General features: G+C 45.0%; 4 protein-coding genes and 2 long non-coding RNA genes across 15 annotated transcripts; 3 read left to right on the top strand and 3 right to left on the bottom strand.

Moving 5' to 3' along the window:
* Window positions 1–4313: 4313 nt before the first annotated feature.
* Window positions 4314–34618, bottom strand: HEPH (hephaestin). Its single transcript, XM_024109496.3, has 21 exons — window positions 34486–34618; window positions 31945–32159; window positions 29140–29384; window positions 28105–28317; window positions 27393–27572; window positions 26701–26955; window positions 25873–26041; window positions 24491–24630; window positions 23223–23354; window positions 22334–22545; window positions 20404–20554; window positions 19697–19909; window positions 18552–18765; window positions 17763–17902; window positions 16833–16964; window positions 14894–15000; window positions 13487–13712; window positions 11962–12101; window positions 11375–11537; window positions 9742–9774; window positions 4314–5450 (listed from the first exon to the last, which is right to left on the bottom strand). Exons 2-21 carry the CDS (start codon window positions 32118–32120, stop codon window positions 5251–5253), a joined length of 3441 nt encoding a protein of 1146 aa, XP_023965264.3. The 5' UTR covers window positions 32121–32159; window positions 34486–34618; the 3' UTR covers window positions 4314–5250.
* A 3363-nt stretch (window positions 34619–37981) lies between these two features.
* LOC101946340 (heat shock factor protein 3-like) lies at window positions 37982–64507 on the top strand. 2 transcript variants are annotated; one of them, XM_042853278.2, is made up of 14 exons: window positions 37991–38181; window positions 40102–40176; window positions 40262–40370; window positions 43247–43374; window positions 45354–45478; window positions 46370–46445; window positions 47699–47760; window positions 48577–48658; window positions 48935–49062; window positions 54566–54814; window positions 57874–57979; window positions 59064–59129; window positions 60531–60594; window positions 61794–64507. In XM_042853278.2, exons 3-14 carry the CDS (start codon window positions 40367–40369, stop codon window positions 62123–62125), a joined length of 1422 nt encoding a protein of 473 aa, XP_042709212.2. In that variant the 5' UTR covers window positions 37991–38181; window positions 40102–40176; window positions 40262–40366; the 3' UTR covers window positions 62126–64507. The 2 variants fall into 2 exon arrangements, with proteins under 2 accessions (XP_008171072.2, XP_042709212.2); XM_008172850.4 differs by lacking the exon at window positions 40102–40176 and having other exon boundaries at window positions 37982–38181.
* An 8114-nt stretch (window positions 64508–72621) lies between these two features.
* On the top strand, window positions 72622–86434 carry LOC101945867 (V-set and immunoglobulin domain-containing protein 4-like). 3 transcript variants are annotated; one of them, XM_042853276.2, is made up of 7 exons: window positions 72622–72795; window positions 77552–77908; window positions 78681–78962; window positions 79406–79474; window positions 79952–80065; window positions 83196–83217; window positions 85677–86434. In XM_042853276.2, exons 1-7 carry the CDS (start codon window positions 72744–72746, stop codon window positions 85885–85887), a joined length of 1107 nt encoding a protein of 368 aa, XP_042709210.2. In that variant the 5' UTR covers window positions 72622–72743; the 3' UTR covers window positions 85888–86434. The 3 variants fall into 3 exon arrangements, with proteins under 3 accessions (XP_042709210.2, XP_042709208.2, XP_042709211.2); XM_042853274.2 differs by lacking the exon at window positions 72622–72795 and adding an exon at window positions 74974–75165; XM_042853277.2 differs by lacking the exons at window positions 72622–72795; window positions 79406–79474 and adding an exon at window positions 74974–75165.
* Window positions 86435–86483: 49 nt separating this feature from the next.
* Window positions 86484–89341, bottom strand: LOC135973437 (uncharacterized). Its single transcript, XR_010590267.1, has 2 exons — window positions 89235–89341; window positions 86484–86655 (listed from the first exon to the last, which is right to left on the bottom strand). It is a non-coding gene; the product is annotated as an uncharacterized LOC135973437 (long non-coding RNA).
* Window positions 89342–93629: 4288 nt separating this feature from the next.
* LOC101945590 (V-set and immunoglobulin domain-containing protein 4-like) lies at window positions 93630–133342 on the top strand. 7 transcript variants are annotated; one of them, XM_024109495.3, is made up of 9 exons: window positions 93630–93837; window positions 113143–113354; window positions 117659–118015; window positions 122056–122337; window positions 122671–122748; window positions 124362–124430; window positions 129010–129123; window positions 130623–130644; window positions 131918–133342. In XM_024109495.3, exons 2-9 carry the CDS (start codon window positions 113300–113302, stop codon window positions 132129–132131), a joined length of 1191 nt encoding a protein of 396 aa, XP_023965263.2. In that variant the 5' UTR covers window positions 93630–93837; window positions 113143–113299; the 3' UTR covers window positions 132132–133342. The 7 variants fall into 7 exon arrangements, 6 of the variants coding, with proteins under 6 accessions (XP_023965263.2, XP_008171071.2, XP_065412647.1 ...); XR_006175159.2 differs by having other exon boundaries at window positions 93656–93837; window positions 130623–130768; XM_008172849.4 differs by having other exon boundaries at window positions 93658–93837; window positions 113146–113354.
* Window positions 133343–139827: 6485 nt separating this feature from the next.
* On the bottom strand, window positions 139828–173518 carry LOC135973438 (uncharacterized). The gene is made up of 2 exons (XR_010590268.1): window positions 173227–173518; window positions 139828–148883 (listed from the first exon to the last, which is right to left on the bottom strand). It is a non-coding gene; the product is annotated as an uncharacterized LOC135973438 (long non-coding RNA).
* Between the last annotated feature and the right edge of the window lie 66586 nt (window positions 173519–240104).

The raw sequence follows: 240104 nt of genomic DNA on the forward strand, positions 1-240104 counted from the left end.
CATGTTCTCAAGACCTTTAATCATTCTTGTAGCTCTTCTCTGGACCCTCTCCAATTTCTCCACATCTTTCTTGAAATGCGGTGCCCAGAACTGGACACAATACTTCAGTTGAGGCCTAACCAGCGCAGAGTTGAGTGGAAGAATGACTTCTCGTGTCTTGCTCACAACACACCTGTTAATACATCCCAGAATCATGTTTGCTTTTTTTACAACAGCATCACACAGTTGACCACAAGCTAAATATGAGTCAACAATAACCCCTAGATCCCTTTCTGCCGTACTCCTTCCTAGACAGTCTCTTCCCATTCTGTATGTGTGAAACTGATTGTTCCTTCCTAAGTGGAGCACTTTGCATTTGTCTTTGTTAAACTTCATCCTGTTTACCTCAGACCATTTCTCCAATTTGTCCAGATCATTTTGAATTATGACCCTGTCCTCCAAAGCAGTTGCAATCCCTCCCAGTTTGGTATCATCCGCAAACTTAATAAGCGTACTTTCTATGCCAATATCTAAGTTGTTAATGAAGATATTGAACAGAGCCAGTCCCAAAACAGACCCCTGCTGAACCCCACTCATTATGCCTTTCCAGCAAGATTGGGAACCATTAATAACCACTCTCTGAGTACGGTTATCCAGCCAGTTATGCACCCACCTTATAGTAGCCCCATCTAAATTGTATTTGCCTAGTTTATCAATAAGAATATCATGTGAGACCGTATCAAATGCCTTACTAAAGTCTAGGTATACCACATCCACAGCTTCTCCCTTATCCACAAGGCTCATTATCCTATCAAAGAAAGCTATCAGATTGGTTTGACATGATTTGTTCTTTACAAATCCATGCTGGCTATTCCCCATCACCTTACCACCTTCCAAGTGTTTGCAGATGATTTCCTTAATTACTTGCTCCATTATCTTCCCTGGCACAGAAGTTAAACTAACTGGTCTGTAGTTTCCTGGGTTGTTTTTATTTCCCTTTTTATATATGGGCACTATATTTGTCCTTTTCCAGTCTTCTGGAATCTCTCCCGTCTCCCATGATTTTCCAAAGATAATAGCTAGAGGCTCAGATACCTCCTCTATTAGCTCCTTGAGTATTCTAGGATGCATTTCATCAGGCCCTGGTGACTTGCAGGCATCTAACTTTTCTAAGTGATTTTTAACTTGTTCTTTTTTTATCTGCTAAACCTACCCCCTTCCCATTAGCATTCACTATGTTAGGCGTTCCTTCAGACTTCTCGGTGAAGACCGAAACAAAGAAGTCATTAAGCATCTCTGCCATTTCCAAGTTTCCTGTTACTGTTTCTCCCTCTTCACTGAGCAATGGGCCTACCCTGTGTAAAAACAAACAAAAAAAAAACTAACAAAAAAGAACTGCAATGCATAACAGTTCGTTAGCAAAAGTCAAGCTAACTGTAACCCTAATAACGCAAAATTTGTAAAAGCAAAAATTATGTAAAACAAGTACAAAAGAACTGTGTAAAAAGTTGTTGCGACCTTGTATAAATAAAGTGTAAAAAATATTGTATATAAACTAAAATAGTAAAAAAGTAAAAAAAATAAAATATCAAAATAGCCTATGTATAAACAAAATGCAGCTGTTGCTTGTTATTGTCTATAATAAAAAGTATAAAAGTTTGCTGTAATTGTTTACCTGTAAAAAAACCTGCTTAGCTCTCTCCTTCTGCGCAATTGTAAAAGTTAATAAAGCATCTGACTTGCTGTACCTAAACAAAAAGTGAGAACTCTGTTTTTCTCCGACAATTTGGGGGCTCGTCCGGGATGGCAACGCCCACAAAAGCACCGGCAGCTGCTACAGATCGTTCCCCTTCGAACCCCATGGTGCCACAATAGAGGTAAGAGACCTTTCGAAATCTCTATTAAGGTGTCTGAGAAGGACTGTCCGTGGGGCCGTCTGTCCCTGTTGGGCTCACGCCATCCGAACTTATTGACTGTGCAGCAAAGTCAGATGCTGAGCGGTGTAAAAAAATTGTTTGCCGCCTCCTGAATGCATATGCAAGGTGCATAGGTATGCACTAGTGTTGAAAGGTTGTTACCACCTCAGGAGGGGTTGTTACCACCTCAAGTAATGCATCAAAGTGCTTAAAAATAGTACCTAAAATAAGACGTGTATGTGTGTGTACACACCAGTGTGAATTAAGTGTTACCAAAAGACGCCCAGAGTACTCTGCGAAGTCTTTTGACTCGTGACCAGAAGTACTCTAACGCAAGCCCGGTAACTAGAGGATCTTTTAAGAGATCCGACCCATGGTGGGCTAACTCGGCCTGGCATCGTCCGGGGAGGAGGCTACCTGAGTCTAAAAGTGTGTGAACCCATCTTCCCTCCCCTTTTCCCTCTCCGTGTGAGCCACTGACAGTCTGATCATCTCACTAAATGCAACAGAGTAAGCGGCGCCGTCTCTCTGAGACTAGCCGATGCTCTTTGCTGAAAGAAAGTGTAAGAGGTCGTGGCCATCCTCGTTAGTCTCTCCTGTAAAAAAAAAGATCCTTAGTTTATAAGCCGCTAGCGCAGACAGGGCATCCTCCTCCCTGTGTGTGTGATTAAAAAATGAGTGAGGGACAGTCTAAGCATTCCCTTTCACCCCCTAAAAGTACCCCAGCATATTTCATGTACGTACATTATAGTCCGACAACCTGCAAGTATTTAGATAGTTAAAATCTTTACACGCGTGCAAATCCATCTAAACAATGCTCACTAAAAAGTACCTTTGATTTAAATAAACTTACATATCTCAGAGAAACCCTGGCTTCGCCAAAAGCCTCTAATACGCAGTAAAAGCAATTTGTCTGTTAGTAAAAAAAAAAAAAAGCAACAAAGAGACTCCACGAGTCTCGAGTGCAGAGTCTAAGGGACTCCCCAAAAAAATTAAAAGCCCAAGTACACCACTTACAACTTAAATGTAAGGCATCCAGCTGTCTTCCTGCTCAAGCAATCCCTTCTGCTCCTCTTTATCCCCAATTAGTTAGGGCTAAAAGTAAAAAAAAAAAAAAAAAAAAAACTGCTAAAAACATTGTAAATTTTTTCAGTAACATTCAGCAGCAGCAGCCCGTGCCGCCTCCTCCCCCTCCGCTGCCTGAGTCTGCTAACGAACCTCACCCGGCAGTGCCAGTTCACCACCGCATGTATCAGCTGCACAAATTGTTCTTTCTTCTCCTATAAAAAAACCCTCCTCTTCACCACAAAGAGATGATTCTGATCTTCCCAGTAGCTCTCCCGACTCTAGTCCATCTAAGAAGGGTACCAGTTATTTTACTAAAAGCGTAACACAGACACTCCAGGCTCCTTTAAGAGAACTGCCTAAAACTGCAAGACAGTTAATTACAGTGCATGCCCCTTAGTCACCAAAAACTCTAAAAAACTTAGTAAAAAAATTTCCTAATGTTAAAAAAAAAGCCAAAAAAATTTAAAGACGAGCTCCGAACAGTAGTTCAGTGTTATAATCCATTTTAGGCAGACATTAATCAACTCTTACAAATAATTATGCCAGCCAAAGTTCGACAACGGCTTACCAGACAGGCAGCTTAGCCAGGGGCCGACCCTAAAATTAACCGTGATTTAAGAGAGGCTAGGGACCGTCTCTTAAATTCTATTACAAAAGTCTGCCCTAAAAAGACAAATTAAACAAAAATTACCTACTGTAAACAGAATAAAGAAAAGTCCCCATGCTAATTATCTAAATAAACTAACTAAAGTTTTTGAGGTCTTGAAGCTCCCCTGCTTCAACCTAGTACCTTATTACCCATCCCTCAACCCACAGAAACCACTGAGTTGTGATAACAGCAGAATGTCCAGTACAGGATAAGTCTCCATGTGCATGGGAAGGGATTCACTGACCTAGAGAGCCCTTTCCATCTCTAATACCTTTGACTCCGTGTAGTTTGAGTGAGATGTACAGGAGGTAAGGTAAACCCAGCCCACTTTACTTGCAATTGCCACTTTCTTTGCTTCAGGAGTTCCCTTAATCTCAAGGCTCAGGCAGTCTCATTAACCGTAGGGAGCAGGAAGGATAAACTTGCATTGATGTTCTCAACAAACTCTGCTACTGGCACTTTAGCATGTGAAAACCTGTTTCTTCCTTCATGGTGTTTAGGCTTCACTTGTGCTTCAAAACAACTTCAGGGCACAGGATGAGATCCCTGATCCGTGTCTTTGTTTGACAACCCCAATTGAGCTAAAACGTAAACCCCACTTCAAGCATGCTCCTGCAGCTTCTCCTCAGAGCTGGGAGCATATTAGCCTTTCCCACGCCTGGCTCACAGCGATAACTCTGAAACAGTCAAAAATGCTAGGGTAGCTTAAATAAAACAATGTGTATTTTGATATGAAGAGTGGAAAGAGAGAGCATCAATGGACACGAAAATAAATCACAAAGCTTCGTAGCATATCCGCTCCCCACTCTACTAGGAACTGTACAAACACTTAAATATTGCACCTTAATTTACACTTACAGATTAACAGAGTTTTAATGTAGGGAACTGTCAAGGCATTTTGCAGCACGTATAAAAGCTCCACCCCCAACCATTTATAGCAAACCCTTAAAAGCCTGATACTCAAATGTGTTCACAGTGCATATGCATGCTACAGCGATGTGTCAGCACGGCCAAAGGCTGAAGCACAGCTACTGTTACGTTCTTGATGGATCTCCTTAGACACTGGGACACAGTGCATTGTATGTGTTCTTCCAGCGTCTCATAAAAAGCAGAGAAATCAGATATAAATATCTGTGCTTTCTCCTGTGTATTCTCATCTTTCTTTATTCACAAACACCAACGATTATCTTTTTCCTCAGATTACTTGGGTTCAGTGTAAGATCATGGTTCATGGTCATTTGGGGAGACAATGTCCAGCCCAACTCTGGCAGCTGGGCAAAGATGGAACTCAGCATGAGAGCTCTTGTCTCCTCATTCTCTCCTTCATTAGAAAGAGAAGACCTGACCAAGTGAGGCTGCTTCAGTGGAGAGAGAATTTGCTGTGAGAAAACAGTCTCCATAATTGCTTCTCTCCCTTTGGGAAAAGGAAGGCACTTGGAGATCCTTTTCACTCCCACAGCTTCTCTTCAGCTAGCTGAAAGGACCCTGAGGAACGCTCGTGGGAGGAATTTTTGTTGACAAAGTGCTGAGGGCTCCTTGCTTGGCTTTATGAAGTGGCTTGTGCTTTGTGCTTGTGGGTAAAAGGCCTTACACAGCTCCTAAATTACTTGATTGTTTTTAGACATGAGTTTGAATCCGTCATCCAGTATGGACCTCCTGTTGCGTCTTAACCCTCCTTTGCCTCTCGAGGTGGATGATCATACCCAGCAGGAAGCTGGCAACGAGGAACAGCACAATCCCTACAACAGCCAGAACGATGACTGTGACCTCCACTTGCTCCTGAGACATCTTGGCTCCAAACATAACGACCTTATGGGACTCATCCTCAGGAGAGGGCTCTGAGAGCAAATGAAAGGAGAAGGTGACCGTTGGGGGGTGGGAATGAGATGATTTAAGGCATCTGAGAAACATGGAGACGGGAGTAGAGGGGAAGGAGAGATTCAATATATGTGAGGGGCCTATCAATTGTTGCTCAATCCCACAGGTCCCTCATCCTTCAGGCTGTGAAGGAATTTGCGAGTGAGCAACCATTTCCCCTTCTGTAAACCCTTCCATCCAAGGATCTCAATGTATTTCACAAACATTCACGCATTAAAACTCACACATCCCTATTAGCAAGTATCATTATCCCCCTTTTTACAAATAAGGAAACTGAGGCACTGAGGCAAAGTGATTTGCCCAAGGTGTTACAGCAAGTCAGTAGCAGAGATGGGAATAAAACCCAGGTGTTCTGTCCCTTGGTCACTATGCAGTAAGCATTAGAAAGCACTTCACAGCTATTGCTGCTGCCAGCGTGCTAATCCCACCTCTAGTGCTGATATCATTGGGGTACACAAGATTCATCCTGCATCATTTTTGCTGCTGTTCCAAGGCATTGGCCCTGGCAGCTAAATGACCATGGTGAGCCATTAAATATCTTACGCTTTCCAATATTTTTTTGGGGGGTGGGGGGGGTCAGTAACCAACTCGGAGTGGGGTTCCAGCTCCTCTAGCTGCACTAGGGGATCCGGGATATAACAGCATGGGGGGTGCAGTGAAACAGGGGCAAACTCAAACGGGGAGGGGCACAAGCGCATGGGAGGGGGCATGGGTGCACAACGGGAAGGGCTTATCAGAGTGAGCGGGGGCTGCAGGGGGAGGGGAACAACAAGGTTGGGAGTGGGGCAGAGGAACCAAGGGCTAGCTTCAGGGCTAGGGCGGGACAAACAAAGCTGCAGAGGGAAATGGGCGGGGCAGACAAACAAGCCAAAGCTAGCGAGGGGGCTGGGGCAAAGGGGAGGGGCAAAAGGCTGCAAGGGGCAAAGCTGGGGGCTTGCTGCAGGGGAGAGGGGGGCCAAAGGATATGAAAAGCTTTTGAGAAGCAAGACTTGCTTGGCTAATTGCATGAAGAACTGTACACCAGGGCGTTTGATTAACATGTAGCTGCTTGAGACTGATATAAAATTAACTGCTTACTCCTATAACTCCTGACAGGTTTTCTATTTCTCCTCCTCTTAGTACTCAGTTTGAGCAAGGAAAATATTCTTTGTAAATTGATAGCTCTGAAATGATGGTGGGGACAGGAGGGAGAAATTGGAAATATAGGGCCAGATCCGCAGCTGGTCTAAATTGCCTCTGAAGACAATGGAGCTCCTCTGTCCATTCATTCCAGCTACAGATCTGGCCCATATATTTTGGGTGTAGTAATTCTGATGCAGTATGAAAAGGGACGAGGGAGAGCAGCCCAGAGTCAATTTTCAATGAACTCCCTGTGGCAGGCAATTTTAAAAGACGCTCATACATGAGATGATTCTGAACCTTTAAATACTTCTTTCTGCTATTAGTTCTATTAAATCACTTCAGAAAACATTGGTTCAAGCAATTAATTTCCCTGAGATAATGTTAGAAATTGTGATGGTGGATGTTTAGGCTCCTTTTTGGAAGAAAGGAAAATACATACTGTACATTTAACGGGGAAATAAAGCTAATGTTTGACACTGACAGCGTCCCTCAGTTAGAGGGCTCTTGTGGTCATTTATAAGAGTGAGACTTTTACAAACAAAAGCTGTTGGGTTTGGTTGGCGGAGCAAGGGAAGTGCTGCTCACCCCAACTTCCTATGTTTACTCTATACTAGTTCGAAGCTTGAAATCCCTGTGCAGATGAATAAGTACATGATAAATGCAATATAGTGGGAGATCCTTCTGTTCCCCTTTCAGTGGGTTAGCCTCAGAGGCAAATTTATCTGAGGTGCAACCTCATTGAAGACAGCCCTATGCTAGGCATGAATTTGACCTTTGTTTAGCCTAACCAAAGGAAGGTTGAGGGAAGATGATTGTTCTCCATAAAAACATCAAAGGAATAAACACCAGAAAGGGAGAGGAGTTATTTAAGTTAAGCACCAGTGTGGATCCAAGAATAAATGGATATAAACTGGCCATCAACAAGTTTAGGCTTGAAATTAGATGACAATTTCTAACTATCAGAAGAGTGAATTCTGGAACAGCCTTCCAAGGGGAGCAGTGGGGGTAAAAAACCTACCTGGCTTCAAGACTGAGCTTGATAAGTTTATGGAGGGGATGGTATGATGGGACTGCCTAGAATGGTGTGTAAACCGATTTGCAACTGCTAGCAGCAAATATCCCCCAAGACTGGTGATGGGACACTAGATGGGGCGGGATCTGAGTTACTACAGATAATTCTTTCCCGGGTGTCTTGCTAGTGGGTCTTGCCCACATGTTCAGGTCTAACTGATCACCACATTTGGGGTTGGGAAGGAATTTTCCCCCAAGTCAGATTGGGAGAGACCCTGGGAGTTTTTCACCTTCTTCTGCAGCATGGGGCACAGGTCAATTGCAGGATGTAAACCGTGTAAACGGTGGATTCTCTGTAACTTGAAGTCTTCCATAACTCAGCCACAGGTTATCGGTCTATTACATGAGTGGGTGGGCAAGATTTTGTGATCTGTGATGTGCAGGAAATCAGACAAGATGATCATGATGGTCCCTTCTGGCCTTAAAGTATATGAGACCTGAGGGCTTGAAATGCCCTTTCCAACTCTGTGATTGATCTGTGATTCTGTAAAGCAAGCGGGTTCATTGGTGGGGGAGGAGCACACACGGTGAGATTCTGAAAAAGCCACTTTTACTAGTCCTGATGTACAGAAAATGCAGAGCAAAAATGAAAACAGGTGCTAAAGCACCTCTGATATCTTTTAAATCATCTCACTCTGCTCCTTTGTCGTTTCAAGCACTGGGCAGCACAGCCAAGATAATTCACGCCTTCCTAGTGCAAGAGCATCTTACACAATGCGAGAACTGCAAAACAGTAACTTCCAGCTGGAAGTTATTATATGCCTGTGGTGCAGAGGCCTGTGAAACCACAGGAAAGAGTACGCAAGAAGAGGAGCTGACCCTTTCTGAAGTGAAAGGCAATTCACTCTAATAACTGCATAGAGCAGATATATTTGGAGCTATTATAAACCAATACCTCCCCAAACACAAGCGAGAAACTCAGACACTCCAGCAAGATGATTCAGGTGAGTCAAAAATTTCCATTTAGAATATACTCGAAACACCTCATAATCAAAGGTGGCCTGCGGAGCATTGGGCTTCTGCCCTCCTTGTTTCTTTATGATAGTAAAGACTACCTGAAGGGATGTTGAAGTGTTTTTCTGTTTGGGGTTTACTTGTGAAATATCGAGTCTCTTATCCCCTGGGTTGTTGGAAAAGCGGGTTTAGGAGCATGTGTGTTGTGAGTTTTCACACCTTGACTGAGGGTGCTGAATTTTCAACACGGGCTATTTTTCTCTAAGCTGTTCATTTGTCATTTGAGTTAATTAGGTGTTACTGAAAACAAACAAAAGAAACCCAAGGAGGTTTAGACAATCGGACTGAACTCTTCTTCCCCCTTGTTACTCGGTCTCTTCGCTCTTGTGAGTGTATAATTTCACTAGCTCTCAAGTTGCTACACAGTCTACCAGGTAGATAAAGTAAGAAGTTCTAACGTATAACAGAACAGGAAAAACACCCTTTTAAAAAACAAAGAAATCTTTCAAGCCTTCTTTTTAAGTGGTCATAAAGAAGCAAAAAGGGTACAAGTCCTTTTTTTTTTTTTTTTTTTGCAGGTCACTTTTACCTGCTGGATTGTCTTAACTAAGCACAGACATGCTGAGGATAGAGAGGTTATGGAGGAGGGGCAATTCTACTGATGAAACACACAAGCAGGCAGAGCCCACCCACCACCATTCACGTTGCTTATAGTCATACCCCACACTAGGGTGACTAGATGTCCCGATTTTATAGGGACAGTCCCAATTTTTGTGTCTTTTTCTTATATAGGCTCCTATTACCCCTCACCCCGTCCCGATTTTTCACACTTGCTGTCTGGTCACCCTACCTCACACTAACACAACTCCCCCCATATTTATACTTGGGGAACACAGAGACTGGGATGTGGATACACCCCAGCCCAGAGGCACATGGAAACGGGATGAGATATGGTTTCTTGTGCCTCCCCCCACCCCACCCTGCCCCACACACAGATCCAACCACAACCTGATCCAAATCTTCTGTCTGTAGGGTAAGTTCAACCAGCACCATCCCCTACACACAATGCAAGAGGCTTTTTCAGCAGTGTAATGCAAATCATACCTCCTTTTGTCTTTAAGATCATGGGCACTGTTTCTGAAAGAGAATGACAAAGTAATGATAAATTGTTATGCTGCATAGGAAAAAAGCAATCAGTGTAGACTTTATGGGAAGGCTATTGTTATCTATTCTGGGTACAATTTTCAAAAGCACCTAGTGACTAAGTCTCAATGATTTTCAATGACAGTTTCCGAAGTCAATTAGGTGCTTTTGAAGAAGTTAGCCTCTCTATATACTCGTTGCAAATGCCTGTAGAAGGCCATGCACGCTAATAGGTGATGCCATTTCCAACCCCTACAGCACAAGGCTAGTAGAAGGGAGTGGAAACCAGCTTCAGCACCAGTTGGACAGTTAGAGCAAGAACCTAGATAGCAAGAACAAATATTAATTATAAGAACATAAGAATGGCCATACTGAGTCAGACCAATGGTCCATCTAGCCCAGTATCCCTGTCTTCCAACAGTGGTCAATGCCAGATGCTTCAGAATGAATAAACAGAACAGGGCAACTATCGAGTGATCCATCCCCTGTTGTCCAGTCCCAACATCTGGCAGTCAGAGACTTAGGATCACTCAAAGCAAGGGCTTATATCCCTGGCCATCTTGCCTAAGAGCATTGATGGATCTATTCTTCATAAACTTATCTACTTCTTTTCTGAACCCAGTTATACTTTGGGCCTTCACAACATCCCCTAGCAACGAGTTCCACGGGCTGACTGTGCGGTGTGTGAAGAAATACTTCCTTTTGTTTGTTTTAAACCTGCTGTCTGTTACCTTCATTGGGTGACCTCTGATTCTTGTCTTATGTGAAGGGATTATTATAACACTTAACAATGGCTTCCATTTTTACAGATGTAATTGTATGTCCACAGTTCAGGGCGGGCATAAAATTGTTCCTCCAAAAGAAAAGAGGCCAAGCAGAATGTCCTTGCAAAATCTGCCTCTAAAGATCTGTTTCCTAATCCTTTTTTGTATTATGTCTCTGTGGTGAATGTCACGTACTATGTCAGACTGTTTCCTGGGTTCCAGCTCAGACACTGACTTTATTAAAACATGTATTTTTCAGCACTTGCTAGATTTTCTTTCTTTCTTTTTCTTCTTCTGACTTTCCTTCCATTCAGGAGAGCACCTTTGCACTCCCAAGTCTGTTAATTTCAGGCACCAGGCTAGCCAACTAGGGCTCCTGAGACGCCAATGAGGTACACGATCCTTCGATAACTTGTGGAAGGGAAGGGCATGACAAGATGCCCTTAAACTGTTCATCACAAAATAGCTTCTAATGTTTTGTGATTAGATCAGAACACTTTCAGTGCGCATCTGTAATGTAGCTAGCACTTTTACTAATAACAATAGCTGGAGGATCACTGGACAGTGCTTCCAGAGTAGACAACAACATAAACCTAATAATAATATCTAGGGCTATGTAAACTCCGGGTCTGAAGTGTTTATTAGCCCCAAATACCGTTTATATGGTGTTAACAAGAGCAGCTTAAGTTAATAACACTTTAGTTAGTGAATTACTGTGTGTGTAGAGCACTTTGACGCACTATAAGTACTAAGTATTATCATTAGCTGGAAGTACACTTAAGTTAATTAGGCAGATGACTGCATAGAGATGGCTGCTGCTCTCTCCATACCTTGTCTGGGTAAGACTCTGTAGAGTGCCTCCATGCCACCATGAATATGATCTGACACATGGCAATGAAGCAACCACGTCCCAGGGTTCCCAACCACCATCTCCACCATTTCAAAGGTCCCAGGGAACAGATCCACAACATCTGCCCTGTAGCTCTTGCCGTTCTGTCAAAAGGGGAAGGGGGATGTTAGCATGCAATGGTTCATGTATCTTTAGAGAACTCTGGTCTAGAGTAACAAGGATCTGGGGGGCAGGATCCTTCGGCCTGGAAACCTTGTTGATGCTACAGTAGTTCATAAGAGTTGTAACAAAAAGTTACTAAAAGCAACTCCAGGGTCCTAAGTGGAAAAGGAGTGTAACCTGCTAAAGCCTAAGCTTGAGATTGTTTAGTTAGAGAGATCAACGCAATACTGGGATCCCCTGAGTCTGCTTTGGGCATGTAAAATCATCTCCTCTTGCTGGTTACATGACAATGCCGCAAACACATCCAACTACCTGAAGTTAGTTAAGGGGTCAAATGAATGTAATGGTATCCCAGCCCCAATCTTCCCTTGCTGCTGGGCTCCGCAATCAGCAGGAGATTCTCACCCTGTATATGAAGGTCTCGGCATGAAAATGGACTGTATGCACATCGAGCTCCTGGCCCATTCCCAGCAGGTACCAGTTCACCCAGTCTCCTTGGTGCATGGTCAGTCCAGGCAAGTTTGCGTAGAGCTTCCCATTGATGGCTGTGGGGTAGACAACACATCGAGAAAGCAGCATGATGTGGATTATAAGGACCTCACATCATGTCAGTGCAAAAACAGTTTCCCTCAAGGCAGGTTAAACCTTTCAAAGCTCAACTAGGGTCAAGTAAATTAGACATTTGTCTCTTCTGTTGTGAGATTCCCACACAGCATGATTTCCTGATGTTTTGTCAGTCACCTCCCAACTCAGCTACTGCACCTGCTTTTCAGCTGGGTTGACTGAGTCATAAAAAGGTCAAGTGACTTGCCCCAAGCGGACACTATGTCAGTGACGTAGCTTAGCTAAATCTCAGAACTCTCCTCCTTCCTGCTCTTTTGTGTTTACTACTGAAGAACATTCCATCTCCAAGAGCTGAAGGCAGCAGGAGCAGCTGGGTGCTTTTGAAGATCAGGACATGTAAATATGCTCTTCGTAGCCTAACTGCAGTTACACATGTTTAAAGTCCACTGCCCATGCACTTATGTAGCAGTGGAAACATTACAGGTCCCCGTCAACAGGCAAATTCCAGCATACTACACCTCTACCCTGATATAATGCGACCCGATATAACACAAATTCGGATATAACGCGGTAAAGCAGTGCCCCGGGGGGTGGGGCTGCGCACTCCGGCGGATCAAAGCAAGTTCAATATAACGCGGTTTCACCTATAACACGGTAAGATGTTTTGGCTCCCGAGGACAGCGTTATATCAGGGTAGAGGTGTATATGTCGTCGTACATTACTCTGAGGTGCTGGTCATTTGTAAATTGCTGTTCGGTAGGATTTCATTTCACAATTAGCACAGCAACAATGACAGCTGCACCTTGTCTGCAAATGAAATAAGGATCGAAAACAATGAAAGAGCAGCATAATAAAGCAAGGCGGCACATAGGGAAATCTCCACTGAGGGCAATGGGAGAGGGTATGTGCTGGAGAGACATGTTGTGAGGCCAGGAACTTCTGGCACCTGTACTTTTCTGTTCCATCGCTGTTGCTTGGATAATAGTAATGACTAGTTGTCACCTACATACATCTGTGATTGGGGCCTTATAAATGCCACAGTAATAACAGCACCACAGGCCCTGATTCTGTGTGGTGCTGAGCACTACTAAAGCCAAAGGAAGCACTCAGCAGGAATCAGGCCCTTGTGTATTAGACATCTGTCAGCCAATGCACAATGTACCTTACACAATTAGCAATCTAAATAACACCTACAAATCCAAAAGGAGATGGCTCCTGGGTGGATTTCTAATTCTGGGGCCAGAAGGAGATGCAGGTCGAGAACTGACTTTCCCTATCTCTGCACCTTTGTCGATTAGGCCCATGCAAATGGCACAGGCAGCTCTGAATGGGGCCCAGTAAAAGAAGTGAAGTGAAGGCCACGCACCATGCATTTTGTTGCTTTCCACAAATTCTTCATCCTGCAGGTTGATTTTGCTCTGATTCCCATGTGCATATGTTTTCACATTTTCCTCCAGGTACCATGACAGATTTTCATCAAAAACCAGAAAGAGGAGTGCAAACTCCCTGTTGATGCCCTTCCTCTTCCCATCAGAGCCCAGCGCCCCTTTACGGCAGACCTTTAGGGGGCCTATCAGGCCACTGTACATATCCTAATAGGAAAGAGAAGAAAGTCTGAGGTGTTCAGAGATGGGGATTTTCCTCCCATCCCTCCTGCACACAGCTCCGCTACCATTCAGCACCCTGGCTTGCTGCTCCCTGCAGTACTCTCCATAAAATACATTGCAAACCACTGAATAATCAATCGTGTGTGTGAAATACGGTCTATTGGAAATAGTTAACAGAAACTACAAGTGCAGGGCCAGATGTTAGCAGTTAATTACTGCTGTGCATTGGGTGCAACATGGAGCTGTGACTCTCCTACTGACGGTACATGGGGACATTAAGCCACCCCATAAAAGGTACATGCATCTGCTCCATAGCTGGCCAGCTCTATATGGCAGTGAAGAATGGCCTTACCTCCTCCCTGCCCTGTTATTTGTCCTGGGGAGGGAAAATAGCAAAATGTGAAACTGCAGCTGATCCCTGTGCAGATGATGCCAGGTATTGGGGGAGGGCTTCTTGAACTCCCAAACAGAGCCAAGGATAGGTGCTTTAAGGTATGCAAATCAATAGACATAATATTAATAAATAAATATTAAAATATTTTCCATTTAATGCACTGACTGCACAAATACCTGGGTTTGGGGATAAAACACAAATGGTCTCTGTGGCTAAATGAGATACTCTACAGGCAGGATTCTCAGTTAATTAAAGTATTTTGAAGTTTAGGGGGGCTTTGTTTTTTCTTGGTTAAATAAATCCATATACTGTAAAATGCTATAAATGTTCAAAGCTCCCTGAATTATCTAGGTTGACTAATTCTGGATGATTTCTGCCTTTCCAAATTTAGCTCTGAGCTGTCTAGCTAGGCAAAGCCATAACTAAGCGGGGGGGTGGGGGAGGGGGCAGATGTGATAACACCGTATAAATATTTGAAAGGTGTTAACGCCAAGGAGCAGGAGGAATTATTTTATGAGGGACTATATTAAGAAAGGGAGAATTTAGGCTTAATGTCAAGATCAACAATGAGATCTATTCACCTGTCAAATTGTCTCCCTAAGGGAAATGGTGAAAGCTCCATCACATGGGACACTGCATTCTAAACTGGACCAAACTAAAATATATCCTACAGGGAACAACCCCAGATTGTTTCCTAGGAGACTGTCTAGATGATCGCTAAGGCTTTTCCATCTCTAACTTGTTTTATTCTAAGATTCCAACCCCATTTTACCTTTACAGGATCCACCATAGAGTAGTAAACCCAAGAAACACAGACAGAATCATTTGGTCCTGGACCGGATCTTTCAGGAACATCCCAGCGGTAAGTTACAATGTCACCTGAGAGACAAAAAGGAGTGACAGTAGTAGTAGTTGCTATTTGTACTACAGCAGCAACTAGCAGCCCCAGCCCAGCCCAGGGCCAGGATCCCTATATGCTATACAGACACAGAACAAAAACATGGTGCCTGCCCCAAAGAGCAACATTATGGCAGTCTTGTGGATATTACAGATTCTTTCCCTGGTTGTGAACAATAGACTAGAGACTCTTTCCTCCCCTTACAAACAAAGGAGGTGGCATGATGGAGATGGGGAGTGGAAAAGGATCTGAACCTCAACTTATGGAAAATCACCTCAACCTTTACCTGAATCACCCAGGACTAGTGCTCTCCAGGGAAATTCTGGCTCACTTCCTGAGAGACTTGCGGTGTCCTTTGGAAGCTTTGAAGTATATTCACAGAGGTGCCTGCCACTCTCATTCAGATTCAACTTTTTGTTACTTATTATACAGTTTTAAAAATAGAAGCTGATTGAGAGTCTGGATGGCTTGGAGGGGCTGCGTAGTCCAGATACAGAGCCTATGAGATGCCAGCTCCAGTCAAGCCATTGGTGGCAGTGACCAAAAGTTGTTCCCTGGAGTGAGGGCTGTAAGGGAAGTGAGTTGGTCTCAGCAGTTCATCGCAGACCGTTGTCCATATCATAAAAGAACACTATCGGAGCCCAATGTCACTCGTTGGTCCCTTCATTGGCACTCTCATGGCCAAGCACTAACTAGGCTCTGGACACTACACATCCCTGTGACAGAGTGCTGAGGGATGGAGAGCCAGCACTCCAGTCACTATTAGCACCAATTAGGTTCCCGGCAAAGGCCTGATTAGTCAGGGGTGTGCCTGATTATTAGGCCGCACTGAGGTTAGGAAGCTAATGAGCTAACTAGCCCATTAATAGACAAGTGATTTAAAAAGAGTTTAGGAAGGCAGAAAGAGAGGAAGAGAAAAAGAAGGCAAGGTAAGACTGACAAAGGGCATTTGCAGAGCAGAGTTGCCTTACTTTCCCTCTCCCCACCGCTCCTATTTTGGAGAAGGGATTAGAAGGTTGGATACAGTTCAAAAGAGTGGGGATATGCTATGTACTGGTGGTGGGATTAAAACACTGTAAAATACCTGGTGGTGTTTACAAGCAAGAGGGTCTCAGAGCGGTCTGTGTTTGTGGACAAGGAGGGAATGTAGCATGCTGCCCAGTTACAACTGGGGACTTGTCTGGGATTTGCCTGCATCCATTTCGAATGGATGGTGTAGGGATTTGGCAGTCTGGGTAATGGAGGGAACCCTGCAATGGCAAAGAGAGCTCCTGAAGACCTTCCAGTGATTTCCCCGTCCCCCTGCCCTTGCTTGCCTATTGATGGGCTAATTAGCTCATTAGCTTTCTAGTCCTAGTGGGACCTAATAATCAGGCACACCCCAGATCACTCAGGTCTTCTCCAGAGGATCCTAACTGATGCTAATAGTGGCCAGATTGCTGGCTCAAGCTCCATCTCTCAGCACTCTGTCACAATCCCTCTCATTTCTAGAGATGAACCCTCCAGGGTAGGGGTGCACTGGTGTTGAGTAACCTGGGGGAGGGAATTTGCACTGCCTCTACCCAGGTTGTGTGCCTTCTGTGACTAAAGAGAGGATGTTACTGTACAGGGCTGCCAAGCCAGCACATTAGATGAACAATAAAAATACATTGCACATGAAAGGCTGGTTTCTATTCAGCTCCAATTATTTATCACATTAAAACAAACACACCAGAATAACTTCTATCCTCCTAGCTGGGTCTTTTTAATGGGTTGAGTCGTCATTGCCGTATAAACAGAAGTTAGCCCAACTAATAGCTGACTACTGACTCACCAGGCTTTGCAGCTTCCACCTGTCCATCATTCCTTTCCAATACCCCATGCGCATGAATGGAGTAGGCTTGTGTAGCATTGTTCTTAAACACAATGTTGAGGACATCTCCAACTTCTGCCCAGATAAAAGGACCTTGAGACAGGAAGATCAAACTGTGAGTGCGGCTCCCATCAATGGCCAAAAGAGAGTATTTCTCTCTATCATTTATTGAAATCACTTTAACGTAGGGGTGGGAGGTGAATTCTTCATCACTGTATCCCTCCCCCCTTCCCCAAAGTAAAGTATCATAGTTAAACCCACATTCAAGATGATCCTGAAAACTCTGATTGTGAACTCTTCAGGGCAGGGAACGTGTCTCGTTATGAGCACAGCACCCAGCACAGTGGGACCCAGTTCTGATCTCTGAGTGCCACCATAATGCAAATGATTCATCATCATCATCCCACTACAGTCCCCAACGGTCTGATTTAACCAGACCTGACAGTGTAAAATGGCCTGAAACTGTGACGGCTCATAGCCATAGCCTGTTCTTTTAGATTGGATATGCTGCCTCACGTTGCTTGTGCTGTACTGAAATATCCTGGAGTGAGGCAGTGGAGCTGTTGCCTCCTTAGACTCTCATAAGAATCCACAGCATGCTCCTCTGCTTCACAGTGCCTGGTTCTTTCTTTAATGATGCCACACAGAAGGGTTTCTTTCACACTTGGAGATTTCCATCCATAGCTCTCAAAGTGCTTTACGAAGGTAGGGTTTATCCCTATTGTACAGATGAGGGGGAACAGATGTGAGAACTGACTTGGCCACAGTCACACAGCCAGGCAGAGGCAGAGGCAAACCCAGCTCTCCCAAGTCCCAGTTCCTTGGCTCATTCTTCAGGACTAAGTCTCAGCCCTGTTGAGTAAAAGCTGCACCACTCAAATAATTGCTTACCCAATATCCCTAAATGCTCCTCATCGATGGTCCTGTTCTTGGGTATTCTGAATGTCCCATCAGTGTATTCCCTGTAAATTGCCTTCTTGTACTTGGAGCCCAGGAGTCCGTTCTCATTGCTCAGAAATTGGTTGCCATAGCTGAGAAATGCAGAGTGCTGTGTTACGTTAACACTGCTCTGTTTGCATTAAAGAAACAGCACTTCTCTGTGGGCAGAGAGTTCATTCACTGAACCAGTTTCCTCCCCGAAGAGTCCCCAGTTTCATATGATATCAGCTGAGGGAGCTGAATGGCTCTGGGAGTTGGTAAGAGGATACAGAGCCAGTGAGCCACACACTTCCAAGCCACCTATTGGAATCTGTCTAGGGATGATAGTAATCAAAGTTACCGCACTTCCATATGAGGGGTAGCTGCTCACTGGCTTACGTGAACAGTGTTAGGGGAAGATCAGTCTATTTAGCGGTGGACAGATGTCTGCATCAAAAAACCACCACCTCAGCTGGCACCAGTGAGCGGACACAGAGACGGAATTTCCCTCTCACATACAGATATGCAAGGAGCTGCAGAATACAGGGAGGAAAAACACTGCCAACATTTGGATTAAAGGGGATAATTGGCCCCCGACCCCCTGATGAGGGCTGTCTGCAGTAACATGGCATGGTCAGCCAGTATCCATCCAATCAGCAGAGGTTTGACTCTCTCCAGTAAAAAGCCACTTCCTCTGTTTTAATGGGTTTTACAAAGTTTTGCCTGATGGTGCCACAGGTTTCCCCAAGATGCCCTCTTTACCTTTCCTGCCCAGAGATGTTGTGGTGTTCCAGCTCCCAGCTGCGATCTGGTGAGTAGTCCCACTCCACCTCTTGTGCCATGATGTAGTGTGTCCGCACCTCCTCATATTGGGGATCAGGAGCAGGTGTCCCTTTGCCACACTTTGAAACAGAGTAACGCGCCTTCATCCCAGACTGGTAATGGTTGCTAGTCTGACAGTAGATCTCAAAAGTGCCTAGGGGCAGCACAAACAAAAAGATCATCTCTAAAGATCTAAGCAAGTCCTTTCCTTACCACATGAGATGAACCGGGAAATAGCTGTATTATTTCGTATGAATATGGTGCATACGTCTGTGTGTCTGTTTATGATGTGTCTCTTGCTCTGGGGTGAGATCAAGAGTTGTTGTTAGAGGAGCCAAGCAGGAAGGCAAAACAATGGCCTAGGTAAGGAACATCCCAGCAAGCACACACACAGCAGCCAAGTTATTGGCTGTAAAGAAGCTACCTGCTTGGTGCCAACAAAGTTACACAGCTGTTTTGCCAAGCGTGAAAAGAGAGAGAGCAAAAGACACCGGCCAGTTAAAGGATTCATCCTGCAGAAAGGGAGGAGAAGGAAGGATTGACACAGTGAGAGGGTCTGCAGGGATGAAAACAAACCCTCAGATTCAGAAAGGGGGTCTAGGATAAACTGGACCAACCTGAGCTATAGCTGGAGATGCTAAGCTTAGGTATGATAAGATGCATATGTGACCTTTTGTTTTTAAGTCATTTTCCTACATGCAGTGTTCCCTTTGGCAAATCAGTACTTTGTTTTGAAGAAGTTCTTTCTGTGTCACTGCAAATTTATCCTGTCACAGGCTGCTGGAGTGAGACGACCGACCGGTGTCAAAACCAGTTGGGCCTGTCAGGTTAAGACAGTTGGGAAATGAGTGCTACAGCCCAAAGATCTAGTTTATGAATGGTATGGCTGGGTGGTTCCACCCGGAGTGAGGGGCAGAAAGCCAGTGCTGTCCCTGCAGGGGTGCACCCAAGAGGAAGTGAATGGAGTCTAAAGTGCAGCTCGCCCTGTAACTCTGACACTGCTTGTAGACAAATCAGCACGAGAGAACAAATATTAACATTTGAGAAAGCTGATTGGGCATCAGAGAAGTTGTGCAGGCATCTACCTTCATGATCAGGCTGCATGAGGGCGGTAGCAAACGTGTGAGGGAACAGATTGGTTGCATATCTCCTCATCCCATTCATCTGAATAGTGTTTCCCTGGAATGCAGCTCCATGCACATCTGTGTCAGTGCCCAGACCCAGAAAGTGCCAAGACACAGTGTCCCCTTTACACACTTCCAGCTTGGGCAAGTTATAGAACATAAATCCATTAATTGCTGCAACAGAAAAGAATTAAAACCACATAGTTACACACTAGCTAGGAGGTGACCTCTGTACACACATACCTACAATGTAGAGCAACCTATGGGAATTGCATATTGCTGTGTATTCCTCAGTACAGTTCACCAGCAATTCACCCCTGGTATTTGCTTGAGTCATGCTTTTGGGCACAGCAGGACCTCATGTCCCATGACCCATTCTCCAAGACATTGTTATGTAGAGAATTGTCAAAAGAGGTGCCTTTGATGCAAATCAGAAATTTAATTCCCAAGTCCACCTGATCTCTCTCTCTCTCCCTCTCTTCCCCCCCCCCCCAACCCCCAGGGCATGTCCAAGGTACCTGTATTGGGATCCTTAGGTGCCATGGCAGTAGTTAGCTATTCCAGAGTTTTTAGGACCAGTTAAAGATGGACCCACGCCTCATAGTTCTGGACCCAAACCTCATAATTCTGTCCTCACTGCCTACGTAAGAGAGAGCACAGGGCCATACCGTGCATCCTGTTGGACTCCTTGAAGCTTTCATCCTTTGTCACAAAAGCCTCTTCCTTTCTCAAATAGTATTTTATATTTGCAGGCAAATACCAGCTGAGGTTCTCATCAAATACACTGAACAGGAGGTAAAATTCCTTGTCGATCCCTTTCTAAAATAATAATCACAATAATGGTCATTCATTTTAAAAACACAGAGATCACCCACACCTGTTAACTGTTAAAGTACACGCTGCTTTGCATGATGGCAATTTCTAATTTTTTGTTTCTTAAGTTGTCCACTTCCACCTCTTAGGGGGCCAAATGCTGATCTCTTTACTCATGCTGAGTAGCACTTACTTTACAAGTGGTCCTAGAGCAGCACTGGGACCAAATGTGCAGAAAGGTGCTCCTCAGCATGAGTAAAGGGATCAGAATTTTGCCCAGACTGAAAAGTCATTCTCTCCTTCCCCCACAATCCATAGGTTCAGGTGCTGGACACTCCCCACGAATTTCCAATAGGGTCAAATTCAGAACACTCCCCACTATGCAGGGTCTGGAGCTGGGCCCACCTCACTCCTCCCTAATACAAGATCAGAATCCAGATTTGTTTCCTACCATCAAGCCCTGAAAACTTTGTCGAGTCCAGCTTGAACCGACAGAAGCAATGAGACTTCCTCAACTTCTATTGAGGAACCTATTCCACACACTAATATGTTTCCCTGTTAGGAGATCTTTGCTGATATTTAGCCAAAATTTCCATTTGCTCAGTTTCCTCCCCTTATTCTTAGTAATACCCCCTTGGACCACTCATAATTATTTGACACTAGGATTTATTTACACCTTCAATACCTGTAAATCGTTTATCATTATAACCTCCCCTCCACCTGCCAAGTTATACATAGTTTAATCTTTCCTCAAAATCAAACTCTCCTGCCTCTGAACCAGGTTTATTGCTCTCTTCTGAACTCTATCTAGTTTAGCCACATCATTCTGATCCAGAAAGCAAGATCTTCAAGGGAGGCTTTTAAAGCAGCTGCTTTGCAGAGTCACCAGCAACTCCTCAATCCACATTATAATGTATTCACAATCATGCAGCTGGTTTTGTCTTCTGCTGCCCCCTGTTTGTCACACGTGGGTCTGTTACTTCAATGTTTCCTGTTCCCTTGTGTACTCATTGTGCTACCTTGGCAACACCTGTGCAAAAGTGATGAACATTTCTTCATTAAATTTCAAGGGAAAGTGTTAATCAGTCCTAGGATTTCACTTATCTCCACATCACAAAAGCCTGCAGAACACCATCCATTGTATGTGCTTTTGTTGTAAAATCACCCTTTCATTTGAGTTCTTCTCAAAATGGGCTGAGTTTAGAGTAGAACTTAGCGCCATTTGAAACTCAAAATGTTCCATCTTTCAAACAAAACTTGCACAAACCTTTAGCAAAAATGGGACTTTCAACTTAGTATGAAAATGATTTTCAATATTTTCAATTTTGTGGTGAATTTTTCACACACCTCTCATTAATAATAGGAAGAAGAGGAAGAAAAAGAATAGGGCATTCTGCCCTACATATATTAGGACAAATGTATTCCTGTGTAATCCCATAACTGTCAGTATAGGGTCAGACCAAGGATTTTGACAAAATCCACCTAAATGCAAAAGGTTTCCCTTTCTCTTAAATTAAACCCCAAGATTAGATTAGTCAAATACCTCAGGAATCCAATGTGTTAGGCTTCTCTCAGAAGACACTTTGATGCATGAAGTTGGCATGGTTGAGGCAGCGCACGTATTCTGCCTAGATGCATTTATTCTAATCTGTGGGCCTCCCCCCCGGCCATGTATTTTTAATTATATTTCAGTTACCAAGGTTTTATTGGGGTCTCCTTTCTCCAGTTATTTCTTCACCACAGGACGAAGAGCCTGAATCATTGCAGTGGGAGAGCTGACTGTACCTGCTTGTTGCTGGTGTTGAGAGTCCCAGGTCTGCAGATCACCAGAGGGCCCACTAAGCCGGAACTGGTATCTCGGATGGGATTTATCGCAGAGGAGTACATCCAGGTCAGGCAAGGAGGGTCACTGGCAGTGGGTCCAACGTGCTGTGGTACAGTCCAGTGGTATGTGAAGTTATGGAGAGGTTCAACTGAAGCCCCATTCCACGACAGACCTTTAAAACACAAGATGCTGATATGTATTCATGTATACAGCCCCTTTGGCAAGCTCTGCAGCACTTCAGTGTCATCTGCTACTGTGATTCATTTCACTCACCACCAAAGGACAGCCACCTCCAGGGTAGAATGGGGCAGCCATTATATATCTCAGAAATATAGTAGGGTCATATTTACATATTACTGGACACACATGTGTGGGCAAATTTATTGTAGGTGTCATGACAGAGGTGGGCCTGATGCCATGAAATAAAGAAATATATCCAATTAAATCCTCAGGAGAATTTTGGTAGGTGGAAAATAGCTACCCAAATTACAGTGTGACCAGGGATATATACCTCTGCTCTTGAAAGAAGTGTCACAGGATCTTTAGGGGCCAGAAATGGTCAGCACCATGATTTCATCTCTCCTCCAAGAGATAGTATCTCCAGCACCACCTCCTCTCGGGTGCCACGCTGGGCAGTGATTCAGTGATAGGTCAAAGGGAAGAACATCCCCTACTGCATCACCAACCCCACTTCTCATGGTACACTAGCTGAGCAGGCCTCACTTTGCTCAGCTAGTGAGGTCGGAGAGGACCACCACCCAATGGGGTGTGGCTGCAGACTGTGGAACCACACCACAGGGGTTGTCACTACCTCAGTTTAGAAAGAGGGGGTGGGATGAAGTAACAAACCATCATGGTACAACGTTCCTTCCCACTTCTTTCCATAAAGCACACCATGGGGCTGGATACTGAAGGGCCAAGAGGCTTTGTTAGCAAATGTCACCAAAACGGTGTCTCCCACTTCAGCTTTTATCACTGGACCTGCGCACAGAGAGAGAGAGCGAGAGAGAGAGGATAATGGAGTGATTTCCAAGATAACTGGACAAAGCAGGCTATCAATTACGATTTTCTACCCAGAGTTCACAGCCACAGATGACTAACAACAATGGGCATAGCAGAAGTGCCAGCTGTCTGGTTTTGGCCATGCTAAGTAGGACTGCTGGCCCTTCAGGCAGACTGGCATTTGGGGCAGGGAGGGGGGAACTATTTAAAGGTAAAATAGCTTGAAGTTTGAGAGAATTCAGTGAAGCGGTTACACCAGGCCCAAAAGACTGGGATTAAATGGGAGGGAGAGCTACCCCCTACTCCTTAGCTGGTGCAGTGAGAATTCCCGCTCCTGATTTTTGTCCTGTTCCTACTCACAACTCCCTGATCCTACTTTAAATCAGTGACCAAAGCTCCACTGACTTCAGTGGGACCGGATCAGGCCTTTCGTCTCCCTAATGGCCTCTGTGAGAACTAACCCAACCAGCCAGACAAATCAATCTATTAATACGGGCTAATCTAATCTACTCTACTCTGATCTATCACATTCCTGTTGTGTCTCACATTAGAATATTATCTAGGCATCAAATGCTCAAATTATAGATCGTACTAAAATTTATTCAAAGGAATTAATGCTGTGCCCCTCCATGCATGATTCATTCGCTCTCCAAGTCCCACTCCTTTTGTCTCGGCATTATCTGATCACAAAGAGCACTGCCAGCTTCTCCCGGGAAGAAGTTTCTAAGCAGAAAGTGGGGTTTGCATTGTGTCCTGAAGACACAGTCAGAAACACATAATCAGAAGGTCAGCCAGACCAGCTCTTTGCTATGATTTGTTTAGTTAGAGATAGGGGTATAATATATTCCTTGCTCCTTCCTGGTAGCTTCCAAAGGTTGCTGTGGCAGAACAATACTGGGTCCCCCCCCCAATCACAAGACCACCCTACCGCCCCCCAGTATAGGTTTTCCTTGCTCTAAAGAGCTGCAGTGTAATGTCATGCAGGAAACACGTCCACCACAGAAGTTATTACTCCTAGGAATTATGAGACAGTGCCAGCCAATCAGCATTTTTGGTGCTGATAGATCATTCTAGAAGGTGCTGTAAGAGGGTTTATGTTGCCAGACAATCCCTACCAAGTATCCCAAGATGCATCTCTTCTTCTGACCGTTGTTTTTCTACCCGGAACGTTGAATCAGTATATTCCACATACTTGGCCTTCCAGTAGGTTCCCCCAATCTGCCTGGCGCTATGCTTGAAGAACTGCTCAGAAGAGCTAAACACAGAGAACAAATTTCATGTCCTTTTACAAAAAGGCAAACTCCCCTGCCCCCATCAGAGCAGTGACAGCAGCAGCTCTCAGCTCTGCAGCCCTTCAAATTGAGTCAAAACCTCTGATTTTGAAAACCCAGCAGTGCCAAGTATAATAATGCTGTTTGGTAGCACTTTTCATCCGGGAGTGTGACAAAGCCCTTTACAAATTGATAGACAGACTTCATGTAGGGATCAGCTCACTCTTCCCAGGAACACGGCCAACTCTCTGGTGGAACATGGCCGCTGTTTAATAATTACACAGCAATTCTGTACAACAGTTTGGGGTCAGGATGTACAGAATAGTATATCCAAATGAAACTGCAGTACTGACTCAGAGGAAATGATGCCCTCTATTGAATCAACACCACTTCAACAACACTTTCCATGGAGGTCTTAGGAAAGCACTATGAGAATTAGGATGTTTTGGGTAGTGTCAATCCTAACTCTAAAAGAAACACACATGAAATGAAAAGAAAATGAAATGAAATGGAAAATTCCAAAATGTGCCCTCCAGGAGAAGCCACAGAGTCTAGTGGAGAAAGCACAGAGCCTGGGACTCTTGAGGTCCAACCATGGCTCTGCTACTGGTTCACTGTGTGGTGTGTTAGGCAAGTCACTTAACCACTGTGCATTTCAAGTTTTCCCATGTGTAAAAAATGGGCATGACATTTACCACCTCCCAGGGATGGGTGTGAGAATTCATTAGTTTCTATTTGCAACATGTTCTGAAAATATTAAACACCCTTATATATGCTAAATATTATTTCAGCTGTTCGGAATGAAAGGATGTAAAACTCTCAAGAGAGCTATTCATTTCAATCGCTCTGCATTTGCTGCTAGATTTCACACAGAAGGCTAGATGGAAGCTGAATGTAAATCTGTAGTCCACCTATGCCATCCTGTGTCTGCCACTGGACTTGCTTTTTTAATCGTACCTACATTCTTTTATCAAACTTGCAGGCTTCTTGCTAAATCAAGTACAGTGAGTGAAGATGGAACTTGGAGGCAACTGTGATGTGTCCCTCAACCATACAGCATGCTGGGACACCTGGAAGCTTTGTGAATGTATTTACGTGACTTGCATGTTAAACCATTCCGTTGAAAAAGGCGTTCCAAATTTCCTTGAGAGTGTTTCTGTCAAGCTCATATTCCAGACAATGGCTACAGATTTAGTACAGTGCCTTGCATGCAAAAACCCTCTTACCTGCCTGGCTCCTGCAGACTTTTCCCTGTGCCCTGGTCAAGCCCCGAGGGTCCATAATTCCACTGTACTTCCTTTGCAGCTATATAGTATTTCCGAACTGTCCCGTTCATGGAGGACTCCGGAGTTTTCTGAGAACACTGTCTGACTTCATAGACTGCTTCCATTCCAGCTGCACATGGGAGAAGCAAATGCACACTTAACTCCTGTCTGCCACTCTGAATGGAAGGTGGACAGGGGTCCTATTTCTACAGTGCACCACCCATTCCCTTTGCCCAAGTCACTGAGCCCAGTTGTCCCAAATTGTGCATGGCTGAGAGTGAGTGTTTAGGCAATTGCTTCACAGGGGAGAGTTTTCTTTTCCAGCAGGCATGGGTTCCTACCATAAATACAGGGCATTGCATTAGGGTGGTCGGTGGACAAAAATAGTTCTCAGCCACCCCCATGTGTACCATATAGGTACAGCCTGGAGAGACTACAGGTCCCAGCATGCAGTGCTCCACTTTGATGTAAAGCACCTTCTGCAGCACCACCAGCTGCTCCAGTCCTGTGATATTCAGTGCTGAACAAGAGATGTCACATCTGGCATCTGTAATCCCTGTAGGCTACACCTGCACATTAAAGACCAAGGTGGCTATATGGTGGCACAAGTTCTATGCAATATAGGGGGAGCCATCAGATCAAACCATTGATTACCCAGCAGGGTAAGTCCTTTTACCATGGGACATTGCCCACAAGAGTGTTCTGCTTCATCCCGTAGTGTCAAGGGGCCACAGTGGGGAAGTGAATGGGGGCCACAGAGTGCAGGACAGATTCCAGACTGTGCCTTACCTTGCAGGTGATTGTTGACCTGACAGCTCAGAAGCCATCTCCCAGTGCTACTGGGGATCATGTCAGCTGTAACAAAAGTGGCTGGAAAGAGGCTGGCCACGTCGGACCTGTGGCCTCTGATGGTGAGTGTCTGTCCATGGAAGAAGGCTGTGTGAACGTCAGTCTCACTCCCCATCCCAAAGAGGTGCCATGCCACGTGATCCCCAGCACACATTGTCATCTCAGGCAGGTTCCCATACACATAACCATTAATAGCTGTAAAACCAAGTGAATCAGAAGCAGAGATCAGGAAGGGGGTGGAGGTAGGGTTCACAGCTCCATCCTGCAGGTCCCATTACAGAAACACGGGACATTCAGAAAAAAGGTCTCAACAGAACACCTTTCCCTTCTCCTGCCCAATCCCGGTGAGCCTGCTTCCATAAATCTTTTTCTAACATGGATCTTATTCTGGACATCAGATTAATGGACACACGTTCACTGAAGGTAAAAGCCAAAACCCTGACAAAATTATGATTGTTTTGATGGTGCTGATATGGCTGTCCCTATGATGGGGCATCTTTCAGCACAAGGTCTCACTGGCTTCTCAAACCATCCCTGCACACATCAGATGAGACTGCACTTCACGATATCAGGGAAGGAGCTCCTCAGGCATAGATTGACTGGGCAAAGCCAGTGTGAAAGGTGGCACCCACCATGCATTCTGTTGCTCACTTGGAACTCCTCATCTTCCTTATCAACAGATTCTGGGTCGGTGCAGAATAATGCAATATTCTCATCCAGATGCCAGCTAAGATTCTCATCAATCACGCTGAACATGAGAAAGAAATCAAGGTCCACATCATGCCGTCTTTGAGATGTGCCAGTCAGAGCTCCTAGGGCAAGAGAGAGGATGAGTGATTTTCCAGCTCAGACTATCACTGAGGTCTGCCAATGCACCTCACCCTAGACCTGCAGTACTCCCTGCTATTCCATTCCTAAATTCCAATGTGTCTCACTTCTGATTTACAGCACCTCCTGCGCTCCCAGATCTTTCAATAGTGTTGTCACTCTTGCTGAAATCCTGTAGGGTTTGGAGGAGGTTTGGGAGCTTTGTCTTTCTTTCTTTCTTTTTTAATATGTACAAATGGAGTCTTGAATAAGATCCCTGCACTAATTTCCACTTGTGCATTTGAACTGATCCACAGAACTGAGAAGTTAATGTACTAACTCTCTAAGCAACAAAGAAATAACAATCAGAATCAATCTAGAAATTGAGAACTATCTCAGATTACATATAAGTTCCACGTGAACTAGAGAGCTGTCTAACAAAGCATCACTGCTTGCCTTATCATAACTGAGATCATTGCAAAGTCTTCAGTATGTGTGAAGCTGTAACTCTGAGCTGTCTTTCCCCTGAGGTTTTACCTTCTTTGCATGTCAGTAATGGCCCAATCAACCCAGAAGCAATGTCCTTCGGTGCATCAGTGTGAGAGTGGTAGACCCAGGTCAAGCAGGTTGGGTCATCAGCCACCGGGCTGTGATCTTCAGGGACAGTCCAAGTATATGTGTGATTCCCTCCTGGTGGAACAGCATCATCCTTCTTATGATCCTGTGAGGACATATCGGGGTACAGGGACCCTGGAATAATTGAGCAATCACAGCATCCATTCAAGTTTGGCAGAGAGTATATAACATATAAACATGTACTGCATTTCTCACACTAGATACAGCACAGATAGCTGCAAGTTACTTTTACCATTTCTGTAGCACCTTTCAAATTAAGATTCACACCACATAAGTAATGTAATCATCATTTTTCCAATGGGTAAATTGAGGCACAGAGAAGTTATTAAGTGACTTTGCCCAGTATGCTGGTGGCTGAGCCAGAAAGATGACTTGTGGTCCCATGTTCTAAAAATTGCTTCTTTATATTCTCATTGGAAAACAGAGAACTGTGCTGAGTTTTCAGTTCAAATCTGCAGTACCCCAGAAATAGTTCCTTTCTAAATTCTCTGGGGCTATTTCAAACAGTGACTCTGTTCTGATATTCTATCTTTCCTGTGGCACCTACAAGATTCATCACATTAAAGACATCTAAATATGCGTAGCACCATAATATAAACATTTATTAGCTACTAGCTTGCTGTTCCTCAGCTCCTGTATTCAGGCAATGAGACTGTTACTAAGATTGTGTTCTTTAGGAAGGAATTTGGACATTCTGTTAAGGAGTTCATGTTTGGAAAAAGTGCGTCCATCTCAGATGGTACCATACTGCTTAGGAACCCGATAATCCTGCATCCGGTGGCATTGCTTAAAGCCTACCTAACTATACCAGTTTTCCAGGAGATGTTGCTTTGAGCCAACCCAAACAAGACCCCTTCTCAGCTGGCTTTGCTTTCCTGTATACTCCTAAATTCACAGTGGGGAAACTGAATCTGAACTCAGCAGGGGCTCATTTACCTTCTGAGTCCTTCTTGTAGAAGACGCCATGAGGATGGACTGTGTGTGGCCGGTTGGCAAAGTTTTTTAGGTGTACGGTAATGGTGTCGCCCACTTCTGCTCGTATGATGGGCCCAAGAAATCCCAGCCAGGCAGGTTTGGGGATCTCTCTTGTATACGTGGAGTCTGAGTATTGCTTATACACAGATTTTTTGTAAGTGCTTCCCACCCTGTCCTTGCCAGACTGGAGGAATGTAGAGGCTTCTCTGTTAAATTCAAAACAAGATAACAGATCGTGAATAATATGCCATCCACTTCAGCTGCATAACATGGGGAGTAGTGATAACAGGGACATCTATTGTAGCTCTCTCAGCTGACTCCTAGAGTCTCTGCCATGCCAGCGCTTTATCCCTACTCCTAGTCCAGCATCGTGCTTCCTCTTCCAGGACCCTATGGCAGCGCTGGGAATGCAATCCGACTGGACAATAACACTGGCCTCGCTCCTCTTGTCTGGTTTTTGAGTGTTGTAAAATATGAGAGGAACTGACACAATGTAATAGATCAGCACATCAGACCATCTAGTTTGAGACTCGGTCTCTGGCTACGGCCAGTGCTGAATGCTTCAGGGGAAGACCTGACACAGTCCCCCTAAATGTATTTAACTGTGGATGCTATACAATGGTGGGAAATTTTTCTTATCTTGTGATCATTTTATGCACTAAAGAATGAAAGTTGAGAGCCCTAGTGATTGCCATCCTACCTATTGTTCTAATCCTTTAAATCTATTTCAGTGCTTAATTCTAGTGCAGACTGGAGCTATGCTCCGTGAGTTGCAAGGGAGAAAAAAATCTCCTGAGCTGTCTCACAAAGACTGACACAAGAAAAGAGGGTGAGTTTCTAGTCAAAAGCTGATGTGAAATATTAGTGGAAAGAGTAGTCAGCTCAGGCTGATGTGTCCCCGCACATATCTAACCTTCAGAGTTTAAACCTCTTACAAGTGTCCAACGGTCAATACACCGGTGGATTGCTTTTTTTTTATCATTTCCTACTAGATGATAGGTGAATCTTGGCTCAAGTATTAGTGTGTCAGGTCAAGGACGGTGAAGATATTTTTTCCTAGGAGTCATCATTGCTGCAGCAATAAAAATAGTCCTGGCACATGGGCAAATAGACAAACTGTTCTGCATGGGCTCAGTGCTGTACCTCTGAAGTCAACCCCGAGCTTTGTCATTCACTTAATAGAGCAGGGTGGAGCTGTAGGTATGCAGCTCAGAGCTGCACCACATCCACAGAGTCACTCCTGCAGCCAGCTCTTCTATGTAGCAGGGCCAGAGCAGATGTTTTAAAAAGGGATAAGAGTGACTTAAATTTTATGCAATCTTATAAAAATTATACAATGTAGTGTAATAAATGGTAGCTCTTATTTAGCACTTTTCATCTCAAAGTGCTTTGTGAAGGAGATCAGTATCATTATCCCTGGTTTAGAGGCCCAGGGAGGGAAAGGGACATGCCCAAGGTCACCCGGCAACACACACACACACTCTCTGTCTCTCTTTCTCTCTCTCAAAAGGTTGAAGCTGTTTCCATTTCAAAAGGAAAAGCCCTGATGCTCTTTCAATAGTTTTTGTGATTTATTCTACCCCACCCCTCAAAATTCAAAATGTGTCTGAAAAATACTGACATTTTGCCAGCCTGATGCACGTGTGATCTAAATAGTTATAGAAAAAAATCTGTTTACTGCAAATCTAGTTTCATTTTCAAACTTAGGCCATATTTTCAACTAAAAACTTTTCCTTCTAAAATTTTTAACTAGTTTTATTATTTATTTCCCTGTGGAAATGAGTTCCACAGACTAATTCTATGTTTAATCTCAGTGACTGTCTCTTTGTTCTTGTATTATTATGAGAGAAGGTGAATAGAAACAAGATTTACCCTCTCTAAAATATTCATTATTTTATATATTTTTTCTATTATGTCCCCACTTATTCGTCTTCTTTATAAACTAAATAGTCCCAACCTATTAAATATCTCCATATATGAAAATCTTTCCAGGCCTCTGATCATTTTTGTTGCCTTTCTCTGAACCATTTCTATTTCTGCTATATGCTTTTTGAAATAAGGGATCCAATTGTACAAAAAATTCATGGTGACAGTGTAGCACTGAGAAAGCTTGGTCAGGAAATGGATTTTATTTACCATGAAAAATTTCAACAGGAAATGCACAATTTTCATTTTCAGAGAATTTTTTTTCAGAATTTTTCTTAAGTTGTGATTTAAAAGACTTGGTTTAGTTTTATTTTTTTGTTTTTGAAAACCAGAAACCAAATATGGTTTTTTTTATTATTACTGAAAGCCAATTTTTTTTCAGTTTTCAGACTTTTGGGTTTTCAACAAAACACTGCACATTTTTGATGAAAACGTAAGCTTTCTTGCAAAAATGTCCACTTAGTCAAAAAGGTATTTTTTTGTCAAAATACATTTTTGACGAGCTTTAACCGCCTGTGTACATAAGGGCATAAAATTCTCAGGCTTCAAGGCACATAAACAGATCACCAGCTAGGGTGAGGAAGAAATAAACCCTATGATACAGCATCGTGCAATGGGGTGCATTCTAAAGGAATTGGTCAATGTATATTGGACTAGATTGACGATTGGCCTATCCCAATGTGATAATTTCTATGTTCCTATGATAAAACAGGTTAACCATTAAGCCAATAAAGATCAGATATGTGACAACGTCAACTGCCTGCTAAATAAAACTTCTTGCATAAACCTCCAGAGCCATTTGCTTTTTTAGACTCAAATACTTATAGTTGTTAAACATACGGGTCATCTTTAATGCTTCGGCCTGTGATTATGTTCTTCCCTGTTGGAGCATAATTCCATTCCACCTCACAGATACCCAGGTAATAGACTCTGGTGGCACCTTCAGCAAAGATGGGCAACAGCAGCAAATGAAGGAAAAACAGAGACTGAGGCAGCAGTTGCCAACAAGATTCCATCCCAGCTCGAGGTGAAGGCTCTTCAGGAGCAGGCAACTGCTTTTTTGGAAAAGAAACAAACAAAAAAAAGAGTCTGGAGTAATGGGACAACAATCAGGCTTTGACTCTCATAACTTAGTCCTAGGCAGTGTGGTTTGAAGGTACAGGATGTTCTGAGAACATGGGGAGGAATCAACATGTAAAAAGTTCTGGGGTCACCATTTAATTATACCAGAATGAATGGAGAAATTACAAGGATTCTCAGCTCCCATGCTTCAAGCATAAGGTAGTCACCGGCTCCAGGATGAGAAAAAAAATCCTCCAGCCCCCTCCCCCCCACACACACACCCTGGTCTATTAACATACAGCAAAGTGTACTGAAGGAGTTATACCTTCTTCAATAGTATCTGACACTGGCCACTGAAGGAGACAGGGCAATGGACTACGGACAATTGGCTTGGCCTACTGGGGTAATTCCTATAAGGTGGAGAGAGGCTTGGCATGCCTAAAAAACCCTATCTCTCATGCTGACCTAGCCAACTTTCTCGAGTGTTTCATTGGATTGTATTCTTCTAAACTGCTTGTTCTGTAGTTTTGGGTCATGTTGCTGTACACTGTAAAACAACTACTGTGTTCTGCTGTGGGTGTTTGAACTGCTATGGTGGGTTAAGTGGTCCTTGTAAATCTGTTTCTAATATGCTTTGGGGTCCTTCTGAATAAAAAGCACTATAGGTTATCATTGCCTTTGCTAGCCCTCCAACTATCTCTTGTGCTAACATCGAGAGCTAATGGATAGAATCCTGAACCAATTCATCTGTCCCCAGAAATTAATGGTAACTGGCAGAAGTGATTGTTAATCAATCCCAGATAGTCATTCAATTTACAAGACTGAGCTTTTCACTGCTGGAAAACCCCTCTTTGTGGTATACCCAAATGTGTGACCTGTTCCCACACATTCCTCTGCTCCAACTGAGAGCAGTCTCTGAACTCGTGAGAAATTTCTACTCTACAATCCAATAATATGTAAGTCTTATAGTGTTTTTCATCAGTAGCTTTCAAAGCGCTTTGCAAAGGAGATAAGTATCATACCCATTTTATAGATGGGGAAACAAAGGCAAAGAGAAGTGAAATATCTTGCCCAAGGCCTCCCAGCATGCTACTAGCAGAGCTAAGACTAGAACAAAGGTCTCATGCTACTGCTCCATCCACTAAGCCACATGTAAGGTAATTATTAGCTACTTGGAAATGAAAGGACTGTGTTTACATACACTCATGTTGTTCTTTAAAATAGATTTCAAACCAATTTGTTAACTAAACTGTACATGTGCTATTCAACACACACACAAATGTCATGTTGAATAGAGAGAGGCAGCGGTGACCAGCCAAGAGGAGGAATAGATGGTGTAAGAAGCTGGATTAGCCTGAAACCTCTTACCCTATTAACATTGATCACGGAGAAAGGGTAATCTGTTGACTCATCTAAGAAGTGGCTCATTAGCCACCTGGATATAAATGAGGTGGCAGTGGCTATCTAGGGGAGAGGATTTCTGGGATGTGATTCAGCAGCCCTAAAGGGATACCTGAGAGAAGGTTTGGGCTAATCTTTATATTTTGTTCACACAACCAGATTTCAGGAAGAGGGTGAGTTTGGACTTTATATCCAGTATGGATAGTGGTTTTAAAGCAGATTGGAAAAGGAGCCTCTTATAGGTGGGGTCACTTGTTCTAGAAACCCAATATGACAGCATTAGTTGGTTTACTGAATACATTTTACTTGCATGGATGTCCACTTAAAACTAAACTTCCAGTGAATTGTCCAGCCCTAATGCAAAAACCTGAAATGGAATCTTTGAGATTGCCTCTCTTTTTGGGATCTTTCTTTCAAAGACCAGGTCAGGAGCAAAGGAGGGGTTTGATTTAGGATACTACACGTTCCTGTGCTCCATTTCTATGAAATGGTGAAACAGCTTATCTCAAAGCAGAATCAGGCCCTATGAATCTGAGATCACTCAAACCTATTTTACCATGGTGCAACCCCCATTGGCTTCTAAGGAGTTATTCCTGATTTTACACTCGTGTTTCAAAAAAAAAAAAAAATCAGAATTGGGTCCATGAACTAAAGGAGAGAAAACAGATGTTTCAACTCCCTTATTCTAATCACCTCTGAAATAGATAAATCTGTTTAGACACTAAAACATACATTAAACATCTTAAAGCCAAACATAGTTCTCTGATACGATAAGAAAACTACTATTCTTTACTTCTCTCCTTGTGGCATGCGAAACTCCATATTATCAAGTTAAACCTGTCGCTGTCTTGACTGTCACACTTCCACCACTAAGAAACCTCTACCCAAGAAAAAGAAGATATCTGCTGTTTTACTTACTCGGTTGAGCTGGGTTAGAAACAGGCAATGTTGAACGGGTTAGTCATTCCTGAGACTCTCTTCTTTAAATGCCTAGAGCACTGTAGAAATAATGAACCTGGAAATATCCATATATGCAGAGGGGGCAAAGTCCAGGTTATAAAGAAGGGAGATGCCTAGCCGTTAATTGATAGGTCTGGGCTGTGGGTTGTCTCAGGAATGTACTAGACACTGAATAGTCATGATGTGAGCAACCTGACAGGCTATATTCAGGTCACAAATACTATAGAAATGCCCCACGTAGGCATCACCCATAATTAGGGCCCTCCCAAATTTGCAGTTCACTTTAGTAAATTTCATGGTCATAGGATTTTAAAAATTTGAAATTTCATGGTGGTGTAACCGTGGGGATCCTGATCCAAAAGGCGGCATGGGGGTCCCAAGGCTATTGTAAGGGGGCTGTGGTATTGCCACTCTTATTTCTGCACCGCTGTTGTCGGCAGCACTGCCATCAGAGCTGGGTGGTCAGAGAGCGGTGGCTGCTGGCTGAGCACCCAGCTCAGCAGCAGCAAGGAAGTGAGGGTGGCATGGTATGGTACTGCCACCCTTACTTCTGTGCTGCTGCTGGAGCTAGGTCTGACCTGGTCCTGGGAGCGGCTCATGCAGGACTTCCTCTTCCCTTGCCCCTCTGCAGCCCAGCTGGGACTAGCAGCTGGAGCCTGGTGCATGGTAGGAGCCCCTGGGGTGCTCCCCCCTGAGTTCGGTGAGGGTGTGGGGGGGTGTTAAAGAGGCCTTGAACTGCCTGTATGTATGGGGTGGGGATGGTGTGACCACTAGGTGGTTGCCTACACTGCCCACCCATAAGGCTGGCTCTGCCTTCCCACCCCCCAAATGATGCCTTCAGAGCTGGGTTCCAGGACAGTAGCCACCACTCTCTGGCTGCCCAGCTATGAAGGGAGCTCAGAAGTAAGGGTGGCAATACTACAACCCACTTACAATATCCAGATTTCACAGGGGAGACCATATATCACGGTCTGTGACACTTTTTTCATGGCTGGGAATTTGGTAGGGCCCTACCCATCATTTAAAAATAATATCTGCACATCCATGTTTGTTTTGCTTTCAGCTTTTAAAAGCTACCGCAACCTCTCCATATAGCACCATATCTGAGGATTAATTATGAAACAGGAAACCAGGTATGTATTTTTTTTTATGGCAGGGAGGAAACAAATTGTATTAATATAGTTAATTACATGATAGGAGAAAGGCAGTGCAGATAACAGATACCACACAGTAGACACTCCCTGTTCTTTCTTTCTCTTTCTCATGCTTTCATTCAGACGCCAACTGGATACTGGGGCCTCTTCCACTTTGCCCCTTGTTCATCTTTCCTGCTTCGCCGTACTTGTTAAAATGCCTCAGTGGATCCCAGTGTGCTAAATTAATTTGCTGCAAGCAACAGAAACAATTATTTTATTAATGCACATAAGCCTGGGCAGCTGGGGTTATGTAACCTGGTACTTCAGCTGCAAAAACACAGGCTTCTACCACTTGAGCTGTCAGAACGCCTTTACCTAATGCTAGTAATAGGTCTCAGCGCCTTGTTTTTAAATTAATTCCCTAGCACAACCTTGGCTGCAGAACATGAGGAAAACCGTATAACTTAACAGAGAAACTACAGATGTAGAGAATTCAAATGCTGATAAGGCTGGAAGTTTTTATAACACTTGTCTACCATTGCAACTGCAGATTAGCTGACTCCTGTCCTAATTATGTCTATAAAAACAGACCAATTAGAAAAGAGCTGGTAGGGTTGTTTCATTGGTGAAGCTCAACAAGTTCTCTTGCTTCATCTCTGCATTGCAGCTAGACTCAGCCCACAAAGAACGAACCCGTGAGATGTGCAGTATTGCTAACTGTAAGTGCTGAAAAGTCATGTCAGTCCTGAAAAAATAATGGAGAATTAAAAAAAAAAAAAAAAAGAAAAATTCTGTGCCTTGTGGGTACACTCTGGTTCTCCACAGTGAGGACTAGAAACTTTGGCCTTGATCCACAAAAATATAAAGGTGCCTAAATCCCACCATGGCAACCCCCAAAACTCCTGCTGAACCCTGTAAGGCATCGAGTGAGTTTAGGCATTAAGTTTTCAAAGTTCCCTAGGCAGCTATGTTTCTGTGTCTGGGCATGCACACTGCTGCCTCACTCAAGCCAACAAGCAAGTCACGAACCAGGGAAGATAGGCATTTGGCTACCTAAGCTGCAGGTGGGGCATGATGTGGTAGCCATGCTCAGAGGTAGAGTTGCCAACCCTCCAAGATTGACCTGGAGTCTCCAGGAATTAGAGATTAATTCATGTGATGAAATCTCCAAGAATACATCCAACCAAAATTGGCAACCATAGAGGCTATCTAGTAGATCGAGTCCCATTCAAAATCTAGCTGGAGGAAAAAGTTGTGCCCACCTTATAACGTTTAGTCCACTGGTTAGAGTACTTACCTGGGAAGTGGGAGACCCAGGATCATACCCCTCACAGCAACAGGCAGGGGGGATTTGATCAGGGGTCTGTCTCCCACCTCTCAGGGGAGGTCCTCTAACCCTAGGCTAAAGCCTATAAGGAGCGCAGCACCACTGCCACTACCTCCTCCCGCTGTTTTGCATGGAGTGAGGCAGCTGCCCCTGAAAAAGTACCTAATGCACCTAAGCTGCCTGACTCCAGGTGCTGGGTTCTTCTGTGTGAAAGGCTAAGCGGAGATAGGCTTAGCACACACCCCGCTCCTTGGCATTGCCCTTTGACGAGGTTAGGCGGCTTGCCAGGTAGTTAAGATATGCTGGCTTTGTGGATCACATTCCTAGGGGCCTGTCTCTCCCCCCTCGATGTAAAGGGAGCCTGGGCGCCTAACTAGGGTGACCAGACAGCAAGTGTGAAAAATTGGGACGGGGGGGGGGGGTAATAAGCTTCTATATCAGAAAAAGCCTCAAATATCAGGACTGTCCCTATAAAATCTGGACATCTGGTCACCCTACACCTCACTCAGGCTTTGTGTGTCGCTGTGAAGCTTCCAGAAAAAAACATCCAGTAAAAGCCTCACCCTTGGCAATACTGCACCAGTCCCCTCCCCCATGCTGGGTCATGTGCCGTTACAGATGTGCACGAGGGGGGCTGGTACCCGAAGCGTGTGTCAGCAGCGGGTGGCTCAGGAGCTGAGCGCCCCCCTCCCCCCCTTGTCAGTGTCGCCGCCTAAACCTGCCCCTCCCCCCACGCTCTCCTCACGAGCGGCCCCTCCCTGTCCCGGGGCCAGGTTTAAACACTGGCTGCGAGGCCATTTGCAAACCAAACTGCGCAACGCAGCGTCTTATGTCGTTTGGCCCTTTACGGGCATTCCATTGACGTCATGGAGGACCTGAAGGCCCCGCCCTGCCCCAACAACCGCCACGCTCGCGGTGGGGGCGCCCAGAAGGGGGCGTGGCCAGACCCGGCATGGCCCAGCCAATGAAGAGGCTCGCGAAGGGAGGTCCCGCCTCTCACGTAGCGTCGTGGGCTTCGGTGCTGCCCTTTGCGTGTGGCTGTCCGTTGCGTGTTGCGTCGTCTCCGATCTGTGCGCGAGGATGAAGGAAGCGGCCGGCGGTCCCGGCGCCGCCCCCGTGCCTGGCTTCCTGGCCAAGCTCTGGGCCCTGGTGGAGGACCCGGGCACCGATGATGTGATCGCCTGGGGCCGGGTAAGGTTTCTCCCCCCCCATAGGGGCAAGGCGCATGCGCGGCAGCACTGCTAGTTTAAGTATCCTGGGGCGTGGCGAGAGCTCCTGGGCTGGGCTGGGCATGCCGGGGCGGTGCGGGGGCACAGGAGGAGATTATACCCGGGTATGTACTACATCGTGCATTAGTAGTGTAGCAGCACATAGGGGCAGCGTTTGCAGGGGTTAGAGCTAGTGCACGTGTAGCCCTTGTGTATGCACATGTACTGTACAGGTTATGCTCACTCATTGAGAAGGGGGGTGTGTGTGTGTGTAAAGCAGGGTGGTCAGTAAGTGGACTGTGGGCCAAATCTGGGCCACCAGACGTTTTTCACTGGATCCTGAAATTTTATTCTTTACTCTAGAGGCTGTACATTGACAAAAATAATTAACTATCCCTGGTATAAAGAGTGTCTGGGTATATGTTGCAGGCACACATAGTTGTCGATAGATATGCCAGGAACACAGCTGAATTTGTGTTGATTTTCTGCAGCTATTTTCCCACCTCTTCTTTAACTAGATACATCATATACCAGTGGTTCTCAAGCTGGGGTACACAGAGGTCTTCCAGGGAGTACATCAACTCATCTCGATCAGTGTTTCTCAACTTGGGGGTTGTGAACACCAGGGGGGTCACAGGACAGATTTAGGTGGGTTGCAAGTGCAGGACCAGTGTTAGGGGTGCCAAGCAGGGGAATTGCTTGGGACACCACGCCACAAAGGAGCCCGCAAAGCTAAGTTACGTGCTTCAGCCTCGGGTGGTGTGGCTTGGGTTTCAGACCCCTGAAAGGGATACAGTAGCCTGGAAAGGTTGAGAGCCACTGTCATATACTGTGTGACTGCCTTTGTATTGCTAGTATTAGCACAGTGTGCCTAAATGTGTTGATCAGTCAGATGCAGAATTACAAACAATTTAATGAAAAGCAACTCTCACCTTGTAATTAGTGCCTTAGAACATCAAAATCGAAAGGATCTAATTTAACTTTCTCACTATTTACTTCTGGCACCTAATCTTGAACAGCGAATGTGCACTAATGGGTTTCACTTACTTGCATGCAACAGTATGATGCTGCAATGTGTGAGCTCCAGACACAGCAGGAAAATTTTTGAAAGCTAAACGCTTTTAAAAAACTATGCGAAAACTTAATTAGTTTTGGATTTGTACAACTTTTTTTAAGTGAAATGTAATATTGTGCCTCATGGGTAGATGATAGTAGGGAGGTAGGACTGGCTTATGATTCTGTCAGGCTCTGGATATTGTATACAAATGTAGACTCATGAAACTGAGGTTAACACAAATGGTACTTATTTAAAAATAACATGGGATTAAAGTCCCTGCTGTGCTAGCACTTTGTTGTGTTTGGCCCTTGGGAGGATAAGAAGCATTGGTGAGGAGGAGCTGTATCATTCTATAAACACAAACCGCAAGAGAATGGTGAAAGACCAGATCAGCTCTAGCAAGTCTAAACTTGGAAATAGAATGAACCTAAAACTAGTTCAGCTACCATAAAATGGCTGTTTTTATTGCTGGGTTACACACTCTGTACTTTCAGTATCTCTTTGAGATTATATATGTATTTATATGTGATGACAGTTGTGAGCAAAGCAATGGCATGCGGAGGAACCTCCTCTGAAGAAGGAAGTCAGAAGGCTTGGCTTTGGGGCAGGTGGGAGAGCCCTCTAGTGGCTGAATTTTAACACGCACAAGCAATGTTTATATTTTGTGGGAGGACCTGAGACTTGCTTTTAGAAAGACTGTGCCATACTTATCACAGCTTATTCAGGAGGCATGCTTTCAAATGGTTTAGGCTCAACATTTAATTGAAAAGGGTTTATAACACCCCATTGTCGATAGAAATGCTGCTGCAGATATCTTTTGACTATAACTTTTCCCTGTATTACTAGGAACTCAAGGGGATCCTATCAACTTAAAAATCTATCTGAATTTATTTTACTCATTCCTTAAAGAAGCCATTTCAGGTAGTTACCAGCCTAGAAGGCATTTGCATGTAAGCAGTTTGGAAATGTATTTGTTCTTTAATGTGTACCCTTCCTTTGCTTCTAGGGTGGCCAGAGTTTTTGCATTCTGAATGAGCAGAGGTTTGCTAAAGAACTACTTCCCAAATACTTCAAACACAACAATATTTGCAGCTTCATACGTCAGCTCAATATGTGTAAGTAATGGCTGTTCTCGTGTGTCAATGCTGCTAAGTTTGCTACCCCGCAATATGGAATTTCTTTAAACAAAGGAATGGAGTGAGCTGGGGATTGAGTGCTCTGACCTTTTTACCCCTGAAGACTTGGGGTCTAATCTAGAACCCCGTGCGGGACTAGTGTAGAGGCCTGCAGGAGGGCCAGGATCCCGTGGGTTTCGCAAGACCGACTGCCATAATAGTGGGAGTGGGATTAAAAATAGTCCCATAGAAGGCTCTAGTCTAGTCTTGAGCTTGGCTCACAACAGAAGAGGTGTATGGTGGTGGAGTTCATCCCAGTCTTGGCTTGTATGCCCCACAAAACTGCTGCTCACTTGGGTGCTATAGTTGGTCTAAGCTCAAGAGGTTCCAGAGCTAAAATAGCAGAGAATGTTGTTTGGGATTATGTGTATTGGCAGAGTTGTGCCTGGGATGCTTGCATTCTATATTTGGCTCCAGCTAGTGCTATTAATACCTCATTTTCTTATTTACTACATTTATAAATGTTTAAAAGGAAGCAAGGCCATATGTACACACGTGCATTCATCTTTTGGAGGACAAAATGTTCTAGTCTGTGCTGCATGGTTATGTTGAAACAGGATTAGTCACGTTGATCAGCTGGATTAAGTTCCTCATTCATAAAAAAACTTTTTTTTAACGTCCTCCTTGAAAATATGGTGCATTGTTATTTTTAGAACACCATAAATGTATGCCCTATACAGTTTGTCAGCCAAGGCTGAATGAGATTCTACTCCAAAGACACAATACAATGCTATGCTGCAGAACAAACTGGTTGTTGTCTGCAGGGCTTTGGAGCGGAATCCGGAGCTGGAGCGTGGACCAGTAGGTTTTTGCCCAGAGCTGCAGCGGAGCAATTAAAAAATTTGATTGCTCCAAATCCCTGGTTGTCTGGTAGTTGGAATACTTCATGGGACAGCTGGAGATGGAAACTATATAGAAAAACTACCCTTAGTGAAACTTCCGATGTTTATCTAAAATTTTCGATCAGAATATGTTGTGTATGTGTGACCCCAGGGAAAAAAGAGTAGGGTACCATGGGGAAGTTCCAGACTTATCAGAAGAGCTGAATGAAATTGTTTTTGACAACAAATGAAAGTTTGGGTCAACAGAAACCACGAGTTCATGTGAATTCACTATTCTGTTTTGATTGGAAAGAACAAAATCCAAAAATCAGAATGTTTTGTTTCAGTGCTTTCAGAATATTTTGATTTCTCTCAATCCGAAACAACTTTTTCATTTAGAATTTTGCTTCAATTTCATTAAATGTTTACCCCCCGAGCCCTCCCCAAAAAACTATTTTTGTTGTTTGCTTGTGTTCTCTTCTCCTCCCTTCCCCTCCCCCCCGGGTCCAGTTCAGCCAATGAGCCAAAAAATCAGTTACTCACGTAGCTCTGCTTACCTGTGACCCTTCCCTGGGGTATAATTCTTTAGGAACTATGTCCATGAACTGGAGGAGTCAGTTCCTGAATGTTCCTGATCACTGCAAACAAAAGCACTCCTTCATTTTGGAGATCCTCCCTTGTCACTAACCAGAGGAAGCTATCTCATTATTTCAGATCCCTTTTTGAAAGGGAAGGAGGATTAAAAAGTAGGTTCCACATATAGACTTGCAGAAGAAACAGATTTGCAGTGGCTTGACAGAGTGATACTGGGAATTAGTCATTTCACAACATTCCCTTGTGGTTATGTTGTGAGGTGACTAAGGAACTCTGTCCTTGGCTTAGTAGATTTGTACAGACTTGTCCACATCTCTGATTGTTAGAGTCTGTATTGGATGTAGGAGATGAGGGGATCTGTTAATCTCTTGGAATTTAGGGTGAAGTGGATGACCTCTGAGCATCAAAGGATTAAATGAACAGTTACTAGTTATCTTGTGGCAAGACTGGACTTAAACATGTAAAACTCCCCTGTCCCACAAAGAAACGCAGATGTATGGGGCTTGATATTCCTGCTGGGCCCAGCCAGGCTTTGAGTGCAGTTTTCAGACTTGTTGCACAGAGAGCTGCATCCTGGTAACCAGACATTATTTACATTGAAAACTTTGGTTGGGAGTAGTAAGAACCCATATTACCCCTCAAGAGTGTGCTCTGCATCCTCTTCATAGTATTTATGGCACTAATAGAAATAGAACACAATGTCACCATGCTGTTTTTAGAGCAGACATGCTATTTAATGCTGCTTTCATGCTGAGTGATGTGGGGAGAGCAGCACTTGTGTTAGTGGATACATAAACTGAACCGTAGTCTCCCCTCCCGCTCTGTGGCCTTCTCTCCTCTCTCTTCCCTACATTATTTTATTAATTGAAGGTAGTACATGGAGATGCAGTTTCTGATGCATTCAGTTGCCGTGTGAGGGTAAGAGCGAGAGATGAACAATGGGTAAAATCATGGCTCCATTGAAGTCATATGGGAGTTTTACCATTACTTCAGTTGGGCCAGGTATTCACCCAGATATCCTAACAGGGCATGTCTCTCTTTAACTTCCATGATTCCTTGGAAATCACTGTTCAACTCTTTCCTCCCAGTCCTGTACCATGCCTGCTTTCCAAACAACATCCCCTTTCTTTCCCTGGGAATGGAATCTGTTAGTCCATGTCAGTTACATTCGGTAGTACTGCAGGTGCATTCTCTGGCTGTGAAGTTCAGCATTGGTCAAGTGGCTGAGGGCTGGGGAAAGGTTATTTGATCTCACTTTCAGGTCCTTATTTCGTTCACTTTATTCTTATGTGCTACAGATATTATCATCTTACTTGGATTTGGTTTTCATTGTTTAACTGCATGTTTTGAACTTCCTTTTGGCTGCTGGGACAAATGAGTACTCTAATCTTTCCTCAACAGATGGGTTCAGGAAAGTGATTGCCTTGGAAAATGGTATGATTACAGCAGAGAAGAGTGCAGCCATTGAATTCCAGCACCCTTTCTTTAAACAAGGGAAAGCAAACCTACTGGAAAACATCAAACGAAAGGTATAGTGCACTGAGCGTATTCATTCTTTTATCAAAGGCAGTTTATGTGGAATAAGTTGTTGGGTCTTAGTCCACTTCCTAGTTGACAAATTCTACATGACCGAAAAAGCACTATCTCAACTGTGCAGAGATTGTTTTTTCTGCTGCCCTGTTCAATACAGAAGCTGAGGACTGGGTGTTGTCATATAGACTGAATTCCACATGCAGTCATCCTGGTGTAATGTAGAGGATGCATGTCCCATTTATATAAAACCTCTCCTGAGGAAAAACAGATGACCTCCGTCTCCAGGGCCATCAATCTAGTGCACCTTTCCACATAGTAAACTCACACACTGAGTCTGTCTTGTAACAGCCGCTTTGTAAAAACAGTATTTGATCATTAGATGCCAAAACCTCCTTCCCAACAGTACGCACCAGAACGTTATTGTGCTGAGTGTAGTGTGGACATTTGGCAGTGTGCAAACATGCATTGAGCTCTGTGGAAGATCCTTTTGGCTGTTGTGTTGCCTGAGTTGTTAAAGACCAGAATGTAGATGTGGGGGCTAGTTAGGAAACTACAATTTTATTTTGCTCGATGCCCTATTTTGTGATTTTGAGTTCATGCAGCTCAAGTGGACCAAATTTATCTGCTGTTCTGATTCTGCCATCTCCTCCCTTTCTCCGCACACATGCCCGCATGCCTGCCCTCCCTATTTCCTACAATTGTTAGCTTGGTTTGGCTCAAAACCTATTTTCTGGTTCTACCAAGCGAGTATGTTGGAATAGCTGGTTCATGTTGTTTCCTAAGACCATTACGTTAGGTGGAGTCAACCTGGAGACAAAAGATTTTAATTAATGCCAAGAAAACTCCGATTGAGCCATGGAATAGGCTGGCAAGCAAGTCTTCATTGTGCTGCAAATATGACTGGTTCTTACAGCAGATAAAATGGCCGCCAGCCTTTCCTGTTGTTTTATGAACTGGAAGAGAGTCGTAATTGCAATGTTTGCTCTAAACTCTGTTTCAGGCTTCCAGCGGCAAAGCAGGCTGGAGTGAAGAATATCTCCTAGCCGAGGCTTTTGAGGGGTCTTTGCACCCTCTCCTATAGGGTGTCTGTGGTCAGTCTTATGGCCCTGCCACTTAAATACAGACTAAAGGGGGTAAATCCCATTTCATCCAGATGGATGCCTAACAGTTTTTAGTGACAGACTGACTGGTAGTTGAATTTACCTTCTAGCTGTCTGTGCTCTCTGGGAACTGGTGCTGTGCTGATAATGAAGCAGGCAGCAATGCATTTTGATCAGGATACCAAGTAGGCATCAATCTCTAGTGTATTATTGATTATTAACATCTGCAGCCACAGTAGCATAGAATCCGAGGGATGGAAAAGAATTAAGTCTCTAGTCCACACCTGGTAATTCTGGATTATCTAGTTGCTACTCTAAATACAACTATCTAGATCCCAGTAAACTTCTACCTTGCTTCCTTGTTGTTTTGATATGGGCTGGTTTCAGAGTCTGTAATGTCACTGTTGTGCAATAAGCAGGGCTTTTTCTAGCTTTCTGGTTACAGTAGGTTTGTACTCTTAGCAGTATTGGCATATCTTCATGTCAGTAATACAGAGAGTCCTTGAGGGGAGAAGATTGAATGTGCTAAACTTTCAGCATGATGCATGGTGTTAAATACCCACCCTACCATGATAGCCACACTCCTTTTGGCTTCCTGTTTTTGTACACATTTCAGGCTAAAAAGGATCTAACGATTGTGGAACGTTTTCTTTAGGGAACAAGCATGAATGATCAGTAGTAAATTGTATCTGCATGAGAGGTCACATCACTGCATCAAAGTATGAGTTTATTTTTTCAATCTTATCTAATCTATTGAGGCAATCCAGACACTGTTCTTCTGCAGAATCCATAATCAAATTGTGCTGTTCCTTATAAAAATGAAATGCACGAAGTATAGACCTTAATAAAGCACCTGCAACCCAATTCCATTTTAGGTGTCCGCAGTGAGAGCGGAGGATCTCAGAGTCTGTTCGGAAGATTTACACAAAGTGCTTTCTGAAGTCCAGGAAATGAGGGAGCAACAGAACAACATGGATGTCAGACTGGCTAGTATGAGGAGGTAGATGGTGTCTATATTTCAAATTAATTTATATTTTGGACATTGATTGTATCTAATTAATGGAATCAAACTTTAGTTTCATATTAATCAAAAGCATATAGCTTCATTATTGTCCCTTACTTTCCTTTGAATAATCCATTTTCCAGTCTCCGGGTTTCGTTTACCTACATGGCTCAGCAACTCCAGTATGCAGAGCCTGGGTAATACTCATGCGATTTCAGTTTGATTACCAGCATCAGAATCCATGCCAGTATTTGTGGTGTTGTCAATGAGTGCAGCAGGAAGTGACTTAGCCTTCCTAAATACAAAACAGGGTCAGTTGTGATTAGGTGAGAGAAGGTCAGCTGTAAATTGAATTTGCATGTCCTAGTCTCTCTGTTCCTGCAGATCCATTCCTATGGACACTGGGTTATCCCGTTCTGACCTCTGACAAGCAAGCAGCACCAACCAAAGCTCAGTAAGTATTTTCATCCCCTGCTAGACATTCTTTTGTATTTCTTTGAAATAGCTATTCAGGTTGTTCTGAGATGGTCCTTGGTACACTGAGCCTCTCTTTCTCTGAGCATCACATGATGATGACCAGTTAAAAGAAAACTATGGGATTAGGTACCTCAGGAGGCTTTGAATGGACATCTCAGACCAAAATGAGTGGCTGAGCAGCAGAGGATGTGAAAATCCCCAGTACCAATTGGTTGGTCCAGCCTGATGGAGGATGGAGCGAGTTTAACCCAGAGTCTGGATTGGTGGGTCCGAATCACTGATTCCCAGTTACCCAGGGAAGGAATGTTGTCTTCAGTCCCTCAGGCTAGTATAAATGTTTGAAAACTGAACTAGAGCATAGGAAGTAAACTCTCTGTTCATCCCTACTTCCTGATTTATTCTGTGTTGCAGGGAAAATAAAGCCCTGTGGAAAGAAGTGGCTGTTCTAAGGCAGAAGCACAGCCAACAACAGAAGCTACTGTCTAAGGTACCATTGCAGCCTCTTCAGTGCTACTATCCTTATTTCTTCCTGTCAGTGACATTCCATGGCATTCTTTCATTATGTAGAATGACAAATGATGCTGTTTTATGTGCAGTGTTGTTGTAGTAGCTGTGTTGGTCCCAGGATATTCGAGAAACAAGGTGGGTGAGGTAATATCTTTTATTGGACCACCTTCTGTTGATGAGAGAGACAAGCTTTTGAGTGTACACAGAGCTCTTCTTCAGACCTGTATATGCTTGAAAGCTTGTTTCTCTCACCAACAGAAGGTGGTCCAACAAAGATATTAACTCACCCCACCCCCAGTATCTCTCTGCAAGAGAGAAAGCAGTCACAGTTACTATACGTCCAGCAGGAAGTGGGGCAGAGAATTTCAAGAGGAGTGTTAAGGGCAGGTTTCAGGGGAAATGATTGAGCATGTGGGAAAATTAGGAAGCTGAATGAAGGTGGATTGTTTAGGTCATAAACCAGGGATTTGAAGTGTATGTGGTGCATAAAGGTGTACTGGGCCTGTTCCATACAGGGCCTGGGAGAAGATCTTGCTGTTCACAGAAGAAAGGGGAAGAACAGAGGCTTTTTCTATACCAGAAAGGGTTTGCTGGTGTAGTTCTACCAGCGCACCCTCGGCTTATGCCAGCAGAAGGACAGCATCTACCTTAAGGCTTTTGCTGGCATAGCTATGTTGATTGGTGATGTGTGTGGTTTTGTTTTTGTTCTTTCCCACACTCCTAACTGGCATAGCTATGCCAGCAAAGCTTTTAAATGTAGATCAGGCCAGAGTGTGGGATTTGGGAACTGCAGGGACCTCGGTGGAGAATAGAAAATCATGAAATTGTGAACGAGTAGAGTTAAATCTATGGGGGATCTTGACGACAAGGGGAGAGAGACTGCTGAATTCTGACAGTGAAGATTTTTGAAACTGAAAATGTAGGAATTGTCCTGCTGGAGGAACTTCCAGGTCTATCTGGTCTGTATCCTGTCTGTGATGATGATTAATGCTGCATGTGTCAAAGAAAGATTTTTTTTAACTGTTCATAATTCACCTACTTGGGATGATCTAATTTGGGCGGCCCTCTTATTTTTTTTTTTTTTTTTTTCTTAATCTAAAGACAGTCGTGCCAGTTGGTGGTATTTATATGTAACACATCTACTCTCACTCTGCTGATGATTTTGTAGCAAAACCTATACATTGATGCTGAGTTATTTCTTCCATTTGATCACATTTTTTTTTGTTTCCTCAGATCCTTCAATTTATACTAAGTTTGATGAGCGGAAACTATATTGTGGGAGTCAAGAGAAAAAGGTAACTAATTTGACTATTTGGTGGCCAAAGAGCTCTTGTTAAGGTCCATAAAACACTTCCTTTTATTATTTTTCCCTCCTTTCCTAGCTCATTCTTTTTTTAACCAAGTCATCAAACTTCCTAAATGGAGACTTTTGAAATATTTTAATTTTTTGGACCATAACACCACTGCTCTCTCACAGAAAGACATGTGGTGCATGTCTGTCTATATGCATATGAGAAAAAAACAGAGATGGGACTTGTGGCTTCCTAACTATGCAGGCTTCTTCTGAATTTTGTATGTGCCTTTTTTGGTTACTGTTAAAACTGTAGCTCTGCTAATTGAAATGTGGCTTTGTGATTCTGTAGTTTTTATGGTGTGGGGCTACTAAGAACTTGTCCTAAAAGTTGCTGTCCAAGTTTTGCTGTCCAGACTTTTTTCAAAGCAAATATGAGCAAATGTCCTTCTCGTTATTTATTTATTTTTTATCATTTGTATTGCATTAATGCCCAGTTGACCCAACCAGTGTCATAGCCCTGTTTGTGCTGGGCAAAGCATGTGAAAAAAGTATCCCTGCCCCCAAGACTCTTCCCTCTTATTCAATAAAGTGTGTGTGTGACAAAAATAGGTGGGATGAGGATAACCGTAATGAAAGCATGCATTTTACACCAACTGTTTGACGGCTTTGAATCACTTAAATAGTAGTCCCTTCCTAGGTGCCCTTAGCAACTGCTGCTGTTATTCTACATAAGCAAGTGTGTGAAATCGAGCATTACTATGACTTGTACTCCTACTTTTAACTCTGCATTACAGCTGTATTTTTTTTTTTTCCTCAGATCTCTACCAGATGCCTCAGGTGCCTCACCTTCCAAATTCAGCCGGCAGTATATTCACCTACCTGTGGAGCATGGCAATGTGGTAAATTTTGAGGGGCCATTTAGAATAATGGATGTGTTTGTCATTGTGTGGTCTGAGCAATCTTACAACCATAACGTCCTCAACTTTGGGTGAAACATTTCTGATTCTGATATAGAAAATGTTAAACTACTGCTGTGTCCCCAAAACAATGGAAATACACCGAGCTTGATGTAAAACAAGTCTAAATGTGGAACACCAATTGCAACAAGAATTAGAGACTGTGACCTTAATATGCCAGATGATTGATTTCTTTATATTGTTTCCTGTGGCACGCAGGTGGCTATTTCTGAACATGATCCAAACAGTGAAAATGATACAGGCATCATTATTCAAGATATCACCAACACTGTGGATGATGCCACTGATGGGCTGCTCGCTCTAGTGAATACAAGCGGAAGTGATGGGTATGAATGAGATGTGAAAGTATTTGTACTTTAGACATATTTAATACTTGTCATGATAACCTAAGTGGCACTACTTGTATCTAAAAATTTAACAGCCTATACGAATCTTTAAATATATTCAATGCATTACAGATGGTTGGGGTTTTTTGTTTTTGTTTTGTTTTTTGTTTTTTTAAAGCTGTTAGAAAATATGCAGGTCATTTGGGCACTAAGTCAGCACAGCACTTAAGTGGGTTCTTCCCTTGAAACATGTAAATGATCCAATTTGAATCAAAGTAAACACCTTGAATTGAATTCTGTGGGACTGTTTACCTGCTTAAAATTGAGCATGTGCTTAATTTTAAGCAGGTAAAGTCCTTACATGCTGAGGCCCTGGTGCCAGGCAAGTTTTGCAATAATATTCAAAGCAAGCCTTAGAGTTGTTATCCAAGTCTGGGCAGTTATCTTGATTCTATTCTACTGAACATAACAGTTAAATAAGTGGGGTGGGGGAAAACCTCCAGCCTGCAACCTCAGACTCTTGTAGAATGTCTGGGAGGAACAATATAAAACAGCCTAAACGGGGCCAAGATGATCTGAAGATGGGACTCAGTTACTGTATTGGCTGAAGACTCCAATGTAGTCGCCTAACAAATGTTTGTAAATTTGGCAAATCTCAGTCTTTAGAAATGATGCCAAAAGTAAAAAGATCAGTGTTTTTTGTCTGTTTCAGTTAGCCCAGGGAAAAGAGATCTTTGTTCCCAAAGAAAATCACCTGTCCCTGCATACTGAATGAGGAATACTGTAAAGCATGGAGTCTTTGAAACAGATGGTTTCTCTTTCTCTCAATCTGCATGTCTTACAAAGTCCTAAGTCACGCCGTTGTCAGCAACCAATCCCAAATGCAGCCTCACTTCAAAGTGCTGTAGTTCAAGTCTAGCATGATCTCCCATTTTTAGGGAGGAGGATTTTTTCAGCTCTCGTGTTTCAGACACTACTCCAGTTCTTCAGAATAGAATGTTCTATTATAGTGCATTATCTAAGCTATAATAAGTGATTCTCCATCTCTCCTTTTTATAAAGGTATTTTCACTAATTTTACAAGGGACTGGAATGATGAATTGAGCACTCAAAGGATTTAATCTGTCAGACTTTAAAAGGCATTGAGAACTGAGATGTTAAAGCTTGTAATGGGAAATCTGACAGCCTCTGTGCTGTTGAGAAGGGTGAAAATCTCAGGGAAGGAGGCCATCAAGCTGGAGTGGAGGGAAATGATCCCATAGTTAGAACCCTTCTTCCAGGTGATGTCATGGTATCCTTTCACACTGTGGATACCCCCCGTGCAAGGGAACCCCAGTTATTAGGAAGAGACAGGTAATGGTAGTGGGTGATTTGATTAGTAGAAATATTGGTAATTGGGAAAGGTAGGGGAGAGGTCCTGGAGGCCAGATTTAGGCTGCTAGGTAAGAGATTGAAGTCCAGGACCTCCATGGTAACATTCTCTGAAATGCTTCAAGTTCTTCATGCAGGGCCAGTTAAACACACAGAACTGCAGGATCTCAATGTGTGGATGAGATGATGGTGTTGGGAGAGGGATTTAGGTTTATTAGGAATGGGGGAAATTTTCAGGGAATGTCGGAGCCTATACAGGATGGATGGGTTCCTTCTAAACCAAAACAAAACCAGGTTGCTGGCATGTAAAATTAAAAAGGTGGTAGAGAAGTTTTCAAAACAAAAGGCTGGGGAAAGTCAACATGTGCAGAGGAGCACATGGTTCAGACAGAGACTTCCGTTAGGGGAGGATTTATTTAAGGAGATACTTTCCTAGTAAAGAGGAGAGGAAAGTAGTTGATAACGTACAGGTAGGAACTGAAGAGAAGAAACAGTCAAATGGCAGAGTCCCATTCTATTACGTTACATCGGGGTGGGCAAACTTTTTGGGTGGAGGGCTACATCTGGGTGGGGAAATTGTATGCAAGGCAGGGGGGTTGGTTGCGGGAGGGAGTGCGGTGTGCAGGAAGGGGCTCAGCCCAAGGGATTGGGGCAGAGGAGGTGTGGGTGTATGAGGGGGCTTAGGGAAGGAGGTTGGGGTGCAAGGTGCAGGCAGGGGGCTTAGGGCAGAGAGTTGGGGGGGCAGGAGGGGTTCAGGCTCCGGCGTGGCTGCCTGTCTGCCCCGCGCTGCTCCAGGAAGCGCTGTGGCCCCTAGGGGAGGGGGGGTGGAGGGCTTCACGTGTGCTGCCCTTGCCGCGCCTCCAGGTACCTCCTCCAAAGCTCCCATTGGCCACGGTTCCCCATTCCAGGGCAATGGGAGCTGCGGGGAGCGGTGCCTGGAGGCAAGGGCAATGCACGGAGACCTCTGCCCCCTTCCCTCCTACCCCCCCGGATGTGGTGCTGGCCGCTTCTGAGAGCGGCGCGGGGCCCATGGCGCCACCGGGGGCAATCCTGCAGGCCGGATCCAAAGCCCTGAGGGATCGGATCCGGCCTGCGGGCCATAGTTTGCCTACCGCTGCGTTACGTGAAGCGGACCACTTAATATTGACAAATGTTATAAATGCTTGTATACAAATGCTAGAAATCTAAATACTATGATGGATGATCTAGAGTGCCTGGTATTAAATGAAAATATTGACGTAATAGGCATCACAGAAACCTGATGGAATGATGATGATCAATGGGACATGATAATAGCAGTATAAAACATATAGGAATGACAGAGTAGGTCATGCTGGTGAGGGAGTTGCAATATATGTGAAAGAAAGCATAGAGTCAAATATAGTAAAATCACGAATGACTTAGTGTACCATAATAACAAGAGTGTAGTAGTAGGCATATACTACTAGCCACCTGACCAGGGAGCATAACTGTGATTGTGAAATGCTCAGGGAGATTAGCGAGGCTGCAAAGTCAGAAAACACAATAATGGGGATTTTGACGGGCCCCATATTGACTGGGTACATGTTACTTCCAGATGGGATGCAGAGAGAAAATTTCAAGACACCATTAATGACTGCTGCTTGGAGCAGCTAGTCCTAGAACCAGCAGGGGGAGAAGCAATTCTTGATTTAGTCCTAAGTGGAGAACAGGATTTGGTCTAACAGGTAAACCACTGTTAGACTCTAATAGCTGAACCACTGAGTAATGATGACCAGGATGCAATTAAATTTTAAAGGGTGGAAAATATGAAAGAAACCCACCACAGTAGTATTTCACTTCAAAAGCGAAACTATACAAAAATGACGAGGTTGGTTAAATGTAAATTAAAGGGAACGGTCATAAGAGTGAAATCCCTGCTAGCTGCATAGAAACATTTAAAAAAACCTTATGATAGAGGCTCAAACTAAATGCAAATTTAAGAATTCCCCCCCTCCCACGCCCCCCACCACCAGTAATAGGACTAAGAAATGCAACCCTGGCTAAATAACAGAGTAAAAAAAAAAAAATCCTTTTTAAAATTAGAAGTCAAATTCTACTGAGGAAAATAGAATGGGGCATAAACTCTGGCAAGTCAAGTGTAAAAGTATAATTAGGCAGGCCAAACAAGAATTTGAAAAGCAACTTACAAAAGATACAAACTAACAGCACATTAAAAAAAAATTTGTTAGAAGCAGGAAGCCTGCTGAACAATCAGTGAGCCACTGGACAATTGAGGTGCTAAAGGAGCACTCAAGGAAGACAACCCATTTATGGAAAAGCTAAATGAATTCTTTGTATTAGTCTTCACTGCAGAGGATGTGAGGGAGATTCCCACATCTGAGCCATTCTTTTTAGATGACAAATCTGAGGAACTGTCCCAGATTGAGATGTCAGTAGAGGAGGTTTCAGAAAAAATTGATTTAATGTAACAGTAGTAAGTCAAAAGGACCAGATGGTATTCACCAAGAGTTCTGAAGGAACTCAGATATGAAATTGCAGAACTACTGATTGTGGTATGTAACCTCTTGCCTAAATCAGCCACTGTGCCAGATGGAAAGGTAGCAAATGTAACACTAACTTTTAAAAAAGCGATCACTGTAATTACAGGCCTGTAAGCCTAACTTCAATATCAGACAAATTTATTGAAACAATAGTAAAGAACAGAATTATCATATCATGAACATGATACGTTGAAGAGTCAAAATGGCTTTTGTAAAGCAAAAGCATGCCTCACCAATCCATTAGAATTCTTTGAGGATGTCAAGAAGCACGTGGACAAGGGTGATCTAGTGGATATAGTGTACTTGGACTTTCAGAAAGCCTTTGACAAGGTCCCACACCAAAGACTCTTAAGGAAACTAAGCAGTCATAGGATAAGAGGGAAGGTCCTTTTGTGGATCAGTAACTGGTTAAAAGTTAGGAGAAAAATGATAGGAATAAATGGTCGGTGTTCAGAGTGGAGACAGGTAATGGCAGCTCCCTCCCAACAATGTGTACCGGGACCAGTACGATTCAACATGTTCATTAATGATCTGGAAAAAGGAGTAGACAGTAAGGTGGTAAAGTTTGCAGACAATACAAAATTACTGAAGATGGTTAAATTCAAAGCAGACTATGAAGAGTTCCAGAGGGATCTGCCAAAACTGGGTATCTGGGCAAGAAAATAGCAGATGACATTGAATGTCGATAAATGCAAAGTAATGCAAATTGGAAAACAATCCTAACTATACATATAAAATGATAGGGTCTAAATTACCTGTTACCACTCAAGAAAGCGATCTTGGACTCATTGTGGGTAGTTTCTACATCTGCTCATTGTGCAGTGGCAGCCTAAAATGTTAAGTGTTAGAAACCATTAGAAATGGGATGGGCAATAAGACAGAAAATATCATAATGCCACTATATAAATCCATGGCACACCCACATCTTGAATACTGGGTGCAGTTCTGGTCGCCCCATCTCAAGAGGTTTATTAGAACTGGAAAAAGTACAGAGAAGGGCAACAAAAAGGATTAGGAATATGGAACAATTTCCATACAAGGAGAGCTTGAAAAGACTGGGACTGTTTAGCTTAGGAAAGAGACATATAAGAGGGAATATGATAGAGGTCTATAAAATATTGAATGGTGTGGAGGAAGTGAATAAGGAAGTGTTATTTACCCCATCACATAATACAGGAACCGGGGACATCTAATGAAATGAATACACAGCAGGTTCAAAACAAACAAAAGGAAGTACTTTGTCTCACAACACACAGTCAACCTGTGGAACTTGTTGCCAGGGGATGCTGTGAAGGCCAGCAGTATAACTGGGTTCAAAAAAGAATTAGATACGTTTATGGAGGATAAGTCCATCAGTGGCTGTTAGCCAAGATGGTGAGGGATACATCCCCTTGCTCCAGGTGTCCCTCAACCTCTGATTGCCATAAACTGAGACTGGACAACAAGGGATCAGTCATTCATTAATTGCCCTGTTCTTTTCATTCTGAAGGCAGGATACTAGGCTAGATAGACCATTGATCTGACCCATTATGGCTGTTCTTATGTTTTTATGAAGTATTGTAGTAGCTGAGCTCTCCTGAGACTTTTCATTACGTGTCTTGTATTTCTTAGAGAGCCCCAGACCGGTCAAGAACAGGATCTGCCTGTATGCGAAGCATCACAGTCCATTGAATTAAGTCATACAGAACCAGACTGTCCAGCCCAAGTTGCTGACAATCCCCTCGAGTCCAGTGCAGTAGGAAATGATGCTGTAGAGCTGCATTCTGCACAAATTAATGCTCCCGAAGATCCTGCATCAGTGATTGATTCCATCTTGAATGAGAGCAACTCCACTACTCAAAGCGATGCTTTTCTGGAGAGGTACAGAGTATCTTTATACTAATATAATTCTGGTGACTAGTGTATATACTAGTATTCTTGTGACATTACATTGTGCTAATTTTATAAAATGCTTCTAATTACAGACGTGTGTACATATTGGAACACAGCAAATACTTTTGAAAAACATAGACCTCCCTCTCTTCCCTCCATTAATCATAATTCCCCACTCCTCATTCAGAAGCTTTGGAAAAGAGATGGGTCTTGTACCATGTGTTGTAGGTCAGCACAATCTGTACTAGGTCAGGGGGAGTGAATTCCAGAGCTGTGGGTCATTCACGAAGAATGCATGCCCTGCAGGTACTAAAAAAAAATCTCAGGATTGTCCCCTCAAATGGCCCAGCTGTCATCAACTACCATGGCAGTTTGTGGAGAGAGAGAGGCAGACTTTCTGCTAGTCAGGAGTCATGCTGTATATGGTAGGACTTTAAAAATCAGAGTCAGCAACTTGAAATGCACCAAGAAGAAATCAGGAAGCCAGTGGAGTTGTTGAAGTTTTTGTATAATAGTTCCATGCAGCTGGTGCTAAGGGACATTGTAAGGTGGCTCCCTGTGGAGCATTTGCAGTTACCCAGTCTATAAGTCACAACGGTATGCACAGCATTAGTGAAGTCCAGATCAAAGACATGGTCCTGAATACTTGAAAGTGAAAGCAGGTGTTGTCATCTATCACTGCTACCAATAGTAATTGGGGGTATGAAAGTACTCTCCAACTGCAAACCCCTTGAGCAAAGTAGTTGTGATAGCAACCATACAGTTCTGTTCTCTGCCTGCAACTCCCTATCATATGCTGCATCTTGTCCAGAGTGAGTTTTTTAGCCAATTTGTTCCCCTCCAATTGCCATTCTCAGTCAAGCACTAGGAAAGCAAAAAACGCCAAACCCTCTGGATCTGATGGAAATATTAGACACAGATCTGTGTCTCTCTTGTATCATGATGGCATCCCAGCCCAAATCAATCTCGCTATCTCTTCCGCTTGCTCCTCATACACACTGAACAGGACTGAATGGAATCCTGCATGAAAGAGCCCTCTGGGAGAAGGAGTACTGTCCAAAACATTCTGAGACAACAGCCTAGGCAAAAAAAAGCATGTGACAGCTCTGAGGAGAATGCTGCAGTAGGCTGTGTTCAGTAAACCCTGCAAGACAGGATAGCAGTATTGAGTCTCTTGATAAATTAAAAGAAACAAAAAACACTTTTCCTCAACACAATAGTTTGTAACCTACTCACTCCAATTTTTCTGTCTTCAAATTGAGAAGTGATTTGGGTTATTGTTTCACAAACTATTCAAGGTTTCATAGGAAAAAATAAGCAGATCCTCTTAAATTTTTGTTCTGCTGTTCATACAGAAAGCTGTTGGGCATGTGTGGCTAATTGAAAGCAGGTATCATCTGTTCTCCATCTGTACCAGCATTCTCAAAATAAGCCCTAGATGAGGGTGATGCTTAATACTACTTGGCATTCCTGCGGGAATAGGTCTCATTTCCTGAAATTGAGCATTGTATATTCTGGGTAGAAATCTCTACCTTAATTGGATCTGTCAATATAATAACATGGCAAATACCTATTCTAAAAGTGAATGTTAGCATAGATGAGGGGAGCAATAAACATGTAGATGGACTTCTCCCAGCCACCGCAAAAAATCCTTTGCCTCTGGCAGGGGTTTGAGGCTGTCAGCAGTGAATTTATATGCTGCTGGGAAAGGAGGTTAGGCTGACCAGCCCCACAAACTGAAGTTCTTTCTTTTCCTACAAAACTGGTATCTCAGTGACAATGACCATGAAGGTTTACACATCCAAGTTCTCGAGCAGATGGGGAATTAATTCTCAATGGTCCATTCAACCTTTAGCTGGGATTGCTAATAAGGGGACTGAATAGTGCCATTTTTGTGGGTTCTATTGGATGGGCGTGCACGTTAGATAAAAAGAGAAGCTGGACTGAGACAAACTCCACATAAGCCACATGGAAAACCATTAGTGAGTGTTAGTCACTACCGAAGCAGGCTAGGTTTGGATCAGTGACTTAGAGGTGATAGTCTCTCTGCCATCCAGTCCTCTAGCAGCACATTCTCTTATAATTAACTCGTGCTTTAGGTTGAATGCTCCTTTATTCTGTTACATGAGAACAGACAGCCATATTGACAAGATTGGTTACTGAAAAAATGACACCTAATAACTCTTTTTCATAGTGACCCTGGTGCTATCCTTCAGGGATGAATAGCTGCAATAATTCACAGTTGTTGGAGAGGTGGGTGCAAATCCCCAATATCCAGTGGTAAATCCTCACTGAGAAATCAATACCTGGAGTATTGCATTGCAGTTGTACAGTTTTGTTTAGCTGTATATCTTTCCACTGTAGAAAGTAGTTCAACATACAGTGAGGGGTTGCAGTCTCTCTCCTTCCTGGCTCGTGTGCCAGTCGGCATTCTTTTCACATTTCCTTTCCATTTGAGGCCAGGCCCTTTGTGTTCTGCCAGCCACCATAGGAAGCAGGTACAGCTTGGCAAGAATCTGGCTGCTCGTGTTACAACATAAGCAGTGTCCGTACAGACCGGCTTTCCTGAAAACAGGTTCTTCCCGTGCTGCATTCAGTGCTGCTGTCTATAAGGCAAGACCTGTTCATCCTGAACCTGAGCTAAAATAGAGAAACTTCTTGTATTTCAGACCACAGCAGGATCCTGAGTGTTTGGAAGAAATTTAAAATGAGAGGGAAATATATGCAGAAAGGCGAGAATCCAAGATGGTTTTCCTGCTTCTTTTTGATACAATAGGTTTTGGTATATTGGTAGGAGAAGGAAGACTATCTGACAAGTAAACAGTGCTGTATGTGTCAACACTGCAGTGTAATAGTGTCTGTGGCATAGGACTGAGACATACCTTGTACTTGCAGTGGCCCACTATGAGTCCTGACCATGTCATGTTGTTCTCCTGCTATCACTCTGCCACTAGATTATCCCCGGGGCTGTTCGCAGCCTGCAGTACAGTCCACATGTCTGGTTTTCTGATGCATCTTGCTTTACATCGTCATTTTATTTCTTTTAGGGAAGAGATTCAGGATTTTCTGAATTGTATTGATGCCAGTCTTGAGGAGCTCCAGGCAATGCTGTCTGGGAAGAAATTTAACTTTGGCTCTGAATCCTTTAGTGATGTGAGTGTCTCCTTATTTGCACACTTTGATTTCTCAGATGTAATAATTGATGCATTTACATTATTTCTCCTCATGTTGGCTTTTATTCCATAGGAGTGTGTAGAGAAGAAGATCCTCATAAATGCAGATGTCAGTGAATGAAATAGTACAAAGTTATAAATAGTCACTGTAGGGACTCCTGTCAGACTATCTTATGGCTTGTTACCCTTATGTACGCTTTCCTGTGTTACATGGAACAAGAAATATAACCTGCTCTGCAGTCAGCATCACAGATTGATAATCAAGCACGTTCTCCCTTCGTGCCATGCCTTAGTTGCCTGTGTATCCACTAGATATTTGTGTTTGCTGCCTAACTCTTGAGGAATTCAGGATGATGCAGCATTAAATTTTTTTTTGGTTGGTGTTCACAGCCTTTAGAGTCGTCATATGAAGGGTTTATAAGGTTAGATGTATAATGTTAAACTGTGATGGGGCTTTCCATTGCATCATTATGATCTGTTTCTTGTATCTATTGACTCGAAAGTCCTGAGGGACTACAGTGAACATAAGATGCAAGAAACTATAACAGCCTGATTTTTAGTACATTGTAATCAGTGAGAACTATGGATGCTCAGCTCCTCTGGGGAAAAAAAAAACCACAAGTATTTTGGGCCTTGTTGCTCTTAATCTCAGCCAAATCAGTTTACAAGGTGTGTCTTATCTAGCAACAGTGCAGTTCTGAGGCATAGGAGATGAGAATTCTTTTCAGTTCTTACTGTCATACTCTGTGATACTGGACAAGACGCTTTACCTATGTGCCTCCGTTTCTGTTCCTGTAAAATATGGAGAATATTAATCTACCTCATCTTCTGAAGCTTGTGAAGTGCTCTTCGATTCTCAAATGGAAGGCCCTACATATTGTTGAATGTAAAACATCCTCTATTAAAGGTGGTGTCCTTCCATTGCAGAGGGGAGGAATGGACTCCACAATCTGCCTGGCCTCCTTTTCCCTCCTTCCTTTGTGAACCTGCATATACTATGTGTGTCACTGTGATTTTTCCATAAAATATATATTACATAATATGTTCTTTCCCTCTACCTTTAGACTTTCAATCCTGAGCTCCCAGCCCTGGACACAAACTTGACAGATGCTTCATCCAATATGGAAAATGTAAGTGTTGGGGAATTTTTCTGATGGAAAGGATTGACAAGGTATTGAAGGAGCTGAATTTTGTTTGAGCCTAGTCAACAAGTTGTATATGTGACAAGTGAAATTGATTGGAGATACAACATGAAAACTGCCATTCTAGTTTGTTTCACTGTCCAAAGTGAGTGAAGAGCAGAAATGGGGAAAAGCTTGAACTTTAGATTTGTTTGAATTATCTCAGGTGTTACTATGTGCAGCAAGTAAGAGAAAGTTGTCTTGAGTGTCCCCTTAAAGTTTGTAATATTCCTATCTTTTTTGGAAAATGTTTATTTCACCAATTCTCATTTTGCCTTTGGTATCGTATTCTTTGATTTGTCAATAGAGGTGGGGAATAATGGGGAGGGAGAAACCTAGTCAGAAATACTTTGTTTATATATTCATGAATTATTCACTCAACTCTGTAAACGGGGCATTGATGAATACACCTCTACCCTGATATAACGCGACCCGATATAACACGAATTCAGATATATCGCGGAAAAACAGCTCCCCCCCCCGGAGCACTATGCACTCCGGCGGATCAAAGCAAGTTTGATATAATGCGGTTTCACCTATAACGCGGTAAGATTTTTTGGCTCCCGAGGGCAGCGTTATATCGGGGTAGAGGTGTATTTGTCATCTTTAAGAATTGACACCAGTTCTTCATCTTGACGTAAAAACTTGAATAAAATACTTATCCCAAACATACCTCCATAGCAGCTTCCTACAGGGAGACATGAGACCTCAGAATTCATAGCTGTTGTTTAATCCAGTTAGTAAATTCCTCTCTTGAAACAGAAAACTTGTGCAAATATGGCGTCTGATTTTACAAATCTTGAAACAATGTATCTTAATTAAATAAGCTTCTCTGTCAGCCTGCTTTGGATCACGTTAATCGGAATAAAATGCTGGCAGCTTTCATCAGGTGTGATTTTAATTTGTAAGCATTACTTGAAACAGCTTTTCATGCTGTGCCCTGCTGGAATAAAAGAGCTAGTAGAGCTTTTGGTTTTAGGGTGAGATCAATATTTACTGGGAAACATCTGCCAAAAACCAACTGCAGCAAACCTGTACAGGAAATGTTAGTTACCTGAATTACAAGAACCATATCTGAAAGCTCCTATTTGTTGCACTGCCAGCTTTCACCCTGATGAGCAGCAACAGTCCTTAAGATCAGGGCTGTGCAGATTAATAATAGAAATAGGGGAGGGTGAGTGCGCATGCATGCCATTTTGGCCTTTTTTGGTGGAGGTTTTGGTTAATGACTACCCCCACCCTCAGTCTCTGTTACTTAACAGAAAGCTGGAAGTCCTAGTAATATTTCTGATTCTAAAAATTCTCTATTGCTAAATGTGCTGCCTTTATTTGTGTTCACTTTCCCTCCAGATTGAGGACTTGACGGACAGCGTTGAAGAGCTAGGAACAAGTGAACGGGAAACAGGAAACAAAGGTGGGCAGCAGGGAAAACTGGGAATTGTGACCACCCTAAAAATACATCCCTGGGGTTTGAGTGTAGCTTTCCCAGCCTGTGTTGGTATGACCTCACTTCCATAGTTGAGAGCCCAGTCCAATTCCTGTTTAAGACCCTGACTTTCATTGGCTTTAACGGGAGCTGAGTCAAGCCCTTAAGGATTTAATATAGCACCATCAGCATAGCTGCTGGATTTAATATTTCATGTGTTAATGTCACCAAGGAGACTTCGCATTTTTTAATAATTCTATTTGGGGTGGTGGGAGCAAGTGCAATTCAGAGAGCTTCAAAGTGGGGTCCACAGCTGCACCCCCTTTACTGAACGTAATGCTCTGTCTGCTTTGTTTATGGAGCGTGGTAAGTATACATACAGCTTCATGTGATGTATGAGGCCCCAGCTCCAATGAGTTTGCATTCTACTTCTGACGTGAATATGAAATGCAAGGGAGCCTCAAACACAAGATGGTTGAGGCGACAGCAAGGGAAGGCTTCATGAAAGGAGGCATATTGAGAAGTGAGAGGTTGCTCCAAACAGACGATGCAGCATGGCAAAAGCTGCAAGCTGGGGAGTGGCCGATGGGTGAGATTGGAGCAGTTGTAAAGACAAGGCAGCGTGTATGGCTCTAGAAGCAGAGTAGGAGGAAGTACAGGAAAGATTCAGTAATGCCTTCAGGGCACTATGTGATAAGGAAAGGCTGAACCTTAAATCCGAAGTGTAAAGACAGGAAGCCACTGAAGGGATTTGAGGGAGAGGGAATGATGTTTGGAGTGACAAGAGGGGAACTTTTAGCAGCAGCAGAGTGAGGAGAGGGAAGTTGTTGAGAGGCTGGTGCATGCCATTTGTATAGCATTACAGGGGTCAGGGCAGGCCATTTTGGAAGAAGTTAATTGCATGCATTTGTGATGTGATTTGTAGCATCCACAAATTGTCTCTCCAGCCTAAAGATGAAAGCAACCAAGTCTGCTCCATTTCACACAAGCTTTAAGTGCAGTCCTCCAGATCCTCTTGTTTCTGGCCCACAGCTGGCCAAAGGTGGTTTGCCCCTGTGATATCTGAAGTGAAGGAATTTTTGAAGCGATTTCCCCCCCCCCCCCCCGCCCCATTTCCCTTTTTGAATAAGACCTCCTTGCTCTTGCACCTGTCATGAATCTGAGTTTAAATGTTTGTTTCCTTACAGACATGCAGCTGATACAATACAGGGGCAACCCTCTGCTTTCGTTATTCGAAGAACTGCCTTCTGTTGAAGGTGCAGGGAAGATGGAGGATCCCAAAGATCTTCTCCTGTCCTCACTGGAGGAGAAACCCGCTATCTCTCTTCCCTCAAGTAGCGAAGCAGCTTCACCACTGGCAGCTCCAGCAAACCAGGCTGAATCCCTCGATACCTTGGAACTGTATGATCAGCCTCTGCTTTCAGAAGACGGAAATGGAGAGTATAAATTATTTCCCCTCCTGCTTCTCAGTCCTGTTGCTAACTTTATAGACGAGGCCTCTGAGATAGAAACTGCTTGAGAACTTGCACAAAATCTTTGTACTGTCAGCTTCCTGGTGTAAAATATAGAGATGGTACAAGGGTCAGTGAGAAGAAGCTTCTCTTCCCTTCCCCTCACCTCCCTCCGAGCCTAATATGCAAAGATAATGGAAGGTCTCTTAAAAATGCAAAAGCAGTTCATGCGAGAAGCTGAAAGCAATGTCAAAACAAGAACTGCACAGCACTGAAGGCATTTGGAAGAGGAGCAAATGTCACCAATATATTGCACTGTAATATGTAAAAAATTTTATATTGTTGCAAAAGGAAATCTGTATCCTATTGTAAAGTTGGGCTGTATTTTTTTATTTTAAGCTGTCCTGTCACATCCTATTGACTATTGCAACATGGGACTTACCTGTTCTGAGTCTCTTTCATTAGGTGGCTTGTCTCTTGTTAGAACTAGATTTTTTAACATTTTGAAAAGATGGAATATATTTTATTTGTCTGCTGTTAAGATTGTTTGCATCTGCCTATGTCACTTTTTTCTAATCTTAGATTTGCCCCTAGGTATTAATATAGGCAAAATTATTTTCTATGGAAAACGGTGTTTTTAACATGGAGTATTACTTTTTAATAAGCTAACAACCATCCCTTGACCAGAGTTCTTAAGTGTTCTGTTAGTTGACTGATTTCGTGTGCACAATGAATGGCAGCTCCTCTGGTGTAACTTGGACATGGCATACACATGGATCACTTGTCCTCAGTAGTTGGGGATCTGAGAAGTCCAGAAGGTAACAGAAGTCCAGAAACTGACCTTGCCTGAGCAAAGAGCACAGTTTGACATTTTCCTGCACCTGTTGTTATAAAACTTGAGCTCTGCCTTGGCTCACTTGGGGCAAAACGGAAAGAGCCACATGGTGATTTTTCATTAATTTAAAACAATTCCTGTACACTGCTCTCTTCCACCCATGACATCTCCCTATTCGTGCAGCTGCACTCATACACTGGACCTGATTCTGCCCTCACCTATATCTGAGGCTTGGTGTACTGGGAAATCTGCACATCTTTGGCAGAATTTTGTCCTTTATTCCCAAATCACTTCCTAAGGGTGCTAATTACAAGACTATATTTTTCTCCTGTAAAAATAACGTGTCCAGCACCTTTAAACCCGTTCCCATGTTGGATATTAAAAAAACAAGGGTGGTATCAAAAATATTTTTCTCCTGAGCACTGAAACAACCCTCCTGTACTCTCCTGCTGGCCACTGCCTGTGATCAGCTGTGATGTAGAGAGCCACATTTAGCCGCTGGTATAACCAATGCTTCTCCATTGATATCCAACTTCTAACCTGCTTGTGCTCAGGCTGGATGTGGCTCATAGTCTTTAAATGGACAATATCCTGAACCGGCAAAACAGCTGGGAGCTAGCTGGAGACAACTAATTCGATAATATGATGTAATTCCATTGAAAAGAATGGCAATTACTGTGAAATAACTTTATTTTGTGTTAAGTTTGTAATTAACTTGCATTCCCAACACTCTAAAATATTCTAAATCATAAAAGTGCCTGCTTAAGAACCCGAGCTGTTTGAATGATAGGCCTAAACACAACTGTTCCACATTTATTTGGACAGTGACTAATGACGCCAGATACATTATTTTCAGATAGTTAATTTGCAGCTCCAGCCTGTCGGAACCTGGTTTGTAGCTCCTTCTGTTCTCAGAGTCTTGAGTTAAATGAGGAAGCGGCTGTTTCTAAAGTTGTGTAACTTACAAAGGACTGGCCTAAACCAACATTTTGAACTGTCCTCTACCTAGGTGATGTTTCATGTTCGTATCTCTTTAACTGCTGGTTGTTAAGTGTGCAGGATCCCAAGCTCTTGTTAGAAAGAGCTGAATGGGCCAAAAGCTTGCTTGGTTGGTTTTTGTTCTGTTTTCACAGATTTTTGCAATCCTTACCTTTGGCCAAAAATAGCAAAATAGTACAGACCAGACCGTTCTAGTGCAATTTCAAACCCCACAGTTCAGGAAATGTGGATGTTCTTGTATCATTTTTTATTTGAACATCTGTACTTCCTGCTACTGATCTCTCTTGAGATCACCCATCGTGAATGTTGCATTAGCAGCGCCAAGCATTTATTCATTCTGAGGGTTTAGATCAAGTTCATTTCTTGTTTATTTTTTTTCCTCCACATTTTTTTTCTTTAAGACTGTGCTTAGAAAGCTTGAGCCAAAAAACCTAGGTTTAAAAATGGAAACAGAAAACATGGACAGCTGCTTTTTTTGTTGGTGATGAGGTCTTGGAAATGTGTGAACTTGTGCAAGCTTCCTGGCACCAGCATATGCCGGATGTGAGAAGGGTGGGTAGCAAGGGAGGACTATGAGTTGAAGTAATTAAATTCTGGGATTGTAAATCAGTACAAAGTTTGTCATGCCTTTTGTTACTCTGCATGTAAAAGTGTGTTCTTGGGGGGTGGGGGGAGAAGAACTGCAATAGAGTTGGTCTGGTGTGGGAGCAGATTGGGAGTAGAGCTTGTGTGTTGAGATGTTTTGCACGTGATAAGGGAAAATGGATCTTATTATGAAAACTACAGAAATGAAGCAAGTCCTATCAACTTCCAGCAGATGCAGGACATTAGCTTTCTGATTTTAAGTAATGAGGGTTAATGTTGAATATTTGTTTCTGTACGTGGTGGTGTAAGGGACAAAATAGCACATTGTAATGATATTGCAAAGCAACTATACTGGAGGGTTGTCCAGAGGGCAGTCTGAGCAATGCATTGTCAAGTGATAATTCTGAAGTGTTGAAAGCTTGCAGGGGGCTGTTGCATCCTGTATTTGCAGTTCCACTCAAGGTCTCCGTTTCTGGAGTCCCTTTGGGGTAAGATCCTGATCTTTTATTTAACCCACTTCCCTTCTCCTATCCCCCCTCCCTCCCCAAAAAAGAGTATGTTAAGAAGGAAGCCTGTCCATTTGACCTCTGAAAGAGCTCCATCACAGAAAGATCAATGGCCTCCACTACAGGAATGCGAAGGGGCCACAAAGACATGGAGATGAAATATGTGGGACAAATGAAGATGGGAAGTGAGCTCAATGGTACAATGAAAGAGAAGGAGAGGAGGACAGTGAGCAGATGATTGCACACCTTTTTAGAGCACTTGTGTGGGAAGGAGCTAGCCTGTTTAAGGACTGTTTAAGTGGAGCAAAGGATCAGGTCCAAGAGGTTCTTATAGCTGGACTGTTTGGTAAGAGGGACTTATAATTGAACTTAACATCCCTGTGGTGGGGAAAACTCCACAGCGGCTCAACACTAGCATTTAATTTCAGAAAGGGGAACTCTTTAAAGACACCATAATAGAGGCTCAACTTATATGTATACTCCAAATTAAAAAAACAGAACTGAAAAAGAGCCACTGTGGCTAAACAACAAAGTAAAAAAAGCAGCGGGACACAAAATGACATCCTTTAAAAAGTGGAAGTTAAATCCTAGTGAAGAGAATGGAAACGAGCATAAACTCTGGCAAATGAAGTGTAAAAATATAATTAGGAGAGCCAAAAAAGAATTTGCAGAACTGCTAGCTCAAGTCAAAAAGGAATAGCAAATTCCTTTTTATTTAAAGGCGCACTCAAGGATGATAAGGCCATTGCGGAGAAACTAAATGAATTTGTTGCATTGCTCTTCGTGGTTGAGGATGTGAGGGAGATTCCCAAACCCGAGCCATTCTTTTTAGGTGACAAATCTGAGGAACTATCCCAGATTGAGGTATCATTAGAGGAGGTTTTGGAACAAATTGATAAACTAAACAGTAATAAGTCTCCAGGACCTGATGGTATTAACCAAAGAGTTCTGAAGGAACTCAAATGTAAAATTGCAGAACTACTAACTGTAGTCTGCAAAAACAATGAGTCCTTGTGGCACCTTAGAGACTAACAAATTTATTTGGACATAAGCTTTCATGGGCTATAACCCACTTCATCAGATGCATGGAGTGGAAAATACAGTAGCAGGTATATTTATGCATAGTACATGAAAAGATGGGAGGTGCCTTACCAGGTGGGGGAGGGGCAGGCTAACGAGACAATTCAATTAACAGTAGAATACCAAGGGAGGAAAAATCACTTTTGTAGTGGTAATGAGGGTGGCCCATTTCAAACAGTTGACAAGAAGGTGTGAGTAACAGTAGAGGGAACTAAGTATGGTAAAATTAGGTTTTGTAATGACTCATCCACTCCCAGTCTTTATTCAGGCCTACTTTGATTGTGTCCAATTTGCAAATTAATTCCAGTTCTGCAGTTTCACGTTGGAGTCTGTTTTTGAAGTTTTTTTGTTGAAGAATTGCCACCTAAGTCTGTTGTTGAATGTCCAGTGGGGTTGAAGTATTCTTCTGGGTTTTGAATGTTGTAATTCCTGATGTCAGATTTGTGTCCATTAATTCTTTTGCGTAGAGACTATCCAGTTTGGCCAATGTACATGGCAGAGCGGCATTGCTGGCAAATGATGTAGTCTGTAACCTATCATTTAAATCAGCTTCTGTACCAAATGACTGGACAATAGCTAATGTGACACCAATTTTTTAAAAGGGCTCCAGAGGTGATCCCGGCAATTACAGGCCAGTAAGTTTGACTTCAGTACCAGGCAAACTGGTTGAAACTATAGTAAAGAATGAACGTGTCAGACGCATAGTTGAACATAACTTATTGGGGAAGAGTTAACATGGTTTTTGTAAAGGGAATTCATGCCTCACCAATCTACTAGAATTCTTTGAGGGGGTCAACAAGCATGTAGACAAGGGGATCCAGTGGATATAGTGTACTTAGATGTTCAGAAAGCCTTTGACAAGGTCCCTCACCAAAGGCTCTTAAGCATAGTAAGCTGTCAAGGGATAAGAGGGAAGGTCCTCTCATGGGTTGGTAACTGGGTAAAAGATAGGAAATACAGGGTAGGAAAACATAATCCCAACTATACATATAAAATGATGGGGTCTAAATTAGCTTTTAGCACTCAGAGATTTTGGAGTCATTCTCTGAAAACATCCATTCAATGTGCAGCAGCAGTCAAAAAAGCAAACAGAATGTTGGGGAATAATTAAGAAAGGGACCGATAAGACAGAAAATGTCATCTTGCCTCTTTTAAAATCAATTGTATACCCACATCTGGAATACTGTGTGCAGATGTGGTTGCTCCATCTCAAAAAAGATATATTGGAAAAGATTCAGAAAGGGGCAACAAAAATTATTAGGAGTATGGAATGGCTTCTGTATGAGGAGAGATTAATAAGACTGGGACTTTTCAGCTTGGAAAAGAGATGACGAAGGGGATATGAGAGAGGTCTATAAAATCATAACTGGCGTGGAGAAAGTATATAAGGAAGTGTTATTTACATCTCATAACACAAGAACTAGGGATCACCAAATGAAATTAATAGGCAGCAGGTTTAAAACAAACAAAAGGAAGTATTTCTTCACGCAACGCACAGTCAACCTGTGGAACTCCTTGCCAGAGGACCCCAACCCCAGTTTCTTAACTCATGACATATTGTTTGTACTTTGCTTGTGGTTTAATGAAATAAAAACCCGCCTGCGAGCGGCCCTCGGGGTGTCAGTTTTCAGACTGCACCCCAGTGCACTGGTATGTATGTCAATAAACTGGCCTCAGGCTTGAGTCTTTGAACTAAAATCATTGCGTGGGTGTCTTTGACCACAACATTAGCTAACTTCCAGTCATTGGGTACAGAAGCCGATTTAAAGGACAGGTTACAAACCTTAGTTAATAGTTCCGCAACTTCACATTTGAGTTCTTTTGGAACTCTTGGGTGAATGCCATCTTGTCCCGGTGACTTGTTAATGTTAAGTTTATCAATTAATTCCAAAACCACCTCTAGTGACACCTCAATCTGTGACAGTTCCTCAGCTTTGTCACCTACAAAAGCCAGCCAGGTTTGGGAATCTCCCTAACATCCTCAGCCGTGAAGAATGAAGCAAAGAATCCATTTAGTTTCTCCGTAATGACTTTATCGTCTTTAAGCGCTCCTTTTGTATCTCAATAATCAAGGGGCCCCACTGGTTGTTTAGCAGGCTTCCTGCTTCTGATGTACTTAAAAAACATTTTGTTATTACCTTTGGAGTTTCTGGCTAGCCGTTCTTCAAACTCCTTTTTGGCTTTTTTTATTACATTCTTGCACTTAATTTGGCAGTGTTTATGCTCCTTTCTATTTGCCTCACTAGGATTTGACTTCCATTTTTTAAAGGAAGTCTTTTTATCTCTCTCTGCTTCTTTTACATGGTTGTTAAGCCATGGTGGCTCTCTTTTAGGACTGGGATTGGTGGGCAGAGAGCATCGGAACAGAAGGCCCTCCTGTGCAAGGGACGGTGGGACCTAGTGTGGCAGCCCTGGAGAATAGGCAGAAGTGAAGCCATACAGTTAGTGGTACAGCAAGCTTCCCCAGATTTCAGTTCCCATTTTTCCTGGAATGACTGCGACCCAAAGGTAAAAGACTCCATCTGGTAGCTTATGAGAGACTGTTGCCTTACCCCCTCCTTTAAGCAGCACTCTCCTAGTTTACAGTTTCCTTAACCATCCAGGTCCCATCCCTTCTTTTTCTTTGGCTTTTCTTAAAAGTCAAGATCTCTGTACTAAATTGAGGGACACTGCAGGAGAAAGGAGAAATGAAATGCTGGCACAGCTAGTTACATGGGTGTTTCCTTCTATTTCAACACCTATCTTATTAATGTGGTTTATTTCCTAGTAACCAGGAGTGACAACATTGTACCAAAGTGTGTCAATGTGATGACAGACTAAACAACTGCCATCTTGTTAATGTAACTGCCCCTCCACCCAGCACAGATGGTATTAGAGCTGTTGGGTAACTGGCATTTCTGTTCAATTAAAAATGTTCAGATTTGAAAGTTTTATTTTTGTTCTAAATCTGAATGGGGGGGACTGAAATTGTCTGAAGTGGAATTTTGGGTTGATCAGAACATTCTGTTGAGAGAAAATCAAAACATCTTTATTAAAAAAATAAAATTTCAAAATGAAAAGTTGTTTTGAAAAGATCAATAGAAATGTTCTGTTCCAATAATAGACTTTTCATTCGGAAGCTCTAGCAAGGTGTTCCTTTTCAATTTGGGTGTATCTTCCCCTCCCCCCTCCCGTCCCCATTAGTGATTGTAATCTTGATGAGAGAGCTTCTGTGGGAGACATGCCCCAACCCCTTTTTCACTGTCATCACATTATGTGGATTCCTCTTTGTTCACATCACAGCATGCCAGGATGGGAGAGTTGAGCACCAGTTCTTTGTGTGTGATGACTGCATCATTTTAAGGCAACCAGGTCCATATTGAATCTTTGTCCAATACTTACCTCTGTCATTTCAGCTCTTGGGTGGTCAGTCAGTGTCCCCTGTATCATCCTGCAGTCAATCACAATTACAACTTGTTTTTAATTCACTTTCAGATTTACTTCCTTGGCTCTTTCTAGCAGAGAGATGAGGTTGAGGTCCTTATCGGCCATAGTTTCTGCAATGCTGTGTCTGCATCCACGTGCTAGAATGTCATCAGCTGTGAGTGACACTTATCCCTGCAAGCCCTGTTAATATGGCTTGCTGGCAGCATTGATAGTCTTTCACTACAGGTTTGATCCCAAACAGCATTCTCAGCCCTCTGTATCTACCCACTGATGTCCAAAATGTGGTGAGGTAGCTGCTTTCCTTACCTAGTAACACTTGCCAATATCAGTCTTTGGCAAATACTGAGGTTATTTTGAGCTTTACAATGTCAAGTAGCACTTCTTCTGTTGTAAGCATTTAGTACAGAGCTGCTTTTAGTCCTTTGTTTAAACTATTTGAATCTGTTTATCCAACTTGGGGGCTTTATGACTTTAACAGTGTTGCCTGCCTTTTAAGTTTTGTTTTATTGCTCCTATTCTTTTTTCTTTTTATGTTAATCTGTACTCCGGGAGGCAGATAGTGGCTGAATTGTTTTATTTGTTTCTGGGTCTGACGTGCCTTGATGACATCCCAGACCCAGTCCTTCAAAACCAGCTTGATAATCTTTTGGCAGCTTTGCTGCAGGGTTGCCGTGGTTCACTGTCTGCTCTGGGTATGTTTTTTGCCTGTGTCTGTTGTATGAATCTTTTGTCCCAGGTTTCAGCCTTCAATTGTTTTCGCTCAAAGCAGTAGTTTCTGTGTTTGTGCTACCAGAAATTTCTGCCTGATAGGGTGACCAGACATCAAGTGTGAAAAATTGGGACGGGGGTGGGCGGTAATAGGTGTTGATATAAAACAAATCCCAGAATATCAGGTTGGAAGGGACCTAAGGAGATCATCTAGTCCAACACCCTGCTCAAAGCAGGACCAATCCCCAGATCCCTAAATGGCCCCCTTAAGGATTGACCTCACAACCCTGGGTTTAGCAGGCCAATACTCAAACCACTGAGCTATCCCTCCCCCCCAAATATTGGGACTGTCCCTATAAAATCGGGATGTCTGGTCACTCTACTGCCTAGGGTTACCATATTTCAACACTGAAAAAAGAGGACACTCCTTGGGGGTCCCGGCCCTGCCCCAACTCCGCCCCTTCCCCGTCCCCATTCCAAGCCCTTCCCAAAAGTCCCTGCCCCAACTCTGGCCCCTCCTCTGAGCACCCTGCTTTCCCCCTCCTCCCTCCCGCGCTGATCTTGGTTGGGGGTTGCTAAGTGCTTCCCTGCTCTCCACTTGCTCTGCAGCCCCTTCACCCCCCCCACCCCTGCAGCCTCTGTGACCCCTGCTCCCCACTCGCCCTGCACCTCCCCCCGCCCCTGCAGCCTCTGTGATCCCTGCTCCCCACTCGCCAAACTGTTGCCGGCCCAGATGGGCCCCGAGGGGGCAACAGGGTTCGTTGTCCGGTGTGCGCCGCACCAATAGACGCACCGGGGTGGAGAAGCAAACAAAGTTTATTTGAGATCTCAAAGTGGTGCAGGGAGACAGGCACGTCTCAAATCAAGCACAGCACATACAAGCAAGTGTTCCCTTTTATATTCCAAGCTATTTGTGTGTAAGCTTTGTTCTGTTTTCTCCCTCAGACCCCTCCCTACCCAATAGCAGTTAAAGCAGGTACACATTGTGCATGTTAGAAACTTTCCGGTTCACATGCTTATCTTTGACCTTGCAAGCTCTACACACTAGGCCTTTCCCTCCCCCTTTTCCCCCGCATTATCACTACCGTTTCTGTTAGTGCGAGCAAAACTGCAGCTGTCTGCTAGAAAAGCTGACCATTACATATTCTGCTTCAGCATAGGCTGTTAGCATGGAAGTAGGTGAAAGTTCACAAGATGGAGTTCTGTGGTTCACTTAGACCCAGAGCAGGGAGGTTTCATCGGCACTTATGGCCTTCCACCCCCCCTCTCCCCCTGAGTTACCTGGTAGCTATGCCTAGTGACACCAACACCCCCACCGCCCCTGCAGCCTCTGTGTCCCCGCCTGCCCAGCCCCTGCACCCCCGCTCACCCGGCAGTCTCTGCCTGGCGGGGGCTTCGGAGGCTCAGCGGCGACCGGGGCGGCGTGGGTCCCTGCAGCCCTGGCACACGCCGCACTCCCCGCCGCCTCGCACGTTCCCCAGCCTGTCCCCGCTGGAACAGCTCCCGTGGCGCCGGGACCGCAGGAAGGGTCCCCCAGTGGCCGGGGGGTTCCCCCCCCGCGAGGGAAGCCTCAGCCGCTGGCTGGGCCTGGCCTCCCCGTGGTCCTGTGGGCTCGGCTGGGGTGGGTGGTCCGCCCGGCCTGCGAGGGCAGCAGTGGCCCCTCTGCCGCTTTGTGCGGCTGCGCGCCCCCCCCCCCCGCCCGAGCTCGCTACAATGTAGCCAGGGCGACTGGGCTGCGTTGCGGACCCGGCGGATCGTGCTGGGGCCGGGCGGACCCTGGCTTATGTCTCCCTATTTCCCCGGACATGTCCGGCTTTTTGAAAATTCCCCCCGGACGGGGATTTGAGCACCAAAAAGCCGGACATGTTCGGGGAAATCCGGACGTATGGTAACCCTACTACTGCCTGATCACTTTTCCTGGGTATTCTGCTAGTAATGTACACTGTCCTAGTGTGTTATGATCCCGCCTTGCCTAATTTTAATTTGGCTTCACTTGGTTGCAATTTCACTTTCTTTTCTTACATAATACCACTCTTTTTAGCCTAGCACATTCATCGATGCCTCCCCATCTATTTGGCATTCAGTTTCCTGCATGTGTGCCGCTGCCTTGTCTTTGCATCTGCTGCTAGTCTGAGCTTCACAAACCATTTAATTTTGCTGTTTTGCACTGCATTACTGTCATGTGCAGAATCTCCTCCTCTGAGTCGCTGCTTGCTTCCTTGACATAGTACCTTCTTTTTGTTTTTTTTCTGCAAGCCTTTTTTTTTTCCATCTGCTCCACTTTATGCTCTGCATTTGGAAATGAGCTTTAACACTACCTTTGCACGTGTCCCTCGCTCTTGATAGAGTTAGTGTGGGCTCTCTGAGAATTCTTTTTCAAGCTCCTTTTGTCCCATTACTAATCTATTAGTTATGTATGAGTCAGTCATTTTCACAACTTGGTAATATATTGATCTGTTTTTTTAGATTCTTGATTACACTTGTTGAAGAGAGATCTTTCATATCGTTTGGAACGCTTCTAGTATTTTACATGGGTCTGCTGCTGACATGTCCAGAAGCATTTGGAGCATGTGGTGGCCTTTGCCTCCCACCGTTAATAGTGAGGCTGCTCTTATTTTGTTTTCCTTTTTATCCAGTTTGTTGCAATTTTGTAGTTTTCCCTTGTGATCTAAAGAATGTCCAATTGCAAAACACATTGTCTGTCTTCTCTATCTGCTCCGAGACAGGAATCTGGTTTGCTGCCATGATTATCCTTATCTCTTTGAGTTGTTCTTTCTGATATACTTAGTTTCTGAATGCATTAACCTGGAGGGCCAATTCTCTTCTGACACCATGTTCAGTGTTCATATGTAAAAAGAGAGCAAGCCAAGACAGTGCAACATTCAGGCTATGTTCCTTCCTCCACATGTACAGTCTTCTCTCATTAAGACTCCTTAAAGTAGTTCTATAGGTTCCCAGACATTGCCATATAGATAAGCTTAGCTATCTTACTAGGTGGCTTCCCAACAGGGCCGGCTCCAGGCACCAGCTTAACAAGCAGGTGCTTGGGGTGGCCAAGGGAGAGGGGCAGCACGTGCGGCAATTTGGGGGCGGCAGGTCCCTCACTTCCTCTAGGAGCGAAGGACCTGCCGCCGAACTGCCGCCGCCGATCGTGGCTTTTTTTCCCCCCCCAATTGCCGCCGCCAGTCGCAATTGCGATCACAGCTTTTTTTTTTTTTTTTTTTTTTGCTTGGGGCGGCAGAAATGCTGGAGCCTGCCCTGCTTCCCAATAGGGAGCGATCTCTCATAACAGGCTACTATGAGATAAAATAATTAAGGGGAGATGATTTCTCTTCACCTTTTCTTCCTTCCTTTTGAACATTTCATGCTAGTGTCCCTTCTGCCCAGCTCTAGAAGCTGTTCAGATTGAAAGTAGAGATGCCAGAACACTTGTCAAAATGTCAGAGATGCCCAGACATGGGAAACCATTCCCTATCAGAATCACTGCTTCTCAGGATCTAGCCCTCCATCCCATAAGCCTGGCCACCATCTTTGTTCCTAGATGTATGCATTTAGGTTTAGTCACATTAAAACCTGTATTGTTTGCTTGCTTGCCCCCAGTTTACTAAACAATCCTGATGGCTGTGCATTAGTGACCTGTCTTCTTACTTATTTACCTCTCCCCCAATTTTTCTATCATCTGCAAATTTTATCAGTGATTTTGTTTCCTGACAGGTCATGGATTAAAAAGTAAATAGCACAGAGCCAAGAACCGATCTCTGGAAAACCACTTGGGAAGCCAACCTGATTGATTGAGTCCCTGTTTACAGTTACATTTTGAGACCTATCTGTTAGCCAGTTTTTAACCCATTTAATGTGTGCCGTGTTAACTTTATATTGTTCTAGGTTTTGTTTAACAAAATGCCATGTGGTACCAAGTCAAATGCCTTGAAGATGTCTAATATATTAAGCCAACATTATTACATTTAAGAACCAAACTTGTAATCTCATTAAAAAAAGCTATCAAGTTAGTTTGGCAGAACCTATTTCCCATAAACCCATGTTGATTTGCATTAATTTGCATTAATTAACAGAGTCCCATATCAGTTGCTCCATTATCTTGGCCGAGAGGCCTATGATTACCCAGGTTTACCCTTTATAAAAATTGGCACAACACTTGCTTTCTCCTGGTCTTCTGGAACTTCCCCAGTGCCCCAAAACTTATTGAAAATCAATATTAACAATCCATCAAGCTCCTCAACCAGCCAAAGTCCACACACTGAACAATGAGGAGAAAACAAAATCAAACAGCTGTTCATTCACCAGCCATTTTGTGCACTGAATGAGTCAGGGGTCCTGTGGAAAAAATGTGATCATATAATTCAATACTGTACCTTAATGCATATACACAAGGGCCCTGAATGGATTTGGCACAGTCTATCTTAATTCTGGCACTTCCTAACTATTGAGTGCTTCTCTTTTCAACCATAATGTGCTTTTAACAGAACTCGCGTGTGTGGTAGAGAATATAAATATATGGCCTTTGAGAGAAGAATGGAAAACCTGACGAGAAGGCAAAAATGTCCAATTAAAAAGATAATCAAAGGAAGCAATTACTTGGACAATCAAATGAATGGCAAGCAAGGCAGACTCAAAGTAAGGGCAATATATAATGGTAAAAGAGAAGAAAAAACTGAGTCCTTTTTCTTAACTCCATCCTTCATTAGGATCTGTCCTATCTGTACAACCGTCACTCAGCCACCAGTAAGACATACTTGTGGGTTTTGTGAAAAAAGGAAGGAAAAGAGCAGCAGCAACAACTCTGTGTGCTAGCCGAGTGAGTGAGTGAGTGCTGAAAGGAAGTATGGCTGCCTTGGCATCTGCTGATAAGAGAGGAGGTCCAGGGCAAGAGAAGTAGCTGCGGTTCTGTGAAGAATGGAAAAGTTAGAGTGGTTAGTGGCGTTCGTGAATTCCTTCACCTTCTGCAATGGTGAGTAAATGAAGACGTTTTCCATATTCAGAGACGGTTAATCTAAGTTCACATAGGTATGGACTTGATAAAAGATTTAAAACGTTAAAAGGCTGTGAAAACCAGTATCTCTTCTGTTCTACCAGCTTGGTTTTCAGTCACTTCAAATTCAAACCATGTAGAAAGTAGCAGCATATTATCCCTGGAGTGAAAATGCAGCTTGTATATTTCCAGTTCAGTCATTTTGCAACACATACAACAAGGAGAATGTAAGAAACAGCCCAGTATTGAGCAATTTGTCAGATTTAATGTACTCAGAGTAAGAATAAAATAAGACTGTCCAGGGTACTGGGAGAGTTTATTCTCTGGCATTTTAGCATCTTCAAAATTCATGTTGTGGTTGGAATAAGTTCATTCTTTTTGAACTTAGCTTTTCAGAATTGTACTAGTGTAGGGGTGGGCAAACTTTTTGGCCCGAGGGCCACATCAGGGAATAGAAATTGTATGGCGGGCCATGAATGCTCATAAAATTGGTGTTGGGGTGTGGGTATGGGCTCTGGGGTGAAGCTGGGGATGAGGAGTTTGGGATTGGGACCGAGGGGTTTGGAGGACAGGACGGGGATCGGGGATCCAGGAAGGGGTGCGGGTTCTGGCTGGGAGTGTGGGCTATGGGGTGGGCTGGGGATGAGAGGTTTGGAGTGCAGGAGGGTGCTCCGGGCTGGGATCGAGGGGTTTGGAGAGTGGGAGGGGGATCAGGGTTGGGGCGCAGGGAGAGGCTCAGGGGTGCAGGCTCCTAGCAGCACTTACCTCAAGCGTGGTGCGGCCCCCGACCCAGTGCTCCAGCCGGAGTGGGGTTGAGTCACGTGGCGCAGCCCCAACCTAGCACCCCAGCTGGAGCGACGGAGCCGGGCTGAGCCCCGTGGTCTGGCCCCCAACTCAGGGCCCTGTCCAGAGTGGGGCTGAGCCACGTGGGTACAGCCCCAGCCGTAGCACCGGAGCAGGGCCGAGCCACGTGGTGCGGCTCACGGGTCAGCTTAAAACGGCTCGTGGGCCAGATCCGGCACACAGGCCGTAATTTGCCCATCCCTCTACTAGTGGGTGTCATTGTAATTACAGTGCTAGCTATGGCTCTACATACAACTCTCCTCCAGACAGACTCTGATCTCCATAACTGTAAGATATTCTAGTCACACTGGTGTAATTGAGATCAGAATCTGAGCTGTCATTTTACATCGTGCTGCAGTTTCAAATGAAATGCACTTGCACTTCATCAGTAAATCTGCACTGAATGACAACGAACTTGGAAAACAGGATAAGGGGGAAATGTTGATACTGATTTGAAAGGTGTGTGTGTGTGTGTGTGTGTGTAAGCCCTGAGTTACTCCCATGTTTTAGGAAAGGATGTGGGGGAAGGCACCAGTCCTGGTTAGTGATGCAAAAGTAGAAGTTTAGATGTATGTGAACTCCTATTTCAGTTCCTTACTTGGAGTTCTGTTTTAAACTGAGTTAAGAGTAACAGGAGGTTTTCAGAAAAGGGGATCGGGGGCTGGTCTTTGAGGAAAATTCTGAAGTCACTTGCTAATGAGATGCAGCCGTTCTCAGACTATTTATGAGGCTGAAATTTGGACGGGCATCTGATAAACTGGAAGAGTGAGCCTAGATTCACAGAACTTGGAGATGAGATAAGAATTGTGGCTCCAAATGCAAACCTGCCCATAGTTCTGATCCAGTGTTCTGGTTGGGATTCGTCTTATAAAGATGGCCATGAACCAAGAAGACCAGATGCAGATCTGGACCTCCCCAAAGTTCAAGGAACTTCAGATCCATTGTTCCAGTTCACAGACCAAAGGCTAGTGACATTGCAAGAGAACTCATGACTTGTGTTCGAACTAATTAGGACAACATGCCTTGTGTGCATCAGCCTCTGAACATCTCTTTCTGCTCTATGGGGCACTTGAAGGAAGAGGGGGGAAAACTTTCTAACCAGCCGCATTAAGTTATGACAGGATCTGAGAGGCAATAACCATAATTCCTTTTCATGAGTAGAGCTCAAAGCACTTCACAATCTTTTCGTGTATGTATCCTCACCACAGTGAGACAGTGGTGTTATCTGCATCTTACAGAGAGGGAACTGAGTCAGAGAAATAGTAAGTGGCTTGCCCAAGGTCACACATGAATTCCACGGTAGAGCAGGGAACTGAAGCCAGGTCTCCCACATCCTAAGCCAGTGCCCTATCCACTAGGTGTGACTAGGGAAACCAAGCAGTAATGTTTGTCAAGAATAACTGTCTGTGCTTGCAGCTTAGTGGACTCCACCTGGATGTGCCTCTAGCACTGTTTGGTCTTACTGACATTCTCTCCTCTGTTCTTTTATTTCTACCCCTCATCTCCTGCTCTCCCTCTACAGCCATCCTGGAACTGACTGGCACCCACAACATTGAAGGGATATGGAAGAGTTCCGTCACCTTGCCATGTGTCTACAGGCCTTCCCAGGACTTTGTGCAGCAAACAGTCATTTGGACCTTGGACCGAGATCAAAGCCCTGTTACCGTCTTTCGAAGGGATAGCTCTGGCAATCACATCCTGTTGTCACAATACAGAGGTAGGGTCAGCATGCCAAATAGCACGCCAGGGGATGTCTCTCTTGAAATTGAGAAGCTTGAAGTCACAGACCGTGGACACTACACTTGCAAAGTCACATGGAGAACCCAGAACAAGAGCCTGCTAACAAGGGAGAGAACCACTACAGTTAATGTTGTTAAAGGTAAATCCAATAATAAAATTTGCATTTACTTGGCATTTCTCACTCATAAAGCGCTTGACTGAGCTGGCTTTAGATCTGGTGGGGATGGGGTTATGCAGAGGGACTTCCACTCCACACTGACTCCCCACATCTGCAGGGTTGGGGCTAGTATTTCCCATGGATTCTCGAGCGCCATGCGTCGTCTTCACTGCACTGGCACTAGCCCCACTCTAATGAGGGGGAAATGAGCCAAAGGATGGGATTCATGCCTGCAACATTGATTTGGAGATGTGACTTGTACCTAGTTTGGCCATTAGTGCTAATTAAGATTAGCCTTCCCAACTGCCTTAAGGTGCCTCACTGTTGAACATCTCTATGGGGCTTGCAGCAGTTATAGAAGAGTTGGGGTACAGGATTGCCCCAGCTACACACTCCAGAACATCCCCAACACACCCAGAACTCTCTGTGCATTGGTGTGGAAGGCTTATGGAGGGGCAGAAAGACAGTGTGCGGGTATTCCCACTGCCTTTGACAGTGAAAGACTGAAGTGTGGGGGTATTCCCTGCAGTGGCCACGTTGTGCTAGCATAGCTGGTGCAAAGCAGTCACAAGGAAACCATGAATGGAGCTCAGAACTCTGTATAGAAGGGGGTTATATGAGCAGGTAATGAATTAATCCCTTCTGGAGAAGGGTGAACAGCCATGGAATGCACATTTCTATAATATCCAAAATCCCAGATCAAATACCCTGAAAGGGACCATTCAGACCCAGATCCCTTTCCTTCTTCTTTCAGTTGCAGTGACTAAACCCATCGTCAGACCAGGCCCTCTGGGATTCACTGTACCAAAAGGGGCTAGGACAAGCCTGACCTGCTCTACCAATGGATCCCCACCCATCACCTACCGATGGTTCAAGGGAGAGCCAGGAGGAAACGCAGTGCATGTGAGCAGTCACGCTGTACTCATGTTTGATTCTCTGCGAATGTCTGACATGGGGAAATATTACTGTGAAGCAGAAAACAGAGCACGCTCACAAGTCATACAGCAGAGTGATGCAGTGCAGCTGACTGTGAGAGGTAAGTGCCCCAAACTAGTGCTTGATTGTCTCTGAGACACTGGATGATAATGAGGCAAATGGCTTAGAGGGTTTAAGAAAGGTTTAGACATTTAGACTGAATGCAAACAACGTCTGTAGTGACACTTCCTAGCTCTCACTCTCAGCCTTCATAGTTAGGACACAGCTGATCACTGGCTAGGGTCATAAAAATGTTCTCAATCCTCCAGCTCTGCCACTTGCCAGCTTGCTGATCTTAGGCAAGTCCCCTTCCTGTGCCTCACTTTACCCCGGCAATAACAGACATTTCCTTTGTAATGCCCTTTGAGATCTACGGATGGGAAGTGCTCTAAAAGACTTGGGAGGTTTACAACTTCCCCCCCTGAAGACTTTGCATTTATCCAATTTATAAATTCGCAATTGAAGGGATGGAAGAGTCTGACACATTCGTCACTTCTCTCTTAGCCCTTACAAAACCAGCAACCATGGTACCCTGCTCTGAGACCAAGGCGCACACCATCGTCTCGGAAGGAGGTGAGGCCTGCTCAGTGCTGAATTGGAAGCAATTTGGAGACGGGAAGGGAAGTGGTGTTTTCATTGCGGTTCTGTGTGAATGATGGAGAAGAGTGGGCTGAATGTGACACGTCCACTTGCTGCCATTTTAGAAGTTAGTCCTCAGGTTGATAGAGCTTGCTGGAAATGACCTCTGCTGCCCTATGTGGTTCTAGCTGCTACACCCCTTTCCTCTGCTGTCCAGTGAAGCATGACCTCATGCTGTTGGGCTACTTGGTTACAGGCTCCATGGGATGGCAGCTGTTCTAACACTTGGAAGGACATGCCTAGAGGAGTCATGGATTTCCTTAGCTCCATGTGGTACGGCATGAAGTGCTCAAGAGCAAAATTCCTGCCTCCATAACTCCAGTGGTTTGGGAGGATTCAGTATGTTGGGGAGCCCAGCAGAGCACATTTGCTTCTTTACTTGAAACCTCACCATGTGCTGTTTTGATTTAGGTTACCAGAGGACCAGCCTGCCCCTCTATCTCATCATCCTGATCGTTGTGCTCTGTGTGGCTATGGTGTTTGTTGTCATTGCGGTCGTCTTGTGTAGGAGAAAGACCGAGAAGGGTGAGTGGCGTGTGCTGGGGATGCTCCGGGCGAACAGGCTGACTTTGTTTCTGAAGATTTCTGGAGAGGGGCCAAATAAAAACATTGCTACAGTGCAATGAAAGAAAATGAGTCAATCAAGATCATTTCTTGAAATGGAACACTACGGGGTAGGCATATCGTATCAAGACCAGGAACTGTCAGGGTAATCATAATCCACTGTGCTAGTCTCATTTTCTTTGAGCACTGAACCTGTAGTACTTTATCTATCCATTCCAATAGTGTGAATGCACATCTTGCAGCTGTGTGCCCCAGAGATGTTTGATAGGAAGTCTACATGGTTTCATTCTGTAAAAGTTGCTTCCAATTGACATCTCAACACAGTTCCTATTGACTGTAGGAAGAGTAGATTACTGAAGGGACCACTGTAATCATCTAGCCTTGGCCCTCCTGCAGAACACAGGCCATAGAACTTCCCTGAATTAATTCCTGCTTCAAGTCATCCCCCCGTTCCACATGTGGTTTCCTGGTTTCTGTGCAACCTGCTCTGTACATAATTCCTGGACATTTTCCTCTGCCTCATGCTTCGCTGCTGCTACTGGCCATGCCACCACTGCTTCCAAAGAAGGGTCAGATAACTTCCTTGGTCCATTCTTTCAATAGAAATCTGCCCTCTCCTCCTACCTGGCCTGTGGAAGATGAAGTGTGGTGGGGAGGTGGTTGATGGGAATGGGTAGTTCCCTGCTTGGCAGATTCATCACAACTCCATCCATGAGTGGTGAGCAAATATGAAAGGGCAGAGAGATGGCTCAGCATCTGCCAAAGAAAGCCTTCTGTGCTGGGGTATTCCTGGCAGTCATACTGCACTAGCATAGCTGGTGTAAAGCGGTCACCAGGCAACCAAGAACTGAGCAGGACGTGAGCAGGCAATGAATTATGTCAGTCTGGAGAAAGGCCCAAATCCTGCATCTGAACAGACATGAAATTCAGATCTGGCCCTATATTGTCCCCTAAATGTATAATAAACAAACACCCAGATCAAATACTGCCCCAGTGTTGGGATAATTCAGATCTACATAGTTAAGCAGTCTATAGCATTTGTCACCACAGAACTCTGACCCAGTTTCCATGCCCCTGTTTTGGTTTATGTTCTGCCCCAGTCTCCTGTTGGGATATGTCTGCTTTTGGTGCAGCTGGCCATTTGAATTTTTTTTTTTTCATTGGGAACTTTAGCGCTGTTTGTGTGAGTTTTACATGAACATAGGTATTTTCCGCACTTTTAAAGAAAAATACTTTTATAGGCATTTTTAGATAATTTACAAAATAACGTGGATTATGACAAAGTGATAAAGAAAAAATGTCAGAAAAGAGGGTTTTAAAACTACAAAAAAGATCAGTCCCTTACATATGCTGAGGTCTTTTCAGAGAGAAAATGTTGTATCCCTTTTTTTAAGTAAAAGTATTACATATTAGTTTTTAGAAAATATTGCTTATGCATTTAGGTTACTTTGAAAAAAGTGTGAAAAATAATTGTATGTCTTTTGAAATAAGGAATAGAGCATGTATATTAGAGAAGATAAACAAGACACGAAGTGAGAGAGAACAGCCGAGAAAAGCAAGTCTCTTAGCCTGTTACAGAAAGAGTAAAAATAAAGGAGGAGAGAGAGAAAGTTATAAAGCAGCAAGAAAGCCTGTGTCACTGAGCACATGGCAGAGAGAAGAGAAAACCACCTAACCCCTACAGCTGCTTCTAGTCAAATGCCAACAATTCTGGGGGACAAGCTGGTACATTATCTTTTAATGGATCAACTTCTGTTACTAGACAAGCTTTCGAGCTACACAGATCTGGTCCCTTGAAATGTGTTAACTACTCATGCTACACAATCTGTTCTACCTTGTATTTAACTGTGACACTCTGATGTTGCAACATCTTCAGGTGTGGGAAATTAACTCTGAGTGTCACAACTAAATACAAGGTGGAACAGATTGTTTAGCACAAGTAGTTTATTATTCTATTTAGTTATTATTGGACACTATTCCTTTTTTTCCCTACATTATTATTGACCATACTACCATTTTCATCTAATAATGGACCAATACTATTGTCTGGATTCCTTTTTGTTCCTTTTGTTCTTTGTTTGTAATTAAAAACTCCTTATTGTTCTTAACTCTGCTGGTCATAGATTTTTTGCTTCCTTAATCAATTTTCTACAATTCTTAGCTGTTTGTTTTTATTCATGACTATCTGCTTCCCCCAGTGTTAAATGGTGCAATTGTGACTTAATGGGCATCTTAAATCGTTCCCAATTATCATTCACATTTTTCTGTTTACTTCCACCCAGCTGATTTGGCTTGTGATTGTTTTCAATTTTGTAAGACTGCCTTTTTTTTCTTTTTCTTTTTTTTTTTCAAAGCACCAAGTACCTATATATTACTAGTTTGGATGTCATGTCATGGATATATTTTGTCATTGCAGGATGTTCACAGATAAATGTAATCGAATCACTTTGTAAACTTGACACTAATTTTGCAATTTTAATTTTTAGTTCTGGTCAAATCAACTTTAGTGTCTACTTACTAGCCTGGCAAGCCTAATACATCCAGTCCTAATAGGAAGAGATTTTCAGTGTTCATTGCAGCAAAGGGCACTTCAGTGACAGATGCCTTTTGGAAAGTATCACTGTCATAGGGCTCAAAAAAAAGAATTAGATCACTCGATGATTGCTTCTTCTGTTCATTCCTCTGAAGCACCTGGCATTGGCCATTGTTGGAAGACAGGATGTTGGGCTAGAATGGACCATTGGTCTGACCCTTCATGGCTGTTTTTATGTAGAACCATCATCCAGGGAGGGGCAGCAAGATGTAATGGACTGAACACAAAGCTGTTTCTAGTCCCAGTTTTGTCAAGTCTCTTAACCACTCTATGCCTTGGCTTTACCATGGGTAAAATGGGAATAACAATACTTACCTAACAGGGTCCTGGAATGGATGCACTAATTTATGATTGTACTGTGTTATGAAAACATACTGTGCTATGTAAGTGCCAATTATCATTACATCTTTAAATGATAAGACTTTAAAAATAAAAATCTGATTTCCAGTAGGAAGAATGAAACTACAAAATATTCACATTTCTTTTTCTTTTTTTCAGATAATCCAAATGAAGTAACAGAGTGAGTAAGATTCTTCATCTGTCATGCTGAAAGAACTTCTGGGGTTATAATATTGATTTCTGTGGCAAGAAAGCTATTTGCCAAGTGAAGAATGAATGTCCTCTTTGGTTATACAGGAGGAGGGGTTTGAATAGCTTAATGATATTTGTGATTGACAGCATTAGATATTCACACAGGGGACAGCTATAGAAATGTTGTTTGTGAATATCTTAGAATCACCAAAATTAGAGTTGGAAAAGACCTATTGGATCCTCTGTTCCTTAACCAAAGAGACCAGTGCACAATTGTCTTCTGTAGTGAATTCCCAGTGTTTTGTCCAGAATCTAAAGAACGGGAATTTCTAGCTCTTCTAGGGTGACCAAATGTCCCGATTTTATAGGGACAGTCCCAATATTTGGAGCTTTTTCTTATATAGGCACCTATTACCCCCATCCCCTGTCCTGATTTTTCACACTTGCTATCTGGTCACCCTAACTAAGCTCTTCCCTTGGGATAGTATCCAAGTTGAATGGGTCTCCCAGTTGAGAACCATTTCCTGATGTTCATCCAAAACTGTCCTTTGCTGAACCTCCTTCCATTACTCCCTGGTATTTCTTCCTGGACTATCCTAATCCTAAATTTGCATCCCTGTGTCCTACTCTTCCATTCACTAACACAAGACAAGCTGCCAATTTAAATGTCCGAACAATAAAACAATATGTAATGTAGGAGCTATTTATCCAAATGCCAATGAAAGTGATCATAAGAGTGTGTGTTGTAGTGTGGTATTCTGCCAATGAAATTTGTCCAAGTGAGGTTTGTACAGCAGTATGTTAAAATAAGGTCTAACTCTGATCAATATTGTTAGCTGCATGCTGGGACTTCTCTTCATTGGCTGCACCTGCATTGTAAAAAATGTGGCCAGCCACATGCCACCTTGCAGAACTTTATCAGCGGTACTTGGCCCATAGGTTGCAATTTGTCCACTATTTATTCTGTCCTTTATTTTCCAAGGGCCAAATCCACAGCTGGCATAGCCCCATTGAGGTCAGTGTTATAATGCCGGCAGAGAATTTGGTCCCAAAGTTAGCAGATTGTTTTTCTCTCTCTTTCTCTTATCATTGTTGCCTTCAGGGCTGGTTCTAGGCACCAGCAAAACAAGCTGGTGCTTGGGGCGGCACATTTTTAGGGGCGGCATGGCCGGCGCCAGAATGCCGCCCCTAAAAATGTGCCCTGGCCGCCCTAGCTCACCTCCGCTGCTGCTGTCATGGCGCGTGAAACAGCTGATTCGTGCGCCGCTACTTGCCCTCCCTCCCAGACTCTCAAGCCTGGGAGGGAGGGGCAGCAGCGGCACGTGAATCAGCTGTTTCGCGCACCGCGGCAGCTCGGGGTCTCCCCCTCCCTCCCAGGCTCTCAAACCTGGGAGGGGGGGAGATCCTGAGCGGCCGTTTCGCGCGCCGCTGCTCCCCCTCCCTCCCAGGCTTGGGAGCCTGGGAGGGAGGGGGAGAAGCGGCGCCCGCGCCATGGCCACTTGGAGTCTCCCCCTCCCTCCCAGGCTCTCAAACCTGGGGAAGGGGCGGAGTTGAGGCGGGGCTGGGGGTGGGGTAATTAAAGAACGGGGGGGGGGGAGGCGCGGCCAAAATTGTTTTTGCTTTGGGTGGCAAAAATCCTAGAGCCGGCCCTGGTTGCCTTCCCTTTTAATACAACTTTTTCAGCCTCCCATAATGTCCTTGGGTTAGTATCCAGAGTCTTGTTATTCCATAACTAATATTCCACTGTCATTTAAAAGCAGAGGACCAAAGCCTGATCTCTGCCACCCTGCTGTAAATCCAGTATCACTCCATTGAAGTTAATGGAATGACTCCAGGTTTATGCTGGTGTAATGCAGACTAAAATCTGGCCCAGGATCTAAATTACCTCTAAGGTACGCAGCCGCACAGGAGGCCACCAAGGGCTGTGCACTTAACTCCCCCAGCCCCGGGGCTGCGGCGAGGAGACATGCCTCTCCCTCCCAGCTCTGGGGCTGTAATGGGGAGAGGCGCCTTTCCCCCAGTCCCAGCCTCGCAGCTGCTGTGGCGGGGAGAGACGCTTTACCCCAGCCCAGGTGCTGCTGCAGGGAGAGAGGGCTGGGGGGAGTCCTCATCCCTGGTCCCACCCCAGAGCCTGCACCCCCAGGCCTGAGCCCCCTCTCGCACCCTGAACCCCTCATCCCTGGCCCCACCCCAGAGCCTGCGCTCCCAGCCGGAGCCCTCACCCCCTGAACCCCTATCCTCTGCCCCAGCCCTGAGCCCCCTCCCACACTCCAAAGCCCTCAGCCCCACCCCCACAACACATCACCTCCATATTGGTGCACATAACAAAATTCATTCCGTACATGGATGGGAAAAAATTAGAGGGAACACTACCCAGGATCTTGAAGCTGGGTGATGTTCAGTCTCCCCTGGTTCTTTCCTCCCATTAATATTAGACTTTTGTTTCAGTCATAACTCCATGAACCTCACAAGAGGAGAGACTTGTTCAGGTGTCAATGTCAAGTGCACGTATGAGGAAGCAAAATCTAGAGGTGAAAACAACTATACATCACAGCCTGTGAAAGAGAATGAATATGAGACAATTGGCACAGTGAAAAACGACTATGCGACTCTTGTGAAAGCAACAGCATCTGAATATGAACTGGGGGATGTTCCATAGAAAACCAGCATTTACACACCAGCAGCAGTGCAGAAGATAGGGCTGTAGAGCTTGAATGGTGACCATTCATTAAGGGAAGCCCTTCATCCTTTCCACCCTCTTCTCCAATAACAATATTAAAGCAATGAGCTTAACTGTTGAAGGGCAATTGCATCACCCTCTGGTTCTTCATGGAATCCAGTCTGCCCTATTGATTCTTGAGAACTTGCATGAAACCTTCCTAAGATCAGCTTCTTGGTGTAAACTATCCAGGAATGATACAAGGTGAGAAGTTTCTCTCTCTCTCTCTCTCCTGGATTTAACATTGAGCACAGACAATGGAAGGTCCTTTAATAATGCGAGGAGAGTTCAGGAAAAAAAACTGAAAGCAAGGTAAAAATAAGAACCACACAGCACTGGAGGTACCAGCGGAAAGGAACAAACTCTACATCTGTATCTTGCTCTGTAATAGTTTTTATACCATACCTCTAGTGCGAGAGGAAGTCTGTATGTATTCTGTAGTAAAGTTTGGCTGCTAGTTAGCTAGCCAATCATATGGTATCTCAAATTGCAACTTGGGACCTATTCTTTCAGAGTCCCTTTCTTTTGTCTCCTGCTAGAATTACATTTTTAACATTTTGGAAAAAATGGCAGTCCATGTGTTCCCTCCTTTTGTCACTTCACATCGCGGGATCTGGGCAGGGTTTACAATGGTGACAATTGTGATTAGCAACAATGATTGTTCCATTCCAGGCCACAGAATCCTTGGGTTCCCCTTCGTAGGACCACCTGTAAAATGCATGTAACAATTTATAGTATGTCCTTCTTAACCGCCATTTTGTGCCTTTTTATTTGCACTTGATTTTCTCAGTTTGGGTAGACCGTGCTTCCCAGGCAGGTGTCACCATGCATTGACCTTTGCTGCTATATGTGTTAGCCCTCCTTGTACAATATCCACCAAAATAACGGTAAGAAGACAAACAAAACAAACACACAACACAATCTTTGTCATGACAGTAGACCCACGGTGCTCTGGGTTATTCTTCCGCTGGCACCAGCTTACTTGTAGAGTGTCTGAAAAACAGAAGGAACATTTCCCAGCCCTCTGGGTAGGGACAGATTATTGCCTAAAAATAACCCTTCTAAATCTTGCTGACTGCAGGGAAAACAGAAGCATTACTGCCATTCTTTCCTTGTTTTGTTCTATAAAATTATAAACAAAATAAAAAATTTATGGAGATCTCCCTTCTCCTAGAACTGGAAGGGACCTTGAAAGGTCATTGAGTCCAGCCCCCTGCCTTCACGAGCAGGACCAAGTACTGATTTTGCCCCAGATCCCTAAGTGGCCCCCTCAAGGATTGAACTCACAACCCAGGTTTAGAAGGCCAATGTTCAAACCACTGAGCTATATCCCTCTCCTTCTATAGGCAGGCTAGTGAATTATCCCACTGTTCATTCATGAAATTCATGAGGTGGTGTACCTCAGTTTCCCTTCTTGTACAACAGACCACGTTTGTAATGGTTTTTCTGCTGTGCCTAGCTTTAAGTTTATTCACAGGTAGCAGGTGAGACGCATTATTGCCATATGAACTAACAATAACATTAGCATCAAATCTATTGCCAACAGGTGTTTATAAGTATCTTGTTATACCATGCCTTTTATTTAGACAAATTGTCTTTGAGGCCAGTGTGTTCATTACCCTCTTGAAATCTTTGCATAGGCTTTGGGTTTTGGTGAATTACAAGGTCAGGGTGTTGTGTATGTAAGCAGACTCCTTTTGTATCTGTCTTCAGATTTTGGCACTGTGCAGACACACACACAAAGGAATACTTAGGGTTAACCTGTCCCCTCTTATTTTCAGGCTTGACTTGTTTTCCCAACTCCCTTTCCTGGAGGGTCATTGTCTTCTTGCTTACAAGTAGTTTATTTGCTGACCACGTATATTTATTATTTGCCGCTCCTTTGTGCCGCCATTTATGGGCAGTTCTCTCCTTCCCCTATCAGCTAGGTAATTTGCATCCACACAGAGGCTTTCTGGCTTGCTTTTGGATCCAAAGCTCTTAGCAGCTCAGAGACTCTGTCTTAAAAGGCACACAATTAGCTTCCACCAGAATTCTGATTACTTTTCATTTTAACTCCTGCTTCTAAAACACACAGCCACCTGGAAAAGAAAACACAACCTATTGTGGCTCCTTTTGGAGCCCTAATAGGATTTTAATTAAGTAGCATGTTTTGTTTTGCATTTCTTTAACCGCTTCTACAATATACACTGCACCTGTTCTGGGAAAATGCACACCCCCTCCACAGTTCAACTCTACAACATTATATTAGCCACATCAACTTTCACACGAGATGTAACTGCCTCCCCCATGCCCACAGAGTTCTCATGCACCCCCACCAAAGCGACCATCCGATCACCCAGAGCCACCCCAAGGCTCAGTTTTCCCAACATTGCTCCCCTTTTCCTTCTCTTTTTTCCTGTGCACACATACACAAAAGATCCAGAATGTTTCTCTCATTCCATGGCCCTGGCCGTCTCCCACAACAGCCACAACTTTGGTCTTTATTTAAAAACATATTAAACATTGAGGTACCTTAAAGGCTGAATGCTAAATACCAAAGCCAAACAACACTAGTTACCTGGGTCTGGCAAAAACTGTCAGTTTTGCAACTTTGAATGAAAGATTCAAATGGATTTAGTTCCATTCTTTTTTCTTTATTTAAAAACAAAACAAAACCAATTTATCTTAAACATACAAACAGGATTTTACAAACCATGAGTGTTGTTTAGGTCACATAATTACACAAAAAGATTCACACACAAAAATTCTCTTTTACCCCTTGCACTGCTTTTATTATTTTTACACAAGATTACATTCCCATCTTGTACAATCAGAGACAGTCAAGTTTTAATGGAAATCCCTTACATTCCTTTAGTGATTTTGATTAAATCGTCCAATAGTCCAATAATATAGATCAGAGTATCTGGCTGCCTGCTGCCTGCAGCAGTCCTTTACAGACTATTTCTGTGGGAAAAGGGCCCATTTCCCCACACAATAGCTATAAAGGCTCCTGGGGACAAAAACATATTGGTGGTCAGGGCTGTCCTTAGGATCTTTGGAGCCCCACGCAGTATTATTAAACTGGTGCCCCTATGCCCGACGGCAGCCCGGGCTTGCAGCCTAGGGGGGAGGCACTAAGGATACTGAGCCACCCGGCCCGCCTCACAGCGGTGGAGAGTCACAGTTCCCCGCAGAGAGCCCCAAACCCTCTCCCTCATGCAGAATGCACGGTGACGGCGCATTCGTCTCTGTGAATAAGGACACTGCAGTGCGCATTGGGTGTGCGGGAGCTGAACCGCTTTTACCTGCGGTCATGGGTGGTGAAGCTGCCGCTTGCGGAGGCTAGCTCCCCAGCCCACCTCTTCTGCCTGTGGCCCTGCCCATACTCCACTCCTGCTCCACCCCAAGTCCCACCCCCACTCTGCCCAGACCCCACCCTCTCCCCACTGTCTCCCTCCTCTCTTCCCTCCCCCTCCCTGCTCACCCCCTTCCAGACAAATCCCTGAACCCAAATGAAGCAAATGACATTAAAGAAATTGCAGAAGAGCATGTTTTCCACTGCATGACAGCTGGTGAAGATTGGACATGCAGAAGATACCTAATTAAAAGCACTAAATTTGGGAATAAAGAATGTTAGTCACAGGTTTTTTGATATGCCCTGAAGTTTGTCAGAGATTTATTTGCAAAAACTTTGTGGTAAGGGTGAGTCAGCTGTCTTTCTGAATACAACATTAAATATTATGGAATACATAATGCAGCTCTTCTCTGATTTACATGTTCTTAATCACTATTTCTAAGCTGATTTTATATTTTAAATGTACGCTTAAGCCGTCATAAAGTAATCATTCCAGATAACTACATACTTAACTCACTGAAACAAAGACATTATTTTAAATTAATCCATCACAGAGGTTTAGTGTCTTCATAACAATGTTCATTGCTTTTAGAAAAAGGGAACACTAATTTACATTGTGTGATCTCCATAACAATAGACATTGTGTGATCTCCATAACAATACACATGTTTATGAAATTTCACCAACTTTAAAAAATATGTTTCCAAAGATTTTATGCATAACAAAGTATTTTATTTCTTACTAAGGTACTCTTTTTGCTGGAGGGTTCTCTTAAAACTAGTTCATCAAATAGTCAGAGGTAAAGAAAGGGAAACTCATTTGTTCAGCTATCTGGAAGGAAAGGGGTAATGTCTCTTTAAGGGCTCTCTTCAAGGGGGGGTGGCAGGTGAAGGGGAAAAGGGATGGACAGAAAGGACAGAGAGACTTTGGACGCAAGCTTTTTGTATTATAGTAATTAAAATTAAAATGTGTATTTTAGATAAGGCTGGTCTTTTGAAGGATTTATTTAAAAAACTATATGTCTGAAGATCCAAGCATTTAAGGCTAAAGATGAATATTCAGATTATGCATCTAAAAATCTATGCAAGGATTTTTTAGAGATGTGATTTTATAATCTTCAGCAATCTTCTAATGAAATATTTTTAAAGCAAATTTTAAACTAAGGTCCTGTAGATGAACATGTTCTGAGTAAATATTAGTCATGCACAACTGTTTTTGTCAGTAAATTCAGAAACTGACAGTAGATACCTGGGGGTTGGCAAATGCCCGTTCAATGGCTTCATTACCACTTGAATGGCTCTTTAACAGTTTCAATGTTGTGCTAATAGGCCTGGCAGGCTGGAGACTTTTTCACTTTTAAGTTACTAGATCCCCTCCAGAGGAAGACTCACCAGGCTGCAGTAGCTAGCTGTGGGAGCCTGGAGGAAGGGTCAGAACAGGGATAGGAAGAGGTGGGAGGGTGGACACTAAGACCTAGAGGTGCCCCAAATATTTGGGTGCCCTACGCAGCTGCGTATGGTGTGTACGCCTAGGGACGGCCCTGGTGGTTGTAGTAGCCACTTGACCCCCTTGTATAATTTAACTACCGTGGTTCAACCCAATGTGACGGTACTGAGTTGCACAAATAATTACATTTACATAACTGGGTTTTATCATCAAACCAAAAGCTTCCTTCTTATAACACCACAACTGTTACTCTGTAACATCTTCACAACCATTACCTTTTAACATTTCCACAACTCCCAACCATTTACTTCCCTCTAAGTTCCCCCCACATTCTGTAGTATTAATTTCTGCAAACAACTGCCTTTTTTAACCCTGTGCTGTCTTTACCTCGGGATTGTTCAAAAAGGCAGTACAAAACTTTTATCTCCATGGTCACCCCTGGATCTTTTACTCTAAAAATGTTAGCGGAATCCAGCAGACTTCCAAAAACAAACATTGTCCCAAAACAAACAAACATTTCATATGAATATCTAAAGTACTTTCCATTAAAACTTCGGAAAAACCAGAAGTATGAGAGAGGGGAGTGGGGTGGAAAGCAACCAATTAACCCTGTGAAGTTATTTTAAAGTACAGGCTAACAGCAGCAAATTAAGCAAACAGAGGAGAAGGAGAAGAAAAAGAAGAAGAAAAGGATATAGTTAGCTCTGAGCACAGGGTAGGGCTCCCTAAGTTTAAACAGTTGGGAACCCTTACCCCCAGGTTTTTATCCTGGCTCTGGGAGAAGAGTGTTACCCGCTCCTGCAAACGCTGCTGTTTTTCACTTTGAAACTTTTTTTTCTCCACTCCCCTAGGACCAAGTCCCAGCTCCTGTCTCTTAAGGTGGTCTGTTAACTCCGTTTTTGACTCCAAACCCGGTTGTGCCAAATCATCTTTAACCACCCCTAACGCTAATTTACAGTAGCCTTCACTGGAGTAGCACCAAACTTGAAAGATTACTGGCAGCTTCCCATAATGCTGCCTTAAGTGCCTCCTTTCCCTGGAAGGCATCCTGTCCCCATGGGCACGGACCTCCTTCCACTACCCATTTATCCAGGAGGGTGGGCTCCTCAGCCAGCCCCCATCCCTCTGGGTCCCCTAACACTGCTTCCATTTCCTTCTTAATCTCATCCCAGGTTAACCCCCATGCCTGGAATGGGCCCTGATTCTTCCATATCCACTTATCCAAAAAGACCATTACCCCAGTTTGCAAGGACCCGCAACTACCATTATGAGAGCCTGCCATAACCCCCTCCAAGCAGCTGCGGGGACTGTTGGGGAGGGAGACTTACCTGGCTGCCACTCACCTGTCCGATGTGATGTATCCGAGTCACAGCACCAAGATGTTAGAGCAGAGGTGGGCAAACTTTTTGGCCCAAGGTCCACATCTGGGTATGAAAATTGCATGGCAGGCCATGAAAGCTCACAAAATTGGGGGTTGGGACATGGGCGGGGGGTGAGGGCTCTGGCTGGGGGTGTGGGCTCAGGGGTGAGGCTGGGGATGAGAGGCTGGGGATGCAGGAGGGTGCTCTGGGCTGAGACTGAGGGTAGGAGGGGGATCAGGGTAGGGGCTGGAGGTTGGAGCATGGGAGGGGGTTAGGAGTGCAGGCTCCGGGTGGCAGTTACCTCAAGAAGTTCCCCCTCTAGCTCCTACGTGGAGGCACGGCCAGGCAGCTCAGCGTGCTGCCCCTGCAGCTCCCATTGGCCCAAGTTCCTATCCAATTGGAGCTGCGGGGGTGGGGCTTGAGGTGGGGGCAGCATGTGGAGCCCCCTGGCTGCCCCTACACATAGGAGCTGGAGGGGGAACTTCTTGAGGTAACCGCCACCCAAAGCCTGCACCCCTAACCCCCTCCCATGCTCCAAGCTCCTGCCCCAGCCTGGATCCACCTCCTGCCCTATGGAGGGGGGACATGCTTCTGTTTCTGGGAGCTGTGCAGAGCCACGGCATGTGTGGAGCGGGGCAAGCCCCCGGGCCCTCTCCCCAGCTGGAGCAGGGCAAGACCCAGACCCCGCTCCCCGATGGGAGCTCGACGGCCAGATTAAAACATCTGAAGGGCCGAATGTGGCCCCCGGGCCATAGTTTGCCTACTCCTGTGTTAGAGGGCTTTCCCTCAACCCTCTCACTTCCCTGGTTCTTCTCACGCAGACAGCAAGCAGCAAAAGACCAGAAGTCCACAGTGCAAACAATGCGATGTTTATTGGGGTTAGTTTCCAAGCAAGCATATTCTGAAGCCCTTCACACCAGTCGGGCTTATCGCTATACGCTGATAGAGTCTGTTCCCCAGTGTTCCGTTCCCAGCTCTGATGCCACAGAGCGTTTACCCCGTGTCCCCCTACCCAGCTCTGACGCTGCAGAGCCTTGCCTGTGTCTGTTCCCCATTCCCTATTCCCACCCCACTTAGCAAGCATGATTCCAATTTCCCCTTCCACTTCCTGTTTGACCCCAGTTTATATAGTAATATTCTCAGCTATACCTTATATATATATAGTAACAGCTATACCTTAACCAATCATTTTACTGAAATTTAACTAACCAATCCTAACATATTGTAACATAATTCTCTAACCAATTATATCCCACTACCCTAATTAACTTACACCTAGCAAAATTAATTATACAGCAGACAGAAACAATTAGAGAACCAGACAGATTCACAATAGAAAAGTGGGGGCCATAAAGATAAAACAATACAGAAATGAGGGTTTCACAACCACAACCATTGATAAGGGCATCCTGTCTGGCAAGAAATCAATCTTAAGATCTGTTTCTCTATCTGGTGGTGATGGGCATTATCAGGACAGGATCGTCTTCCTAACAGCCCAATACCACCTTATTTCAATTAATTGGTTTGGAATTTGAGGATGTGACCGCTGCCCCTGCTGCTTAGCCAAAGGCCTTAGCCTAAGGACAAGGCTTCAGACTATCCTAGTGAGAGAAGACCCAGACATAGGTGGACGGTGATTTTGATTCTTTGTTTTATACCTCTATAAGTAGCTAAGTGATAAAAATACACCTACGTTCTTAAAGTATAGGCCTTTACAAGCAGGCCTGAATATCTGCATTCTAACAGGTGAGTACCTACGAAATGCTACTGTAACTGTCCTTTACCTGCGAGATCTTTTACATTTGTATCTCTTGTTGGATATGCAGTGCCCTTGGCTGATTTTTAGGAGTCGCTGAATGGGGCCAATTTCTTGGTTTTGAACAAATGTGGGTTTGTTTGTTTCAGTTTGGTTTGTAATTTTTCACATACCTTTGCTATGTCTGGATTTTGCTGGGAGCAGCAATACAGTGCAGACCCAGCTGTTCTAATACAATTTCAAACCAATCACATATGTCAGGAAATGTGGTTGTTCTTGTATCATTTCCAGTCTGAAGAGGTTTGATTTCAATATCTGCACTTCCAGCTACTGATCTCTTTTGAAGCATGAATGTATCTGGCTGCAGCAGCAGGATTAAGCATTGTTCACCATCATGTTTTAGATCCAGTTCCTTCACTTTTTCCCCCTCCAAGTTTCATTTCTTTTCTTGAGAACGGTTTTAAAAATCTAGAGCTACGAAACCTAAGTTTTAAAATGGAAACAGAAAATGCTGACAGTGTTTTTATTGGTGATGAGGTCTTGGAAATGTGCAGGCTTGCTGGCACCAGTGTGCTCCGGATGTGGGGAGGTTGGGTAGCAAAGGAGGAACATGAGATGAAGTAATTAAATTCTAGGACTGTAAAATCAGCACATTTGTCATGCCTTTCATCATTCTGCGTGTAAGAAGGTGCGTGAGCAAATAGCTCAGCTTGAGGGAATGTACCAAACATCTAAGAGTAAAGAAGGCTAAATTCCCTTGCAGAGTATTATCATGCATGTGCTGGATGTTTAGGTATAACCCAAGTGCTGAGGGTCATCTTTCACACAGGGATATCCTGACACCTGATATTTTGAAAGTGATCAGGCACCACCCAGGGAAAAGGCGATGCTAGATCTGCTCTTCTGCTCTTACTGATGGAACACAGCAGAGCATCAAAAACCTGTTGCAACAGATTTAGCTGGTGTGCTGGGACCAGTGTATGATGGGAGCTAGTGCACTGACAAGACATTTTGCACCTGATAGGAGAGAGGATCGTTTTGTGGAGACTGATAGGACCCACTTCATTTTTGCAACTTCCAGCAGATGCCAAACATTAGCTATCTGATTTTAAAGCAATAAGGAAGGTCAACAATATAAATATATAATTAATACTAGTCAGCATAGTTTCATGCAAGGTAGGTCTTGTCAAACAGGATAGGATTACAGGTCTGGTTGATAAAGGCAACTGTGTGAGATAGTATACTTGGATTTTTCCCAGGCATTTGACATAGTATCACAAGACTTCTTGATTGAAAAACGTACATTACTATACATGGAATTGAGAGGTCACACACTGGATGGATGAAAATCTGAGTCGCTGACAGATCTTAAAGTGTAGTTGTTAATTGGGAGCTATCAATGAGTGGAATGTTACTATCCCCTGGGGATTGGTTCTTGGTCAAATGCTATTTAATATTTGTTTCCATGATTTAGATTATGATGTAAAAATCTTTTCTGGTAACATTTGCAGAGGACACAAAGGTTGGTGAGGTAGTGAATAACAAGGAGGATGGATTCAGAGGGATCTGAATCACCTGATTAACTGATCACAATCCAACAAAATGTGTTTTAATACAGCTACATGCTAGGTAATACAGCTGGGTTCCAAGGATGCAGGTTATACCTACACAATGAGACTATCTTGGGAAAAAGTGACTCAGAAAAGGACTATGTGGTCATTATAGATAATCACCTCACTGTTAACTCTCAGTGCAATGCTGTATCGAAAAGGATAAATATGAGATCCTTGGATATTTAAAAAGGGGAATATCAAGTAGAAGTAGAGATGCGATCTTGCATCTGTAGACAACATTAGTAAGATTGCTACTAAAATACTGTCTCCAGTTCTGGTGTCCACACTTCCGAAAGGCTGAGGAAATACTGGAGAGAGTTCAAAGGAGGACCAAAAAATGATCTCTGGGCTAGAAAAAAAGCCTTTGATATGAGGCTGAAGGAGCTTAATCTCTTCAGGTTGCCGAAGAGAAGGTTGAGAGGTGACTTGAGCGCTGTGTGTAGGCACTTACATGTGGAAGGGACATTTGATTGGGGAGCAGGGATCATGTTTCCAAGGCATAACAAGTTCCAATGTCTGGAAGATGAAGTTAGATAAATTCAGCCTTAAAATAAGACATAATTTCCTAGTTTTGAGGATAATTAAACATTGGAACAGTTTAGTGTAGCTGAGGCATGGCCTGTCATGAATGAGTAACAGATGGGGGGAGCACTTCTTGGAAGATAGAATTAGGGAGGGAAAGAGATCATTAGGCTGAAAACAGAACATTCGTGCAACACAGATAAGTAAATAGGGCAGTAGGCTAAAAGACTGAAAGTCTGAGTCAGCTAAGATAAGAGGAACCATTTACTACAAACAAGATAACAATGGACAAGATAAGTTAGGAATGAGCGTGGACAATGGGTGGACAGCACATACTGCAAAGGGATTGGTTCCTGCAAAGTCACCAATCCAAAAGGTGTGATGCAATGTGTAAACATATACAAAGGGAGAGGGTTTCTGTGTAACTTTGGAGCTGTGATGTACCCTGCATCCACCCTTTGCATTTGAGTCCGACCAACTTAGCATAGTCTTGCTGTATGTCAAATAAAGATACCAGAGTAACAAAGTCTGGAGTTCTTGAGAAGTCCAGTGGAAAAAGGTCTCGGAGGGAATCCCAACACTTACCAGGAGAGGTGGTGGACTTACCTTCTCTCATGTCAAAGACTCCAAGCATTGGTATCTTTTAAAAACATATGCCTTAATCCAGTTTCTGGGAGAAATTCGATGGCCTCTGTGTGGTTGGGAAGGAGGGGGTGGCCTGGCAGACTGGATGGTTGTGGCTGTCCTTTCTGGGCTTGGAACCTGTGAATCTGAATCCTCCTGTTCATCCTCTGCCTTCAGGGGCCAAGTGGAGAATGGGACCACTTGTATTGACCTCAGCATACTCATAACACTTGCAGTTATTCATTAAGATAATGTTTATCATCAAATCTAATGCTTTAGGGCTTCAACCAGTCACTAGTAGGTGTCAGGAAGGAATTTTTTTCCCCAATGCTCAGTTGGCTACATGTCTTGGGATTGGTTCATTTCCACCTTCCTCTGAACTATCAGAGATTGGCCACAGCAGGAGACAGAACACCATATAGGGTGGATTAGAGGAGAAGACCTTGGCTTGTGAGTCTTCCTCACACACTCAGGATCATACTGACCTCCAGATCTGGGGTCAGGGGATTTTTCTCCCAGATCAGATTTGCAGGGACTCTAGGGTTTATTAGTCTTCCTCTGCAGCATGAGGCATGGTTTGCCTGCCGGTGTCATCTGGGAATGTCTCGTCTAATCAATTCCCTGCCATTGCAGTGGCCGTGGGCATTGGTGGCACCTTGGTCTCTCCTGTTCTCAGTCTGTGGCATGCAACTTCATTTTCTGAGGACTGAAATGCAACTAAAGTATTTGGGTGAAAATTAATGTCCTGTGTGTGACAGAATATACCCTTGTGGATTTTGCCACTAGATATCCTGAAGCAATAGCTCTGACTAACACTGAGGCGGAGGGAGAGCCAGTAACTGAATATGTACAAAGGTTCAGAAAAGAAAGAAGAGACAAACTAACCCCAAAGACTGTCAGTCCAAAGAAAATGTGTAGTATGATCAACATATTTGCAAATGCACTTTTGAAATAAGAGACTTGGTAATGCTATTAAGCTCTGTGGAAAAAAATGCAAAATTCTTGGGAAGGACTTCTTGAGGTGATAGAGGTAGATGAAGATACATAACATATCATTAAAAAGTCTCATGTAATGCTGTCCCACACCCAGTACATGTAAACAGACTTAGAGTGTATCACAGGAGGAATGACAGGGTAAACATCTGCTGCGCAGAAAGGGAAATGGAGGCACTCTGCCTCTTTGATCTGATGGCTGAACACCAGACTGACTCAACTCTGGAAAGCATTGATATCTGCAGTGCCTTAACTCCAGTTGAAAAGGCAGAGCTGTTGTCAGTGCTGTAAGAACACAAAGAGGTGTTTTCTAACAAGCCAGGGAAGACACACTTGCTGACTCAAAATCATTACAGAAGAAGCACAGCCACCTGCCAGCAGACCCTATAGGGCCATTGGCAAGGTGCAGGAACAAATTCATATAGAAATATAAAGCATGTTAGAACTGGGAGTAATTTAAAGAGTCTGACAGCTCTTGGGTGTCACCTGTGGTCTTGGTACCTAAGAAAGACAACATGGTAAGGTTTTGTGGTGAGCATAGAAAACTAAATGCTGTCACTGTACCAGATGTGTATCCCATGACTAGAATTAATGATATGCTGGGCATTTTAAGCCAAGCGAAATATCTGAATTCACAATGTTACCATTTGGGTTAATTAATGCAGGAGCTACCTTTCAAAGGCTGGTCCACCAAGTGTTAAATGGTTTGCAGAACTTTCCAAAGGCATATGTCAACAACATCGGAGTATTTAGCAACACTTGGACTGATCACAAAAAATACTTTAAAATTGTGTCATCAAAGCTCAAAGAAGCAGGCCTAACTATAAAAGCCTCCAAATGTAAAACTGGATCAGCCAGAGTTCCTTATTTGGGACACTGGGTACGGGAAGGTCAAATATCCCCTGATCCCTGGTAAGTTGAAGCCATTGTAAATTGGCCTATACCCCAACCAAAACAACAGGTCCAATCTTTCATAGATCTGGTAAATTATTACAGAAGGTTTGTGTGTCAGTTCAGTGACATTGTATCTGCAAGCACAGATCTATGTGTTTAAAAAAAAAGCCATCTGGACAAAGGCATGGCAAGAGGGTTTTGATACGGTAAAAAAAAAATCTTGTCTAAAAAGCCTGTTCTAGCTAGTCCAGATTTTGAAAAGGTGTTTGAACTGTGTACAGAGGCATCAGACACTGTTTTAGGGGCTTTGAGGTGTTTAATATGGAAATTGTGTATATAAAGGAGGAAAAAAAACATGGTGGCAAATGCCCTACCCAGGAAAGAGTGTCCTGACCTGCTGCCTCCAGGTCAGCCAGTGGCTAACCCTTCTGCAGCTTTGTAAAGGGGGAGATGTGACAGAATATGCCCCTGTGTTCATACCTTATACTCTATTATAAAAGGTTTGTACGAGGTATGCCTTGTGAGGTATCATTTAAATACCTCATAATTTGATGATCAGTAATAGCACGACAAAATGCACATAGCAGCATTATCTGTGCAGTTATAAACGAGCTGAGATCGTGACTAAACATATGTTTCCAGATAAACCTGGGGAGTGGTCAAACCAGTTCCTCAGAGACAAAGGGCAAGCTGATGCCTTAGCCAAGTGTAAACAGGGCTGATGGACCATTACCTGCTAAGTGGCCATTCTTTGGCAAGAAAGGGGTCTGGGCAAAAATCTACATTTTAGCAAAGAAACAGCATGGGGTTTCCTTCCACACAGACTGCCTGTTGCCTTGCTCCCAGCTGGAAATACTTCTCAAAGGGCAGACAGGACTCTCTCTCTCTCTCCCTCCCTCCCTCTGCCCATCCTATTCTCTGCACCTGAAAAGACAAAAGAAGCAGCTGATGGACTCTGGGGGAGGGGTCCTGACCGATAATTTGGTCAGTAAGACTGCTGAAAGCATGTGGTGAGAGAACTTCTCTTTGAATCTAGTATAGTTTAAGTTAGGCACGAGAAAGAGTTTTATCTTTATTTTTCTTGTAAGCATTTCTGACTTTTATTACTTGGACTTGCTTAAAATCTATCTCTTTGTAGTTGTTTTATCTAATCCTGTGTGTTTAAATTGAAATATCTGGATAACTATTTTAAAATAATAAGCTGACGTATTATTCCCTTAAAGGAATAACACACTTAATATATTTGTACTGTCCAGGAGAGTACTGGCCAATACAGGACTTACATTTCTGGGGGAAGATCCAGGACTGGGGGGGGTGGGGGGAGTGTTGGGGTCACCCTGCAGCATAACCAAGACTGGTAAGAGCCAAGGTATGGCTGGCTGGCTGCAGCACACACAGACGTAGTTGGGAGTGATTTACATGCTGGAGGCTGTTTGTGAGACGTCCAGGCTAGAGGCTACAGCAGCAGGGCATTGTAAAGAGTACCCCAGGTTACAGGGCAGGGGTGATGCAGCTACTCCTTAGTCTGGATTGTACCCTGGTATGTCACACTATGATATACAGGAGATCAGACTATATTATCCCTTCTGGCCTTAAAAATCTATGAATCTATTTAATGGTGAATTATTTGCATGGTGGTCACGTAAGGGACAAACTAACACATTAGTGATATTGCAAAACACAATCGGACTGCAGGGTTTTCCAGAGGGCAGCTGAAAATCATGACTGGGCAATGTATTGCCATGTGATAATTTCTGAAGTGTTGAAAGCTTACAGGAAGGTGTTGCATGCTCATGTTTTTGCAATTCCAGTCAGTGTCCGGGTTTCTGGAGTCACTTTGGGGCAAGGTGCAGACCGATTATTATTTTTTTAAAAGAGCTTTGTGAAGGAGCTCCATCACAGCAGCAGCAATGGCACCCCCTTCAGGAATGGGGCAGAGCCACAAAGACACAGCGATGAACATGAAAATGGAGAGTGAGAACAAAGGTTCAATAAAAGGGAACCAGGGGGATACTGAGCAGAGAATCCCAGACAACACCCTCTGCTCCAAAAAGGTGTGGAAAAGAGCTAGCCTGTTTGATAATTGGGATCAGTGGGCAGAAATCCTCCAAAGCAACAACAGGCTCACCTCCTCATCTGAGGCCTAGTGCGAATCAAATCCTGTTAAGAGACCGACGCAATCCCACCCAGCGAGTGGCGCAGCAAGCTTCCCCCAGATAACAGCATTTTGGTTCCCATTGAGTTGGAAATAACTGAAATGCAGATGTTGCATGCAATGGTGTCAGTCCCAGCATATTAGAGAGACAAAGTAGGTGAGGTAATATCTTTTATTGAACCAACTTTTGTTGGTGAGCGAGACAAGCTTCTGAGCTTACACAGAACTGTTCTTCGGGTCTAGGAAATTTAGAGTCACAGCTAACTACAAGATGGAACAGATTGTTTAGTATAAGTAGTTAACACGTATTTCAAGGGATCATTCAAGGTGCAGTGGCTTGTTAATACCCCTCCAGTCACAGAGAGGAAAGGGAGGGGGAAGCAGCTGGGAGGGATTGTTAGTGGGCTACAGACTGTTGTAATAAGCCATAAATCCAGTGTCTCTCTTCAGTCTATCATTTTTTTGTGTCTAGCAAAGTTATGACTTTAGGCTCCCAGGCTCATCTTTGATGTCATCCCAGCCAGCCCTTCTGCACTGCCCAGCCTGCACCGGCCGGGGCTCTGGTGACAATTTAAAGGGCTCAGGGCTCCAGCCACTGCTGTGTTAGGGTCTCTACTGGCAGGGCTGCCGACGGGGCTGGGGTGGGTGGTGGCAAAAGGGACAGTGACATTAAAGCGCCGTGGCAGCGCTTTAACCTCAGCTGCATACAGGCTGGTATCGGCAGCCACTTCTTACCAGTATGCTGTTCTGGCCCACTTTCACCTCTGAGTGTGAGAGAATACTGCAGTTCAGCTGTCTATGATATTTTCTGTAGGTACACAGAGGATTTCAGTCTTCAGGACCATCAGTCTGGAACCTCGCACAAGCTCACCTACGCCATACCACGCAATATACAGAGCTCCTCCCTCTGGGTCCCGGTGCATTGAAGGATCAAATTTTAAACTGAACTCCACGTATCATTAAGTTAAACCAAACGCAATGGTCCAAGTGTGGTGCTTCTGAATAAGCACATTCCTCCAGATGATCAAAATGGAAGGAATGGGCCTCAGCTGCTCTCACCAAATGGTTGATTTTCAGAGAAGAAAAATGTCCCATTGGCTCTCACCATCCTGCGCTGAGTTGGACTGATCCATTGTTTGTAGTTCACCATATTTTCAGTGACCAGTCTGAGCTCCGCTTTAGTGAAGACCACTTAATAATGATGCCAGGCAGACAGTTTGTGGCAGGGTCTGAATTATGGCACATTACACTTTGGTTAACCCTCTAACCCCAACTGAAAAGAGCCAACTGTACTCCAGCTTCTGGTTTTGTGTACAGCAGGACATTATCCTGAATTCCCTATAGACCCCAAACACCCCTAATGTAATCAGTGAGAGATTGCCTAAGGAATGCAAGGGTTGGATGATAGATGGCTACTGTTCTCTGCTCTCTTTCCATCCAGGCAAGCCAGGAGGGTGCAGATTATTGAGCCCTCTCCCACTAGACAAGAACTGAGGGTACTGACCTTACCCCTACAATTGTCCCAAGTAGTAGGACAGGATGGTGCTGGTCACACTTTATATTAAGGGTGTGATGGGTTTGGTCACAGAGACCCCCTTGGGACTGTCACCTGATGTGCTGAAATTACCTCTGAGCCCATTTTCCCTGATGGCTTGGGACTCCAGAACCCTGCCTTGTTGAGCCAGACACGCTAGCCTGCTGCAACACAGACCCAGGTCTGAACCATGCCCCCAAAGCTGCAGGCTTTAACTGAAAACCACTCAGCAGGTTACCTATCTCCAGCATCCCGACACCCAGTTCCCAATGGGATCCAAACCCCAAATAAATCCATTTTACTCTGTATAAAGCTTATACAGGGTAAACTCATGAATTGTCCGCCCTCTATAACACTGACAGAGAGATATGCACAGCTGTTTGCTCCTGCAGGTATTAATGACTTACGCTGGGTTAATTAATAAAAGAGAGTGATTTTATTAAGTATAAAAAGTAGGATTTAGTGGTTTCAAGTAATAACAGACAGCACAAAGTCACCAAGCAAAATAAAACAAAACACGCAAATCTAAAGCTAATACGTTAAGAAACTGAATACAGGTAAATCTCACCCTCAGAGATGTTCTAACAAGCTTCTTTCACAGACTAGACTCCTTCTTAGTCTAGGCCCAATCCTTTCCCCTTGTACAGTCCTCGTTAGTTCCAGCTCAGGAAGTAACTAGGGCAGTGGTTCTCAAACTAGGGCCGCCGCTTGTTCAGGGAAAGCTGCTGGCAGGCCGGGCTGGTTTGTTTACCTGCCGCAACCGCAGGTTTGGCCGATAGCGGCTCCCACTGGCCGCGGTTCGCCGCTCCAGGCCAATGGGGGCTGCAGGAAGGGCGGCCAGCACATCCCTTGGCTGTGCCGCTTCCTGCAGCCCCCATTGGTCTGGAGCGGCGAACTGCGGCCAGTGGGAGTCTCGATCGGCCGAACCTGCGGACATGGCAGGTAAACAAACCGGCCCGGCCCGCCAGCAGCTTTCCCTGAACAAGCGACGGCCCTAGTTTGAGAACCACTGAACTAGGGGATTTCTCATGACTGGCAGCCTCCCTTGTTCTGTTCCACCCGCTTTTATAGCTTTAGCACAAGGCGGGAATCTTTTGTCTCTCTGGGTCCCCACCCCTCCTTCTAAATGGAAAGGCAACAGGTTTAAGATGGATTCCAGTACCAGGTGACATGGTTACATGTCCTGTGAGACTCCAAGCCTCCATTCTTCCTGGCCTGACTCACACAAATGCAGAAAGGCTTGCAAGTAAACAGAGCCATTTACAACCAATTGTCCTAGTCAATGGGAGCTATCAAGATTCTAAACCACCAGTAATGGCCCACACTTTGCATAATTACAATAGGACTTCAGAGTAATACTTCATATTTCTAGCTTCAGATACAAGAATGATACATACATACAAATAGGATGAACACACTCAGTAGATTATAAGCTTTGTAATGATACCTTACAAGAGACCTTTTGCATAAAGCATATTTCAGTTACATTATATTCACACTCATAAGCATATTTCCATAAACATATGGAGTGCAACGTCACAAAGGGTATATTTATAAATAGCTTATAAAGGCATAATAAATTATTAAAAGATGTTTTAACAAATGGTTCATCGTTTGTTATAGCACCCAACAGGTCAATAGATTGTCCATAGCTATGATTTCTAACCACCTGCAATGCCTTTTACTGATGTGTTTATAGCCAGCTATGACACATATTATTCCTGTCTATAACATGGTAAGAGCATCTATTAATCATTTATTATCCTATTTATAAGTGTACCCTCACTATTTATAAGTGACCAAAATACCTATTTAATTGAATGGGGAACCTGTCATAAATCTTCCCAAAGAATATATTTGTATATGTTTATACAGCAACTAGCACGATGGAATTACATCTTGAGTGGGACCATCATCATAAAAATATTAATGTTCAAATTCACACAGCATCTCAGATTATCTTGGTACATCAGACACTAATGATTGACTTTGCCTGCAAGTAGGTGTGACCAGACGTCCCGATATTATTGGGACAGTCCCGATTTTAGGGGACTTGTCCCACGTCCCGACCTTACATTGGTCGGGACATCTGGTCACCCTATATGAGGGAGACCGCGGCAAGCAGGCGCCGCCGGCGCCACTCACCTTCCCTCCCTGGGCCCTGGGGCAGCGCGCAGCTGAGCTCCCGGCGCGGCGGAGCCAGCCCACGGGGCCCCCCGCCCGGCTGGCAGGAGCCTGCAGAGCGCAGCCCTGCCCCTGCCCCGGCACACAGAGAGGCAGCGAGGAGGTCTCGCTCTGCTGTGTGCTGCAGCGGGGCGGGGCCTGTAGACTCCGGCAGCGGTCACCGAGCAGAGAGCCCCCCTGTCCCCCTCCCCTCGACCTGACCCTAGGAAAGGGCCAGAGGGACTGGGAGGGACCTGCCTGCTGGCTGCTTCCTGGGAGTCACTCCAGGTAAGCACTGCTGGGCTCACCTGGCCCCCTGGCAGGTCCCTCTGGGGGAGGGCTCCCCTCAGACCCACTGCCCTGAGCCCCCACCCTGACCCTGTTCCCTCTGCCTCCCCCGCAGTGTCCCCTGTGCCCCCCCACCCTCAATCCACTGCCCTCAGTCCCCCTGACCCTGTTCCCTCTGCCTCCCCCGCAGTGTCCCCTGTGCCCCCACCCTCAATCCACTGCCCTCAGTCCCCCTGACCCTGTTCCCTCTGCCTCCCCCGCAGTGTCCCCCTTGTGCCCCCCACCCTCAATCCACTGCCCTCAGTCCCCCTGACCCTGTTCCAACAGCCTCCCCCACAGTCCCTCCCCTCCCCCCATCATCTCACCCTGCATGGATGTGGAAATCTGTCCCGGATTCCAGGCTGTCGTTAGCCCCTGGGGCAAAAGATCAGCAGAGGTTTCCACAGGGAAGTTTGCAGCCTTTGCTCAGACCCAAACATTTTCACTTAAAAAAATAAATAAATACCCAAACCCATCCTGACACCCATCTGCTCTGTCCAGATTTGCTGTTATCCCTGTGGAGGCCAAAGTGGTTTGAAAAATTAAAAATCCTTGACACCATTGTGTTGCTTCCCCCTGTGTTGCTCATTAATCTGATGGACCTGCCGATAATGAATAAAGATGAATGCCCTGGGAGCAATGTGTCAGGCAGACAGTTTGTGAAGTAGGAATGTGAATGCTGAAGCCCTCACAAAATGCAGAGGCTTTTCTTAACCTGAGAACTGAAAAAGAGCCAGATACCCTGCACGGGTTTGAAAGTGACAAGAGCCTAGCGACTGACCAGAGCAGCATCAGGTTTGAAATGACAAGGAGGGTCTGTGTCATGAAGTCTGCCTTTCCACTGAGGATTCTTCCATTGCCAGGGTAGTGCTGGCGCAAGTCTGCTGCCCGGCACAGCAATGCTGAGAGGTGCCAGTGTAGACACAGCCCTCAGCCCCCACCCTGACCCTGTTCCCTCAGCCTTCCCCACAATCCCCCCTGTACCTCCCACCCCAAACCCACTGCCCTCAGTCCCTGCCCCATCCCAAATCTCTTCTTCAGCCTCTCCCGTCATCCCACCCCATCGCTCCCCCTGCTGTCCCACCCCCTCAACTTCCCCCCATTCTAGTCCTGCTTCCCTCTGTCTCATCCCCTCCAGACCCTGTCCCTCTCCCAAATCCCCCAACCCTCCCCAGCCCAGCCCCATTTCCTCCCCCGCCCCACCCCACTCTACACAGCTCTCTACCCTGTCCCATTCATGCTCCCCTCAGCCCCTACCCTGCTCCCCCCATCCCAGTCCTGTCCCATCCCCCTCAGCCCCCCTGATTCCCCCAGTCCCAGTCCTGTCCCCCCTCAGTTCCTCCATCCTGCTTCCCCTGAGCCATCCCCACACACCCATCGACTTCCTTGACCTCCTTCCCGCAAATCCCACTGCCTGGACTCACCCCCATCCCACTCAGGACATGCAGGAAAAAAAAGCAATGGGCTTAAATTGTAGCAAGGGAGATTTAGGTTAGACATTAGGAAAAACTTCCTAACTGTAAAGGTAGTTAAGCACTGGGTAAATTACCTAGAGAGGTTATGGAATAGCAGTCATTGGAGTTTTTTAAGAGGTTAGACAAACACCTGTCAAGGATAGTCTAGTGGTGTTATTACTCACTCCTGCCTCAGTGCAGGAGTTTGACTAGATGACCTGTTGATGTCCCTTCCAGTCCTACATTTCTGTGATTCACACTGAATAGCCTTGTGCCACTGTTTAGTAGTAGTGGCACACAGTTCTCTGACATGCAGGTTTATAAAATTGTAGTTAATATACAGTTTAGAGCATAGCAGTTTTAAAGCTCTGCATGTTCAGACCAACTGAGCTGAAAATTGTGATTTATAGTATTCAAAACTATTAAGATGTGGGCTGAAATAAATAAAATCAGCATGAATTGCTCAACAATATCAATGGAATCAGCATTACGCTGCTATATATTGTAAAACATTACAGTGAAATCTTGCAAGTATTACATAGCACGCTGCCTTGCCCAAGTGGTAACTAAGCATAACATTTTCCTGTTTCAACATTCTTAACTTGTATCCCATAGCTCCTAAAAGTTGTTTTTTTCCCCAAACACTGAATACTGCTGAGTTATGAGTTTTAACAGGTTTTTTTTTCTTTTAAACCACAGCACTGAATGTTATTCTAAAATTGATTTCCAAATATTCTTAAACTCCCAGTTTATCCCCCGCTGATGTTCATTGTGAAAAGTATTGCAGGTCTAATACTAATATTTGGCACTTTTGTAATTCACTATCCAACATGTGTTTGGTGGATTTTTAGAGGATAACTGTATAGCTACCAGCTAAGGGAGTTATATCTTGAACTCAAGTAGTAGAAGCTCATGCTTCTAAGTCTGGATGGCTCGGGTTCAATCTTTGGTGACTAGCTATGATGGAGGTTGCTATACTTATAATTCCTTTAATCAGAGGTTCTGAATATGCTTTGTTGTAGGCAGCACTAGCCTATAGTTAAGCAACCGAAAATTTAGAATGGGAAGTGTTGAAATGTTGGGACGCCTTATAATTTTGCCAGTCTGGAATGAACATCCTATCTGAGGGATGGGGGCGGGGAGAGAGGAGAATGAGACAGGACCAGGAAACTGGGACAAGGCATCCAGAGCAGTAGTGGGGGGCAGTTGAAATCAGATGAGGACGGGTTAGACAGCAATAGGATAGACATAGACTGGAGGGGACGGGGAAGAAGGGTCTTAGACTACTAGAGACCACTCCATTCAGGAGCCTGGAATAGACCCAGGATTCCTGAGTTTCACAGTTCCTCTTCTGTCAGCAGATATCTGTGAAACCCAGTGGCAAAAAAAGTGTCTCATCCCCCTATAGAGCTGATCTATCACATATAGGATGACAACCTACTGCCTCTGCCATCACTTACTCCATTAGCTCAAGTGGCAGAAGTCTGTGCAGTGGATCTAAAGGTTCATCGGCAGGGTTGGAGCCATGCGAGTTTCACGATGATTCCACATGCCAGAATTTCTGGGGCAGTTCAGTTTTGATTTTTACAAAAAAACCTGGGGAAATGCATACAGAAATAGGGTGACCAGATGCCTAAATATCGGAATCTCAAGCAGGAGTAGAGAGGTTATTTTATCTCTGTATTTGGCACTGGTGCAACCACTGCTGGAATACTGTGTCCAGTTCTGGTGTGCACAATTTAAGAAGGATATTGATAAATTGGAGAGTGTTCAGAGAAGAGTCACAAGACTGATTAAAGGATTATAAAACATGCCTTATAGTGATCGACTCAAGGACCTCAATCTATGTAGCTTAACAAAAAAAGGTTAAGAAGTGACCTGGTTATAGACTGTAAGTATCTACATGGGGAACAAATAGTTAATAATGGGCACTTCAGTCTAGCAGAGAAAGGTAGAGCATGAGCCAACGGTTGGAAGTTGCAGCTAGACAAATTCAGACTAGATATAAGGCATATCTTTTCAATGGTAAGAGTAATTAACAATTAACAATATATTAAGGGTTATGGTGTTTTTCTAAAAGCTTTTTCTAAAAGCTATCCTCTAGGAATTATTTTGGGAAAGTTCTATGTCTGTGCTATACAGGCAGTGAGACCAGGTGATCACCGGATCCCTTCTGGCTTTATAATCTCAGAACTAGGTACATCAATTCACATGCAAAATTCTCATTGAATTCAATAGGTGTCCTTGCCCTGTGGCTTGTGGTGCGGGCTGCAGCAGGGGCTGTACAACCCCTCTCGCAGCTTCCTAGGGCCCCCTCTCATGGCTCTGTGCACCTGTGTCTGTCATTGTCGTCCTCTCCCCTCCCCCCGCCCCACTCGCCCAATGTGTCCTGATATTTCACTCTTGCAATCTGGTCACCCTACCTGCAAGTATTAAGGAATCTTGTAATGTTAGGTTCAAATGATTGTGTAGTTACTTTGTAATTTGATTTTAGTAAAAACAAAAAATAACTTTGGATGCTGTAGACATCTTTCCCTCTCTGTTATCTCTGCACATATCTATAACTGTAGTCACAGCAGAGGCATCCGGTTGGGAGGCTGGTGAATTTCAGCTTTCTCTGGGCAATCATTTCTGCTATTTACTAACAATCGAAGGGACAGTTTTCTAAAATTGCCCAGTTCTGTGTGGCGTGGGTCACTAAAACCCACAATTGCCTCACTAAGAGTACAAGTCTCTTTCCTTCCCCAGCAGCAATGATGTGGAGCCAAAAGTCGTCTTCTTCTCTTTTCAGCATAGCCGTGTCACAAGAGAAGAGGAAAGGAAGGGATAGAACTTCCCTCAATCCTAACCCATGATGTACTTACTAAGCAGTGGAGGAACACACCCAAGTATGAGCAAGCCCAGAGCAGAAAGCTAGAAACGCAAATCAAATTTCCTTTTCATCAGCATTTTTCATCCTTTTTTAGAACATGACCCCACATTTCAGTCGTCTGCACCCTAACCACCGCCTCTGCATCCCAGAATGCTTGGTGCCTGTTTAAACAGTGCTCTCCAGAATAGGAGCTAGGCCCTGTGGTGCTTCCAAAGAATCGCTGTGACCCCAGCACCTGATGCAATGGCTGATAGGGCACCTGCTGGAATCTGAAAAGTACCACCTGTTTCCAGGGCAGTGCAGACAAATCCACTTCAACAGGTGACCAGAGACCGGACATGAGGCTGGCTCAAAATGCTCTCCGATAGCTGCCAGCAACTTGCTTTACCCCCTTAGGATGAAATATGCCTCTTCAGCCAGTCCCTAATTAAAAATCTTACTTCCAGCTCTATAAAGCAAGGTTGGTTTGGAAAAGCAGAACTTGTGTGATTAGTTTTCCCATAGAGGAGCAAGGGAAATGAGAGGTTACCCACAACCTTTACCAAGGTGCCTCCCCCACACAAGTATCAACACTTAACCTACCTTATAAAAAGGACCAGAAGAAAACTTATAGCCACCCTAGGCTGTATTCAGATTGTCCTTCCATGACCGAACCCCCCCACACAATGCTTCCTCCTCTTCTGAATTTTCAACATAGATAGTCCCCAGGAGGTGTGTGCCAATGTGACTGTGCCACCCATTATGATAGTGGTGGGATCTCCCATCACCTATCTAGACCAAAGGATGACTTTCCCTTCCTGCTCTGCCAAAGGCTTCCCACAATAAACAGGTTTGCCCAGGTTAATTATAATTTGACCACTTTATTCACCCACTCGCCTGGCCTAAGAACACTGAAATTAACATATGCATCTCCCTCTCATCCTTGACCCCATCCCACATAGTATTCACATTCTAATTAATTCATGCAAAAAAAAACCTCCCTCTACACGGACCACAAATGGCTCCAGGAACATCATACATAAAGGAAGGTACTTCATAGGGGTAAACAGATTAAGACTCAAAGAACCAAAGGCAAACAATAAAACTGGCAAAAAACATAACGTGGTGTTGTAGGCCTGCTATACAGTTTGCATTAGTATATCCTGGGAAAACATGCTCGTGTTTCTTATGCCCATAAATAATATGGCAATCCTCTGTTCTTGGTAAGAAGGGCTCTAATGGCATCCTATTTGATGATCTGTATATAGACCAGAAGTGGCTGGGAAATTCTTTTTTTTTTCCTAAGGAAAATATTCAAATGAATTTTTTTCTTGGAATATATTTGGGTTTTCTGCAACCAAAAACCAATGTGTTTGGTTGCTGAACACAAAAAAATTGGAGGTGGAAATGGATTTTTTTGTGTGTGTGTGAAAATTTCCCTTTAGTAGAAATGCCACTTTCTGTTAAAAAAAAAAAGTTTCAACAGATGTTCAGCCTGAAATACATATTTTACTGCTGTTATTCCAGACTTATTGCTATTTAGAATGACCTATAGCAGGAGTTCTCAACCTGGGGGTTGGGACCCCTCAGGGGATCGTGAGGTTATTACATGGGGGGTTGCAAGCTGTCAGCCTCCATCCCAAAGCCTTCTTTGCCTCCATCATTTATAATGATGGAGGCAAATATATATTAAATATATTAAAAAGTGGTTTTAATTTATATGGGGGGGGGGTTCACACTCAGAGGCTTGCTATGTGAAAGGAGTCACCAATACAAAAGTTTGAGAACCACTGACATATAGTGAGTTACAATGAAAAGAATACACATAACGTATTGTGGCTTCTTTTTTTTTATCAGTTCTGTAACACTGCTTTCTATGAACAGGAAAATGGAATAAGCAGAGGAATGAGGTCAACAATGCAATAAGTGCTTCCTTTATAAACCATTGCACCTGCACTATGGTTCATGTATTATAGGCTAGGCTGGTAGCACCACCAGTTTTTAAGGTACCTCACTTCCCGTTCTAAAACCTGTTTTCAGCTCCTTATACATTTGCTGTTTGGGCTCAAATTTTCTATGCTGAGCATCTGCAGCAGGTGGAATATTTTGGGGAAATTTCAGCCAAAGCAGTTCAGCCATTTCAGAGAACAAGCATAGGGGGAAATGCATTGTTTTGCCCATATTAAAATATTCTGTCAACCTCTTCTTTCAACAGCTTTGTCACAGGGACTTGAAAATTGGCAGGGTGGAGGCCTTTGTGTCAGGAATATGCCCTTTACTGTTGCCAGGGCCGGCTTTAGGACCTGTGGGGCCCGATTCGAATACCCGGTGGCGGTCCGGGTCTTCGGCGGCACTTCGGTGGCGGGGGGTCCTTCACTCAGCTCCAGGTCTTCCGTGGCACTAAAGGAACCCCCGCCGCCGAAATGCTGCCGAAGACCCGGAGCAGACCACCGCCGGGTGAGTAAAAAAATTTTAAAAATTAAAAGGCGCCTAAGGCATGGGGCCCTCTTAGGCACAGGGCCCACTTAGGCGCAGGGCCCAATTCCAGGGAATTGGCCTAAAGCTGGCCCTGACTGTTGCTGTAAAAATCGGATCAAATTTGGCCAATATATAAACTTTAAAACAACTGTAGTTTGCACATGCTCAGTGGAGACTTGTTTTATTTTAGAAGCTAAAATCTCCAAAGATTCAGCCCTCCCTGAGCATGCTTGAGTCTCTCTCAGCTCCCAGGGCTGACCGGACTCGGCATGCTCCATCCCCACACAGCTTCCACCTGTGACCGGACTGTACATGCACCATCCCCACAGAGCAACTGAGCATACTCCAGCCCAGAGCTATGGGGTAAATTACTTTTCCAGTAATCGTAGCTTCCAGGTGGGCTGGGTCAGGATTTGTCCAAGAACTGGAACTGAGAGCAGGGAGCCTGTCTCCCCGTTGGTTTCGATGACCTCCTTGTTGGTGCCAAGGCAGCTTGGAGGAGGAAGCTGTCCGATTTGAATGCAAAGAGAATAAGAACAGCCTATGAGGGGAAGGGAAGGAGTTCGTTGGGACAAGGAGACTGGCACTGGAGGAGGGGAAAGAAACTGTGACTGAGAGTTGGAGGGAGAACTGTGAGATGAGGGGGAAGGTGGTTGACTGGTTGGATGGGGAGACTGGGATAGGGAGACGGGAAGGGGGGAAGAGACAGGACTGGGACAGGGATAGATTGGAGGTGATGGGGCAGAAGACATCAACCTTGAGGGGAATGGACAGGAGAGTCTATGCCCCCTAGACCACACCTTCTTCAGAGCCAATTGTGTGTTCCTCATTTTCTGAGTGCTTGACTTGATAACCTGAGGTCCCATTTGCAGAAGTGCTCAGCACTCACCACTGTAAATGAAGTCAATGGCAGCTGTGCTTTGAACATAGAACATACTATGTAATGCTAAGGACTTTGAAAAATCAAGTCCTAGGTGTCTTAAATTGGGCACCCAAAATTAGTGGATTCTTTTGACCTTAATCTCTCTGTTCCTCATCACAGGCGTATTAATTAAGCACTCCAAAACGATTGTGATAAGGGCCATAGAAAAGCCAGGAGAAAATCAATAATTCTGCCTTCAGAACAGGGTTTGCAAGTGTGCAGTAAATAAGGGATGTGTCCACACATTGAACAGTAAGGATAAAATACAATTTTCAGTGAGCACCATCCATCCTCTGCACTGAATAAGGCAGGGATTCCTACAGAAAAATAGTATGTGCTCATGTAGTTAAAGATTGTATCATAATAAATATGGTCAAGCAGGCCAAATTCAGGTTGCACAACCTTAATTCAGGTACTTCCTAACTTTGGAGTGTTTGACTCTTCAACCTCAAAAATGTTCTTTTAACATCGTTCTTGTGTGTGTGTTATATATATCCTGAGAAAAGAATGGAAAACATGAAAGAGAAGAAGGCAGAAAAAATAGCAAGTTATAAAGAGACTCAAAGGAAGCAGTTACTTGAAAAAAAAAAAACAAGTGAATGGTAAGCAAGGTAGATAGACTCAAGATAAATATGAAATGGAAAAGAAAAGATTATTAGAATCTTCTTATTAATTCCATCCTCCATTAGGATCTCTCCTGTCTGTAGAACAGTCACACAACACCTTCAGCCGCCAGTAAAATGTAACTTGTATTTTTTGTGAAAGAAGGAAGGAAAAGAGAGGAGCAGCAACAGCAGCTCTAGATCCCAGATGATATAAGTGAAGAAAAGGAAGTATTGCTGACTTGGCTTCTGATCCTGGCAGAGCGAGTCTGTCTCACTGAGTTCAGCGTAAGAGAGAAGTAGCTGCAGTCCTGTGAAGAATGGAAAAGTTAATGTGGTTAGTGGCACTTGTGAATTCCTTCATCTTCTGCAATGGTGAGTAAATGCAAATGCTTTTCATATTCAGAGAAAGTTACTCTACAGGTGCAGACATGCCTATGTGTGTTAATTGATTGTTTGTATAGATATGTTGTTGATGGAAGAATAAATATTAAAAATGCTGTGAAAACCAGAACCTTAGTTCTGCAGCTAATACACATTTACAGTCATTTTGCATCACATACAACTGGGAGATGTTATTGAGACTGTAACAAACAGCCCAGTATTAAGCAATTTGTCAGATGTAATGTGCCCAGACGTAGGGTGACCAGACAGCAAGTGTGAAAAATCGGGACGGGGGTGGGGGGTAATAGGAGCCTATACAAGAAAAAGACCCAAAAATCGGGACTGTCCCTATAAAATCGGGACATCTGGTCACTCTAGCCCAGAGTTAGAACAAAATAAGATTGTTCAGAATACTGGGAGAGCGTCTTTTCTGGCATTTTAGTTTCTGAAGAGTTCATTGTATGGTTGGAATACGTTCATTCTTTTGGAACGTAACAACTTTTCAGAATTGTACTGGTGGGTATTGTAACTACAATGCTGGCTATAGCTGCACCCATGGCTTACCTCCAGACAGACTCTGATCTCCGTAACTCTGTTACGCTAGCTACAATCATGTAATTGAGATCAGAATCTGAGCTGTCATTTTATATAGTGCTGCAGTTTCAAATGTGCTCACATTTTACCAGTAAATCTGCACTGCATTAGGAAGAACTTGGAAAACAAGATAAGGGGGAAATAGGGTGACCAGATGTCCCGATTTTATAGGGATAGTCCCGATTTGTGGGTCTTTTTCTTATATAGGCTCCTATTACCCCCCACCCCTTGTCCCGATTTTTCACACTTGCTGTCTGGTCACTCGAGGGGGAAATGTTGATACTGATTTGAAAGGTGAGTGTGGAAGCCCTGAGTTACTCCCATGTTTAAGGAAAGAATGTGGGGGAAGGCACCAGTCCTGGTTTGTGATGCAAAAGTAGAAGTTTAGATGTATGTCCTATTTCAGTTGCTTACTTGGAGTTCTGTTTTAAACTGAGTTAAAAGTAACAGGAGGCTTTCAGAAAAGGGGATCAGGGGGCTGGACTTTGAGGAAAATTCTGAAGTCACTTGCTAATGAGATGCAGCAGTTCTCAGACTATTTATGAGGCTGAAATTTGGACGGGCATCTGATAAACTGGAAGAGTGAGCCTAGATTCACAGAACTTGGAGATGAGATAAGAATTGTGGCTCCAAATGCAAACCTGCCCATAGTTCTGATCCAGTGCTCTGGTTGGGATTCGTCTTATAAAGATGGCCATGAACCAAGAAAACCAGATGCAGATCTGGACCGCCCCAAAGAATTCTTGTCCCAGTTCACTGTATGAGACCAGTGATTCAGGGAGTAATTTTATGCCATTAGGAAGGTGGGGGATCAGGAGAGGAGGAGGGGAGAGGGTCTAAAAGAGATTGTCCCACTCTTATGGAATGGTCCAGAAAATGAAAAGGTTTGAAAATTTGTACTATTCTAGAAGGTTAGTTAGCCCATTCCTTTGACCAAGGGAGGAATGTTCTCCGTGGTTTTGGCCAGTTTAGTTTTAAATCCCTCTAGCAATGCGAACCCCATCATTTCCCTTGGGAAGCTACAACCCAATTAAACAGCTCTCACTCTTAGGAAATATTTCCTGTTCGGAAATGTTTCAGCATCAGTTTTCTTTTGCTCTGTTTATCCCATCACAGCTAGTAGTCTCTCCTTTGGGATATAGTAATCGTATCACTCTGAAAAATGCAGCAAGCTCTGGGCTGAAACACTGCAGCTGTTTAATAGCACAACGCAACAGTGCACACTCTGGAAATATGGTGTAAAGGTTTCTAAGTTTCCAGTTAACTTTACCAGAAAGGGGGTAGGGTTGGGGCAAAGCACATAGGTTCCTTAAAATACAGCTAGGTAGGTAGAACAATGCAAGTTTTTTCCTATAAAACATGTCCCTTTTTACGAAGAGCAAAAGACCAAGTTACTGTTCTGTAAATCCCCAATATAGTCTCTACTTTTCTTGGAGCTCTCCCAAATCTGACCCTGTTCAACTCATACAAGCTGAGGAGATTACACTGCCAGCTACTACTGAGCATACTGCAGGGCTGTTCCATTCAGCACATACGTTATACTTCAGCTCTTCTGTTCCAACATGGTTATTTTCCTTCTGTCTTCCTTAAATCATTTTTTTTTTGCTAGCCGACTCCCCTAAAAGGCCCAGCCCCCTTTGAGCCCAGCTGTGTCATTCTTCATTTCTAAGATAACTTGGACTTTCAAAACATTTGGAATATATTGTATATATTTCACTCTGCTCCAGTATAAATAAAAGAACAGCCCCCAAAGCTGACTCTTAAGTTAAGCTCTTCCCAGCTGGAAAAGTTCCATTTAGAGCTACCGTGCTCACCACTTCCTGTTTTCAAGTTTTCTATTTGTATCCAGATAGCTCCTGTGCTTCGTTTGCTTCTTGTCATTTTTTTGGACAAAGTTTAGAGTATTTTCTTGTTGGTTTTTTGTTGGTGTTGCAATGTGTTCTGTTTAGGAGACTTTTCAGAACATTTCTGAAAATCAGTGTCAGAAATCTGGCCTTTGTGTGACCAAATTTGTATTTCCCCCCCTCTGTTCCAGGTCTCATTATTGCATTATTCTAAGCAAATCTTTTCTGAATCTGAGACCAGGGCTTTCATTATGATTGAAGTAGACATAGTTCCCAAAGAATGCATCCCAGTCTTTGCATCTGCCCGGGCACGTTATCTCTAATGTCGGCATGTCCGAGGTTTGTTATAACTGGTAACGTCCTGCAGCCCAAACTCCGTGAATACTCCCCATCATGTCGGTTGATCTGGGACATCTGTGACTTGTAGGATGAGAGGGGAATCCACTATCTGTGAGTTGTTCAATGTTGGCCTCTCTGGGGAGACTGCCAGCAAGCGGGTAAGAAGTGCTAATTGGCATGGCAATGATGGGGATGTGGTCACCTATGATAAGGAGTTGGCAGAGACCCACCACCAACTTTCACATAATGCAGGCCAAAGAACTGTTTAGTACCCAAGAGCTTGATAATGACTCTCAGCGATATTGCCCTGGTCTAGATTATAACCAAGACTCTCCCTTTTAATCTTGCTTCTGCTAATTGTTCTAGTTTTTCCAATAATTCTCCATAACTGATTCCTAGACATGGGTATTCACAGTCCTCTGCTGCATGTATTAAAATGCCAGATCCTGAGCTGTTGTAATCAGTGTAGTTCCATTGATCTCAGTAGAGTCATTTGTCTCAATAGGGCTACACAGATTTATACCAGCCGAGGAGCTGGAGCACTGTATTTATTTGGTACTTTGTTTGCACAGCACAGATGGCTTCTATGCCTTTAATGCCTTAGACACTGGACATTAGGATTTTAAAAAGCCAAGGCTGAGAGAATTCAAAATACATTCATAGCTGTTGATAATAATTTCACAATATTCAAGGAAAACTACTGCAAGACTCTGGTCAATATTTGAGAAACAAATGGAAATGCTCCAATGGAAACGTTAAGAGTTGGGAAACTTTCCATCTCTGTTTTCCAAGTTCCACATTGAATATTGAGACAAAAGGGCAGGTTCTCATCTCAGGTATACTGGTGTAAATGCAGAGTAAACCTACTACAGTCTGGATTTCCCATAGTGTAACTAAATACAGAATTTGGCCCTAAATACACTAAAGGCATTAGAGTAGTGGGGATGACTTTTTTCCCCTCCTTCCTCCCATATATGATGGACAGGTGTGCGTGAAGGGGTGGGAGGAGCAGTGGCTAGTCATACTGTGAAAGGAACCTGCATGGTAGCGTATTGGGGCACTATGTCCAAGCAGAAAACTAGGGAACTCCTTGGAGTTGAAAGATCCAAAACAATCAATTGTACTTAGAGGTAATATGAATATGTAACCACGGTCCTGGGAAAAGGAGGTAATGGTGCTCCTTTCTGTGGACCTGTGGTCAGCACAGCTGGGATGTTACATTCAGATCTATTACATCTCCTTAGCAGAAGGGTATTGAAAATGGGAGAGAGTTCAGAGAAGAGCAACAAAAATAACCAGGGAGCTGGAAGGATTGTTCAGGCCCCTGGATGCAGTCAATGGTATGACTGACAGTCCTAGATTCAGATGGTAATAACAAATAGCACCTATAAGATGGTTGTCGGGTGTGACTGTGTCTGTGGCTTGGTGAGCTCAACTTGGTGGTGCATCCAGCATGGTTTGGTGTTGCTGATATTCTTTCCTCTTTTATTTCCACCCCTCATTTCCTGCTTTCTGCAGCCATCCTGGAACTGACTGGCACCCACGACATTGAAGGGACATGGAAGAGTTCCCTCACCTTGCCATGCGTCTATGTGCCTTCCCAGGACTTTGTGCAGCAAACAGTCATTTGGACCCTGGACCGAGATCAAAACCTTGCCACCGTCTTTCGAAGGGATAGCTCTGGTGATCACATCATGTTGTCACTGTACAGAGGTAGGGTCAGCGTCCCAAAATACAGGCCAGGGGATGTCTCTCTTGAAATTGAGAAGCTTGAAATAACAGACCGTGGACACTACACTTGCAAAGTCACCTGGAGAGCCCAGAACAACAGCCTGCTGACAAAGCAGAGAACCACTACAGTTAAGGTTGTTAAAGGTAAATCCAGTAATAAACCCTTGCACCTATGTAGCAGGCATTTGTCAGTCATAAAGCATTTGACTGAGCTGGCTTTTGATCTGGTGGGGATGGGGTTATGCAGATGGGCTTCCACGCCACACTGACTCTTCACATCCACAGGGTTGGGGCCAGCATTTCCCATGGATTCTCGAGCTCCATGCCTCTTCCTCACTAAACTGGCAGCTAGGGTGACCAGGTGTCCGGTTTTTGACTGGAACACTTGGTCGAAAAGGGATCCTGGCGGGCCATTGACTGTCCCCTGCCCCCCTCCCAGGCCCCAACCCCCTGCCCCAGCCCCAGACCTGATCCCCCTCCCACCCTCCAAACCCCTCGATCCCAGCCTGGAGCACCCTCCTGCATCCCAAACCCCTCATCCCCTGCCCCATCCCAGAGCCCACACCTCCAGCCGCAGCCCTCCCACCCTCCCACACCCCAACCCCCTGCCCCAGCCCAGAGCCCCCTCCCACACTCCAAACCCCTCAGCCCGGAGCCCACTCCTGCACCCCAAATCCCTCATCCCCAGCCCCACATCAGAGCCTGCACCCCAAGCCAGAGCCGCCCCCCATACCCCAACTCCCTGTCCCAGCCCAGAGCCTCCTCCCGCACCCTGAACCATAGGCACCGACTCCATGGGTGCCCCAGGGCTGGAGCACCCACGGGGAAAAATTAGTGGGTGCTCTGCACCCACCGGCAGCCAAACTCCCCTCCCCACCCCCCAACCCCACCTCACCTCCTCCTCCACCTCCTCCCCTGACCGTGCTGCATCCCCGTTCCTCCGCCTACCTCCCAGCGCTTGCTGGCGCCAAACAGCTGTTTGGCAGCGTAGCAAGCTCCGGGAGAGAGGGGGGAGGAGCGGGGATGTGGCACGCTTAGGGGAGGAGGCGGGGCCAGGGCGGGAATTTGGGGAACGAGTTGGAATAGGGGCAGGGAGGGGGCGGAGTTGGGATGGAGACTTTGGGGAAGGGGTTGGGATGGGGGTGGGCAGGGGCAGGAGGAGGCGGGGCATGGGTGGAGTCGGGGCAGGGCCAAGGGTAGAGGGGGGGTCAAGCACCCACCGGCGCAAGCAGAAGTCGACGCCTATGCCCTGAACCCCTAATTTCTGGCCACACCCCAGAACCTGCACCCCCAGCCCAGAGCCCATACCTCCTCTCACACCCCAACCCCCTGCCTCAGTTGGGAGCCCCCTCCCATACTCCAAACCCCTTGGCTCCACCCCCCAGCCTGGAGCCCCCTCCTGCACCCCAAATCCCTCATCCCTGGCCCCACACTGGAGCCAGCAACCCCAGGTGGAGCCCTCACCCCCTCCCAGACCCCTGAGGCAGCCCGGTGAAAATGAGCGAGTGAGTGAGGGTGGGGAGAGCGAGCAACAGAGGGAGAGGGGATGGAGTGAGCGGGGGCAGAGCTTCAGAGAAGGGGCAGGGCATGGGCGGGGCCTCAGAAGTGGGGCAGGGGCAGGGCAAGGGTGTTTGGTTTTGTGTAAGTAGAAAGTTGGCAACCCTAACTGGCACTAGCCCCACCCTAATGCGGGGAAAACAAGCCAGAGGGTGGAATTCATGCCTGTGATGGTGCAGACCCCAGCTATACTCTCTTGGAAAAGTGTCCAAAAAGAGAGAGTTTTAAAATTGCAAAGAAGAGAAAAGTCTCTTAAATATGTTGAAATCTTTTCAGAGAAAAAATATTTTATGCATTTTTAGAAATAAAGGTATTAAATATTAGTTTTTAGGAAAAAATATTGCTTATACATTTAGGTTACTTTGAAAAAAGGTGTGAACAATAATTGTATGTCTTTTGAAATAAAGAATAGAGCATATATATTAGAGAAGATAAACAAGACACAAAGTGAGAGAGAACAACACAAAAAAGCAAAAGTATCTTAGCCTCTAAACATCTTCAGGTCTGTGAAATTAACTCAGAATGTCACAACTAAACACAAGGTGGAATAGATTGTGTAACATGAGTAGTTAACACATATTTCAAGGGACCAGATCTGTGTAGCTCACAAGCTTGTCTCTCTCAGTAACAGCAGTCAATCCATTAAAAGATATTACCTCACCCACCTTTAGGGTTACCATACGTCCGGATTTTCCCGGACATGTCCGGCTTTTGGGGGCTCAAATCCCCGTCCGGGGGGAAATCCCCAAAAGCTGGGCATGTTCGGGAAAATCGGGAGGGAGGGAGGGAGGGCTCGGCCGGGGCCTCTTTGGCCGGGGCCGGTGCGGGGCCGGGGTCGCGGGGCCGGGGGCATGGTGCCGGGCCGGGAGCCGGGCCGGGCGCGCGGTGCCTGGCAGGGGTCCAGGGGCGCAGTGCCGGGCTGGGGTCGCAGTGCCGGGCCGGGCTGGGCGCAGGGCCGGGCGGGGAGCCGGGGGTGCGGTGCCGGGCTGGGGCCCGGGAGCCAGTCCGGGCCCGCGGGGCCGGGCCGCCGGGGGGTGCGCTGGGCCGCGGGGCCGGGAACCGGGGGGCCGGGCCGGGAGCCGGTCCGGGGTCGCGGGGCGCGCCGGGCCGGGAGCTGGGGGGCGCGCTGGGCCGCGGGGCCGGGCCGCCGGGGGGTGCGCTGGGCCGTGGGGCCGGGAGCCGGGGGGCCGGGAACCGGGCCGGGGTCGCGGGGCCGGGGGGTGCGCCGGGCCGCCGGGGGCCGGCAGTGCTGGGCGGGCCGGGGGTGGTCGGCCGGGGCCGGCACCCCAGGGCCCGAGCCGACCCAGGCTGGAGCCGCCGGGGGGGCCAGCCTGGGCCGCACCTCCTCCCCCCCCCCCCTTACCTGCTTCAGGCTTCCCGCGAATTAAATGTTCGCGGGAAGCAGGGGAGGGGGCGAAGACTTTGGGGAGGGGGCGGAGTTGGGGCGGGGGCGTGGGCAGGGCTGGGGGCGTGGGCGGGGGCCCGTGGAGTGTCCTCCATTTGGAGGCACAAAATATGGTAACCCTACCCACCTTGTCCCCCAGAATTGTTGGCATTTGTCTAGAGGTAGCTGCAGGAGTTAGATGGTTTTCTCTTCTCTCTGCCATGTGCTCAGTGACAGAGGCCTTCTTGATGCTTTACATCAGAGGTAGGCAAACTACGGCCGGGGGCCGCATCTAGCCCTTGATACATTTTAAACTGGCCCTTGAGCTCCTGACGGGGAGCGAGGTCCGGGGCTTGCCCTGCTCCACACATGCTGTGGCTCCGCACGGCTCCAGGAAGCAGCGGCATGTGCCCCCTCTGGCTCCTATGCATAGGGGCAGCCAGGGGGCTCCACACACTGCTCCTGCCCCAAGCGCCGCCCCTGCAGCTCTCATTGACCAGGAACCGTGAGTATTCATGGCCTGCCATACAATTTCCGTACCCAGATGTGGCCCTTGGGCCAAAAAGTTTGCCCACCCCTGCTTTACATCTTTCTCTCTCCCTTTATTTTTCCTTTTTCTGTAACTGGCTAAGATGTTTTTGCTTTTCTTAGCTGTTCTCTCTCACTTTGTGTCTTGTTTATTTTCTCTAAAAATGCATGCTCTGTATTTTATTTCAAAAGGCACACAATTATTTTTCAGACTTTATGGCAAAATAATAGGAGTGCATAAACAATATTTTCTTTTTAAATTAATATATTTAATACCTTTCTTTCAAAAAAATGCATAATTATTTTCTCTAAAAAGACCTGTTAACATGTCTCTTTTTTGCAGTTTTAAAACTCTCTCTTTTCTAACATTTTTCCTTTCTTTATCACTTGGTGATAATCCACTTAAAAATGCCTATAAAAATATTTTTCTCTAAGAATGTGTAAATAAACCCTATTTTCTTCTAACCTTAACATGTTAAAACACACACACACACACACACACACACACACACACACACACACCCCTAATGTTCTCCATAAAAAATATTTTTTTTCAAAATGGCTGACTGCTCCAAAAACATAGTGGTCAAAATGTGAGACTGGAGGTAGGACATAAACCAGAAAAGGGGGCACGGAACCCTGTCAAAATTGTGTGGTGATGAATGCTATGGAGTTCTTAACTACTGACCCAAATCCTTTTCCTTCTGTCTTTCAGTTGCAGTGACTAAACCCATCATCAGACCAGGCAATCTGGGATTCACTGTACCAAAAGGGGCTAGGACAAGCCTGACCTGCTCTGCCAATGGGTCCCCACCCATCATCTACCGCTGGTTCAAAGGAGAGCCAGGAGGAAACGCAGTGCATGTGAGCAATCACGCCGTACTCATGTTTGATTCTCTGCAAACGTCTGACACGGGGAAATATTACTGTGAAGCAGAAAACAAAGCAAGCTCACAAGTTATACAGCAGAGTGATGCAGTGCAGCTGACTGTGAGGGGTAAGTGCCCCAAACTAGTGCTTGGTGGTCTCTGAGACACTCCCAGCTGCAGGATGATAATGAGGCAAATGGCTTAGAGGGTTTTAAAAAGGATTAGACATTTATAGTGACACTCGCTAGGTTAAAACAACAATGGCTGTCAATCTGTATGCTTTAGGATCACTCAGCTCACTGGCTGGGGTCAGAGAAATGTCATGCACCCTCCAGTGGTATCGTATGGCGCAATAAAGTGCATTATGGGAGGCTTCCAACTTCCCCCTAAAGATTTTGTATTTATCCAATTTGTAAATTGAAGGAGTAGCAGAATCTGATGTGTGGTCATTTCTCTCACAGACCTCACAAAACCAGCAACCACAGTATCCAGCTCTGAGAAGAAGGCGAACACCACGGCCAAGCCTGTCTCAGAAAGAGGTGAGGCCTGCTCAGCACTGAATCGGAAGCAGCTTGGAGACTGGACATGAAGTGATATTTTCATTGTGGTTGTATGTGAATGATATAGAGGAGGAGATGACTATGTGACATGTCCACTCATTTGCAGCCAGTTTTTAGCAGATGGTCTGTAGGCTGCTGAGGCACGTGGCTTGCTGGAAATGACCTCTGCTGCCCTAGGTGACTTCCAGCTCCTCTCTCCCTTGCCCCTTGGGAGACATGTCCTCATGCTGCTGGACTACTTGGTTACAGTCTCCATGGGATGGCAGCCATTCTAACACTCGGGGACATGCCTAGGGGAGTTATGGATTTCCTTAGCTCCATTTGGTACGGCATAAATTAATCAGAGGCATTAATCATGCCCCTATCACCCCAGTGGTTTAGGGGGGCTCAAAGGTATCACAGCAGTAGGGTTACCATACGTCCGGATTTTCCCGGACATGTCCGGCTTTTGGGGGCTCAAATCCCCATCCGGGGGGAAATCCCCAAAAGCCGGGCATGTCCGGGAAAATCGGGAGGGCTCGGCCGGGGCCTCTTTGTCTGGGGCCGGTGCGGGGCCGGGGTCGCGGGGCCGGGGACATGGTGCCGGGCCGGGAGCCGGGCCGGGCGCACGGTGCCGGGCCGGGGGCCAGGCCGGGCCAGGGTCACAGTGCCGGGCCGGGCTGGGCGCAGGGCCGGGCGGGGAGCCGGGGGCGCGGTGCCGGGCCGGGAGCCGGGGAGCCGGGCCCGCGGGGCCGGGAGCCGGGGGCGCGGTGCCGGTCTGGGCCCGCGGGTCTGGGAGCCGGTCCGGGGTCGGGGAGCCGGTCCGGGCCCGCGGGGCTGGGAGCCGGTCCGGGTTCGGGGAGCCGGTCTGGGCCCGCGGGGCCGGGAGCCGGGTCGGGGAGCTGGGCCGGGGTCGGGGAGCCGGGCCGGGCCCGCCGGGCCGGGAGCCGGGCCGGGGAGCCGGGCCGGGCCTGCGGGGCCGGGAGCCGGGCCGGGTCGGGGAGCCGGGCCGGGGTCGGGGAGCCGGGCCGGGAGCCGGACCGGGGGCGGGGGGCTGGGAGCCGGTCCGGGGTCGCGGGGTCACCGGGCCGGGCCCGTGGGGCCGGGAGCTGGGGTCGCGGGGCCGGGAGTGGTCGGCCAGGGCCAGCACCCCAGGGCCCGAGCCGACCCAGGCTGGAGCAGCCGGGGGCCAGCCTGGGCCGCGCCTCCTCCCACCACACCCCGCTTACCTGCTACAGGCTTCCCGTGACTCAAATGTTCGCGGGAAGCAGGGGAGGGGGCGGAGACTTTGGGAGGGGGCGGAGTTGGGGCGGGGGGGGGCGTGGGCGGGACTGGGGGCGGGGCCGGGGCCCCGGGGAGTGTCCTCCATTTGGAGGCACAAAATATGGTAACCCTACACAGCAGGGCCTTTCATTTTCTATCCAGAAGGGACTGTCCCCCGGCAGGTAAATGGGCAGCACTGGCTCTAAAGGATTTGTTTCACTGGCTTATTAGGCTAAACAGGGAAATGCCCTCCAGTCTTGCAGCTGCTTCATAGACCAGAATCAGATTTCTTTCTGATGCTGAATGACTCGTTAACCATTATGATCACCTGAACCTTGCTTGATTTGCAGATCTGATCACGACAGCATTGGCAACTGGGAGTGACGTGCAAGTTCCAGAAACGCATGAAGTGACAACGGGTAAGGGGAGTAGGGTGACCAGACGTCCCGATTTTATCGGGACTGTCCTGATATTTGCTTGTTTGTCCCGCGTCCCGACCGATGTTAGGTCGGGACACTGGACAAACAAGGAAATGCTCCGGAGCCCGGAAGTGCTTGCCCCCCCTCCCCGACTCCACCCCATCCTCTCCCCACTGGCTCCCTCCCCAAATCCCCGCCTCTTCCCCAGGCTCGCCATTCCTCCTCCCTCCACAAGTGCTGGAGGGAGGCCCCGGAGACGCAGGAGGAGCGCGGGGCCGGGGTGAGTGAGAGTCCAGCCTGGCCCCGAGTGCAGGCAGGACTCGGTAGGGAGAGTAGGGGGGCGGCCCGCGAGGCCAGGCGGCGGCTGTTCTCCCCCACTCCCGGGCAGCGGGACTCGGGAGCAGCCGCTGCTGCAGCTCCCACTGCCGCGGGGGGAGGAAGCAGCCGATGACCAAGCTCGGCGGCTGCGGCTCTGGCGCCCGGGCCCGAACCCCCCGAACCTGGGCCTGTTGCGGGGACCCAGCAGCGCGCACGCTGCGCCCAGCCCCTGGCCAGTCACGTCTGGGCTGCTGCCCAGCTGGTGCTATCCCGCGGCGGCTCCAGGGCGGAGGCATCGGCAGCCCAGCCCCGTTTGTTCCCCTGCGGGACCCGAGCAGGACGGGGCTCCCCCTGCGTCTCCGGGGCCTCCCTCCAGCACTTGTGGAGGAAGGGGGGGTGGGTTGGTTTTTTTTGTTGTTGCTCTGCCACCTTTTTTTTTTGCCACCGCCCCCCCCCCCCCACACGTCCCGATATTTGACCTGGGTGATCTGGTCACCCTAAAGGGGAGACCTTTCGAGCAGTGGGCAGGGAGGTCAAGGAGTCAAGCTGGAGATTCTACGCTGACACCTGGCAGTAGATTTTGTTGCAGGGAAATTAACTGTTGGTATAAAAAAATCCAGAATTTCACACTGCTTCTCTGTGTGTATAGATAGTCCATTCAATAGCTTGTACACAAATGCTAGAAGTCTAAATAATGAGATGGGTGAACTAGAGTGCCTCGTGTTAATAGGCATCTCAGAAACCTGGTGGAGTGGGGACAATCAATGGGACACAATCATTCCGGGGTACAAAATATATCAGAAGGACAGAACAGAACGGGGGAGGGGTGTGGGGGGGAGAGACACTATATGTGAAAGAAAATGTAGAATCAAATGAAGTAAAAATATTAAATGAATCCACATGTTCCATAGAATCTCTATGGATAGTAATTCCATGCTCTAATAAGAATATGACAGTAGGGATCTATTATCGACCACCTGACCAGGACAGTGATTGTGACAATGAAATGCTAAGGGAGATTAGAGCGGCTATCAAAATAAAGAATTCAATAATAATGGGGGATTTCAATTATCCCCATATTGACTGGGTACATGCCACCTCAGGACGAAAGGCAGAGACAAAATTTCTCGATACTTTAAATGACTGCTCCTTGGAGCAGCTGGTACAGGAACTCACAAGGGGAGAGGCAATTCTTGATTTAGTCCTGAGTGGAGCGCAGGATCTGGTCCAAGAGGTAACTAGTATAACAGGACCTCTTGGAAATAGTGACCATAATATAATAGCATTTAACATTCCTGTGGTGGGAAGAACACCTCAGCAGCCCAACACTGTGGCATTTAATTTCAGAAAGGGGAACTATGCAAAAATGAGGTTAGTTAAACAGAAATTAAAAGGTACAGTGACTAGAGTGAAATCCCTGCAAGCTGCATGGACACTTTTCAAAGACACCATAATAGAGGCCCAACTTAAATGTATACCCCAAATTAAAAAAACACAGTAAAAGAACTAAAAAAGAGCAACTGTGGCTTAACAACCATGTAAAAGAAGCAGTGAGAGATAAAAAGGCATCTTTTAAAAAGTGGAAGTCAAATCCTAGTGAGATAAATGGAAAGGAGCATAAACACTGCCAAATTAAGTGTAAAAATGTAATAAGAAAAGCCAAAAAGGAGTTTGAAGAACAGCTAGCCAAAAACTCAAAAGGTAATAACAAAATATTTTTTAAGTACATCAGAAGTAGGAAGCCTGCTAAACAACCAGTGGGGCCCCTGGACTATTGAGATACAAAAGGAGCACTTAAAGACGATAAAGTCATTGCAGAGAAACTAAATGAATTCTTTGCTTCAGTCTTCACGGTGGAGGATGTTAGGGAGATTCGCAAATCTGAGTTGTCCTTTGTAGGTGACAAATCTGAGGAATTGTCACAGATTGAAGTGTCACTAGAGGAGCTTTTGGAATTAATTGATAAACTTAGCAGTAACAAGTCACTGGGACCAGATGGCATTTACCCAAGAGTTCTGAAAGAACTCAAATGTGAAATTGTGGAACTATTAACTATGGTTTGTAACCTGTCCTTTAAATCAGCTTCTGTACTCAATGACTGGAAGATAGCTAATGTAACACCAATATTTAAAAAGGGCTCTAGAGGTGATCCCGGCAGTTACAGACCGGTAAGTCTAACGTCAGTACTGGGCAAATTAATTGAAACAATAGTAAAGAATAAAATTGTCAGACACATAGAAGAACATAAATTGTAGGCAAAAGTCAACATGGTTTCTGTAAAGGGAAATCATGTCTTACTAATCTATTAGAGTTCTTTAAGGGGTCAACAAACATGTGCATAGGGGGGATCCAATGGACATAGTGTACTTAGATTTCCAGAAAGCCTTTGACAAGGTCCCTCACTAAAGGCTCTTACATAAATAAAGTTGTCATGGGATAAGAGGGAAGATCCTTTCATGGATTGAGAACTGGTTAAAAGACAGGGAACAAAGGGTAGGAATTAATGGTAAATTTTCAGAATGGAGAAGGGTAACTAGTGGTGTTCCCCAAGGGTCAGTCCTCGGACCAATCCTATTCAACTTATTCATAAATGATCTGGAGAAAGGGGTAAACAGTGAGGTGGCAAAGTTTGCAGATGATACTAAACTGCTCAAGATAGTTAAGACCAAAGCAGACTGTGAAGAACTTCTAAAAGATCTCACAAAACGAAGTGATTGGGCAGCAAAATGGCAAATGAAATTTAATGTGGCTAAATGTAAAGTAATGCACATTGGAAAAAATAACCCCAACTATACATACTATATATGATGGGGGCTAATTTAGCTACAACTAATCAGGAAAGAGATCTTGGAGTCATTGTGGATACTTCTCTGAAGACGTCCACGCAGTGTGCAGTGGCAGTCAAAAAAGCAAACAGGATGTTAGAAATCATTAAAAAAGGGATAGAGAATAAGACAGAGAATATCTTATTGCCCTTATATAAATCCATGGTACGCCCACATCTTGAATACTGCATACAGATGTGGTCTCCTCATCTCAAAGAAGATATACTGGCATTAGAAAAGGTTCAGAGAAGGGCAACTAAAATGATTAGGGGTTTGGAACGGGTCCCACATGAGGAGAGATTAAAGAGACTAGGACTTTTCAGCTTGAGGAGAAGAGGAGACTAAGGGGGGATATAATAGAGGTATATAAAATCATGAGTGATGTGGAGAAAGTGAATAAGGAAAAGTTATTTACTTGTTCCCATAATATAAGAACTAGGGGCCACCAAATGAAATTAATGGGCAGCAGGTTTAAAACAAATAAAAGGAAGTTCTTCACACAGCGCACAGTCAACCCGTGGAACTCCTTGCCTGAGGAGGTTGTGAAGGCTAGGACTATAACAGGGTTTAAAAGAGAACTAGATAAATTCATGGTGGTTAAATCCATTAATGGCTATTAGCCAGGATGGGTAAGGAATGGTGTCCCTAGCCTCTGTTTGTCAGAGGGTAGAGATGGATGGCAGGAGAGAGATCACTTGATCATTACCTGTTAGGTTCACTCCCTCTGGGGCACCTGGCATTGGTCACTGTCGTTAGACAGGATGCTGGGCTGGATGGACCTTTGGTCTGACCCAGTATGGCCATTCTTATGTTCACCTCCTTCCCAGCTTCCGGTCCATGTGGGTTTGTCCAAATCCTGATGTTTGCTTTGAGTTTCAGGATTCAAATGTACTGAAAATCTCAACTGTCATGATTTGCCTAGTTTTTCAGTGAAACAGTAGATATCACGTGATTTTTGAGACAAAACCCAGCATGCCTCAAAATATCTGTGAACCGTGGTGACACTTTGCATGAGATGAGCTGAAACTAGAGTTTTAATGAGGCCCCAAACCAGATGAGTTTCATATGGTTTGATGTTTGGATGTGAACGTTTTGCACAGCTCTGCTCTGCACAGCTCCTACTTTCTCAGTCAGCAGGGGCGTCCTTTCATCTCTGAGTGGAGATGCTGACCATGAACCACAATATCACAGCAGGAGGCAAGTGCAGGAACTCCAGCTGTGAGACAATAGATTGGACTGAACCACTACCCCTTTGGCCCAGCTGGCTGACTCAGTATGAGGAAGGGACACAAACAAAAACCACATAACCCAGGCCTCAGTCAGTACATTCAGCTCCCAAGGGAAAGGTCCATCATCGTGGTTGTGGCTGTTTTTATTAATTACAAAGCAGAACTGCTTCCTTGCTTGAAACCTCAGTTTGTGCTGTTTTGATCCAGCCCTGCGGAAGACCGGCCTGCCCCTCTATCTCCTCATCCTGATCGTTGTGCTCTGTGCGGCTGTGGTGTTTGTTGTCGTCGCCGTCGTCTTGTGCAGGAGAAAGAGCAAGGAGGGTGAGTGATTAGGTGTAACTCACTCCAGATAGATGGGGTCTTCCCAGCAGGCCAGTAGTCACATTACACTCCCACAGGCTACTCACTGGCCTAGCTTACATACATGGACATTCAGTAAGAAGAAATAATATTCTAAGCAGCTTTCCTCCATCCAGCATATAGACTGGAAGGAATGAGCTGGCCCCAAATTAGAATACTGATTCAATACAACGAAAGGAAAATGAGTCACTTCTCATATTTGAACACAAGGGGGCAGGCATGTTCTATCAAGGAAGGGAATGGACAGGGTAATCATAATCACAGTGCCTGCCTTCCTAGATTTCCTATGAGCACTGAACTGAGGGTACTCTGTCTATCCATTGCAGGACTGTGAATGCACATCTTGCAAGTGTGTACCCCAGAGATGGTTGCTAGGAAATCAGCATGGTTCCATTCTCTAAAAGCAGCCTCCAGTTGACACCAATCCTCAGCATATCTCCTACTGACTGTAGAACTTGAGTAGGTGATTCCTAGCTGAGACCAGCTCAACATGGATCATACTAAAAAAAGAACAGGAGTACTTGTGGCACCTTAGAGACTACTGGTGAATCAGGGGGTAACCACTTCCTCTCGCCTCACTTGATGGAGCCATTGCCAGCATACAAGAGAGGTCATGTGCAGGAGACAGAGAATCTGGGCCCCAGACAGGGCCGGCGCTTCCACTAGGCGACCCTAGGCGGTCGCCTAGGGCGGCAGGATTTGAGAGGCGGCATTTTACCGCCCTCGGTGGAAATTCGGCGGCAGGGGGTCCTTTCACTCTGGGTCTTCGGCAGAAATTCAGCGGCAGGGGGGTCCTTCCGCTCCGGGACTTCGGCGGAAATTTAGCAGCTGGTCCTTCACTCGCTCCGGGACCCGCCACCGAAGTGCCCTGAAGATGCGGAGCAGAAGGACCCCCGCCGCCGAATGCTCAGAGGAGGAGTACTGTTGCCTAGGGCGGCAAAAACCCTGGCGCCGCTCCTGGCCCCAGATAACCAGTCACCAGAGGCTAAATCCACTTTAGTGTCTGCTCCTTAGCTGGGCAGGCACAATACATTCAGTCCCAATCGTAAGAGCTTTCTAGTGTTCATTTCAGAAATGGCAATTTTTTTTCAATAATTGTTGTACAGAAATATCAGTCAGGGAGGGGCAGCGAGATGTAATGGACTGAACACAAGGCTGGGAAGTGAGACCTCCTGGTTTCTAATCCCAGCTCAGCTGTGACTTTCAGCTGGTCATTAACCGCTCTGTGCCTCCATTTTCCCATCTGTAAAATGGTAACAAAAAACTTACTTAGCAGGGTGCTTGAGTGGATTTATTAATGTCTGTATAGTACTATGAAAACTTTAAACAGTGCTATGTAAGTGCCATTTATCATTATTAAATCTTCTTTCAATGAGTACATTTTTTAAATAAAACTGATTTTCTCTGTGGGGTAATAAAAATGCAAAATTTTCACATTTGTGTTTTTTTCTTTTTTTCAGATAATCCGTATGAAGTAACATAGTGAGTAAGATTCATCACCTGTCATGCTGAGAGAACTTCTGGGGTTGTAATATTGATTTCTGTGGCAGGAAAACTATTTGCCAAGTGAAGAATGAATGTCCTCTTTGGTTATACAGGAGAAGAGGTTTGAATAGCTTAATGGTGTATGTGATTGACAGCATGAAGGTTTAGTTATTCACACAGGGGACAGCGATAGAAATGTTCTTGAATGATATCTTAGAATCACACCAAAATTAGAGTTGGAAAAGACCTATTGGATTCTCTGTTCCTTCACCAAAGAGACCAGTGCATGATTTTCCTCTGTAGTGAATTCACAGTGTTTTGTCCAGAATCTAAAGAACAGGAATTTCTAGCTCTTCCCTTGGGATAATATCCCAGTTGAATGGGTCTCCCTGTTGAGAACCATTTCCTGATGTTCATCCAAACTGTCCTTTGCTGAACCTCCTTCCATTACTCCCTGGTATTTCTTCCTGGACCATCCTAATCCTAAATTTGAATCCCTGTGTCCCACTCTTCCATTTACTGACACCCATACACAAGATAAGCTGCCACTTTAAAGGCCCCGACAATAAAAACAATACGTAATGTGGGAACTACTTATCCAGATGCCAATGAAAGTGATCATATGAGTGTATGTTGCAGTGTGATATTCTGCCAATGAAATTTGTCCAGGTGCTATTCTATCAGTGAAGTTTGTACAGCAGTATCTTAAAATAAGGTCTAACTCTGACCAATATTGTGCACTGCATTCTGGGACTGCTCTTCGCTGGTTACACCTTCACTGTAAAGAGGTGGCCAGAGAACTTTATCAGCTGCATTTGGTCCATGTGTTGCAATTTGTCCACTATTTGTTCTATCGTTTATTCTCCAACAGCCAAATTCCCCATGGGTGTAGCCCCATTGAGGTCAGTATGGTAATGTCAGCTAACGTTGGAGCCAAATTCTCTGCTGATTGTTCTTGGTTGCCACTTTTTTGTATGTGACTCTCTCATCATTGTTGCATGTCTCTTTAAACCAACTTGCACAGCCTCCCATAACGTCCCTGGATTAGAATCAGGAGTCTTGTTATTCCACAGCTAATATTCCTCTGTCATTCAAAAGCAGAGGCCCAGAGCCTGATCTCAAATACCACACTGCAAATCCAGAGTCACTCCACTGAAGTTAGTGGAATGACTCTGGATTTACCCTGCTCTGATTTAAATGAGATTAGAATCTGAAGATGTCAAGTCTTCCCTGGCTCCTTCCTCCCATTAATGTTGGACTTTTGTTTCAGTCAAAACACGAGGAATGACGCGAGAAGACAGACTTGTTCAGGAGTCAATGGCAGGTGCATGTATGAGGAGGGAAAACCCACGGTCAAAAACAACTACACGTCACAGCCTGTGAAAGAGAATGAATATGAGACAATAAGCATAAAGGAAAACATTGAATACAAGATCCTTTTGAACGCAATGGAATCTGAATATGAAGTGGGGGATGTTCAGTAGGGAACCAGCATTTTCATGCAAGCAGGAGTGCAGAAGATAGAGCTGGACAGCTTCAACGGTGACCCTTCACCAAGGGAAACCCTCCTTCCCGTCTGTCTTCTCCTCTGATAAATATTCTAAACTCATTCCTTTATTTGTTCAAGGGGAACTGTGTCATCTTCTGCTTCTTTAGCAAATTGAGCTCTGGCCTTTGTTGCAGAAACCCTCAGCAAAGCAGTTATCTAACTGATTTATGCAGTGATTAATTTGTGAGCATCCTGAAGGATGGGGATCAGGGCTAAAGGGGCTCCACAAAAGTCTTGAAGCTGCAGATCAAGGTAAATAGTGGATTGTAACATACCTAACAAATGATAATAAAAACAATAAAAAGATCTATAATGATAAGTGTACATTCCCTGGCTAGAAAGTTACTGAATGCTTAGGGCCAGGGAACTTTGTTAAAAGGAGGAAAGTTCTCTGGCTTCCTCCACTACATTAAACCACTGATTTTACATCTTATTTGCACTCAGGTCTTCTCCCCAAGATTTGGGGCAGGGTGGTAAAGGGACCATAAGGGTTTGGTTGATGTCCAGGGTGTGTCAGATTGGAGCTGATTGTTTGCTAGAAGAAAGAATGGCATATTTCTTTCCTGCCTCTCTTCTGGAAAATCAGAGCTGACGTTGGGGAAAATACTACAGCTTGACTTTAGGGTGGGGGGAATAGGAACACAATATAATAGGAATGTTACAGGACTTTGTCATCCTGAGTCAGAGTTTAAAGGGGAAAGAAACGGGTGGTCTAGTGATATGAGCCAAGGGTTTGGGAACCAGAATCTCCTGAGTTTTAATATAGGCTCTGACACCGGCTCACTGTGTGGCCTTAGATTGAGACACATGCCAATCAGCTTCAGTTATTTATCTGTGTAATGGAGATATTAATACTGACCTATCTCACAGGGATGTTGTGAGGCTTTCATGTTTGTAATGTGCCTTGAACATAGCAAGTGCTTGATAAGTGCTGAGTATTTTAATATTCTCCCATGGTAATTGCAAAGGGGTCTCAAGGAGTCTATTGAATCTTGACTCTGACCACTTTGGTCTTTCATCATCCAATGCACGCTCATTCTGTTTCCTGCAATTTATTCCCCTTGCTCTCTTGTCTGATGTAACTCTGCAGAGTGATTTGGGGTACAGTGTGCCCTACTCAAAATAAAGTTAGATGGTGTTTTCACAGTCACTGGTACAGTCTCTTCACACAAGTTTTCACAGACATGCAGCTTGCCTGCCATTGTAGTGACAGCACAAGAGGATGTGAGAGTTTGGGTCCTAAAGGTTAGCTCACAGCTACTTACTCTAACGACACAAATAAGGTTTTACTATTTTGTGTTGCTGTCAGACCTGCTGAGCCAGGGTCAGATCTGCTCTTAATTATACCATTGCAACTCCACTGAGAATGCATTGCAGCTGTGCACACAGAAATGGTACTGTGCAAAGACAGGGCAATGCTGGCTGCCCCACACCACTGCTTCCACCTGCTGACCAGGAGCAGCTGGAGCACAAAAGGGAGGATGATTTTTCTCCTGAGCTGTAAAGCAAAACCAGCCGACCACCAATCCAGTAACCATCGTTTAGTAGCCCCAGTGGAGTAGGTTAAAAAAGACAAGAATATTTTTTTCACACACACACACACACACACACACAAATTAAAATAAATGAATGTTTTGCTTCAGTTGAAATTTGTAGTGGTAATGTATTGTTTTCTTAATGAAAAATGTTGCAAACATTTTCAATTTAAAAAAAAAATAAAAGATTGTTTCATTTTGTGGGGAAAACCTACTTTCTCTCACTTTATTACTTTTTCTACTAATAAAAGAAGGGGAAAATGAATGAAAAGAGGCCACTGGCAAAACTGTGGAAAAAGTAAAATAAAATGGAATTTTTGTTCTAATTTTTAATTTTTTCTCATTCCCCACCCACACTCCTCCTGCTTTCCAATGGAAAAAAGTCAGAAAGTGAGAGAAAATGACTATTTCCCCTCAAAAGAAAAACTTTTTTTTAAAAAGAAAAATTTTAAATATTTTCTTTCTAATTTTTTCATTAGAAAACAACCAAAAAATAACCCAACCTGAACGAAAAAATAATGCAAATATTTTTGTTTCCCCTGAAAAAAACTTTGATGGAGAATTTTCAACTAGCTGAGAAGCCCAAGGTTTATCTCCAGTAACATCCTCCACCTCACCTCCTTTCCCCTTTCCTTTCCAAATCAATTATGTCTCACCCATTCTGAATGGGGTTTCTTCCATAAGTCAAATGGAGGGTGTTCTACATGTCAGTGGAGGTCATCACTCTTATTTTAGTAACCCTTGATTTGAATCCTACCTGGTGCTGCTCTCCAGGTCCTGATTTACACCAGTCAGGTAGATAGAACCTGGGTGGATCTTGAAATCTCAGAGCGTGAGAGGAAAGAGAGGGAGGAAAAGTGGGGGCAGATGGGACTTGGAAGAGACTTTATCTTATTTCTCCCTGCTGTAACCTTTTCTTGTTCAGGCCACTAGGAGTCCCTGTTTAGCCACTAGGAGTCCCTGTTTAGCCACACAACTACTCTTGACCTGGAAGCCTGAACAATTGCCTCCTTCATCACCCTTATAAAAATGACGTTAAAGGGGGATGAGTGATGCAGGGAATTGGCAGTGCAAGTAAAGAACTTTTCACTTCAAGGACACCAGTTCAAATCCAGGGGGACATCACAAAATCCATCAACACAACTGACAATCTCAAGAGCAATGGATGAAGTGGGGAGCAGAGGAAAAATACACTGGGAAGTGTTACATCAACTTAACTAAATTATGTGAATGCTACCCAGATAATACGGTGATCAGTGCCTTAGAAATGAATATGGTAAATAAATGAATTGACAGGGTCAGCAGAAAGGCCAAGGAATGATAGAACATCATCTATTCATCCCTAAAGAGGGTAAGAGGCCCTGTAGGCGGGAGCTTATAATGACATTACCTGAGCTGTACCCAGTCTTCAGATCAGCAGGGGCCTTCATCAAGCCCAAATGTAGCTGTCTAATTGGGGGCAGTCACACACAGTCCTCTGTTTCTCAATCAGAACTCCCAATGGGCATTGCTATCGGCAGACAGAAGTGCGACTACTGCCAAAGGAGGCGGCCTGTTCATGTTGCTTTTATTATTCAAAACCTAAGTATGTTACGTAATCACAACAGACCACTACCAAACACATGTCAAAGTGTCTGAGTGGGATATGGAGTCTTTCTCTCCTAGGGAAGTAGCTCAAATATACATTTATGTGGCTCGAATAAAGACTCCACTTTAATTTGATTGACTTCTTTCAACTTCAGTCAATGTACAATGTGCTCCTCATTCAGTCCCAAGGCCTCTTTGCACTCCAAAGAGACTGTGAGTGAGAAGAGCCCTATAAAAATGTGCTAGGATCCAATTGCCCTGTGTGTGCAATTACTATGCTTGAACCTCAGATGCTGTAACCAAACTGTGCCAGCAGGTGGTGATTCTGCAAAGCTGCTCCTTGCTTATGTTTGATTTGCTGTATCCCACTATTACCAACCCCAAGCATTCAACAATCATGAGTCAGTTCCCAAAAATCAAACCATCTTCAAAACATGAGATTTTTAAAAAATAATATATCTTGAGTTCCTTTTATGTGTCATCTGCCTTTTGAAGCTTTAGGGTTCAAGTGTTCAAGGTTTCTCTGTAACCAGGAGGACTAGAAACTTACTCTTTTTAAAAAAATGAAAGCTGAGATTCTCATGCAATCACTTGACTCCAGAAGCTGGAGCTTTAAGAAAGACACCAATAAGAATCATGAGAGTTGGTAACAGTGTATCCCCAAGAGTCTCACCTATTTACTACATCTGCTTCCAGCTCCTCTGGGTCATCCCTATGATGCCTTAGTGCTTCCTGCAACAAACAGGCCCTACTGGTCTGCCTGCTTTCATGGGTTGGTCAATTAGCTGCTAGGTCACTTGTGGGGGATACAGAGTGGAGACATTAAGCTATGGATGGCACTGGTGTGTTGCTAGACTGCATCACTACTTAGCAAAGCTTCCTCTGTCCCAAAGCAATGTCTTTCCCTCTTGGGCTGCTGTTCTCCCCCACTACACAACTGCTAGGACCTTTTCCCTACTAGTTCCCCAGCCTGACTATAGAAATGCCCATGGAAGCAATTAGCTCTCAGTACAGCTGAACTAGAACACCAAATCCAACCTGCCCACCCCAACTTTTGTCACAAATTTATGGACAATTCAGATCCTTTGTGTCCCAGGCCCATCCCTGCAGCTGGCCAACTCAGAACCCCAATTCTGCACACCCCAGAGCTCACTGGGGATCTTCCACTTCTGATTGGATTGTGGAGCTGATCTACACAACTTGGCTTATCTGTCATTTGTGGGGTACATACCTGGGAAATGGGCAATTTTCTAAAGGTTCATAAAAAGACCTGGATCATCAGTCAGTCTGCCTCACCTACTCAGACAGGGAAGAGGTTAAAAGCTGCAGTAGGGTTGGGCTGCAATCAACTGCATCTGGGTTTGGTGGGGTGTGGCCATAAAAGATGAGGCAAGGCAGGGAGTAGGTTTTGCAGGACAGATTGAGTAAGAGGAGGTTTTCGGAGAAAAGACTAGAGCCTTTTGCTAGCCTCTGATACGAAAAGAAGAGGAAGCTCAGAGAGGGAAATGAGGTCCTCTGAAGCAAAAATTCAAACAGATTTCTTTCCACTCGTCTTTGAGGTTCTGTCAGGCCCTGAAACCATGGGGGTAGAGTAGACACTGACCCTTGTCATGGAAGTAGTCAGGGCTGTTCATGACAGGCCTATGAGAAAGGAACAGGTTTAGTAAGTTATGAAGGAAGGGTCTTAGGTTATTAGCCTAAAGCCAAGCTACTCTGCTTATTTCTTATAGAGAAGCAAGAACACCCTTCCACCTGCCCATCCTGCCCTGAGAGCTTAGGGGCCTGTTTGTTCTAGTCCTTCCTGATGGGTTTATTGTTTTAAATAAACCTGCTGGATCCTTGAGACTGGAGATGTTTGAGCCACTTTGCCAGCACCTCATATGCCCTAGCAGTACTGCCAGCTTGAAGCATCAAAAAATCATGAGATGGGCTTTAAAAAGGGATTTTTATTTTTATTTTTTACAAATAGTTAATGTTGGGTTCTTTTTATCTGCCTTCTGGTTTCTGAGCATTCAGGGTGCCCTCACTTCATGTTTGCAAGCTTTTCTCCATGACCAGGAGGGCTAAAACTTACTTTTGTTAATGAAAGCAGAATCTTTTGATTCCAGGAGCTGGGGTTCTAAGAAATGGGGTTCAAAAAGTCATGAGCGTTGGCAACATGTGTTGTGTAATGTATAAATGGACTGCCTCCCTTATCTGCAGTTACTCCTTTAATCTGCCCCAGTGAGTTTAAAGATCTCTGGCAAAAACCAAATGGGAGGAACATTCCTTCCTGGAAGGGTGTGTGAAGCCCTGTTCTTAGCTCCCTGTCATAGCTGTATGTGCTGCTTCCTGCATTATGCTCTTGACTCAATCGCTTTGTCTCTGTCTCTGTCTCTTTGTTTCTTCCCTACAGCTTGTTTACTCGGGTTTACATGCTGAGCTGCTCACCAGCAATCTGCCTGAGCACATGAAGGTGCTTCAGACTCTGCCCCCTTCCCTCCTGCCTCCCACACTAGCCTGTGGCTTGACATTACTTATGTGCTACTCTTATGTGAAACAAGTGCCTTAGATGCTTTTATAGCTAACAATAGCATCTGCGGTGGTGATAGCAAGTGCAACGTTTCTGGGGCTGTCAGTCCTCATGTGACAGGGCATTAATTGATCAACAGGCAGGGACAGGAAGAAATATCTTTTCTCCCACTTTCCGTGGAACAGTACTGTATAATGAGGGGATCTGTGGGGGCTAACACCGCCTTTAAAGTTTCTGGCCACTATTAGAGACAGAGTAACGGACTAAACATTTCACGGTTCTGTTCCAGTAGGGCAGTTTTCATATCCTTTCTGAGGGTTGAAGCAATTGTAAGGGTCTGATTCCATTTAAACAGTATTGCTTGCTGTGCTGGGGTATAGTTCTGTGCCACTCGCTGAGAAATAATGTTTAATAGCTCTCAGGGTCTGTCCATGCTTCCTTGGTAACCACTGGAGAAGCTTTGTATCAACAAGTGACAGAGAGGAGCTGTGCACCACTGGAAATAAAGAGAAGCGAATGTTCCTGAGAGGCATCTGGAGGAAATTCACCGCTGCACCCGTGGCTACTTTGCACCAGCTGGTGCATGGAGGCTGCTAAGGGGCCATGCAGCCCACAATTTTGATTCCCCCCAGGAAAGAGCATCAGCTCTGTGCTGCCCCTGCAGAAGCCATGGTGCAAAGGATGGGGTGGGAGCAGAGTGGAGGAAGAAGCTGAAGAGGGGCTGAGACAGGTCCAGAGCAGGCATGGTTGGAGTGGATCTTTGCTTTGATTGTCCCTGACTGCCACATGTTCCGCAGGCCCAGGGGTGCCCTTACCTATGCTTTGGTCCCCAAAGCACAAAGCAGCTTCCTTTCTGGCCCTGCACTGTTGCTTCCCTCTATGCCGTGGGCATGTGATTTCTGGGAGGGAGAAGTCAGCCAGAACAGGACATTTTCCCTTGAAAGTCAAAAGGGTTTGCAGGGGTGGCCGGGGGGAGGGTTGTATCTCCAGATAACCGGGGAACTTCTCCTTTCTTTGCACTGGTCACTCACCTGATGATCTGACTAATACAATCAACTCCAGAATCTGAGCCAAAGCAGAGAGAAAAACCGCAGCTTCCTCTGTGAAACTGCTCTGTGTACAAGACGCACAATACTTGGCAGTTAAAGTGTCATGAACCAAATTCTGCCCTTGGTTGCATCTGGGCAACACCATTGACTTGATATCAGTGCCACTGCAAGGGTGGGATTCAGGGCAGATACTATTCATGGGTCTGTCAGAGAACTATGAGGCAAAGTGGGGTTGTGATGCGGACATTTAAGCCAGTATTTTCAGAGGGGGTTTGCTAATTTGGGGTGCATTGGTTTTTTTGTGTCTGTCCTGATCCTGATTTTCAGAGGTGGTGAGAAGTCGCAGATCTTGATGGGAATTGAAAGAAAAGATGCCCCAGAAACAGCAGGATTTCTCCCACCAAAATGTCAAAGATGGAGAGATTAACCTTGCTTCCTCCCTGGGCCTGGAAGAAACTGAAGGATCTGCTCCTAGACATTTCAGAAGAGGAGGGGAGAGACAAAGTAGTAAGAATAAAGACTGAGGTAAACTGCTGGAAAAGAAGACGCAAGGGACTTAAAATGGACCCTGAGATGTGTCTTCAGCTGGTGTCAAAAGGTGTAGCTCCATTGATGTGGTTGGAGCCAGGCCCATTTACAAGCTGAGGATCTGACCCAATGGCTTCTGACCAGAGACAGAAAGTGTTTAGGGATAATGTATGCTTCAGTTACACTATGGATTATCAGAGATGGAAAGTCAGACAGAACAATGGACCTTGTACTTTTTAAAAACTGAATGCACAGATAAAAATAATAATAAAGATGAGAGTACTGTCTATGAAACATCTTTAGGGACTCGAAAGAAAACTCAGGAGGGACAGTTTGAGTCAGAATGACTACAGCCATGTTTGCTCATATAGGTGCACACTGCAGTTCTATTATGTAGATGATCAGAAGCATGCTATTCACTTAGAAAGTCAAAACCATTTATTTACAGATAGCATCCTTCATACAAAGCTCAGCATCTCCCAAACATTTTACAATAAGTGGTTGTAATCTAAAGAAAAAAGGAGAGTTAAGGATGAAATACCATATATATATATATATATATAAACTTAATTGTACAATTGGCTGCTGATACTGCTCCAGTAACAGCGAGAAGGGTTGTTTTCTGACAAGCCCTTTACCACTAGCAAAGTAACAACGGACTCAGTTTTTGAGTGTCCAACTTGAGACACCATAAGGGACTTGATTTTCTAAATATGTTGAGCACCCCAACCTCTGAAAATCAGACCTCTTTATGATGTCTCACCCAAAATCACAAGTCACTTTTGAAAATGTAGGCCAATAAATAGGTCTTCTTCATCTGAGCTGGCTTAGTATAGCTTCAATACAATGGCAGAGGTACAGCAAATATAATAGGCAACACTGCTAGGAGATCTTACCGGGAGTAACTGGCTGAAGAGAAGGAGACTTCTCCTAAACATGAGATTTATTTTACTAGGACTTCCAAGCAAAGTGATGAAAGCTCCTTCACATGAGTAATTTAAAATTGGACTAAACAAACCACAGGAGAATTCACTGCAGGGAATAATCTTGTATTGGCTGGTGGAGAAGAGGGGAAATGAAATAACGGCCCTATAAGTCTATTTCCTCTCCATCTTCTATGATTATACAAAAATATTTCAACACATCTGATGAAGAAATTCTCTGTTATTGGCAATGCTGTTGTAAATGGAATCACAACTGCCTTAACCTTTAGCTTAGTTGAATATACTAAACCATTGTCACACAACAACTCAACATCACCTCCTAGTTGCCACCATTACTTCAGTTACTAGCATTGTCCTTGGCTACAGACTGAAGAAATAAGTAATTCTGGGCAAAATTCTCTGCTTGTGTAACTCAATGGAAGTGTGCCAGCAAAAATTTGGCGCTATTTCTGTAGAAACTCACCATTCAAATGCGTGTTCAAACAGATGCTTCTGAATTTGGGGCACTAAGGAAATCTGCGAGCACGGGAAGCAAAGCATAGTATGCAGTTATTAGATAGCTCTTTGTATTTTCAGCGGAGAGAAAATATTAAACAGATGCAATAATCAATCTTCTCTGGTGCTGATGTGTGTTGCTAAGCAAATGCTTCACTTGGGGTATTTGACAAACTGACACTCTGCCACATTGAGTGTCAAACTCAGCTTGTCAAATACACGGAGCGCAGCACTGCAGGACTTGGGCGTACCAGCTGGGAAAACTTCAGTGATGTGATGTCCTAGAGGGGAAGAAAAAGAAAGGTTGAGTTTCTGTCAATGACAGGTAAGGAAAATCCCTCCCTTTAATTGGTGAGGAGGGGAGCCAAATAAGCAAGTGTTGACTTCTGCTGAGTTCACATCAGCTATATTGATCTGTGAACTGAAGCTGGATATGAGGAGCTGTGATCAATGCCCAGAGATAGAAGCTAATCTGAGTGCCTTGCTAGCTCACGGGGCTTGAAATATTTACTGTGTTGCCCACACAAGGACCATCCACAAACACAGAAGTGGAATTTGGATGCATTGTCAGGAAGGCTGATATCTTTCTGGGTACACAAGGGCCTTTTTAAAAAGTACTAGTCTAGACAAAGGCTCGGAGCATATACCCTAGGGAGCATTTCTGTACCAGATGGGGTCACAGGCAAGATGATCTAATAGTGCGTTTGCATTTTTCATTTCTGTAATTATACAGTTTAGATAAGCAGGCCGGGATTTTCAAATTTAGGCTCCTTAATTAGAACCCCTGCTGTAATTTTGCATTCCAATGATCAGGCAGTCACCTGTGACCCCAAATCTGCAAGGTACTTAGGAACGTGCCCAACTTCAAGCATATAAGTCATCCCATTGTAGCCAATGCTTCACATTCTTAAGTATGTTGCTGAATTGACGTCTCTGGCCCAGGTCCATAATGGAAGTTAGGAGCCTAAATTCCTTTGTGCATCTGGACCTATGTGTCTAAAACAGGTGTTAGGGATGAAATCCTGGCCTCACTGAAGTCAATGGCAAAATTCCCATTGACATCAATGGAACCAGGATTTCACCCTTGCTATTTAAGTGCTGAGATCACTGAGCACCCAGATTTGGAATTTTCCACCTGAATTTGAAAAATGGGACCTCCAGGCCTATCTGAGATGAAGGATATGATTCTGGTCCCTTTGAAATCAATGGGGGGGTTGCCACTGACTACACTATTAGCAGGATCAGATCCTAAAACTGGCTCAAAGTCCAGTGTTAAATGTGTTCACTGGCATAAAACAAACAAACAAACAAAAGAACCTCCCCCCCCCCCAAAAAAAAACCCCTCCACCAAACTAAAACAATGTGGCAGTTCAGCAGCGTTCTTGCCTTCACTCCATTAATGGTCCCAAGCTCGTCACCTTCCTATACTGGACTGCACTGTTTGGCAATAATGTTGAAAGGGTTCTAATTCTCTATTGCTGTACAGCCAGGGGGGCTCAGAAAGAAATAATGAATTTCTTCAAGAATGACCTTAGGAACATTCTCTTCCATTGTCAAAATTAACCCTTTTGTTTCCTTTCCTGCCTGCTCTATGATGAAGCTCCCCCCGGCCCCATGAACAAACATAGCTTTCTACCCACATATGCCGGCACAACTCACCCCCCATAACCTAATGTAACTCCCCACTAAAACCCGGTCCCCTTTGTTCCCGCCCCCAGCCCCGCTCCTCTGCACACAAACATGCAGATGCAGTGTCCTTGCCTTAATCCTTTTAGAAACAATCTGATCAATAGTTTGCTTTAAAAAATTCAGAGCACCAAGTCTGTAGGAGAAAAGACATTGCTCAACTTCACTAACAGATGCATGTGTGTGTTTAAAGGAAGAGGGAAGCTCAGAATATGGGTTGCTGCTTGAAATTATGATGCAGGGAAAATCTATCACAACTCCTGGAAAAAACCTATCCCGTGTCACACCATTTCAGTGCTGTTCACATGCTCTGTGGTATAGGCCCCGGCACAGCCTATTTTTAAAAATGAAACAGTTAGCTGCTGTCAGAGTTCTCTTCTTTTCATTTCACATGACCAGTGGCACCAAGTTTCTGAGAACGTAAACAGGCTATTTTTGAGACCACAGTGAGAAACTCAACTGAAAACCTTTAAAGGAGATGAAAACAGGATTAAACTGTTACACTGCAGTGAAATGGAGTGGGTGATCGAACAGGTCTAAATTCTAATTTCTAACTTCTGGGATGTGGTGCGATGATGATAGCTTAGTAGCCCATCTCTTATTATACAAACACACACGCCCCCCAAAGGGGTGTATTTTTTCTACATGGAAAATAAAAAAAATCTGGTCAATGTTGATCCCCTCCCCCAACCCCACTCCCATGCACAGTAAGCATAAGATCTATGCAACTCTCAAATTCCACTTAAACACTCCAGTTAGGGGTTAAATGGGACTTTACTGATGCATAGTCCTTGTGCTTGTCCTCTGCTTAAGGGAGTATTTCGCCCTAAATACCTGCATGAACAACATTGTTGGCACAGGGTTTTGTCGATATTAGTAAACTGTCACCAGTGTAACTGAACCAATACAAAAACCAATCCAGTCTGTTACGGCCTTAAGCTACATTAGTTTAGGCAGAATTTAAATGAATCAAAGTGGTCCATCCGAGGGGTTTGCCGCGTCGTATTATACTGATTTTAAAATGACAGTCACAGCCGGGCAAGTATTCTAGTTCAGCCAAGGCCACAGATTAACTCCTGCAAAGCTGATGTGCCCTAGTGGTTATAGCAGGGGACTGGGCAGCAGGTGCTTGGCTCTTCTTCCCAGATCTGTCATTGGGCTCTACATGCAAATTATTTATGATTACTAATTAGCCATTGTGCAGTCCTTGGCACCATTCTCTCTATACAAGTGGGGAAAGAAGAATGAACTCGTCATTAAACTAACTGGGAAGTGGTCCAAATGCCTCAAGTTTGCTCTAAGAACTCTCTTTCCAGTAAAGTTTGATGTGGAGGTTGCATCAAAAGGGTAAATCAGCAGAGCTCTATTGACTTAAGTGCAGGGATGCTCATTTACGCCAGATGAGGATTTGACACTGAAGTTCAAGAAGGCTCTTTTTAAAAAAAATGAGCACCACTGCTTCTGCTATTCTAGGTTAAGCCGTTGTGGCTTTCAGAGGGGAAAAACAGAGCTGCTCATACTGCTGCTGTCAGCAACAGATAAAGGGGGCGGGGGGGGTCACAAAGTGAAGATCGTTCTTTCGGTACATAGGAGAGGCACTCACTCCGCGCCCTGTATTGATGGTATGTTGTTTGGGTGGACCTCGCTATTGATAGGGATTCTGGTTTCCAGTTGGAATGGGTATTTCCAAGGAAAAACCTGGTGTTAAAAAGCAGACTTAACCATCAATATATTACTGTAGGCAGAAAAACAGAAACAGAAGCATTCTCCATGCTGTCCCTTGTGAATGGCATAAAAGGCCAATGCTTTAGAAATCCTGCTGTGAGCATATCAGCCATGTGTGATCTCTCTTGGGAGTTTTACAGGACTCTCTTCCTATTCGCTGTGCAATTGGTGATGGAAGGAAAATAACACAGCAGGATGGATTTGACCCCAAACTTACACAAGTACCTGTATTTTGGCTGTGTTTTTCTTTGAATTTTCAGTGGAACCGAGCCCAAACTCTGAAGTTCAGCTCTCAATTTGGATACACACCTTTCTCCGGTTCAATGCTCTCAGAACCTGGCTTTGGATGCAGACCCATTTCTAATTGCCATACTCACTCAAACACAAATCTCAAATCAAAATGAAGAGAGCGAGAATCCACATGAACCTGTGTGGAGCTGGGTTTGTAGAACCCCCTACCAGCTGTAACCTCTAGACTCCTCTCACTTACACAGGTGTAAATTAGGGGTAACTCCATTGAAATCAACCGACTTACACTGATTTAAAACCAGAGTGAGGTCAGAATCAGGCTTCCTGAGCGTCCCCCCAAGCTCTAGCTATGCTTAATATCACTGGGCCAAATCCTGAGGCCCTTACTTAATCGAACCTCCTATTGAATCCTATTCTATTCCACTGAAGAACTGCACCCATCACTATGGTTGATGCCAATGGGAGGTTTACCTGAATAAAGAGCAAAGGATTCAATTACAAGTACCAGGCATGCTCCAGAAAAGATCAGAGCTGGAGATAAGAGTTTACACTGAAGCAGCCATGCCAGGTTGTACCCAAGTCCATTTTTGCTATAGCACATCTGTGGATTTGGGTTAGACAGTTAATAAGTTTCAGACAGAGCAATCGCCTAAGTATCATGCCCAGTACATTAAAGTGTCATTGCTGCTTGCTTAGATTATGCAGGACAGCAAATGCTCTGCTCCCTGCTAATGAGGGCTGATCAAGAACTGCCTTCCAAGGATGCTGAATCCAACTAGATGAGAGTTCTTTCAGCAGTAAATAAAGCATTCGATTCCTTGTAAGCGTTGAGCAACAGCAGCACAGGGCTTGCCAAAAGCCACGATGGCTTTTGTTGTGCACTTGTTCTTGGCCTTTTTACAGCAGTGAGGTTCCTGGTTGCACATGGGACCCTGCTGCAGATGAAATCATCTCCCCCAGCGCCAGAATTAATGGGAACTCTCCTGTTTACTTGCTAAGGGCTGTATAGTGGCTTTAACCCACCATACACTATGGGGGACAGAGTGGAGCTGCAGCAGCGAGTTCCTGGAAGAGCACTGGCGCCAGGAGCACAGCTGAGGCAGCCATCTGGAAGCAGACGCAGGGTACACACTGCAGCTCTGTTGGCTGGTACAGAGGGAGCGGGGGTGAGGTTATGGTCTTGTCTCACCCTCACCCTCTCTGAGGAATCCAGCCCTGCCAACAGCATTAAACCAAAGCGGTTCCTGCATTCAGAGACAAAGCACCCAATCCAAAGCCCATCCAGCTCAATGGAAATATTCCCATTGACTTCAGGGGACTTCGGATCAGGCACAAAGATTGTGCCCAGCTTCGGCACAGAGGTGCATGTGGAGAGAGGCTTCTCGCACCAATTCCCTCTGTACAGGGGCCAGGCACAACTGAGCTCTACGTGTTCCAGAGATGGGCTCAAGTTGGGACATCCAGCTCCAGAACCAGATTGGCAACACCCCAAAGTTCCGGGGTGCTGGGTCCAGGACACTGGCTCAGCTTATCGCCAGGACTGGCAAGCAGCCTCGTATGTGGCCTCTGAGCTTCCAGGGAGCTGGGCTCAGGCTGCTCTCTTGATTTTGTGACCGGGCTCAAGCCAAATGTCCCTACAGGGAAACGTATAAAACAGTGAAATGTTTCCCCAAGCATCTTCTCCCCATGTCTTGTCATCCCAATAACCTACCCGTGGGCAGAGTGATTTTGTCCTTACTTATGCCAGCTGTATAGAGTAGAGACATAGGCCCTAGGTCGTTGTCTTAGGCTGGGTCTACACTACCCGCCTGAATCGGCGGGTAGAAATCGACCTCTCGGGGATTGATTTATCGCGTCCCGTTGGGACGCGACAATCGATCCCCGAATCGACGCTCTTACTCCACCAGTGGGGTGGGAGTAAGCGCCGTCGACGGGAAGCCGCAGAGGTCGATTTTGCCGCCGTCCTCACAGCAGGGTAAGTCGGCTGCGATACGTCGAATTCAGCTACGCTATTCATGTAGCTGAATTTGCGTATCTTAAATCGACCCCCCCCCCCCCGTAGTGTAGATGTAGCCTTATTCTCTGCCAGAAATGCCACTCATCCTCATTCAGCCCAAGCTACTCATCTGAATGTCCCTTCTCTGTCCTTGCCCCACACCTGCCTCTGGCCCTTCTTTTACATGGTTTACTCCCCCTGCAAACCCACCTGGACCCCTTCCTCCACCTTCTTCTCAAACCCCACTTCTCCACAGAGGCTTATAAACCAGAGTCCCATAAACAATAATTCAACCCCCCCAAGGTACATGCATTAGTCTTCCCAGCAACTATACGATCGCATGCCCTTCCCTTCCACCTCTCCCTCCCTGTGTTGACATCTTCTCCTGTTGTTTGCACCGTAGCTTAGATGGTAAAGCTCTTTGCAGCAGGGTTTTGTTCATTTGTCTTTGCATAGCCCTGTGCACATCTGTGGTGCCATGTAATAGATGAGTATAATGCACTGTTCACACGTACATTGCTGTTTTAAATAAAATAATAGGCCCAAATTCTGATCTCTTCTCAACTTGAGGAGCACTTACTCTACAGGTGGTCTCATTAACTTCAGTGGGACTATTCATGGAGCAGTGTGCTATTCTGTGCGAGTAAGGGTATCATGATCTGGCCCAGAGGTTAATGATTTTTATGAAGTACACAGTATTAAAGTTTCTTCTCTCACCCCACAAAGTTATAAAAATAAAAAAATCTTGTAGAGTATTTATTTGGATAATTGAACTGGGAGCCAATTTACAATGCAGCTTCAGGGATGGGCTTGAACCAATAATCCAGGTACAGACACCCCTGAATTTTGGGATATTCAAAAGCTGGATCCAGAGTTTAATGCTGGGCCCCATCTCACTGTGGCTGACATAAAAGCACATGGTGTCCCTAGTGTTCTTATTTGCAACACAATGCAGAGACCCAGAAAGGATAAAGCTATAACCCAAGGAGAACCTTTTGATAGCTGATCAATACATGGATAATCTGAGTCTAACACATCAGGGGATCGATTAGAGCTGCAGAAATGGCTTAGGAGCCTGAAAATCAGAAGAGTGGCAATTTACACATGATAATTTATGCTTCCAGGCAAAGCAATGTAGAAGTGCTTGATACAATACTAATTATTGCTAGCATTGCATATCTCTGAATCTTCCTGCAAATCCCGCCTTGAAACTCACCTTCCAGCGCCGGCCTCCACCCCACCTCTTCTGTGCTCCCGCTGGACTCTGCTCTCTCAAACTGTTTGCTTCACTAACTTCTAAGAAAGGAGAAAAGAAAAAGGGAGGGAAAATGCTAATATCTAAAATTCACATACACAGAACTTGAGAAAAGGACCCAGCCAGTGGGGCATGCGCACTAACTTATTGTATGATCTTTCACTGGCGTAAACCTCCTTCCTCCCGGATCACCTCCCCCTGCTCATTGCTAGTTATAGCCCTGGCTTTTCTGTCTCATTTGGATTGAAATCTCCCCAAGGCCAACAACATGTTTTTGATTTCTTTGTAAAGCACCAGGCATACATTAGAAACTGTACACATAGTCATTAATAATAAATAATCATCATCATAAATTAATTATGGTTCCAAGTGCAGAGCTCCCAGGCAAAATCACCTGCATTTTCTTTCCTGGAAGGATACATGGGGAGAAAAGACAAATGAAGAAGCCAACCCTTCTATCTATATACTTAAAACATACTGTCCAGCTGCATGGTTTTTCTCCTCGCAGGAGAGACCCGGCAAACCCCCTCATTAAAAATATCTGCCCCAGGGAGACTTGAATATTGGATATGATTCTGTATCTTGGGGAGAGGGATTCTGGAAGCTGGGCTAAGAAATGATCTAGACCAAATTGTAAACATAGGGGAAAGACACCAAGGAAGGTGGGGGTGGAGTGTCCAGGCAGAGGGCTGGCAGAAATTGGGGGTGTGCCCTGGGACCTCACCCCAAAGTCTCCCGAAAGAGACCCCCCAAAACAACTTTAGCCAGGAGAATTGCTAGAAGTGGTTTGTTGCTGCCTGTTCTCCCAAGCTGTACCCACCTCAAAGTAGAGGTAGCAGGCCCTTTGGAGGAGAGAGAGACAAGTGTCCCATTTGAAACTCCATCCCTTCTCCCCTCTGCCACCCACTTTAACAGCGTACAAGAGAGTAAAGCCAAGCAGAAGTGCCAGCGGGTACAAACCATACCTGTAGCTGCGCTCTCACGGAAGCAAGAAGTTGTGTGGTGCAAGGTCAGGCATGCGGGGCCTGCTGGGGGCACCCAGGGAGCAAAGCAGAAGCAGAGCAGTGGGGCTCAGCCCAGGAAGGCAGCTCGTTTTTGAAGGGGCCTCTCCTTCTTCAAGAGGAAGCTGAAAATGGGGAAGATAAGGCTGAGGTTAGATAACAGGAAATGTCTGGATGTGAGTGACAACATGTCAGAGTTGTGAAATGCAGCAGCAGCAGCTCCTGGCTTTGTCCCTCTCACAGGGTGCAAAGCTCACAAACTGCTGCTAAAGCAAAGCTGGACGGGGTCCGTGCAAACTGTCCAGATGCACTTTCAGACTGAATACCTTGCAGATTAGAATAGGCCCCAAGGCATCAGCAGAACTGGTGACCAGACCACATTTATTGTCTTTGAGCTAATTACACCTTGGGGGAGGCTGTTCACTGCTGGCTTACAAAGGAACTCCAGGGGCTAGCCCAATAGCCTCTTGCTTTTAGAAGGGGAAATTTACTTTAACTGTTTAAATGGCCAGATTGGCTTGGATTGCCTGTAAACCCACTTAGTTAATCATGGTGCTGCCCATGGCTACACTGTGACAAAGCTGGCAATGTGGACTCGTGGTGCAGAAGGTGAGCAGAGCTATGGGGAATGCACTTGGGAAGAGAAAAAGGTGAAAGAGACATAGACTGGCAGTGAGATACAATTCAGAAGATACAAGAGAGAGGATATCTCACGAGATCAGCTGTTCCTGAGAGATTTTTGACACCTTCAGTCGCTTATGGACCCAATTTTAAAAAAAGGTCCCAAGCCAGAACCAAAAGAGATGGGGCTGGTTTGGGACCAAGGAACTGAATCTCATCCCCAAACCGATCAGATGTCTTGGGATTTGAAATTGTAGTTTGGACCCATCTCTCTTGCGAATGAAATAACCAGCCCCCATCAGATCACCATTGATTTCCACAGGAGATTTATGGGAAGGTAACATTTGTTTCTAAAAGTCACCGCATATACCACGGACTGCACTGCTAGTTCTCTCTGTTCATCTGTCTGCCCATCTGCCTATTCACGCACCATATTTCTAAGACCCCTATCTCCAGAGTATCTAAGCCAGTGGTGCTCAAACTTTTGTAGTGGTGACCCCTTTCACATAGCAAGCCTCTGAGTGCGACCCCCCCCCCTAAATTAAAAACATGTTTTTATATATTTAACACCATTATAAATGCTGGAGGCAAAGCGGGTTTTGGGGTGGAGGCTAACAGCTCGTGACCCCCCATGTAATAGCCTCGTGACCCCTTGAGGGGTCCTGACCCCCAGTTTGAGAACCCCTGATCTAAGCATTCTACACACACCAGCACAGAAAACATCAATGGTTTGTTTACCATTAGGTTGTTCTGCACTGGAGAACTTTCACAAACCATTCTCATCATTGTGAACATCATGCCGGTTCCATGGGTGTTAACAACAAGGGGAGCCCTCGTGGAGCCAACTTGCCAGCTCCAACTGTCATTCTCATCTAATCCATGCAGTGTTGAACACAACTGCCAGAAAGCCCCCCATGCTAAGCTCCACAACACAGCTAGGACTATGGAAGCTGAACTTGTGTTACCAACGCCAGGAATTTTTTTGAAAAGTCTTAGTGCGGACAGCATTGTGTGCAGCATCATTTGAAAGATGTCACTGCATGTTTAGTTAGCTTCTGGCTTGTGTCTCATCAATTACCAGGGATCGGTTCTCCCTTCATTGCCACTCAGAAGCTGCCTTTCCTTCCCGTTTTACCCATCTAGCCTTCCCTTTTCCAACTTTCCACTGCTGTCTCAGTACCTCTAGCCAAACCACATGGAGGGTCTGTAGTCTTTGCCTGCTGGGACCTAAACTAAGCCAGCAGCTTTCAGTTGCTTTATCAACACACAAAGGGAGGCAGCCACTCGCTTCACCATATTGTTACTGTGCTGTCCAAGGCCCTGATTCTGCAAACACTTATGCACATGAGTAGCCATGCACACTTTGAACTCAATGGAGTTGTTCGTGCATGTAAAGTCACTCATGTGCTTGCAGGATCCGGGCTCAGGTCCTCAGCTAAGAACAAGACTTAACCCTTGTGTCTGACAGGGAGTATTAGAGAATGAGGGATATAGCTAGCATGCTGAGTTCCTCTTTCATCCCCGGCATTTTAAAATATATAATAATAAAGAGGAATGGAAAATATGGGTGGTTTAAAAAAAAATGGGAGGGAGTGGAATCGGGCATGTAGTTTGTACAATTTGTTCTGAATCTTTTTTTCTCTCTCTCTTTACCATTTAAACATCAAGAAGCCCTTGAAATCAGCAGAAACTTCCATAAATTCCTTGAACTTCCAGGTCAAATTATTGAATTTTCATAGGTGAGGGAGGACATATTTTATTTGTATCCCTTTCTGGGCATGCAATACAAGGAGCAGTGCAGTATAACAGAGTTTGGTCCATACACTAAATCATGTGCTTATTGTGACCACAACCAGTACAGGGTTGAAAAAACCTACGGGCAGCCTGAGGCAGAACTCCAAATCTTAACACCCTCAAACTTTGAACGTGCTAGAAATCCAGCCCCAATCCGTAGTCCAAGAGGTCCTCCTCTAAGAAAGCTCAGAATTAGCGTCTCAATTTGGAGCAATTTCATCATGCTTCTCTCTTCAAGTGAATGCAATGGCAGATTTGATATGTGCTCACTAGTTTCCTGTGCTGTTTGTGTCACAAGTTGCAATGTTGTAGATAAAACATGATGGGCCTGAATCCGACCTCATTTACATCGCTTTTTCACCTGTGTAACTCCATTACTTCAGTGCAGTCAGTGCTGATTCTTACTTGTGTGGGGGAGAGCAGAATCAGGCTGTTTAATAAACAAAAAAATCAACCCAGAGCTTGATAAAAGATCTGAAAGCTGTAAACGTGCTCAAATATTGTCATCAAGAAACCACAATCCCATGTCCATACATTGCTCCACAAATTAAACTGCTATAAATAAATGTATACAGGGTAGTTGTAGTGGGTAACATTCAGAGCAGCATTTGATCTTGCTCACCCAGCAAACACCCTTGGACTGTACCAAAGATGAAGGCCAATGTTCTATGGCTGTGTTATGCAGACGGGCTGATCAAAATGGTCTCTTCTGGTCTTTAAATCTAACATGAATCTCTGAACATTTTCAAACCTGGGTGCCTAAAGTTGGGCTCTTAAATCCATAAGTAGGTACCTAAGTAAAGCAAGCCGATGGCTAAGAGTGTAAACATCTACAGATCCCATTCTCTTTGATGGCAGTTGTGAATACTCAGACCCAGATCCTCAAAGGTATCTAGGCTCCTAACGTCCAATGGAAATTAGAAAATTTCAAAATCAGGACACTTACATTTTAGTGTCTACGTATGGGTTTAGCCTTATTATAGGCTTGAAAATTTGGGCCAAAATATCTTTGGTCCTTCAGCCTGCAGTTGTAAGAGAACTTTTTGCCTATGTCATTTTTGAAAATGAGATACTCACTTAGGAGCTTTGGAATATTTGACCCTTTATGCAGAAGCAAACACATTTGAAAACTATTCACCAGTCTTTTATTATATTTGAAACATGATACAGACAGGACAACTATATTTCATGCTTCCCTTGTGTCACAGCCTACAATACTGACCTTCCCTGCGCTAAAGAACGATAGTAGTTAATACGGATAAAAAGCGTGAAACTACTTGCGTGTGAAACATAAACGGCCAGGCTCTACATTATAATTCAGCCTGTTTTCACCAAGCTGGTGGCACAAAGGGGCTGGAGAGCACCCAGACCTGCCATCTGAGGACTCCTCCCATAGAGGCGTTGAAGCTGGCACAGAGCAGACAGAGTCATTCCTACACCACACACCGGCTGTGGCCACCGCTGTCGGGGGCATGGCTGCAGTATGATAGTGCTCTGATAATCCTCAGCTACCACACAGCCCCTTAGAGTTAGGGTTTGTCTTCACTGCAATAAAACACCCGCAGCTGGCCAGTCTCCGCTGATTTGGGCTTACAGGGCTTGGGCTGCAGAACTAGGTTCTGGGACCCTCCCACAGTGCAAGGTCCCAAAGTCTGGGCTCCATCCTGTGCCCGAACACCTACACGGCAATTTTATAGCTCCACAGCCTGAACACCGTGAGCCCGAGTCAGCTGTCACAAGCCAGCCACTGTTTTATTGCAGTGTAGACATACCCTTGGTGGCCTAAACTAGCTAGCAATGGGTCTGAGTCTCCAGACAGTGAGAGATCCTAAATCTCTCTCCAGTCCGGACACCCTGCTCTCAAGCACACCCCACTGCCTGTGAGCCACTAGGCCCAGCTTTAGCAAAAGCGGGTGGGGATTTCACAGTGAAGCTGATTTCCCCTTCAGCTCCTCAGGTGTCATCACACTACCCCAAGGCATGCAATAGCTTTGAAATTGCACTCCGCATTTCCTAACCAAGTCAGCCTTTCCAGAACATGTTTGCAGCCTCCCCTAGGGGATATTAACGATCTTTAGTCAGGGTAGGTCTGCAACCGAGCTGGAAGGTGCAATTTCCAGCTCAAGGCGACATACTCCGGCTAGCTCTGGTAGAGCTAGCGTGCTAAAAATAGAAGTGTAGTTGGGGCTGCCTCTGCCATGGGAGAGGCTAGCGGCCCCGAGTACAATCCCATCTGAGTCCCTAGGCACACACTGGGGCAGCTAGCCCCTCCCACCACTCGCACTGCCACAGCTAAACGTCTACTTTGAGTGCTCAAGCTTGTTCAGGTGCAGGCACGTCTCCTCAAGCTGGAAAGTACAGCTTCAGCGCAGACATAACCTCTCTGAGACGCATAGGGTATCAGCCGGCCAACTACCAGAAGCACAAAACTGTGCAGCAAAGGTGGGTGACAAAGCCCCTTCAAATGAAGTAGCCCACACCACGTCTTCGCTCATTTTACTTTCAAGATCCTGTCAATACGTGTAGGAGTAAGCTGTGAGAAAGCAGCATGTCTGTGTAGGATGCAGGTAAATCTGGGCCTATCATGAGTGATGCCCCTCCCAACTGGGGCTGGGGCCAGGAATCGGTTTGCTTTCATTTAGGGATGAGCTAACTCATGAAATCCATGTGGCCATAGTTTGCTCTCATTGACCCCGCCCTACCCATGCCACCTCCCTGATGTCAGTGGGACTGGACAAGTGTAGGTTAAAGCAGAATTTGGTCCGCTGGGCTAGATCCAGATTCAGTCCAAGGGCAGTGGTGTTGCACTAGGAAGCTCATTGAATATAAAGCGCTGAGAGATGTCTTGGAAGGCAAAACTCCACAAGTACGTAAGTGTTGTGCTGCCAGTTTAGGACCTGATCCAAACCATTAGTGAGAGTGAATGGGCTTTTCCTTGACTTCTGTGGGCTTTGGATCAGGCCCTTACTGCAGTTCCAGCCCAGTCCTGTAACCCAGCTGGAGCACAGATGCTGCCCATTTTTAAGCCCTGTTAATGCAGCATGAAAATCCCAGTGTGGACAGGAATTGTAATTCACCCATCACACTGCAATACCCCAGTGCTCTCTCTCCGGCTTCTCCTCTCACCTGAAGAATCCTACTTGGTCCTTGCTTGACAAACTGCTATAATTATAATGTTCAAGTGTTCTTGCTCTTTTCCTTCCCACTTGTGGAATCTCCCCCCGGATCCCTGTTTTTTCCCCTGGATCCTGGAATGGTTTCTGATTAAAAGCTCACAAAAGCCAGTTGCTACTGGAACTTCTCCCAAAGTGGCTGCTGCTTCTGACTTCACCACAGGGACAGTCTGGTGTGGTTGGAGCAGGGCCGTCCTTAGGATTTATGGGGCCCTGCGCAATATTATTAAACTGGTGCCCCTATGCCCAGTGGCAGCCCGGGGGACGGGGAGATGGGGAAGCAAATGAAGCCAATGACATTAAAGAAATTGCAGAAGAGCGTTTTTTCAAAAGAAAATGGAGCATGTTTTCCACTGCATGCCAGAAGGTGAAGACTGGACATGCAGAAGGTACCTAATTAAAAGCACTAAACTTGGGAATAAAAAATGTCAGTCACAGGTTTTTTGATATGACCTAAAGTTTGTCAGAGATTTATTTGCAAAAACTTTGTGGAAAGGGCAAGTCAGCTGTCTTTCTGAATACAACATTAAATATTATGGAATACATGTTTCAGAGTAGCAGCCGTGTTAGTCTGTATCCGCAAAAAGAACAGGAGTACTTGTGGCACCTTAGAGACTAACAAATTTATTAGAGCATTAGCTTTCGTGGACTACAGCCCACTTCTTTGGATGCACGAAAGCTTATGCTCTAATAAATAAATAAAGTACTTCTGTTCTTTTTATGGAATACATGATGCATCTCTTCTCTGTTTTACATTTTCTTAATCACTATTTCTAAGCTGATTTTATATTTTAAATGTACTCTTAAGGCTTCATAAAGTAATCATTCCAGATTATTACATATTTAACTCACTGAAACAAAGACATTATTTTAAATTAATCTGTCACAGAGGTTTAGTATGTTCATAACAATGTTCATTGCTTTTAGAAAAAGGGAGCACTAATTTACTGTGTGTGATCTCCATAACAATACACATGTTTATGAAATTTCACCAACTTTAAAAAATATGTTTCCAAAGATTTTAGGCATAACAAAGGATTTTATATCTTACTAAGGTACTGATTTTGCTGGAGGGTTCTCTTAAAACTAGTTCATCAGATAGTCAGAAGTAAAGAAAGGGAAACTCTTTGTCCAGCTATCTGGAAGGAAAGGGGTGTTGTTCCTTTAAGGGGTCTCTTCAACGGGGGGGGTCGGGAGGGGCGGGAAGCAGGGGAGGGATGGACAGAAAGGACAGGAAGACTTTGGAAGGAAGTTTTTTTTACTATAGTAATTAAAATTAAAATGTGTATTTTAGATAAGGGTGGTCTTTTGAAGGATTTATTTAAAAAACTATATGTCTGAAGATCCAAACATTTAAGGCTAAAGATCATTGTGCATCTAAAAAATCTATGCAAGGATTTTTAGAGATGTGATTTTATCATCTTCACCAACTAACTAATGAAATATTTTTAAAGCAAATGTTAAACTCAGGTCCTGTAGACTGACATGTTCTGAGTAAATATTACAGTCATGCACAACTGTTTTTGTCAGTAAATTCAGAAACTCACAGTATATACCTGTTTCAGAGTATCCGCAAAAAGAACAGGAGTACTTGTGGCACCTTAGAGACTAACAAATTTATTAGAGGATAAGCTTTCGTGGGCTAAAACCCACTTCTTCGGATGTATATACCTGGGGGTTGGCAAATGCCTGTTAAATGGCTTCATTACCACTTGAATGGCTCTTTAACAGTTTCAATGTTGTGCTAATAGGTCTGGCAGGCTGGAAGGCTTTTTCACTTTTAAGTTACTAGTTCCCCTCCAGAGTAAGAATCCTCAGGCTGCAGCAGCCAGCTGTGGGAGCCTGCAGGAAGGGTCAGAACAGGAATAGGAAGAGGTTGGGGGGTGGACACTAAGACCCAGGGGTGCCCTAAATTTTCAGGTGCCCTACACAGCCACGTATGCTGTGTATGCCTAAGTACGGCCCTGGGTTGGAGCTCTGTGGAGGACAGCAGGTTCTCAGGTGCAGACACACACAACAGGAGCACATCTCAAAACCATGGCACTTGATATTTTTGTACAGCAGTCTCCATTAAAACATTGGTAGTTCCCACAGTATGACAGGTGGGAACTACCAATACTAGGCCCCATACTAAGGGCAATGTATGCCTGACCCTGGGGTGGGTGCACAAGAGGCAGGAATGGTGCAAGGAGTCCCCTCCCATGTGTCTCTGTGCAGGGGCTGGGCGCAATCAATCTTTGCGCACTTGAATGTGGAGCCAATGGCAGTGCTGGACTCCCAGGAATGGGGAGAGGAGTCAATGGCACAACAGAGCTCTAAGCATTTAGATGATGCAGAAAAATAACAGCGGAGTCTTTATAAGCAGTTAAGTGAACCATGCATGATGGAGAGCCTCTTCTATGAGATGCCACATCACGCTGGTCAATAACCTCAGCAGCAAGACATTGAGTGACAACCCATTCAACCAGTCAGATACTAGATTAGAAGCATTGCATCTTCACCACAAGTCTGATTGGTCAATCGTGCCTGAGGGCATGAAGATGTTTCTGGCACCTTCGGCAAAAAGCACTTTCAAAATGAAGAAGAACAGGAGGACTTGTGGCACCTTAGAGACTAACAAATTTATTAGAGCATAAGCTTTCGTGGACTACAGCCCACTTCTTCGGATGCAAGAAGTGGGCTGTAGTCCACGAAAGCTTATGCTCTAATAAATTTGTTAGTCTCTAAGGTGCCACAAGTCCTCCTGTTCTTCTTTTTGCGGATACAGACTAACACGGCTGCTACTCTGAAACTTTTCAAAATGAACTCTTTACTGGCTGATATGTACGCAGCTCGCTAACCCGGGGTGGCTGGAGTTTGATCTCATGAGCACCTGGTTGCTGCTCACATGTGCTTATACCTCTCAGAAAAGAAAACCATCACTAGGGCCTCATAATGTTGTTTTAAATAGTGTGTTTGGGCTTTTATAGCTTTTCGGGCCTATTTTCAGCAGCCAGTGTTGGAGGCTGGGCTATAGCAAATGGAGGATGTTGCTGCTCATGGGCGATTATGGGTTTGTCAGATTTATTTTAAACTTCTGTCTTTGAAAAAAAAAAAACCAGCACGAAAGAAACTGTGAAGCTCAAGCTGTTTTTCAGATGGCCTGTGTCAGATAAGAAAACCCCACTAACTGTCACCGCCCTTGCACGAAGTTCCAAGTTCAGTCTAAAAGAGCTCTTGAGTGACCCATAAGCATCCTGTACAATATACAGTCTAATTATTATTAATAATATTCATGTACGCTTGGTGTTTATGAAAGGAATAGAAAAATAGCACCAGCCAATGAGCAAGAGGTTTGGATCAGCATGGGTCTGGTCTTATTTCATCTGAACTGGTTCACTCAGATCTATTTTAAAATGGGGGAAGAAATGGATCTTCCTTCTCTTTCCCCAAACCTGTCAGCCTTGTTACAGCACAGCGTGGTTCTCTGTTCGTGTTCTCTCACTACAGGGCTGTTACTTGCCCTAGAAATTCTGAAAGCAAACTTATGCTGCAACTTTGTACTAAGCCATGTCTGTCTATCTATCTGTCTATCTAGTACTGGTATGGCCCTCATCCCTGTAATATTATAGGGTTATATTCTGCCACCCTTACTCATATAAAGAACAGAACTGCTACTCCTTGGTAGTCCCATTCTGTGGCTATGTAAGGAGTAAAGTACGCCTCCATATTTTGCAAAGCTAGCCCTTAGCAATTAATATAATCAGAGGCTATGAGTCTGTGTTTTATTCTCAGTTATGTCAATGGAGTTATTTTGGATTTACACCAGTGTAACCCAGGGCAGAATCTGGTCCGGGGAGACTACAAAAACAGCTGTGGGTTGGAACCCATTCTTCAAATGGAGGGAGAGGCATCAGAACATGTTAGAATATATTTTGAATGAGATAAATACTTCTAAAACAATACTGTGCTGATTGCCTACTGATTAGTAAAGCAGAAGTTTATTGTGTATCTGATGCTAATCGGTGTCTTTTTTTGAACACACTAAAGATGCCTTTCTATACCTAATAGCCTTTAATCACCACATATGAACCAAGTTTCACCACTGTGAGTCCCTAGAGATGTTATCAAATTAACATCCTGAGTATGAAGGCTCGCTGATTAGTACTGAGTGTAGCAAGCAAAAAGGTTTAGGCCTAGTGCATACTCCCTTCTGTGTGTATGGCCCGTGAAACACAATGGTCACATTCCCACCATTGTCTCAGTAGGTGTGTTCAGTAGTAGAGCTGGTTTTAGAGCTCAGGGAATCGTGCCCCGTATTTTTGGTGTAGTATTGTTTGACTTGTTACATGAACTTGCACTGTATGTGTTTAAGCCCTTTTTTCCATTTGCTTTCCATGAACATTCAGGCAATTGAGTTTCAATGGCACGAATGTTTGCAGGAAGTGAATGTCAATGTCCTGTGCACTGGTGGAAACTGGAGGAAAGTTGCACACTCAAGTATTCACAACAGAAGTGTTTGCATGCTTGTCCAGTCAAGGAATAGAATCAATACTAGATGATGTATCTGACCAACCACCACTAGGTAATACCGCTTGAATTTCATATGTTCTTGATCAGTCCACAGAGGCCAAAACTCAAACAGATTTCAAATGACAAACACCTTTGTGAAAAACACAACCCATTAGTGGAGACTCTATGAACAGAAACACTGGCTAAATTAGCCAGGTAGGTTATTTGTGAATTATTCACTCATCTGCCATCGGTTCTGACGACTACTGAGTTATTTTTCTTTTTAAAGTTTCTGTATGGATTTTGTGCTGTTGAGAAAGCACTGAATTGACAGCCCCAGAGACAAAAGCCCTCTGTTTTCCCCAGAACAGTTGACCTAGAAGAACATCATCCAGGGTTGAGAGCACAGATCCGTCTTCGTGGCTCATTCAGTCCTGTCTGTGTTTGCCACATTTTGTCACGGGTCAGCCTTCCTTCACTTGCACATTCAAAATACAGAACCTCTAAACTATTTAGGTCCATATTTTGAAAAGCAGCCTGTAATTTTTTGATGCCAAACTTTGGACACATCCAGTACTGAAGACCCCTCATTCCATTTGAAGCCAATGGAAGCTGTAAATGCCCAGCACCTCTGAACATCAGGGGATAGGTGTCTAAAGCTGAAGACCCAAAATGGAGCTAAGCAGGATTCCACCTCCCCTCTGGTGGAAATCACTTCCTAAAGAGATTCCAGGGTGAGACTCGTTTGTATTTTTAAATTTAAGCAGAAGATTGTCTTGCTGCTAACTTCCTGTTGAGTCTGAGTTTGCTTTAGCTTGTGGGGCATCTGGATCCTTGTGAGTGGTGTTATTTACATTAATAAATAATACCAACAGCTAGGGAAAACAAATCCCAGCAGCAAGCTGATGGCTTTGTAAATCACATAGCTAGGATCCCCAAAGCACTGTCATAAAAACATAGGAGTCATGACTGGTGTGGAGAAAGCAAATAAGGAAGTGTTATTTACTCCTCCTAACACAAGAACTAGGGGTCACCAAATGAAATTAATAGGCAGCATGTTTAAAACAAACAAAAGGAAGTATTTTTTCACACAACACACAGTCAACCTGTGGAACTCCTTGCCAGAGGATGTAGTGAAGGCCAAGACTATAACAGGGTTCAAAAAAGAAAGGATAGGTCCATCAATGGCTATTAGCCAGGATGGACAGGGATGGTGTCCCTAGCCTGTTTGCCAGAAGCTGGGAATGAGCGACGGGATGGATCACTTGATGATTACTTGCTCTGTTCTTTCCTTCTGGGGCATCTGGCATTGGCCACTGTCAGAAGACAGAATATTGGGCAGGATGGACTTTTGGTCTGACCCAGTATGGCTGTTCTTATGTTCTTATGAGTGTCATAGTAGATGAGACCCAATTGTCCCATCTCTGGCTATGGCCACTACCAGATGCTTCAGAAGAAGGTGTAAGAACTCAGCAGTAGGCAGATATGGGACAATCTGCCTCCCAGCCTTTCCTTCCCCCTTAGGTCTCACCCTGATCTCTAAGGTCTCATCTGGATCTTTAATTGCCAAGAACTTCTTGTTTATAATGTAGTACTGTCACCTTCGATTCCTGGCATTATCCAAGTTATATCCTTTCATGAACATCTCACGTCCATTTGTGCTGCTCTCCCAAAATAGACTTTACTGGGAAAAGGTTGGGGGTTTTGTTTACTGTTTTTTTAAGAGGGAGACAGGCGGTCTTTGTAACTTGTGAAAAACACTTTAAAGGAATATATACCAGAGTCCTGATCTTCCAAAGTGCTGTGTATTCACAACTCCAGCTAAAATCAATGGAAACTATGGGTATTCAGCTCAGCACCTCCAAAAGTCAGATGTCATATCCACAACTATGTCAGCCAATTAAAGAGCAGTTTGTTCTCCTTTCATATAGATCCAGGCTTCCCTGTTACTCCAGAGCTTTCAAGTTTGGATCAGTAACTATTTTTGTAACACCAAATGGGGAGCAGTTCTATGGATTTACAAATTAGTGGAAATAGCTGTAGAGATGCTAACTATTAGAGCGCGTACATAATATTGCTGCAACTGAAATGGATTATACTCCATAGTTTACATACATAACACAAGTCTGACAGACATTATAGAGGGTGCACATCTAATGATCTTTAAAACTTATATAGGAAAGATCTATTGTTTCAGTCAAAATAGTGCTAAGGTTGTATTGTCATTAAAGTGTAGGTCTTGGGCTCACATCTCGGTTAAGATGACGCTTTACAGGGAGGTCCAATAGGTAAGGAATTAGCCTTTCACTTGGGTTCAAATCCTGGGTTCAAATCCTAGCATCAATTATAAATGAAAATCACTTAGGTGGAGGCTATGCTAGTTCCCAAGTTTTGCACATCCAGGCAGCATTTGACATTTAAAAATGCTCTGCTCAGGAGAAGCCCAAAACTGGAAAATCGGGGTGCTACCAGTCACCATGCAGGTGACTTGGCTGAGCTCATGGAGAGCGTCAGACTAAGACAGCGAGATCAGGACTGAGGTGTATCAGCAGAGTTTTGTCAAAGAAGCTTGCACAGCACTAGCCTGCACTTTGATTGGCTCTGACCAGGCCTGTTAACCCCTCAATTTCATCAGCACAGAATCCTTTCCGTGCATTTTTAGATGGAAAAAAAAGTGCTTTGCAGAATGGTGAGATGCCCAGAATAAAAGCTAGCCACTGATGGCAATGCTCAAGGTTCAATGTCAGCAGAAACAACAGAAGGGCCTGTGATACCAAGAATCCCGTTAGATACAAAATTGTCTGTTTATCAGTCCTGCAGTTCCACAGGCTGGGAAGCAACCACCACAACATAGCCATGACACTGGTGTTTGCTTCTCTTGGCCTGTGCACTGTGGGCTTTTGGGAGGAGGCAGGCATGCTGCTTATCTGGCACCACTCGTCTAGCACAAAGAGGGCATTTCAACACTGCGGCCTCTGCTTGCAGAGTCATTGTCACAGGGAAGTGTGTGACCACCAGGCCCCAGCTCCTGCCCTGAGTTGCTCAAGAGTGACAGTTGGGTTTACATCAGCCATCATCCTCTGTGGCAACGAAGTGCTTCCCCAACAGCACAAGACATCCTTCAGCTGCAACAATAGCACAGAGACAGCGTGGATTTTTATGGTTGTCTCTCAGTCCAGGGTGTGTCACATTTCGAGGCCTCCCAGGGAATTGATTCCATTGCTTCAAATGCGGCTTCTGAATTTTTAGTTTTGAAGAGCCAAATGCAGGGTCCCAAGACTGCACACTAACTATTTCCATGGGGAAGAGGGGGCTCCTTCCTGCTGTGATCCTTCCAGGGCTACTCTATAATTGTTCTTCCCCTATCTGTTCCTTCCCCTTGAAGCATCTGACACTGACAACTGTCGGAAGACAGGATACTGGGCTAGATGGACCATTGGTCTGACCCAGTATGGCCGTTCTTATGTTCTTATGCTCTATACCCACTCTGGCAGCTGTAAGGCAGCAGCCCTTGTGGCTGATGTGCCGTCCCCCCGTCCCCCCGTCCCCCATTCATGGAGGAAGAGTGCCAAGTGGCTCCAAAATTAATTATCCTGTGGCTTGGGCCCTGCCCTACCCCTGACACCTGTGCACATTGCTGCATAGGGAGCCTGCAATGAATGGTGCAGTGCAGACGCCCCTGCAGGTCATCTCCAAATCTTGCTTTTTTGCAGCAGAACCACCACTGTGCCTGCTGGGTCAGGGCCTTCCACAGATGTGCAGAAGACTTCAGCCCCGAAAAATTGTGCTGGTGAAATTGACAGCAGCTTTCAAAGGCTGAAGTCCCCTCCTTGCCAACGAGATGGGCAGTGGCAGTGCAAGGTCAGACTGCGCTGACCATTCACCATGCTCCTGCCCTGGAGCAGTTCCCAGAGCTTATTCAGTCCTCAGTAGCTCTACTGAGACTGCCCACAAAGGGAGCAGTCTCTGGGTTATTTGTGACATCTCTGCAAGTAGGAACTGAACTGGGACCCAGCAAACAAACCAACTCATCTCACATCATTGGCCCCTGGATGGCGTGTTCTGAGTTTCCTCCTTTGTATGATGGAGCTTTTAAAATACAATGGGTCAATTTCAGCCCTGGTGACACTCCCCTGAAAGGTTGGGAGCAAACTATAATGTTCCTTGCTAATGCTCCTTATGAAATTGCCAGTGCTGAGGTACGGGCAGCAAGCCAGTGCTTAGACATGGGGGTATCATTCTTCTGCCCCAGAACAGTGAAGTATTTAAGCCACAAGGCTGATAAACTCATTTTGCTGTACTGTTATTATTATTATTTGTATTTTGATCTCAACTAAGAGCCTCAGTAATGGACTAGGGCCCCACTGTGCAAGGTGCTGTACAAACCAAACAAAAAGACAGTCCCTGCTCAAAGAGCTTCCAATCTACGTATAAAATAATGTGTATAGTAATGAAAGTTGCTGAGTTGCTAAACCTAAGTTACGCAGCTCAGGGATGGAGCAAAGACTCCTTCAGAAAGGAAGATGGAGTAATACAGGAGGAAGGAGACAGAGTTTCTCCCTTGACAAAGGTAATTGAAACACTGCAAGTTCTGGTAAAAACTGATCAATGCATCCTTTTCACTGTCCTATAATTTGGGAACTAGCAAGCATTTGAAATTCAAGATCAGCGTAGTCACAATATATAAACAAGGTGACACTTCTTCCTACAGCAGACACTACATTAATCCATTGAGCGTAGAATTAAGAACTGGATAACTTTATGAGTAGTTATAATATTTATAGGGTGATAAACTAATACACAACACAGCACACTTTCTGGCTGTGCATAGTATTGCTCATACAGTACTACTGGATAAAGACAGAGATGCTAATGCTACACTGTGGAAACCCAAGCATGGATTTGGGAGCTGAACGCATTGGGGGCCAGGACACATTTGTTAAATACACCTCTACCCTGATATAACACTGTCCTCAGGAGCCAAAAAATCTTACCGCGTTATAGCTGAAAATGTGTTATATTGAACTTGCTTTGATCCACCGGAGCGCACAGCCCCGCCCCCTTGGAGTGCTGTTTTACCACGTTATATCCGAATTCGTGTTATATCGGGTCACGTTATATCGGGGTAGAGGTGTAGCTTGAACCAGCCTATTGTGTAGTGTAACTTCTGTATTTTATCCCATTTGTTTAGCTTATGGATTTGCAAAATGTTTGTGAAACATAAACTAGATCTCTGGGTTCTGAAATCAGGTGGGTGGGCAGATTGTTTCTGGTGAATGCAAGGAACACCATTGCACATACAAAATATTGACTGGGGAAGCAAAGCCACTGCTCCATGCTAGTGCTGCTGCCTGCACTAGTCCCTCTTTAGCTATGTTTACTCTAATTTTTTCCACCTAAAATTTCTGCAGTCTAGATCAGAGTTTCTCAACCTGCGGATTGGAACCCAAAATTGGATCGCCAGAATATTTCAAAGGGTCATGTGGCAGTTCCTGTGGCTCCTCGCTCCAGGCACTGCAACCTCTGGGGTCCCAGTGCTACTCGGGTCTGGCCCAGCCGTTGTGATGACAGCAGTCCAGGTAGGCCAAATTTGAGTGAGTGGCACTGCAACCCCATGAACCAGCTCACAACTCCACTCACACAAATTTGGTCCAGTCAGGGGGGCAGAGCCAAACCTGAGCAGAGCTGCAACCCCAGAGGTTGCAAAGTCTAGAGTGGAGACCCAAGCCCAGCCAGCCCCATAGCACAGGATTTGCCACTGTGGAGTGAATGCTGGGCAGGACCCAACCTCCCCCCCCTGAGGGGTGGGGGTTAGGACCCACATAAAACCACCCCAGGGCCTCCACACCCCGACTATTTACTGGATTGCGACAGACCATAAACATTTACAAACTGGTCTTGAGCCCAAAGCGACTGAGAACCTCTGGTCTAGATAACACAGTGGGTAAAACGCCAACAGTCACCAAATGCCCTGGCCTGTTCTGCTTGATGGAGCCAGACTAGTGGAAACACCAAGAGGAGATTTTATGGGCTAACAGCTTGTTTAGACAAGGTCGGATGGGATGGGGAGCTGGCCTGGCACAGGCAGAACGCATGATGCACCTGCTGGCAGAGATGTCTCTGCGGTGTGTGCTTTCTTTGGAAGCCTGAGGAGGAATCTGAATCAGCATGAATTCTTCCTGGAGCACCTGCTGCCATGTCCAGCCCCAGGCAGGGCTCTGAGTTGAGACAGTCTTGTCCTTGATGTGTGCATGTTATGGTACTAGGCAAGACTAAGTACAGAGTTGTGGGGTGGAGGCTGACCAGCTGGAGTCACATCATTATCAATTTCTTTCCTCTCTTCTACTTCCCACCTCCTTCCCCACCCAAAGATCCCCATTAAATGGTTAAAGCATTTGGTCAAAATTGTCAAACTTGGGGGCCTAACATTACACTACCCAAGTGGCTGGTTTTCAGAGGTGCTGAGTCCCACTGAGACCAGTGACAGCTGTGCATGCTCAGCCCCTGTGAAAACCAGGCAGCCTATTTAGGATTAGGGTTACCTGGCACCTGGTTTTTGACCGGAACACCCGGTCGAAAAGGGACCCTGGTCACTGGTTCCAGTCGGTACTGGATACAGACCGGTCGGCGGCGCAGTGGGGGCCTGGGGCTAAGGCAGGCTCCCGGAAGTGACTGCCTCTGCGCCGAGGGCCAGCTCCACAGCTCCTATTGGCCAGGAACCGTGACCAATGGGAGCTGCGGGGGTAGCACCTGCGGGTTCAAGGGCAGTGCACGGAGTCTCCCTGGTAGCCCATGCATCTAGAGCTGCAGGGAGCTGGGGGCCGCTTCCTGGGAGCTGCGGTAAGCCCTACCAGGATCTCACATCCCAAGCTCTCTCTTGCACCCCAACCCCCTGCCCCAGCCTGGAGTCCTCTCCCGCATCCAAACTCCCTCCCAGAGGCCACACATCCCCAACACCCCAACCCTCTGCCCCAGCCCACTCCTGCACCCTAAACCCCTCATCCCCAGCCCCACCCCAGAGCCCAGATCCCAGCCGGAGCCCTTACTCCCACACTCACACTCCAACCCCCAGCCCGGAGCCCACTCCTGCACCCCAAACCCCTCATCCCTGGCTCCACCCCAAAGTCCTCAGCCCCAGCCAGTGCCAGCACCCCCTCCTGCACCCCAATCCTCTGCCCCCGCCCAGTGAAAGTGAGTGAGGGTGGAGGAAAGCGAGCAACAGAGGGAGGGGGGATGGAGCCAGCAGGGTGGGGCCTCAGAGAAGGGGTGGGGCCTCGTGGAAGGGGCAGGGCGGTGGGGAAGGGGTGTTTGGTTTTGTACGAGTAGACAGTTGGCAACCCTATTTAGGATCCTCACTTTAGGCACCCAAATTTGATGATATTGGCCTTAAATCTAAAAGGCGAAGACTCGCACTCACCACCAGCATAGCGCTTGATTGCTTTACTCCTATATTCTCATTCAAAGAAAAACTGGGGTGGGAGGGTGGGGCAGGGATGTTCACTTATTTAGCTAACCCAGGATCCCTTCCTGTGGGCTCCTTCCCATTCTTTACCCCATTCCCCCTTATGACAATGGAAGAATGATCCACTGCTGACAATAAGTGCCAGCCACATGCCGCTGAACTGGTGCCGAATATAGCCAAAGACGAACCGTATTGCTGTTTCAGAAGGCAAGGAGACAGGCCCTTGGGCCCTTCAGCAGTTGACTCAGTGTTTTCTCGACATGTGTGCTTCCATCTGCTCAACACAAGATGGTGCCACAGCTTCCAACAGAAAGAAAAATGGGAAATGGGAGGGAAAGTGGATTCGATGAGGCGGCAAAACCACATCACGAACAGAAACACACAGATCAGTTACATATCCATACGCACGGCAGTGTAGTCCAGTGTAAACTCAGGTAAACCCACTTCTCATCTGGAGATTATGGAGTTCAATTTAGGTTAGTTTACCCGCTTATTTTATTACCTCTACACCACTACAGACACACAAACACAGACATATACATGCCCACATACACTGATATGTATGTGCACCCACAGCCATGCACACACACACACAGATGTACATGTATTCTCACACACCTATTCGAATGAACTCACACAGGAAAATGATAAAAGACAAAAAATCTCTATCACTTGCAGGTGAATACTTTTCACGAAGTGATCACTCTACATCTGGCCTCTCAGTCCTTGTCCTCAAAGGAAACCTGCACAACACTTTGAAAAGACGGGCCTGGGAGCTTAAATTCATTACGCTGCTAAACAATAAAAATTATGGACTGAATTATGGCTTATTACAACAATCTGTAACCCACTAACCCCCTCTTTTTGTCTTATGACTGACAAAGTGTTAATGGGCCGCTTGACCTTGAATGGTCCCTTACAATATGTGTTAACTATTTATGCAAAACAATCAATTGGGTTTTGCTATGATGGTGGGAGTTCCTGTCTCAGACCTGAAGAGGAGCTCTGTATGCCTCGAAAGTTTCTCTCTCTCACCCACAAAAGTTGGTCCAGTAAAAGATCTTTCCTTGTCTCAGACATACACAAATGCGCACACAAAGGTATATGTGTACTAACGACATACATACACATATGCAGACACATGGTGTCAGATCCTGACCTCCATCAAGTCTGCTTTATGACATTCTGTGACACAAAGCAGCCTTAAAGCCACCATAACATGCTCCATAGAGATCCTCTGGCAGACGGGCACAGAGCTGGTGTAGCAGGTAGATCTGGTCCAAAACTGGAAAAGGAATGTCATGAAAAAATGTAGAAGTCGTTTCCATTTTGAGGTTTATTTGTTTTTTTCCAGATTTGTTTTTTTTAATTTCCAATTTTCGCAAATCCAATTTTGCTTTCTCGCCCCTTTTCTTCCTTTTCTCTTATTTTATCTATATTTGTCATGTTTGAGGGGGTTTATTTTGCCCTTTTGCTACTCCATAACGTTTCAAAACTTTCTGAACTCTGGAAAAGTTTTTTTCTTCCTCTCTTTTTTCCTTGATTTATTTTGGTTGCTGAATGCAATAGCATGAATGATGTCTGGGAACTGGGGTCATTTTTTCTTTTGCCACTTGGTAACTTTTCAAAACTTCCTCAACTTTGGAAAAGTTCCAGAGTGGCAGAGACAAAATTAAACTTGAAATTAGCCACTCTGGAACTTTTCCAAAGTTGAGGAAGTTTTGAAAAGTTACCAAGTGGCAAAAGAAAAAATGATCCCAATTCCCAGACATCACTCCTGCTATTGCATTCAGCAACCAAAATAAATCAAGGAAAAAAGAGAGGAGGGGGACCCAAAATTGAAAATTCAATATGTGGAAAACTTAACTTTTGATGAGAAACTGGAAATTTTTGCAAAAGCAGAAAGCTTTGTGTGAAAGCTTTCATCAAAGAAAGGTTTTGGGAAAAGAATTCTGCCAGCTTTAGTAGCCAGTCCTCACCATGCCCCTCCTAGGTTGGAGGGAGAGAATGGACTGGGGGAAAGAGGGTGTGCCAGAGTGAAGCTATCTCTGGGTGCTGGAAGGTCTCCTGGGAAGCTATTGTGCAGTTTAGCGCAGATCTGAGGCTGCTAGTGGCTGAACTTCCTTTGTTCCTCACTCTAGCTGCACTGCACACTGCTGTGACACAGCTGAACATCTAGCCCCCTCCACACACACATACACACACACACACCCCCTATCAGCCTAATGCTCACTTTACACACATCTTGTCAAGCTGCTGAACACTCTGTGTAGCAGCAGCAGGAGGTTTGGCAGAGACGCTTCCTTCTCCTCAAAATCACTTGGTTGTAAACTGCACTAAATGTCAAGATGCCAAATGCACTTGGTGCATGTTTGGGGTCAATTGTCTGGGAATTCCACACACCTTCCCCCCCACCCTCAGGGAATTTATTGCTGGAGAGAGACACTATCTGACCAGCTCCATCAGTGACAGCTTCCTCCACATGCTATTCCCTGCCCTGGAAGGGGCATCAATGAGCAGAGAGGGGAGTCAGGGCCAGAGCAATGGGAATGGACCAGTATTTGTTGGAGGAAGGTGTGAGGCTTTGTCTTTCCCCTCCCTCTTGCTCCATGGAAGCCACTGCATGTGACCTCTATGTATCTGTGGCTCTGCACTACAGGGAGGGACAAGTGGAGGGGCAGGGAGAGGGATGGGAGCTGAGCTGTCTTCTGGGAAGAAGTCATCCCCTTCCAAGTCCACAGAGCATTAGTAGGGAATTGCTGACCGTGCAGCACTAGACCATACAACAAAGTTATGTCATTTCTGCTGCCTCTGACATTAAGGGGAATTTTGTTATTAATTTTAATTGGAGAAAGATGGAGTTCAATCAATTCCGTATGTGCAATGTCTGTGCTTGGGCTTGGAGGCCGATCCTGAGTCTCTGTCCTAAGTCTCACTGTATCTCTGGCACTTGCACAAACCCTGCTGCACACTCCTGCCTGTACCAACATAAAACTTTGGAAGTAACAGCACATAAGCAAAGCCCCCCCACTTCTCCAATCTCACCCCATCCACAGACTCGTTCACTAGTTCAGTGCAGCCTGCTGACTGACCCCCTAGAGCTCTGGAGCAGGGGGTGGATATTGATCTAGTCTGGCGGACGAATAGTTGCCTGCTCTGCACCTCTGCTGGTTGCCAGAGACTCTATTTCCATGATGGGTGGTTCTGTGTAAACTGCATGGGAACATTCTTTGCAATCCTGGGCTTGCGCTGTCCCCAGGGAAAGAGCTGTTGGGCAGAAAATACAAGGAGGATTTTTCAGGCAAGGGGCTGGGTTTTATTTGTAATGGTGTTTTTAAAGGACAAGCAAAAATAATGCAAATAAAGGTTTGTCTCTGTGTGTGGAATCCAGAACATGGGGGGAGGAGGGGAGTTTGGAGAGAGAGAGACATTCCCAGACAATCCCACTAAAACAACCAACTCTGAGAGAAAATCAGCATTACCAAATCACTTACTCCGGGGACCATCTTCCCATCAGCAAAAATGCGACTTTCAGCATCATTATGTTGGTGGCAATGCTCTACTAGGACCCAGTGTAAACCCTAGCCCAGTATTAGGAGAAACCTCACTGGCCTGACTGTGTCGACCTCAAAGCCAAGCAATGAACACTTGCATCAAAACTATTATGGTCAATCACATGCACCAAATGAGCATCCTGTCATCATTCAAATTACCTCCTACATCATGATCTGTCTGCAGAGGCCACCAGTGATAATCTGCCTCATTCAGATATGAGAATAGAGAAATTGGCAGTGTCCTGAGCATGGACCTTCCTGTGGTCATTCGGTGCATTATGATCCTGAACAGGATTGTCTGTTTATTTGAGATGTTAACCCTTTGTGGGCAGGGACCCTGTCTTCCCCTGTATTGTGCAGAGCTGAGCACACAGAGAGCTCATCCAGTCGTGCTAACTATACATATTCGTTTGCTTGGTTTATCAGCTTCATGCATGACCGTCTCAGTGCCCTCCTCTGTGCTGCACCTTGTGGCACAGGGTCAGCGTGTAGAGACCCTGCAGGCATCTAGCAGGAAGTAGGCTACAGCGAGACATGGACACAGAGTTTAGGGCCGCTCTGAGTCAAAGACTGAGTCTGCTTTCACCTGTAGGGTAACCAGATGTCCCCATTTTATAGGGACAGTCCTGATTTTGGGGTCTTTTTCTTATATAGGCTCCTATTACCCCCCAACCCCTGTCCCGATTTTTCACACTTGCTGTCTGATCACCCTATTCACCTGTCATGCTGTTGATGGAATTGTTAAGGGAAAGCATTTCCCTGAAACAGATGATTCCCTGCTTCCTCGAGAGTACACCATCCCTTACACTTGGAATGCTCGCCCTGACCAGAACCGTAGGGCCACTACCTTCTTCTTCAAATCCCTGCTCATGCCATGGTGCCTAATAGAAACGAGCCCATTCCAATGAATGATGGCTCAGCCTAGCGGCAGATGGGGGGATATGATACTTACTTTATCTGTTTATAACCCGTTTGTAACATAAACATGTATATATGTTTATAAAACTTGCACATACTACATATATTTTCTGTTTCTCCCTTACCCTTCATAATTCACCTGTCTTCGTAGATGGTAAGCACTTTTCAGGGCAAGGGCTATAATTATTATTATTTGTATTTGTATTTCAGTAGTGCCCAGTGCCCCAGCTGTGATCAGGGCTCCATTGTGCTAGGCACCTTACAAACACATCCGGAGAGGCTGTCCCTGGCCGGAAGAGCTCACAGGATACATAAAGAAGACAGAAACAGTCACAGAGAGATTAAGTAACAGGCCCAAGGTCACAACTGTTTGTACAGTCCCTGATACCGACTGGGACCCCTGATCGCTGTGGCAGTGTAATAGTTAATAATTTGAGGATTGGTTTTCGAACACTCACTTTGGAAATACTTCATTTAGGTGTTAGGTGTGAGATTTTCAAAGGTGCCTAAGATGCCCAAATCCCATTTGGTTTCTTAACTTTTAGACTCCTTTGAAAATACTGGCCTAGATACTGCCAGCCAAATGTATCCTTCATGCAACTCCAGTCACTTCCAGAGATGGATTTGGCTCCCTGTTGTTAACTTGGCAGAGCAAGATTTATCTGTGTTATCGTTTCTGTGTACCCAGAGCTAAACATGCATATTCAATCTGGATGACTTTTATTCAGGAAAGCAACAGAGAAAGAAAGAAAGACCAAATATAAAGTCTCTGCGAGAGGGAACATAATGTGTGAGACTCACTTTAAAACAGCAGCTAGCTGGAACTCACTCACAGCACTGCCCCAGCACACACAGTAGGGAGACTATTTACCCTTAAAGCGGCACATAAGCCAGAATCATAGCACCTTTCCCACGTTTACAGAGTTGCATACTCCACAACTGTCCTGACCAAACAAATTCTATAGCTTGCAGGGCTGACACTGTGGTGTTTCAGATGATGACTGTAGACTACAGTGGTATCTTTATGTGTGTATGTCTACCGGGGTTATAAATTACTACTTATCCCCCAAGAAAGGGAAAACCTGGGGAAAAAACTGAGATGCATGAACAAAATGCTAGTCATGCTGCATGCACGTATTGGGTGGAACAGGTGTCATTCACTGAGTCAGCCTGTGGCATGCCCAGCAGGAAATGGTCTATCTGCAGTGCTAGAACCAAGAGGATGTGAAATGAAGTGAGGGACTGAGCTGGCCTGAGAGTTTCTAGCTTCCTGAGGGAGGGCCGATGATAGTGAGCAGAGATGGGGGGAGTGTTTAGCCAGACTTGTTCACTATAAAAAAATGAAAGCACTGAGGGGTTAAAGCCCCTGCAGATCATGATGGCAGCAGGAGCTGGTGGCACTGGGAGCAAGAGGCATTATTAATATGCAAGGAGAAGTTTGAGTGGGGAGGATGCAGTTGGGTCACAAGAGTATCAGCACTTCACACTCCAACTTCTTTCAAAAACCTTTTTTGAGTGCATTAGTGCTTGTGCATGCAAGAGGGTTGGGGTCGTTGGCTAGTTGAACAGAATCAGGCAAGATGGAGGCACATATTATGGAAGCTGCACAGCTCTGCTAATGCACTTCACACTTGTAAGCAGCTCCTGATAGTCTACTCCCCACACAACTCTATTGATACAACTTACTCCTGACTTGCAGCGCCCAGCCGCTTTTCCAATCCGCTGCGCCTCTCACCCCTCCACCCCCGCTCTCCCCAGATCTGCTGAGGTAAAAGTCATATTTTCCCAGTGAAAATTTTTGAACAAAACATTTTATTGATGAAATGTCAATGAAAATCTTCAAATTTTTTGACAGAAAAATTTTAAATGAAAGAAACATGTTAGTTTCATTCGGAATTGAAATTTTCATTTCAATTTCCTTTTTGAAAACTGACAAAAAATGGAGTCTGGTTTTTAGGTTTCCCTTCCTCTCCTTCCTCGCTTGAAAAAGGGGAGGAAAGTGGCAAAGGGAGTGAAAATGAGGGGGAAACCCAACACGTTCCCCCCCCCAACTTTTCTCCCTTTTATACTCTTCCACTTGAAAAACAGGGGAAAGTTAAAAAAAAAAAAAAAAGTGAAAGTATAATTTTCTCTCACTTTTTAAAACTTTTTTTCATACTATTCTAATGGGAAAAGTAAGTAAGTGCAATTAAATGTTTTCTTCCCCAACTTTTTCTCAGTTTTTACCTTTCCCTCCACATTTCCAGTGGGGGGAAAAGGAGGAGTGGGTAACAAACTGTGAGAATGTGGATATTTTACCACAATTTCAAAACAAAATTGAGGTAAAAAATATTCATTTTCAAGTAAATCCCATTTTTGACAAACAAAACAAACACCCCTCTCCCCGAAAAAAAACTATTTCCCACCCCCCCCCAAAAAACCTTTCTGACCAGCTGTAACGGCTGATGCACCTCACCTGCAGCACTCCTGCTCTTCTAGTTCTCGGTGGTGCTCGAAAAGCTTGGCCATTACATCTTAATCAGAACTTCACATGGGTTTTGCAGGCCCCGGAATGAAATTAGACAGAGCCAGACCTTGGGAACTCTCTGAGCACAGCTGGAGAAGGGGAAGGGTTTTGCATTAGGGACTGACAGGTTGAAGTGGGTGCAAGAACAGTTCAAAGCTCTAGATGGTGCTGCTGTTGTAGCTGGCGGAATCTTCAAAGCATTAATAATTGAATGCATTTGCATCCTCGGGTTTCTAGTTGCTTGAACAGCTGTTCTGCTCTCTGCCCACATGGAAGAAGGGATCCTGGGGGGAACCAGCATGGTGAAGCCATCTTGTTGGCAGTGGGAAAATCAAGCACAAATAGTTCTAAACCCTTTCACTTTGCAGTTACAGGCATGGATCAAAGAAAGACCCACAGCAAAGCAAGCAAAGGCATTGCAGTCAAATGGGATTCTTGCCCCAAAGTTCTCCCTGTGTGATGAAGAATTAGGCTGAGGCTTGTGGTTAAAGCGGCCAAGTCAAGGCTTATTCCAAAATGTGATCAGTCTTTTTCTCCTACTCGCTAGCCAAGGCTCCATAATGCTTTAAAGATGTTTCTAATTCCAAAATACAAGCAACAGTGCTCTTCCTTTCTAAACCAAAATGAAATGCTGGAAGCACAGCACCCAGGAGCAGCCCAATAACACAAACCTGTGTGCACCACTCAGCAGCACTACAGTCACAATCAGCTGTACACAGTCCAGCTGTTGTGAGCAGCACTACAAATAACAAAGCAGCATGTGCAGTACGGTGTTTATGTTTGTGCAACCCTATAGAAACAAACCCTAGGTGCATATCCCAACATTCACAGGCACAGTACTAAAGCAGTGTGCACAGCCCTGGTCTCATGAACAACACTACAGTAACAAACCGCCACGTGCAGCATAGCATTCACAAGCAACCTGACAAAAACCTACGAGCACAGCCCAGCATTTACAAGCAACCCTACAATACTTACCGAGTGTTCATCATAGACCAGTGCTGCTGAGCAACCCTCAAGTAAACTATGGCCTAATCTTGCTCCCACTAAAGTCAATGGGAGTTTTGCCTTTGCTTTCAGTGGAACAGAATCAAGGTGTGTGGGGAAGGTGTAAGAACAGATGGGGAAGGTGTCTGGAGTGGGTCTGGTGCCCTCCCGAGTTGGATTGAAGACTTTGATTTGGCTGTTTATTGATGTAATGGATCAGTGAAGCTCAGAGGTCATGTACCTCACTGTCAGAGCACTGTTATCGGGACATCACAGGACAGTGGGGGATCTTGGCCCCTCCCATGAGCTGTGTTTTCTTCTTTTTTAAAAAAAAAACTTCAGTAACATTAACTTTTGTGCAATGGTTTAAATGCTGTAATTTTTTTTTATTTTTTTATTTTTTATTATGGCTGAAAGTCAGCTCCTCCATTCAGGTCATTTTGATGTGATCTCTCTGCACTGTGCCCAGCTGGCAGCATTTGCTTCAAAGCTGTGGGATGAGGTGAATAGTTAACACACAGTGCAAAGAGAACAAGCAGGAACAGTTCTCAAGGGTGGTACTAATAGTGACTATGTTAGCTGTGTGCGGCAGGGCAGAAAATTGTTCAGAGTGTGCTGGAGGGGGTTCTTCCTGTGTGAGTGAAAAAGTATTTGGGGGTCAGCAAAGAGCACTGGGAGGGATGTTCTGCATCATCACCGTTATTTATCACCAGTTGTTTAGCACTTACAGGCCCCAACTAAGATCAGGCCCTCCATGCGACAGTGCAAAGGGCTGACATGCAAACAATTCATATTCAGGTGCTCAGCTTGGTCCTTGGCTCCTGGCATTGGCAGAGGACGGAAGCACTGTGGAAGCAGCAGAATCAGTCCTGGGAAGGTTGGGAAGGACTTGCCCCTGGTTGTTCCTATAAACTAAGGGCTGGTCTACACTGGGGGAGGGATCGATCTAAGATACGCAACTTCAGCTACGCTATTCGCGTAGCTGAAGTCGAAGTATCTTAGTTCGACTTCCCTGGCCGTCCTCACGGCGGCAAGTCGACCGCCGCGGCTCCCCCGTCGACTCCGCTTACTCCTCCTGCCGAGGTGGAGTATGGGCGTCGATTCGGGGATCAATTTATCGCGTCTAGATGAGACACGATAAATCAATCCCCGATAGATTGATTACTACCCGCCGATCCGGCGGGAAGTGTAGACGTGGCCTAACACTTGGTGGGAAAAAATACATTGAAAAAGATTTGAGATCATTCAGCTAAAAGAAAATAATGTGTGTAGGAAGCAACATTTTTATTGTGTCTTGGAAGACATGGCATCAAAATCTAGTATATTTCAAACAACTTTCCTTTCCTTAGAGCAGAGGGAATAATGTATAATCAATTATTTATTCAAGAAATTTCACCTCTTTCTCTGTTTGCAAGATGTCTGTGTCCAGATCATGATTTTCTCTATTTTATTTGGCTGTGTAGTCATTTCACAATTAGTTCACTGCCAATGCTCACAATTTAAAGTTGGAGCTGTTTTGCTAGGACACATAGCTCACATGGTATGTTTCTGCCCTGACTGGATGAGCTAATTCTGCTTCCAATCATGAATTACAATTTTGTTTTCAGCAAATATTCTTCAACATTCAGCAAGAAACCCATGTTTCCATATACACTTCTATCAGAAAATTCTCTCCTTAGAATATTCATGGACAGAGAGTAAATGGGACATGTAGAAAATCAAACTGAGTTTATTTTTAAAAAGAGCAACTATTCACGGGATTTTTGTATTTTGCCACATTCTCCCAGCAGGCAACAACTTCAGTTAGTAACTTGGGATGCATTTTAAAGCTCTTATTTACTTTTCACCATCAATGCTACATGTTCACTTATTGCATTTCACTAGAGAGTGAAACTCGCTTGGTCAGTTACGCCTTCTGGCTCTGATGCACTAGCCTGTTGTAATGTCCCTCACATAGATGCTCACACAACTATCACAAATTCTCTTTAGGCTCCCATCACTTCAGTGGACTCTTCAGTGACCCCAGAATACATTTTCATAGAAACAAAAAAGAACAATACACACAAAAAAATCTATCTTCATAAAAGCATTTTTTTAAAACTACATGACCTAACTTGGAGGCCTCTTACCTGATAGTAACCCTTAATGTAACTAAATTAGTCTTCTTATTCTGTGAGTAAAGAAACAGTTCTGTGACACAGCCAAACAGCCTCAGCTTGTAAGGGAGGACAGAGAGCTGGGAGGCCTTGACAGATAACTCACTAACTCACACTCTGTTATCATTACGGCTGAATAGTGATTAATTCCTGTGGTATTTATTGTAATAACATTAGTCCTGATGACCTCACTTATTATTCACGCTGTTGCCATTAAGACTTCAATGTGCTACCCGCAAGATACTGAACTTGCAGCCATCTGTGCCATACCTGCTGTGAGGATATCTAGGTGTCCTTATCCAGCATTGTCGTCGTCCCCCACAGGCGCACAATTCCTACCCTTTGGCAGCAGTTTATTGCTGAAGCTGTTAAAGCAAAATTCTTTGGCAGAGCTTCAGAGGATTTGGGGCTTGTTTGTTTTTTAAATCCTTGTGGACAACTCAAATGTCCTAATGCATTTGTATTAGCCTCGATCCTGCCCCACCTAGTAACTGTTCCTCACTTTATTGGAGACAGTTGTTATGTGGTTTTGTCATCCTGCTTAAATATGTTTTATCCTTCCTTCTTGCAACTACTCTCCCGATAGATTCTGGGGTCTGTTGGGTTGAATTTTCCCTTCACTCACAGCACTATATTCATTTGAAATTAGTTATTACAAAAAACTGGAGAGATGTGAAATCAGTTTAAAAACCATCTTTCAATTGCCAAGTGCAAGCAGGACTATCTCCGCCAGAGTTTGAGGCTACAGCAATCAGCCCGTCAGCCTACGGGTTAGACTAATAACCCATTTTCACTTTAATAACCTCCACTGACATTTAACTTCTGTAGTACAATTGCCCAATGTTAGCTCACTACAGCAGGCTCTCGAGAACTAAGAAAAAGACTGGAAGTGAGGAGTGTCTTCACTGAATTGTCAGCTTGAGGTATAAATTGAGTTTTTCTCCTAACCCAGCTCCTGTCCACAAACAATAATCTCTAGCTGGAGTTGAGCCATGTATTAAGCTCTAGCTAGCTGGTCTGTTGGGGAGTGGGTTGGCATGTGAGTGCTACTGAAGCCGGAGTTAGCAATGCAGTGTGGATGCAGCAAGTTGCGTATACCTCATTGGCTGCTAATCCAATCACTATGTGTAACTCCCACTGCTGTTTCCCAGTGTGGTCACCCTGGGTTCATCTACACTGCAGTGTAACTCCAGGGTTCAAACTCAGGCTCAAGCCTAACCTCCTTCCATCTACACAGAAATCATGCAAATCCAGGGCTCGGACCCAGGGTCCCAGGGCTTGGACCCAGGGTCCCAGGACCCCACAGGGGTGGAGGGTTTGATTCTGAGTCAAGCCGGGAGCCAGGGTTCAAGCCCTATTGCTTTGCAGTGTAGATGCAGCCCCACTGGACTTGTGCTTTTGGAGTCTGCCAAAAGTATGCCACAAATCCCCCAAGTCAACTTTCTTTGTCTTCTGGACAGTCAAGTTTGTCCACATTGCACCACGAACAAAGGGCTAGAACAGCCATATTTTGAGAGGGCATTAGGAAATCTGAGATATGGGTGGTTGAACTTGGGCCCGGATAATTCAGTGTAGACACTGAAGCCCCAGGTTGGGACAATTCCTAACCTGGTGTTACAAATGAATGTAGATGCTCAAGCACTAGGTTAACAAACCCAGGGTCTGCAAACTAACCCTGGGCTGACATTGCAGTATAGACATACCATCTCAGTCCACTATAACTCAAACAAGGCTAGTTCAAGCAAACTTGAGTCATTAACTTGAACTAACTGTTTCAGTACAGACAAGCCTACAGTCATTGTGGAAAGTCTACACTCCAATAAAACACCCGTGGCTGGCCCATATCAGCTGACTTAGGCTGCAGAGCTATAAAATTGCAGTGTGGACATCTGGGCTCGGGCTGGATCCTGGGTTCTGGAACCCTCTCTCCTTGCAGGGTAAAATCAACACAAATTTGCAAAACATTTTGGTGTCATCAAATTTGTGTTTTTCACCAAAAAAAAGTTTGGGTGGAACATTTTTGCCCAGCTCTAGTTGTGACACTTCATTCATCAATGTCTGCAAGGTTCTATGTGTTATTAATAACAACTCTTTGCCTTCCTCAGCACCTGCCATCCCGTGCTCTCCATGTGCTTTACAAACATGAATGAATAAATTTCTCTGTGGGCTTGGCATTATTTTATTTATTTATTTATTACGATCTAGTCTATATCTCAGACTAATGGGATGACACTGAGCAAAAGAAAATTTAAAATGAAAATCCAACAGGAAAACCTTCCTAAAAGCAAGATCATTTACCAGGGGAAGGGCGGGAGGAAGCCCCATCACTTGAGTTATGTTAATATGGACAAGACAAGCAGCAAATAATGTCCTTCAGGAAACCATTTTACACTGTACTGAGATGACTTAATAGGCTTTTATCTTTGTTATATACACTTTTTGCTTAGGGCTGAGTGAAGTGGCTCGGCCGAAATCAAACCACTCCCTTCCCCACATCAAACTGGACCAAACCCAGCATCCTTTATGGATGACTGAAACATTTTGGTGAATGTTTTTCTTTTTAATTTTCATTCCCTTAATACGAGTAGGCTTGGATGAAAGTCCTTAATCAGTCCTTGTTCTGCAAAGCTTCTCTGGGCTTCAGTGATAGTTTTGCCTGAATGAAGACTACAGATCAGCACATAATAAATAATTGGGAATAATAGGGGGGGAGGGAGAAGCATCTACGTGGGGGGGCATTGCATGTGTGTGTGTGTGTGTGTGTGATCTCCAGTTCTGTTTTCCACATTGGCCTCCTCTGTTCTCCACTTGGCTGGTGATGGATGGTTGATAATTTTTTACTGAAGGACCTAAGACAGAGAGACATAGAAAAAGAGGGAGGACTTAAAATGTGCTACTAGAAACCAAACCAGTTTTTGGCTGCACTACACACCACAAAGAAGGTTAAAGTAAGGTTAGTGGTGATGGGTTACCCATAGGCTATTTGTCTCCAATTTGGTTATCCCAGAATAGCAGCTTTGCTTTAGTTTCCAATACAAAAGCCATCTCTGTTGCTCACATGTACCAAGCAGGAAACCAGCAGGAAGGGGGGGGGGGCGGGGGGAGATTCCACAGAAATTCTGCCTCTTCCTGTATTGCTAGCAGCACAGAGACTTACTTTGGTTAGCTCTTGTTTGGTTCCTAGGCACCAGTCCAGACTCACCCTCCGGCAAGAGACAAAAAGTGCCGTTCAGGGATTGGAAATTGGGGCGCCATTCTTCCGAGAGACCATTTGGCTGACAGATGTGTTGGCTCCCATGTCTTCATCTTTATTTTTTTTTTTCTTAGGTTAATTTCTATCTTAGGAGGCTGCGTGGCACTAATGGAAAGAAGCAGGAAAAAAACACACCCTGTAAAGGGAATTATTAATAAAATAGTAGAAGGTCAACTATGCCCAGAAGGATGCATCTGACCCTCTGGGTCTGGATATCTGTCTGCGATGAACATTTCATTAAAATCAAAGGGCAAACAGGACACAATGTCCCTTGACCTCAATTTCAGTGTTGAAGGGAGGGTCAGCAGCTCGCAGAAACTTGATGGTGCAAAATTTGCAAACTTGGGGCCCGATTTTGTAACGAGCATTGCATAAGCAGCTCCCACTGTCTGTGCACAGTTCATTGCAGGCATCCAGATCCAGGACCAGCGCTCACATACTATGGTGAGGGCACGTCAGAAGTAAATAGAGAGATCAGTGAAATATGCCGAGTGAGGCATTTTGCTTCTTTGATGGTGGAAATACCTTGAAAAAATGAGATCTCGTGTTATTTTGGCTTCTTAAATGGCATCTGGAGGCAATAAACTAGCCCTAAAGCACAAACACAAATGCTGAGATATTTTATTTCTGGAAAATCACATTCATATTCTCCTACAAAAACCACCCTGAACCTTGGCAGTTCTCTGTGAGCTTTGAAAAAAAACACCCATTGATAGACATTAACTCCCATTCCCATGCAGGAAGGGTCCTCTGAAGTTCCCAATCCCACCAAATTTTCCCCCTTTCTTTCCTCCACCCTCATATGCACTGTCTCAGTGAAGTTCTCCCTCTTGCAGAGACGGGTGATTACCCTTCCTTGCCTTAATTATGGGAATGCCTTAAGGGAATATGAAATAACTCTTGAAGCTGCATTTATAAAGGATCTAAGGACTCAAGGTTATGCATTGCTTTGGAAAGTAAAGCCACCACAACCCTGCACTGACCCAGCTGGGCAAGAGGAAGCTCAGTGGCTGTGAACAAGTGCCGTTCCGCCTTACACAGTAGACTTTTGAGACACTAAGCAACAGCTTCAGTGATGGCCTATTGTTGAATCACTGGTTCAACCCTTGCCCAGGTCAATTATGAGCATGAAAAAAGCATCACCATCAGACAATTGTTCGGTTTTGTATACAGAATGAGCTGGTGCGTTTCAGTCCAGTTCCTACTGGGCAGATATCCAAGCATAAAAATGACTATTAAAACGGCCATGCTCAGTGGCAATTACAGCAGAAAGGCCAAGGTGGACTAGATCATGGACCCTGAAGTTTCCTCGGCCTGAACAAGTTCTTAAGAGCTACATGTAAAGAGCTACACAGAAGAGACCATTTGCAATGCAAAACAAAAACATATATTGGTTCTACAGAACCCAGGAACTATCCTACTTATTCCTGAGCACCATTTGCTGGCACTTTATCCATTAATTACTTACATATATGTAGGCATCTCATTAATAGATCACTCCTGTAAGGCCAGGGTTGAGGCCTATTGGTTGGGGCCATGTTGGGACGCTCATGTTGCCTGTTCTATGGCTAAACTGAGGACATCAGCCTCCCAGGTTGTCGAGCCTGCACTTTTTATCAATGCTAAATTCACTCCACTAAAGCTAGGCTATGTCTGCTACCTTTAGTCCAAACAATCACAATGAAACAATAACTGCAGGATATCACTATGCTTTGGAAATTGTTACTTCAATTTATTGGCCTGTGGTACATACTGAGCAAGAGATAATGGCTCAGGAAACAAAGGGTGTACTTCTTTGAGGTGTACTGGAGGACAGCCTGATAAGATACACCGCGCCTGAGCTTCTGTGATATTGAGTAAGTTCAGGACCAGGTTATGCAAGTGCAGTTGCTCATCACTGCAAACAATGGAAACTATTTCACTGTTTAGAAAAAAGGATACTCTAGGAATGTCATATTGCTTCTGTGAGAATGGCCCTGCTTTGCCTTCTTCTATATGACTGGCTTCCCCAGGCAAGTCAGATCGACTCCAAGCCCTGTTCAGTGCAAGACAGATTATTAAGGTAGTTTAAATAAAATAGCACAGCCTCTTTAAGATTTAGGCCAAGATTTTTCACAGTATTTAGGCATTGCTGCACTCAGCATTGCAACACCTAACAGATTTAGGAGCCTAAATCTCATTTTCAAATTGGATTTAGACACTGAGGAGCCTAAACCCCATTGACTAGCAGTGGGATTTAGGCCAAGTGCCTAAATTCCTTTTGAAAATGAGATTTAAGATCCTAAATCTGTTCAGTGTTGCAATGCTGAGTGCAGCAATGCCTACCGTTAAAAATCTAGGCTGCTAAACCCGTTTCTGGGCTACGGTCTGTGACTTGGCTCTGATACCTTTCTGTGGAACTGACTACCTAACGTTACACATGGTGGTTGGGTTCTTAGAAGCGCTGAGCACTGGATGCTCCCATTCATTTTGCTGGGAGTTGTGAGTGCTCAGGATTCTCAGGATCAGGCACTAAACTACGGTGGGCTGTTGGTTATTTTTCTTCCAAAAAAAAAAAAAGAGTCAATAGCAGAGGGTACAGACCCAAAACTCATACAAGACACAGATGAGATACAGGGAATCTGAAAACAAAACCATGGAAGGACAAGAAATCAGCATCACCAACCTGCGTACCTCACCACACATGTCTGCAACCAGCAGGACTGAAACTGGCGCAAAGCTCAGCTGTACAGAAAGAATCACACTTGTTACAGGATGGGGATTCAAGGAGACACCATTAGCAAATCTCCTGAGGTGGGAGCTGAAGCCCATCCGATAGCAGACTATTATGCATGATCTTGGATAGGAAGTGTTACAAGAGTGCTCTCTGTCTGTACATACGTATATTGTGCACGGCAAATGGTTTTCTCTGTGCAGCTGTTTATATGGAGCACATGAGTGGCAGCACCCCTAAACCTATTCATTTTTCCAATCCCTGCAAAACAGGCAAGAGTTTGGAGCTTTTATTTGTACTCTGCTGTAAAGCACAGAAGATCTACATACAAATAAAACTAAAAGGTAAAAAAACATCCCTGGATGTGTAGCATGATGTTAGTGGGTTCTGTGTCACAGGATGTAGTGTCCAAGACTCAGTAAGGATTCTTCTTCCCTCTTGGGTCAGTAATGAATCAATAGCACAAAATGGTGTTGAAAGGGCATCCACTACTAGAGATGGCACATGTTATTTGAAATACAAACCCTAGGTCCTGAGTGCTTGTGGATATAAATATTTACTATCGCCTTAGGTGAACATGCCACTTCATTGAGAATTACAGACTTCAGCCTCTGTCCCAGAAGGACCTTTAGGTTAAAAGTACTGGAGGAAGAAGGACAATACCTTCTCTAGGCCTTCTCTGTGCAGAGATGCTGGTTTTAGGAAGGTATCCACCATGCCAAGGACTTAGCAATGAATTGAAAATTGTATAGGAAGACCAGAAGACACTTGGGCACCATGCTGTATGCTCTAACCATCTCAGAGACAATTAGTGTGAATGTCTTTACTGCAGCAGTACAGCTATGGAGCTGCAGCTGTGCCACTGTAGTTCTGAAGCATAGATGCCTCCTACGTTGATAGAAGTGGTAGGTAATCTTAGAATCATAGGACTGGAAGGGACCTCAAGAGGTCATCTAGTCCAGTCCCCTGCACTGAGGTAAGACTAAGTATTATCTAGAGCAGAGTTCGGCAACCTTTCAGAAGTGGTGTGCCAAGTCTTCATTTATTCACTCTAATTTAAGGTTTCGTGTGCCAGTAATACATTTTAACGTTTTTAGAAGGTCTCTTTCTATAAGTCTATAATATACACCTCTACCTTGATATAACACGAATTTGAATATAACATGGTAAAGCAGTGCTCCGGGGGGGGGGGGGGGGGGCCCTGCACACTCCGGCGGATCAAAGCAAGCTCAATATAACGCGGTTTCACCTATAACGTGGTAAGATTTTTTAGCTCCTGAGGACAGCGTTATATCGGGGTAGGGGTGTATAACTAAACTATTGTTCTATGCAAAGTAAATAAGGTTTTTAAAATGTTTACGAAGCTTCATTTAATTTAATTTTAAAATGCAGAGCCCCCCGGACCGGTGACCAGGACCTGCGCAGTGTGAGTGCCACTGAAAATCAGCTCACGTGCCGTCTTTGGCACGCGTGCCATAGGTTGCCTACCTCTGATCTAGACCATCCCTGACAGGTGTTTGTCTAACCTGCTCTTTAAAATCTCCAATGACGGAGATTCCACAACCTCCCTATACAATTTATTCCAGTGCTTAACCACCCTGACAGTTAGGAAGTTTTTCCTAATGTCCAACCTAAACCTCCCTTGCTGCAATTTAAGCCATTGCTTCTAATCCACCGCTCCGAGAGGTTGTACCTAGGTCAATGGAAGAATTCTTCCTGCACCTACCGTGGGGGTTAGGGTGACCTAACTACATTGCACAGGGCATGACGTTTGTCACAGCCCTGAATGATGTAGCTAGGTTGACCTAAGTTTTAGGTATAGACCAGGCCTGGCTCTGAAATCTCATGAGGCCTGAACCACTCCCAGAGCTTTAATTCTGGGAAAGGGGAATGCTAGGGTGTTAATGTTCTTTTGTGCCCTGTGTCTTGGATGGTTAGATACAACAAACCCTGCATCCTGACAGGGGGTTATATTAGATGACCCTCACAGTCCGTCCTAACCCGATGGTTCTGTGATTCTATGTGGTTAATTTCACAGCCCCACCAGATGCCTTAACAAACAGAAGCCACTCTGCTGGCCAAAGGGAGAGACAGGCGAGGCAAAGCTCAATACCTGCCCTTTCTCTCAGTGGCTCAGCAACAAGCTGCCAGCTTCCTCTAGGCTTTGCGTAGCAAAGAAAGAAGACTCAGTGAAGCAGAGGCACAATAGCTCCGATAGAAATCATCGCTTAGCTGAGCTCGTTGAGGCCCCTTTGCACTCGACTTGCTGTTGGATGGAAAATATTGCAGTTGGCAAGGGAGGGAAATGGGTGGATAATGTCAGAATCATACCCCGCCTCCACCAGACCCAGCAGTCAGACTGCTGTGTTACTCCGTTCAGACCCTGGCTCGGCAAAGCAGGAAGGAGATAGATGATGGAAAGTGGAAAACTCCACTGGTCTGAAACAGCGTCTGGCCTGGAACAGGGAAGTTGCTCTATTTAGGACCCATCATTTAATTTTATTTTTAACAACAGTTCTTATATAGACCCTGTTGTTTCTTGATTTTACAAAAGGAGGGAGGAGGGGTTTCCTTGGGGACAAGGAGTCTTTGAGTCACTGGGCACAAGAACAGCCTTGGAAAGGCTCTAATTCCAGGAATGCAGCTTATTATAGGTTCTGATCCAGGAAACAAAGTCACATGGGTGAATTCTGCACTGAGATACACTCTGTACAACTCTGCTGATTGTAGTGACTTTAACCCTGCTACATTAAGGAGGGATTTAGCCAGGGCCGTCCTTAGGATTTATGGGCCCTATGCAGTATTATTAAACTGGTGCCCCTATCCCCAACAGCAGCCTGGGCTTGCAGCCTGGGTGCGGGAGAGAGAGGAGGCAGTAAAGGATACCGAGACACTCAGCCCGCCTCACAGCGGTGGAGAGTCACAGTTCCCCACAGAGACCCCCGTACCCTCTCCCTCACGCAGAATGCATGGCACCGGCGCATTCGGCTCTATGAAAACGGCCTCTGCCTAAGGAGACTGCAGTGCGCACTGGGTGTGCGGGAGCCGACCCGCTCTTACCTGCTGTCATGGGCGGTGGGTGAAGCTGCCGCTTGGGGAGGCTAGCTCCCCAGCCCACCTCTTCTGCCTGTGGCCCCGCCCATACTCCACTCCTGCTCCGCCCCAGGCCTCGCCCCACTCCGCCCAGACCCCACCCTCTACCCACTGTCTCCCTCCTCTCTTCCCACCCCCCACCCCCCCGCTCACCCCCTTCCAGCCAAATCCAGGAACCCAAATGAAGCAAATGACATTTGAAAAAAATATTCTTCTGCAATTTCTTTCTAAAGAAAATGGAGCATGTTTTCCACTATATGCCAGATGGGTGAAGACTGGACATGCAGAAGGTACCTAATTAAAAGCGCAAAATTTGGGAATAAAAAATATCAGTCACAGGTTTTTTGATATGCCCCGAAGTTTGTCAGAGATTTATTTGCAAAAACTTTGTAGTAAGGGTGAGTCAGCTGTCTTGCTGAATACAACATTAAATATTATGGCAAACATGATACAACTCTTCTCTATTTTACATTTTCTTAATCAGTATTTCTAAGCTGATTTTTTATTTTAAATGTACTTTTAAGTCTTCATAAAGTAATCATTCCAGATTACTACATATTTAACTCACTGAAACAAAGACAATATTTTAAATTAATCCGTCACGGAGATTTAGTGTGTTCATAACAATGTTCATTGCTTTTAGAAAAAGGAAACACTAATTTACTTTGTGTGATCTCCATAACAATACACATGTTTATGAAATTTCACCCACTTTAAAAAATATATTTCCAAAGATTTTAGGCATAACAAAGGATTTTATATCTTACTAGGTACTGATTTTTCTGGAGGGTTCCCTTAAAACTAGTTCATCAGATAGTCAGAAGTAAAGAAAGGGAAACTCTTTGTCCATCTATCTGGAAGGAAAGGCATGTTGTTTGTTTAAGGGTAGGGTTACCATCTTTTAGTTTTTAAAAAGGAGGACACTCCATGGGGACCCGGCCCCGCCCCGCCCCCGCCCCGCCCCCGCCCCAACCCCGCCCCTTCCCCGCCCTCAGCCCGCCCCAACTCTGCCCCCTCCCCTGAACTCTCCGCCCCGTGCTCCTCCCCCCTCCCCTGCTTCCCGCGAATCAAATGTTCGCGGGAAGCCTGAAACAGGGAGGCAGCAGGTAAGTTGGGGCGGGGTGCGGCGCGGCTCAGTCCGGCCCTCCTGGCTGAGCGGCTCCCTTCGGCGGCCGGCTGGCCGGCCCAGGCCAAGAGGCTCTGGCCCCGGCGTCTCCCGCCCGGCTTGGCTCAGGCCCTGGGGCACTGGCTCCCGGCCCGGCACCGCGACCCCGGCTCCTGGCCCGGCCTGGCCCCCGGCCCGGCGACCCCGGCTCCTGGCCCGGCCCGGCTCCTGGCCCGGCCCGGCCCCTGGCCTGGCACTGCGCCCCCAGTTCCTGGCCCAGCACCGCGCGCCCGGCTCCTGGACCCCGGCCCGGCACCGTGCCCCCGACTCCCGGCCCGGCACCGTGCCCCCGGCCCCGCGACCCCGGCCCGGCACCGCACCGGCACCGGCCCCGCACCCCCGGCTCCTGCCAAGCACCGCCGGCCCCAGCCCGGCCCCGCACCGCCGACCCCAGCCCCAGAGGCCCGGGCCGAGCACCGCTGAGCCCTCCCTCCCTCCCTATTTTCCCGGACATGTCCGGCTTTTTGGGATCTCCCTCCGGACGGGGATTTGAGCCCCCAAAAGCCGGACATGTCCGGGAAAATCCGGACGTATGGTAACCCTATTTAAGGGGTCTCTTCAATGCTGGGCGGAGAGAGGGGTAAGGGAGAAAGGGATGGACAGGAAGACTTTGGAAGCAATTTTTTTTTACTCTAGTAATTAAAATTAAAATGTGTATTTTAGATAAGGGTTGTCTTTTGAAGAATTTATTTAAAAAACTATGTCTGAAAATCCAAGCATTTAAGGCTAAAGATGATTGTGCATCTAAAAAAATCTATGCAAGGATTTTTAGAGATGTGATTTTATAATCTTCACCAATGAAATATTTTTAAAGCAAATTTTAAACTCAGGTCCTGTAGACTGACATGTTCTGAGTAAATATTACAGTCATGCACAACTGTTTTTGTCAGTAAATTCAGAAACCTGGGGGTTAGCAAATGCCTGTTCAATGGCTTCATTACCCCTTGAATGGCTCTTTAACAGTTTCAGTTGTGCTAACAGGTCTGGCAGGCTGGACACTTTTTCACTTTTAAATTACTAGTTCCCCTCCAGAGTAAGAATCCTCAGGCTGCAGCAGCCAGCTGTGGGAGCCTGCAGGAAGGGTCAGAACAGGAATAGGAAGAGCTGGGAGGGTGGAGACTAAGACCCAGTGGTGCCCCACTACAGGTACTCTGCCTATGCCTAAGGACGGCCCTGGATTTAGCTCAAGCAATACATCAACAGTGCTGGCATAAACCTGGTGTACGCATGAAGTATGAAAGATGGGAAGACACTTTTTATGGTGGTTGAAGGGTTATAGATGGGAGTAATGGGAGAATGTGCAAAGGAAAATGTAAGCCGTATATCAGGTAAAATACTCTGGTGGTAAGACTATAAATTGTAGTCTCCCAAGGGAAGTGACAAACACTCCATTTATCTATCTAATGAATTTCTATAGACCTCTCACCATAATAACTAAGCAGTTCTAAAGCCAACATTTGGGACTTTTAACCCTGGCTTGGAGAATATACATAGGATTTCTAGTTGTACTGTAAAATCCCATTAACCCTTATTAAACACCAACTAAAGCAAAAAGCTGAAAATAGTTGGGCCTTTTTTTAACATGCACCAAATTGCCTGAAATGTACAATTTCTGTATGGCTGGAAATTGTTTGCCCTGAAGAGGCCCCAGCACATACACACTTGCATCCCCAGCATGCCAGGATAGGAGGGGACATGCAGAGGGAGAGACCGCTGCACTAGCAGCATGGGGCTTTGGAGAGGTCTGGCAGGCCCTAGCAATTCTCATGTTCACTGGCAACTCAGCTCTGTTCTTGTAACCCTCTTGTGAAGTTTTAAGGTATGTCCTCAATGTTTGCCGTTTTGGGAAATCAGCTCCAGTTAATTAGGATTACCATATTTAGCAAATAAAAAAAGAGGACCCTCCACGGGCCCTGGCCCCGCCCATTTCCCCACCCCCAGCCCCGCCCCAATGCCATCCCTTCTCCGCCCCCTCCTCCCTCCCACTCCCAGCCACGCGAAAAGGGCTGCCCAGCAAACCGTGAAGCCGGTAGCGCTTGGGCTTCGGGCAGCCCCTATGCCTCTGGACCTTGCGCCCCCAGCCGGGCACTTCCCCTCCCGGGCTCCGGTGGTGCAGGGTCCGGAGGCATGGGGGCTGCCCAAAGCCCATAGCGCTCGGCTCTTAAACAGAGCCAAAGAGTCAGGGGAGGAGCAGAGCTGCTGTGGCCGGAGGCTCTGCTCCTCCTCTGACTCTTCGGCTCTGTTTAAGAGCCGAGCTGCCCGAGCGCTACTGGCTTTGGGCAGCCCCCATGCCTCCGGACCCTGCGCCGCCGGAGCCCAGGAGGGGAAGTGCCCGGCCGGCGGCTGGGGTCCGGAGGCAAGGGGGCTGCCTGAAGCCCATAGCGCTCAGGCAGCTCGGCTCTTAAACAGAGCCGAAGAGTCCGGGGAGGAACAGAGCCGCCACGGGAGGGGAAGTGCCCGGCCGGCATTTTCCCGGACATGTTCGTCTTTTTGGCATTTCCCCCCGGACGGGGGTTTGATTGATGAAAAGCCGGACATGTCCGGGAAAAAACGGACGTATAGTAACCCTACAGTTAATCATTGTCTTCTTGCACTAGGGGCCCTGTAACAGGGTGTGCAGAGTCAGGAGCTAACTCGGCACCCTCTCACTCTAATAACCACCAGTATATATTAATTGGGACCTAACTGAAAGACAGATAGTTGACAGAGGGTATCAATTAACTGGGAAGAGCATCAGCTGAGGACCTTCTTGAGGGGGAAGCAACTCCAGCAACTGGGATTATATAAGCAAACAGGAAGGAAGTGCTGGGGGAGGGGATTGGCAGCCTGAAGGAGGGCAAACATGGGCGGGATTGGCTGCACTGCTTCCCTCCCCTGCAAACGGGGAAGCTGGAGACTCTCTGTAAATATAAATACAATAAGTGCAAGTGTCTTCATGAATACCCTGCAGCCATGCAAAAACTCCTGAATAACAAACAAGAGCATGCCCCCCACAATGAAAGTGAGCCAGACTTAGTATATCCATCCATGACATATTTGTGAATCAGTTTGTTTTTTACTCTTTGACAGTTCTAGGTTACACCCACTTGAGGCAGTTACAGAGCAAGACGATTCAATGGGGTTCTGTGAGGGTTTTCATCACTAGGGGAGGATCCAGCTCAATGGAAAATAATTGGGGAGCCAAATGTTTTTCACCACTATACTAAATCTATGCTGCTTCTGGAAGCCAAATCAGACAGCTTAAAGCCCGGTGGATTTTGCAGCGGGGGTTCTTTCAAACCTTTTCCCTGTATATGGATTAGGAATTTATATAAATTTGCCTGTGGTTTGGCATGTCTGAGACATTCCATAGATGTATGACAGACGTTAAAGATGAAAAAAGATCTATTAGTACATCTAGTCCATCTCACTGGGGCTAACGAGTATTGTTCCCTATTGGATGCTTACTATTGTTTGTGTAAGACAAGTTTTAAATTTCTCAGCTGATGGAACTTACAACATTTTTTTCAGGGAGCCTATTAACAGCCTAATACATCTCACTGACGTGAACTTTTCCTGGTATTCTACTTACGTTTTCTCTTTCTTAATTTCAGTCCATTGCTCTTTGTTATATCCCATTGGGTCATTATAAACAGTTCTCCGTGCTTGGTATTTACACTCTCAAAGACCATTATCAGGTACTACATACTACAGAGATAACAATTATACATTAGATATAGATTTGCCCCCTTATTCATTCTTTAAAGAGAGATCCACTTTTAAATCTCCTTTCATCCTTCTTTGAGATTTTCCCTTTAGTCCCCCTCTCATTTTGTTGCTCTTTGCTAGATTCCTTCCAGTTTATCGCTATCTTTTTGGTAATGTAAAAAGAACGAGGAATACTTGTGGCACCTTAGAGACTAACAAATTTATTTGAGCATAAGCTTTCGTGGGCTAAAACCCATTTCATCGGATGCATGCAGTGGAAAATACAATAGGAAGATATATATACACAGAGGACAAGAAAAAATGGGTGTTGCCATACCAACTATAACGAGAGTAATCAGTTAAGGTGGGCTATAATCAGCAGGAGGAAAAAAACTTTTGTAGTGATAATCAGGATGGCCCATTTCCAACAGTTGACAAGAAGGTATGAGTAACAGTAGGGGGGGGGGAAATAGCATGGGGAAATAGTTTTTACTTTTTTTTACTGAGCCATTACAAACATTGAATCTATCTCCCCTTGTAAGTATTCTCACACTTCTTATCAAACTGTCTGTACTGGGCTAGCTTGATTATCACTTCAAAAGTTTTTTTTCTCTTAATTAATTGGCCTCTCAGAGTTGGTAAGACAACTCCCACCTGTTTATGCTCTCTGTATGTGTGTATATATATCTCCTCAATATATGTTCCATTCTATATGCATCCGAAGAAGTGGGCTGTAGTCCACGAAAGCTTATGCTCTAATAAATTTGTTAGTCTCTAAGGTGCCACAAGTACTCCTGTTCTTCAGTTTTTACTTTGTGTAATGACCCGTCCACTCCCAGTCTTTATTCAAGCCTAATTTAATGATGTCCAGTTTGCAAATTAATTCCAATTCTGCAGTTTCTCCTTGGAGTCTGTTTTTGATGTTTTTTGTTGGAGTATTGCGATTTTGAGGTCTGTAATCGAATGACCAGGGAGGTTGAAGTGTTTGGTAATGTGTTGCTCAGCATGGAATGGAACACAGTACTTTTGCAGCACTAATGTTACCTATATCTTGAGGGTTACCATATTTTAATTTTTAAAAAGGAGGACACTCCATGGGGCCCCGCCCCAACTCCGCCCCTTCCCCGCCACCAGCCCCGCCCCAACTTTGCTCCCTCCCCTGAGCGCTTCCCCCCCTGCTCCTCCCCCTCCCCTGCTTCCCACGAATCAAATGTTAGCGGGCAGCCTGAAACAGGGAGGCAGCGGGTAAGCTGGGGCTGGGGCGGAGTGCGGCGCGGCCCAGTCCAGCCCCCCTGGCCAAATGGCTCCCTCTGGCAGCCGGCCGGCCCAGGCCAAGAGGCTCTGGCCCCAGCGTCTCCCGCCCGGCTCGGCTCGGGCCCTGGGGCGCCGGCCCCTGGCCAAGTGCCCGAGCCCCCGGTCCCTGGCCGAGCACTGCGCCGGCCCCCGGCCAAGTGCCCGCGCCCCCAGCCCCGGCTCCGGCCGAGCACTGCGCCAGCCCCGGCCCCGGCCAAGTGCCCGCGCCCCCGGCCCCAGCCCGGCCCCCGGCCCAGCACCACGCCGGCCCCCGGCCCCAGCCGAGCACCGCGCCTCTGGCCCCGGCCAAGTGCCCGTGCCCCCGGCCCCAGCCCAGCCCCCGGCCCAGTACCGCGCCGGCCTCGGCCCCGGCCCCTGGCCCCCGGCCGAGCACCACGCCCCTGGCCCCGGCCAAGTACCTGCGCCCCCGGCCCCGGCCGAGCACCACACCCCCGGCCCCGGCCAAGTGCCCCTGGCCCAACACCGCGCTGGCCCCGACCCGGCCCCTGGCCGAGCACCGCGCCGGCCTTGGCCCCGCACCCCCGGCCCCGGCCCCTGCCGAGCACCGCTGGCCCCGGCCCCGCACCGCCAGCCTCAGCCCCAGCAGCCCCGGCTGAGCACCGCCGGGCCCTCCCTCCCTATTTTCCCGGACATGTCCGGCTTTTGGGGATTTCCCCCCGGACGGGGATTTGAGGCCCAAAAAGCCGGACATGTCCGGGAAAATCCGGACGTATGGTAACCCTACCTTCTAGCTGCAGGAGGGCAAATCTCAATGATTCACAAAATGTGTGTTTTCATAATGCCTTTCTAGGCAAGCCTGGAGGTCTAATACTTACAGTTCTTTTCTTTTCAGAGAGCTGTTTCCTGGTGTGGGGTGCAGCATAGCAGTGGGGCCTCCAGCGGGGGATTGGGAAGGCCTGGTACACCATGTCCATATCTGTTTTTGGTAACCAGAACATAGGCTCATCTCCAAAACCTTTTTTGGCTAAGTTGAATGCATTTGGTGATTCCCATCCTACTTTCTGGTGGGCACTTGTCTGCAAAACCACTACACAGTCTGACATAACTGACGGGTTGCTGTAGGTCAGGAATGAGGTGCATTGGCAGAGTACTAGAGGAGGTGATCTAGAACTGGAACAACAAATAAGTGTAGCAGTTAAGGACTGAAGTGAAATAATGGGGCTTTGAGTGAGGGAGCCCAGGCCTGACACAGCAAGATTACCAATGGTCAAAACCGAAGTAGCAAGGGATATTTTAGAAATGAGTTGTGTGGAGACTCAGGATTGCAATAAAAGGGGGGTTGCAAGTTAGGACTGAAAGGCATTGGCAGAAATATGTGGGGAAAGCTCAATCTTCCAATTGGCATCATACTGATGAAGATCTGACTTCTAGCCCCAGTTCTGCCACTGACTCGCCATATCACTTAGGCTATGTTAATGCTGTGAGCTACCCGTGTGATTTCCCTGTTCTTGTACATATACCTGTGCCAGCTCTCATTGAACTGGTGTGGGTTTAAATAGGAGTGTTTCTGTATGCCGGATTGTACTTTGCACAGCTCAGAAGTGCTTCTGCAGTGCTACCACGGATACAGTGTAATTTATACTCGTTAGTTCGATGAGAGCTAGTGTGACTACGTGTAAATGAGCAGGGGAATCACACCTCTGGTTTGTGGTGTAGCCATAGCCTTAGAAGAAGCCACTTCACTTCTCAGTAATGGAGATAATAATCATAGAACTGGAAGGGACCTTGAGAGGTCATCTAGACCTTGGCTACACTTACCCGGTAGTTCGGCGGCGAGCGATCGAACTTCTGGGTTCGACTTATCGCGTCTTGTCTGGACGCGATAAGTCGAACCCGGAAGCGCTCGCCGTCGACTGCGGTACTCCAGCTCGGCGAGAGGAGTACCGCGGAGTCGACGGGGGAGCCTGCCTGCCGAGTGTGGACCAAGGTAAGTTCGAACTAAGGTACTTCGAACTTCAGCTACGTTATTCACGTAGCTGAAGTTGCGTACCTTAGTTCGAATTAGGGGGTTAGTGTAGACCTGGCCCTAGTCTAGTCCCCTGCACTCATGGCAGGACTAAATATTATCTAGATTCCACAACCTCCCTAGGCAATTTATTCCAGTGCTTAACCACCCTGACAAAATCTCCCTTCCTGCAATCTAAGCCCATTGCTTCTCGTCCTGTCCTCAGAGGTTAAGAAAAACCATTTTTCTTCCTCCTCCTTGTAACAACCTTTTACATATTTGAAAACTGTTATCATGTCCCCTCTCAGTCTTCTCTTTTCCAGACTAAACAAACCCAATTTTTTAAATCTTCCTCATCGGTCATGTTTTCTAGACCTTTAATCATTTTTGTCGCTCTTCTCTGGACTCTCTCCAATTTGTCCACATCCTTCCTGAAATGTGACACCCAGAACTGGACACACTACTCCAGCTGAGACCTAATCAGCGCAGAGTAGAGTGGAAGAATTACTTCTCGTGTCTTGCTTACAAAACTCCTGCTAATACATCCCAGAAAGATGTTCGCTTTTTTGCAACAGCGTTACACTGTTGACTCATATTTAGCTTGTGGTCCACTATGACCCCCAGATCCCTTTCCACAATACTCCTTCCTAGGCAGTCATTTCCCATTTTGTATGTGTGCAACTGATTGTTCTTTCCTAAATGGAGTACTTTGCATTTGTCCTTATTGAATTTCATCCTATTGACGTCCGACCATTTCTCCAGTTTGTTCAGATCATTTTGAATTTTAATCCTATCCTCCAAAGCACTTGCAATCCCTCCCAGCTTGGTATCGTCTGAAAACTTTATAAGTGTACTCTGTATGCCATTATCTAAATCATTGATGAAGATAATGAACAGAACCAGACCCAGAACTGATCCCTGCAGGACCTTACTCATTATGCCCTTCCTGCATGACTGTGAACCACTGATAACTACTCTCTGGGAACAGTTTTCCAACCAGTTTTGCACCCACCTTATAGTAGCTCCATCTAGGTTGCATTTCCCTAGTTTGTTTATGAGAAGGTCATGGGAGACAGTATCAAAAGCTTTACTAAAGTCAAGATATACCACATCTACTGCTTCCCCCCATCCACAAGGCTTGTTACCTTGTCAAAGAAAGCTAAGGGGTTAGTCTGACATGATTTGTCTTTGACAAATCCATGCTGTCTGTTACTTATCACCTTATAATCATCTAGATGTTTACAAATTGATTGCTTATTTATTTGCTCCATTATCTTTCCGGGTAGTGTCTATCTTTGTAAAGGTCTTTGAGATCTGTGGATCTAACATGCTATATAAGAGCTACTTATGATGCTATATAAAAGCATGATCATTATGAGTGTGACCTAGAGAAAACTCCAGAGGCAGTCTGATTCCATTGGTTCCTCCGCAATGCATCACTAACATGGTGCAAACAGGTATTTTGTTCAGCTCTGTCTATCCCTTACCCAACTCCCATAGACCTTGCATAAAGTTGTTAGAATTCTGGGCAGTGATGTCAGAAAGTATTGGAAAGTTTGTGAAGTTTTCATTTCTTACATGGGGGCACCGTGGCTTACCAGTCTTTTCTTTGGATATCCTGGGAAGCAGCCATACAGTGAGAAAACAAATCTTACAGGAGTCCGATTTTATTATTTTGTACTTACATTCCAAATACTAAGGTGTGTGAGGATTGATAAACATGTCCAAGATTTATTTTAGCCCAAGCGTATGCATATTAAATCTGTTTAATATTCCCAATGCCCCCTTTGCCCATTTGTTTAGCCTAACATATTTTTATTGCATATCTCCTTCAGCCACAAAGCTTCTCAGACAGGATTTATGTTACACAGCTGCAGGTTCATAAACATTTTGATCTCCTGCAATTAAAGTTGTTTTTATATCTATATAATGAACCTCTCTTGTACGGGTTCTTAAATATTCAAGATTTATTAACTCTCCTTGGCACCTCCAAGCCACTGTACACAGTAGCAATTCCTAATCTGGCCAGGTTGCTCTGGGGTCTGGAATGGGTTTTTGGTATCACACAGAGGTATTAAAATGGAATCAGTGCTAATCTGGGAATTTATAGGCTTGACTTACACCTTCATTTGCTTGGACAAGCCTTTTCATGCATGACATACTACGAAGTTATTGCTGCCATTTGTGGCAGCCACGTTTCTATTACTTTTTTCTAATTGTTTTTTAAGTGAACATAGTGCTGGAGAAAGGTGATGAATTGATGCCACTGGAGACTACATTACTTGGTCCAGAGAACTCATACAGGCATGTGCATCAGCAATGCAATCATTCTACACAAGCCAATATGATTCCTTCCTGAACAAGAGGGACCATGTTGAGGGGTGAGAAAAGAATTCAGCCTTGTTGGTCTCATCAGTCCTTGGCGTCTCTGCTAAGATTGCCAACAAGAGTGCTAGTTAGGAGAGTGCTTTAAGTGACCTGGGCACCTGCCTACTAGGAACTGGCTCAGGACCCAACAACTCATTTCACAGAGTCCAAGGAACAACTATCAGAGGGCACTGACTTCCATCCATTAACCATCCTGGGTTGGATTAGAACCATGACTTTGCTATGAAAGGCTCCCTATCTTGTTCCCTTGAGTCATGCTCATTAAATGTTAAATATGCAAAGATCAAGTAACAGGATGGAATTACTATGTGTCCATGCAAGAGACAAACCCAGCTGTATTTCTAAAGGTGGGGTGTTCAGCAGCCTTCAAGTAGGATGCCCGGAGAGTGTCAGTGCCTGGCTAACTGGATGCCACTGGCTATCTGCTCTGGGAACAGCTGCCTATATGCTATGGGCATCCCTGAAAACCTGCTCTGTGCATTGCTGTGTACTCATTTGGGGCATTGCCTGTCTTCTCGGGGTCTCACTGGGAGCTTTATCTTCTTTCCCAGAAGTGCTGCTTTCAGGGAAGTACCATGAAGGCAAGTGTCACATCACCTTGTTTGTAGAACCCCAGAAATATTTATTGGAGCACCTTAAATGGACATTGTATATTTCAAATCCCTCTTTGGTTAGCAGTGGCTCTCACAGCATTTTCACCCAGAGCTATACAACGAACGATTCCAAGCAGCACCTCCCCACTTCTTTTGTGGCCTTGCCACTATGCATGTTTTGCAGCCCCATCAGAAATCTTAGCCCCTGCAGCCAGTGCACTTTTCATCCATTTCGGCATGTACTTGCACCATACCATAGCTCCAGATGTTCCCCTCACTGACAAATTTCATAAAAGGGAAGCCAGCACTGGGCCTTTCCCATATGTGCAAAATCCACCTGCATCAAGCCTACAAAAGACCACAGATAGCCGAAGTATTTTCAGCAGAGAGGATCGGTCAACTGTGCACCCCAGTCTCCCAGACACCAGAATAAATAACCTCCTAACTCCTCTTCCAAGACTGATGATTATAAGAATACTTTGCCCTTCTATAGGTAGGTGAGTATCATTATCTTAGTTTTACAGCTGGGGAAACTGATGTATAGAGATGTGATTTCCCCAAGATTAAACAACAAATCATTGGCAGAGTCAGGAATAGAGCCTGAGAGTCCTGGCTTGCAGTACCTCTGCTCTAATTGCTAGGAATTCAACGGGATATGCACACTGTGATAAGCCCTTGTTGTCTTCACTGCTCCATGGCTTGTTGTAATATTGTCACACATAGATGTAACATCATTGTGCCCACAATAAACTGGGGAAACTGATTCCTCCCACGGGCTGGGCTTGAAAGCTGGATCTTTGGAAATCAAGCTTGTCCCACATATTTTGGGACCCTGCCCCTCTGTCACAGCAAATGGGCACACTGCATACAACAGCAACAACGAGTTCTTGGGGTACTGGGTTCTTTCAGTTCACAGTATCGGGGGAAGGGATGCCAAGGGACAGAGAAGAGTGTTGGTATTGTGCTGTTGTGGTCACGCTGATCTCTTGGGAATACACTGCTCTGCAAGCTAGAGGCAGAGCATAACCCTAACGCTTCTCTGCAGCATGCCTGAGAACTGAACAAGCATGCAGAGGGCCAGTCCTGGGAGTGGTTAGCTCCATTTCTCATCCCTCCTCCTTCCCCCCACACTATCTCTTTCTCTCCTTCACACGCTCTTTCTTTTGCTCTCTGCAACCCCCACCTCTGAGTTGTGTAATTCTTAGTCTGCACTTCCTTCCATTGTTCCCCTCAGAGTCCCAGGTTAATATTGTCTCTCCTGCCAGCCTTGTCTGCAGCCCCAGCTGTCCAGTTAGGGTGACCAGATGTCCCGATTTTATAGGGACAGTCCCGATTTTTGGGTCTTTTTCTTATATAGGCTCCTATTACCCCCCACCCCCGTCCCGATTTTTCACCCTTGCTGTCTGGTCACCCTATGTCCAGTGCACATTGATGGATGGGCTTTAAGAAAAGCCAAATACAGTAAATGGTCCCTTCTCCCCTGAGATTTTCCCCTCCCGCACTGAAAACAAATCTCTTTTCTTTCATTCCCACATGCACCGGCTCTGGGTCTGCAGGTGAGGAGGGCAAGATGCCTCAGAGGGTTTCAAAGAGACTCTCATTTCATCTCACTCCCCAGACAAATGGTGAAACGCCATCTTATGTTAATGCTGCCAGCGAGGCTCAGATCAGCTTTGGTTGCCTATGAGAAGAGTTGAGCACAGCTCTCACCCTCCAGCCTTTCCTTCCTGTTGTCAGAATCGGGGGTTTCACAGATGAGAAGCCCCAGGCTGGGAGGTGCTGAACACCTCCTGCAAAGTGCTGATGGGACCTCAATGACCAGGAGGAGCCAAGGGCACTTAGTGCCTCACAGGATTGGGCCTTTGATTTACTTCTTTCTTCTCTCCCTTCCATTTTAATTCATCATTCTGTTGGTGGAGAGGCGCAGGGGGAGCAAGTCATGGGGGCTCCTAACTTGTGTCTGTTAACCCTTCAGTGCCCTGGGATCACAAACAGCTATTCATTCCCTCCAAATGTGTGGTAGGGTAATGTGTCACTAGACTATGAGTTGACACCACCTCCTTACGCTCTTAATGCCATTCAATTACCAGTCTGATGGGAATACTATGTCCTTCACACATATGGAGACAATGTTCCAGTATTCATAGGATGACATTTTTAATCTGCCCAAAGGGTGTGTGTAAGATCCCAGCATGGAGCGATGCTTTTAACTGTTTGTATGGGGTGCTGTATCCCAACAAACTTGACCTGGTCGGGCTTTGCAGTCTGTGTGGAAAATGTTTCTGGAGATTGCTCCAGTATCCAAAGTTCTAGTATTCAAGAACACAAATAATGTGTGTGGGGGGTAGCAGGGACAGATCTTGCAGTTCTTGTAATATATTTGTAAAAAGTGAAGTTAGATGAGAGTTTGCAGATTGTTGGGAGAAGTTCAAGATTTTGTATAAACATTTATAGTTCACGTAAGGAAATTTTACTTCCCCAGTAAATGATTTCCCCAGGGCAGTAATGGATCAAGGAAAGCGTTCTGATTGCTTCTAAGACCATCCAGTCCCCATGAAGTTTATAGGGGGTCTCAGCAGCCTTGCAGAATACCTCTGCCCTGTAAAAGCTGCTGTGACTAACTATCCTGCATGCAACCTGAGGCTGCAGGCATTGGCCAAACCTTTCAGCATGAAAACTGAACAGGACTAAATGACGTCTTTAGTGTAACCAGGGTGAGTTAGTGCAGTGTGGGGGAAGGAGGGTTAATATCGATGTGGTTGTGTGCCTAGGAATTCCAATGTCACTAAGTAATTATTTGTAATAATTCAAAGTAACAGTTTCCATATGCAGAAACCCAAACACAAGAATTGCAAGTGGGAAGATACCTTCTCAGACTCGTTAGATGAAGGCAGGATTACTATCTAAATATGGTCTATTCCTATCCTATCCTATTCCATTCCCCACTACTCCAGCAAAGGTAAAATAATTTGAAGACAGAGCTATCAGGAGGAAGCTTTTTTCTTACAGGCCACTAACCCTCTGGAGATGGTGGCCATATGGTAGTGACATAGAGGCCTTGACAGGTTCAGATTTTAACGTTGATTGAGTTAAGCAGCTAAATTATCTCCAAGCTACTGTGTCTGTTACATGAGGCTCAACAGCTCATGAAAGCAGCCTCCCGATGTTTTGGATTTTCCAGTCCTGGACAGAACAGGAAAGTTCAGGGGCAGAAGTGAAAATGAAAAATAGTCAGGAGGATAGTGGTGGGGAGTAGAGAGGTGGGCTTCACCAACTATTTTAAATCTCCTCCTCAGACTTTGTGTTCCCTGAATGTAGGAGTTGGTTCTTGTGATGGGGGTGTATAACCCCCGCACTGTCAGTGACAGGGTTAAGAGCAACTGGGGAGCCCAATTCTATGGTACCTGGAGGGAAGATAGGTAATTAAAAATTAGACCCAGCTAGGGAGAACCAGCCTGGGTAGTTCCTAAAAAGGAAGGTCTGCAGGGGCAACAGAGGAGAATCAAGAGAGGAGAGGTGCAGCATGGAATGTGTACCCTGGGACTGGCCCTGAAAGGAAAGGGCAGAGTGTCAAGGGCTTCCAGGCAGCTGCCAGGGAGGCTGGGTCCTGCCAAGAAGAGGCTCCTCAGCAACAGACTGGCAAGAACTGCACAAGGAATTAGACTTCCCAACAGAGGGGACTGGAGATATAGTCCTGGTACCCGTGGACAGGTGGAGGTGAGAAGCAGTTAAGGGAAGCAGAAAGACTTTGTCAGTAGCAGGTCTTAGGTGCTTAAACAGAGTGTCCCCGGGCTGGAACCTAGAGGAGAGGGTGGGCCTACGTTCCCCGACCATGCCCAGGAAAGGGAGGTAAGAAAGGCTCCCTGAGGAAGAGAGGACAAGCATGATAGAGCTGGGACTGCTGAGCCAATACAGGGTCATGGGATGTTTGGCCAGCTGGATTCTTTATTACCTCAGAAGGTGCGAGATTAAGAATGACCTGGCTGGAGGGCTAGCATTGTGAGAAGAGACCGAGTGTCACAGCGCCAATTAGCTGTCTGGCGGGGGAAACAGGTGGAGCTGCTACAAGGCCATGAGGGGACACATTGGCCAGTGAGTTAGCTCCATTACAGTTCTCTTTCTAACCATCCCTAATGTGTGTCCCTTAAATCATTCCTTTGGCTGGCTGGCTGGAAAATGCCAGCATATGAAGGGTCAAAACAGACAAGGTTGCTTAGCTGAATGATATCATCTCCCATTCCCACCCCAGCCCCCTCCCGCCCATCATTCTGAAGCGAGGATAAAGGAATTCCTTACATGATGGGACATGGGACGGGGTCTAGGCAGGAGCCCTATGTGACAGAGCCACCCTTCCTCCACCACAATCATCCCCCAGGCCACACCAAGCGCCAAGCCAGTGGGCGCGGAGACACACACAAATGCTCCTCTGTTCCTAAGCCCAGAGCATCATCTTGGCTGCATCCTGTACGAACCCCCTGGCTCCGGGCCAGTTGTATTTTTTTTCTCTCTCTCTCTCTCTCTCTGTGCCAAAGCAAATTGACTTCTGACACCTTCCTTTACGTTTTCATCCTTTAAAGGGTGGAAGGCTGAAAGCTCAGCTTTGCAATATTCACTGGCACCACTTTCTCCCCCCACCGCTGAACCAATACGGCAATTAGTTAGGCTCCTACAGTACCTTGAGCTGCTCTATTCAGCCAGAGTCATTTGGCTGCCAGCTTCCCCACCCAGCAATAAAACAGGCTCTTCCAGACAGAATTAGGAGCATGGGTTACGAGTACTTCAGGGCTTGCAGGCAGAGAGGGTTGTATTATTGTATGTGTGCGTATGCATCCATGCAAATATGCATGTGTATGTTTGCTCGCTTGTGGGGGTACTTGCAATGTGGGCTGGAGGATAGGACACTGGACTAGGACTAGGACTCAGGAGACCTGGAATCTATTCCTGACTCTGCTACCGGCCCGCTGGATAACCTTGGGCAGTCATTTCACCACTCCGTGCCTCAGTTTTCCTAGTTGTAAAATGGAGCTAATGATACCGACCTTCTTTTTAAAGCACTTTGAGGTCTACAGATGAAAAGTACTATATTAAAATGAGGTGTTATTGTCAATTAGTTTCAATTGCTTATAATTTACTTTGCTGAGAGACTCCAACGCCCCACAGGAGCACAAAGGACCTCTAAGGAGAATCCATTAATCACATTGAACTGGCACAAGAATCAAATCAATCTTCCTCTTTGCTTTTAAGTAATTCTGTTCACCCCCCACATGCTTCCTTGTTTATCTATTCTTCTTAAATGTCATGATGCTTGAATCCGGGGCTTATGTTCAGGCACATCTCTGCAGCATTAATTCAGTCATTCTCCCAATCAGGTCGGTAAGGACTGCAGCATTCAGCAACACTGCACAATAATGTACTCCTGAAAGTGAAGAAGAATTCTGAATTCAGTTGAAACTGCAGGGGAAATTTTAGGTAGTCCAACTGTATCTACCTGAGTTGGTGAGACCTCATTTCTGGCAAAAAGGTACACAAGATCTGTAATGGCCACGTGATCTTGGTTCCATATAGCCAAATGACAAGGGTTAGTGTGGTATGCTGTAATAAATGTCTGCAAGCAGAGGGGCTTTTTGCCTTCATGCCACTATGACCTGTTAGAACTTGGCCTCTTTTCATGCACCAACTAATGACAGTTCCAATATTGCTCCTTTACATGCCATCCCAGGTGCCACTTCACCCTTCCCTTCCACCCCACCCTTCTCCTGTAATGAGATCTCATACAATTAAAGGTCTAAATGAATCCAAAGGATGCTTTTGATTCCTACTGTAATTAGCCTCTATTTCACCGGGGAAATTGTTTGGCACGTGTGAAATGACTTTCTGAGTGGCTCTCATTCCAAGAGCTCTCCAGTCACAGCTTGGAATTACATTGCAGGCTGCTTAGTGTAAGAGGATCAGGAAGCCCAGCCCAGTTCCGAATCTAAAAAAACCCAGCCACCATGTCACATACCTCGAATGTTAAGACATTTCCTGATGCCCCCCTGATATTTAACACATTGTCTCAGTGTTTCCTTTGCTGGAACATGAGTCAGGGTGTAGGGAAGCTCATGTGCAAGGAGAAGGGATTTACAGCATCCCACCACTCACTGCCATATGCATCTCAAGTGAACTCTGACCCTACGTCAAATGAAAAAGGGAGTCATGCATTACCCACAGATTGTGTTTTCCAAGTATTAGTGGAGCAGCATTTCCTGTCCCTCACTCAATACACAGATTTGTCACACACTTTAACTGCCGTAGGAACCACTATGATAAGCATGCTCAGGCCAGGCCACAGAAGTTCTCCCAGAAGCTGGATTAACACATGTCTTTCAGAAAGACAGCTAATCTTATTTTACAGACTTCAAGTAATGGTGAGTCCACCACCAAACCTGTTTAACTGTTCCAGTGGTAAATTACCCATTGCTGCTAGGAAATTGCACCTTATTTCAATGTTGAATTTGTCTAACTTTAACCTCCAGCCATTGGTTCTTGTTATGTCTTTGTCTGAAAGGTTGAAAAACCCCTTCTCTTCTCTCCCCTCCCCAACTCTCAGCTGTCTCTTCCATCTGTAAGTATCTACACACAGTGATCACATCACCTCTCGACCTTCTCTTCGACAAGCTGAATAGATTGAGCTCCTTAAGCCTCACATCAAAGGGTTGTTCTCCATCCCTGGATCATTTTTGTGGCCCTCCTTTGAGCTGTCTCCAGTATTTCCTCATCCTTTTTGAAGTGCAAACACCAAAACTGGACACAGTATTCTAGGGGTGGTCTTACCAGTGCTGTGTACAAAGGCAAGATCACTTCTCTACTTCTACTTGACATTCCCCTTTTTATACATCCAAGGTTCACATCAGCCCTTTTAGTCACAGTATTTCACAGAGAGCTCATGCTGAGGCAATTATCTATCTGCTTTCCAAGACAGTTTTCCATCCTGTAGGTATAACCTGCTGTGATGGGGCGTCTGCCCCACACTGGCAGCCAAGAGCCCTAGGGAGACTGTGCGAGAAGCAGCCAATAGGAGAGGGGCTGTGAGGAACAGCCAATCAGGGCCCAGCAGGCCCATATATAAAGAGCTGCAGGGCAGAGTAGGGTCAGTTGCTGTTGGGAGCTCAAGAAGTGAAGACTGTATAGTATCTCTAGAAGGCTGAGAGACCTGTGGCACCTTAGACAGAGCTACTGCTGGCAGGGACCCAGGGAGCAAGAGGCACTTCTGGCTGGCTGCTGGGATTGGATAGTTGCACCCTGAGGATGGGTGAAGAAAGTGCCAGGGCTATGGGCAAGTGGGACAGGGAGACATAGCAGCAGTGAAAGGAATTTGAGGTGCAGCAGGAGGCTGTGATCCACAGGGTCCCTGGGTGGGCTGGGACCCAGAGTGGGCAGGTCTGGATCCCCCCTCACTCTCCACTGGGGAAGTGGCAGGACAATTGACTGCAGTCACCACTGGGGAAGTGACTGGACTATTGAGGAGCTAAACCTCCCCTGGAATGGGGGGGAACACAGACAGTGACATGGCTGGAGGTCTGAGCCATGAAAAGAATGCTCCGGTTCCTGATGCGATGAGGGGCTGCAGCCGGACCTTGGAGAAGCAGTGATGGTGTGCAGAGCAGGGATGGCGGCGTCAACCTTGAGCTAATTCCCAGAGAAACCTGGAAGAAGAGCCAATCTGGTGGTGAGTGACATGCTCTGTGACACTTGCATTCTTTGTTCCCAGATGTGTAACCTTGGTCACACATTTTGTTGGGCTGTGATCATTTAAACAGGCAATTCAGATCAGTCTGTAACAGCAACCCATCTTCCTTATTATTTATTGCCTCACCAACCTTTGTGTTATCTGTAAGTTTTGCTAGCAAAGAGTTTACATCATAGTCTAATTGATAAAAATATTAAATAACACTGGGCTAAAAACCAACCCTGGGGAACTTGCTAGTAGCAGTCCCATTCATTGATATCTCGCCATTAACAACTACATTTTGTGATCTCTCAGTGAACCAGCTTTCAATCCATCTAATGTGTACTCTGTTAATTCCATATAATGCAAACTTTAAATCATGTGCTCCTATGTTAATTGTCTTGGAGAAATCCAAATATACTGCATTAACCAGACCTGTAATCTTTTTTTAAAAGTTTGCATGACAAGATCTACCTTGCATGAAACCATGTTGACCAGCATTACTTATATTTTACCCTTTATTTATTTTTTATAGAACCCTGAATTACCGTGCCATTATTTCATCTTGGATTGATGTTAGGCTACCTGGGCTATAGTTTCCTGGGTCATCCCTTTCTAAATATTGAATTACAGTGGCAGTCCTCCAGGCCTTTGCCCAGTTTTCCAAGTCTTATTAAAAATGAACATCAGAGAGCTCCCCAGCTACTTCCTTTAAAACGCTTGGGTGTAAATCATTCTGGCCTGTTGATTTGAAAATATTTAATTTTAGCAGATGCTGCCACCTCTCATTCTCCTTTGTTAACAATGGTGAACTTTCTAATCCTTCTACAGTATCATATGGGATGGAGACATCCTCCTCCTTCATTCCAAATGCAGAACAGAAATATCTATGGAGGTTTTCTGTCCACATTCTGAAGCAGAGGCTCAAAACCAGACTCCCCCTAGGTCTGAATGCCAGCTCCCCTGTGTAGGTATGGGGAAAGACTCCTGTGACTCTACAGTCTGCAGGTAGGCATGCATGGGTCTAAGCCAGGGGAATGGGATCTGGGTCAGAACTCTGCCCAAGTTCAGGGATATTCAGCTCCAAGCTTCCAGATGAGACCCATTAGGGAGATACTCTGTAACCACAAACTTAAGAACAAGGTCCAAACATCCTCCCCAAGTGCAGGTTGTCTCAATCCAGGGTGCCATTTTCAGCCATCTCCATCTAAACTCAACTATAAGCTCTTCAGAGCAGGGACTGCCTCTCCCTAGCTGTTTGTACAGTGCCCAGCACAAGAGGCACTGGTTATTACCACAGTAGAAAAAAACATCATCTCTATATTGTGAGTTTCTCTTGTTCCTCCCCAACTCCCTTAGTCACTTTTTATGCTTCTCCAGGTCAAGCTGAGTTCTGTGGCAACTCCAAGTACATGAAAGTTTGATTTTTATTCAATTACTTGATTTGGGGAATGAATAAATAAACCAGTTCCTTTTTTACCAAGACTTGGAGAGTGTGTGTGTGTGGGGGGGGTTCTTGAAAGCAAAATGCCCATATTCTGCTGCCTCCATCTGGAGAAGGCACAGAGGCATTTGTCTCTGGCCCACGGTCACTCTAGTCACCGGCAGTGATCAAGTTATTGTTTGGCTGTCTTGTTTCTGTTTGCTGGAAGCCCAGTTACCATTTCTGGCCTCACTGCCTTGTAGTGCAGCTGCAAGTTGCTGGGTGTTATTGCTTGGTAAATGGTCAGGGCCGGCTCCAGGGTTTTGGCCGCCCCAAGCAGCCAAAAAAAAAAAAAAGCCATGATTGCGATCTGCAGCGGCAATTCGGCGGGAAGTCCTTCACTCCGAGCGGGAGTGAGGGACCATCCGCCGAATTGCCGCAGAATAGCTGGACATGCTGCCCCTCTCCCGAGCGGCCGCCCCAAGCACCTGCTTGCCAGGCTGGTGCCTGGAGCCGGCCCTGTAAATGGTAATCAGAAAGCCAAGCACTGCAATGCTGTGGGTCCTCAGCAGCATGCGTGGGTTAAAGGAGTCCTGAACGAGGAAGGGGAAAGAACAGAACTTGCAAAGATGTTGTGTACTCTACAGGTGAAGTCACATCAGGACGCATCATTGCAATCTCCTCTCATAGTGACATGGCACTGTGGGGTCCTGAACCATTGAGGCACTGAGATGCTGCTATACTAAACAATCTCATGGGAGCCTGCATCCCTCTGTACTTGAGGACCCAATGCTATAGATGTTAAACTGGCTGCTCAGCATGCAGAACCAACTAGATTATTTTGGGATCCATTTGAAAGCTTTGAGCTATGGCTCATAGTCTCCAGATGTGCTGCCTCCCGCTCCTGAGAACTGTCTGAGAATACCTGGGCCATGTACCAAAATGGAGATGGGAAGAGCTGGGATGGAGAGACTGGCAGCCCTGAGCCATATGGTTCATTCTTTCCCTGCATACATGTTCTTGGAAGCCACCCTGAGGAGCCTACATGGCTTGGAACAGAATTGCAGTCCTCAGTCCAGCAGCAGGCATCACTGATTACACAGTGATGGGAGCAAGCTTTGGGCAAGGCCCCACGTACCCCCATGGGAAGCTGGACATACAGTCTGCAGCCGGACCTCCTGAGTTCTCTGGCACTTCAGGCTGAGTTCTGTGGCAGCTCCAAATAAATGAAGTAGAGTTTTCACTAAATTAACAATAAACATGAGTTATATAACCAGTGCCCTATTTCTTGTGACTGAATTTGAGACAAAATTCAATTTAGTTTACGCTGGACCAAAATTTTCAGTCTTCATTGGTGGGGTGGGGTATACCAACCCCACACTGAGCCAGCAAGGGCTAACGAGCTGTTGTGGGCCCACTCAGCCCTGCCCGACTACACCTGCCCTCACTCTCAGGTAATGAGGGTAAAGTTAAAAAAGGAAGAGGAGAACTGCGTAGCTAAGAAAGAGAATGGAGCTCTGGTTTTGTGAGAAATGGACTAGCCTAGAACTTCTGGAGACTGCTAGAGCCCTCTGGAAGAAGGTAGGCCTGGCATGGGACTACTGAGTTTGTTTTCCTTATGGGACACTTCCTTTCTTTTATTCTAAAGAGACTACTGGGCAGACTGTACCAGCTGGGAAAGGCCTGATGAGCCTAATAAGACTGTTGCAGGGGATCCTCTGCCCAGGCTGTGTGTGGGGAACTGTCTCAATCAACCCTGTGAACTCTTGTACCCTACTTGAGTTTTCCCTGTTGTCTGTCTTGGACCATGCAGTATGTGACACAATTGTATTCCAGATTTATGTATTCACAGTGCTCAGCTACACTGTCAGAGTTCAGGGCAACTGCACCTGTATTCCTTGTCACTGGTCCCTCAAGGGCATCCACTCTAAGCTCCTGGATCCTTGGTTGTCCTCTCATGTGGTGATAGGCCTCCATCTCTTTCTCTCTCTCTCTTCCCTCGTGCCCCCCCACTTCTGATTGGGGTTTACCCAGGCTATGTAGTTCCCAGCCTATGCTGGGATATTTCCAGCAAACCAGATTGCCTAAACAAGCTAGTTCCTACATGCTGCTTTCTCTTTGAGGTCTATGAACAAGACAACTACCAGCAATTAAGTTACCACACAGCCCATTATAAGCAAGGATGCTTATGCTTAAGATAAAAGCATTACAGAGAAAAATATAAAGAAACTCACAAAGTTATATGTATACTTAAGCCTTACCAGTAACCCATCCTTTTTATGGGGCCTTAATAGGTGGAAGTCCTTCCAACCCTCCCCAGGAAGGATTGGGCGGGGGAGAGGGGGGCCTTAACAAAAGGCCCCATCTCCTTGCTGAATAAGAAAGAAGACCTTGAGTCAGTTTAAACTCTGGCTATTTATCCAAAAGTCCTCTCCTGGCTGTTGGCCTCTGGATACTCCAGTTTGAACTAGTATATGAGAGCCCCTCCAGGTGGTGGTACAGCCTAATCACCTCCCACTGTTCTTAGCTCCTGGAGGAGTTGGGTTCACCTTCCCACAGGAATTATATCCAATCCCTGACCCACAATAATCCACACAACATTCCATTAATACAATGGACCCCAAACATACTTAAATTTAATTCAATAAGGTCTTCCAAGGATATTGGCGGAAACTGCCATATTGACCCCGAAACAGAAGTTGTCTGGGGGAAGGTTTTGGCAGGTGGGTAGGGAATATGTGGGGCTTTTGGGCCTTACAAAGGCATGGGAGGTTGGCTGAGGCATTTGACGGTGGAGAGGGGAAACATCTTTATCTCTCCGTAGATCAGAGGTGACTTGAAACTTGCTGCAGAGCTTGAACCTCTAGTTGTGTCCCATCCCCCCCGCAACTAACAGCTCTACTCCTGCTTGCCTCAATATCTACCACTGTATCCAGCAATGACAGATGATCACATTAGCTGGTTAAATAGTTAACAGTGCTGACACTTATTCTGTCATCACTAGATTTCAGGTTTAACATGCATTTTAGGTGAAATGGGCACTTCATTTCTCTCTCAGAACCATTCTTCCATCTGCACAACCAATAAATGACACATAAGATCTCTTCAAAAGGTCAAGGCAGGGATCGGGTTCTTCCCAACATCCACCACCTCGCTCCTGTGTTGAGCCTGTGGAGAATGCTGGCTCAGGGCTCTATCCAGGAATGGGCAACACATTTGAGGGCCATAGTCTTCTCCGGTGTAACCAGCAAAGTTGTAATGAGCACACTGAGTGGTAAAGTCAGCAGAGGGCACGTGGCAAATCTTCTCTGGATAAACCTGCTGCTTCTCTTTTCCACTGCAGGGAAATGATGGATGGTCATCTGGGGCAGATTCTGTTGAAGTTGGAAGCCAGAGGGGGAACAGTGGGTCACAAAGGCTGTGTCTGGGCTATGGGGGCAGAGCAGTGTTTGAAGGCAGTTGGGGGATGCATATTGGGAGTCCCCGCAGATGCTAGCAGCTGAAGCATTTACAGTGATTGCCTTTGCCATGGTGCACCTGCTTTGCCACCAGAGATTATTCCTAGATGAGATTTGGTGTCCCAGCACTCCTGAACCTCCCAGAAGACCTACAGTTAGAGACAACAGCACAATACTAGGGAGGAATTTGGCCCATCAGACCTACCTTTTGAGAACTGTCCAACAATATGCTGAGAAGTTGACTGGGTTCTGATGGGGCAGCTAAGCCAGCAACATGCTGCTTGGGAAAAATGAAAAACATCTATTAAGTAACTGTCACTTCATACTAAACTTGTTTGGTTTCCAGGGCAACTTGCTTGTAACAGTTTGACTGGCAAACAAGTGTTGTGAATCACTGTGATAAAGGGCCTTTGCCAAAACATTTAGACTTTCAACATCTCTAACCATTTTTTGGCTGCCTTACGTGTGTGTGTGTGTGTGTGTGTGTGTGTGTGTACACTCCTAACAATGTGATTTAGTATGTAACGCAAAAACTCAAGAGAAAAAAGATTGAGTTAACTTGTAAACACATGACAGGCATGGGCATGACCTTTGATTTTAATGAGGTATACATTTGTTCCATGCTACACATTTCAAGTGATCTTCATGAACTGTATTCTTCCTGCGTACCCCCTGGTCTCTTTTAACCTTAGCCACTGCATCTGTGCTGTAAAGTGTTCTGCACCCTTTTGAACACTAAAACTAAATACATACATAACACAGCAAATATCCTTGCAACATTGGGCATGCAGCTCGCTTGCATTTCTTGATTGCATGCAGATTTCAAACTACCTGAGTTGCCTGTAAAGGCCAGGGTGAGCACCACTGAAAATGTGGCCCTTATTTATTGTGGATGTAGAACTTGGCCCTGTTTATCAAATTTTAACAAATCAGAAATGTCACTTGCTATGTAAATTATGGTTTTAAAACTATCTACTTCTGATGAAGCTGGTCTCCAGTGTCAGTACTGATCCTCTCATAGGAATTGTTATACTGGATGAAACCAAGGGCCTATCTAGCCTGATAGACCAGGGCAGACACTTGAGAGAAGTGTCTGGTTCTGTCAAACTTAGCCTGAGATGTAGTGTGGTGCTGCCATAGCATGAGTGCTGTTTTCTAGTATCATTACCTCTTTTGACTGAAACTGTAGATGGGATAATGTGTCTCTCCCAGGTTTCACTGTGGTGAGAGAAATGTCACTTAAAGTCAGAGGAAAGAAACTAGCAGTGGGCAAGCCTGCTCTGAGATACCTGGCAGTCGTAGCCTAAGGGGTGGCTAAAAGGGATCTAATCCTCTTTCACCCTGGGCCTCAAATGTCTTTCCTTCTTTAAAACAAAACATATTTAAAAGGACATCTTAGTCATCTAAGACTTGACCTTACACTGACAAGCAAAAGTCAGTGTCATGTAATTACAATTCCCCCTCTTGTTGTTAACCCACTTTAATTGAAATCAACCCTTCTCTCGTTCGAATTGGTCAGCGAGACAAATATTGACCAGTACATTAAGGTTGTAAAAGAGCCTTAAGTTAGCGAATGGTCTTGCTCCTCAAAACTCTCTTAAAATCCACTTCTCTCTACACTGATCCTCCTGCTGACTGTACTGCTATGTCACTTGTCATGGTCATTAAGGCTTTGAGTCATTAAATACACTGGACTAAGCTAGCTTTATCTGTTCTCATGTGCATTACGTGTGTCTGAATTAGACTAAGCTTTGGGGCGGGGGATGGAGCTTTTATGTTTCTGCTCTGTAAAGTTCTGTGCCTTCTATTAACCACCATCATGGTGGGTCTCATCTTGCAGCCCTTCATGTGCATCATCCCACTGCTTTCAATGGAACTACTTGGGTGAGTATAGGCTGCAGGGTCTGGCCATAAGGCACCCAAGGAGACTTTTCCCCCCCAGTGAATTCCAGGTCTGGGAGGAGCCTTTTAGCCTGCAGTGCCTTAGCTAGCTTCAGCCTGAAGCTGGGAAAATGCATAAAAGATTGTGTGAGCTTTGATCATGTGCACAGCATAATATAAAACTGGAATCAATACCACTAAAATCCTGGTGTTGCTCTTACATTCATCTTTTTGATCACATCGTTGTTGGGTGCACTGCTGCAGTTCTATTTGGTTATGTCAATGCCCCTCACTGAAGTCAGCGCAATGACTCACATGAGTAAGAGTTGCAGTATAACACCATTGCTTATGTTCTCAGTCATGCAAAATATATAGCACTTTAACTGGGTGGGAAGGGGAGAGGAATATTAGTACAGGGAGTATATGGTCTCGAAGCTAGCTGAGAACTTCTGCCAACAATTTCAGCCAACCTGTGTAGCATCCAGAAGCAAGGTCACCCTCATATCCATATAGGGCAGCAGTTAACAGACATATAACCCAATGCACTCTGGACCTAAATTAACAAATCTACTAGCTCTGTCAGCAGAGGAAACTGATATACATATGAGCAGGTCTAACACCTTCTGTCCAGGTAGATGGCAGAGGTGCCCAGATAGTCACTGTCACAACTTGGTGGGGGGAGGAAAGCACCTCACCTGAATCTGCTTTTAATTTGGTTCCTCATATAGCCACTCCTAGTACCCTAGTGGAACCTACTTCAATATTCTCCCCCCTCCCCTCCCCCACTAGCTCACATCCATGGAAAAAAAGGTCAAGCGTACATGCTGCATGCATCTATGGCGTGAACAGAACAAGTTCTTAACAGGTTCAGGGACTAGCTCGGTAAGGCAGAGTACCACACAATGTCAGGATTTGCCATCTAGTCTTGGAAACTGGGGATCAAGCTGCTCACCAATAGACAAAGACCTCATTGTGGCCCTGGAATCATATTCAAAACACACCTGAATTCAAACAAATGTGGAGAGGAATATTTTCCTCCTTACATCTGCTGCAATAAAGACTTTTTTGTTGTTGTTCAAGAAGAAAATCAGTTGAACAATAAGACCCATGTGTCTGCTGCTGAAGGAAGTCTGGAGCCTAACATGCCAGAAAAATAGCTTGAGGGCAGTTCATCATCCTTATGATAAGATTGGTAGAGTCAGGGGACCAAACAAATGAACTTGATACTTCAAACTCTTCCCCTAAAAAATATCAAATCACTTTGCATGTATTAATTGAACCTAAAAATATCCTCCAGTGAGATAAGGCAGGGTTACTAAAGTGATTTTTTTTTTTTTACACTGTAGTGGGATCCACAAGCTCTCAAGCAACAATATGTAAGAGTGAAGCATAATACTGTATCCACATGAAAAGGGAGTAGGGCTGTCGATTAATCGCAGTCAACTCATGCAATGAACTCAAATTAACTGCAAGTAAAATTAATTGCACTTAATTGCACTGTTAAACAATAGAATACCAATTGAAATTTATTAAATATTTGTGGGTGTTTTTCTACATTTTTCAAATATGTTGATTTCTATTACAACACAGAATACAAAGTGTATAGTGCTCACTTTATATTTTTGATTACAAATATTTGCACTGTAAAAATGATAAATAAAAGAAATAGTATTTTTTTCAATTCACCTCATACAATTACTGTAGTGCAATCTCTTTATCGTGAAAGTGTAACTTCATAGAATCATAGATTATTAGGGTTGGAAGGGACCTCAGGAGATCATCTAGTCCAACCCCCTGCTTAAAGCAGGATCAATCCCCAACTAAATCCCCAAATGGCCCCCTCAAGGATTGAACTCACAACCCTGGGTTTAGCAGGCCAATGCTCAAACCACTGAGCTATCCTCCAACTTGCAAATGTATATATTTTTACGTAAAAGGATAAATGGACACAAATCAGACATCAGGAATGGTAACATACAAAAGCCAGAAGGTGAACACTTCAATCTTCCTGGACATTCTATAACAGATTTAAAAGTCACTATCACTGAACAAAAAACTTCAGAAACAGACTTCAAAGAGAAACAGCAGAACTAAAATTCATTTGCAAATTTAACACCATTAATTTGGGCTTGAATAGGGACTGGGAGTGGCAGGCTCATTATAAAAGCAGCTTTGCGTCTCCTGGAATTGACACCTCCTCATCTATTATTGGGAGTGAACTACATCCACCCTGATCGAATTGGCCCTGTCAACATTGGTTCTCCACTTGTGAGGTAACTCCCTTCTCTTCATGTGTCAGTATATAATGACTGCATCTGTAACTTTCACTCCGGGCATCTGAAGAAGTGAGGTTTTTTTACCCACGAAAGCTTATGCCCAAATAAATCTTAGTCATTAAGGTGCCACCGGACTCCTAAGAGATACTTCTGACTGCTTCTTATTTACAATGTCACCTGAAAGTGAGAACAGGCGTTCGCATGGCACTTTTGTAAACAGTGTTGCAAGGTATTTACGTGCCAGATATGCTAAACATTTGTATGTCCCTTCATGCTTCAGCCACCATTCCAGAGGACATGCTTCCATGCTGACGATGCTCATTACAAAAATAATGCGTTAATTAAATCTGACTGAACTTCTTGGGGGAGAATTGTATGTCTCCTGTTCTGTTTTACCTACATTCTGCCATATATTTCATGTTATAGCAGTCTTGGATGACGACCCAGCACATGTTCGTTTTTAAGACCACTTTCACGGCAGATTTGACAAAACGCAAAGAAGGTACCAATGTGAGATTTCTAAGGATAGATACAGCACTCGACCCAAGGTTTAAGAATCTGAAGTGCCTTCCAAAATATGAGGGACGAGGTGTGGAACATGCTTTCAGATGTCTTAAAAGAGCAATACTCCGATGCGGAAACTACAGAACCCAAACCACAAAAGAAAATCAACCTTCTACTGGTGGCATCTGATTCAGATGATGAAAATGAACATGCGTCGGTCCGCTCTGCTTTGGATCATTATCAAGCAGAACCCGACATCAGTAGGGCTGTCCCTAGCTATTCTGGGGCCCTACGCAGCCCTCCCCCCCCCCCCCCCCCCCGCCGCAGAGGAAGGAGTGTGGGGCCCCAGGCCTTTGCGGGGGTGGCTGGCCCCAGGCCTCCACGGGGAGGGGGGGAACTACCCCCCAGCACTCACCGGTGGCACAGCTGAGGCCGGGTCCCTGCACTTCCCGCCACCGATGAGTGCAGGCCTGGCCTTGCTGCAGTCCTCAGGGGCGGAGCAGGGGTGGGAAGAGGTGGGGGGCCTGGGGAAGAGGTGGGGCAGGGGCTGGAGCCAACTTTTCTTCTAAATGGTTCTTGGAAATCTCCCATCCAAGTACCAACCTAGCTCAACTTGGATCCCAATCCAGTAAATCAATGAAAGCACTTGTATGTGTAAGACTCGCTTATGTGAGTAAGGTTCCCCAGACTGAACCATTATTAAGCTTCTGAGATTTTGAGATCACAAGGTGATTTGACTACAGAATGTAAAAAACAAGATATATTGGTGATGGACAGCAGTGAGCTGAGAGGGGTGTATATACTGTACATGTGCTATTTGCTTACCTAGGGTGGAGTGGAAGCATGAAGGATCTTAAATACTAATAAAGTAAAACTGAATCTGAAACTGCAAACTCTGAACCTGAGGCAGAGTATCCGTTAAATCTGGTGTCAAAATCCTAGTTACCATTTCCCAAGTATTGATACTGGAGTCAAAGCTCAGCTCTGCATTGTTGTCCTGTCCCTCAGCAGGTAAATGCATAAACATTTCATTCAGCCCTTTCCCAGCACGGTCTTCGCAGCAATAACAAGCACAGGAAAAGGACGGCACCTGCTAAAATATTGTTCAAAGGTGACCGAATGAGAGGCCCCAAGCCGGAGGCAGAAAGGAACAGCATTCTTAGAAAAACTGATTGCTGCTGGGACATCTGCTTGCCCAAAGCACACCCTGTAAATGAATTTCTAGTTTGTTTATCTTTGTTGCCTCAGAGTCCATGCTCTACATTTTTTTTTTAAATCAGTATTTTATCACTTTTTGCTGACTGAGTTATTCTCAAGGTAACACGAGAAGCTATTTTTCAAGTGAGGTTTTTAAACTGCCTTAGGAAGGCCAGGAGCAAGAGAAACTCATGTGGTCACACAAATTGCACCCACACATATACAATCCCAATGGGCAAACTTTAAAAGGGCTGGATATGGAGTTCAATTCTGATACTGATCAGAACTAGAGAGACACCCAAGTTGCAAGATTCTGGGTTGTGATCTGGATTCCAATGTTTCCACAGTTCAGTGCGGTTTGCTTCACACCCATCTCTAATCCAAACCTATTTGAAAGAATTGGCGTCTGAAGAACTGGGCTGAGAATCCTATGAGAAGCAGATCTGTCATGAGAGTCCTGATATTTCCTTCTTCCTACAAGGCAGGAAATCCTGTGGGAATAACTTTTCATAGCATTTTCTCTGCACAAGGTCAGAACTTGGAGATATATAAACCTTTTAAATAATTTAATTGGTCTGGAAAATTATCCTAATGTCACATTTCCAAGTGTGAGGGATGGGGATGCATGGAAGTTATATAATACTAGCCCAGAAACTTACTTCAAAACTGTTTTTGTATAGGAAAACTGGAAACACCCCAAAATTGGGGGTGGGGAAGTGGTGAGAGAGACTGACGCAAAAAAGAAATTTAAATTCTGTAATACTACTGCAATGTTTCATGGGACTTGTAGTTCAGAGGCCTCATGCGTACATTTTCCTCTATATGTAAGGATTGTTATCTGGACTACATATCCTATGATGCAGCTCAGCAAGTACAGGGAGACGGTGCATCATGAGAGTAGTAGTCCAGGCAGGAAGCCTGACCCATAGAGGACAATGAGGATACAAAGCCCCTGAACTACAACTCCCATGAGACACTGTGGTGACGTTTCCAAATCAAAAATTTCTGGCCAAAATGGGTTCTTGGATGAAATGTTGGGCATCTTTTGGCTATTAAAAAATTGATCTTCAATATTTCCCCCCCACCTTCTCCCACTCTAGTTTTATAGATTACACAGGTTCATTTTATTATATTACTATTGAATTATCAAATGATCTGTGTAGCTGTCTAGGTACGAACAGACTAGAGCAGGACCCCTTGTCCTGGATCCCGAAACAAACTTTGTTGAATCTCAACGTTTTGGCTTTAGTGTGAATTTGGAACAAAAGTTTAGCTTTATTTTCTGAACAGAGCTTCCCTAGGGCAAACCCACATGAGAAACAGAAATAACCTTGTTTTCACTTTGTTTCCTCAACACTACTGAGCGAGAGAGCACAAGGAGCCCGATTCACAAAGCTATTCAGGCACCTAACGATGTAGATATGCACCTAGTGGGATTCATAAATGTTCCTGAGTTCAGTGCCTGAATCCTATTAACTTTCAGTTGGATTTAGGTGCCTAACCTGCTTAGTTACACTTCTAAAGCCCCACCTCTCTGCATCTTTAGGTACCTAAATACCTTTGTAAACCTAGCCCTGGTTGTTTAAACAATTAGACCAGAAGAACGTGTGTGTGTGTACGCTCGCTCTTTCTCCAAGACCCTGAGTCAAAGCCCCTTGAAATCAGTGGGAAAACTTTCACTTGCCAGCAATAGGCTCTGGCTCAGTCCCTGAGACAGTCAGACAGACACTCCTACATATTATTGCTTTGTGTATGTATTTCTGCCCACATGAACAATCAAAGAGATCCCATCTAATGGCTAGGGAAATTAACGATTATCCCTGCAGTTATCCAAATGCTTCCTGCATGGTAGGTCTCTCTTTGTTGATGCACATGTGCTCCAGCAGGCAGCTAGCAATACAGAGTAATATGTCCATTTCAGCCTTCAGACCACAGGCTGTCCTAAAGATGCCTGCAGGGTAATCTGGCACAACAACAACAATTTCTTTTTCTGTTGCATGTGTTTGCATCCATTCCCCCCCCCCACACACACACGTCTCAGTGCAGCTGCTCCAGCAGCCTCGCTTGTGAAAGATGTTTGTGGAGAAGAGTATTTAGTTCCTCCTGCCACAGAAGCTAATCCCAAATGTCTTCCATAGACTAGAATAGTCCAGGGTGTCCCAGGAATCAGAATCTGCACTACTTGGAGGTGTATGTTTGGCCCCAACAACACCTTTACCTGACAGATTGCAGTGAGCACTAGCTATCAAATGGATTGGAATTTCAATCTATTAAGTACAGGAGAGAGGACATTTCCCAGATAGAGAAATGTCCTGGCTGTGGGACACAGACCCCGTACTGTAAGCAGCCAGTGGAGATTCTCCATCAGCTCCCAGGGGAGGGACTTGTGATTTTAGAGCTGTAGGATGTGAGTCCTTTTCCTGCTGTTGCTGTCAAGTATTAAGAAGCCCCTGTGTGCAGCACAGTGACAGAAATGGAATTGATAAGTCATTGGAGCAGTGTCAACTGACACCAGCTAGGGATCTGGCCCAATGTATTAGAACACAAATACTGTCCAAAAAGTGTCTCTGGCACAGACACAGTGTCCCTTTAAGTAATTTAATGTGTTCAGCATGTTCTTGTTTATCAAGCAGTGGGTGTATGGGTGGGTGGTTGTTTAGTTATTTGTATTTAGTGCCTAGGAACCCGTCATGGACCAGAACCTGATTGTGCTTATCACTGTCCAAAAACAGTCCAATTCCCTCTTTTGGAGTAGGAATTTGGGAAATGTCCTGGCATGACAGGATGTCAGCAGCCAGTGCATGGATGGATGTCGGGTTCATGAAAGATCTATGGGTTTTGTGGCTGTTCTTGCGTGCAGTGTTTAAGAAAGACAGCGGTCAGGCATTTCCAGGGAATAGCTTCGAGAATCTCTGTAGCCTTCAACTCATTATAAAACATTCCTGCTTCCTTCTGCCCCCATCCCTGTTTCAGGACATAGATAGCTCAAAGAGATGTTCATGTGCAGGAAGTGATAGTGATGCCAAGTTTGTCTATTAAAACTATCCCCAGGCGACAATCAGCTTTGCCACGTGCATTTTGTTTTCACTGCTTTCATCTGGTTTCGGCAGTTCAAACTTTGGGCCTGATTTTTATTCCATTCCTCCTGCCACTACTGCCACCTCAAAGTTCAGGAAGGAGCTGTAAACAATAGACTGAGGGAAGAGGATTTCATTCCTTCTTATCTCAGCTGGGTGTTGATTCCCCTGCAAAATGTATCAAACAAAACCGATAAAGAGGAGAGGAGGGTGACAAGGTAAAGACATGTCTCAGCCTTGAGATTCTGCTCCTTCTTCAACCCATCTGCACTCTTACACAGTATGCCTCAGGGGAGCAGGTATGGGACTGAAAGTCAGAAGTGGGTTCTATCCTCAGTCCTGTCTCTGACCTGGTGTGTGACCTTGGGCAAACCACTCCACCTCTGTGTGCTTCTCTTTCCCTCACCACCCTCCCTCTGCCTTGCCAATCTAGTCTGTAAGCTCTTGGGGGCAGGCACAGTCTCTCTCTATGTGTTTGTACAGCACCTAGCACAATGGGGCCCCATTCTTGGTTGGGGCCTGTAGGCATTGCTATCATCTTCATAATGACCTCTTCTGAGTTTGGCTGTCATTGGGACCAATACTGGGGGAGATCAAATAGAACTCGGAGAAAACTAGCAATAGATCTGCTCTAGTTTTCAAGGAAGAGCTGTTTTGACACCATTGTCCTAGAACTGTTCAGAGAAAGTTGTAGTAAACACTGCTGGAAATATCTTATAGTCACTAGTGTCGGAAGTCATGCTTCCTCAGAGTTTAGGAAAACAGTATGCATTGTGGAACTTTCTTTTCAGAGAGGAAAGAGAATTTACTTAAAAAAATGTGTAGTCTCACTATGATTTGAGAGCATCGGAACGTAGGGATGGTGTGTCCCATCATGATGACCTGAGAGTGTCAGAACATTGGGGTAATATATGCCCCATCATAATGATCTGAGAACAACTTTCTGCAGAGTGGCTTTCATCCCAAAGTATATGCTTTCTAAAAGGACATTCTAGGTCGGATCCTCCGTGGTGTAAATTACTGTAGCTCTATTGACCTGCGTATACTGGCTGAGGATCCAGCCCTTGGTTGCCATTTGGTGGCCTACATGAAATGAGTTGCTGGGCTTGGAGCCGTTTGCAGTCACCACAGTCAGTGCTCACTGCCTCCCTTGGCCTTTTTGTTGAGAGTGACAAATGCTCCATGGAGAGTGAACTCCTCACCCTCACATATGGTCCCTCTAGGTCACAGAGGAGGTCGTTGTCAGGGGGTCATGGGTGACTGGGAGAAGCTTTTCTTGCTGCTGCCTCTGCTATACCTGCCTGGGGATAAAGAGAAACGTTCAATCTGCAGACCCCTGGCAAGGGAGAGACCCTACCAACACCTCAATCCCTCACTGTGCCGTTCTGAGCATGTTTCATTCTCTGGAGTGGCAGAAAAGTCTATGGTCCACAGTTTGGAAATCAGAAGACTTGTTCTGTAGGGCTATCAATGGGGTGCCCCTCAGCAGGACAAAATCCACTCAACGTGTTGTTGTAACAAATAAATGGGAGATGGGTGGGGCTTACAATGATTGTATGGACAATCAAAGGAAATTCCTCGTTCTTTGCATATGCTCTAGAGAGAGGGAGGGGTACGTATGTGTGAGAGTAGGAGATGTGTGTGTGTGTGTGTGTCTGTGCAAAAGGCAGGGGGTTGTGTGAGGGAGACACGTATGTGTATTTGTAGAAGGGGAGGATGGGAGAAGATTGTGGGGAAGGGGAAGAGAGGGAGGGGGTAGATGCGCCATGCTGACTAATGGGATACCCTACTCCCATGTTGTGTCTTCTAACTGAGAGCTTTTGGGTTACAATATTATTTATCAGTTAACAGTGCATGTGAATTTGGCATCATCCTCTGAAGCAGAAAAATAATTTTGATCCAGGCAAGGGAGGGTGACAGAGTTCAGCCAGTATTGACTTTCCCTTCAAACAAATAAACATTGCATCTTTGGAAAGCTCTCTGGAGGCAGCAGAGTTGTAGAGCTGCTGTTGTGCCTGGTGGTTTGAGGAGTGTTAAAAGAAAATAAAAATATAAAACTGCCAGCTGGTATCTCTCTCTTTAATGTAAAAGGTTTTATCAAATTCATTCAAAGTTTCCTGTTTATCATGGAGAAAACAATGTTTCCTGCACCATCATAGCATGACACTGGCCATTGTTTTCCATATTACTTTAACCCTTTGTGGTTTTGTGCTTCTCTCCCTCTGATTTCAAAGAAGATGAGTTGAATCAGAAATGAGCCCAAGGTGCACAGCTTGGACTGAGATCTGCACTTCCCCAAAGCTTTCAGGGTGTTGAAATTTGGGCTTTTGGACGGGATCTGTCTCTAAATCAGGCTCTTTCTCACCATGCTTCAAGTGTGGTATAAAAATGTTAGTAGATAGAATCCAATTAGAATGAAGAGAGAGAAAGCTCAGGCCTGATGTGAGTTATTTGTACCCTGTAGAGGGAAAATCAGCTCCCTGGAGACTTGTTACACTTTGTCCGAATAAAATATTCCACTGATTATTTTTTTTCCCAAAGGGCTCTTCACCAGAATTTAGGTGGGCAGCAGTGTCTTCCATTAATTTCAGTGGGTGTTGAACCCTTCTAGAACTCACATTCCAGTGATGACACGCCATCTCAGAAGACCCTGAATGCGATTTCTGTGCCCAGCTGTTATAATCCGGGTTAGCAGAGGGTTTTTTTCTTCCTTTGATGGAGTCTAATTGGCCTGGAGCAGGATCAAATAAGAGAAAAAATGTTAAAACAACATGTTTAAAGGTCTTGTACATTTTGCCTAAATGGTGACCTAATGGCAAAAGTGACATCAGAGGTGTGTTGGACTTGCTTCAAACTCACAGAGCTGTCTCCAGCCAAAGATATTTTAAGTGGGCCAAAAAATCTGAACATACATAACACACCACGCATCACAAACAGACATCACAAACACTCCCCTGATGAAGACTGTGTCTAAACATATATTTGAATATTTTAGTGTTTGGAGCCATTCATTGCACAGTTCAGGAATGCTGACAAGGTGTGGGTTATGAACAACTCATTCTCTATAAAATAATGTTAACTAGTTGACAAATTTTGGCCTGTCAGCCTATAACATGCCATTCAATGCAGCTACCTTGTGGGTGGGTGTGACTCATTGGCCAGATCCCCCACCAGAGTACAACAGCAGCAATAGTGTAGTTGAGGGTAAATGCAGATAAACTGAGTGTACCCACTTCTGTGGGAACTATATAGGTTAGTTTATGCACTTTTTTTTTTTTTTAACCACTAAACTGTTGATCGCTAGTTTCCACTTCTGTTACTCTGGGTCACATACACCCTGCTGTAAGAAATCACAACTTCTCTAAACTCTGTAGAGTTGCATCTCAGCTCATGGCAGAGCTGAGTTTGTCCCATTTTATTCATTGGAGCTGCATCATTCCTTTTACACTAATTTTTCTCCATCTCTGATGGAGTAAATCAATACAATGACTTTGTTGCTTCAGGACCTTTTGTAATAGGAGTAATTGCAGGGTTATACAGGAGGAGTTCTGGGCAGGTCATGGAAAGAAATCTAATTTTTCATCCCTTCCTCTTACCATAAAAAAGAGACACGGGCATCCACAAATATCTTACATGTGGAGGTGCTGGGATCAGTTCTCCTCTTTTATGAAAACTGGTATGAGTAACTCCATTGACCCAGTGGAATTATTCCTGATTAAAGTGAGAGGAGAATCAGGACCTGATTTACACTAGTAACGCCTTCTGCTCCTTCAGTTATCCCGAGCAACTCCATTTAAATCAGTGGTTACACTTGATTTACACTGGTTTCACCAAAAGCAGAACCTGGCCCCAAGTAACTCACCTGACTTTAGCCTGGATCCTGTAGCATTTACTATTACATGTGATTTTATTTTATAAAAAATATCTGGTGTAATAGGATAATGTGTAATCTCAAATAAGAATCCCAGTGTGCCCGTTAAACCAGGTTTGTGGATGCACTACATCACCAAAGCAGCTGAAACTGCCCCTGTGTCTGAAACAAACATGATTCACATTAAAAGCAGAGGCCCATGTGAAACAGACCTTCTGGTAAGGGTTGTTTAAATACATGTTGGCCCAAATTCTGACCTCGGTTACTCTATTACTGTCCCACTGATTTCAAAGGAGTTGTATAGAAGTAAATGAGGCTAGGATTGGGCTCCCTGCTTACAAACTTGTGCACAAAACACAGTTTGTTCCCCTATACCATTTCCACTAGCCAAATTCAATCAGGCCAGCTGAGAAGGTTTTTGGGTCCAAGAGCAGCCTCAGCAGAGGGCTATGAGAAACCTGGCACATGACTGGAGCTGGAACTTTGAATAATAGTGAAGGATTTCGCACACTTTTCAGGGCAGTCCCAGCAAGACTTTAATCTTGAGGTGTTTGTAATTCGAGTACGTGTCCCCAGCAGAGGAATTATGGAGCTGAAGCTCTTAGATTCAGGAGGGAGACTGCTGAGGCTTCCAGAAGGCACCCTGCCTCTCTTGTCCTAGAAGAGGAAGTGACCAGCCAGTCTGGTTAGTTATGTTAGGGCTTGTGTGCACTTGAGTTCTTCGTCTGTGTTAGTGCAGAGACTTATTGCAGCTCTGACCTCGGTAACGTGAAGGACAGCACATTCCTGCACTCACGCACGCATCCCCTCCTGCCCGCCCTGCCCTTCGCACAACAATGAGACTTTCTTGGTTTGGGAAATTACTGTTTTTGTGCCAGCCAGTCCAGCTTACAGATTTCCTTTCCCCGCTGGCAGTGGCTAATTCTGCCCACAGTTCCTGAAGCACTTATCAGGCTGGTCTTGCTAAATGATAGTCAGTCAGCTGTTCACATAGGCAGGCAGACAGATTAATTAGAGTGGGCTGGAAGATAGGGTAGACACTGACATGACAGAAGAGAGAACATCCCAACCAAGGTGGCAAGATCCAAAAGGCGAGAAAGCATGAGTGTTATCTAGCAAAATAAATGATGCAAGAAAATCACAGCTCCCCTAGAACGCGGGTATGCTGGGAATGCAAACTTCCTGCTTGCCAGCACAAAAGGTGTCACGAATCAGGGTTATGAATCATATATTAATCACTCTTTCATTAGAAACCTGTCAAAGCCCTCACAGCAGAGTCATGGAAGAAGGAAGCTCTCCTGTGTCACACAGGATCTAGGAAGCCATCACTGCCACCCATCCATTTCCCCAGCAAATAATTCCTCACCTTAAAAGGTTCACTTCATAAAAATCAGGAAAGTGGCACAGAATAAACATGCAAAGGGCAGCGAGTATCCCACAGCAATGTTGTTATACTGCCACTGCAGCTCGCTGTTAGAAAGCTCACCCCCCATTTCTCGCAGGCGAGGGGATGAAAGGATCAGGAAACCTGCTTGAATGTCCACAAGTCAATGGAGGGAGGGGCCCAGCTCTTAAGAAGCATCATGGCTCCTCCTTGCTGCTCTGGGGAAGACGGTCTGCATGACTGGTCCACCAGGTTTTAGATGGGGGGTGAACCAAAGCCAGCTGGGATTGGAAGGGCTCCAGGGAAAGCCCTGATGCCACCAGTTGAGCTGTCTGCCCTGCCTGTGTCAGTTGCTCTCGCATGCTAATGTCCTTTTAGGCAAGGCCATTCTGAGGCTGTCCACAGGGAAGGCCCGATATAGCATGAGAAAGGGAAGTGTTATGCTATTTTCAGCTTGTTTCACAACTAGATAAACATTTTCACACACAATTGCACTTTTGGGAGGAAGATGAGGTGGGGCCAGGGTCACAGACTGTCGGTACAACTTGAGACACCAATTCTACTTTGTGTCACGGCTTCTGCCGCTCTCCCATTCTGCTGCCATTTCATGCTTCTGTCTAAGCCACACTCCCTTTCCTTGGCCCACCCTTTGTGGCTCTTATCCTATATTCCCAGTATTGTATCCTCCACACAACATAGGGAAGCCCACAATAAATTCCTGAAGCTAGACATTTGTGCCTCAAATGGTGACTGCTCTTGAGTTCTGCCCACAGCCATGTCAGAGATAAATAGACCATGAAATGAAATGGTTATTTTCTCCTTTAAGACATCTCAGACAGAAATGGCCTTTCCTACCAATATTGTTGCTTAGTATTTATATTAGAGAGGCATCCACAGATCCCATTCAGGATGGGGGCCCTATTATGCCCTGTTGACAGTGTGAGGGGTATACTGTCAGAGTCTCAGGAGAGTTTGATCCTAGAAATGGACAAAGGTTTGAAGGGAGAAAGGAATTCATGATTTTTCTGACCCTTCGTTCCTCCCAGCCACCTGCTCTTCAGAGCTGGCTGCTCTGAGTCATAAGAACATAAGAACATAAGAAAGGCCATCCCGGGTCAGACCAAAGGTCCATCTAGCCCAGTATCCTGTCTACCGACAGTGGCCAATGCCAGGTGCTCCAGAGGGAGTGAACCTAACAGGCAATGATCAAGTGGTCTCTCTCCTGCCATCCATCTCCCCTCTGACAGACAGAGGCTAGGGACACCATTCCTTACCAGTCCTGGCTAATAGCCATTAATGGACTTAACCACCATGAATTTATCCAGTTCTCTTTTAAACTCTGTTATAGTCCTAGCCTTCACAACCTCCTCAAGTAAGGAGTTCCGCAAGTTGACTGTGCACTGCATGAAGAAGAACTTCCTTTTATTTGTTTTAAACCTGCTGCCTATTAATTTCATTTGATGACCCCTAGTTCTTGTATTATGGGAATAAGTAAATAACTTTTCCTTATCCACTTTCTCCACATCACTCATGATTTTATATACCTCTATCATATCCCCCCTTAGTCTCCTCTTTTCCAAGCTGAAGAGTCCTAGCCTCTTTAATCTCTCCTCATATGGGACCCGTTCCAAACCCTTAATCATTTTAGTTGCCCTTTTCTGAACCTTTTCTAGTGCCAGTATATCTTTTTTGAGATGAGGAGACCACATCTGTACGCACTATTCGAGATGAAGGCGTACCATCGATTTATATAAGGGCAATAATATATTCTCAGTCTTATTCTCTATCCCCTTTTTAATGATTCCTAACATCTTGTTTGCTTTTTTGACCGCCTCTGCACACTGCGTGGACATTTTCAGAGAACTATCCACAATGACTCCAAGATCTTTTTCCTGACTTCTTGTAGCTAAATTAGCCCCCATCATATTGTATGTATAGTTGGGGTTATTTTTTCCAATGTGCATTACTTTACAGTCAGTCCCAGCAGGATTTACAAAGAAAGCAGGTCAATCCCAGCGGGAGCCTTCTAAGCCACACCTGCTTCACGTTTCTGGTGCACAATACATGAGCTAACTCATTTTCATGAACCTCGATCAATCGCTCCCCGGGTGCCCAAAGGATGCAGTTGTCCCTTTTTCTTTCTCATTATAAATGCTAAATTATGTATAGGAGGCAGCGGTGGGGAACTGCCAATGGGGACAGCCCAGGGCATATGGGTTGTGTCCTGGTGTAGTAAAAGTACTGTCAAAAGCACATACTTTCCCATTGATGGCCAGCCATTGAGACCTATCTGGAACCGATAAGGGCATGTGGGCAGCCCTCATGAGGCAGCAGCATTGACTGATGAGATGTTCAAACAGTCAAATAAAAATTGAGGTGAGTTTTTAGCTGCTGGCTTGAGTTGGGGGCACTCTAGAGGGGCACCTCATTAGCAGCTGGGGCTTGAGACACTCCAGCTGCCTTTGAAATGCCTCTGGTGATACTGGACTTGGGGGACAGACACCATGCAGCTGCTGCTGCACCCTTTGTTTCTGCCTGTGCCAGTCCAAGCAGTCAGGCCAGCGTGCAAGGAAGTGGAGCCATGGATCCAACCCCTACCTGCTTCAGGATGGCTAGAACAGCGGGTGGCACTATGATTCCTTCCCAGCTGGGCTGTGAGTGCAGAAGGACCAGGATGGTTCCTTCCATGCACCCTCTCCCTTCACATAGTGCATCTTTTCTGGGCCACCCATTGTTTGTAAAACCCACCTTCACCTTACCTGTGGGATGACACTCAGCAATGTGGATAGCAAGTGCCCTGGCATTACACATGGTCTGAGAACAAAAGTCTGGGGGTAAGCACACTTTGGGTTCACTCATGCTTAGAAAAGTATGTGCTTGCTCTGGGAAAACATATCAGTCACACATCTGATTTTCCTCTAACCATTTTGTTTATTAATTTATACTAACATGTTATACGCACACAACCTTGGAGCAATTAACATATAGCAGATAATGATATAATGCAGGGTTCAGCAACCTTTCAGAAGTGGTGTGCCAAGTCTTCATTTATTCACTCTGATTTAAGGTTTCGAACGCCAGTAATACATTTTAACATTTTTAGAAGGTCTCTTTCGATAAGTCTAGAATACATAACTAAACTATTGTTGTATGTAAAGTAAATAAGGTTTTTAAAATGTTTAAGAAGCTTCATTTAAAATTAAATTAAAATGCAGAGCCCCCCGGACCGGTGGCCAGGACCCAGGCAGTGAGTGTGCCATTGAAAATCAGCTCGTGTGCCGCCTTTGGCACGCATGCCATAGGTTGCCTACCCCTGGTATAATGAATTGTCAGGATATACATATGGTGTGAATATAGTCTTCCTCCATCCCATTCACCTCTCTGATTCCCCAGTTCCTTGCATCCTCATTCGCACCTGTGCCAAGTGGGTTGTAAAACACAAGTATTCTGATCTGATGGCATTTTTACACTCACTTGGCACAGATGTAAATGATGACATAAGCTGCAAGGAACTCGGGAATCAGTCATTTAAGCTTTGAAACCTGCTCCAAATCCTTCTCATTTAATAATAATAACTAGCTCTTGTGTAACATTTTTCATCAGTAGATCTCAAAGCACTTCACAAAGAAGATAAGCATCATTATCCCCATTTTACAGATGGGGAAACCTTACAGACGCAAGGTTAGCGTCTGGAATACAATGAACGGGGCTGGCACATGATTAATCCCTTTGATTTCAGTGGGACAGGAACTACAGACATGCTTAAAGTTAAGCACATGTTTAAATGCTTTGCTGAATCGGGGCCTAACCCAGCATTGACACTGCAGTTAGTCACAAAAAGGCTGGAAGTGCAAAAGTCAAGGTCCCAAAAGCCACACTAATTTGGCCACATAGTGCCCATGTAGTATTTTCTAATCCTGTTTGCCTGGTTAACAGTGTAACTTAATATATTAGGGCTTGTCTACATGGGGATGTTAGTGCACAGTAAGCTATGGTCTGAATTTAAAGCACACTAGCTCCTCCGCACACGTAGATTAGTACATTTCCAAAGTGCATTAAGCTACTGTTCACAAAGGCGTTTTTAGTGTGGAATAAGATTGTTCACTTGGGGAGTTGGTGCAGAAAAGCTAGTGCACACCAGCTACTGAGGCATTTTCCCCCATGAAGACAAGCCCTTACATTGAACAGCATATGCAACTCAGACATAGTAAAATGGTCATTTTTGTTTTGCATTCTGATTTTTTTGTCGTTGTTTTATATGTACAATTTGAACGCCATAATCATTGTGGATGGGTTGTTTGTATGGGGAGGGGGGTATAGGGGTTGCATTTAACACTGAAAATACATTTGCCCCCCTGTGATGGCCATGGACCGTATGTGTAACCCTCTATGATGTTCTTTGGTATGATGACCAGAGAAGCAGTGAGGGAGGCTATTTCTATTTGTGCTTTGATTCTTTTTGTGTTTACCAGCCTGTCTGCACCAAGTGCTGTGTGCGTTTAGCATCCTTCCCATTGGCCTCTGCAAGACAGGTTGTGCAATACACTCACCTGTCAATCACAGTATTCCAGCCCTCCCAGCTTTATATTGTACCCGTACTGTACTCCAGAACCCCTCATATCCCCACTATCTTACATTTGTTAGTTGGGTCTGCCAGGATATGTGTGCATTTCAAATTGTTTGATATAGTCTTGTGCTGCACCTTCTTCCCGGCCCCATCACAGAGAGTGAAGCCACCTGACTGTCAACCCAAGAACATGATTGCACATGTATGCTCTCACAGACGCACATATACACATGCCCACACACATACCCCCAGACACATGGCAAAATGCATGCATACATATATACCTTATGAGCTCACAGCAAACCTCTTTTATGGCAGCATGCTCATCTCTGTGACAATGTGGTTTGAGGTCACAGATCAAGACTAAGAAAAATCAGTTACTGAAAACTTCATGGAAAATATGTAACTAGAATGTTGGTTCAGAGATTACAGACTCTGGCAAGAAAAACTGGCTCTTTGGAATGAGGAAGGAAAGCAAAGGGAAGGTTTGCCATATGGAAAGATACTGCCTTGTGATGACTTTAGTGACCTTAAGAGATGTTAGATTCAGAGAAATCCCTATAGTTCAGGGGTCGGCAACTTTTCACAAGTGGTGTGCCGAGTTTTCATTTATTCACTCTAATTTAAGGTTTTGCATGCCAGTAATACATTTTAATGTTTTTAGAAGGTCTCTTTCTATAAGTCTATAATATATAATGAAACTATTGTTGTATGTAAAGAAAATAAGGTTTTTAAAATGTTTAAGAAGCTTCATTTAAAATTAAATTAAAATGCAGAGCCCCCCGGACCGGTGGCCAGGACCCGGGCAGTGTGAGTGCCACTGAAAATCAGCTCGCGTGCCGCCTTTGGCACGCATGCCATAGGTTGCCTACCCCTGCTATAGTCTTTGGCCTGAGTGCAGCTCTGCCTCAGAGAACAACCAGGCAAACAGGATGCTAGTGTGTTCTGCTGGAGGAAACACGATATAAATCAAGTAGATTATACAATGCATATAGGATGTATTATTTCTGTAGCAGAAACCAACTGGACATTTAGCTAGAGAATCAGATTCAGCCACAGTCACCAAGTCACTATATTCTATAAGCAGCACTGAACAGGAAGAATGCAGTGTTGTGAACCTCCAGGTGTCAAAGATCAGATCCAGTGTATTGGATGAATTTAAGGCGTAGGAAGATAGAGAAGTCTACCACAGCTCAGGTCAATAGTCTATCTAATCCAGTTTCCTGTCTCCAGGAGTAGCCTATTACTTCAGGGTTCAGGAGCCGGCAAAAATCCCACATAATGGAGCTAGCTAGTTGTGAAAGTGAAGCTAGCTAGTGGTGAAATGCCATAAATGGAGGGACACATTGCTGTCTGACCCCTATGTATGCTCAACTCACACCTGACTGGAACTTCTGGGCAGAAACAGCACAATACAAACAGCAAATAATAATAAGAGTTGTCTCCTAGCTTAGTCTGCAAAATGGCAAATGCAATTATTAGTCTTAAAGCCTTCCATAAAACCATAGCTACAGTATTTGACTCCTTAGCACAGTAGGGACCTTAGTGAAACTGGTCAAATTATCATGTACATTGGTAGAATCGATTGAAATACATTCATGCAGGCAAATAATGACTACACAACTTAATTCATGAATAAAAATACATGTACCTGCCAAGCAACCCTCCTTTGTTCAGCATTAATCAGTCTGCCATTGAGTCACTCGTAACAAATGGAGGGCACGTCTACACTACAAACACAACTGGGTCAAGAAGACCTGGTTACAACAGTGTTGTCTCCATATCCCATTACAAAATCATTCTAATCTATAGAGTAAATGGTATCTCAATTGTGTTCCGTAATCAAGGTAAATGTCCAAGATTTTACCCTGGCTACAGAACATGGTTAGGTCCAAACTAGGTGACAACTCGCAACAGTGCTGTAACCAGTAAAGCGGAGAAGTGTGTTGTAACTAGGTCCTTTGGCTGACTGTATTTGTAGTATAGCGAGGCCCAGAGGGTGGAAGCACATTAATATCAGCTGCCTTCAATCTGACACTACACTGTGTGTGTCTTTGGATTAGGCATTGTCAGACAATTTGTATTAATGTCCTAATGAGAGAGAAAGTCAAACAATTTCCAAGTCATTTTTGTAAGATTCTGTAAAAACTTGTGTGGAGAAAGACAATTTGAATCAGTTGGTTTTGAGCTTTCACAAACAGGCAGTTTCAACTGAGCACTGACATTTAATGCCCCTTTGAAAGACACCAAGGGCCTGGAGACCATAGATGCTGTCAGGTTTCCAAGTCTGAAAATTCCTCCATGTAATATCCAGGCTTGAAGCCAATATGGCTGGTTTGTAGCACTCATATCTTTTAAAAAATGTTTTTTAAGTGTTCATATTTCGGGTGAACACAGCATGAAAAAACATTGTGGAGTGATTCAGAAAGACAGGCAGATGATGGACTGCATCAACAAAATCACGAGCAAAGACAATCCATGTAGAAATAACCTTCTTAAATTCCATGGCACCAGTTCTACTCTGAAACAACTGTGCCCCAGCCTTTGTACTCTAGCCCTTCACATGATTCATCTGTTTCCTTTCCTCATATTTGATTCTAAACACAGCTGCTTTGACACTATAAAACAAACTTCTCTGAGAAAATGCTGTTCTATTTCTAAACCCTCTACCATAAGTATCATCAACCTGGACATGTAAAGCCATAATTTGTGAGCTTTTCTAGGAGGCGTTGTGTATCTTTGGGTGGATGTTTATGAGAACAGGCAGTCAGGGAGCTGATACTCTTTCGTTAATCTGCAAGACAATGGTAAACCTGGTACTCCATCCCTCATAAATTAATGTCAGGTAACATAGTAAAGAACTGAATTCCACAGGACTATTATTGGGGTGTAGTAAATACACTGTACCTATGGCTTTTGGGCCCAGATCCTCAAAGATATTTATGTGCTTAACTCCCGTTGATTTCAATGAGAGTTAGGTGCCTAAATACCTTTGAGGATCTGGGCCTTGATAATTAATGTAAAGGTTGTTGTCAAAGTCTGATAGCTTGAAGAACTTAATGTTAGAAAAAGAGCATTCTTTGCCCATCAGGCTAGGATATAGGTAGCAGGAGATTTAAATTTTAACTGGAGAGTTCCCCTGGGAGTTGTAAAGTCACTTTATTCACAAAACTTGTTCCTATTATTAATTATTAATATTGTAGTAGTGCTCAGAGGTTGTACTGGAACCCCCAGGGCAAAGATGATGAGGTAGGCCAAAGATAACATATAAATGTACAATAGAAACAGAAGTGAAAGCTGTCAAAGTGACATGGGCAGAAACTAAGACTGCAGCAGGATATTGGCAAAGATGGAAGTGGTGAAGTCCCTATGTTCTGCATGGAATAAAGAGGCATAAGAGAGAGAGAGCAAAGAGTGCCCGGAGGCCCCTATCGGGATTGCGGATCCATTGCACCAGGCACTGCACAAACACACACAAAAACACAGGATGTCATGTACCTAGGTGTCATTAATCCATGTCATATCAATCAACTCTGTCATTGTCTTGGATCCTAAATGCATCTGGCCTGTTTTTCCTGTTTGCCTTATTGCAAACACTGCCTAGAACTTAATATTCATAAATATTGTCCAACAATTAAATAATAAAATTAGAGCTGGTTGAAATATGTTGATTGTATGTTGTTTTTTATTTTTAATTTTCCATTATTTCGGGGGAGAAATTGGGTAGTTTTGCTTTGTCTGTCTTATGAAAAACTGAAACCAAAATCTGTGAAAAAATTGTTTTTCTGTTTTCACAAAACACTTTTTTTTAAAGGTTTGGAGGATTTGCTGAAAAGATTTCAGGCAAAATGGAGATAGTCCATTAAAATATTTCCTTAAAGAAAAGGCCGATTTTTGTTTTAAAAAAAAATGGTTTTGAACAAAACTGTCACCTAGCTCTAATGAAAACATATCTTGCCACAAGACAGCCATTTTCATTCTACTACATTCAAATTCAGCAAAATAAGTAAAAGCCAGACCTGCAAACAGTTACTTCTATGTGTAACTTTGCTCCCATGCAGGACTTAATGAGGCTACATATTGCAATACAAATATTTATGGTGATAACCAATGTTGCTAACTCTTGAGATTTTATTGCAAGTCTTATTATATTTGATATTCTTCTTAAGGCCTCAGTTCCTGGGGATAAATAGGGGAACCTGATAATAGTCTTCAAATATGATAAGGGTTGTTATAAAGAGGATGGTGATCAATTGTTCTCCATGTCCACTGAAGGTAGGACAAGAAGTAATGGGCTTAATCTGCAGCAAGGGAGATTTAGGTTAGATATTAAGAAAAACTTTCTAACTATAAGGATAGTTAAGCTCTGGAATGGGCTTCCAAGGGAGGTTGTGGAATCTCCATCACTGGAGGTTTGTAAGAACAGGTTGGACAAACAGCTCTCAGGGAAGGTCTAGGTTTACATGGTCCTGCCTCAGCACAGGGGGCTGGACTAAATGACATCTTGCGGTTCCTTCCAGCCTACATTTTTATGATACTATGTTTATGTAAGATTCTCAACTTCCATTTTAAAAGTAAATTTCTAATTCCCATGGTTTGGGAGAAAAGCTTGAAAACATGACTAAGGTGTACCAGAAGGCAAATGAAAAGAACCCAAAATGTACTATTATTTTTTAAAATTTTTTAAATCTCACGATTTGGGGGCGGGGAGCTGACCCATGATTTTTGAATGCTTGAGGTTGGCAAGGATTAAGCTTTTCATTTAGAAGATATCTGAGTATATTATAGTTCAGGTTCTAGTCTATTTTCAAACACAGTCTAGGTCTAGAGGGTGTTTTATGGTATTGAAATCTCTCAAAGTGATGGAAATGTGAAAGTATCCCAGCCTTGTTATTTGTTTACTTTGGAAGATATTTTCTCAAGTGGCATCTTTAATGACTCAAAAGTGGACTTCCACACACAGGTGAGGTTTCCCTGTAGTGCAAATGAAAGACTTTCAGCAGGAAACTTCACATGAGATACAAACTTTCCAAAGTAAATAAACTTGGATCCAATTAGTTCTCATGTCCTTTTCATAAGGAATTATTTGGGATAAAGTCTATGGCCAGTGCTATACAGGAGGTCAGACTAGTTGATCACAGTGGTCCCTTCTGGCCTTAGGGTATGTCTACACTACGAAATTAGGTCTATTTTATAGAAGTCGGTTTTTTTAGAAATCATTTTTATACAGTCGATTGTGTGTGTCCCCACACAAAATGCTCTAAGTGCATTAAGTCGGCGGACTGCGTCCACAGTACCGAGGTTAGCGTCGACTTCTGGAGCGTTGCACTGTGGGTAGCTGTGGATAGCTATCCCACAGTTCCCGCAGTCTCCGCCGCCCATTGGAATTCTGGGTTGAGATCCCAATTCCTGATGAGCCAAAAACAATGTCACGGGTGATTCTGGGTACATGTCATCAGGCCCCACTCCCTCCCCCCCCCCCCCCCCGTGAAAGCAACGGCAGACAATTCTTTCGCGCCTTTTTCCCTGGGTTACCTGTGCAGATGCCATACCACGGCAAGTATGGAGCCCGCTCAACTCACCGTCACCGTACGTCTCCTGGGTGCTGGCAGATGTGGGACTGCATTGCTACACAGCAGCAGCTCATTGCCTTTTGGCAGCAGATGGTGCATTACGATTGGTAGCCGTTCTCGTCATATTCTTGGGTGCTCTTTTAGCTGACCTCGGTGAGGTCGGTCAGGGGCGCCTGGGCAGACATGGGAGTGACTCAGCCAGGTCATTCCCATCTTCTGCCGATCATCCAGGAGATGACGATGGCTAGCAGTCCTGCACCGTCTGGAGATGCAGCCAGGAGATGATGATGATGATGATGGCTAGAAACTGTAATGCAGCATCTTCTGCCGAGCACCCAGGAGGAGATGATGGCTAGCAGTCGTACTGCACCATCTGCTGCCAGCCTAAGATGTAAAAGATAGATGGAGTGGATCAAAACAAGAAATAGACCCGATTTGTTTTGTATTCATTTGCTTCCTCCCTCCCTCCGTGAAATCTATGGCCTGCTAAACCCAGGGTTTTGAGTTCAATCCTTGAGGGGGCTATTCTGTGTGATAGTGGTTTGTGTTTCTCCTTGATGCAAAGCCACCCCCTTTGTTGATTTTAATTCCCTGTAAGCCATGTCATCAGTCGCCCCTCCCTTCGTCAGAGCAACGGCAGACAATCGTTTCATGCCTTTTTTTCAGCCCAGATGCCATAGCACTGGGATCATGGAGCCCGCTCAGATCACCGCGGCAATTATGAGCACTTTAAACACCACGCGCATTATCCTGGAGTATATGCAGGACCAGAACCTGCCAAAGCAAAACCAGGCGAGGAGGCGACGGCAACGCAGTAATGAGAGTGATGAGGAAATAGACATAGACATAGACTTCTCACAAAGTACAGGCCCAACGCAATCAAAGAGCTGCTGATATCAAGGGTAGTGACTCTGGGAAATGTGCAGGTCATAGTGTATGGCTTTGCTGAAATGGGATTCCCTAACTGTGGTGGGGCGATAGACGGAATCCATATCCCTATCTTGGCACTGGAGCACCAAGCCAGCGAGTACATAAACCGCAAGGGGTACTTTTCAATGCTGCTGCAAGCACTGGTGGATCACAAGGGACGTTTCACCAACATCAACGTGGGATGGCTGGGAAAGGTACATGATGCTTGCATCTTCAGGAACTCTGGTCTGTTTCAAAAGCTGCAGGAAGGGACTTTCTTCCCAGAACAGAAAATAACCGTTGGGGATGTTGAAATGCCTATAGTTATCCTTGGGGACCCAGCCTACCCCTTAATGCCGTGGCTCATGAAGCCATACACAGGCAGCCTGGACAGTAGTCAGGAGCTGTTCAACTATAGGCTGAGCAAGTGCAAAATGGTGGTAGAATGTGCATTTGGACGTTTAAAAGAGCGCTGGCGCAGTTTACTGACTCGGATAGACCTCAGCAAAACCAATATTCCCATTGTTATTACTGCTTGCTGTGCGCTCCACAATATCTGTGAGAGTAAGGAGGAGATGTTTATGGTGGGGTGGGAGGTTGAGGCAAATCACCTGGCCACTGATTACATGCAGCCCGACACCAGGGCGGTTAGAAGAGTACAGGAGGGCACGGTGCGCATCAGAGAAGCTTTGAAAACCACTTTCATGACTGGCCAGGCTACCATGTGAAAGTTCTGTTTGTTTCTCCTTGATGAACCTCCCTCCCTCCCTCCCCCCCTTGGTTCACTCTACTTCTCTGTAAGCTAGCCACCCTACCCTCCCCCCTTCGATCACCACTTGCAAAGGCAATAAAGTCATTGTTGCTTCACATTCATGCATTCTTTATTAATTCATCACACAAATAGGGGGATAACTGCCAAGGTAGCCCAGGAGGGGTGAGGGAGGAGGGAAGCACCGGGGTGGGGGAGAAGGGAAGGACAGGGCCACACTGCACTTTAAAACTTATTGAAGGCCAGCCTTCTGTTGCTTGGGCAATCCTCTCGGGTGGAGTGGCTGTGGGGCCGGAGGCTCCCCCACCGCGTTCTTGGGCGTCTGGCTGAGGAGGCTATGGAACTTGGGGAGGAGGGCTGTTGGTTACACAGGGGCTGTAGTGGCGACCTCTGCTCCTGCTCCCTTTCCTGCAGTTCAGTCATATGCTGGAGCATATGAGTTTGATCCTCCAGCAGCCTGAGCATTGACTCTTGCCTTCTGTCAGCAAGCTGATGCCATCTATCATCTTCAGCCCGCCACTTACTCTCTTCAACCCACCACTTACTCTCTTCAGCCCGCCACCTCTCCTCGCATTCATATTGTGCTTTTCTGCAGTCTGACATTGTCTGCCTCCATGCATTCTGCTGTGCTCTGTCAGTGTGGGAGGACAGCAGGAGCTCAGAGAACATTTCATCCCGAGTGCGTTTTTTTCGCCTTCTAATCTTCGCTAGCCTCTGCGAAGGAGAAACATTTGCAGCTGGTGGAGGAAAAGGGAGAGTGGTAGATAAAAAGACACATTTTAAAGAACAATGGGTACACTCTTTCACGTTAAACCTTGCTGTTCACATTACATAGCACATGTGCTTTTGTTACAAGGTCACATTTTGCCTCTTATATTGAGGGCCTGCCGGTTTGGTATGAGAGATCACTCACGCAGTGCCAGGAAACAGAATTCGGGTTGCAGGCAGCCATGGTAAGCCACAGTCTTTTGGCTTCTTTAACCTTCATAACATGTGGGAATGGTTTCAAACAGCAGCGTCCTCATTTCCCATACCAAGCGGCCGTTGGGTTGGCCATTTAAAATGGGTTGGCAATTTAAAAGGAGGGGCTGCGATTTGCGGGTTAGCATGCAGCACAAACCCAAATAACCCCCCCCCCACACACACACACACACAATTCTCTGGGATGATTGCTTCACCCCTCCCCCCACCGCGTGGCTAACAGCGGGGAACATTTCTGTTCAGCCACAGCCAAACAGCCGAGCAGGAACGGGCACCTCTGAATGTCCCCTTAATAAAATCACTCTATTTCAACCAGGTGACCATGAATGATATCACTCTCCTGAGGATAACACAGAGAGATAAAGAACGGATGTTGTTTGAATGCCAGCAAACACTGGGACCATACGCTGCTATGCTTTGTTATGCAATGATTCCAGACTACGTGCTACTGGCCCGGTGTGTTAAAGAGTCCTACCATGGCAGATGGAATAAGGCCGCCCTCCCCAGAAACCTTTTGCAAAGGCTTTGGGAGTACATCCAGGAGAGCTTTATGGAGATGTCCCTGGAGGATTTCCGCTCCATACCCAGATACGTTAACAGACTTTTCCAGGAGCTGTACTGGCCGTGAATGCCAGGGCAAATTAATCATTAAACATGCTTGCTTTTAAACCATGTGTAATATTTACAAAGGTACACTCACCAGAGGTCCCTTCTCCGCCTTCAGGGTCCGGGAGACCCGCCTTGGGTGGGTTCGGGGGTTACTGGCTCCAGGTCCAGGGTGAAAAACATATCCTGGCTGTTGGGGAAACCGGTTTCTCCGCTTCCTTGCTGTGAGCTATCTTCAATCTCTTCATCATTATCTTCCTCGTCTCCAAAACCCGCTTCCGTGTTGCGTGATTCTCCTTTGACGGAGTCAAAGCACAGGGTTGAGGTAGTGGTGGCTGCACCCCCTAGCATGGCATGCAGCTTATCATAGAAGCGGCATGTTCGGGGCTCTGACCCGGAGCGGCCGTTTGCCTCTCTGATTTTTTAGTAGGCTTGCCTTAGCTCCTTCATTTTCACGCAGCACTGCTTTGCGTCCCTGTTATACCCTCTGTCCTTCATGCCCTTGGAGACTTTTTCAAATGTTTTGGCATTTCATTTACTGGAACGGAGTTCAGCTAGCATAGATTTGTCTCTCCATACAGCGATGAGATCCCATACCTCCCATTCTGTCCATGCTGGAGCTCTTTTGTGATCCTGGGATTCCATGGTCACCTCTGCTGATGAGATCTGCACTCACCTGCACCTTGCCAGGCTGGCCAAACAGGAAATGAGATTCAAAAGTTCGTGGACCTTTTCCTGTCTACCTGGTCAGTGCATCTGAGTTGAGAGCGCTGTCCAGAGCGGTCACAATGGAGCACTCTGGGATAGCTCCCGGAGGCCAATACCGTCGAATTGCATCCACACTACCCCAAATTCAACCCGGCAAGGCCGATTTCAGCGCTAATCCCCTCGTCGGAAGTGGAGTAAAGAAATCGATTTAAAGAGCCCTTTAAATTGAAAAAAAGGTCTTCGTTGTGTGGATGGGTCCAGGCTTAAATCGAGGTAACGCTGCTAAATTTGACCTAAAATCGTAGTGTAGACCAGGCCTTAGAATCTATGAAACTACTCTGCCCTGTCAGACAGCAACTCTGGACTTTAGAGACCACTTTAGAGAGCATTGGTAAAGGAGGTATGCAAGGAGTTTGGGCCAGTCTCAGATGGAACTGACATAACACCCTACACCACCATGTTCATCCTTATAAAATGATTGTATGGTATCCAATGCAAAGTTTGTCATGTCGGATGTCTTCAGAAGGCTCATGATGCACTGACCATTGTTGTTATAGTGATGTTATAGTAATTGTTGTTATAGTAATGTTATAGGTAATTTCATGTATATAATTATGAGGCTGAAAATGTGTCCTCATGGCTTAAAACAAGCCCAAGCAAAAACTCTCCAAGAGCAGAGGGGCAGTTCACACCTCATCAGGGCATGTATGGGACAAACCCACCCCAGCCTCACAGGAACAAAGGACACTGGCCTAGGCAGCAACAAAGGATCTGTTGGACTCTCGAATGCGTCACCCCCCTTACTTTGGTCATTTTGGGACTATGATGAGGTAATGCTCACCTGACTCGGGTGGGGGGAGGGGCAAAGCCAAGAGGGAAGAAAGAACATGATAAAAGGGAGAGACGTTTGCCATGCTCTTCCTCTCTCTTTCACCTCCATCTACAGACATCACCACCAAGCGACTGAAGCGCTGATCAAAGGGGAGAGCCAGGCTGAAGGGCAACCAGCCAGCCTGTGGTGAGAAGCATCTAAGTTTGTAAGGGCACTGAAAGTGTTAAGATCAGCTTAGAATGCGTTTTGCTTTTATTTCATTTGACCGAATCTGACTTGTTGTGCTTTGACTTATAATCACTTAAAATCTATCTTTGTAGTTAACAAATCTGTTTGTTTATTCTGCCTGAAGCAGTGTGTTAGGTTTGAAGCATGTCAGAGACTCCCCTGGAGATAACAAGCCTGGTGCATATAAATTTCTTTGTTAAATTGACGAACTCATATAAGCTTGCAGTGTCCAGCGGGCATACTGGACACTGCAAGACAGAGGTTCCTAGGGTTGTGTCTGGGACCGGGGGTATTGGCTAGTGTTCACAATCCAAGCAGCTTACATGCCAGAGAGGCTGTGCGTGAACAGCCCAGGAGTGGGAGTTCTCACAGCAGAGCAGGGAAAGCTGGCTCCCAGAGTCAAGGATTGGAGTGACTTAGCGAATCACCGGTCCAGATAACACCAGGGGAACGTCACACACATCCTTTAGCTACATATATGGGGCCAAGAAACTGTGTTGATGGCGGGACATTAGAAAACCAGGCTGGTATTTTAAAGTAGTGCCTAAGGATTTTAGCCTGCCACTGACTTTCAATGGGATTTGGGCACCTATCTCCCTTAGGGTCTTTTGAAAACCGCAGCCTCCTATATTATGGTAGTACTAATAAATAATCACTTCATGACAATGCCCACAAACACAATTGGCATTAACTGGCTTCCTTGCTGGCAGGCTCCAAAAGAGGCCAAGAACTGAATAGACCAATGAGACTGACTGACCCTCTCACATGCAGAGATGGTTTCTCCACTCCAGGGCTCAGTCTCCAAGGGTGTCTAGCTGCACCTTTCACCAGTGCAGAGTTCACTGTTGTTGTTTTTTTAAAGAAAGGTGGAAAAAAGTGGTGAATTACTCAAGTGACACAATGTTCCTGTCAAATATCCAATTGTAGAAAAGAGTAGATACCCAGAGGGAACAATACTGGTCTTGCCAGTGTGTCTTGGCATCCAAACAGGCTGGAAAGACATTGGTCTGGCAAAGACCAGTGCTGAACCACAGCTTCCCAAAAATGTTTGCCTAATAAAAACAAGGAACCAAGCAATAGACGCCCATAGAGATCTTTCCAAAAGCAAGGATTTGCATTATTAAATGCACTCCCCTTCCCATTAATCTGCTCTTTATGATCCACTGTGTTTATCATTTGTCGATTCTCTCACACAGTGTTACAAACAAGACACACACCTATGTTTAGCCTCAAGGAGAGGGTCAGTGGATTGTAAATTCTCCATGAAAGGAACAGAAGAGTGGAAAATTGGGTGTCTGCCATGGCAGGTTGTTTCAGATCCATGCAGTGTGCTGCAATTATGACTTTTATTGACACGGGGGAAGGAATTACGGAAATAGTCCCAGGGAAGAATGTATGTCATCACTGCATGGATTTATGCTCTCAAAAGAATTTCTGTAGAGCTCTCACCATAGAGTGTTTTATGGAATGAATGTGTGGCCAATGTGTGCGTCCATGCGTACCTATCTATTTATTTATTTGCATAGTATTGTGGTAGAACTTAGAGGTTGCAATCAGGATTGAGGTTACATTGTGCTAGGT

Source organism: Chrysemys picta, chromosome 9 (genome assembly GCF_011386835.1).
Source record: "Chrysemys picta bellii isolate R12L10 chromosome 9, ASM1138683v2, whole genome shotgun sequence".
In the NCBI taxonomy this organism is placed as follows: Eukaryota; Metazoa; Chordata; order Testudines; family Emydidae; genus Chrysemys; species Chrysemys picta.

Excerpts from the sequence above, each read along its gene's own strand:
- LOC101946340 (XM_008172850.4), top strand. The coding sequence starts at position 38,071 with ATGAAGGAAGCGGCCGGCGGTCCCGGCGCCGCCCCCGTGCCTGGCTTC. Across the intron at positions 43,375-45,353 it reads TGGAAAACATCAAACGAAAG|GTGTCCGCAGTGAGAGCGGA; the intron begins GTATAGTGCACT and ends ATTCCATTTTAG. Across the intron at positions 48,659-48,934 it reads CTGTGGAGCATGGCAATGTG|GTGGCTATTTCTGAACATGA; the intron begins GTAAATTTTGAG and ends TGTGGCACGCAG.
- LOC101945590 (XM_024109495.3), top strand. The coding sequence starts at position 113,300 with ATGGAAAAGTTAATGTGGTTAGTGGCACTTGTGAATTCCTTCATCTTC. Across the intron at positions 113,355-117,658 it reads TTCCTTCATCTTCTGCAATG|CCATCCTGGAACTGACTGGC; the intron begins GTGAGTAAATGC and ends TGCTTTCTGCAG. Across the intron at positions 122,338-122,670 it reads AGTGCAGCTGACTGTGAGGG|ACCTCACAAAACCAGCAACC; the intron begins GTAAGTGCCCCA and ends TTTCTCTCACAG.
- HEPH (XM_024109496.3), bottom strand. The coding sequence starts at position 32,120 with ATGGAATCTTGTTGGCAACTGCTGCCTCAGTCTCTGTTTTTCCTTCAT. Across the intron at positions 28,318-29,139 it reads CTACAAGAAGGACTCAGAAG|GGTCCCTGTACCCCGATATG; the intron begins GTAAATGAGCCC and ends CAATTATTCCAG. Across the intron at positions 20,555-22,333 it reads TCAACACCAGCAACAAGCAG|AAAGGGATCGACAAGGAATT; the intron begins GTACAGTCAGCT and ends TTATTATTTTAG.
- LOC101945867 (XM_042853274.2), top strand. The coding sequence starts at position 75,111 with ATGGAAAAGTTAGAGTGGTTAGTGGCGTTCGTGAATTCCTTCACCTTC. Across the intron at positions 75,166-77,551 it reads TTCCTTCACCTTCTGCAATG|CCATCCTGGAACTGACTGGC; the intron begins GTGAGTAAATGA and ends CTCCCTCTACAG. Across the intron at positions 78,963-79,405 it reads AGTGCAGCTGACTGTGAGAG|CCCTTACAAAACCAGCAACC; the intron begins GTAAGTGCCCCA and ends CTTCTCTCTTAG.